The sequence below is a fragment of the Agelaius tricolor genome, unplaced genomic scaffold, assembly GCF_023055355.1.
Source record: "Agelaius tricolor isolate 1412-34295 unplaced genomic scaffold, bAgeTri1.0.p SCAF_2, whole genome shotgun sequence".
NCBI classification, from domain to species: domain Eukaryota; kingdom Metazoa; phylum Chordata; class Aves; order Passeriformes; family Icteridae; genus Agelaius; species Agelaius tricolor.
In genome coordinates, this window is record NW_027269262.1 from 87,732,770 (window position 1) to 87,975,096 (window position 242,327).

At 41.8% G+C, this 242,327-nt stretch overlaps 1 protein-coding gene across 2 annotated transcripts; it reads right to left on the minus strand.

Moving 5' to 3' along the window:
- Nucleotides 1–5,976: 5,976 nt before the first annotated feature.
- Nucleotides 5,977–197,376, minus strand: KCNQ3 (potassium voltage-gated channel subfamily Q member 3). 2 transcript variants are annotated; one of them, XM_071421821.1, is made up of 16 exons: nt 196,682–197,376; nt 42,743–42,833; nt 40,868–40,994; nt 38,984–39,156; nt 36,850–37,005; nt 35,391–35,501; nt 34,289–34,384; nt 32,816–32,910; nt 31,503–31,529; nt 27,803–27,859; nt 20,335–20,522; nt 19,182–19,284; nt 16,737–16,868; nt 14,802–14,900; nt 13,042–13,126; nt 5,977–12,189 (listed from the first exon to the last, which is right to left on the minus strand). In XM_071421821.1, the coding sequence occupies exons 1-16, from the start codon at nt 197,011–197,013 to the stop codon at nt 11,452–11,454; spliced, it is 2,610 nt and encodes an 869-aa protein (XP_071277922.1). In that variant the 5' UTR covers nt 197,014–197,376; the 3' UTR covers nt 5,977–11,451. The 2 variants fall into 2 exon arrangements, with proteins under 2 accessions (XP_071277922.1, XP_071277923.1); XM_071421822.1 differs by lacking the exon at nt 27,803–27,859.
- Between the last annotated feature and the right edge of the window lie 44,951 nt (nt 197,377–242,327).

A 242,327-nucleotide genomic window follows, 5' to 3' on the forward strand; every position in this document is an offset into this window, starting at 1 on the left:
ACAAAAAGTGTTTTAGCAACCATTTTATGTGTGTGGTTGAGCTGTGTCTCTGTCTGCCTAACAATCCTGCCTTTACCAAGAACTTCAGATGCTGCAAGGCAACTGCAGCCACATTTACCAGAGCTGTAGCTGGTCTATAAGATGCCCACATGTCTGTGCACATGCATGTACAATTTTTCCTTGTTTTCATTCACTCTGTTTTTCACAAAAAAACATTATGTGGTGGGGTGTCACTGCATCAGTATTATTTAATTCTGTATGGAATTTAATGCTGTGACAAAAGGAAAATTTTTGAGACTTGTGACTGAATGCTGCAGCTGGAGGAATATGGAAGCACCTTTTCTTTGACAAGACTTACTTTTACTGACTTAATTACCAGTTGCTCAATTGCACATCCAGAAGACTGGGATGAAAGTCCTCTCTGTAACAGCTGACAAAAACAGGTATAGCCAGGAAAATGTGTGTGCTGGGATCAGTTCCAGCCTTTTGATGTTTGCCTGTGAGGATAATTAGACTTTCAGCAGGTTTTGCCTCATGCTGTGTCTTACCCTGGGACTCTGTAATTTTAACTTTCCTCAGCTGCTGAGCAATGCTCAGGTGACCTGGGAGGGGGCTTTTGTTCAGCCCCAACTTTGACTCTTGGGGACAATGCTGTGTTCTCACTCAGAACATCCCTCTGGGCAAGTAGCTTTCTCAGGAGTATAGTCTTTACATGCCTCCTTTTTCCAGCATCCCTTTGTGTGGCAGCACTGTGTCCATAACCAGCATCCCAAAATCCAGAACAGGAAAAAAAAAGACATTTTCAGTGTCTCTTAGTAACACAGTATAGACACACAATTCACATCAATTACCTAGTAAATGCATCCATTTGCTGAAGGTTGCACAGGGTAAGGGCCTGCTAATGCAATTTAAATAAACAGAAATTCAAGGAAATGCCTGTGATTTATCTGTAAGAGACAGTGTGGTGTAATGTTCTGGTAGGGAGGGAGAAAATGAAGTCTGGCTGTTGGAGCTCTGTCTCTCTGAGGGCTGAGAGCACAGAGTGAAAGCAAAGCACTCTTTCTTCCTTCTGGCTTTTTCTTAGGCCTTTAGAGGTGGTTAAAAGCACACATTTCTCTGTAGAAATTGCAATATGTGTAAGTGACTGCAAGAGCTGCAGCCATCCATTCCTGTGACCTCAGCCAGTGGCATGAACAGGTGTCCCCTCCCACCTGCTGTGTCCTGGGCTGGCAGTGGCTCCCTGTCCTGGTGTGCCACTGGGGTGGCAGTGTCCTCAGGTGTGGCCACCCTCCAGCCTGGCTGGACTGTGAACCATCTCTGCCCTGAAAGATGAGCTGTGGCACCTGGGGCACTGTAGCACCTAAAGCACCTCACAAAACTGCCTGATTTACCTGGCTAGAAAACACAAATCCAGCTGTGTCTCTCTCACCCAATGCTGATGTGCAAGAGAGAAGGAAATGCTGTTTTTAAATAGAGTGCAAAGAAGCAAACTTAACCCAAGTGTACTCCAGAGCACTGAAGTTTTATTTTCAGTTACACTTCATTTTACTGTGGCAAAGGTTTCCATGAAAGCATCTTTGAATGATTATTAAATAAATTTTGTTTAGAAAAGTATCAATTGAGTACATTTCATTTGTTCTGGAAAAACTGTTTGCACTTCAACACTTCTCTGTTAGTCCTCTACCATCACAATTTTATAAGATATTTTGTTTATTTTATTAAGAAATGTACTAGTTCTAGAAATTTTTAATTTTAGATTTTTCCAATATCCTTCTATTATATCCTTCTATTATTTTTGGCACAAGTTTTATTAAAGACAACTCTCTAAATGTATTACTGTTTCTTTGTCAATCTTTTTTCAGTAGAATAACATTTCATCTCCTAAAAGAAAAATTATATAAAGAAACTCAGAATTACTACATGTGGGAAAGACCTTTAAGATCATTGAGTCCAACCATTAACCCAGCACTACCTCTAGGGATGGTGACTCCCTGGGCACTTCCTGGACAGCCTGTTCCAGTGCTTGACAATCCTTCAATTGAAGAAATTGTTCCTAATATCCAACCTAAACCTCCCCTGGTACAACTGGAGGCCGTTTCCTCTTTTCTCATCTCTTGTTACCTGAGAGAAGAGATTGACCCCACCTGGCTGCAGCCTCCTGTTGGGCAGATGTGGAGACTGACAAGGTCTCTCCTGTTGCCCTGTTCTTCTAAATTCTTCTAAGCCTTCTGATGTTTACATTTTTGGAATGGAGTTTCTCATGCACTTTTCATGTAAATAATGATTGTTTTGCATTCCTTTCTGGAGGAGGAGAAAATTGATGGACTGTTGGTTTGACCAGTGTGGCTGGAGAGGTGGCAATTTCATCCTCCAATCCATGGTCACTTCTGAAAGTCTATAAATATTGGAGTTCAAAAATAAACTACGCTCTTTTTACCTTGGACGTTTCAGCTTGTGCGCGTCGTTCATTTCGTGTCCTATTGTGACACTCTCCTGAGCCTCCTTTCTCCAGGCTGAACAGCCCCAGCTCCCTCAGCTGCTCCTCAGCCTTGTGCTCCAGCCCCTTCCCCAGCTCTGTTGTTCTCTGAACACACTCCAGCCCCTCAGTGTCTTTCCTGCAGTGAGGGGCCCAGAACTGAGCACAGGAATTGAGGTGTGGCCTCACCGGCGCCCAGCACAGGGGGACAATCCCTGCCCTGGTCCTGCTGGGGACACTGTTGCTGATGCAGGCCAGCTGCCATTGGAATTCTTGCCCACCTGGCACACTCTGGCTCATGCTCAGCTGCTGCCAGCCTGCACCCCAGGCCTTTCCCACTGGGAGCTTTTCAGTCATTCAGCCCCAGCCTGGAGCACTGCAGGGGATTGTTCTGACCCAAGTGCAGAACTCGGCACTTTGCTTTGTAGAACTCCAAATACATAGTTATACATAAAAACTTGTATTTGTTCCATTCATAGAATGTCCTTCCCATTTCAGAACATGTGTTCCAGATTGCAAGGCAAGATGTTTTCAATTACCATCTGTATGGCAGATTACCTTTGTCAAGTGGGCAGTTTGCTTTATCTCTCTCTCTGAGTGACCACAATCACTCCTCCCTCGGGAGGGGACATCTGCTGATAACAGACTATTGAATGTCACTGCACGACTGATCAGAGCTATAACATCCCATTGTGAGATGCTCCACCCAGAGGGAGGAGCCAAGCATTGCTAGCCGGATATAATCCAGAGGTTTTTGAGACACCAGCACGGCTTTTCTCCATGGGATTCCCCAGAGGAGCAGCAGCTGCCTCTTCTTCCATGGGATCTTCAGAGGAAGAATAAATCCTTCTCTACAGATCTCCCCTGCTCCAACAGAACCACACCTGGCACTGCAGGAGGGCTGCAGCCACATTTCCAATGGGACTGCCACCCACACCCTGACCCACAGGGTGTCAGGTTGGGTTCTGACTCTGTCAGTGTTGTTCTAGTGTACTGCATTGTTTATTTTATCCTTTTATTTTTTCTTCCCTATTCAAGAACTGTTATTTCCTGCTCCCATGTTTTTGCCTGAGAGTCCCTTAATTTAAAATTTATAGCAATTCAGAGGGGTGGGGAGGGTTTACACTCTCCATTTCAGGGGAGGCTCCTGCCTTCCTTAGCAGATTCCTGTCTTTCCAAACCAAGACAACATGGATTTAGAACTGAAAATAGTTTCTGTCCTTTATATAACTTTTTCTTTAATTTTTATTATCTATGTACCAATTGCTAAGATTGGAGCTAACATCACAAAACTTCCTGAACAGAATGTGCATTAAACTCTACAAACTGTTTTCAGTAAGAGTGTAAGTTTTGTGTATTTACTAAAGTAGGAAACACTTTCTTTTGAAGTGTCTGATATTGTGAAACTTTTTTTGAACTCAAGTATGCTCTTGAGGGAGTAAAAGAAGAGAAAATAAAAAAAAGGGGCCAGGAAGATAATGAAAATGTGTAGTGGTGAGAGGCATGGAGTCCTAGTGATTTTCTTATCTGCATGTGAGTTACAATACATGAGATTTTTACACAATACTATGCACTGCTCCTTGAGAGTTTCCAAAGTTAGCTTGTGATAAAGCACTTGGCATTTTTAAACACAGATCCTCATAAAGCTCTGATTAGATAACAAGAAATTTAAGCAGTCCAGAACTTAGAAAACTGTTTAATGACTTATCCAATGATTTTATTTCTGATAGGATGTGTCAGTGATGTAACTGACCCCATCAAATCTGCCAAAAAATTCGCATATTACGCCTTTTTCATGATCTCTACTCTGTATTCTGCTGTCCATCTGCACCTGACACAAAGAAGCAGGAGAAAAGCTGTGGTGCTGTCCCAAAGCCACTGGGCTGACAGTATTATCTTAGAGAGCAATTTCTTTAAATAATGTCTAGCTCCCCTGCTGTTCTCTGCCCTGGCTTTCCTGATTCCATCCCTTCTCTGTGTTCCAAGAGGATGCTCTGTGTTTGTCAAGCAACTGTTTTACCCTGGCAAGTCTTAAAAATCAAAGCATCCTACAAATAAATAGAAGGGTACACCAAGAAAATTCCATTCCTGAAGCTGTTTCTTGATTGACACTGCTTCAATTTTTACCCTTTCTAAACTGCTGACCCTAAGTCTTATTCTGCTTAGGTGGGGGACAATTGTATAGGATTCCCAAGTCCCATATAGGGGTAAGCACAGGCTGCACCCCTGGATACAAGCAGGACTTTGCCTTAGAATAGGTATCACACCTTCTTCCCTTTTTAGAGTCCACTTCTTAAAGGATCAGACCTAATACCTCACTGAAATCCAGTGACTTGTCAGGTTCTGGTATTTGGGTGACAGCCAGGGGGAAATTTTAATGCAACACCTTTCATTGCAGATGAACCAAAGCTGAGTGTTTCACCTGCTGTGTCTGTGAAATGCTCAGGGAAATGCCATTGCTGTGCCTGGCAGCTGCAGGGCTCAGCCCAAGCCCTCCTGCTCAGGCTGGCACATTCAGGGCTGAGGCAGTGATGATAATGCAGGGTAGAGTTGTCTGTAAAAGTGGACACACTTGAAAAACCCCTGAACCCCAAAAGGTTCAGAATTCCATACTCTGATGCATTAGTTTGGAAAAACACAAACTGTCAATCTTTGGAAAGAATAGAACTTGGTTGTAAGAACCTGACATTCACCCTATTTATTTTTTAGTTATTATTTATTTAAATTGAATCATTTAAAACAAACAAATAGACTCAAAAGCACTACAACTTAATGTTGCAGTACTAAAGGATCCTTTAATTATTCCACATTACAGTGGTTTAGAAGTGGGATAAGACGTGGCATAAATGTTGAATATTTTTTTACCTACCATAAAATATTAAAAAACCTTAGGTTGTAAGGTTTTTAGGTTATATTTCAAGTGTTCAGCAGAGCTCATTCTTTGGTGATAGCCATGAAACTGAAGCCACAGAGAATGCCTTAAAATACCTCTCTGTGTCCAGCTACATTTTTGGGAAGAGTTGATGTTTCATGTGTGTCTCTTCCTGTCTCATTCAGACACAGAACCACACAGAAATGCAGCAACAGAACCAGGGGTAGAATTCAAGCAAATTCCCTGCAGGGGATATTCTGATCATGCTTGTACCATTACTGTGTTCCCTCTATATTTTGTTTGCAATTTCATAATATTTTAGCACGTTATGTTTCCAATATGAGTGCATTTTCTCCCACTTTTCATTTTCCCCTTCACATATGCTTAAAGCCATATAAATTACATGGCCGCTAAATCAAGAGATGTCACAAATAATGGGATCTAGCATGTGTTGACAGGGCTGGCTGTGGAAGCCACATAAAACCTGCTTGTAGCTGAGTTTAGTCCTGCCCAGATGAAGTCAAAAGGGTCTTTGCCGATGTCTCTGCTGGGAGTATATTTGACAATATATTCTTTGAATATGTGTGAAGATATCAAGATTTAAATGAAAATAAACCCAACCACATCATAATTGAAATTTCTATTTATTAATAAGTGGTGCAGTTTTTAAAGACAGAACATAAAAAAATCAGTTAAGAAGTATTGTTTGCATAATATATTGAAATAAACATATTAAATTTGTTCAAATATTGGACAGTGCCAGAATAGAAATTACACATACAGTTTAAAAATTACAATAAATAATATTATAAAGAGCACTAAAGGCCACTTGTATAAAAGTTGTGTTCCCTTGTCAGCCAGAATCTGAAAAGCATCTTTGTAGCATGGAGAAGATTTCAGTGAGCAAGGCACAAATACTAGTAATAATAAGATGCCATAACTAGAAAACAAAATGCAGTTGTCTATGTAACCTTCAGTCTCAGTGTTCTTCATGATGGAAATAGGAGCCCATTTTCACTATTTTGCTTCAGTTAACTTCAGAGGGAAGCTACTCAAAGCTGAATTGGGAAGGATCAAATCTTACAGCCTAAAAAACCAGAAGGAAAAGTGATGCCCAGGGTCTTCATTGCTAGGGTGCCCAGCTAAAAACACTAAAACACTGGAAAATGCCCCCTTTTCCTCTGCACCTCTTAAAATAATCTTCAAATGAAGCACTCACATCCAGCTGTGCTCCTGAAAAAGTGACATCCCACCAAATTCATGAGGTGCTGTAGGAGATTTAGGTTTGCAGCTCTTAGACACCTCCAGCTCAGTGATGGGGGCTGTGGGGTGCAGGGAATCCAGACCCAGCTCTTTCCCCACAGGCTCTGCAGTAATCAGGATGGATTCAGATGTGACACCTCTGCAGCAGCTGGGCTCCCAGCAGGGCTGAGGGTGCTCCTCACTCTGCATTTTCTGATTGCTTTAGGCTGTGATCTTGCAAACTGCTTGGACCTTGGTGCTCTCCTGAAGGTCACAAAGCCCTGCTAGCCCCGGGTTCAGGTGGGCTTTAGTTTGCAGCACTCATGGGCCACCATTTGAAGCAGAAAAATTTCAAACTATTTCCACTCTGGACCATAATAATGCAGCAATGTTACAGATAAAAACAGAGCAAATATAGCCAAAGGACAATTTAGGGACTTTTTAATCAATCTCTCCATGGGTTGCATTCCCTTTTATTTAGATAGGAGACAGAGTGATAAATTCAGGGCAGGGAAAAGCCAAGGCAAGGACAACAGTCATTACCTGACTAGATTTTTTTTTTTTAAGTGCCAACTCTCTTAGTAGAGCATAAACCACTTTTATCATACCTTCATACCTCAACAAAGCATTCACTTTTGCCTTAATCAAATAGTCCCAGTTTCATCTAAAATGAGGAAGCTTAATTGATAATAATGCTGCAAAGAGAGGCACACAATGTAAACACAGATTCACCTTTTTGAAAACTTCCAGACATCTGGCATTTGTTTGGGACTGAAAATCACTCTCAAAATGTAGCCAAGAAAAATGTCTCCAGATCAGTGCTGTCCTTCACAAGAAAATTTGTAAATAATGGCAGATTAGAACCCAGCCCTGCTCCCAGTGCATCACTGTGAGAAGGTTTCTATCTTACTTCAAGGAGAGCAGAGAAAAGCTCCACAGTTTCAAATTACAAAAAATATCTCAAGGCCTGAAATGAGATGAGAGTCATCAAAGTCATTAATACTTTTTAATGTAAAGTACATGCAAACAAAGTGCTAGTGTGAGTCGAGATGCTAGAAAGGTCTGACCCAAAGAGAATTGATAACTCTTTAACTGAAACATCATGCAGAAGAAGGTATAAATCTAATTAATTCCTATTACAAAGACTATTATTGACCCAGATGCCTTCCTCAAATGAAATTGTGCATAGAGATTGTGTATGGAAAGAGGTCTTGACATTCTTAATGTTACTGGGATCACACATAGTTCATTTTGCTTTGTCCAGCATCTATGGCTGGCACATGAACCACAGTTCCAGGGTGGATGCATTCCCTGGACTCACCCTGATTGGAGTCTGATGAATTTGTGTGCAAATCCCAGATCTGGGATGGTCTCCAGATCTCACCTTGCTGGTGACACCTTGACACCTATCTGTTGTCATCACAGACAGCAGAATTGATGGATGCCCTATTTTTAACCCCAATGATGTAAATGGCAGAGAGCTGCTAAGAACCCTTATGAACAGAGCAGTGACAGGTTTCAGTGTTAAGAAGGAAAAATATATATTAAAATAAGCCAATCAGATCTGCCTGTCTCATTTCTTGGGTCTCCACAGGACCCACAGATGTCTACTGCAGAGGATCTTGCTGAGTTTATCACCAGTGCTTTTTAAGAAGAGGCAGATCTTATCTGGCATCATTAAATATTTCATGATGTGGCTACAAATACCTGACCTGACACCTTAAAGATGCATATTGTGATTGCAGGCCAGAGAAAACACTAACTTCAAGACAGTTCATCTGCTAAGTGTGCAGAGTGCAGGGTAGCCCAAATCCTTTCTCTGGGGCTGTACCCTGTATGCAGGTGAATGTGCATCCAAGTCTCTGCTCTTGCTTGGATCTTCTCTTGGAAAGAACATAACTTTATAAGGAGGCTATTTATGGATTTTCAACCAGGTTTCAATACTGAGAAAAGATTGCTTTTATATGACCTGTCATGAAAAAGAACAAAAACCCGAACTGAAGAATTTCAGTGGGAATTGGACAGGGAACTGCATGGCATAGCCACTGTCAAAGACAGTCACAAACAAATTGATCAGACTGCACCTGCTTTTTAGCTGCCATCATTTTTGATTGTTTAGCTCTAGGAAGCATTTAAAGAAGGACCAAACTGAGATTAAATCAGTAGGAACAATAGGCCCTTTATATTCAGGAAAACTGAAGCAGGCTTGTCTAGCACATACTTGCATACACTTCAGAAGTGTAGCAATGTTAAAATAAATTTTCATTCTTTTCCATTCTTTTGTCATGTGAGGGTTAAATCTCACAAGTTGCCACAGACATCTATTACTATTTCAGAAAGCCTGCAACAGGTACAATGCAGATATTTCCAAGAATCGTAAGGGCCAAAGAATTCTCAATATGCCAAATTATAACGAATTACACCTTGGTCATTTAGTTTTATTCTTAAATTTAGCCACAAAAATGTGCCAAACACAGATTATCTTTCAAGTCAATGCTATTTTGTCAATTAAGTAATTACCAAAATTGTGCCTCATACCATCATGGTTAGTGGTTTCAGAACAGCTCCATGAACTCATCCCAGTCTTCAAAGGCTGTAACTGCTCTGCAGTATTTAATCCTGTAACAACAGCAATTTGTTCTTCCTGAAGATCCATCCCAGAAGGATGAAACATGATTTAGCTGAAGAATCAGATGAAGTAAGAAGATCCTAATCCTTTAGATGTCTCTTCCAATAGAGAACAAACAGTGAAGATGAAGGCAATGCCCATATCTGGGAAAGAACAGAATTCCCTGGATGGAATTACTGCTGTGAGATGTCAACAATACTGAGGAATTAAACCAAAAGCTTACTATGGTCAGAAAAACCTAACAAAATATTGTCCATTGGAGCACTTTCCATGCAGGGCTGTGCAGTTCCCAGTAAGCACTGGGAAGCCCAGTAACGTGTTCTTGGCTCAGACTGGATGTGCCAAAGATGCTCAGTTGTGCAGCTGCAGTGTAATGCAAGCAGCCTTTACAGAAAATCCCTTTTGTAACACCTTATTTGGGCCAAATCCTGCCTATCTCTGCTGGTCACTGCCCTGGCCACAGTGGGGAAGTCATTGTGTGGAATGACAGGGATTGTTCTGGACATGAGGTGGGGATGAGCCATGGCAGAGAGGCTGCACCTTGGAGCACTGGGGGAGAGGTGAGACAGTTAACACTGATTGTGTGGTCTCTGATCATCTGACATCTAAGCAAGTCACCTTCTGCTCTCTTTGAAGTTGGTGCACATTTGGTCATTGTGGATAACTGAGTTAAAGGTGAGATTAATCTCATCCTGAATTTGATGTGTGCCTTTGTTGCTGTACCCTGTGCTCACTGACTGTACTCCTTCATTTCCCACCAGCTGTAAAGAGTGTACAGCCACCAAGCTGGACATCACATGGATGCTATTTCATGGACACATTGACTGACACCAGGTAAGACCTGTACAGGGTATTTGGATATGCTAGTTTCACTAGCTTTATAGGTACTACATTCCCACTGTAGTGGTGAGATCTTTGATTCATTTCCTTCCAGTGATCCAGTGATTTTCCTGGTCTCCTCCTTTTCAATATTTTCCAACTTCCATTAAAAAATATTTGGCTGAGGCCTAGGGAGTATACTTATCTCTCTGTTGCTCAGGGACACATGACAAAAATGGTGGTTATTTATTCATATATTAATCCTAAACATAGCACACATTCATGGATTTGGAGCATTCCATTTCCAAGAGAAAAGGTAAACAGAGAGAAACAGATCCTGGCAGCATCTCACACTGTAGAACGTGCAGGGAAGAGAATAGCAATTTTCTGCACATCTGAGGAGCTCAAAGCACTTGACAAATATTGGAGAATTGAGCCTTTCAACCTGTGAGCATGTGTGGAAGTGTAACTCCCAATTAACAGACTGGGAAACTGAGGCTGAGTTACATTATGCTTCTTACTTAGCAGCACCTAAGTCAATAGAAGAGTGGAGTGTATAAACCTGGAGTTCTCTATGCTGAACAACCTTATTTTTGTAACAAAGAAAATTTGGCCCCATAAGTAGCAAATAGACTTAGCAAAAGATTTTCTTAAAAAAAGCATTATAACCCTACTTTGAGCAATTTTATAAGCACTAATGAAGATTTTCAAAGTATTTTGAGAGGTTTCTATTTACATTTTACAATAAATAAATACCTATCATCAATCCCAGGAGGTGGCTTGGATGATTTAAAATCCTACCCTTAATTTCATTTCAACATCGTTTTTCAGGAGTAATTATATGAGATCACATGAGAAACATTTAGTTCACAAAAACTTTCCAATAAGGTCATAGTTTAACTCAGCTTTTCCCCTGCTTTTGGTTGATTAGAGATTGATTTGCTTGGTTGATTGGCTTGGTTTATTAGAGATTGATTTGCTTATAATGGAAAATTATTTAGACATTTTGTTTCCACAAAGGGCTATAGTTCCTGAAAAATCTTTTTATTTTGCTGCTCTGTTTACAAAATGTAGCAAGGACCACTGTATCTTGTCTGTTATCAATTCACCATTGTTGTATTGAAGAGTACCAGATAGATATGTATCATGGAAGAAATCAGCTGTACCATTTATACAGGGCAAAGTCATGCAAACCATGCTCAAAACTAAGCTCCTTAGTTTTGGTAGCATGAAAAAAACTGCATCAGTAAATTGTATGAAATGGTGCAGAATGACTACCACTAATATCACATGCATCTTATGCAGCCATTGGTGTTTTGAACTAGTAAGCTTTGGGTGTAGAGTAAGTGAGATATACAAAGTATGCTTACATTACAAGGAGAAGTCAGCCAGTGACTGCCCCCACACGCACTCTTAAACTGGCTTGTTTGACGGGGTCCATATTGAGTCTGAAATCCCATCTCCTGTGGAGGACAGAGGCATGGAGCCACTCGGTGTGAAGGGGTCTGTGTCTGTGTCTGTCTCCCCCTCTGCCAGGTAGCGTTTCTCCCTCATCCACGCCGAGCCCCCGCTGGGGCCGAAGGGGAAGTCGTCCCTCTCCTGGGAGATGCTGAAGCCGCTCGGGGAGCGCTCCAGCTCCTCGTGGTTGACGGAGAGAAGGGACAATGGGGTGTCGCTGTCTCTCGTGAGGCTCCTTCTCTGCCTCGGGGACACCTTGTCTGAGTAAGGGCTTTGAAGGTCCCCGTGGGAGTGGTAGCTAACCTGGGAGTCCATTAATGTGAATATAGGCAGAACTGTTGGCCTCTCTGCATATGAAGTTGAGGAAGGTGTGGCTTGCAGTCTGCCAGAGTTTTGCCCACCTATTGATAAAGGTTGTGAGTGAGCCGTGTGACCCCGTGCTGAGAAACCATAGGGGCTGACTTTGTTGACTGGAACCTGCTGGAAGTTGTAAGGAGTTTCACGAGAACACTGCTCAGTGTATTTATATATTATTGTTTTTAATTCAGAATATTTGTTTTCTTCTCTCTTCTCCCTTGCAGGAGAAGCGGTTTCTTTCAATGGACTTATCTCAGCAACTTGTATCTGCAGCTGTTCCATGTGATGCATATGCATATCAACAAGAAAATCCAGTTTCTTCCCCATGTCATTTACCTGAAAAATACCAATGTCATGATATTGCCTCAAGTCAGTTGTTCAAAAAGAGTCCATGATTCCATACATGTACAATGGTGTGCTGCCATGTTTATTGGTCATGGAGGTTCATACAATAACAGTGACCCTCTCTCAAAGCTGGGCTGAAATGGATGACAGTTTATCTTCTAACTCCTCAGAATAAGAAGACTCATCCCTATGAACTGTGCCAAAAAAATTATTAGTCTTGCTGGATATTTATCAGTACAGTATCCAACAGGACTCTATAATGTTATGACAAAGTTCTTGATACCAGTGGTAAATACCTGTTACCAAAATACAGTACATAGAATTACCTTTGCATACAGACCTGTTCTCTAACTGATAATTACAGAATCATCTAGGTTGGAAAAGACCTCTGAGATCATTAAGTCCAACTTATGACCTAATGCCACGTAATAGACCCAGAACATCAGGGTTACACACCAGGACTAGTTTCCTTTCACTTTTGGATAGGGCCCAAGAGTGGACAACCATTTTGAGTCCAAAGCCTGCAGGAAAAGGGCTTGCTCATGCCAAACACCAGATATGATGAGTACTGAAGCTACAGGAATTTAAAAGTTCCACTTCAATACCGTGGTTAGGATCTTCTGCCATACACAATGACATTGATTCAACAAGTTTCAAAAGGGGCGCTTCCCAGGTAAGCAAATTCTTTCATGAAAAACTAGCAGCATAGTTTTGTGATCATTGGAACAAGATCTCTGTGAGTCTTCACCACCAGCAGCACAATTCTGCCTGGGTCAGCCAGAGTCATGCAGAATTTATATCAGCTCTATCATTTCTGAACAAGCTCCTCATGAAATTACTTACCTGCCTCTCAACTTTAACAAATTTTCCCATCATACTTTGGTCTTCAGTATCAGCTGTAGATGCTTTGGCTACATATGGTTCATTTCTGCAAAGAATTAATTACTCTATTAGTGTTCAATATTTCTTTGCATCACAACAAGCAATTTATATAAGAAAACAGAATTGCCATCTTGTTGATTTATTCATATAGATCCTTGGAGCCATTTTTGCTGTTTATACAAACAGGAGTGAGAGTCTATTCTATGTGATAATGCATTCCTAAAAAAATATAATATTGATTTTTAATTTTTTAATGTTTTGTTTTTCAAGTTTCAAATAAAGATTAAAAAGCACCAGAAGTTCAAAAGAAAATTAAAATTAATCTCCAGCTTGTTGGAATAATTTCAGGTTTGTGAAAATTATTGAGATAGTGCAGTTAGTGAGTCTACAGATGGCCATGTGTTTTTAAATCTAATTCTTTATAATTAGTGTCTTTGGAGACTGAATCTGAGTTTCAAAGATGAGTGTGGTTTTTTCTCAATTTCATTATATCAAATAGTAAGTGTCAGATATTGGAAATGCTGAAAAGAGACAGTCTGGTCTGGAGATTTAAAGCTGATTCCAAAATAAGTTTTCATCTATGCAATTTCCTCTTGCCTGTCCATCAGATGGACCAAATTCATTAGGTAAGAAGATGATCTCTAACTAAGGAGTTTTATTTATAACTTCATGGAATTTTGGATTCTCATGATCAAGTTAATCCTTTATCAAACAGTTTCCAAACTGATGTCAAAGGAGTCAATATTTTCCCATAACCTATGCCTAATTTCTGAGCACTTGCTCTTTAACATGATTTGGAACAAATATACTTTAAGACTTTTGACATGCCCAGTTCTTCTCTTTCCTGACAAAATCCAAAATACAGCTGTGAATAAATTGTATTAGAGCAAAATCTATACCTAAAACATGTCAGATTTTCCACATTGGGTTACTGGTGATATGGGCTCATGCAGTTTTTGCAATCTGCTTTCCTCCCCAAATGATCACTGCCTCTTCCATATACTTAGGTCTCTTTCTTCACATTTGTGTGGTTTTGGAATTTTCTCTGTGTGCGATAATTTATTTTCTGTAAGATTGCTTTTGTTCTGAGCAACCACAACAGCTTTGGGGACAGATTGTTGATGGTCTTGTGTGGTTCTTGATGGATATTTATTGACAGATTGATAGTTGTAAACAACAGAAGAAATGTCATTTATTATTGACTTTTTTCTATGTGGAATGCAGCAATACAATAATATGGTGCAATTTTCACACTCAGAAATCTGTTATTTCAATTTGTTTTGTGTATCTCTCACCAATCACTGATTTAAAAGCTGCAGCATTAAAAAGCTCTGCTTGCCCTTTGGTGGGCACTTCAGGAAGAGAACTAATTTACTTTCAAACTGTTAGTGGTTTTTATTGAGCTTTTAAGTGGGTTTACAAGTTAAATGTTAGAAAATTAGCACATCAGCAATCAAATGCATGCATTTAATTTAAAACCATATTTTCAAACTGTGGAGAAGCTGAGCTGGACAATTAAGAAGCCGTTGTTTAGATTTTTCATCACACATTGCTCTTAGTGACTTTCTGGCTCAATGTTTATCCACAGCTATCTCATAGCAACATATCCTCTCAGTATCATTACTTTAACAGTGGTTGAAGAAAGATCATGCTTATTGGAATGAATTAACTTTTTATTTCTGCGTTGGGCTGTGCTAAACACTAGGTATAAAAGAATTCACCTGGGAGACTGTTGTGAAGGGTAAGAAAAAGCTCCTCCCTTTTGGGATTTCTTATGCTTGGGAGTAGATGGAGGTCCAGGTGTAAAAATCATATCTACTCTGAAAAAAAGAAAAGTGCAACTGTGTAAGTCCATCTCCAAAAGTTAACACATGACAGAATACGCTGTGCATCTCTGAAGCAAAGATTCAAAAAGGAAGCATGTGTTGATTTGGTAATATATTGATGCTTATGATGTGTCTGCTCTCTTTTGGGTCACAATCAATGCACTGAATTGCAATTACCTGGTAATTTAATAGTAATTAAGTAATGCTCTAGCTCACTGTTTCCAAACTTCAACATTTGAAACACAACTTCTTTTCCTTCAAAGGAGCCAAACAGCATGATTGTGAAAAAATAGCCAATAGCAGCTGCTCTTAAAAATGTCAGGAGATCCATCAGATTTTGTGCAGGGTAACAAAAATCAGAACTTGGCAAAAGGTGGAATTGCTGACATTCCTAACAAACCAATCACATTCTGTCAGTTGTTGTTTCTAATTGTCAGCAATATTTTAGTCTTTACTAATTATTCTTTTGGCTTGAAAAACATAACTTTAAATGAAGTTGCATAAGGAAGTCTACTCAAGTTTTTTATTTGGCACCAAAGGAGAAAGATTGTTCGGAATGCTCCAACATGTAATTATACTCTTTTACTATATCAAATATTCTTTCATTTGTCATTTCCAACTGCTCAGGTGCAAGTTAGTCTCTGTTTATTCAGTTCACCCCTCAAAATGGCCACATATCAATCAGCACTAGTTCACAAACCAGTTATCTGTATTATTGGACAATCCATGCAGATGCCTTGCATGGTTTCATAGTGCCCCATAGAGTTCTGAAAATGGAACTTGAAAAAGCTCCAGGCAAGCCTCACAAAGCTAGCTAGATATTGGCTTGAATCCCCAGGCATTGCTGACAGACATGCTAAATACTTGAAAAAGAGATTGCTCAGTGCACGGAAAATCACTTTGAAATAAGAAATTACAAAGTTCAGCAGAAAGATCAGGGCAGCCTTTTAAAGCCAAGGTAAGTCCAGACAACGCCCAAATGTGCAGCAAGAGTTGCACTCCCTCAGCCTGTTATTGGAGAGAAATGAAGGTGATTTTGTGGCATTTTGATGTTCGGAGTCACTGAGGGCCTTGGGGAATGTGCTGTGCAGAGACAGAGCAAGGACAGCCCCACACACCTGCACACACACCTGCACACACATCTGGACACACACCTGCACACACACCTGCACACACATCTGGACACACATCTGGACACACATCTGGACATGTGCACTCAGGCCCACACGGATTTCCAACCCCAAGCTCTGACCTGGGCTAATGGATCAGGGGACAAGAAGCACAAATTTTTGTAGATGTGCCTCAAAATCACATTGCAATGAACCTCTTCTGAGAGGAAAGAGCTGTGGATGCAGATTGCACCTGAACAAACACAGAGGCCTGAAATTCCATTTTTTTTTCAGATAGGTCAATTACACCTGAGTGAAACCTTCTGTGCTGATGTATTTTGGCACTTTTATGTGATGTTTCACTAGGCACACATCATCAGAGAATCCAGCCCAAAGAAAAGTTCATGGAGAGCAACTATTGCTTTTATTTATCATCTGTAAAATGGGGAGAGGAGAGAAATTTGATCCTGACCAAATAAGGCAACAGTGAAGAAAATTCACAGCATTTTTAAGCTCTGATGTCCTTCTTCTATATCTGAGCCAGTGGTCTCTCCCTGCAGTTCTCCCTGCTAGCTCTCTCTTGCCTTTTGTTTTTGGGAAAAGGTTTTGTCATGGACCAGCTGCACCGTGCAAAGGTGTGACTTCTGGGTGGCCTTGTACACAGATAGGCCAATGTTTCCATTCTGCCACCAAAGCTGTACATTTACCAGAAGATTCTTACCTTGCCTGAAGGTATTTTATTCTGGAAAGCATATCAAGATGCCCTGCTGAGTATTGCTCTATCACATCCTTTACATCATAAGGCCTCAAAGTCTCCTTGAATTTTTTTTTATAGAGACGAAACTGTAGTATTCTGCAAATTAAACAGAAAAAATATTAATTTCTTATATAGATTTCGTGATGAAAATTTCCGTTTTTTTCAAAATATGGATGAATTCGCTGGGTGTTTGAGTGCAAATTGAGTATGGTTATTTCCAAACAAGGCAATAAAATATAAACAAAGAATCTATAACATCATGCTATATTTGAACATTTATAATAGTTGTCTTTGCATAATTCATAGTCTTAAAAATGGTTTAAAGCTTCAGAATCACAGTTGGAGCTCGAATTTGAACAACACAAGTCACAGGAGATTTTGAAGCTGTGAAGTTGAAGCTGCTTCTTCTATGCTTCAGTCTATTATAAAGCAAATTTATAGTATATGCAATGCTGAATCATTTTCATCTTGGTTTTAATTTTGCACCTGGGAAAGTTTTGGATAGGAAATGATAATTAGATATAGATGTGGAAGTTAAGAAGTTAGCAGCAGTTCAGGTTGTGAAGAGGAGAAAGCTTTTTAGAACTGCCTGAAGTGTCCTTGAAGAAAACAGCAGTATCACATTATTGTTGTTGTTGTAGTGATAATAATATGATTGCTCTTATTATTGCTATTGCTATAAAATGAGCTAGTAATTAGTAACAGAATTCTTATAAAAAGGAACACTGCTGGCCAGAGCACTTGAAAATGTTTGGCATTTTCACCGTTTTCTGTTTATACATTACTTTACATATATATATATAGGTAGATGAAACAAATAGAAGAAATACATTTAAACAATGAAAGCTTTATCTTTATCTGGTTTAGACTTGGGTTCTGGATGTTTGCTTTCTCAGTAGAGTCTCCAGGTACTTGTTGGTCTGAACTGGGATATTGCTGTCATCTGTTAAGGTTCTAACTTTTTTTTTAATTTAAGGTTGGTGGGTTTTTTAATGTTTTTAAAGTCTGTATAAAATTTCATTTAGCAAAGATAATTCTATTACAACTTCTTAAGGGCTGCTGATTCTTTAACTCTGCTGCTTATAAATATTTCAAGGTTTCAAAAGTATACCTGGGCCTATTTTTGCCAAATTAGGTATGGTAACAGCATAACTACACATTCAAAGTCTTAAGGGAAAAATAGGGATCACAATGTTAGCAATTCTAATTTAAAATCTCCTTGATCATGACCCCGAAATCTATTAAGTGATTTTGTCTGAAAGAATTACTCTCAATTAATGTTCAGGATCTGGGTACACTACACAAGAAAAAAAAATCTTGGCTCCTGATTGAGTTTAAATGGAAATTGCATGAATCAATTAGACTTGGACAGGATGTGGGGAAGCAGTTTTTCAAAAGTAACAATAACATGTTTGAAAACAAGCAGGTATCAGGGAAAGAAAGGGAAAGCTGTGGAGAACAGGGATGAAGAAGCTTCCAATTGGAGCAAAGAAGTCATGGGTAACATGAGCAAAGCCTGTGTCACTTGGCTTTCAGCTGCCTTTACAAAACTTGGAATTTTTTACAAACTGATTCTCCTGCACCCAATTCAAAAAGAACCAGGAGTACATATCATGGTGATATACATATAAATATATGGTTATATTTTTATTACCATTTTCCCTGAAGTTTTTCTAAGATAAATCTGAGACACTCCAGACTTGCAGTATTTCACCTGGAAGGTGGTAACTACCTGGCCCAAAAATTAACAACTTTAGGGATAAACAGCAATTGCAATGAAAGCAGAGTATTTTCCCATGGGGGCATTTTTCAAGGGAGGAGAGTAAAAAGTACTGCATCAAGGAGTAACAGAGCATCAGTGAATAGATTCTATTTGCTTGGTGTGCTAAACACATGACCAAGGCTTAGTAGGAGTTTTCCAACTCTCGGGAATATCTCTTGTGATGTGAAAATGGAGGTGACGCATGTCACAAGCCAAAAACTGCTGAAATGGAGACCTCAGCATGTATTAAAATATGACAGCTGAAAAGTAGATTGCACACTCATATAATTGTGAATAAAGAGTTGAGTCAGCTCAGAGTTTTTTGTTAAGCAAAAGTTCCAGTTTCATACAAATATTAGTCACTAAATTGAGAAAGATATATTTATATAGCATTTTAGCAAGGAATAGTACAAAATATTATTTTATTATAAAAACACTGTGGATTATTTCTCAAAATGACATGGAAAATGTTATTAAAAAGTTTCTCCTTTTTGCAGACTTTCAACAGACTGAATAAGGTCTGTCTCATGTTTCTGAAAACTCTAAAATTATCTCATCTATTGCATCTAAAAAAAGTAATAACAGAAACAGTGAATCAACATGTAGCAACTTGGTAATTTCCTATCATCCTTCAAAAAGACATTTACCTGACAGCTCGGATGGCTGTCTTGAATGTGGGGATCATATCTTCCATAGGGAAATCACTACTGTCACCTCTGTCTTCTGCCATGGGTTCCCCTGTTCCTGCATCTGCAAAGGAGGCCAAAAAACCAGATGTGTGAACATTTCACCACACAATATTTAGAAGGATGCATGGCTGAATAAAGCACTACATAAAGTAAGTGCAATTTAATAAAGAAATATCTCTTACAGCTTCTTTCACTGGTCAGGTCTTGAAAAGGATTTAATTATTTTGGGACAGCTGTAAGACACATTATGGAAAGATCTCCTTTCAGATTCCAGCATTTCTGAAACACTTGGAACTTGTCTTCCTTTCCAATAGATCTTTGCCCAAATTATTTTACAGAAAGGCTAAAATAGGTTGTAGAAGACACAGGCCAAGTTCTCCTCTCATTGGCACTGCCTGGAGCTCATGTACCTTCATGAAGGAGAAAATCAAGTTCCTGATGGGAACACCCAGGCTACATCCATGGTAGCATGTCCAGCATGCACTGGTCAGCTGGCACAAGAAAGGGGAACCTGCTATTTAAAGACCATTTTAATGTTATGGGCAAGAGGGAAATGTGTGCTCAGGGAAGCTGAGAGGAAAAATGCCCTATAATGTTGCATGGAGACCCAGTGGAAACCTCTGAGGGGCAGCAGGCCTGGGGAGAGAGGGGGAGGGAAGAAGACATAGACTCTATAAAGGAGGTTTAACGAGATGGCAGTGAGGGTGTATTTGAGATGCCTGCACACAGGCTGTTGCAGGGCTGGATGCAGTCCAGGAGGGAGCTATCTCAGCTTGCTCATAAACCAAGCCATGATGGTGTGTGCTTTTTGGGGAATACACATTGACTGCCCTGTGTGCCCACTTTTTCAGGCCAAACAGGCTGAATCCAGCACTGGCTTTATCCCATGTCGATTGCTGGTTTTGAGAAGGGCTGGTGTTTGATTTCAAGCACTGTGTTGCCGGGACTCCAGGACTCCTTTTCTTGGGCTTCCCCAAACGTACTACATAAAACCAGGTACCAGACATGCTTGTCCCAGAAAGTCACAAACCTTCAACAGAATATGCAGAAGAACAAAGTAAAATGAGGAGAACAGGGGATGCATAGAAAGAAATCAACACAGATGGGCTACCTTCCGAGCTTTGCCAAAAAGCGTACGCTTTCATTCGGAACGCAGTGCGAAAACGCTCCTTATTATTCAAGACAACGTTCTTAGGCTCTTTTGAAGGACTTTCTTCAATGGCATCTACATTCAGAGGGGTAAATAGCTTTCCTTTAGTATTGGTACCACGAACCCGATCCAAGAGACCCAGCTTTTGGCTACAAAATAAGCAGAAGTAATCATTTTCCTCCTTTGTACAATATTAACTTGTTTTCATGATGCTTTAAGTATATAATGGGCTAAATAATTGTTTTGTATACAAGGACACTGCTGGGGCTACCATAATTATCAATGTCTTTGTAAGCAACAGTTAAGGTCCACAGATAATTAACTGCTTTTTATGAGCATTTTTTGGTATCAATGTTGAAAATGTTACCAGAGGGTCATGCTATCCTCTCCATGCAAGGTGCCACAGTGCTTCAGCTCACGTAGCACACCTGAAGCAGTAGTTTCATTACTAAGACATGAAACAACATTACTGCCATGGGCAGGGATGTCATTCACTAGACCAAGTTGCTCAGAGCCCCTTTCAGCTTGGCCTTAAAACACTTCCAAGGGTGGAGCATCCACAATGTCTCTGGGCAACTTGTTCCGGTGGTTCCAGTGGGGAATTTCTTCCTAATGTCTAACCTAAACCTGCACCCTTTCAGCTTGAGGCCATTCCTCCTCATCCTGTCACTACACACCTTTGTTAAAAGCACCTCTCCTGTTTTCTTGCAGTCTCCCTTTAGGTACTAGAACATGCTCTAAAGTCTCCTCAGAGCCATCTCTTATCCAAACATAACAACCTCAACTCCCTTATTTTATTCCTCAACTTTAAGGAATAAAATAAAGTCAGATGTGCTGTGAACCAGATAAATCACCAGCAAAATTCTGGGAAGGCTTTGCCAAGCACTGATTAGGGACATGGTAGGGCAGGATACCCTGTTTTCTCTCCACCTTGACCTAAAGCAGTTGTAGTGAAGTGACACATTTTATTCCTTTGATGATTCCTTGCACTGTCTGTCCTCTTAGAGATTTATTGTCTGAATACATTTGTCCTTCAGTGACAACACAGAGATAGAATTTCATCTACCTGCCATTTTACCAGCACCACGAACCCTCCTGACTGCTTGATGACTGTAATGATCTTAAAGGTAATCACTAATACCACTAAAGCAGAAACAGGAATAGGAATATGACAGGGAGTTTATCAGCTTATATATGTCCTGAACACTTTGTAGGTGATGGATGGTATAAATATTTTATTTGCTTGTTCATTTTGCTGCTCAAATATTTCTTAATTGCACATTTGTTAAAAACCCAAACAAACAAACAAAAACAAAAAACAAAAGAAAAGAAAACCAGGGCTAAGCCACAGGAAGAAAGCTTTTTAACACAATCCTGGGACAGCTCTAGGGAGAGGTGAATTGTGCACACATGAACAAGAGGCAGCTCTGTGTGGGACACCAGATCAAGTAAGTTGAGTGTGGGGAGGGAAGGGGCTGTTATAGCTGGCAGGGTTCTGAGAGCCACAGATGAGAGCAGAGCTGAAGGACCAACAGCCATGGTTACCAGAAGAAGGAATTAACAGGTGAGGGATCATTGCAGGATGCTCAGCTGCAACCACTAAACCTGCTGGCAGGAGAGGCAAGCGTGGGGAGGGTCCACTGTGCAAGGACATCGTGGCCAAGGATGGAGATGCATGTGCAGACCTTGCAAGTGGGAAAGAAGGATTTCACATTTCTATCTCAGAGCTCTGTCTGTTGCAGTATCCCACCACAATGAGTGTTATCTGAGCATTGAGCATCACAGCTGTTGCAAGTTTTTGTGCTGTTTTTATTTGTTGGGGGTTTTTTTACGTGAATTACTGGGGTTCTCCTCTCTACTGTCTGTTTCTGATTAATAAATCTTTGACCGAGGGAGTAATGAAATATGGGATTCTCTATCAGAAAAGTTGCAAGCACTAAACCTTTGGGTATATTAAGTTTTTACAACCCTTCTGATTTTTCTTTTTGCTATGAAAATTCTTGTGAATGTAATTTCTGCAGCCTAGGAAGTCCAGACGCTTGCCTGTCATTGCATGGATGAAGAGCACGTGTGCATGTGAGTACTGAAGTGGCAACTAATGAGGAGCTGGGTACAGAGACACAGATTTAGTCCTGATATATCAGCATTTCCAGGAGATAAAAGCATGGATTTGAGTGAAGAATTAGAACAGTCTAAATGAATATATTTCTCAGACTATGCCCTAATGTCATTTCCTGAAGAATTCATGGCATGGGGGTAAGATGCACAAATCACAGACAAATATATGAAGTAAAAATTGGGGATTACTTCCTTCTTTGTAGAAAAAGATGAGATGTTGCTTCTTGACATTTGTGACAAATTACGTTTTGGAAAATCTCACATTTGAGCTAAAGAATTCCTTAAAAATTAAAAATTATTTAAAATGTAAAATGGCTTTAAAATATTTTAATGCAATTTAAAATGTAAAATAGCTTTAAAAATTATTTCCATAGTTCTTGCTTTTGGGGTGGAATCTTGATCTGCTTTGCCCACCAAGGTTCTGTCAACACTGAAGTGATGGTGAGTGCAGAGTCCCAGCAAGTGATTTGTGTTCTACTAATGTAGGGAGATCCTGCACCCCCTTTTCTGCATCACTTTCCCTTCTCTGTTTGACCATATTTGAGAGCAGTACTGCTTTACAAGACAGATATTTGAATTCTCTGTGAAATTTGGATTCCTCAAGCACTCAGCTGCCATACTCAGGGCAAATATATACTGGAGAAGAAAACTAATGAGCAAGTTTGAAAAGGGCACAAAATATAAAGGTGAGGAAGTAAAAGTCAACAGAATGATTTGCATGTGGGATTTTTGGGCAGGTAAAGTAGGGAAAATAAATTCTCGTGTCTCATTAATAAATCAAAGTCTGAAGGAGGAATTTTGAGAAGTATGGTCAAGAAGAGTATAGAATCATGGCACATCACCACTGAAAAAATTTTATTCCAAAGAAATGCACCAAAAACTAGTTCAGTGATAACAGAGTCAGCCAGGCAATATAAACTGATGGACCTGAAGGTGTTGGAGAGAGCAAGCTTGTGAGAGTGAGAATTTCTTTAATATAAAGAAAAAAAAAGCAATGAGGCATGGACACCCTGGTGTTGATCTGTGCAGACTGAAGGAGACTGTGGAATAAGATACAAGAAAGGAGAAACCAAAGCAGTTTTAGGGGAAGGAGATCTGTTCTGTGATAATAAAATGACAAGGTTTGTTTCTGGGTCTGAAAAAATTGTGCAACAGGCTTGTTGTGGAGATCAGCGTTCTCCAAATGGGGGGATTACAGGTCACTGACAATAGATGATTGATAGATGAATCTCAAATGAAAGGAAGAGTCAAATGGTCACATACTACACTGGCTTTGAGCAATGTACTAAATGTCACAAGATCTGAGTGAGTAATACTACAGAGAAACTCTCAAGAGAAAAATATCTTTAAGGAACAGAATCTGAAAGGCAAAGAAGCAGAAAAATAGGTGAGGCAAAAGACTGCTGTTGTTTATAAAAAGCCATTTAGTACTACACTAAAATAATACAGTTGTCATTACATGTGGTCTTTAACTCCCTCTCCAGAAACTTGCTTAGTTCTTCAAAATATATATATCCAGCTGTCCCAAAGTTTGCCCCGTAAAACTCCTGTGATAACTGCCTTGCATACCAGAAAAAATGGAGGCATAAAGTGAAGTGAGGACCTGTAGGGATCAGACCAGAAGGAAAAGGGTCAGTAGATGATGCAAAGTATCCAAATATTAATCTAGTGACATTTTATAAGTATAGGACAGCAATATAAGCAAGATATGCAGAAATTTGTCATAGAGTTATGCAAGACTGGGACTGAACAAGATTTTATATCCTCTTCATAGATAAAATCAGAACAAAAATTCCTCTGCATTCAGCACAAAACCCTACTTATTTGCAGTGACATTTTCCTCTGCATATGTTGGCATGCTCATTTGTGGGATGGGGTTTTTGGTGTTTTTTTCAGTGTGGTGGGGACCTAAGGCAGATAATACAAACTGAAAGTATTCCCAGATTTTCTTTTCAGAGCTTTGCAGCTATCCCTGCTGATAAGAGTCAGTTTAGGAAGAAACTATTCTCCAAAGACTGTTGTTTGAGCATCTTAGGTTTCTGAGCTAAAACTCTTCTGATCTTTTTTAAGCTGTTAAAGAAGTTAAACTTCCTATCTAAGACTACTCTTTCGACCCATTTCTATAATCAGTGGGAAGTCAGCAACTCTAACCAGTGAGTGGGGAGAGTGTGGTTCAGTTTGGGATGACTTTATACTTGGGGAACGTTGTTATTGACTATGGAAAGATCTAGATGAGAAGTCATCCAAAAAGCAGATCTCTAGTCTAAGTTAAAGTTACCTGAGCTGAAGCCTTCCTCATTAATGGAATCCTGAAGATTTACCCTTGAAGTAACATTCAGATTCGTAACAGTATGTTTATGCAACAAATATAGACAATTGTGTTCTTATCTGGCAGCCAGAGCAGTAAAATCATCAGAAAATAATTCATCAGCTACACATCAAAATATTCAACCATGTGTTGTATACAAAAGAACCCCAAACAAAACCCAAGCTTCTTTCCAGATAACAACTGTCATCAGGAAAAAAAAAAATGGACTTTATTCTCATTTCCAAGGAATGAAATCTGGGTCTGCTGGGGTTTTATTTCCATTGATCTTTTTAAAAGTGCTGAGGAAACATTTGTTCTCATGACACGATCTCCTCATTAAAGCAGCATGCGCATGGCTCAGTCCCGGGCGTGAAGCATGCGCCGACCATCCTGCATGAGAGGGGCTAGGACAGTGGTTCCCACCCACAGCCTCATGCACTGCTGCTCCTCTTGCAGACTCCCCCTTCTGATGTTAGCTACTTTTCCTCACCTGGGAACAGTGGTCCCACTTCATTTGGCTTCCTTACATTCAATAAAATATCATTCTCAACTTCCAGCACAGTTCCAGAAACTGGGGAGATACAAATCTATCCCAAGCATGCTGACAAAAATCCAGGGTAGTTTCTCTGACTAGCTTGGATAAATCACCATTTTTTGTCTTGCATGCTATTAGATCCTCTCTCTCATGTGTTCCAAACCCTGTGTCCTTGAAATGGGACCCAGGATGCAAATTCCTTAACTTTGTGGTAGATACAGATCACCAGAAAGGGAGGAAGGTGAGAGCAGTGCAGTTTCTTTCTACCTAAAGAAAAATTCAGCTCTTAAATTTTAGTTCCCCATGAGCAGTGGGAATTATTTTGGACCACCTGAGAGATTATTTTGGTGGCTTGATATACGGGAGATGGCTGGCTTCTGCAACACGTTTTACCCTTGCTCAGAATAAAGAGTGGGAACCACTGAACTAGATCTATTTTCCAGAAACAGTCATGCAAAGAAATAATGCATTTACATCCCATCATGCAAGCCAGATACTCTCCTCTCTATCCTTTTCCTAGTATTGTATTGGAGTTTCATAAACAAATGGTCCGTGTGTGAGGAGAAAAATAGTGAATTAATTCTAAGAGTGAACCAAACAGCCCTCTGCCATGGATTTACCACTTTCACCTAACAAGGACAAATGATAATCAGGAGATTTTTCCATATTTTTTACATTTTAAAGTCACTAGATGTAATTAATCTCAGGTAACTGGAAGCAGAAGGAAGTCATGTTTACTCCAGCATTTTTGTACCTTATCAGATGAATTTATATGGGTGAACTTAGCTTTGGAAAATGAAACATTCTGAATGAGGTTTCCAGAAGTATCCCATATTCTGCTTTGAACACTTCCTAATAGAAATTAACACCAAACTAATGTTATGACAGACATGAGTTCTGCAGTGAACCTGTTCAACTGATCTCAGATAGTCCATGAGATTTCTTAAGATAAAACAAAGAACATTCCACACTTCTGTGGTAGTTCTAAACTTTAGCCAATCAACCTTCCCTTTTATTGAGTAGCATTCTTTCCTTCAGAGATCTCACAAAAATGTTCTGTCCCAAAATAGTTGACTACAGCTTCCTGAAAACTAAAGACTTCACTCTGCACTCTGAATCTTGAGGCCTAAATTTGCAAGTTTCTAACATGTGAGGAGGAAACATGGAAACATCACTTCTAAGTCAACAAATTTCCACACTTCTTGGTGGTGTACATCCTCACTGGTATTTAAGGGTGGCTATGACTCTGACCATGTCAGACTATGTCAGACTGACCTACCATCCAGACTATCTGCCCACAAACCTGAGCACAAATCAAAACTTCAGCTCAACTTTGATGCCCTTCAGAAAAAGAAAGCACTTTTACATACACTAAAGGCCTTTGCTTAGCTCCTTCTCTCATCCACACTTTCTAAAGGGATTGGAGATGGATGAAAATAAATAATGTCACATAAATCTATGGGAAGAATAATCCAAATCCAATTCATTGTGAAACCAGGATGGATATTTTTCACCAATGGATGCAGCCATTGTAGGTAGAAATGGCTGCTGACCCACTTTTTGCTTCAAAGTGAACATATAATGTATCAATCACTAGAAAGCAAATCAAACTGCTAAATCAAAGTCTCTTGACTATTGGGCATGGGCCAATAATCAAATGAAAAAAATGGAGTGCTTTACTTGCTGCTCTCCAAAAGCTGAAGAGCTCCAGCTAGAAAAGCTGAGTTGCAGGTAGATGGTTTCATGTTTGTGGAATGAAGCTGGAATGAGAACAACCAGATAAAGTTGAATGACAGCAAGGTGTGGGATAGAGTGAAATACTTTGCAATTCAGTCAAAATATTATTTCTAATGATGTGTCTTTTGTATTCCTGAAGTGCCACAAGCTATGACTATGTCTCTTTACAGGAAGGTAAAGTTCTTGCCCCAGGTCTTAGGTCACAGTTCAGCAAGATATTTAAGCATGTCACTAACTTTATCCAGATGGTCAAAAGCATCCACTTGTTTTCCATTTGCTGAACCAGAACCTGCAAATACACATGCAAAGACGTTGTTCCACTGAACTCAAATTCAAAGTAACTTGCATGAATTGTGTTGGCAGGGTTGGGACCACATAAGGAACAGTGTTTAGCTCTTACAGTATATTTTTCTCACAGTAAATTTCAAAATTCTTTGCAGACTAGGCTAGTTTAATTTCCATTTGATAGAAACAGAGAAAAACACCTGTTTCTAAGCAGATTCTTTGGAGAGCTTGGATAATATCCCATGTTTTCTGAACAGTAGAACAATTAACTATTTGTAAGGTCATGCAACTTTCTTTTTATGCTTAATAAATTTTCAGTCTTATTGTCCCTTACTTTTGATGGTGGTTATGTGAACTACTGTAGTAAAAACAGAAAGTGCAGGCAGAGAATGGCATGCAAGAAATATGAAAAGAATAAGGCTGAACTGTTACTTGAACATATATACCTAAGTTTTCTTGTGAGGCTTGATCCAAAGAATGACTCCCTACTAATCATGACATTACTGTAAAGTGAAGAAAAGTTAATAAGATGAGACATTAATGATTACCCATGAAAAGCTCTATGAAAAGAGTGGGAGCCTTTCATTTGTAGTTAATGCAGTGTGTAGATTAGAGTGGCCTTTTTTCCTTCCTGTTTTGGGCAGATGTATTAGGATGAATAGCTTACAGTGAAATTTTACACTTTGAAAAGTAGGGTTTTATTTTCATTTTGTTGTCAGCATTGTCAATACAGAAATGTACCACATTTCATGAATTCTTTCATACTCCTGTAATAGGAAGGACAGGTACTCATTATGCCACTCCTCTAAAAAATCAAATCAACTTTCCAAAGACATAGAAATATTATTTGTCTTGTAGAGATAAAGAAACAGGGATAAATGACTTTTCTGCAATCACATAATAATAGGTCTAGGAATGAGCATACTCTCCTGATGTCAAGTTCTAAAGCTGGACAATGAGGATCAGGAGTAAGACCCTAGAAGTTCAAAATTCTTCACTAAGGTGCCTGTACATGCAAGTTTAAACTCTGGTCAAAGTCAGTGGAACAGCTGCTAACAACAGCACTGAAAAATGAGGCCCCAATATTAATTCCTGAAACATAGACATAAAAAGTTGCTCAGAACAAAAATATGTCTGGCAAGCAAATGCCCATCCTAAATGTAGGTCAGGCTCCCAAATGTTTGCTGAATCATTTGCTGCATGCCTGCAGAAATGAGCATTAGCATCTCTTCCTCATAAATCTCCCTTCTGGAGAGCTGAACAGATTAAAAAGCTTTGCAATACAGGGAGAAAAGCAGTTGCTGTCTGAGATTTCATGGGGCTATGAGGTTTAGGCATTGACTAAGGGAAAAAAAAAAAGCTGGTGGCACCTCTGGCAGGAGGTCAGTAAACTCCTCATCAGTGAGCCACAGAGAGCACAGCTCAGTTCCTCCTGGGTTGGGGAATACACATAGGGAAGACACTGTTCTCAAGAGCAGCATCATAACTACCACTTCCCTTTGCTGTTTACAGGACAGAGTCGAGCTCCAGTCCAATGTCCTCTTCATCATATCTCATATCTTCGCAGCTTTATTTTAAAGGGAGCTTCAGTAAAGCCTTAGATTGCTGACAAAATTTACTTGATTTTCCACTGTGAAAAGTCCTTCCCTGCAGCCTTGCCTTGGGATCCAACTCCTGAAATGGACTTTTCCACTCATTTGTGACCCCTGTGTTCTTCCCAAATGGTCTAAGAACAGGGTCCTGTATCTGTCTGTGACTTTATCATGCAAGCTCCTTCTTCTCTCCTGGTCCAGGGGAGATCCTAGAAGGATCTGTCATGGAGTTCAACTCTAGAACTGTGGAGTTCCTAAAGAGCTTTCACTCTACTCACTAAAAACTCTGCCACTTAAAGCACTTCCTGTCCTCAAATTTTGACACAGCCAGGCCTCATTTTTTGTTTATTAAAAGCTTCTGTGAAAATTTTGGACCAATTTTTCTCTCTCCTTTGTCAACCATGGATCAGATGATGCAGTTTATTACTACAGCAGCCTTACTACTTATTTACTTTCTCTTTAAGTACTAAACTGATGGAAGAACCTGGAGACTGAAGACACTTATGGGCTGTTCTCCCCATTAGGACCACACTCCCTTATTGCTCATTTATTTCAATACAGTCAAAGCACAAACTGCAGTGGAGTACAAGGAATACTTTCTATACCAAATCACTGCAGAAGGAAGAAGATAGAAGATTGTTTTTTAATTATCTTGTTTGTAAATAAGAGTTTTATAAGAGATGAGATGTGGTACTGTCAAAACAACCAGATTTTATGGCTCAATCACATTTCTACTGAAGTCAGTGGATGTTCCCACAAGTGCCATCATATGTCTGTTTACCTGGAGGGTTTCCAATCCCTTTAATTGAATGCCTCATTCCATAAACACATTTCTGCTAGCAGGAAGGCTCCCATGCAGGTGTACTGATGATTTTGCTGAGGGTTATTATATATATAATAAAATAAAACCAAATTATATCCAGCTAGAATGAGGGGCCTTGGGATTATAGCTTTAAAGATTTTGAGCTGTGAGTCATACTTTTCCATTTTTAATTCAGTGTGTTGACATCAAATGATTTTTACTGCCTGAAAGCTACAGTAACTCAGAACTGCTGCAGGTGCAGGAGCTGTGATCAACAGTGAACTGCAGCAGGCATTCTCTTACCTAATTTTAATCTGCTGCTGCTTCTCAGCCAGAACATTTTGACTCAAGTTATGGAATTACTCAAAAGGATTTCAGCTCCTAAGTTCTTCCCTACATATTAAAGACCAAAATTCAGCTGTTACCAAGACTGGAGATGGCTAAAATCTTCAAACGTCTGCATTAATGCAACTGAGCTTGCCCATGACTGCTTAGCCTGGGGCGTGCCATGGCTGTAAAGTACTTGAGGTCCATGGGGATTCACAAACTGGGTGCCTCCCACCCAGTCATCTTTGAGATGAGCTCATTATTTTGGTGGTAAGAGGAGGAAGACATCATTTCCCAATAATTTGTCACTAGAGGACTCGCTTGAATTGTAAGAAAACTCAAGATAGGTTTTTCTTCTCTGCTAAATAAAGCTTGAACCCCAAAAGTACCTAGGAGAACAGCAAGTGTAATATTTTTTTTTTGTCAACTTCCTTTATTGAAGTTCTCATGTGTTACATGGAATATTTAAAAAACAAAAATAAAAGCATAATTTTTCATCAAGTCAGGGACTAGAACTCCAGACCTGACCTCTGGCTCACAGTTTTGAAATGTAGCTACAATTTTGTTCCTTTTCTCTGTGCTGTAAATGGTGAAGCAAACTGAAGTAGCTTCAGCACTGTGGAGCTATTTATCCTTTAATTGCTATTGAATTACATTGTGGGTGACCCATTGACAGTGGTTTAACATTAAGTTTTGAGTTACAATTATTGTATGTGCATTTAACTCTTCTAATATCTGAAGAGGTTATAAAGATATCATTTCCATTTGAGGCTTTGCAGGTTGGCTGACTGTGGCTGCTCTGCAGTGACTGGCCAGTGCTGGGGTTGAGGATTCCTTCATTCTCTTTGCTTGTGAATACCCTGGTGTGATGGGCAGCTTTCCTGTTTTATTCAGCATGGGTGACACCAGGCCCTCAAACCTAATGCAGCTTTTACAGTGCTGCCAGAGAGAATGACTATCCTGGTGGTTCATCTTAGACACCCATCTCTTTATTTATTGTCAACAAATCTTTGCACTGGGTGAACTGTGACTTGCTCACACCACAACATTGCTCTGTGCAAGACTGTGGAGCAACAGCAACCAGAGTCTTAAATTCCCCCCAGAACAGCCTGGATGCTAAACCCTGGCTCTGCAGCATGGATCAGGAGAAATCTACACCATGATTAGTCATAACAAACAATAAAGCTGTTTACAGACAATCAGCAAGCAACACTGCCTTTGTACAATTAGCATTTTAGCTGTGTTGTTAAACTAGGGGAAAAAGCAAGCAGTTAAGAAATGGACTTGTTAATAATTTTTAATGATTACCTGTGGTGTTAGTAGCATGATTTAGTTAACAGCTCATGAATCCACATAGAACTATTTAGCTTGCATCCTCCAACAGCTGTATTAAAACATATATGTATAATAATGACAGCTACATACCTGGCAGTACCATCCAATTGCTCTTTCCTTTTATAGAAGAAAGGATGCATTACAAGAAAGCAAGGAGAGAAAAATCATATCATAAATTCAGCATATTTTTAAAATATAAATTGCTAATCTACTGCTAATAACTTATACCTCTTTTGTTCTGTGACCATAACTGACAGAAAAAGCAGAATAAAAGCTAAATTTTCAATGAGCTATAAAGCAAAAAAATAATTGATTTAGATTCCTGAAACCAGTCTGTGCTGCTTTGACTGACAATCCAGTCTTTGGTTAGAAGTGATCTCTCCTGCCCTCCTTCCCAGGTTCTTATTTGCAAAATACCTATTAAATTTCAGATTGCATTTGGATCACAGAAGAACCTACACAAAATGAGCAAGCTTGAAGTCACAGTAATGAGTCCAGACTCCTTATAAATCTGAGAATTACTCTCTGGAAAACCCTGCAGTCAAGAAATCCTGAAGAAATTATTCTGTAATGGAAAATGTGGGAATAGACAGAAAGTGAAAGAGATAAAGAAAAGGAAAGAAATGTACTGAGCCTTAATCAAACACTTTTGGTGCTAGGGTTTTTTTGTGTTTGTTTGTTTTGTTTTTGTTTGTTTGTTCTTTTTGTTGTTGTTGTTGTTGAGGTTTCCTTTTTGAAACACGTGAAATTGGTTCTAAAAATCTATTGTGACTAAAACAAAGATAGAGTGAGTGTTTGTAATTTGCCCTTTGTGAAAGCAGGAGTCTGAAACATTTCAAGGGATTCTTGAGCAACAGCTGGAGCTTCAGTATCAGGGCAGTAAGCACAATTATGCATGGAGACCTCTGAGTTGAACAGTAGTTTAAGGGCACTTCTTTTTCAGAATGAGGCACAACAGCAAGAGCAGGAGGAACATTTAAAGCACTAACTTGGATATGTAATGCCCATTGTTATCAGCTGATAATCTGTAGCTAAAAGTCTTGGCTTTTCATAGGGCCATACAGGTTTTTTAAAAAACATTTAAAAATCTTAAGACCTAATGTGAGAAAGATGCCTGCTGGATAACCAAGGAGAGTGAGGATCAATCTAATAGCCATAAACATATAAGCATCTATTTTATCTGAATATCTTTATGTATGGAATACTTTCACTGAACTCAGAAGTGGTGACTGAAATTAAACTACTACCTCAGAAAAGATTCCTCTTCTTCAGAAGAGTTTTCTGGAAAACATCTGTTACCTACAAAAGCCTCGCTGATATATATATATATATATAGTCTGTGTTTCCTATCCTGACTGATACTTCACAGAAAATGATGATGGAGAGGTGGACAATGCACTTACCTGAAAAATGGAAATGATACAATTGATTCATAAAACCTCCAGGTAGCAACTAAATCAATCCTGTTGGGGTTAGTAGCATAGTATCTCCAGGCAGCCTAAATTACAGGGGAGAGGAAATAATTAGTGTTAGGTGAAGTTATTTCCCAGCTGACTGCAGCCAGACTCTGTCAAAGAACATAACAATGCACCTGAGTCACTATCTGAAAATTAATTACTAATCAGCCATACCAAATGAGTGCGACTATATGGAAAAGATTTTGACACTGAATTTTGATCTTGGAGGGCTGTTAAAGGAAACAGAACATGGAGGCAACCATTATCAGAACATGACATTACATTAGACTAAAATGGTTTTATTGTTCTGTCTGGTATGTCTAAAAGAGCTTCAAGCACTGCTGGACTTGTCCAGTAATTCTGGAAGTACTTAGGACAGTTTGCCCCCTAATGTATCATCAGAAGAAATTTTGCTGAGCAATTTTCTACTTCAGCATTTAGTTCAAATTAAAATTTCCCCCAAAAAATTTCCCCAACCTGAAACCCACTAGCTGCATAAGCTACCTGATCAGTGGAGATGCTTTAATTTAAAATTAAGTTTCATCAAATTCTATTCACAATTCATGCCTGCAGCCCCTCTGTTTGCTAAAGCATGTTTTTAATGAGAACAGCCATGAATTTTAATGCCATTCAGCCTATTTCTCCTGAGGACTGGTTCAATCCTGAGCACCAATGCTTCCATTTGTTATCACAGAAACTTTCTCTGTCCCTCTGTGAAAATGCTGTCATTTACTTAACCGCTATCAGGATGTGCTCCACACCTAGTAAGAATAAAGAATTTCAAATTTTTCAGTACACAGACGAATGATTTTAAGCTTAATATCCTGAATTCATAACAAAGGCCATAACTGATGTCCAAGTGAGGTAAGGGCTCTCTTCCCATTCAATTTCTGGACCATCCAGTGACATAACAGAGGATACAGGGTGTGGTTTAGTTTTTAAACCCCACATATACTATTTATGTTATTTGCTTTGATTGAAATTGTCACTGTATATTGTGTTACTTCTATTGCTGTTTTCACATCAATAACAACATAACTGTTTGCACAGAAAAGCATTTTCTCAAGGGAACTGAAAAAAAAAATTGTATTTTGTAAAGAATGTGTTTTCAACAGCTTGTTTCCTGCGATTTTGTGGCAGTGATGAAGAAGCCAGTTGGTTTACAGAAGCTAGCAGATGAGATCCTTTCTTTGCAAGACACTGTTCTTCTGAAAGATATTCTGGGAGTTGAGAGATTCCGCAAAACTGCAAAGGCCTTTGGATTATCCAGCTCAGTGTGAAAAACTGACAAACAAAAATTCTCACCTCCTGCAATGGGAAGTGAGAATTTGGGCAAGGGAGGAGTGGTGGCCCTTGCTAACATGATGCAGCAGTCTTCATGCACAGCACTTTTTCAAGGCAGAGGAAAGGGCTGCAAACCTGAATGAGCTCAGCTGCTGGCTTTCTTCTTTTCTCAAAATGTTTCTGACGATGCTGCTCCTGGACCTTCAGTGCCAGCCCTGACCCCAAAATGCCCTGAAAGCACAGAGTGATGCAAGATTTTAGACTATTCTTACTCAGAACAAAAGGGATTAATGATGAGAGGATGCAGGTCTGTGGGTGGAGATGGAGATGGCTACATGGAGTCTTTGTGCAGTTCCCATGCCTTTCCTGCTGCTCCACTCATGGGACAGGAGGTTGTCATGATCCTCTCAAGGACCACAGGCCACACCAAACTATTAAAGGTCCTCAAGAGGCTTCTTGAATGTCTACTGCCTTTCCAAGCTGGTGGTGTCCAGCTGCTGTGTTACTTTCCATTTCCACTGAAACTCTGCTTGCATGATACAATGGTTGTGCTAGACCATGCTTTGGTCTGAGAGTGCAGGACTTGTCATCCACTGTGAAATTCTTTCCAAGTCTGGATCTAGAGGAAAAATATCCTAAAATCTGGGATTGGGGCAGTTTCTATTGCCATTCAGCCCATCTGAGTCAGATTTTGTTTCATTCTTATCTGAGGACATTTCAGACAAAGGAAATAAAGGGCTGGATAAGATGGGTCAAATTCTAATTATTACAATGGTAGACCCCAAATCCTTTGGGCTGGATAAGATGGGTCAAATTCTAATTATTACAATGGTAGACCCCAAATCCTTTGAAAATATGTTTTGTGGGGGTTATGCTAATACCAGTAAAGGGGTTATGCTAATACCAGTAAATTACCATGTGCCAGTGTACAGTCTCATGAACTGCCTTGTGATTTCCCAGATTGTTCACTTGCTGGTTTAATTTTGTCCTGTGCTAACTAGCACTGTCAGACAATGCCCACATAGTGATTCAAGGAGTATTGGGGTGACATATTATTCCCAATAGGCTATGTGCAAAGTTGGGCAGAAACAAGTTCCATTTACTCATACAGACCCACTCAAGAATCTGGAGTACTTCTTTAAAGGGGATTTGGTTCCAATGGTGATTTTATTAACTTCACCTTCTTTTTGCAAGTGCACAGAGCTGAACTGTGTCTAACAGAGGGGAAGGTACTTACTGCAGGAAGAGCAAAGAAGGACACTCCAATGAGAGAGAAGGTGGCTGCAATCAGCCGTCCCTCCCATGTTTTAGGGGTTTTGTCTCCGTATCCAATTGTGGCAAGTGTGATCTGTGGGCACAAGAACCAGGGTTTAATGTAAGAAAAACAAAGCCAACAGCTCTGTGTAAATGTCACCATGAAAGTTGTGTAACTCACTTAGCCCTGAGGGTGCTCATGCACAGCTTGGTGGAATAGGATCTTGAGGATGGGTCAACCAATTTTTTGGTGGCATCATAATCCCAAGGCACTGCATGGAGAATGGCTTTAGTCTGAAAGCAGCTGCCTCTTACAGGTGCATTTGCTGCAAGTGAAGTCCACATAAATCTCCTGCCCACCATCACTACAGAGTCAGGAATGGGATTTGCCACTTAACAGCTTGCAGACCCTTAATAACCTGTCAGAATTAGCTCTACCTGAAGTCCTGGTCTTTCTTAAAGCAAAGATATCTTTGTGAAAGCATTCTTCTTTCTGGCACAATTGTTAATTTCCAACTGCGTACGTTTTCTCACCACTGAGACTCCATCTAAATGTCCTGGATATAAAAGGACATGGAAACATCCAGGTGTTCTAGGCAACACTTGGTACCTTTTGACTAATAATGAGGGAAGGGGAGTATTTTATATTTATGAGTAAACTTCATTGAATAAAAAATATGCTGCTGAATTTAAGTCACAGCATGACATAGACTTCCTTTTCAGTAACAAACATGAATTCTGGAATGGCAGGAGTATCTGTGATTGAATGAGAGTGGTGCAAACCAGTACTCCTCTCTTAATCAGAAGAGACAAGAACAGATGTATCAAAAATCCCTCTTGTTCAGCATCCTACCACCAATGGCACTCCCTGATCTTTGGGGAATGCATGTAGGACATAAGAATTGTTATGCTAACCTTTCCAGAAATATTTTTTTACTTCCTCCATTTGAACCCAGAGACATCTTCAGTCAGTGGCTCCATAAGAACTAAACCTGCCATGCATGTCTTCTTCAATGGCCCAAATGTTTGGTGTTCTTTGACAGCCCAACAGACCCATCCACCGGGCAGCTCTGGCTCTGCCACTTTCAGAGGAACACAGCTCTCACTGCAGGACACTGCTGGCATGGGAGCTCTGTCTCCCATAGTGCAGTTACCCCTAAAGAGATGCTCCTCTAAAAGAGGTTTCCCAGACACCAGGAATAGATTGATTTCTGAAGGCGGTTTAAGCACCTAAGGGCCATTTTCTGAAAATCAACCTGAAAATCAACAGGGTTGTAGGTTCTCTTGATTGGTTGTAGAGGCACCTTTACTTTGGTAAAGTTCCTGGGTAATGTGCCTTTCACCCACATATAGCAGCACTTGCACTGTAATCCCTAAAACTTTATCTCTTCTTGGATATGAAGTTTTAAAGAAGTGTATAATGTAATTTTGGAGTCACTTACCAGCCCCCACCACAGTGCATCTGCATAGGTTTCAAACTCCTCTTTCATCTCCACCCCATTAGCATCTTTTTCAGGAACATCTTTTTCAACCAGATAAACAAGAAATGAGGATAAGATGAGTGTCAGGAACCCAATGTACCAAGCAGTGATGAGTTCCTGCAAAAGAAACAGATGAACACAGAGGGGCTGAAAAGAGCCTCAATATCCACAGTGGCAGAGTAAACATCAGGAGGCGAGAGAAGCACAGAGGGTAACAGCAGAGCTGTCACTGCTGGCTTTGGTCACATCCATGACCAGCCCAGCTCAGCACTTAGTGGGAAACAATGCAGAGATTTACAAGAATTGGCCCTTACACAGAACTTTCCTTAGGAGCAGCCTGGAGGAATCTGCAGCTGTGGCTCTGCATTAAGCTGGGTTAAGGGCTTAGCTGCACCCATGGCACAGGGGGCTGCAGGGCTCTGATCCTGACCTTGACTCTTTCCTTTCCTTCTTCCCCTGGGCCTGGTCAGTCTTGGCAAACAAACCAACAGCTCTGCCCTTTCCCTACCTCCAAAGAGCCAAGGCTGCAGGATGCATTTCCATCTCTTCAGCCGTAACAAAGCTGATCCCATCACGAATGATGTTTTCAAAATTAATTCATGCAATAAGAACAGACCTTGAATATATTCTTGTGCAAGCAAACCCCAAACTTTGCTGTTTTAGAGAGAATGACTGGAGTGCCCCACAGAGTTGGGGCAACCACCCAAGTTAAAATCCCAGAATGCCAGCAATATCTGAAACAAGGCAGAAACATTTTTTTTTTTTAGGTCTTCAGAGCTAGGTAAAAAAAATCAATATTCCAATTCATTTTTATCATTCATATTAGTCATTCATCCAATTCAATTCACTGTATTGGGAAAGAAAAAAAAAAGGCTGTAGCTGAGAACTTTGGAATTGAATATTGAGACAAGAGAAAAACTTTTCTAGCTAATTTCTGGTGTGCAGTCACAGAAGGAAATAAGCAAAATTGTTTTGTCATTGTCTCCAGTAAAGCAAAGTTCTCACAACCCACTCTAATCTCCCCCAGCCAGCTGAGGTCTAAAAGTGCATGGTGGGGAACCAAACAAGTAATATTTGAATGAAATCCCACACCATGAAGCCTTTAACAATTTCTAAACAATGTTTTTGTTACATAGACTTCTTCCGTGATCTGTTTCCTGAGAAACATTTTTGACATAAGTGTTTATCTGCCACCTGTCTTGTAGCAAGTTTATATGAGGAAGAAGCAGAAGTTCATAAGAAATGAAGTATGGTGGGCATCCCCATTAGTCTGTGCACAGAAGCAAAGTCTAAATATGCTGTGCCAGCTGGCATTTCAGCTTTCAAAACCCCCTAAGATGTCAGGAATGTCATTCATGGGTAAGAAAAAGCAGTATGCAGTGGAGTATATGTCGTTTTTCTATATCCTGTGCAGATGAGAAATCTCATCTAGAGGATTTTTAAGCAGATAGTTTTAAACTTGTAATAATGTTTTGTGAAAACCCAAGAACACAAGTAGCTGTCTGGTGCAAGACAGGGTGTGTCTGACTACAGCATCAAGTTAGACCAAGCAAAGATGACTTCAGGAATTTTTGCCTGTCTGGGTTCCCACTATGTACATCTCTGTATTGTCTGACCTAAGCTTCCAAAGAGAAATTTTACTGGTAGCTCCCTTGGAAACCACATTTCTGTGCATATTTCTCAGGCTACTCAGCCTCTTTCCATCCCTTCAGAGGCCTGCTCCATCTGTTGATCGGACAGGTCTGAGAAGCCACTACAAACATGTTGCAGCTTCCCAGGCTTTTTTGTCAAGGGTTTCAGCATCCTTCACTATAAAAGGGATGTCCCTGCTTCCATTGACAGTAAAGGCAAAATTCTTGTTGTAATGTGTGGGAATGAACATGGTCTCATTTCCCAGCACACTATTGAGCACAGAAAGGTAAAACGAAGGGCAAAATGGTTCAGAGAATGGAAAAGGGAATAAAGCTGAAAGAACAAAGCTGTATTTTGAACTGCTAAACATAACCCCAAGGCACTGCTGTACCTGTGCACCCCCTCTCTTTCCTTTTAATCTTCCTCCCCAAGCCCCATGTGAGCCTGCAAGCTCCTCACTCACTTTGCTGTGTGCACAAATAGCTGATCCTAAAAGTTTCCAGGTGCCGCCGCGCCGGTCCATGCGCAGCATCCGGAGGATCTGAAGGAAGCGGAGGCTTCTGAGAGACGTTGCCAGAACATTGCCCTGGTTCCCAACAGCAACCACTGGCACTGAAGCAATCAGCACAAAGATATCTGCAAGGCAAAAAGGACAAAGCCTGCCAAAAAAAGTGGCCCCATCACCTGCTTCTTAATCCCATCTGGCTGCACTGCAAATTTCCCTAGGCGAGTTTCAGAGCTGCCTGAAAATGCCTTCTCCTGCCAATTAATCAGATATCTGCAGCTGCCACACCAGTATCAGGCACAGAACCTCCTGGAAAGCCTTGGGATCTATTTACAGATCAATGCACTGGACCTGAGACACTGAACTTGCTTAGGGATGCATGGAAACAGTGTCATAATGCTGACAGAAAATCAGCCTTAACTTCATCTGTACCACTGCAACACCATAGTGAGCAGGTCAGCAGATGAGAAATTCAGGTTTGATGGTACCATTTTATTCTTTTGGCTGAGTTTTCCCACTAAAATCATGAAGTCAGTACTACTTTTTTTCTTTAAGTGCTCACAGAAGCAATTTGCTGATGACTGAAGAGGTTTGAAATGTGAATAAATTCTTTTTGTTTCCTTTCTTTTCCATGTTTCACCCTGTCTTTTGATCCTATATACACATACAAGAAGAAAGTGGTACCAAACAGCTTCAAACATTCTCTGGGCACTCAGTCTTTGAATTGTATTTGATTTGAATTTGAATTATTTGAATTGAATAAAAAAAATTTCTCTTTCCAGCCAAAAAAGTGGATTTCAGATATATTCACTTCCAATCATTCTCAAAACAAACTTGTACCAGTGGCAAATGAGAGATGATTTTAATAAATCCAGGATATCTTTTGTTTTTTACCCAGATATCAATGAAGATTCATACTCAGGAGGGAGATGACACTGTTACTGAGAAGGAATGAGACAGAATCAATCCCACTTGCTCACATCTGCTGCCTTCACAAACCTACTAGAATATAAGAATCTGTACAACAGTAGCACCCAAAGGAGCATTACTAAATTGAGGATAGCACAGATGCACAAAGAAAATTTGTGACAATTTTGTCTACCATTTAGATCCATGAGATAAACAAAAAGAGAGGCTTGTATTCATGCAGCACCATGGTTCCCAGAATGTGTGCTGTACAAATAAAGAAAAAAAAACAGTGCTTGGCCTGAAGAGAGTTGAAACAAGTGAGGGTATCCTAAAATCAGTGAATGAATGGGGATGACCAGTGTTCAGGGCAGAGTGAGCTCCTAAATGTTGGCTGGTTGGTTTATGGATGAAATGAGTAGTTGCAGGAGGGTATTCAAACATGAATAATGAGTAATTGTGTGGATAATTACAGGCAGTGCCTTCCAAGCCTGAAAGACAACATGGGTGAAATCACAAAAATACTTGTTTGCAAATACAGACCAACAATACAATTGTAAAACAAAATGCAAATATGAAAGGGAGCTGGGGAAGATGGTATAGGGTTGGATTTGAAACTGAAGGCAGAGAGAGTCTTCGTGAGGATGAGCTTAAGAAAAGTGAAATGGGGCTCAGGACAAGGAAAATGTATTTGAAGAGTAGAAGGATTCTTTTTTTATTCTCACTGATGAGGTAGCCAAGTGTCTCTGAATTACAAGTTATTGCTGGCTACTTCAAATAATTACTCCAAGCAGGACACAGGTCCTGGCATAAAGGGCAGATCTGATTTCAGTGCTCTTTGCAGTGCCAATCACCAGTTTTTTGATATCCCCCAAACTGCCTTAAAAGGAAAAGGGACATTAATGAGGCAAACAGTAGTAGAGAGCATGTGCCTACCCAGCATGCACAAAGGCTTCCTGGCAAACTTGAGTCTCCCCCTCCATCCTTTGTAGCGACAGCAACAGCCAGCAGCCCAGATTCTTAAGGCAAACTCTGCTCCAAAGATGAAAATGGCAAAAGTTTCCTGTATCAAGACACAACATTGTTAGTCCCACAATAATTTTGCAGTAATTCTGGACACAAGGATACAGTTGAAGGAAACAGATGAGGTGCAGGTATTAGGATATGTGTAAGAGAGAGGAAAAAAGTGGAGGAGAATCAAGATTGATGACAGGGCAAGGCAAAGAGGGGACATAGTTTTCCAGCCTGCTAAGTACCATGCAGGAAGGATTTGCCCCTGCTGGTCGGTAAAAGTGAAATGCTTACCCTGTCTTAATGGAAGGACAATTACTTCACAGAAAGACCTCCTGTTCTACACAAAATGAGGAGATGTATGTGAGGGGTGACTGCAGAGTCCCCAGGGCACTCTGTGCCCACCCCCAGGGTCAGCCACCAGCAGCTCGTTCATGCAGCCATAAATGTCCAGACAGGGCAGGACGCAGGACACTCATATGGTCATAAGTTTAAAGCAGTGATAAAGACATATGTAAGAAAAATTTAAGGCATATATTGTTCCCTTAAATTTCTGGTGGATGAAAAGAATGGGATTTTCCACCTTGCTCCAGATCCTTTCTAAGCATGGGGAGGGAATGGGGAGCAAAGAGCTTCTCTGAGGTGCTCAGCAGGGTGGGGTGCCAAGGGCAGCCTGGGGCACATGGTTACTTTTCCTCTCTGTGAATTGCTGGCAAGAGGGAAAAGGGGACTTTTCCCCATGCTCATTGCCCATAGCTTCTAAAAGCTGCTGAGAGCCACATAAAAACAAGCACAGGAGAAGGAAAGATAACCTCAGGCTTTTTCAAATGTGAAAGATGGGCCTAAGCAGGGTAACAGAGACCAAAAGCAAGTTTCCCATTCCCTGAGGGATGAAGGTCTTTTCAAACAGGCACTTTTTGAGAAAGAACATGCAAGGGGGATTCACCTTTCATTCCTTTTGGTATTTAGCTCTTGGTTGAATCTATATGTCTCTGGAGGTACAAGGGGAAATGGAAATTGAGATCCTGGAACTAATTTTGGTGTGCAGTTTCTCTGGGGATACTTTAAACAAGGCCAGGTTAAGCGAGACACTGTGTCCTGTATTTTATGATAGCTATGGGAGCAAAGGAAGTTCATTTTTAGGGTCATTTTCATAAAATGTTGAATTTGCAATTTTATAATTAGGGAGGGTTTTTTCTATTTTTTAATTCTTCTGCTAAATGGGAAGCCTTGCTGAAATAAAGTCTTGAGCATGAATTTCAGCATTTATAGAACAAGCAGTCGGGAATGTATTTGCTGTGAATACATTTTCTCTCAAAGGCACTGCCTGCAGCAATTTCAGTTATGCTGCTATTGGACATGAGTCCAACTCTGATGACCTCCCTGGAAAGAAATACTAGGATTAACAGAATACTATAGAATGAATCAAAACTGTTGAAAGATTCCTCCAAAAAATATTTTTAAAGTGTGCTTAGGTCTGGCATGGTCAATAGGAAATTTCCTGATAATCTGATGAAAGGACTGTTAGACAAATGCTGAAAAGCCATGATTTAAAAGCCTCAGGCTAGGGTCTTTGCTCTCATTTTATTTTTGCTCAGGAACCTCACTTACTTTTTACTCAGTTGGTGTTGACAATGGACTGGGAACTCTCCAATATGTAAGTGCACAGTCACTGCTCCAGGAGCAGGAGCAGAAGCCTCACTGCATGCACAGCTGGGAGCAAGTTTCCATCCCTGCTGATGGGGCTGATTTCAATTCCAGGACATTACCAGGCTGATGCAGCATCCACAGTTTACTTACCAGCAAGAGGAGCCAGTCTCCAGAAACTGTTTCATACTCCTTGAAAGTTGTCAGGACTGCTAAGATCAAACACCCCAAGACAATCAGAAACCTGAAATGAAACAAAAAGCACAGCATTTTTAACCCTCTCTGTATTTGCACTGGAGATATTGCCTATAAAATCATGAGTAGAGACCTCCATGGGATGGCTACTCCCTGTTGGCGAGAATGAGGTGGGTTCTGATGAAGATCAGAAGTTTTCAACCAGGTTGGAGCAGGGGGACCTGGCAGTCATGGCAAGATCACAGTCAGAATGTTCCTGGGACAAACATGCTTTAATCAACCCACATTCTTCAAGAATGAGATGGGTGATAGTGCATTTTGGGAAGGGATTGCATGATATGGCAGAGGATTGTGTTGCTCAGGAGGCCTATTCCAAGCTGTGTGCTGCCCAGAATGGCACTGCAGTGACTGCCAATGGATCTCCCTGGCACATCCTGAGGCCTGGGAAAGAGCAAATGCTTCACTACAAGGCAGACTGGGACAAACCCTCCCTTGAAAACTGCATTTCTTTTTCTTTTTGTCTTCTATTTTTGCACTCATTTCTATGCAGATGAAAAGACAAAAAGGTTTGAAAGAGTAACAAGAGAGGATAAATTTCTGCTCTCCAGTAAACAAAGTATATGATAAATCATTGCCCCTGTGTTATTTTCTGCCTGTGAGGCTCCACTACACAGAGATTTGACTAAAAATTTAACTCCCACTGCTGGCAAATCCAATTCAGTCTAATTGATCTGCTTTGCAAAATTATTCCCAGGTTCAAGCTATTCAAAATCTTTTATAGAAGTGATTACTGTGAAGCAAAGGGGCAAACTCATATTCTGGTACTTCATGTACCCAAACCATGGGCATTTTAATGTGTTTCCAAAACTTGATCCACAGGAACAGAGGGGCAGGTGGCCATGGAAATATTTTGAGTTTAATGAATAAATTAGAAAGATATCTTTGTAAAAGCTCTGGATACCCTGCTTTCATAGCTAGGGTACATCAAAGAAATGATAGGCATTAGGTACTGAAATCACCCAGGGAAAAAAGCTTGTGAAGAATCAAGCTGTGTTTATGTGTACTACCTGCTTTGAATTTCAATCTGCTTCCTGTAGTGTGATTTCATCTCTTGCTGAGAAAAACTCCACTTTGTTTCACTGGGTGAAATGAGCAGAGACAGAGCCTGCAGAGGAGGCAGTGACAAGGGACTCAGCTCAGCTCAGCAACATGAAAACCTTGGGTTTTCATTTCCTTCATGTCTGAGAAAACCTAGGGCTAAAGAGGGGTATTCTGAGAATGTGCAAATTATTTGCAGCTGGAGTGAAAGGACAGAGGTGAGCTCCAGATAGCTCCTGATGGTTTTTGGGGGAATTTCCTCCAAGCAGAGTCGACTAGCACCCTACATGCAAGGAAAAGACAACAGTGAAACACTTAATAGCAAACCCTGAAGGACTACTTTTCTGTGGCTTCTCTGAAATTCACTGTTCTTATGCCAGGAAAATTTCAGATCAGCCATTTTGAGCAAGGTTAGAGCAGAAGTAAATGTGTTTGCTCATGCTAAATAATTTTGGATTTTTTTAGCGAGTTTCACCTTTTCCCACTCCCCAGCCCTGCTCTAGAGCATGGGTTATGTAGTTGGTAGGAAACAGATCAAAATATGTCTTTTGCATCTACCTATAACCACACTACTGCTTCTCAAGACATTTGGCAGTTCACTTAACAATTTTGTGGCACTCCTGCGATGACCTTGAGCTTTGTCACACCTTATCTTCTGTCCCCTCGATGCAGTTATAAAGCCAGTGGCTCCCTGGCTTCCCAAGACCCATGGTCCAGCTGTCCAGAACCTCCAAGAGCAAACAGGTGAAAACTAAAAAAGGCAAGATGATCTCTTTGATTAACTATAAGCCACCTATGCTCTGCCACACTTCAGCCTTGGAGTGGTATCATCACCCACACCCCGTTAAAAGCCTTGAGCAGCTGCTGCTTGGTACTTTCCACAACAGCCACTTCTTTATACCATGTGAAAATTCAGCCACCCATCAGCTCACAAGTATCATTTTAATGATTTAATGAAAGTTGAAACACACTGAAAGCAGTCCAAGGAAATTACATCATCAAATTACATCATAGGTACTTAAACTAAAGGCATGAAATTACGATGTCATTTAAAAAAACACCGCTGTCATTTAAAGATGATGTACAGATTTTTGTCCAAAAGGAAGACAGAAGATAAATTAGTAGTGAAATCATCTTTTTTGCCTAAAAATGCCTGCGGTTTTACCACTAGAGGGTACCAGTGCTCCACAGAGTGGGGGGTTGCAGCTCCCTCCTTTTGGAACAGGCTCAAAGCAGTTCGAAGATGTGCAGGTGGTCGCAGCCACGTATTTGATACAAGGAAAGGGGTCTTACAGTGATGAAAGAGTTTGGACAATAAAAATCCCAGATGTTGACACCAAGGGACAGCTGCTCAGTGCTGTTAGCTGTGCTCCTTGTTCAGTTCCTTGTGTGGTACCAAGCACGCTGCAAGCCCCAGCTCCACGTGAGAGCCCACCCGTGAGGACAAGAGGCCATGCAGGACAAAACACCCTCTAAAAGTAGGGTGAGAGGGTCATACTGAAGATCACAAGTCGTTGTGAGTAATCTTGAGGGCAAATCTGAGAAGAGATGGTGGCCTGAACGCCCCCCCATTGCAGGAAGGGCACGAAGCCCCTCAGAGGTGCCATTGCTGAGGGGGAGCTGCAGGCCCCAAACCCACGGAGCCCTCGGAGCCTCACCCCAGGCTCCTTCCTGCAGGACTCAGGGTATGAGGGGATGAAAAGCCCATGTTAGTGCCCATAACCCATCTTGGAAGGGTCTGCTTTCCTCCTGCTGCACCACAGCTGAAGGGTAAACACCAACTGCAAACACCCACAAGTTAATCAGCTCACATCTCAGCAGTCCTCCTCAGCCTCTGCAATAATTATCACTGCAGCTCAGAGCATGCCATCAACTTTAATCTGCACTGATGCTGTGCAGTTCAGCCTCCTCTGGTCTGGATCCTGATGGTTTTGAAGCCTGCAAGTCTTCCTGTGTCCTTTCTGTGGAAGATGTCACTCAGATTCCACCCTTCTTACATCAGTCCCCCTTGCTCAGCAAAGATAAGAAGGCTCATCTTCCCCTTGCTGCTACTGCCCCTGTTTTGGGCACACCTATGCCCATGTGGTGGCCATGCAAACATAAAGAGAATTGGCAACAGGGCAGTGCCTGAGTCTGCACTGCCTAATTTCATTTTGTAGAGGCAGCAGTGTGGGCTGAGGGGTTGAGTCTGGCTCTAAAATTGTAACAGGAAAATCACAGGGTAAGAAACTGCTGAAATCACAGAGGATGAGCAGAAAGAAGACTGCCACTGACTGGGGAATCAAGGCACAGAAGGGGAGAAAATCTGAAATTTACTCACAGTTATAATGATTCAAGGGACATAGAGCACTAAGGGTTGGAAGAAAGAAACAGGGTGAAAATCAAGGTTTAAAATGAAAACTCAGTCCTATTAAGTCAAAGCTTCCTATGAAACTGTGTTTCAGCAGGTGGCAGTCCAGACTTCAAGAATGTATATCACCTATGCCAAATGAGGATCTGAATGTGTTCTTCAGCTTTTAGAATCATCATTGCCATTATTTTACATAATTTTTCACAGCATATTACATGGTTCCTATTTGCAGCATTATGCCTTAAAAATCTGATTAGTTTGTTGTATCCATAATTTCCAGACCACCAAATGGCAGTGCTTGCTTGTTACTGTCACAAATCACATATTATTCAGGTCAATATATTTTCTTAGTTTTAGAAATTACATATTTAATACTCATATTTTCTAACTGCACTATTTTGTTGTGTTAAAAAGAGTATTCAAAAAAAAAAAATTCTTTCCCAGAAAAGAAGAAGTAATTTACGACTATGCATGATGATGAATCTAATGTTTCTTCTATGAACATCACAGACTGTTTTGTTTGGTAAATTTTTACTTATTTTGCTATTCCCCATTCTTTGAGTTTTTCATCTATATCTGTTTTCATTTGAAGCCAATAGAACACAGATATAGCTGAGAACATTTATGTGTTTTATATATACATCTGCTCATCACATTTCTGTTCACCATCCCTTCCTTCAAAACTGTAGAAGCAGATCCTGTAGGAATTTGCCTGTAATCTATTCCAAAACAGCTTTCCTATGAAATTGTTTTGAGCACTGGATCTGCCATAGGCAGGGCAAACTACATTTGCATTGGGTATCATTTTGACAAATTTTTATGCTGTGGGACAAAATTTTAAGCCTCAGTGAGGTTTAGTTAATAGAGAGGAGTGTGTGCTTCTAGTGTACAGCTCAGGTTGATTTAAACCAAATAGCTCAAGCTGGTCAGGAGCACCTGGAGAGGATATTTCTTCTCTTTAACTGTAAGGACAGACTGGTGATGAGCTCCTATGGAGAGGTTTACTGTGCAAATCAGCTGAATGCCACCCCTTATGTTTACCCCTGGTTTGGATATAATTATAAACACCACCTCTTCATAATGTTTATGTATTTTTGCTACTGAAATTAACCAGCCAGCCACAGCATTTCTGGTTTGTCTGAAATCCCTTGCTGTAAATTTAGGTATCACATCTACATGTGGCCAGGAATCCTGGTTACAAAATTATAACCCAGGCTTTGGGTAAGAAAGCCTCCAGCCTCTAACTGAACAGTTACTAGTAAGAAATCACCTCAGTCCAACAGTGCACAGATTTCTTTTTGCTCTCTCATCTTCAATACCACTTCTTGCAAGACATTGGGACTCTTCTGTCTCCAAATATTCTTATGAATCTTGGATTTTTCGGCTTTGCTTCATTTGGTATTTTATTTTCTTCCCTTAAAGCTTATGCTCTGGTTTCATTATGCTCTGCCACCTGGTAAATGCTAATGGAATTCTCTAAGACTGTGATATGTAAAGAAAATCTGACAGTGTTCTGCTAAATTTTTGGTTTAGGGTATCCAAAGCAATATGGTTCTAAACCATGATTCCCACACAGTTTCCCAAATTTCATATTGGAAAAACCTTATTTTCTTCAGCTATTGGCTTTTACCCATAAGGATTAAAAATGCATCTTTTCTCACATTTCTTTCAGTTGCTCTATATTCCTACCCACCATCTTTTTCTCTTCTTCAGAACTTCATTTTTCACAGAACATCTGCAGTATCTTGCACTGATCGCTTTATGGTTGCTAATGAGAAACTTGAGTCAGGGTTTTTAACACTAAAAAAAATTACATTACCAAATATTTGAGAATAGCTCTTCAGAGAGAAGGGAATGCATGCCTGATTTCCACAGACTCTGGAATACTCACAGTTTAATATTTAGATTCTTGAATCTCTGCAATTCCAAGCAATAGGCCAGAGATCAGTACTGAGATAAGGGTGACAGGAAAAATCCAAACATTTTGTGAGCCTACAAAAGGGCCAGGGATGCCTGGAAAAGCACTGAGAAACTTAGTGGAGGTCCTGGAAGAGAAGAGAAGAGAAAAAGCAACAAGTCCTGCGGAAGGGGTGTTCTAAGGTTTCCCTTTCCTTGCATCCACAGATTTCCCTGAGTGTGCACCCACAGCTCCATGCAAAAATCCCTGTCCCAGTGCCATTGTCCAGCAAGGACAGGGCAGAAATGCCATGCTCAGTAAGCTGCATTGCACTCTTGCTCTGCTGTGATAGCAGAGGCAGAAAAAAGTCCTTCATATGATGCTGAGGGAAACTCTAGAATGTAAGGAAAGATCCCCAAAAGAGTCCTGGTCTAACTGGCATACAAAGCTGACCTGGCAGGTGCTGAGGTGGTAGCCCAGAATGACACCTGTCCATTGGTGACAGAGGTGACAGACATTGTCCCTGGCACAGCAGGAAGCTGAGGCAGAAAAGCCCAAACCCTTACTCATGCCAGGTTTTTGATGGCCTTGAGCTCTCTTTGGCAGGAATGCCGCTGAATGGGCTTCACTGCTGTGTCCATGAGTCTGGAAAGCTTTTAAAATCAAGACCTGGGAGGGGAAAGCTGTGCTTCACAGCAGGGCGTTCAGGGTATGAAAGAACAGCTTTTATATCAAATGATTCCTCTTTCCTCTCCTCCATGTACTAGCCAAACCAGGTTAAATCTCCCTTGTCTTGCTTTTTTTCAGGCCCAGTCCTAAAAACCTTTTTCTTCTGAGTCCTGTTGACCACCACTGCCATCTTTCCCAGGGTCTGGCATGCTGGTACATTTTGGGTCAGCAGTGTCAGATAGCACAGATACCATCAATCTGCATTTTCTGTCAGAAGAATGGTCTGACACATTTCCCAGGTTTGCTGGTATGAGCCTGCAAAACAGCCCAGAGCACTACATTTCCCTGCCTGTTTTTCCTCAGCATAGAAGACAAGAATCATATACCAAGATCCTATTTCCCTCCTGGGAAAAGTGTCAAAAGTGCTCCAAAATTCCTGGCATGTGTAAGTTACTGGGAGAGACCAAGGCATCTTGTCACATGAGTGGGGGACAGATGGCAGAAGCAAAGGAGAGGCAATGACAGCATTAGCTACCAAGGGGTTGCATGTCTCCTATCCCCTGCAGCTTGAATAAGGATCCAAAAGCTTCTAACTTGCAACTAAATACCCTGAATTGCTTCATTAGTGGTTTTAAATTCTATTTTTATATCAAGTGAAGGATATCAGACTGAACAACTGTTTGGGGCTTTTATCTGCCATGCCCAGAATGCCTATCCATGGGCTTATCTCTGGCTGGCAGCAAAGCTGCTAATTGAGTTGAGACACACAGACTAGGAACACGGTGATCCATCAGTGCAGCAGAGCAAGGAGAGCACAGAGCCAAACCACATCACCCAGCAGCCCCAGCTGCAAAAACCACAAATCAAATGAGTTCTGACAGGGCGTTCTCCAAAAGATATTAAAAAATTGGTGTGGAGCCATTTGAAGGTAAACCTTAAGATTCCTACATTGGTTTTTGCTAAATTTTGCAAAATAAAAGTGCTGGACCTTCGAAGGCCAACCTGTAATTGAGTAGTTAAGTGCCCAGACTACTGCTAACTCTGTAAAGAAGTGAATTTAGATGACAGAAAGAGCCTAAGGTTAGGCAAGCAATCATCTATATCAATGCTTAAACATCTGGAGAAAAATTTCTAGGAAGGTACCTTTCCAAATGTCACCCAAAACTGCTGTGTCCAGAGGGACAAAAGATCTAGGAGTCTACTTCCAAACATGACAAAATCTCAGGGGTACACAAGATTTAGGATGTCTCACAGGGACATACACTGATCTCCCCCACAAACCCTTCCTTGTTTCTTTAGAAAGGAGAAGAATGAATTATACCCTCTGAATAAAGTTTTAGAAATCTCAAAAAAATGCAAATAAGAGTAACTCCTGAACACACAGTTGTGACTTCTGCCTTGATTGAATAGAGTGTTGTGATATTTTCTACTGTCCCATTTAAAATCAATAAAGATCAAAAGACTGTAGCAGACAGAGAAAACAAACAGAAAAACCCAAAGAATCCACCCACCCTTTCTTCCACCTGACCAAAGTGCCTTTTCTTGCAGGTACACACATCAAATATATTAGGTCCTCCAAAGCTGGCACAGCTGAAAGTGAACTTCTAATAAGAAAGCAGCAGTGTCCCGAAAAAGCCTCTGTAGTCTCCAATACAGAGTTACTAGGTAGGAAATTGATAATAATAATTATTTGGTGGTCAAACAGATTCTTACAATGAACTGAAAGAGAATCTTTGCTCTTTATGTAAGACTTCAACCCATTTGGGATATTGATAGTTGGGTATTTTTATATTTTTGACCATACATTGCAAACCCCATACTTTAAAAAAAGGCCAATTATTCCAACCCAATGTAGCACTTCAGCCACGTGGGACTGCCAATTGAAAAAAAAAGCAACATTTCAGCTGGGACTGTATCTTTGCCTGTACCTTCTCAAACTCATGACACAGTCACCCTTATGTGAGAACATGAACACTTTCTGCAAGGATCTCAGCTCTCACCTGGAGTGGGACATTCAGAAGAAAAGCTGCATGGTGCCATTCCCAGTAGACCTTTTTGGCCTGGACAAAGATTTGCATCTGTGTAAGGAAGAGGTGCATGACTGCACATGACCGGCACCCAACAACAACTCTGCCAGTGCACTCCAGGTCCAGGTACAGCTCAGTGGGTTTTCCATTATGGGCAATGAAGCGTCCTGATAATGCAGCTCCTGTGGAGCCAGACATATGGCTCAGTTCTCTCAGATTAGGTAGGATCTCTGGATTTTCTGACATTTACTCCACAGTGAGCTCTATCATTTTGCACCTGAGGTGGTCACAGTTGTGCTTGTGACACAGGGCACTTGACTCAGGGCTTTTTCAGCTAAAATCATGAAGTATTGAAGCTAGAATGGAAGATAGATCTTTTCTCCATAGTGTTTAATCACTGCCTGACCTGGAGAAAATCAGACAAAGGTCTCAGATCTTTACTTTGAACCATCCAGTTGCTGGGTTTTTTAAATCCAGGAAGATTTTATGAATTTTTTCTATAAGTGAAGAGTTCAGAGTCATTACTGCAACTTAGGTTATTTGACAACCTCAAGGCACATCAGCTTTTCTTAACAATCCAGTCTGTAGACTATGACCCATTCACACATCCAGTGGTGCTGCAAAACAAACTCACATCAATCAGTCAGGGAAGGATTTCTTACTGTTCAGAATGCAAAGAGGATGAGCTGCCCTCACTTTATCCACAGGGAGAGAAGAAGAGAAGAAGAAAGGATCTGTGCTGAAAGATGCAAAGGCTAAACTTCATGTCATGATGAAAAGATGCAGTGGTGGCATATGCTGTGTATAAAAAGATGCAGTGGTGGCATAGAGGAATGCTTTTTCTTGGAATACACAAATTAACACAGGCAAAACTGTGTTAATAGACCAAATTTCACTGGAAATTAAACCAGATTTTTAATCCAGTTTGATTTATGCTGTTCCTATAAACCTTTTCTTACACCTGACTCTTCACCTTTGCTTTGTGCTCCAGAGCAGGTTGTAGTTTGGCATTCTTGATCAGTCAGATGACAAGGATTCACAGCTCTAGCTCATTTCCAGAACAATACCCCAGAAAACAGCATTATCTGGAAGCCAGGGGAAGGCAACTGAATGCAGACTATTCTTAATGTTCTAGTCTCTTCCTGTAACAGAACAGGGAATGTCTCAGAAGCTCTAGATTATCTCAGATAAAATAGCCTTTTTAAAGCAAATTAGCATTTTTAAGCAAGTGTAGGACCCTTATCTCATTCTGATCCCAAGGGATGGGCTTCTCTCCAGTAATGATGGACACCACAGTGCAACTCCACTCTCATGCTGCTCCTCCATGGGGAAACAGATGTTCCTCCCCTAGGTTCTGTTGGATACTTCCAGCTCTGTATGGAGTCTCACAGTGCACTTGGTACACATCACTCAAGCCCCAGATTTTTTGTGTTTTTGAAGGAGATGGCTCCATTATACTGACCAAGAGTAGTGTCAGAGTCCTGGCCCTGAGCACAGTGTCACATGGATGAAAATCCCTTTGGGATGGGAACCTGAGCATGGTCTCCCAGTCACACCTTCCCCAGATGGCAAGATGTTTGATGTCAGGCTCTTTCTCTCAGTGCAGAAATAAAACCACTCCCTGTAACTCAGCCTCACACCAACCAAACCACTGCCACAGGTCTTCTGTCTTTTAATACCTGCCTTTCAAAATATATTTGAGGGCTTCTCTTCTCTGATACTTTTATAAGAACACTGGGAATTTTTTTAACATCTATTTGTTGGGAAAATAAAAGAGGGACAAGAAGAGGCTTTTGACCCTAAAATGTCGGCTGCTGCCTTGATGGTTTAACACATGACAAGATATGTGGTCTGGACAGAAATGTGAAGGGGATGATCAGTTGTTTAAAGGCAAATCCCTTTATAATAGTTTTTTTTTCAACATCTTGCATTTAAACTGATGAGAATATGTCAATAACTTTTAAGTGTTTCAGTAAAGGTGCTTACAGAGGTTGTGTTTATGTGGAATTTCTGTAAGATCTGCATCTCAGGAAAGAGCATGGTGCTGATGAAGCGTGGAGGCCAACACAGCACCAGCTGAAGTGTGAGGAGCAGATGAGTTATTTGTGCTCCTTTCCCATCTCCAGTTCACATTCATTAGCAAATGATGAGTTGTGTTAGCATGGCAAATGAATCACAGCCTCACTGGAGGTGAACTTTGAATAAGCTCTTTGGAGGTCATTGTACCATCAGGACTTTGACTGACACGTTGGAACAGTGTCATTAGCACACAGGATTTGTACCTATGTAAATCTGATGATGTTTTAGAGTATTTCTGCTGGTTTGCATTACCATAAACAATTAATCTGCATTCAAAATTCAGAAGGATCATCTGTAAGCATGTAACATTTCATTTGATGCCAGAAGTTGAAGTCTTTGGAGGAGGTTATCAGTCTTTTCCAGACCTGTCCAATTTTTATTCCTGAAATGTTTCACCAGCATCTGCAACAATGCTTCCCTACACAATGTAGGATGGCCCTTTTGCTCAACTGACTTGTTAATGTCTCAGATTGCATTGTCCCTGTTTAACCTGACAGATTCAAACAATGACAATTTTATCAAACCCTCAGGGAAAAATGGCAATATAGAAGGAGAGATTTTTGTTTTTATTTGAAGAAAGAAATCTAATGAGTTGAATAAATTGAAAACGGCAGTGATTTCAGCATATGCAAAGTACATTTAGAAAAATAGAAAAAATGCAGTAATGAGAAGTCCTGCATGCAGAATACAATCTAGAAAACAGTTAAGCCTGTGCTAAGAAACTCTGTTAGGACTACCACGTTTGTGTCCTCAAAACCCGTGAATCTTCGTGTGTCTCCTGTGTGGAACAGCTGAGTTTACAGAAGGGAAGTTGTCTGTGACAGAGGAATACTGGGCACAGTGAGACTCAGTCTTGACATAACTTTCCTGTTCTTGACATCCATGGGAACAGGAATTCCTATTCTTAATTCAAGCTTTGCCACATTCTTCTGCTGTGGTATCAGTGCAGAGAGTGACTGGAATTTCAGCATAATAATGAATCAATAAGGGTGGAGAGCTAAATCCATTTTCAGGTATAGCATGACTATCTGACCATCCAGAGAGCCAGTAAAGCTCACTCAGTGAGCTGAACAACCCTTTGAACTCCACAGGCAGTACCAGCTACATTAGTGGGACAGCAGACACTTAAATCATCTCTACACACACAGATATTTGGGTGCCTGAATTGAATATCCAAATCATGCCTTGAATCTCATCTCTTGCAGGTGAACAGAAGCAGAAAGCCTGGAACAGCAAGTAACAATACTGGTGCTCTGCTCCCAGCTTGCAGTGCCATATATATACTGGGATGCTGGGGAAGGTTTGCATCAGACATGCAGAGCTTTTCCCTATATCTGTAAAATTAAGACTGCTGCAGAGGGACAAATTTCAGGCCTAGGCTTTTATTGACCTCTCAGACAAACATGGTGGTTGACACAGGTATCTAAAAGGTATCTAAAAGTCAGGTTTTTCTCCCTTTATGTCCCACCAGGACATGTCCAGGGATAGGGAGCTACACTTGCCGTGTGGCTACAGAGAAAATTAGTAGGTGAGCATGAGGCTGTAACTGTTTCCTGGGTGAAAAACCTATTGACTCAGACAATCCCTCCAGTACCTCAATTCTGTGATTAAACAGGGATCTTGGCCTTGGCTATCTACAGCACTGGCTACACATTTCTATTTGCTATAAAGGGACTTGAAGTTGTTGTCAACATTGATTAATTATTTATCTCATAGGCTGTAACTGTTTCAGGGGTGTTTTCTGAGTAATCTTGATCAGGATGCTCATGACTGATTGTACATTGATTGTTCTATTGCTTATCAGCAGCAGTAGTCCCAAAAAGTTTCAGGATTCTGGTCTATATTCGAAGTAATCCATATTCTTTTTAGACAGGAAATTAAGGAGCCAGTCCCAGGCAGTTCTGGGGAGCCAAAATTAATAATGAGTTGTTCTTAGAAATACCTCCTTGTACCATTTTCACCTTCAAGTGTAGATGAATTCTATTGTTTTTTCACAGACAAGACAACTATAAAAGTAAGAATTTCCAAAGAAAGAAAGCTTAGCTTCCCCTGTGAACAAGAGTTATAGCTAGGAAAAAAAAAACAACCCAAGTACTGTAATGCCAGTAGAATTATAAGACCTGATAACTACAAGTTTTCAAGTCATTTGAATTCTGGGGCTGCTGTGGTAAGTCTAATGATAAAGCTAATTACTCACAAGAACAAAATTCAAAAGATTTTCATGGTGAATGCTTCCCATTAAATTACTGACACTATTTTGGTCACTGTGGCATTTAAAAAAAAGCACATGGTTGTACTCAGCTGGCTTGTAAAGCTATTAGATACATCTCAAGGTGCCTGCTTTAGGTGTACACCAGACAGATGTAATGTGGCTGTGGATGCTGTTCATCTAACACAAGTGATTCAACATTCCCACAATAGAAAGCACATAATTAAGGTCTGCACACACCATTACTGGAGTTATGGGGCAGGCTAAGAAATATTTCACCCTCCAGACTCTTGAGGGAACTTGTGCTCCTTCTTCCAGCAAGGATCATTGTGTTCTTTCCTTCACAGGACAGAAGAATACAAAAGTGTAGGAAATATTTCAAACACAAATATTGTTTTGCCAGGAATTTTGAGTCACTGTCTTTATGCAAGAAATGTCACACTGTGCACAAACACAAGAGCAGCTTTTCCCCTGAGCCTGCACAGTAGAAATTAATATTGCAGTTGTTATTTTGTGCATTGTGTTGCATCTTTCAACCTTGCTCCACTGCTTAAACTCACGCCAGTTTTAGTCTTTCTGTGGAAGTTCTGTATGTTGGAGGATGCAGTCATATAGAAATGTTTTCTCACCTCCTGGAAGTAATTCTGGTTTTTCCTGTTTTATTTATTTATTAATTTATTTTAATCTGTTTATTAATTTCCAGAACAGGTTTTTTATTAGTGCCCTAATTTACAGAGCAGGGAATAAATGGCACATGTCTGTCTCTTCATCCTTTATTACAGCATTAACCTTTCCATTATCTGCTCAAAAGCAGGGTTTAAATTGCAACCATTAGATCCAGCAATGACTTCATCAGCTAATTGAGCAGCAGTCCCAATCAGTCAGTTGATGGCCCACAGATCCTAACTTCATGAGTTAGATGATAAAAGGAGAAACAAGAAATAACAGCTAAAACCAGATTGAATTCAGGGGTTATTGGCTCCTCTCCACTTGCTTTTATGGTACAGCAAGTTAGCTAGATTGGAGTCACACAATGCTCCTAATTGATAAGGTAGAAGTGCATCAGATCAGACATTTTTTGCATGCATGAATTTCCATAATTACCTCCATTCATCTGGGAACAAATAAAGTATAGATTAATTTTCTGGGATTCATACATAAAAATCCACATTTATTTCACAGGTATACATGAAACATATCACTATGCTTTTGGGAGCTACCAGCTCCTGTTTTAGAGTCAGCATGCAATGGTGTGGTTTGTAAGCTTCTGCCTGCCCTCAGGTTCTCCTCTCCCCTTCATCCACTCCACCTGCAAGATGGAGTTCTTCTCTGTCAAGTTCTTCTGTGTCACTGTTTGGTGCCCAATGGGAACTGAGAAATCTTGAAATACTAAACTGGAAAGATTCAGATAACTCCATCCTACCCTCTGCCTTTGGGCTGGATCTCATCACCTTGGCAATACTGGGTTTAGGGGGAGTTCAGGCCAAGCAAATCTATTCACCCCGGTCTTCACTAAGCTGTCACATTTACATTGACATCCCTCTGGTTACTCTGCAATGGGATTTCAATCCCAGTGAGTAAAAAATAAATTTACTGAGAAGAAGTTTGTGTACACACAACTTTAAAACCTTACCTTAAATTGGAGAACCAGACCTGGTAAAACAGCAAGCCATACTATTACAGTTACTTGTTAGTACCTCCTACTTAATTACACAGGGTTTTAGTATGAGAGTATCAGAATTAATGAGTCTATCAAGGGCATGGAGACAAAGGTAACTGAAGTGGAATGGGTTAATTTTTCATACTAAGAAGCAATTAATGAATATGAGGGCACAAAATTCTGTGTTTTCACAGTTAATCTGCTCCCATTATCATTGTAGCCTGGGTAAAGAAGGCTCAGGTATTTCTACATCCCACTGAAATCTGTTCCATATTTGTGGTTTTTGTTTCTTAGAAGCAGTACATATACAAATGCCACCACTTAAGGAAAGTAATGACAGATTAAGCAGAAGTGCAATAAAATCCAGGAAGTCTTTGATGCACAGGATGACACACCTCTTACATCTTACTTCCACAGTTTGACTTAAGCCAAGCACCAGATTTGGCATCAGGGAGGGATATCTCTTCATTTCACTCTGGCATTGAGCATTAGCTTAGGCCTGGATATTTTCTTTTCTTTTGCCTAGAACATAAAGCATAATCTATTTCTTAGGCTAATCTGGGAGTATTTTACTGTAGCAGGAAATAATTAGTGTCTCACTCTTGAAACACTTGGTCTTCAGTACAGGCCTTTTTTCAATGTTTCAGGCTCATTGTAGAGGTAACTGTCATTGTTGTGGTGAATGCAGTGCATAAGTAGATTGTCTCTGATACCATCTTCAGAAAAGACAATTTAATGTAACTGCATGTGACTGAAGCTGTTGGTCCTTGTACCCTTTGCAATGAATCAGAGGACCCCATCTTTATATCCTGGAGCCTGACTCTGAAGGGTCAGAGGTGCAGAAGGGGCTATAACTCTTGCACATGCAGTAGAAGACCATTGAAATAAATCAGAAAGATCAGAAATAATAGAATGTGATGAGTTGGAAGGGATCCATCAACATCATCAAATCCAGATCCTGGCCTTGCACAGGGCACCACAAGAATTATGCCTCAGAGACTTGTCCAAGTGCTTCTTGAACTCTCTCTGGCTTGGTGCTGTTATCATTTCCCTGGGGAGCCTGTTCCAGTGCCCAGCTACTCTCTGGGTGAAGAATCCTTTCCTATTATCCAGCCTAAACCTCCCCTGACACAGCTTGAGGCCATCCCCTTGGGTCACCAGAGAGAAGTGGTTGCTGTCTGCCCCTCCTTTTCCTCTCATGAGGAAGCTGTGACTGCAATGGGGTCTTCCCTCAGTCTCCTCCAGGCTGAACAATCCAAATTACTTCAGCTGCATCTTTTTCGGCTTCACCTCAAGGCTCTTCACCACCTCATGGTCTCATCTGGATGCTCTCTAATAGTTTAATGTGTTTTTTTTTTTTTTTTTTTTTTTTTTTTTTTATTGTGGTAACCAAATCAGCACACAGGACTCAAGGTGAGGCTGCCCCAGTGCAGAGCAGAGCAGGACAATCCCCTCCCTTGCCTGGCTGACAATGCTGTGCCTGATGTCCCCAAGAACAGGGTTGGCCCTCCTGGCTCATGTTCAATTGTCCACAGACCAGGACCCCCAGGTCCAAACTTACTCTGTATAACATCAGGTCCAAGATGCGCATCTGTCTCCTTATTCTACCTTCCTACAATTTTACTGACCAGCTCTTCTGCCCAGTTCCCAGAACCAATGTAAGAAACTGATGTGAGAGCACAGGATGTAAGTGAAAAGTACTAAATAAAGGAAGCAGACATCAGTAACTTCATTTTCCTCCTGTCAGGTTTAAAATAATTTTTGATGAATAGGGAGAACATCTTTTCATGTGAGCTAAAAATATTACAGGAAATTAAATAGGTTTGTGAAGATGTTAAATCTGGAAAGTGTATTCAATCATTATAACATCAGTTTTAGCTCTGATTTGAGCTCAAAACCTCAAACCAAACTTAACTTTGGAGCCCTCACAACATCTCTGGAGTGTATTCTGGCTGCTGTATTTATAGACAGAGTTACATGAATGTTCTGTCTTTATGTGCAGCTATTCAGGAGATATGGAGGCAGTGGGTAGCACTCCGGAACACATCTGCTCAATGTACCAGCATTATGGAGCCAGGAGGGTTTAATTTAGCAGCTTTGACTGCATACATTGTTCACAGGGCTTAGATGAGAGCAACCAGAAATTATTTAATTATTTTAAAACATGAATACCAAATTACTTTCTGCAAAGTTTGTATGTGGGAGTGAGCATGTGCGTGTGTTTTTTGAATTCATTTTCTGGCAACTAAACATCCTACAGACATTGGTTTGCTATTTCAAGGAGAGATGAAATCTAAACTACCTTGATCCCCACCCCTATCCTAAAGAGAATTTCCCAGAATGCTTGGGAAAATCTGATAAATCAAATTATTAATTGATTTTTTTTAAATGCTTTTACTCTTTCACCAAAAAAAAAAACCCAAAAACGTAAAAGAGAAGCAGAATGAACACCTGTGCTTTGGGGAACGAAGCCTAGAAAGAAACAAGGGTATGAAAGAAAATTAAGACCTTGATCTTATGCTTTTAGAAATTACTGGCAAAACTCTTGGTGACTTTAATAGTGAAAAGACCAGAGCTCAAGGCATGAGCCCAAGACGGGAAGAAAAGGACAGGGCAGCGATGAAAGACAGTAGGCACAGAGAAATAGTGACAGTCAGAGAGCAAATCCCAAAGGCAAACTCTTTCATGTGAGAATCTCTACACTTCAATGACCTAAGCACTTCTGATGTCTGGCAATTTCCCTCTTTGGGGAAGACCCCAAACTTGCTGTCATGTGCACTGAGCTCTAGACGTTCAAAGTTGCTGTTTATTCTTCTTTGAAGTGTTCTCTTTTTATTTTTTCAGCTTATCAGCTGTCAGCTCAGGGATTTTTACCCCACCAATTCTGAGTACCTATGTCTCTGGTGACTGGGGGAAGTCTTAAAGAGGGATCTTACAACTGTAAAAAAATCCCTTTTCATTGTAATGACTTGGAATACCCAATAAATTGAGGTGCCTTTAGCTAATGCTGTAGTTTTATGTATTTTCCAACAGAACAGGAGAAACCTACTAGAGCAATTAAAGGCTCAGGGAAGGGAAGCAGACAGGATCTAGCTAAGGTTTTATTAGAATAATTACTTTGAATTTTACAGTGTCAGTTCTGAAGGCCTGGGGCTTTAATCCTGCAAAGACTTTACTGTGCAGTCTGTGCTGGAGGTTGCACCATGATACACCATTCCCTGTTTGCAGCACAAATTCTCTTCTGATTGAGATTTCTGAAAACTTTGAAATAATAAAGCATATGATTCAGCTCCCATTGATCAGCTGAACTACACCAAGCTGCAGAGCTTGTGAGGATGCAATCTTTTGGGGGAGTTAAATTTTAACAGACTGCTGGGGATATTTTTGGTTTGTCATGTGCAATCTGGCTGTAATCTCATTGGTACCCACTGAGAAGTCAGAAAGGATGATGTCTGTGCTAGAGCTGCTGGTGAAAGGTTATTCTTAATTTTGATCTGGCAAGCGAGTTATCAGCCATCATGAATGACAAGATTCCTTCTCCCACTCAGCCAGTGATGAGCAGACTTTAAAACCTACAGTCTTAAGAAGGCATAATTACAAAACCATTTCCAAGTCAAGGTTAAAAGCCTGAGATGCTTCAGTGCCCCTTTGCAGGAGAATATGAAATAGCATTGTAGGCTCTCCTCCCTGCCTCCATTAACTAATTCTCTAAAAAAAAATCAGCAGTTGTTGTTCTAGGAGGTAACTGACAGTTAAAGACTAGAAAGAATATTTTACCTTAAAGTGGAGAGAGAGAAGTGTTAGAAAAATAAGAGGTTTCAGGTCTATATTTTGCAAAATCAAGCTCTGGATCAAATTGTCTGGCAACACAGTGGAGGTTTTACCATGAAGTAACAAGGAAGGAGGCATTACCTGCTGAAAAGAGCTACTTATAAGTGGATGAAGCTTTATCTTAATTTAAAATGTGGTGATTCAATAAACAATTAATTTAAAATGTGGTGATTCAGTAAACAATGAGCATCATTTCATGGGTTTGTGGGACAGCATCCCACCACAAACTAATGGAGCAAAGTTTTCCATCAGTATCAGTGCTGACTTGAAATTGTGTCTGTTTTCAAAGCTAGAGCAGACTAAGGGAAAAACAAACAACAAAATTACTTCTTAAGTAAAACCTTCCATTCACCCTCAAGGAAATGTTAAAGAGAGGATCATTTGATCTAATCCTATAATGTGAGCAAATCTCTGAATATCAGCCGCAGCATGAAGAGGGCATCAGTGTTAACTCTCCAGCATGGGCACCAATGTCTGATGATTAGCACTCCTGAAAAGCACTTTGTTGCAAAACCCAGTTGCTAAGGGGACCTGAAAACTATTTAAAGCCAGAAAGTGGCATGCATCCTTATGCAAGCTCAGTGTTATGCTGTCTCTGCAATCCTCTTTAATGCACATATTTGTGGTGAGAAGTTTCAAGCTGAGTAAGAGCTCTACTGTCGTGCAGGTAATAATGGAAGGAAGGAGGAACAGGACAGAAGAGTGGGGTACAGCCAGCAGATAGTTCTACATTCAGAGTGAGCCCCTGGCTTTTATAGAGCCTGGTGCCAAAATGAAACAGCTGCATTAATTCAACATGTCCGTGTTCCAAACATCTAAACCCTACTGCTGCTGAAGACATACCTGAACTCTGTGTGCTGCATGCCCTGCTGCTTTCCACAGGCTGACAGAAGGCTACTTCACCTGCCTGATCCTGATGTTTGCTTGCTGATGACAAGGAAGAGACTCAGGCAGGAACTGAAGTTGTCACACAAATACAGGCCAGAAGATTTACTATTACACTTTTCTATCTTATGAGATATTGTCCACACGATTGAATATAAAATAATTCAAAGAAGCTGCTTGACTCCAACCACATTTCTTAAATTATGATTTTTTTTTCCTTTCTGATATCAGTCTGATGTCTGCCAGCATACTTAAGGCACTGTGCCTCAGTAATTTATTCTAGCTGAGGGGTAACTTTGTGTACAGCCTCTCAGTGCAGTCTGGAAGTGGTCTTGTGATTCCATAATTCTGAAACACTCCACAGAGGCAGGATCCAAAACAGGGAGATAACATTTCTATTACAAAGTTTCTATTGGAGCTCTGTTAACAGTAACCCAGTAAATTAACACTGCAATCTTCACAATTCTCCTGGGTGATGTCAGACCACACCTAGAGCTGCTTTCCCCTGGGTTACACAGGTAACCACAGCATGCAGCACAAATCCAGAGTTTGGCTGAAGAAGACTTCAGGAAGTACAAATTTACAAAGGTTACAGGTCCAATATTTTCTGGAAATATCAAGGACCTCTTGTACTAATGAAACTTTGATTAAGGGAGGCTTGTTGAGACAGTGGTGAACTGTGAGGCCAGTACTAAAAATCCATTAAGAAAATAAATGCCTGTTCAGTGTTATTAAGAAACAATGTCCTGGTAATTTCCTTTGCAGGACATATTATTGAATCTGGAGCAGGTCTACAATCTTGGAATATTAATTACCTTGCACTAATGCTATCAATACCAAACACACACTGGTGGGCTTTCACAGAACAACTGGTCTCTTTATGCAACCTAAACTGAAGCCATCCATTGCTTCCCCATGTTTCCACCTTAGTGTCTGATTTCAGCCAAAGTCTGAGAGCCAAAAGCAGGAATTGAATAGGAGATGAATGTTATTTGGTGACAGCCATGGTTGATTTTCTAACGATGCTGATAATAGCTCATTAATCACAAATGAATCCCTGCCATAAAGCAGCCACTGGCTCACAGCACAAGGAAGAAGTGTGTGCACTGAGAAATGTCCCCTCTTCCAACCTGCTCCCTCCCCAAATGTCACCTGCCCCAAACAGTGTTCACCAACACAGCCCATTTTGATGACCACAGCTCTTGTCCCAGTTCCAGGAGCACTTAGCCTCCCAAGAAATGGGGTAAAAATCATCTCTGGGACATGTGACATGGCATGTCAGACAAAGCAGAAGGATCTCCTTGGGTAGAAGTTCATTTCTCCAGCACTGCAGACTCCCAGGCTGTGAGTATGTAAAGAGTGACACTGGCAACAATATCACAGGGAATTTCATCACAGCAAAAGCTGAGTTACTTTTGGTTATATAGGACCACATCACAGACAGCCACCCTTGGGTGCCATTGCATTCTGAGATTGACCTTTCTGAGCCCCACTGAAGTGATTTGGGCTCTTTGAATAAGAGGCAAAACAACTCCATCACAGTGGCTGCTGTGACCTTGCTGAGGGAATGAGATCAGTTTCTGTATCTCTGAGGGCTGTGACTTGCTCCCCCTCCTCTTCCCCATGACACTCTGGGACCCACTCTTGTCCCCAAGTCCTCCTGAGCTCCAGTCCACAGCCACAGCTTTAACACAGTGAGGCAGGATGAACTCTGCAAGGTGATAGCCTACATTTTAAATCTTGTTCCTCTGGAGGTTTCTCTTCCTTGGCAATTCCTCACTACTTGCTGAGTGTTTCTGTAGCAGTCTCCTAGCCTGAATCTGTTGGTTGGTTTCTCTAAATCCCTTTAGCCTTGGCTTTGTCCAGAAGCTGCAGAGCATAAAACATTACATCCCATCACAGCCACAACCCAGAAGTGATGACAACTCTAGAGAGCATCTCAGCCTGTAAACCTATATCTGGCATTTAGGATTCATTTTATGTTATCTTTACACTGCAGACCAAGCAGCAATTTTAATACATGAGTAAACACATAGATTCAACACACCAAAGGAGAAAACATTCTCCTGGGATGTACACAAAAGACAGTTTAATGTGGTTTTTTTTTGCCTCTAAGGCTTTTCAGTGCCAAAGACCTTGAAATTTATCTTGTAACTGCCCAATGCTTTTTTTTTTTAATCTCTTGCTTGCTCCATCCCACCCTGAGGACACACTGTACACTACAAAGGGATACAGAGTTTGTCCTAGGAACAAAAAAAAACAAAACAAAACATTTTTCTGGGAAAAAAAAATCAAACCGACAAGATATCTGTCCAGCAACTTCTTTCCCATCTTAGCAAAACATTGCTACCACTTTCAAAGCATCTAAATGAATCCTTCCTAGTCTTAAATATTTATCCATTTATCTTTCATTTTAATATACAGCCTTCTGGCTCTGAGAGATTAAACACTTAAAATGATGAAATCTGCCCTCACCTACAAGTTCTCTTGGGATAATCACCACTCTAATCCTACTGGGAAAGATACACTCTGTGGTTTCAGGTGGACTGATTCAGACCCTTGAATGTGCAACTTCTCTCTCTCTTCTCAGGTTGCAGCATTTTATTGACTTTTGGTGGTTAGCTGAACAGGCTGAATATCTGTGTATCTCACTGAAAGCTAAATCCAACAATATATAGTGAGTGAAGGTCTGATACATTAATAAATAATAGCTGTGCAGAGGAAGGTAGGAATTCAACACCTTCTGCAAGTGCTCACAAGGGTAAAAGCAGTGCCACCAGGCAGCCCAGGGTGAGCCACTCAGTCTGAAAGGCTGGGGAGCCAAGGGCACGGTGCAGGCACAAAGAAATGACCAGTGTTACCCAATGACAGGAACTCACCCTTAGCTCATGGAATTTTATGGCTGAAACAGGTGTTTTAAAGGTCTTTTTGTTGTCCTGTATATCTATCCAGGAGGCTCCAGAATTGTGTCAATGGTGAGATAGCATGAGCCAAGTAAATGTCAAAGTGAAATACTTGGAAGTTGCCACTTGCAGTGGTGGATTGGCTCCAAGAGATGATACAGCTGGACCTGCCTTGGCTCCTGCAGACAGTGCCTGGTGTTCTGTGAGTTTGGCAAAACCAAGAGTCCCCAAACCAGACTATTTGCAACCAGATAGTTGCAAAAATAGAATTGTAACTATCCTCCAAACCCATTCCTAGCACTGTAAAGGCCAAAGGCTTTGAAATGATGGAATTCCTTTCCAGTCTCAGCACAACTTTCTGTCTCAGCCATCTGTTGCTCTCCTGCTTATCCCAGGGAGCTGTGCCAGCTGCCTGTGAGCACAGCTCCCCACTGAAGGGCTGCAGCCCAGGGAATGGCCTGTGCTGGGGCAGGGAGAAGGGACAGGCAGGGAAGCAGCCCAGAGGGGCTTTGGGACCAACCACATCCCCATTCTCAAGGTGGAGTGAAGTGCTTTCAGTTCATATTTCCATTTAAGAAGTTTGGGGCAGACATCAATGGTAAACCAATTTATATATTCTGGATGTCTTTTCTTTGTTACTTAATCCAAAGTTATAAAAGATAAAAAAGGGGGAAAAAAAGAAAAAGAAAAATATTATTTGGACACTCATTCTAGAGGATTTGTGTTTGTTGTTTTCAGTATTTTAGTGGAGTAAACTGTAATGACCTTGACTGTAATGACCAGTGGCTATGTGAGTGTCTGGAAGGCCAGTGAGAGCCACAGTCAGAGGCACAGACAGAGGCACAGCCAGAGCCAGGTTGTGTGGACAGGCTGGGAATGAGAGGCTGGAGAGCAGAGCTCTGGGCAGGGACCTGGGGGTCCTGGTCTGTGGATAGTTGAACATGGTCCAGCAGTGTCCTGGCAGCCAGGAGGAACATCCCTGTCCTGGGGGACATCAGGCACAGCATGGCCAGCCAGGCAAGGGAGGGATTGTCCTGCTCTGCTCTGCACTGGGGCAGCCTCACCTTGAGTATTGGGCACCACAACTGAAGATATTGAATATTAGAGAGTACCCAAAGGGGAGCTATGAAGATGGGGAAGGAGGGACCACATGAAAGATGTGGAGGGGAAGCTGTATGAGGAGCAGCTGAGGGCACTTGGGTTGCTCAGCCTGGAGGAGAGCACACTGAGGGGAGACCTCATTGCAGTTACAGCTTCCTCATGAGGGGAAGAAGAGGGGCAGACATTGATCTCTTCTGTCAGGTGAGCAGTGATAGGAGCCAAGGGAATGGCCTGAAGCTGTGTCAGTGCAGGTTTAGGTCGGATATCAGCAAAAGGTTCTTCACCCAGAGGGTGGTTGGGCACTGGAACAGGCTCTCCAGGAAAGTGGTCACAGCACCAAACCTGACAGAGTTCAAGAAGTGTTTGGACAATGCTCTCAGGCACATGGTGAGACACTCTTGGGGTGTCTTCTTCAGGGCCAGGAGCTGGATTCTGTGATGCTGATGGGTCCCTTCAACCTCAGCATATTCAATGATTCTGTGAGTCTATCTGATTCTTGATGAACAATTAGTGTTGTTCACATGCTACTGACCACTGTCAGAAGTGTTTCTGTGTTCTTCACCTTAAAAAAAACATTATTTCAGTGTTTTCACTGTAACCCAATTACACCCCATGTCAGAGCAGAACAAAAGCAAATGTGATTTTGGCTTCAAGCCTGCTAGCATCGTTCAGAGCTTAGTGATTTTATTTCCCCTAAGTCAGCAGTATTTAAATTTGTCTGTACATAATTCCTTGTCGTTTATTCATATCTCAACAGCTGGATAGTGGCACTGTGCCCTCCATTGTATCAGTGTAGGCTGAGCAACACAGAGCCACTGTTCCTCAGAGGCCATCTACTGATTTATAGCTCACTCAGGCAGAATTTATTTTGGGATGACACAGAGTGGAAGATCCATTGCCAGTGGCCACATGACAGGAGCAGGAAAGCAGCCACTGCCTAGTGCTTGTGTGGGACAGGAAAAACTCCACTTACATTGAGAAAAAACCTGGTAGATAAAGGTTATTTTAATGCAGCCAGAATTCAGACCAGAGGTCTAAACAACTGCTTAAGCCAAAGCAATCAGTGCATCATTGATTAACAGGTATCAGCTAGGCATGGTAAGTGGCCATGTATCCATAGCCCTCTGCAGCTGTGAAACAAAATATTCCAGCTTAGAGCAGTAACCTCTGAACCATGGTACCATCAGGGATTTCAGCCATAGCTTTGGCTTTGGTAATGGCTTTGCCCAGGCTGGAAATTATGGTAATGATATTTATTGTTCTCTGGGTTAGACAGTGTCTTTAATGTCAGTCTAGAGGGTAATAGCTCAGCAGATTAATCTAAATTTTTAACATGTATGTATCTAAAACCTCACTGTAGCCACCAAAGGAAAACTGTCCAGTGTCAGTAAAGGATTTCTGGTTCTTAAATCTACTACAGATGCACTTCCTCAGCCTCCATTTACTCATCTGTGAAATGGAAATTTGATGATCTAGCTATATTTCAGAACAGTGAAATGGTTGCAATTTCAGCAACTTGAAAACATTATTGTTGTTTTAGCAATGCAGGATAAAAAAAAAACCAAAAAACCACAACAAAATAAAAAATTCCTTACACCTTTTCCTAACTGTCCTAACTGGAGGACTGTGGCAACAGAAATTAAGAAGTTGCTGGAAAAAGGAGTCCTGTCTATTCTCCTTCCATAGTGAACTCCTACACTGTTTAAAATCATTCTCTACATTCATCAGCCCAGAGGAATCCTCTTCACAGCACCTGTGGGAGCTCTCTGGGGTATTCCCATCACCTAAGCATATGTGCTGAGAGTGTTTGTGCTCCAGCTCCTGAGGGCACATGCACAGAGATCAGGGACAGTGAGACTCAGCACCAGCTGTAGCAAACACTGTTCAGGCAACTCCCACATTTCCTCTTCTTGTGTATATTCAGCAGCAGCAGCAGAACAATAACCCCTGGGTCCCACTTTCCAGCTCCCATTCTGACTCCCTGCCTAACCCCAGACAAGCCTGTTAACCTCACTTTGCCATTTTATGCCTGAGTGTTAAAAGGATGTAGCAGTTACCCTGCTCTTCTGGGTGTTGCAAAGCTTTGGTAATTCATACTTGTCAACTGCTTTGGGATCCTTGGACAAAATGAGCTCAAGGATCAATATCAACATTTATGAGAAAGCCAAACCTATAACATAATGCATGCAAGTTGAATGCAGCTGCATGCACTTTGTTGGACAGCATTGGGCCACTGGGTTTATTTCTCTTATCTTTTTACAGAGCATGACTGCAACAGCATCCTTCAGTGGTTGTGTCATTTAACAAGGACTATACTTGGCACTGATTGCATTTGTCACAAAAAGAAACAACTACCTTGATGTTCATGGTACCCCAAATATTGCCCAAATTGTTGCATGCAACGTTTTGCAAAGGCACCTGGACAGCTTGACATCCCAATATATAATATATATAATTCCTGCAATATAATTCCTTAGCTTCTTTCCCATCCTTTACAGTAAGTCTTTCTTTCTTTGATCTGAAACATCATTAGTCAAATTTTTATTGTGTTAAGAAAAATCCTATTTTCACAAGATCTTGTGCAGTTCAGTCCTGCTTAATGACTGACTGCAAGGTATGGTCAATTACCTAGAGGGCTAATTATATACATTATGATTCCAGCTATATAGAGCAAATTTCTGCATGACTGCAAGAGAACCATGTCTTCTTGAGTGCCTCTTTTGATAACAGAAGCCAACAGGAATGTATCAGAGATTTCTTTCAATAAATCAGCCAGTAAAGAGAGATCTGTAAGGGTTGCTTGCCCGAGTCACAGGGCAGACAGGGAGCTATGCTCCTGTTGGCTTCAGGGAGCCTTGTGTGCTTCAGAGAATTGTCCCTCTGCCTTCCACCATGGGTGCAGTGCTGCTAGGTACAAAGACCAGGCTATTTGCCTCTGTAGCTTTCCTTTATGCCCAGCCAACCTTCCTTAAACAGAGTAGGAGCAAAGGAGGTGGCAAACATCAAAAATAGGTTTTTGTAAGTAGGAAAAAACCTGTGAACCCATCAGACTGCGAGATGTCTCCATGTGCTTTTCACAGTCTGCTCACGTTCTCCAATTGCTCTGGTGATTTGTACTTAATCACAGCCAATTCTCCTTTGCTTCCCATTCCACTCCCCTCTCTGGCCCCAGGATGAAGTCACAGGCTAAGCCTGTGATGATGACAGTCAATGACATAGTTATAGGCAGTATTTTGGTCTGGCTGTAATGATGGCAGATCTGCATTTTCACTGCAGGATCAAACACGAGAAACTGAGCAGGGTACAGGAGGGAAAACCTTTACATATTTTAAGGCAACCAGCTCCTTTATATCATGTCAGATGATAAATGTTGAAAATACCAAAAAATAGAGGGGAACACTAGGGAGAAAGACATTTCTGAGTGTGGTGTGGGGTATAATGTGCTTTAGGGAAGCTAGAGCACATTCCCCCATTCCTCCAGGCACCCTTTTTCAATCTAATTAAGTATAAAAAAAGTACATGCAACTTCAGGATGATGTAATGCATCTGTGTAACTGAGCACTGCATTGTGAAAGAGCATTCAGTGTAATGTTATGGATATTTGATGAACTATTTCCACCATTAATATTCACTGAGGATTCCTAGAATTAACGGTAATTACTGAGGGAAAGGGCCTAGATATGGCTGAGCACAGCTCAAAGAAAACATCTGTTCAGTGCTGTGTGCTGGGCAACCACAAGGATGGTGTTAGGCTGCATTAGGAAAGGACAAGGCAACAAAATATGAAAAGAGGCAATTGAAAGAGAGCTGAAAAAATGAATGGCTTCAAATTAAAACCCAGTTATAAATTCTACTGCTGACCCCTAGAGAGAGGAAACCTGCAGAATATTCACCCAGAGTTAAATGATTCTGAATGATTCTAGAGGATCTTGTAAAGCAAGAAAAATATCTATATTTATCCCAGAAAATTTCCCAGAATTTCTGGTAATAAGGAGGGAATGTACCCTGTGAACAAACTGATATGTCACCAAACATCTGTTTTGCAAATCAGACCCCTAAAAGCAAACACCCCACATAAAGGAGGAATGTGAGGGATTGCAGAATGTTCTTTCATGTATTGCAAGGAGCCACACAACAACACTTCTTGATTCATTAACAGATTAGGTCACAGCATGGCAAATAAAAGATTGTTGTTTGTCTCCTGAAAGCTTCTGAAATTCTTGCTGATTTTCCCTAATGTTTCAAAACCTGACAGCTCGAATGAATTAATTTTTCAAGTGAGGAGATGCTGAAGAGATCTTAAAAGCACATATTCAACTAAGTTGTATGTTCTGTCATTGTTATCTTTCTAGCATTAAGTTGTCCCCCTGTATTAATGAGCACTTTCTTTAATATTATGATTCTGCTACGCCCATGACAAGGGATCTTTGATGTTGTCAGCAATATTAAAATTTGCAGGGAAGGAGACTGGTGAACTGCCCGTTATCTAGTCTGCTGGTTATTCTGGCCCTCCTTTTCTAGGATGGAAGACAAGTCTGGTGGTTCTGACTGAATAATTACATCTTTTTAGGATTTCTGGTGGCTTCAATGTGTAACAGGTCTAACAGTCTTGGGGGGCCTCACCTACACAGTCTGTGACATCTACCAATGTCCAGGGCATTCTAGAGTGACATGGTTTAGCCCTGTCTTCCTGCTTCTAAACTATTAGGAAATTTCTTAACTTTGATGGTACTGGCATTTTTCAGTCTGACAGGTTATGGGGTTAAGAGACCAGTGATCCGTTAGGCAAGTTACAGAAAAACAAAACAACTGAGGGAAATAAATCCTTTGGGTCATTACATCCCTCCTTCCATAGGATGTCACATAATCCTGTCCAAAAGCAGGTCAGGCTGCACTTCCATTACTGTGATCATCTCTCCTCTGGTGCTTCTCATGCAAGAGTGTCACATAATCTTACTCCTCAACTAGTCTAACCCTCTTGTTTTCAGCTTAAAATAATCATGAGCAATATATTCACTTTTGGTTGTGCCAGCACTGTCCTTTCTGCTAACAATTGTTTGCCTCCCCAGTGATCACTCACTGATGTATTGACAGACAACATATATTTCTGCAGCCTCCACTTTGCTGAAGTTAAACAAGCTGACTCAGTGTGTCTCTCCTCATAAGAAAACAAGCTCTCAATTTTGTCATTATCCTGTGGTCCACCTCTGCATCTGATCTAGTTTGAACTTCTCTGCTCTGAACACGCCCAGATTCTTACACAGATATGGACTGCAGCTTTCTCAGTCTTTATCTTTCTGGAAGTTTTTGAATGAAGTTGGGCATCCTTTCCAAGTGTCTGGAGGCCTCTGGAAAGCAAAGCTGATTTTCTGACTTGACTTTTGGTCAATTTCTAAAAGTTCTCCATGGACCTCAAATAAAAAAACCACATGTTTGCAGTGTTTAGCAGTAGTTCACCTCTACAGGACAAAAACTACTGATGTATTTTATAAGTGCATTTACTCTTTCATAATCACATTACATTTTCTGCTTTCCTCTGTCTTTTAAAAGAAAGAAGCTCTTACAGCTCTGTCTGCTCCTGAGGCCGGGGTGCCAGCTGGTTTCTGCACAGACCATTTGGCCATTTCTCACCATCTGACTCCAGGTAACATGCTGCCTTTCCTCTATCACTTTGATAGATTTACTGAAAACACTCCTATGACTATCAACATGCCAGTTTGCCAGGATTCTGGGACAAAGAGTATAATGATCGCCTAAATGCCTCTCTTAGAGTTCTTTGAATTTTGTTTCCATATTGGATCTGATAACTTCCTCTATCATGCATTTATTTTGTATTTTGTTTTGGCTTTTTGTGCTCACTAATTAAGTAAGAAATTGGAATTTGGTGCAAAGAGATACTTGCAGAAAAATGAGATCAGAACCTGGTGTTCTCAGCCAATAATAATTTGTGAAAAGAGAATTTTCTTGTAGTACCTCAAGCTGATGGGTTATTTCAAGACTTGTTAGGAAGCATAATTGTCATCTTGTCTCTGTTCCAAATTGGAACAGATCGTCAGTAATAATCCAGTGATGAAGAGAGCCACAGAACTGTGGCCTTTGGAGTGCATTAGAAATTAATTTTCATTTACCTTTTCCTCAGGGACAGTTCTGGTTCCCTTGGATCTAAAATGGGGTTGAGAATCAGGACTTGTGGTCCCTGTTTCAGTTTCTGATAGTGAATCAAGCATTCTCTGAAAACTTAGTGAGGCCAAAGTATCAATTTAGAAGCAAAATAAATTATCTAAGGTATTCAAATTATTAAATGCATTTTGGTTATAAAGGACCAGACATATTTATTTCCTGCTTACTTCTTTTATACTGAGAGTACTATGCTGGATATTCCTTCACAGACTTTAGTGAAAAATGAAATATGATTCTTTCTTAAAAAAGATGCTCTGAAAAAAACCAAAATTCACAGAATTCTTCCATGGATGTAGAATGACATTGAGAGCCTTCTTGTCATTATAGGAGTTGATTATACTAGTGGTCTGAAGGATTCCTTTTCCAAAATTAAGGAATTCAAGCATGAGAACATGTGAGTTTTCATTTGAAGAGTGAACCAGAAATGTAATATATTACTTCATTTTGGCACATTCAGTACTGTGAAACCTCTTTAGTAATGTTCAAAAAGAGCAAAAACCTAAAAGCTGATTTTCTCCCCAGTACATAAAGGAGAGCAGCTCTGTTCTAGTTTAAGAATGAAATGTCTCTGTTTAACCAGAATGTTTTGTACTTGTTGACTGTACCTGAAATGCAGTGTACACACCTTCCACTGGTGTGTACAGGAGCATTTCACTGGGAGATTCTCCCTTTTTGCCTTCTGCTGGTTTCACCTGGGGTGGAGTTAGTTCTCCTCTCAGTGGCTGGTGTGGGGCTGTGTTTTGCCTTTGTGCTGAACAGAAGGTTGATAATACAGAGATGTTTTTGTTATTGCTGAGCAGGGCCTACACAGACCCAAGACCTTTTCTGCTCTTCCTTCTGCCATTCTGGTGAGGAAGTTGGGGGTGCAGGGGGGTTGGCAGGAGACACAGGACAGCAGGACAGGTGGCCCCAAAGGACAGAGGGATATTCCAGACCATGTGACACCATGCTCAGTGTATAAAGTGGGGGAAGGAGGAGGAAGGGGGGACATTTGGAGTGATGACATTTATCTTCCCAAATTACCATTACATGTGATGGGGTCCTGCTCTCCTGGAGATGGCAGAACCTGCCTGCCTGTGGGAAGGAGAGAATTCATTCCTTGGGTTTTTTCTGCTTGTGTGCTTGGCTTTTGCTTTCCCTTTTAAACTGTCTTTATCAAACCCACGAGTTTTCCAGCTTTTACCATCCTGACTCTCCCCAGTCAGAGAGAGGGGCTGCGTGGGGCTGGGTTGTTGGCTGGGGTTAAACCACAACAACTTCTCAGTCTCCTTCCCACCTCTTTCCTTAATGGGAAAAGACTTCTGTGCAGACTTGAGGATCAAACCACACTTCTGAACCTGCCCACAGTATTCTCAGTTGCTGCTGTGATTTATCCAATTGATAATATCTGCTTTAATTTTGGGAAGGAAAGCTGAAAGGTGTTAGATTGCTCAGGATAGCTTGAATGTCTTTTCTAGTGTGGGTCACTTTGACAGAAACAGGGCAGGAGTTTATCACACATCTTTTCCACCAGCCCTGCAAGTGTGGATTTCCAGGTCAAGGAGGGAGGTAGGAATTCAGTTGAGGTGGGGAAAAAGCCATTAACCTCCTTATCTGACACATCTCCTTACAATGCATGTTGTCTGCAATTTGAGAAGCCAAAAACTTTTTCCCCTACTATTTTTCAGGTAAGCTGCATGACCCACCTGAGTACACAATAGTCTGGAAATGAGATATCATAGAAGTGTCCTGCTAGCTCAAACTACTGTTCCATCCAGGTGTTCTTTTTCCAGAAACAGAGTAGGAGCTGTGTAGGAGCAATACTAAGAGTGTAACATGTTTTCCAGTCTGCTCTCTGCACTCTTCCAATACACACAACTGCTTTGTTAGCAGTGTTGGATCTCTCCACTCTGAGGAGCAAAACACAATCTGAGCATAAAAACTGGAGGGTTAATCAAACTGAGATTGGGAGGAAGAAAAAGTGGCACATTCAAATGTCTTCTGAGGAAAAGGTTAATAGATATTAGGGGTGATGTTGTAATGTAATGGAGATAGGAGGTGACCTACAGCAGAGACTCATTTTTGAGCCATGGTCCTGGTGAAGTGTGGGGAAGAAACAAGGGTTCACAATCCCAGCTGCTACAGGCACAACACGGATGAGTGGTTTGGGCTGCATAAGCTGAGGCATAGACACTGCATAGTAGACTACATGTTTTTCCTGGCCTTCAAGCTTCTCCTGAAACAGGAACAAGATGCAAACAGCCTGTGGTGGTGGAGGTGGCTCTCTACTTTGCCTCTGGATGGAGGCCAAGCTTTGCACATGTTTCAATTCAGACAAAATGCCATCAGATAAAGCTGTCAAGTGTTTGGGGGTTGGCATCCACAGTTGGAGAGATTGTCTAGGATGTTGTACAGAAGCTAAAATAGGAAAATTGAACAGTTGCACAATGTTCAAGCATGGTCACAGCACACCTCCCCTGTGTCGTGACAGCATTAAACCAGGAGAGGTGGCAGTGAGGAGGAGCCCAGGAAAGTCACTCAGCACTATTTACCTGTCCACAGTAGTAACCCAGCTGCTATGAGAGTTGTGAGTATGAAAATGATCAATCTTTGAAATAATAATTCCAAACAAAATACAAACATCAAGGCAGGGTTAACTCTGAGAATTAACACAGGCTGTGCTCATGTGTGTGCACCTATGTGTAGGCAAGGTGCCTACATTTCCCCTTATCATTCCTGGAGATCTAGGGCTTGGTTTGTTTGCACAGACAGGGTGCTGTAATGGGAGATTTTCTCTGTGTCCTACTTAGCATCCCATACTGATACTTTGGGTCATCTCAAATGTCACCAGTTGTTTACATATAGACAATAAATAGAAATAAAATTAGCCTCCTTCCCCCAAAGTCCTGTGTGCCCCTGCCCCACTCCAGTCCTCCCCAAAAGAAAGAAAAACAAAACCAAAAAGACCTTGAGCAATGCATTCCCTCATTCATAAAATGAGAACACCATTTTGATATCTTGCACCCATTTTTATGTCAAGTTCAGGCAAACTCAGTCTCCTGAAGTTTGGGAAATTGTTTGTTTAGTAGTTGCTCACACAACCTTAAGTGATGGATGCCTTGAAAATACAGATGATGTCATTCTGCCTAAGATCTTCACAAACACAAGATATAATTGTGTGTGTGATGTGTATGTGCTGTTCATCAAGTTCTGGAGATGAAATGCCTCTAGTTTTGCTTTCTCATCCAGTGTTTGACCTCTAATTTCTGTTTTTAAAGGATGTTCCAGACTCAAGTTTCTTTTCAAGAAAGTTTAAAAATACCATCTACCCAGAATTGCCAGTTTTCTTTCTGTAAACAATAATTTAATTACATTAATTCTTGAGCAGGTCATAGCATGCCATTCCAAACCCCCCTGATGTTATCGTCCTGATATAAATACATCTGCAGCTCATTTGCTCAAATCTGACTGTTTACAATCCCAGCAGGAGCTGGAAAATGATGAATTTGATCACACAGTAAGGTAAGGAGGCTAGCCTAGCTTGCAGAGAGACTTTTTAAGTACAATGCTTCCATTAACCCCCTAATGGCATCCTCAATTGAATGTTTTTAAGCCAGAGCATAAATAGAACAGCAGCAGGCCTGTGCTTGCTGGAAATAGGCTTTGCTCACAATATTCAGTTAACTTCCCATGTGATGCAAGTTAGGATTCTGTTTCCTGCCTGTGGGGTCCTAAGACCTGCAAAGAGAAGAGTTAACACTGAGAGAGAGCTCATCAGAGTCAGTGAAATGCCTGAAAATGCCTGAGCTTGTTAGCTGAGCTGGCTTTGGAGAGAAGCAGGTGCCTCCACAGGAAGAGTCAGCGGATCTGAGATGTTCCTCACAGGGTGAAATGAATTGCTGTATTGCAGCAATTTTAATTTGGAAGCCTCAAATTAATTCAAACTCACAACAGCCCCCTGGTGTGCAGCTGAGAAGTGGTTTCTTTGAAAACAGAAACAGAGGAAAAAGAAAGTTAAGTTGCTTGTCTTGGACATCTCATGAGTCACCAGCAGCCAGCAACAGATTTGAGAAGTCTTGGCTCCCCACTGCAGGGATATGAGCACTCTTTGGGTATAAATCCTCCCTTTTGGAAACACAAAGGTCCTGGCAGGCAATTAAATGAGTGTCTGCAGATTGGTGAGGCTCTCAGGATGGACTGGGCTCTCTCTGTCTGGTCAGTGGGGATCTGGGTGGGGAGGGTGGACCAAGTGTTCAGCTAAGCAGCTGGAAACAAGGCTGGGATTGCACAAAAAGTGGCTGATTTTCCATCATTTTTCTGCTGCCCTGACAGGATAAAAAATGGTTAACACAGAGTGGAAGTGGCCCTGTATAATGCTCCCTGGCACTGCAGTGTCAGAGGTTTGGCTTCAATAGACCCCTCTGCAACTGCTCCCCAGTTCCAAATTCAGGCTCTGCTCAACAGGGATATTGAGGGTATAGAAAAGAGCCAAAGGTGATCACTCTGTGCAACTACTGAGAGTGTGCTTCAGAAAACACTGTATTGATTTCCTTATACACATTTCCACTGCTGCAGGCAACTGTGCACCCACAACCCCTGTGAAACCCAGCTCATGGCTGGGGGAATCTCTGTGAAGAAATTAACTGATTGCTGGATAGAGCTGAGTGAGGCTGCCTGCAGGGCAAGGGCAAAGGAAGGGAAATCCTGCTTTAAGGTTGTCCCAAAACACTAATCATGGAGCTATTCTTTTGGATTGTCAGTCAAAGGACAATTTATTCTGGATAATCTAAACTGAACTTTGTAGATCTCAATAGCTTGGAGAAGCTATTCTTCTGACAAATTGCAGCAGTACAACATAATATTCAGCATTTTTCTAAAGCCCTAGCTCCTTGAGTTATATGATTACACAAGAATCTCTGCTTTGGGCAAAATAAAGAAAAAAAAATATCTGTTAATGTGACAGATATACAAAAAAATCCTGAGAGAATCAGACACGAAGGCTCCAACTTGAGAAAGCTGGTGACTTTGCTTGGGTTTAGATTTTAAATCCAAAAGGATTTGGAATATGTAGCCCTAAAGCTAGCCAGCATTTAACCCACTCCTAGGGGTAAGGGTAGGAAGGATGTAGACAATGATTCTGCCATCCCCTGGGGTGGCAAACATCTGCAATGAAATGATCTGGGGTTTTGTTCTGGGGTAATTTTTTTTCTTTTTGGGGAGGTGGTGTTCCTTTAAACCTGTCTGTGCAAAGAGCCTGAGACCTCTTCTCAAGAGCAAATACTATTAAATTGCAGGGCCTTAGACAAACAGCTGGGACACTGGTGGCCTGTTTCAAGAAGTGCTGGACAGTTTTGCATACAAAGATTCCCCTGACTAAAGCTTGTGTGCTTTAATTATATAACACTTCTGTTATTATTTTCAATTACCTGAATTGAAAATAATTTTTATTCTGCATCCTTGTGCCTTTACCTGATGAAGAATTTGTCACTTCCAGACCTGGCATATTCATGCAGTTTTTCTGTTTTGTAAACAAATCACTTGTTTGTAAAGCTCTTAAAAAATTCTACCTAAATATTTTTGCTAAGTTATTTATGGCTGCACAAGATACAGCTGTGTGAAATGTGGCTTCTGATGCCACCTGTGCCCTATGAAATGCATGTCCACCAATCATTTTAAGCTCCATTTGAATCCAAATTCCTACATAAGCAAAAGCATGGTGTTTCAGAGCTTTAATATTTGAGTTCAGATTCATTCATGAACTTCTGTAAATTTACTGCAGGGAAGGAACTAGGATTTTTCTTTTTTACTGGCTATGTAAAATGACAGGAAAGTCTTAAAAAGGTTCAAAAGTTTAATTCCACTAACTGTCTACAGCTCAGGTACTATGTTATTCCTTTGATCTAAAATTGTATTAACACTGAACAGATTTCCTCTGAAGTTTACCTACACTATATATTTGACCATAATGACCTTCCAAACCTCCTGATGTTTTTTCTTGTAATAATTCCCTTTTTACTTGTAGCTTCCAACCATTTTACTTTTTGAAGGTCCAATGTTATTTTCAGGGGCATAGCTATCGTACAAGGATTTAGTACCTCAATTTGCTTTTCCTAGTTTCTTTTCATACTTTCCCCTTCTTACAAGTAGCCCTGAAGGTCTGCAAACCCCAGGCTGGAAACTGCAGTTCTGCATTCAAAATAACACAATTTTTATTTTTGCACAGGCTCCTGAGGGACACCAAGGGAGGGAAGGACATGGGGAATGAGAAATGGGAGGAAAGGGACAAAGAGGAGAAGGGGAAGGAGGGAAGGAAGGAAGGAGGGAAGGAAGGAAGGAAGGAAGGAAGGAAGGAAGGAAGGAAGGAAGGAAGGAAGGAAGGAAGGAAGGAAGGAAGGAAGGAAGGAAGGAAGGAAGGAAGGAAGGAAGGAAGGAAGGAAGGAAGGAAGGAAGGAAGGAAGGAAGGAAGGAAGGAAGGAAATCCCAGACTAATATATTTCATGAGGTAGTGGGACACTATAGTGTCAAATAATGGTCTTTTAATTAGACCTTTAATGATTAAGCCTGAAGAAATTTTACAGTAATTTAATTCCACAGTATTTCTGAGGTTCATTTACTACATTTCAGGTAGATCCTCAAATTAATTTTCTCTGGGTAAATTCTTACTGTGCCTTTCTAATCCCCTACCCCACCCTTGTGCATTTGGTTCTGCTTTGAATCAATTCTGAATTGCCTTTACTAAAAATAAAACCCCAACAAAATCAAAAAGGGAGAAGAATAGGCCTGCAGCACAGGTTTCTGCAAGACAGACATTCTTTCTTCTGTAAAAATCACTTTCCCAGCTGGGAGGAGAGGCAGGAAAGACAGGAGTATATTGAGAGAGCTTTCCTTGCCATGAGCCTCACTACAGTTCCAGGAGAGAAACCAACAGAGATTATCACCAGAGTGTTCCATTGTGTTACAGCTGCACAAAGGTGCCAACACATGGAGCCTCACCCGGTTACCCAGGAAAACCAGAGTTATAAAGATTTTCTGGTCACCTGATTAGGACCTATCTCAAAAGCAAACTCACTCATGCCACATGGATCTCAGGAGCTGTGGAGTGGTGCCTTTTGTTTCCTGAGCAGATTGTCTCATTTCATTAAATAAAATTATTTTGGAAACATCCCAGGCTTAAAACCCTGTCATTAAAACAACTCACCTTGGATGGCTTGGCTGGGCAACTACAGCTGTGACAATTATTTAGTGTTTTGCTAGAAATACTCCAAGAATTAGGCTGCAGTCATTTTCCTGTCCCAGTGAAAGGTCTGTACTGTTAATGTGTAAGGAATTCCCTTGTATGACACATAATGAAGGGCAGTGAAGGCAATACCACCCAGGGCCAGAATGACAGAAATGAATACTACCCAGGCAGAAACGAAGGTTGAGGCTACACTGGCAGAGTTTAATCAAGGATGCTCAAAGGGACTTCTGAAAATAACTCTGATTCTTTGCCTATGGGTGGGTATGTAGGTGCACTGGGAACACAGGATGGATGAGATCAGCTGGGCCTATACTCAGTCTTTGCAATTGCAGGTAATTCTGGAAACATTTCATCTGGAAGCACCCTCAGCTCAAGTCATCGCTGCAGACCACAGCAATGTAAATGTACAAAGGATCAAGAATGACTGGAAAGAGAACAGGAGAGGTTGAGAAGATCATTCCTGCAATTGCAAAAGCACTCAAGTGAAAATACCCTCTCCTTTCAAGATGTGGAGTACACCCTAAGCTACAGAAACAACAAAAGAGAAAAAACAAACATTGCCCCAGGTTTTAATAATCCAAAATGGAAAAGGAATCCTCTAAACCATATATCTGATGGTTTTAACCAGATTTTTAACCCATGTTGAATGAATATAACTATGAAACAAGACATCCAGCACCTGTAGGAGCAGCAGTATGGTTCTGGCCATCATCTCATCTCTTGCCATAGCCAATCTCTGCAGTTTCACATAAAGGTGACAATTAATTTTTTCTATGAAGGCAAATGACATGCCAGGTTTGGGAGACCAAGGGTGGAGGATATCCATAGTACTGGTCACAGGCAACCAGCCAGAGTATGGGTATGGAACAAAATAAATGTCATAAATAAATTAAAAGCTGGTTGAGACTCAGGTGTCCCAGGACTATTCATAGCACTGGGCTGCATCCTGACCATGATTTGTATAAATGGATCTGGTATTTGTATAAATGGTGATGGCAGGGCCTTTGCCAGTATAAATGCAGACTGTGCCCATACTGGGCAATGGGAAGGGAAAAAAAAAAAAAAGAGGAATAAACCTCCCAGTTTCCTGCAAATTCTCAATGTATACCAAAAGAAGCAAAATGCAAGATAACCTAAATCCTTACTCTCTTATCAAATAATACAGCCTTGTTTTCACTAACAAATCTGCTTAGTGGCAATTAGTCTGATTTGACCTTGGTAAGAAAGCTGTTCATTACCACAGAACTCGTGCATTCAAGCAGACAAAATAGATTTTTAAAACCTCTTCAGCTGAAGTGTTTTGCTGTACCAAGAGACACAGAGCAAGGATACTGCCATCCATCAGAACACCAGACAATATTGAGCAATTTTCACTATCAAAACTTTGTGTTCTCTCCTGCAGAAATTCAGGAACTCTGAGGTGGAAAAAAGCCAATGCTAGTGACCTCCCAACCCTGGAAAAGTGAACTCCAGAAGCCTGGGAAAAAGTGAGTCAGTCATTCTGAGGGTGCAACACAAGGCAGTCAAGTTCAATGAAGTGCAGTGAAAAGAACCAGATTCTCAAAGATATTTCAAACTTCTGTCTTTCAAAACATTCTTGAGCACAAAACACCCAGGAACATGCAGACAATGGTCCAGTATCAGGAAGATGGAGAAAACTCATGTCCACACAGTAGAACAGTGAAAGGAGGTGACATTTTAGCAAGTATTTAGGAATGCTAATTTTGTGATTATAGAATAAAGAAGAAATTCAGCTGCTCTAGGTTCAGGTGTTGTTTTTATCAAAGATACCATGTATCTTTGGCCATTTACATGGCCTGCTACTGAAACACTGGCTCAACTTACCTGCTTTCCCCCAGGCATGCTCAGCAGTTTGGGTATGTGCCTGAGTTAACTTCAAGGATATGCTTACGATGGTACAAGAATTTAAGATCTCTGCTAATTAGGGATAGGCTGAGACATGCAATTAAGGGCTTTGCTGAATCATCCTTAACGTGTTCAAATTACCTTGCCAGAAAAGAGCTTTTAAAACATTTTTCACTCTCATGAGGAAAAGGCACATCTGATGGGTAATGATTTGAGGTACAGTGGTGCTGGGTCATACAGGTAAATTGGCCCTAATCTGGTAGGTTGCCTCAAAACAAGTAATTTTCCTAGGCTCTTCTAACAGTGAATGAAGAGACAAGAAGTGCTTTGTGGGGTATATTCTGCCCATTTACTGGGGGACCTGCCTACTTTTTGCTCATTCTTGCAGATTCCAGAGGTATCTTTATCTCTCCTTTTGACTAATATAGGGAGCTCAAAGCAAAATAGTTCTTGCCATACCCACTTTCTATGCTTTAATTTAGTGAGAATAAATTCTGGTTGAACAGGCAAGGAGATAAACAAATTTATTCATTATCTCACATTTTGTCAGATATGATCTGCTTGTGATTAGCAGACTTTCTATTGCTTCTTTTGTTGAACTACTCTTGTATAATCAGCAGTCAGTTTAAATTCTTTATTTCTCAGTGGCGCTTGATTACTCCCTAATTTCCCCCCTCTCCCACCCACCAAATCACTCCCTTTCTTCAGGCTTTCCATACTTATGTGTATTTCCATACCTATGTGCATTTTTATAGCTTTCTCCTCGTTTACCCAGAATCTGACAAGTGAGTATTACAGGAACTCTTTTTCTGACCAACTTCTGTAATACACGAAAGCAATTCCAGTGCAAGTAGTTTACTCCAAAACAAAGCCCCACTGAAATAACCTAGGAAAGAATGCATCTGTAGGATGAACATGGAATCTGGCACAGGAACAATCTCCACCTTTAGAGAGAGATGTGACTGGGATGGGGGGACAAAACCAAAAGGTGAAAGCTTCTACTTGAGAGCAAGCTTTGTAAGTTCTGTGGAGAGAATTTGAGGGGAAAGGGAGCTGGTAGAAGGAGCAATTGTCACCTGTAAGCCATGAGCAAAGAAACTTCTGTCATATCTGGTGGTCCAGGGCCCAACAACAGGAACAGTTCTACATTAGGCTTATCTGGTGTGTATCCAGCAAATACAACAAGTCCCAAAGAAATATCTCTGTGGTGTTTCACAGAATCCCAGAATGGGTCAGGCTGGAAGGGAGCACAGTGGGTCATCTGCTCCAACCTCCCTGCTCAGAGCACATGGCACAGGATTGTGTCCTGACAGTTCTGGAATATCTCCAGTGAGGGGAACTCCACACCCTCTCTGGACAATTTGTGGCAGTGCATAGTCATCCACACAGTGAACATATTCTTACTCATTTTCAAGTGGAATTTTCTGTGCATCAGTTTCTGCCCATTCCCTCTTGTGCAATTGCTTGGCCACCAACAAGGGCAGCAAATGCTAAAGAGCTGTTACTGGCTAATAATCCTGTAAATTAAGGCTACTGCTATCCTCTTTGAAACTAATTAGAGTATTCTTAGTGGTCAGAGCACAAAGGCCAGAACAGTAATTCCCAAAAGAGTAATTTCTTGCCTGCATAACCCTAATAATTAATTTGGTAGAAATATCTGTATGGTGTTATGACAGAGAAAATGACAGCAAACAACATCTGCCCATCAGCAGAGATGTCCAACACCAGCAAAATACTGGTACCAACCTGCTTCACAGCCAGTGACCATCTCCATCACTTGAAGCCTGCTAAGGACAAGTCAAAAACAATTTCTGTGATGCTAAGCTTTCCTTCAGGCATAACACTGCCAAGGCAACATCTCTGCATCCCTTCTGGGCTGATCTTATACCTGTTTTTGGGACAGGAGGATGCAATCTGGAGCTGACAGCCAGCTCTTTTCACAAGCCTATAAAAAGCTCAGCAAAACAACTGCAATGGGTTCTGTAAAAGAAATGTTTTGAAACTGAAGTAGACAATGCCCAGATGCAGAGAGCCTACATAAATCTGTCAAAAGCCCCTACAGTACTAATTTTGTGAACATTCATTTCACTTCCTATCACATAGGTGCTTGATCTTTCTCTCTGCTTCTAATTGAATCAACTTTTTTAGCAATCACATAGAAAGGAAAAAAATACAAACTCGTGGCTTGAGGAAAAGAGGAAGCATCTCTGCTTTGTTGCATCTTCTCAGCTATCACCAGTGATCATGATAATTCACCAGGGAAACAAAAACTATTTGAAAACTTGGAGTGGAGAGAAGTGATGAAGCACCGAGCAGGATGTCAACTACATTAAGAGATGGAACAGAGAAAGCTCTGTAAAATGAGCCTTGTTAGAAAGGGACTATAAAGAATTGATTTGATAGAGAATTATTTGGCCCTGTGAAATATTTCTTCTGGAATGAAATTTGGTAACTGAACACTCCCTTAGAAAATATCACTGTACTAAATAAGAAAAAAATGCTGATCCTCTCCTCTCTGTCTCCCAGCTCTCCAAACATCTGAACAGCTCATATTCAGTAATGCTTTTTGACTCCTCTGCTAAGGTAGTTATAAGGTACTGGCCTTATTTCACTGAGGAGGAACCATAAAGTGGATTAAGTGAGCTACCTGAGAGTGCACAGAACTTTGCCTGATAGGCTCATTTGATAGATATCCAGCAAAACCTGAACTGAGAATTAATCCCAGATGTCTTGAATCCAATTTGTCAGATTAAATTTTATCAAAACTTCTACTGGGACTGCAGGACTGAGGGATAGTCACATTCCATTTATCTCTCTGTAAGGCAGATGCAAGTCCAGGGCAATGCCTTGGCAATAGAAAAATGAGTGCTGTCATCAGTGGTTGAATGTAGATCTGACCAACCTGGCCCTGCTCTAAATTCTTCTCAGAAAATGTTGTTAATCACTAAAGGAATATAAGCTACTCTCTATGGCATAAAAGACCTCTGCTTATTTAAGTGAAATCTGCTTTGGGTATGACTATAACAACTGGATAAAACATTAGAGCAACAAAATCAGCCATAACTGCCAGGAAAACTCAGGCAGAACAATTGGTCCTTGTTACATGACACCAGTATTTGCACTCGGGTGCTGACCTGTGGCAGCTGCTCTCAGAGGAAGAAATCCCAGTCTTCATCCCGAGGAGTTAAATCCACAAGGAAAATCCCTCCTTGTGTCCTGGGAGTCTCCTGCTGCAGCCTGGCTCCTACCCCAGGTGAGAGGTGTTAGAGCTATGCAGACCTTTGCCAGGGCACAGCAAGCAGGCATCCTGATTATCCACAAGGAGCAGCCAGGGCTCACTACCCAGGCTTGGGATAATATTCCATCCCTAAATCCCACAGTTTAGTGCAGTAAACAGGTAGATCATCTAGCCTGGAGCAAAAACAGCCTTAGCAACTGCCTAGCAACACTACTGCAGAGCAAGGCAGGAGCTGCAGGTTATCTGGATGCAGTAACTCCCAAGGAAGAGCCAGCCCCAGCCAGAGCTCAGCAGCTCTAGGGCACAAACTGAGTCTCAGCTTTGTCTCTCAGCCCTAGAAGGGTAGGAACTTTCTGTCAAAAAAGCAATGAACACTCAAAATATGTTAAAACCTTTCCTCAAAGATCTGCTTGTCTCAGTCTTCAGCCTCAGCAGGCTGATAAACTTGCCAGGCAGACAAATTAGCAGCAGCTCAAAGGTTACTGCTCACTCCCAAGACTGAGAGGTTTTTTTAATCTTCAGAACATATCATCATGATTTTGATTTTTTTTCCTGTTTACAGAAATGACTGATGGATTGTGGAACTGTTATAGCCATCTTAAATTCCTCACTGAAACACTGCACAGTTGTAACTTCCCCCCCCCCCCCCCCCCCCCCCCCCTTGCAGCTTATAGCTTCCATAGTTGCTTTATTAACACTGCTGCAAAATGGAAATATGACTTGGGCTGTATATTGGTGCCCATTAGTATTTCAGACCCAATGTTATGTATCACATTGTAATGCCTGTGGTACCACAGCCAAAATGGTTACAGGGTGAATGAGGCTATTTCCTCCAGGGACTGTGAACAATTTAAATTCAAATGCTGCTTAATCTTAAAAAAAGCAGTCTTTCTTGCAGGTTTGGAGCTTGCAAACCTTAAGTTAGCACTTTCCAGGTGGAAAGCCATTCATATGAAAAGCAGCTGAAACAAGAAGCAAACTTAGACATTTAAGAAAAACGTTCACTTTGGCTGTCCAATTGTGAGGTCCTTTTGTGTAATTGAAATTCTTTGTGATGGAATGGAATGGAGTAGACTAGAATGGTTCAGTTGGAAGTGGACTTACAATAACCATCTAGTCCAACTGCCTGGCCACTGCAGGGCTGACCAAAAGTTAAAGCATGTTATTAACTCTAGTGTCCAAATGTCTCTTAAACAGTGATGGACTTGGGATACTGATCATGTATCTAGGAAGTTTGTTCCAGTGTTTGACCACCCTGTCAGTAAAGAAACGCTTTCCAATATCAACACTGAGCCTCTGTTGATGCAGCTTTGGATGATTTCCACATGTTCTATCGCTGAACCCTAGACAGGAGCCCTCAGCCCCTCCATTCCCTGTAGAGAACCACGAGGTCACCCCTCAGCCTCCACTTCTCCAAACCAGACAAGCCCAGAGCCCTCAGCTGCTCCTCACAGGACATGACTTCCAGCCCTCTCACTGGCTCTTTTACCCTCCTTGGAACACATTCAAGGACCTTCACATCCTTCTGAACTGGTGGGGCCCAGCCCTGCACACAGGGCTCCAAGGCTGAGCTCAGGGAGAGAATCACCTCTGCTGCCTGTCTGCTCATGCTGGGTTTGATGCAGCCCAGGATGGGGTTTGCCCTTTGCCTGCCTTATTTTTGGAAAACTGACTGCAGTTATAAATAAATCCATGAGGTAATGACTAATAGTTCATCTTCTTTTACTCAACATTGGCTTTGAAATTTTAGTTTTAGAATTAAATTGGAGGGATGCCAGTTTGACAGTAAGGTCAATTGAGTTATAGATACAAGACTGTAATATTTCACCTTTCGATTACTACCTATTGAAATACATGGATGCAATTTCATACCACCTCTGCCTTCCCTTCTTTGCCTATTTTTTTTATTTTTCATAATAAATATATTTTGAAAGAACATGCTTCTAATTCTAAGTTAGCTCATGCTAATAGGTTTTTAAGGCACAAGTCTGTTGTCATTCAAATGGTGAATTCCAGAAACACTTGTCAAGAATCAAAATCATAACATCTGTCTTAGAAAGCTCTTCACATGAACAGCTGGGATTTTACATCATATCCTGGTAAAGGACTCCATTGGCTTCTCTGAGAGCCTTGATTTCCACTTGGATGATTGTTGGAGCATGGGTAGATTTTTGCAACTATCACTGCGAGGTTTTTTGTGTGTTTGTGTGCTCATTTCCAGACTAAGTCTCCCTCAAACCCCATAGAACAGCAAACTTAAGTTGACACTTTGGTTTAATTGCTCAGTGCAGTTAAGCAGTGAAAAACAACTCGGAGCAGATCCTGTATCCCTGGTAAAATCCACTGTAACTGACTTCCAATCTTTTCCTCAACAGATGCAGGATCTGAGCACCCACTGGTCTGCATGGAAGGCACAATGTCCATCAGGATACTTAGTCCAGTTCCCACAGACATACAACCATGTAACAGAAATGAAACACAAAACCCTGCCCCTTTTGTCATATTGAAATATAACTCCCACAGCCTGTGCAGGACTTGTTTTTGCATGGCAGTATCCAGACCTTATTTAATTTACCAGCTTAATGCAGATATTTTGCAGTTTCAATTGCTAATGCAGATATTTTGCAGTTTCAATTGCTTTCTGTATAAATTATTTCTTCCAAACCTCACCATATGCAAAGGCACAAGAGACTTTTCACTGTACATCCGAGTACTGGAATGAATCTGTCAAACATTTCTGTTTTAATCTAAACTACATTACATTGGAACATAAGCTGTCAAAAGCTGAAAATGGTGAAACTTATTTAATAGAGTTGAATGCAAAATGTTTTTCATGCTTTATAGAAAATGAAGAATATAGCATTGATATTTGCAATTTTTAGATCATTCCTTACTCTTTTCACATTTGAAGCTGACATGCTTTTCATTTTCTTAAAACTGTATAGATTCTAATACTCACTATTTCTGATCCCCACCAGGATCTCTCTGTTTTGCTTTGTCTTGATAACCTCATTCTGATAAAAGAGATGAGACAATATCCATCTACTCATAACTAGAATAATTCCTTGTCTGAGTCTGCCTTGAATAGAGCAAAGCAATGGAAGATTTAATAATTGCTGGCAGCAGAGTTTGAAATTTCTACAGTCACCAAGCTTTCCTTACAAAAGCCCTAATTTAAAATACATTTCCTGCAGATATTTTGTGTATGTTTAATTCTTAGATTGCTTTTCCTAAACACCAAAATACCAGGTAGTTTTCACCAGAGTCTTATTTGGAAGCATTGATAAGGATTAACAAAGCTTAGCCCAAATTATGGGTGTGAAAAGGGCTGTGGATCTAGCAATGTGTGAGGAGGAAGATAAAGTGTTTATCTAAATATCATGACTGTAAATGCTGCAATCTCAGTCTTATAAAAACTGCTATATCAAATTATTCTTTTAAAAGCACTGGTAGTACACTGATAGGATTTCCCTTTAACACCTAAATCAGAAATTATAATAATTCTTTATGCTATTTAAGGACTCTGCACTGCTGTCTTTTTTCACCCCTTCTTATAGAAAGGAGAGAAGTTATAGCACAACCTATAGAAAATTATAGCACAACCTAAGACCTCCAAATCTGTCTCTTCTGTTAGGCCCAGCATGAGCTAAGTCTTAAATTAAGGAAGTTACTAAAACAGCTGAAAAAACTAAAATGAGCACCTTCAGCACTCATGGCAGAGAAGCAGACAGGACTGTGGCAGTCCCATGAGTTTGTAGGGATGAAAGAGGCTGCTCCCATCCTCTTACTTAGGAAACCAGAGTCCGTAATTGTTGGATAAGCATGATCTAAGAGAAGAGAAGGATCAGCACTCACTGTTAACACACTCTTGCTTACTGTCTTGCTCCAGTGGGGCAGGGACTCAGTGGGAAAAGGAATTAAATCCTTGAGTAGGTCAGGCTCTCAGTCCTGCTCCTGGCTTGCACTGACAAAATCCAGTGAAAATCTAGGCAGGATTTAACTACAAAGCTGCACCTTATAAAAGTGCATCTGTCATATTACCAGAGAAAACAAACAGCATGGTGGATAAAGGAAAAGCCAAAGAAAAAAATATATATGAGACAAAAAAATACGGAATGAAAATCAGGAAAACAAGGATCTGCTGGGCTGTGAATCAGACTCATATTTAACCAGTGCATTTAGAACAGGTAGTTAGTCTGCACCAGACAAAATATGGTAAGGAATAAATCAGTGAACAGCATAGAAATGGCTAAAGGACAGACAATTCTGAGGTCAGCAAGCTGTTGATTTATGTCCCTATGAACTGGCAGAGCTAGCAGACATACTGACTCCAGATCTTGCTGCTTCCAGAGCTGCAGAGGCAACAAACGTCATCACAGCCTCCTCTGCATAATGGAAAGGAAATATCTTTTATAAGTCATAGGTGATTATTGATACTTTTATCTTAAAAAAGTTCCATTTTAAGTTGTTCTTATTAAAATTAAAACAAATGCCTTCTAAAATAACCCAGAATTTTTTTTCCAGTTTATTTTTTAATATGAGTGCATTTTTCAGGGCACAGTAAATTATCCTTCTGATGCATTAGTTTTGCACCTGAAACTGGAATCTCTCTGTTCTTCATTCTAACTCTGGAATACATAGCAAAAATGGTATATGATTATAATTTTAATTGTCCCATAAAGATATATATTTATGTCTCTTACTAATACATTCTTCAATGTTGATAAATTAATATTTTAAAATATTGACTATTTTAAAATGTATATTGCAACATTAAGGGACAACATTGGACTCATAGTGACACAAACTACAGAAAAAAATAATTCTTAATAATAAAACTGTCAGTTTCTTTAGTAAATAAATATCTGAATGTGGGCTCAAAAGATCAGATGTTCTACCAGCAACCTCACAGTACATAAGGAAGTTTATTCAACCAACAGTCCACTTCTCTGAGTCCTTTTTATCAATGAACTTTCATTGAAAAGCTTTCTCGGAATGGAGGTTTCCAAAGGCTCTGGGATAAATTAATTACATCCCTTTGTCTTAATCTAAAGCTCCCTTAAAGATATGGTAAGAGTTCCATTTATTCTAGGGTGGTTGGAGCCTGACCCTATGTCATTTAAAAATTGGCTTTTCTGCAGAATGCCTCAAACATGCTGATATTCTGAGCCAACCACAGCCCTAGGTGGTGGCAAGGCACGTTGCCAATGCACAGAGGTTGTCCTGATTTTCTCACTGGGCTGATAAAATACAGGCAAATATTGCTCCTGCTGTGATGGTTAGAAAGGATTTCCCTGTGATCTGCTTTTCAGGCTGTGAAATTCTGGAGTCATGGCTTTATGTTTTTGTTCTTTCACCTTTGATTGTGTCATTCTCATGTGGTTTGTCCCCACTGCAAGACTGAGACAGGAACAAAGTCATGTCCTGCTCTATTTCAGGCTCAGGCCATGTATTGCCACGAATAACGTTCACCTGTTTGGAAATTCAAAGTGCTTTGTAGATTTTGGCACTAAATCAAAAACTATTTTTTATTCCCAGAACCCTCTGTGCTCACTAGGAAATAGCCAGTAAAACCTGGGCATCCTACAGCATTAAAGCACAGTGTCACTGAGGGAAGTAACCCAGCAGAACAAAGGGGTGGGAAGGCTTTTAACTTCACCCCTAGTTACAACAATCTCACTGGTATTTTTTCTGGCCTGTCCTGTTGCTTCTGCCTTGCCACCTCAAAATTAGACTCTCCCCTTTGCCAGTGGTCAGCCTGCAGCTCTTGCTGTCTTTGGCAAATGGGACACACATTTTCCTTTGAAACCCAGTCTGTCTCCCAGCTGTCAGTGCAATGTGCAGTACCCCTGGCTCTGCCTGTGCAGCTCCTCAGATCCTTCCTTGGTGAAAGGCACGTCCACAGCTGGGCAAGTCTTTCACCCAGACACACACCTCCCTTTCAATGCTCTGACCTCACACCACTTTTCTTCCCTTTTGTGCAGCATTAAGTTTGATCAATACTTCCACTCTTCCCTGTCTGCTGTGGGGGTTCCCTAAAAGCATCGAGTTATTTTGGCTTTTTTGGATGTTTGTTTTGCCTGACCCACTTATGGTGCTTGTATTAGCTGCCTTTAATGACTCCATCTTACACAAATTAGTAACTACACTAAAGGCCACTAGTAGTCACTAATTTCTGGTGTTTCCATGCCCAGGCATTTAAAATAAAACCTCCTAGACTTTCTATGCTGCAAAGGGATGCCTCCAGACCCAAATCAGCACAGCCATGTCTACAAACCATCATAGAACCACTAAGATTAGAAAAGACCTCCAAGATTGTTCAGTCCAACCTTTGACCAACACCACCCTGCCCACTGAACCACATTGCAAAGTGCCATGTCTACTCATTCTTAGAGCACTTGCAGGGATGGTGACTCTACCATGGCTCTGGGTAGCCTGTTCCAATGCTTAACCACTCTTACAGTGAAGAAATTCTTCCTAATATCCAGCCTGAACCTCCCCTGGTGCAATTTGAGGCCATTTCCCTTTATCCTATTCCCAGCTGCCTGAGAGAAGGGACTGACCCCCACCTTACCACAAACCCCTTAGGAAAACAAGACTCAGAGGCAAAGCTCACACAGCTCAGCCCAAGTGCTTGGATACCATACAGGGCCACTGGCAGCAGAACAGAAATGATTTTAAAGCAGAAGGAATCATAGGTTTTTGTCCTTTCCCACAGGGACTTGTAATCAGTGTGTAGAATGATGCAGTGTAATGTTCCCCAGCAGAGGAAAGGAAATAAAGAGGAATATTGTTACTGTAAAGTTTATTTCAACCATCAAGGTGAACATTTATTGCACAGATAGCACTGGAGAAGCAAAGATTCCCTCTCCTGTAGCTTGCCTTTCTGTCTGGCCTTGCAGCAGCATTTCTTGTACTCTGCATATAAAAGATGATCTAGGCCTATTAAAGAATTAATGTTCAACTCTCCTTAACAGGATAATTCTGGTCATTTCACTGTCAAGGCTTAATTTTTTTTTAGCAGTGATTTGATCTGGAACATCCAGATAATGTTTATCTACTGCTAATGGATTTTTTTTTTTTTTTCTGAAAGAATAAGAAAGTTTTCAACAGGCATATAAGTGAGAGGCCAGTGAGCTTAAGTAGGTATTTTTGTATGTGTATTTAATTGTTCCTGTCCCTTTTTGTCTGTTCTATCTGTCAGGTATGGGGACAGAAAGCTTTCTGAAATATATGTGAAAAAGGAGATCTGTGATGTTTGGGAAATCCTTTGGCAGTGAATGTGAGTTGGCCTAAAAAAAGGTCAGGTTTAGATGTATTTATAAAGATAAAATTGGCTGAAATCAGCTCCACTGGCCTCACTTCAAGCTCTTCAGGCAAATTTCTCTTAGCATGAAGCTCCTTAGAGAGCCCTGGAATTTTGCTCAGTGACTTTTTTGATGTCTCTATTTTCAGACTCTAAATGTTGTGATCTGTTTGGGTAGGGCTGCTCCATCAGGCAATCACTGCAGGGAATTATTGTGATTTTTGTTGTGTTGAGAAGTTGCTGCTTCATTTGGAAAACAGCCTGTCCTCCACCAGCCTAGTAAGAAGCAGGGTGCAAATATCCCAGGTGATTCAAAGGCAGCTCAGGTACTTCAGTGCTATGCTGTGGTCTTTTCTATCACTAAGTGTGGTCTTTCCCTTTCCTGTGTTTAGTAATGCCCATGCTGGGCATGGAAAAATAAGAAACCTTATGTCTCTAGAGGTACTGGCATGGTGAAAGCTCATTTCTGATGCTAGAATTCCTAGAGAGCTTTCAAAAGCTTGAAGAATGTTTCATTTTTAGGGACTCAGATTCTAAATCATGTCTGCTGCTGTAAAAGTGATACATGTTTAAGCTCTACAGTGTTCATGCATTTTTAAATATTTCTATTTAATTATTTGCTTGCTTCCCTGGACCAATTTCTTTTCTCTTAATAGGAACAAAATGAAGTTAAAGTGTATGCATTATTAAATTTAATAGGAAGTTACAATTGAATTACAAAATAGTAGATATTTCTCTTATTTATTATGATGTACTGTTCTCTCTCTTTCACTCACAATGGCTCTTCTTTTTCTGCTTGTAAGATATGGGGGAAATGGCCTAATAAGCTGTCTTTTACAGCTGAGATTTTCAGAGCAAACTTCAGATGTCTGAATGCCCTCACCCCATTCAATTTAATGAAGACTGAGAATCAAATCCCTTAAGTGACTATGAAAACTTCAGAAGGGAGGGAGGATATTCCAGCAGCCAGGCCCTGTGTGCTGAGGCTGCCTGGTCCATGGGGAGCTAGGTCCCTCTGGGACTCCAGACTTCCCCTTCCAAAGTGGACAATGCCCTTGGTCCCCTCTTGTGGGGACAGAAGGGCTGAGTGGGGATGAAGACATTGCAGACAGTGAATTTTTGGACTGCACAGAGGCAGGAGTGTGTACCTAACACACAAAACCACCATATTTCAGAACCATCTCCCTGCATTGACACTGCAGTCCTGGCATTTCATAAATGCCAATGTGATGGAAGCTGTATTGTTTGATACAAAAAAAACCATCAACCTCCCTGAACAAGGGAGAGGAAAACAATGATTCAGGTAGAAACAATGATAAGCAAAAGAAGCTGTTTGGGGTAAGAGATCATCCTCTCCAAATGACTGAAATAAAAAAGTAAATTTTGGCCATGAAAACTTTAGGCTACAGAATAGCTAACAATGATATGGCAGCAACTCTCACACAGTCTTACAAAAGGGGTGATGGAGACAAAAACATGGGGCATGCCCATGATTTGGTGAGCAAAAAGTTCAGAATCAAATTATTTTATATAAAAAACAAGGTCTCTTTCAGTCATTGTACTGAAACTCCTTCTTTCAGAGTAAAGGACATTTTATAACCATAGTTACATCTCTTATGTAACTGCAATGTGATTGAGAGATGTGAAGGGGAGTACATGTGCATTGGTTTCCAAGGCAGAGTGGAACTAACTGAGGGAAGAAAGAAAAAGGAAAGAAAAAGGAAAGAAAAAGGAAAGAAAAGGAAAGGAAAGGAAAGGAAAGGAAAGGAAAGGAAAGGAAAGGAAAGGAAAGGAAAGGAAAGGAAAGGAAAGGAAAGGAAAGGAAAGGAAGGAAGGAAGGAAGGAAGGAAGGAAGGAAGGAAGGAAGGAAGGAAGGAAGGAAGGAAGGAAGAAAGAAAGAAAAAGAAAGAAAGAAAGAAAGAAAGAAAGAAAGAAAGAAAGAAAGAAAGAAAGAAAGAAAGAAAGAAAGAAAGAAAGAAAGAAAGAAAGAATGTTAAAAATCAGAAAAATGCAAAAGATGTTCTAAAACTGGGCAGAAAGTTTTGACTGGAAGTAATACAAAAACATCTTAACATGAAACAGTGGCATAGATCACTAACAGAGGTGGACTGGATTTCCCTCTGCAGAAAAATCATCTCTTTCTCCCTCTGTAGTAGGTTCCAGAGGATCCTTTCAGGTCTTGAAATTCACAACTGTGTATATGAGGAAAAATATAGCGATGATAGAGTGACTCTTATTTATCTTCTCCAAGGAATACAGACATTCTAAGTGATGCTAGATTAATGGAGGTAGCATTAATTTAACAGTGTCTCAAAAATCAGAAAATAAAAAAAATAGAAGAGATTAAAAATGCAACTGCTATGAATTTGGAATGAAATTGTCTTTCCACTAAACTTGAGAAAAAGAGGAGAAGATAAAAAAGAGGAGGGGAGGGGACTAAGATATAAATGGCAAAGATCAAACTTTGATACAGCAGTGCATAGTTCTGACTTTGTGTGCCTGAAAACCCTGAGATTTGGATCATAGTGTTCTGCAGCCTCATGGATTTACCTGACACAGATATGCTGCTCTTCCTGAAAGCCCTGACTGTGGTCCCTGCTTCTTCTCAGAGAAACCTCAGACCTTCAACAAGTATTAGCCTTGTCACAAAACTCTGCTTCTCTGAATTTATTTCCAGGATTAAGGACTGTAAATCCTCTGCAGTAGGGAATGTTTGGCTCATGCTCAGCAATAGATATAGATATTTTCCCATGTAGGTCATTGAGCTGGATCCACTCCAGGTCAGTAGTGGCCAAAGGTAAATGTTGTTTCATTACAAAAATCTAAAGTGAATCCAAATAAAACTTTAAATGAGCAATTACTATTTCACCTAATTTCTTTGATTAAGTCTAAAATGTCTTGAAAACGCCATGACACTGAGGTTATTATCTTAAAGACCAACCCTCATTTATCCAGGGTGATGGTGGGTTCAGATAATTGCACTAACTGAAGGAACTGTGATATGGATTCAAGTTGCATCCTTCTGGCCCTGTACAGAGTCACTCTGGGTCCTGCAGGACTCCTCAGCTGCAGCTCTGCAGGATTTGGAATATTCCTTGTAAAGGCACTGGTCCCTCCAGCCCCCTGCAGCCCCAAAGAGTGGTGAAGGGGGTGTGTACCACTGCACAAATGTCCAGAGCCTGCTCCTTTGCAATGCCATGCTGCTGTCCCAGAGGAGGAAACACTGGGAAGGCAGAGCAGAGGGAGCAGTGCTGCTCAGCATCTGACCTGCTCCGTGCAAACCCACCTGGACCGAGCACTGGAGATTCCCTGCTTCTCCCTCCTCTGCAGGTGCCTGCAGCAGAGCCTGCAAGGGCCATGGCTGTCCTTGGGCAGGCTGAGGGACTGCATTGGCAACACTGCTGGAGAACAGCCCAGGGATGTGACCAGGGAAGGGGCACTTGGCCACACGACAGCAACACAGTGATCACAAACCCATTTGCAATGGACAAACCACCACCACCATCACTTTTAGCAACAGCTTTCTCCCTAGCTGGCTCACAGAAGTTCTTTTTATGACAAAAAGGCATCCAGTTTCCACCAGCAGTTGTTGATGATCATATTTCCAAAAGTGGACAAGCTTCCCATCCTAAGAGGTGAACAGCATGGGACAAGCAAGGGAGTCTGTGTGGCTCAGTGCTCTCCTGTTTAATCCACAGCCCCTGGCTGCTGACAAGGAAGGCTATTACAGCTCCTTTAGAGCTCTTCAGTGTGCTTGTGCCAGTTCCTTATCCATGGATCACTGATATGATGGAGCATAATGGCAGCCTCAGAGCCCCTCATATTTTCAGTTGTCAGATTGAATACAGGGAGATGCTCAGCAGCAGAAATTCACTCACTCTAGTGCTCCTTTTGTGTGTGTTCATGGAGCCTTTATAATCCTTCATAACAGAAAGGTACAAAATACACTACTCCAGATTTTTCTAATTGCAAAGGCCAAATTACCAAGTATAATGGAGCAAAACTATTTCATTTTTGTCTCGTTTCTGAGCTAAATGCTCCAATTACAAGACCATCAGAGATTCAGAATACTACTTTTGTTCCTTAGTATCTCATTAGAAAATACATTTTTTAAAGGCTGCTTACCATTGCTATGCATCATTAGAACTTTCCTGACAGATCTCATTTATAAGTACATTATTGTTTAGAGATGAAGAGTTACAAAATAGAATCCAGAAGGGCATTTGAACAGCATCCTGTCCAAGATGCAGCTTTAAAGGGCAGTGGCCAGAGCAATAATTAAATCATGTTCACTTCCACATTAAAAATTTCAGCAGTAAATATCAAATCTCTACACTGCTCTTCACATGTGCAATAGAGGAAAAGGTAAAAGTTGTCAGCTCTATGATGAAATGAGTGGTAAGATGAAATTTGATTTACCTGGCAGGTAACAAGAAATTCTAAGTGGGGTTGTATTGTCAAAGTATTGATGGTCTTCTCTTGTTTCTGGCTAAAAGAAAAAGAAAACTCTTTCCTACTTTTCCTCCACTTGAAAAAGTTCAGAAGGGGAAGGATGCAGCTTTTTCCTCAGCAGACAGAAATTGAAATGGAGAACTTTTATAGAGGTCAAGATGACTGCACAAGCTCCATGAAATGAACTCAGCCACCACCATTGTCTGATTCACTTTAGCTTATTTCTCTTGTGTCTGAGCTTGTCCCTTAAGATGACAGCCTTGATGACAATATCTTGAGAGCCACTCCAAAGTAATTTAAAGCAAGATATAATTACTGTGGGCCCGAAAGCTCCCAGTTTACAAAGCAATAGCAGCTGCATGAGTTCTGGCTCATCTAACAAGGATGATAGCTCTGCAAGCTCCTCCAGCCTCTTTTGCAAGCTCACCCACTGGATCACAACACAATTCACTTGGGCTCTGCAGGATCTGGAGCCCAGCTGTGCCTGAGGAGCTGCAGCATTTCTGCAAGGACAAGGAGCTGGAGCCAGTGCTACCAAAACAAGCAGTGCAAGGCACAGGATGGGCCCTGGCAGGGTGTGCAGGAGCAGTGAGAAGCCATGGCACACACTAAGGAAAACCTGGTGTCAGAACAATCAGCTCCAAGGGGGAGCTTGCTCAGTCCCCAGCTTTGCTGAGGGGACTGTCAGGTTCCAGAGAGCTTTGCCAGACACTCACAATGGTTCAGGTCAACATCCAGATCCCAAAGTCCTTCTTTATGTGCATCACCAACACTGCCAACTACACTGTGTGTTTAATAGCAGCATTTTGGATCAGTATGTGCCATACAGTCCATTAGAAAACAACAACCTTTAGCCACCACATCCTTAATTAGGCTTCAGTTCCCTGCTGGAGTTTGGAGTTCTTATCTGGATTCTTTTCTTTATGGTAATGGGAGAAGCATGAATTACTGGAGATGTACTTTGAAGTGATGCTGATAAATAATAATTACTTTTGTGGCCCTTACCTAATTAACTTTATAAATGATTTTGTTATTACTTGACTTGATCTATTCTCTCCCTCAAAACTCTTATCCAATATATACTTAACAAACCTTCCTCCATGCATGTACATTACCCAAATAAGTTTTAACAAGTACTCAGTATTGTTAAGAGGTGACTATTGATTAATAAGCAAACAGATGGCTTTTCTCCAGAAGTTAGATCCAGAATTACATAACTTTGGAAGAGAAGCAGATTTAATGATCAAGTAAATTATTAGAACAGGAAAACTAATCACCACAAAACTCAACTCACTTGTTAAACATTTCAAAAAATTCAACATGAAGTCTTGTTTCCATGTCCTGTTTCTGTACTCTGACTAAGCTGATTTTCATATTTTGCTGATGTTTATCTGTGGTGTCTCTGATCTGTGAAGCAGAACAGCTCCAAGCTCAGGAAGCCAAAGATGCTGCACTTGCTAAATCTGATTCCCTGTACAGTCACTGGCCAAAACAAGAGGGGTCCAACCACTGCCTCCAGCAGGAACAAACCCATCCTGGTTGGATTTGTCTTACATGAAAAGGAAACTCAAACTCTACAGTCAGGCTCACCATGTAAGAAATCCCAGTCTGTAAACACAGTTACATGTTTTTGATCTTAAAATATCATAAGATAAAAACATTAAGATTTTTTTAAAATCTATTTGGTTATTTTGATACACAGAATTGCTGTCCAAGGCAGGTGCATCACAACCACAGAGCTCAGTGTGGTCTGGGTTGTGCCTGCATGGATGGAAGGGATTGTGTAAAATTGTCTTATGCAAAATTGCCTGTGCCTATGACACTGTTTATCATCACTGACAAAACAACACAGTTCCCACCTGTGCCCTGTGATTCAAAGGAGAAAATCCCTATTATGCTGGTGAGCCTTCACACTGATGGGGAAAATGTCAGGGTAAAATAACAGTGAAGCTCTTTGATGCTCTTCAATGAGCTATAATTACCACATTGTCTAGAAAAGTAGATCAATTAACAGAGATACATGCATGGGGGATTATTGTGGTAAAGAACACTCGCCTGATAATGACTTTCTTACTGAAATTTTTTACTCAGAGGGGATTTTAAACATATTAAATGCTGGGCAAAGACAGCACTGCAGGTAAGGTTCAACTGCATTACTGAATTTTGAAAGAAAAATTTGTATTACTGAAACATTTAGAAACAATTCAAGCAGAGATAATAAATGGTTAATGACTGTCAATAAATGGTTGGTCAGTGGGTATGATAGTTAATAATCTAAGAGGTCCACAGGTTTGCTAATGTGATGGGATTGTACCATGTATAAAATTTGGATACTTCTATTACCAATATGCTTTTAACACCTCTTTATTTTTATTTAACATTTTCCAATTATTTATAAAGATGGATAGAATATTAATTAAAAAAGAAAGAAATATTGGATCCTGTTGGATTAACTGTAAAAGTACAATATTTTTGAACTCCTGCAGTTCACACAGACAAAGTCTAGAGGCCAGAGTCACAGCAGTGAGGTACTGGTCTGGGGTGTCAGAAGAAGGACAGCTGAAGCAATCACTGGTTATTAATTCTCTGATGAACTTTCCAGTTTGCCTTTGCCTGTTTACATCTGTGGTGCCTCAAGGGGAGCCCAAGACAGATTTCTACCTGCCTCTGCAGCATTATGGTCCTCTCTGCAAGCCACTTTCTCCTCCCTGCACATTCCATCTTCCTTCCTTGCAAGCAAAGTCCCAGGCCCCCTCCACTGTTGAAAGGATGGATTCACAATCAATCCCCACCAAAGCCATACATCTAGGGCCACCACACTCCTTCATGGCTGGGAAGAACCATTCCATGGCCATTGTCAGCCTTTATTTAGCTATAAAAGTGATTCACTCTCTCTGCTATGCTGCTGACCTTTTCAGAATTACACCCACAGCTCACCCTGAAGCCAATAAACTCTTGATGCAAAGTGAAATAAACCTGCCTTAGCCCATTGCAGGCCTTTCTAATTATTTCTGAAATGTCTTTGCTCTTACAGCAGATTTGGGGGGGTCACTGTGCAATGCAGAAGTGCATTGCAGAACTTCTCCCCACATCTGTGAGAGCTACAGACTGTTCTGGAACAGGCTGACAATGTCAGGTTTATTCCTGAGGTCAGGTAAATGCAGGTGCCTTCTCTCCACATAATATGTTCAAAACTCCTTCTGCCCCTCTGCTGGGAAATTCAGACACAGCAAACACAGACCCAAGATCTCCCAGCTTTGTTACACCTGAGCTACCTCAGATCTCCAGCCCTGGCTCAGAACCCAACCAATGGAGTCAGCAGGGAGCAATCACAGGAGGCCAAGGACAAGGCAAATTGCACACTGAACTCTGCTATGTCCCTGCCCAGCTCTTTCCCTGGATGCAGTGGGGAGCAGGGATATTTGCTCATTGTGGGTGTTGCAGATCACCACCTTACCCAAGTGAATGTCACTCTTGTTTATTATCAATGGAAGAGAAATGAGACTTCCCACTGCAATTTCAGCCTGCTTAGAAAGGTTGTGTTGACTTCTGAGGTTTAATTGCTGTATAAAATGCTGCTGTATAAAATGCTGCCATTTCATGAGCTCTACACCAGGCAACTGTTTCATAAATGTCTTATACATGCAGATCCCTGTAAACACTCAACCAAAGGTTTTTAAGGTTTTTAACAGTTTTTGTTGGTGTTGTTGTTGTTTTTTGGGTTTTTTTTGTTTTTTTGCAACAAGACCACTTGTAACAAAAGCTAATTCATAAAAGCAAAGATAATGTTAGGAAGATTCAATTTTTAACAGAGCAGGGAACATACTGATTAACAAAAGTCAGAAAAGTCAGTCAAAAAAATCATGCAGTTGCTAACCCTTTTTTTTTAGTTTGCTACCAAGATAGGTGTTTATTCCCTCCCCTCTAGTCACTGATCCATCTGCATAATCTGCCTGGGGTGACTCCAGATTTACCCAGTAAACACAGGGACAGTCCTGCAAGACTGGGACAGAAGTAAATTTTGTTTAGCTCCTGTCTGAATGACCAACTATGCCAATTTTAAAACACATCATCTGGTTTTTGACTCTTTCAGGTCACAGGTAGGACCCACCAGTTTCCAAACTTTTCTGACAAATTGAGGCACATTACCTATCTTCCTTTGTTAAAGACTCTGTATTATTTTGTTGGAATGAAAAAATTGCACAAATGACTGACCATAAGTCAAGAAATGCAATAATTTTGTGTTCCAGTGCATGATTCCCCTTGTGTGGTGCTCAAGAAATGTATTGCCTGGTGTTATCTTCTGTGTACAGGAAAGCCAGAAATGAAAGCTGAGACTGAGAGAAAAAACATAAATACAGACATGCCCCCAGTGCCTGTCCTGCTCAGGGGCAGCAGACAGGGCTCAGTCCTACAGCAGTCCAGGCTTCAATAACCCTGTTCTGCATGGATGTCAGAGGCAGATTTCTACCCACAGAAGAAAAGTCTCCCTCTGAGGTGAGGGGTTTCCCTTCTCCTGGGTTATAGTTGAGAAGATCTGGGCAGACATTCACTGCTTCTGACTCCATCTCCCTGCTGTGGAGGAAATCTCCATTCCCACTCTGATGTCCTCAGTTCCTCCTCAAGGACTTGACTTCCCTTAGGATCCCACTGGGGATGACTTGGGATTCCACTCCATCTGTCTTGAGATCCAAAAAGCCTGAGTGGCATCCCCAGAGGTGTCTGCCATCCTGGTGTAGGTGGCCACTGCAGGACTCACCCTGGAGCAGGAAAGGCTCAAAGCAGCACAGGAGGAAGGGAACAGATCTGGGCCAGGGCTCAGCCTGGGAAGCTTTAAGCACCCATCTACACAATGTGAAATAAGCATCTTGTCACTTTAGGCTCTCTTATCAGCCCATATCATCCATTTGGCTTGCTTGTGGCTCCAAGGGCACCCTTCATGCTCTGGCAAAGACCACACAGAAAACATAGATGGACTCCCAGATAGCTCTACAGTGCTTCAGCTGGGGTGATTCAGGCTTAAGACATACACAGGAGCTCATAAACACCTGTCCAAGTTCAGTTCCTGACCCATAAGAACCTTACCCAGCTGTTTTTTAAAAAAGAGCTGAATGTGGCCCAGGCAAGGACCCCTGAAAGGTAATGCAGGCATCTGGAAATCAATTCACCAAAGCTTTATTACTAAAAAGCTCTATTACTGGCCTGAGCTCAAGATTATGGGTGTAATATTCTTGCCAGTCAGAGATTGTCTATTCAACACAGTCAAAACTGAAGATAAAGCAGATCTGGAAAAATTATTAAGGTTTTTTTTTATACTTATTGGTTTTTCAGCCTTTCTGTCTCTTCCCATTAGGAAGTGAGTAAGAGCCACATCCATGTACACAGCCTCTAATGAAACTGCAGGAGTGACAAGAGACAGCAAGATAATTAAATTCCATGGCCTGCTTGAACTAGAACCTGTTCCTCAGGTCGTTAATTTGGCCAATACCCAAACTTGTGCTAGTTTAGGTACATTAAATTAAATGTTAGTAAAAGCCTGGCTGGGAGTGGGTGCCTGGCTCGTGCTGTCAGCCACCCCTGGCAATGCCCAGCAGGGCCATCCCTGGGTGAGACACCAAAAACTCCAGCACAGACTGTTCCCCACACAGCCTCATTCATCCTGTGCTGCCCCCACTGAGGCTTTCCTCAGTCAAGGCAGAGTGCAGGCAACACCTGCAGCTGTATGCCCTCAACCCTCTTGGAAAGGACTAACTTGACAGCCACAACAAACCAAAGGGTGAATAACCACAGGGAAACCAGCCTGTGGGACACAACAGAGCTGCACTTCATGGAGCATCCTGATTACAAATAAACCAACATAAAATATAAAATTAAATTTAAATGAAAGCAAATGCACGTCTTAAAACTTTACGCTCTTTTCAGAATAATCTGCTGAATTTCCTGTATACAGGCAAATCCTTGGGCTGCCTGTGGTATTGTGCCACATTAGTGGGCTGTCAAGTCCTACTGATGAACATCCATCAATTCTGCCATCCCCATTTACAGCACTGTGGAATCAGAGTGAAATGAGGCTGGAGGGGGCACACAGCTGGCAGACCCAGCTGTGTGGGACTATGGCTGGAATCTATTCTGCATAGACAGCTATCTAATGCTGCACCTCCTGGAAGAGACATTTCCTTGCCTCCCACATTCTTTTTGCTTATTTAGCTAGATTCACTGCTAAAAAACATTCTTCTAATTTCCAAATTAAGTCTTCTTTTTGAGATATTTCCTCATTGCTTCATGTCGCATTCCATATTCCTCATTGCATCATGTTCCACATGTAATGAACATGGAGAACAGATGATTTTTGCAGCAATCTGTTGTATATTGACCCCTGTTTCTTGACAGCCATCAGTCTTCCCCAGACTGAGCAACCCAAGTCCTGTCCACCTTCCAATGCATGTCACTAGCACAGTGTCTCTGGCTGACATGGCTCTTCCCTGGGCTTTCCCCAAATTCTGTTTCCATGTGGTGCTCTCAAAACCTCAGACTGAGGTCTTTCTCATAGGATGATTATTGTCCTCCTGTGTCTGCTTTTGCTGTAGGAGCATGAATTTGGTTACTCAGTCAAGGCCAGCTTCTCACCCACTGCAATTTCCAGAACTTCTCCTGCAGATCTGTTTTCTCCCACTTTTATTTGTATAATTGAGACTCTCTGCCTAAGGGCTATGTCTGAAACCCTTTCTGCACTGCAATTTCTCCATTTTCTTAAAAAGTTATCTGATAACTTCTATTGAATGAAGTTAAACACCCATGAGCAGGTTTAATCAGACCCCACTTGGTGCTACCTGCAAACTGCCTAAGTAGGTTTCTTATTCCATCCTCTAGGGTTTCAGTGAAAATAATAATAGACAGGCCAATGCAGACTTCCATTCATAATAAACCATGTTTGTAGGTTTCTCTAGGCTATTCTGCAGAGATGTTCAAGCAGTTTTCCTCAAATCCATTATCTCTCTAGGTCCTGCATTATTTTGTTATACCAGTACCTTGAGACAGGTGCCATGCCATATTTTGAATACCAAAACTTTTCTTTCCCTTCAGGTTCATCTAAGGCTCTCTGTTAAACCCTACCCTGCCTAGATCCTACTTCAAACACTGCCTTTGGTTTCCTGTTTTGCCAGACTGACTTCCCAACACCATCTTTCCTTTCCTTCTGTTGTTTGTTTTTGATCTGGGCTGTTAAGTCTTTTGAGTGCATCTTTGGGTTGGTGTTACTGTCTCACCTAGTCAACAAGAAAGTCCTTATTCCTTGACTTAACACTTCCAAAAGAAGAATTATGCTCCCAATTAAGGTGCTTGCACTAAAATCAATTTAAAATCCAGCACAAAAATGTGTTGATTGAGGGAACTTTTGTTCTTTTTTTATATTATAGGTGGGATAAAGGAGTAGAAATACCTGTCCTATACATAAAACTAATTTCTAGGCATGAATTTTTTTTTTTTTCACTTGGAGCTCATAGCAGAAATTTTGCCTGTGATTTGAACTCAACCATTCACCTGGAAAAAAAACAAAGCTGTCTTGGGTGGAAGACAGTTCAAGAGTAAAGAAACACATTTGTCCGCATAGGTACCTGTCTAAATGCTTTAAACTCTAAACATTTTAAACTCTTTTTGCAGCAAAGACCTTTAGTCAATACAGCTGATGGGGCCTGAGGAGTGACCTGGCCATGCAGACACCAGCTGCCCACCCCAGGGTGAGCTGAATTGCTCCCTGGGCTGCCTCAGCTTCACTGACTGCACATCCAGGGGCAGCAGTGGGGCCCTGAGGCACAACGGGCTCATTTCAATGGTCCCTGTGGGCCTTTATCCAGTGTCATCTGGGATGATCCAGGGTATCTCTCCTTTGCTTCCCCCTGGGGTGTCTCACAGAGCAGTAAACTACTGCATCATTTCTTTACTTGCTGCCCTGTATAGGTAAAAGCTCTCCAGCCTTCCCTTAGTCTGAAGGACCTAAGGTGGGCCAGCTGAACCACAAAGAGAAAATCCTATTTCCAGCAGCCCTTCTCTAGGATATATGTCACATTTCTACACTGGCTCAGGAATAGAAAGCCAGGCAGAGCTGAGGCAGAGATGAATGTGGGATCTCTTCCCTGTTAGCACCTGTCCCTGTTAAAATGGCTGCAAGAAGGTTAGAGAAAAGCCCTGGGTTACAGCCAGGTCCCAAACTCCTGGCTCAGAAGTTTACCCAGTTGCTTCCTTCTTTGATGCATCCCTTAAGATATCACCTTGCTGTGTACTGGTCTTGCTCCACTACACAATGAGGACAACTGCACAGAGAAACCCTCTGTATGTGTCATGCATCAGCAAAAAATATCAAATTGAGCAGGAAGGAGTGTCTGAGAAATATGTCAGTCACAGAGGCCCTCCTCTCCCATTTTAAGGCAAGCTGCACTCATTGGAGGCCACCAGCCTTGGGAGCACAAGGACAACTAATGATGCTGGGTAGGAATTTGAGAAGCTCTGGGTTTCAGCCCCACTCTGCTGATCAGTTCACCTAAATGATTTGCCAGAAGCTCAGAAAGAAAGGGAAACCCATAAAAACCAGTTTTCAGGAGTACATGTGGTGTTGGAGTTTATGACTAGATGTCCTGCCAGGATGGCTCTTCACCTATCACCTGGCCTTGCTCTGACCTTCTGCTTCTGAGATTTGACCTGCATTCATGCCAAAAGCCAAGTTCTGTGCTTTTAACAGGAGAGCCAGCAATGGTATCTAAAGACCCCTGACACCAGGAAGAAGGTATGTGTGCATTAATCCAATTTATTTGTGCATTAGCTGTGTGAAAGAACGATTGGCTTCAACAAACAAATAGAATGACCACAGTCTCTGAGGACAGTGTGTGCTCAATAAGCTTCTTCAAATTTTCAAATTTCTTGGAATGAAGACCCAGATTCATAAAGTAATTTCATTGCCTGAATCCCACTGAAATCCATGGGATCCCAGAACAATGGTGCTTTGTGAATCTTGGCCAATGTGCCTGAACTCCAGTCCAGCAGCCAAGGACTAGAGGCAATGGCAAACTTCCCACAAAGATCAGTGGAACAGGCTTCAAGAGACTGTCACTGTTAATATCTAATGTAAGGTAACTCCTCAGCTGAATTAAATTGTTCCAGGCTTGTAGAAGTCAGTGGATCTGGTACATCTGAAATTAGCAGGGTCTCATCCCATTTCTCTCATTGTTTTGTGAGGTTCCTCTCATGTTCTTTTAACAGGGGTCTGCTGGCAGAGACCACAGCAATGGTCTGTTGGACTGTTCCTGGGCAGAGTGAGATAAGTGGAGTAATCTTGGTGCATTTTCCTCATCACAACACATCCCCATGAACATGGAAATGCCACTAGGTGATCTTTAAGGTCCCTCCCAACAGAAGCAGGAGGACAGAGAGCTAGAGAGGCCTGAAATACCCTCACATTTGCTGAACTCCTCAAGACATAAGACATTATTCCCACATATATTTTGTAAAAGTGGATCAGTAAGTAAGAAGCTAAAAATTCAGCTAAACATGGTGCCAAGTTGTAGCATGCCTCCCCATCAGTCTCCCTGCAGAAGATTAGGTAATCAGCTTTTAAATATTTTATTTGCTGTGAATTTCAAGAATTTCCTCAGCGTGCTGAAATGTGCCAAGAATTGTGGCTTTTGATATTTAAGCCAAAACCCAATAATCTGTTGACCTGTCAAATATGATATTCCTAGTGTTTAATAATAATTTTTAAAATCCTGTAAAAGTCAGTTCAGAAAATATTCCTGTTAAACAGACACTGGTGACTGCTTTAAATCCTTCACTTAATGCCTGTGTGGAAGAGAGTAAGAGATAAGACCAAAGCCAACACTTTGAGCACTGTGATCAAAGTACATAAAAGATACTTCAATAGAAGAATTTTGCTGTCAAAATGCAGCTTCTACCCTAAAGCTCTCACAGTGCACACTGGAGAAACTACTGAAGCACTTGTTTCTTTCACACAGCAGCCTCTTGTGAAGAAACACACCCCAAAACCCACAAACACTAGCAGAAGTCTGACCAGCTGGTATCAGGGACCTGTGGATCAGATTGCTCATGGCCTGATGTGACCCTTCATTTAGAATTTTTATAAGGAAGCAATGTGTCACTAGTCCTGTCAGTAAGAACAGATCCATCCTGGCTCAGTGATGTGCCTACACTCACTTTGGAGCAGGTGGATTTTGTCACCAACCAATGGTGTTGAGCTGTACCAGCACTCCCAGGGATTGACTGCATTTTCAGACCTGAGCTGCAGGACAGATGAACTTCAAAAACTTCTAAATTGCTGTTCCCATCCCTGAGTGTATCTATGGGTATATGCTCAATGTGATGGTGACAAATCTTCTCATCTCCCCAGCTAAATTGGGGTTTTTTTTTTGGGGGGGGGGGGGCTTTTTTTTAAGATCTAAACACATTGGAGCTGAACTTGGAATTAAAGAAATTGGCTCTTTTAAAAGCCTACACTGATAGGCAGCAGAATAATATTTTCAGTTTGCTGGGCTCTCTAGAAAGGATGATAGGCCTTAGGCAACAGTCCCCATCATTGCTGAAGTCATGAACACAACCATATGATCCTATTGAAGAGGTAATCAGGAAGGCAAAATGATAATATACAATATGAGCTTGATTAATAGAGGGATGTTGGCCAAATTTTGTATTTCAAACTCAGTTAAACAAATTTAAATGACCTGTCTATCTGGAAGCAGATGGCATCTTAAATTATTTCCACTTTGATTAATCAAGGTGGCAATTAGTAAAACTGGTGTCTTGTTGAATTAGCAGGGATTTAGAATAGTTACATTTGTGCTGGGAAAGTGCTTGTGATTTGTGTGTTTTGAATAAATAGGAAAAGAAGAAGTTCCTGAGGGATCCAATGAGGGCTAAAATTTAATGCCTATGTACTAAAAAAGCAAATCAAGTCCTAAACCAAGAATCAGTGTGCTACTGTCTTCTGCCAAATGCAATAAAGCTTGGACAGAAAAACATCCAAAACTGTCCAGATTTAGAAGGTTAATTCTGAGATCTGTAATGCCCACATGTGTAATGCCCAGAATAGCCTGAACAGAGGAAGGAAGGCAAGGCAAGAAAGATGTTTGAAGTGTGTTCTTCTTTTGTTTGGTTTCCTTATCTCCATGGTGTGCTGTTCAGTTCTGGCTGGACAGGGTTTCTCTCCAGGCTGGTTCAGGCTCTCTGGGCAGATGGTGTGTGACATCTCAGCTCCCCAGGGAGGAGCCTGGCCCTTGGCTCAGACAGACAACCACGTTGATGTCCAACAAGAAACCTGGCTCAGAGCACAGGGTGAATGGACACAAAGCACCTTCCCCTAAAACAAGGGCTCTAAAGAAGGAGCATTTGCTTTCCTTGAGCACATCAGAGCTGTCAATATCAAGATGGAAAACAAAGAGACAATATAAGGAAACAGGAAGACTAATGCTCCTTATAATGTCTAGCAGAGGGGAGAATAATGTTGTTTATCTCTGAGGGCAACACACCAAAAAGGAAACACTCCTGTGAGCAGTGCAGCAAAGCTGCTTCAGAGCAGCACCCCACAAACAGCAACCCCCAGCTGGGCTCCACCAAGGAACTTGCTTACCCTGACAGTAGGTGGGAAACCCAAAGTTTTATGCTTCTTGCCTTCTCTCATGCTGTTTGGAGTCCCTGAGAGGGAAGAACAGGGCAAAATTAATTAGGAAATGCTGATCGTTCTTCTTGGCTAGGGGTGTTCCTTCACACCCTGTTTTGTTCTTCTGGTGCTTTGAGGTCCCAGACTCCATTCAACATCTCTTCAAGGGATTCAAGCATAGTCCAAGCCTCAATCACTGCAACCACCATTTTTGACACCTCTTACATCTACCCTGCCCACTGCTAGAGCGAGATTTCTGAAGCATTCTGACAAGTTTCCAGTGCAGAGTACCATGCCCTCTAGCTCCCATCCTCATCCAGCCCTTTCTGTGGCACTGGCTGAGCCTCCTGGATCCTCAGTTTGGGCACTGAGCTCAAAGTCACCTCACCCAATCTTAACTCTAGCACAAGGTGGTAAAGCAGCTCTGAAATAAGACATGGCCCATAGGAATGGATGAAAAAAAACAACAGTTCCTTGCTGTTCAAGGGAATAAAAACAACAGTGTTGTGTTGTGAGATTTGGAAGTCTTCTTCTGTCTGCCAGTCACAGAGCAAAGTCCCTCAGTGACCAAGGAGGCATTAATTGATATTTTCAGCTCAGCAAGAACCACTTAACAGTTCCTCTCTGTGCTCTGTGCTTTGGTTGCTCCTCCAGTTTGTCTTTTTGATAGTCTCTCAGCGTTTTCATTAGTAGAAGTTCAGAGCTGCTGCTGCCATTAGACATCTGTTTTGTCCAGACAGTTTCTGAGGATCCACTAGGTACATCTGTATGAGTCTACAAAAGGACCAGGACTCGATAGCTGCCCCTCATGTAAGGACTCACAGAGCACACTTGACTGTCTCAAACACCATCAAAGCCACAGAAGGAACTTGCCATAAGATCAGCCACCACAGCAGGAGCTTGAGATAAGCACAGAAAGGAAGAATTTCTGACAGTGAAGCACAAATTTCAGGCCTGGGGAAGCCAAGATCTGGTGAGTGCTCTCTGGTTAACATATCCAGATGGAAATTCCCACTGTGGCAAAGTATGGGAGAGGAAGCCACTGCTCCCACACATATCACCCCAAGTTATGGGAACAACTTCTACAACCACCCCAGCAACACCCATAACTTGAACTGTATAAAGGTGGTAGCCTCAGAAGAATGACTCTGGGACCCAAACCAATAGGAAGACCAGGGTGAAGAAGGACCAATGGGATACTGCTGGATCCATGGATGGTGACAATATTCTGCTTGATCTCTTCTCTTTTCTCTTCTCTTCTCTTCTCTTCTCTTCTCTTCTCTTCTCTTCTCTTCTCTTCTCTTCTCTTCTCTTCTCTTCTCTTCTCTTCTCTTCTCTCTTTACCTCACATTCAAGTCAAATAAAATCCATATTATTGTCTTTAGCATATGGTCTTGTTTGCACCTTAATTGGGGCAGAGGCATCTCTTGCTAATGGGACCTTGGCATAGCATTGCATGGTTACAGCACTGCATTACAGCCTGCTCAGAGAGGGTCTCCCCTCACTGGAGATACTCCAGAACTGTCTGGACACAATCCTGGGCTGTGTGCTCTGGGTTGGACCAGGTGACCCATTGTGGTTCCTTCCAACCATACCCATTCTGGGATTCTGGGATTCTGTGCCCCATATGGTCGCTTCTCTCTCCCCCTGCCACAGGTTGGCCTCATCCCTGCTCCTTATGGGAATCATGCTTTCCTGTAGTGCTCCTGAGGGTGTGATCTTTGAGGAACCTGCCCTGGTCACAACCACGCCAAGGAGCAAGGTGACACTGCGCTGTCTGGACAGTTCTTACACCCATGTCACACCCCTCTTTAGTTTATTAGTTCAGATATTATTACTTATTCCAGCTTAAGCTATTGAGGACAAGTTTCTCCAGACTTAATGTCTAGGATAAGATTTAAACACATTTCTACTTACCATAAGCTTTCAATATGTCTACATATTTTTGTATTTCTTGCATCATAGATAAGTCTGCATGTGGATATAATCACAAAAAACCCATGGGATGTGCAAGTGAATACAGCAGAAAACTCTAAAATGCTCTCTTGTATTTCCATTTGAGAACAAATGTCCAGCAACATTATTTTTTTTTTTATTTTTTTAAGTTTTTCAAATGCTGACACATCAATATTTGAAAACTTTATTCTGTGTGTCAGTAAACTAGAGAAAGTTATTTCTCCATTGCTCTATGATAAAACTTGCCAGAACAGTAGAATATTTTTCTGCATATTCAAGATTCTGTGGCCTTCTGCACACTTGCAATACTGTAAGTGAAAATATGAGCATTATCCCTAAGTGCTTGAGGTGAGATAAGAAATTTGTGTGCAAGAGAGAGAGATCTCCTGTTCTCTGAATGGACATTTCTCAGATCTACAGCTTCTCACTGAAAATCTCCCTTGCTGTAAATGGTGCTGATGCACTGAGTACATCCAAAATAACAACAATTTCATTGGAGGTGAACTGTCAGGCACACAAATTCAGACCAGCTTTGGTCAGGCTGATGTTGCCAAGCATGTTCTCCATGTAACAGGTAAGAACAGACCAGCCATACCGGCTCAGAGCATGTGTGCAAATAGTGAACAAGAGTTTTATATTGCACTTGGATTTCATAAAAGCAAAGGGAACATCTCATGGCCACAGACAGCTAAGGAGATGAGGGACTTCAAAAGTTCAAGACTATTCAAGACTTCAAAACAGCAGTGAGAATGGCAGAGTCAATATCATAGGTTTAAGTCAAATTACTAAAGGCTTATTCATGTCAGAGGATCAGGTTCCCAGCATACATTTGCAAAAAATGCTGAAGACAACCACCACATAAAACATGTAATAAAAAGATGATAATAACCAACAGAAAAGAGATTCTTTCTAGCTTAACCAGGGGAAATGCTCCATCCTTAGCTCTGATGTCAGATCAGGTTTTTATTCCCATGCTGAGTTGCAGGAGAGCAGTCAGACAGGTACACCTGTCCCAGACTCCTCCTCAAGAACCACCATAATTCACTGCTCAGGAACAGCCCAGCATGCTGTGCCTCAGATTTATGCACCAGGTAAAGCTACAAGGTAAAAACAACAACATGAAATCACTTCACATTTAGACTTATTTGTGCCCCTTCCTGCACTTGTGTTTTATGGCTGTTGATTTTGATCTTCCCAAAGGACATCAGCCAGAGGAGCTGTGGATGTTTGTGGTGTCACAAACCACTTACATCTGACCCACTCAGACCCTGGCAAAAAGTGCAGTGAAGTCAGTGACAGACATTTCTTTCTTTCCTGTGGCATTGGGTCAGGTTTTTGACACTCAGACTTGCCATGGGAGAGAAGAGCCTGTACAGGTGGCTACCCCAGAATGGAAAACACATTGCTTTTACCTTTCTGATTTTAAAGTAGTTGAACAAGTTTTTTCCATTTAAAATGGTGCTTTCACCTCAGAAACTGGTGAGACAGAGGCACCCTTGTATACAGTCTGACTAGGACAAGCCAGCCTTGGGCAATGATGCATTAGTCACAAGCATTAACATCTCCATCAGCTCAAAAAGCAGGGGGATGGCTCAGGAAGTCTGAAATCTTGTAGCTTCAAAGTCAGCAGCAGATTTCACATTGTGAATCATTCGTTTTTATCCATGTGGTTGGATTCTGCCTGCAGCTTGTTGCCTTGTGAAATCTGGTGATTGAAGAAGGATAATCTCAGGTTTGGGAAGATTGAAGATGGAAGTTCCAAGGCACATCAGCATTACTCTTTCTTTCCAGTAGTGCATTCATAACAGACTATAATCACCAGATTACTAAACTTTACAGGACTGATAGTTTGGTTCAGAGCAATGCTGGACTTCAGGAAAATGAGGAAGGAGAGAATGAAGGGGAGGGGGAAAGCAGTGCAAATATTTAATAGTAAAATATTGCCAGATTTTGAAATTTCTTCTTTGGAAAAACAGCATCCTTCATTTTTTCTCCTGTAGGTAATAGCTAGAAAGAGCCTTTGACTTCAAATGCAAGTGCCTTTAGGGAAGAAAAAATAATACAAGATAAGAATTATCTCTGTTGCTCTTAAATTTGAGTTGTAAGCCGTTTCCTTGGACAGAGTAACAACAGGATGCACATAGGAGAGAGAAAAGAACAGCAAGGATAAAACCTGCCATTTCTGATTTTGGTGCTAACTCTTGTAAACATGCTCACTGTAGGAGACAGACAGACACAACATACTTTCAGGCCACCTGGAGACCTGGCAAACTTATGTCATTGTGGTGCTCTTTAGAACATTGCTATTTAGCTGCCTTTTTGGTGATAAGTTCACAGCCAAATGTTCTCTGAACATGATCCATTTTTAAGCACATGGCAAGAAAAAATGGGAAAGAGAAAAAGTAAGTGTAGAAAGGGAAAGGAAAGATAAGATAGAGACTGTATAACCTTGAGCCATTCAAACTTTAGCAAAAGCCAATTGACAAAGAAGTAAAAAAGCTAAACACATTTCTTCACATCCAATTTGCTGAGTCATCTCTCAAAGTGAAGATATGAAAGTTCAGCAACATCAATGATTTTTGGAGTTCAGCAGACAGAAGGAATGACTCTGATCCTTTCCACTTCTTCTTCAGTTATCACTCATATAATATCAAACAAATTAGCCCTAAAAGCCTTGTTAGGTGAGGCACTGGAACAGGTTGTCCAGGAATGCTGTGAACGTCCCATGCCAAGAAGTGTTCAAGGCCAGGCTGGATGGGGCCCTGATCTCATCGGTGGCATCCCTTCCCATGGTGGGGAGGTTGGAACTGTATGATCTTAAAGGCTCCTTTCAACCCAAAATATTCTATGATTCCATGATTCTGTGAAAAAATGTTGTAGGTCCCATAGACTCATTTTCTTCTTTGTTAGTTAGGCCTATTTCCCAATACACCAATTTAATCTGCTGACTTCCAGCTCTACACTTGTTTACAAAACAGGGTCTCAGCAGTGTCCTTGATTGGCATCCATAGACCTCTATTTGGATATAGGTGATCTGTCTTTAGCTCTTGTAGACATTTGAAGAATCTCTGGTATCAATCTGAATCAGTCTTTAATTACTGTGGGTGCTGTTAAGTCTATACCTCTACAGAAACATTCAGTTCTATCTTCCTCCATGGTCTAGGAAATAATCTGAACCCTGTGGTATCATTTTCTATCTGAAAATTTGGGATATATACAGAAATCCTACCTGATCTAGGAATTATGTTAGGGAGCAGAAAAGAGATAGCAAGAGCACACTGAAATCTCTTCAGAACTATCTGTTCCTATCAGGAGCAGACGGTTTACAATCTGGCTGTAGTCTTGAGGATCAACTTGAGTCAGACTTGTTGATATCTAATTTAGGACACCATGGTGCTATCCCTGAAAAAATCCACTGGCACAGCCTGTTTGACCCAGTGAGCTTTGGATTCCTCCCTGTTTCTTGCTGTTCTGAGATGATCATCACAGGGAACAGTTTGCACACCTTAATAATGAGTGAAGATTCTTAGATTCAGATAACAGCTCAAACCCAAGCTGAGGCCAGGGATTGACTTTTACATTTATTTTTTTCTTTAATTAATCTCACAGGAACTAGCCTTTCCCAAGAATCCTCAGATCCAAGGTTAGTGAGTTGATCTGGATCTTCTGAGACAAGATAAAAGCTTGGTTTGGGTTTGGAAGCTGCTCTTAAGCTGCCTCAAGAAGTTAACCACCAATGACCCCACCACGAGGCATTGAGATCTCCATCTCCAGCATGCTGGTCTCTCCTGCCAGTTGATCAATAAATCCATGATCAGTATTTAAAGGATGGAGGGATCCACAGTCAGGCCCAGGATGGCTGAAACTCCTGCCTGTGTTAAGGCATAGAGCTGGTGAGTCAAAGGGTGCACTGGGTTCAAGGTGATATCACGGGTCATAGTCTTCTATCATCAATATTGCTTCACTATCGAAGCATTTCACCAATGTTAAAGCGAAATATTATGTTTCTTATGATAAAACTTCTCACAATAGTTTAGGGTCTTTTTTATTCATTTTAGTAATTTTTTAATTTAGTAATGTTTCAAAGAAAGAATTAAACATTCAGGGAAGGGGTTTACCATTCTTACTTTGGGAAATACAATTTTTAGCATATAATTTTCTTTTATATTCTATCACTGCACATTTTTCTGAAATATTCCTATTTTAAATAGAAAAATTATTTTATTGATGTTATAATTAGGGTGACTCTGTTAAGAAATCAACTTTCTTTATTTTTCATGTATGCAGTGAAGAACAAGTGATAGCAAAGGTTATTGAAGATGGAAGTGCCAAGGCACATCAATATTACTGTTTAATTCTATTTATGCACTGGAAAGAGACTAAACACCTCAGATTATTAAAATTTCCCTGACTCTCAAAAAAAAAGGTTTCTGTCTGTTTATTTTCTTCCCTTATAAGGATGGAGTCTTTATCTAGAAGCTGTCTCAATATATTATGTTATGCACTAGTTCTAAATTTTTGTTGTGGTTGCAAACTGGTGTGTAATTGGTATAGTTGCCTCTGAAATGTTATGTCTAGGTGGGGTCACTGGTGTTCAAGAGAAAGCAGTCCATGCTAAAGTGAGTCACAGATCAATGGCATGGAGAAGAGAATGGAGGCTCATCTAAGACAAGAGTACTAGGTAAAAATCTGGTCAGTTTTGCTAAATTAGGGTTTTTTAATTAATCAGGAAAGTAAATAGTAAAGAGCAAGATGAAGCATTCAAGCCATAAACCAACACTGATAAAAGCTAAGGTGAGTAAGAGCACATAAACAAAGGTTAATAAATATCAGGTACTTCCATAACTAACATTAATTTTGAACTTGTAAGAGTGAAATATTTAAAATATTTTCAGACTGAGCTTGATATCTTCAAGTAAGTGGCTGTATGAAATGACAGCACTGGAACTGGCCTTTGGTAACTCTCTTTCACCCCTCCAATGCATAAATGTAATCCTTATTCTGAGAATGTCTGAATGAGATGGACAAGGAGATGTATGAAAGAGGCAGACATAAGGAGAATCCGTCAATAAATATGCTCGATTTGCAAGTGAAATGATCCTCACACACATGCACCAAATGCCAGCCTTTCAGATGTAATTGGAGATCTGAAAGTCAAATTGTGACCTTTCTGCCTAGTTCCCCTTCACCAGGAATAAAGATATTTGTGATCAGAATTTAGCTGTTTTGAAGGGTATTTTTGGTAGTAATGCATGAGGCTGAATATCATTGCTTCCTTTATTGAGAGACAAGTTCACTCTGTGAAACTCAGACTCAAAATGTGGCAGACAAGAAATGTGCCTGAATCACACAGAAAAGACAGATCTAATGACTCACAAAATACTATATTCACCCAGATCCCTGGGTCCTTCTTTTATTTCTACAGCCACTTATTGTGTGATTTGTGTTCAAATCCACTGCAAGGTAGCTCAGAAAAGCAACATGGGTCAAATCAGAGGCTCAGATGAATTTTCACTCTGTGATTGATTCAAGGCAGAGGCACCTAGCAAAGAGCAGGGGATGGAAAACAGTCTGGTTAACTCTGTCCTGTGATGTGAATTCACTGCCAAACACTCTGACACATCCTTGGTACAGAAAGGCCTATGATGATGCCCCCATGTGTTACCTACACAGCAGCTTTAGTAATGACAAAAGTTGTCCTAGAGGACCTAATATGTATTTTTCAAATGCAGACTCTATGAACCTAAGTTGAAACTACTAATCAGAGACAGAGAATAAAATTTACTGAAATAGAAGGAGGGCAGAATGGGTCACAAGAAGTAAATTAAAAGAATGATCTCAGTGCTGCCTATAATATGTTCTAGTAATAAATTAATCAACTGCATGATAAAAATCTCTAGGGAATTCTGTTAACATATGCTAAGAAAAATCTGACTTTGAATGTCTTTTGTAGAGCAGCTTCCCAGGTTAGTATGTAGGTCAAATGACACACTGAAGCTCAGTGTTCACAAGAATGGCAAAATGAATCATACAGCAACTCCAGGCTCTCCTAGTCAATAATCCATTAATGGGAGAAGCTATGTTTGATTCATAGCTACAGACATCTGGGGGCATGATTCTGCTGCCACTGGAAGCATGGCACATAACTCACAAGAAGTTAAAGGAAAATAAAACAGCTGATGCCTCTGTGAGCTAATGTCTGCAAGGAAGGTGGAAAGCTGTAGTTCTTCCTGAAATTGTCAATCAGAGACAAAAAAAAAAAAAAAAAAAAAAAAAAGTTTCTGGCACTTCCTAAAGATAGAATTCTTAGAGCCATCAAATATCCAGCCTCTCAGTTTGATTTGACAATAACTTCACTTCCAGAACAAAACATGGACCATTTCTCAAAATCAATAAACCTCAGGGTTTGGATGAGATGTAGGTAAAGATGGACAGGTTGGTTATCATTAACAGGAGGATGAAATAAATTGTACCAACTCATCTCACCTATTTCAACTAAAGAAAAAGAAAATCACCAAAGAAAAACCACAGTCAAATAAACCCAACAACAAAAATAACCTAAACCAAAGGTTTATTCTCATGATTAATACTATGGAATTATGTCACCCATTATTGTTTTTTACTTCACAGGGAATTATAGGAAATTTTTATTTTCGAGTTTTAGAAGGATAATGTAGGGTAGATACTTGATGACTTATAGCTGTGGGAAACAGGCATTGGAATTTAAGTAGCTAAACTGTTCTATATTCATTCTATCTCAACCCCATATTCAGGGGAATCTGTTTTTCAGTGTGGTCCAAATTTGTATGTCTATGGACACAGTCAAGAAAATGACCTTCAGAAAGTTTGGGGGTTTATGAAAGTCTTCAGTCAAATTCCTTACATACTTTCCAATTCATTCTACAGTGAGAATCACAGAAAATAGGATGGCAAAGGTCTTTAAAGGGGCATCTTGTGTACACTCACACAGCAAAATCCACTCTTATCCAAACTTCTTCCAATTACAGCATTCAAGAGTAAAATATATAATTTAGATGTGTCAGCTGCTCATGCTGGGCTACTTTACCTTTCCAAAGCAATCATTCCAAGGTCCTCACCTTCAGTTGAACTTTAAAATATAAAATCAACACACTTACTGAATTTAAAATGCCTTACTGAAATGTTTTTAGATGTTGAATTCTCCCCATTTCAGAACAGAGGACATGAACCTCATGTAAGTTTAGACAGGCTGTAAAAACTCTAAACAGCAAACTTGGAAAGGACCTGTGAGAAACTAAAGCAGCATTATTGACCCTACTCAGAACTCAAGCAGAATAGGGAACTGTGGATCAGGGTTTTGTATATTAATCCTTTTATCACTATCTTTACTTTCTCACTGAAGAGAGACAGATATTTGTGGAAGAATTCTCATTTAGACCTTGCAGATGAGACAAAAAACCATCCAGGCAACAAAGAAATGAGTTTGCCTTCATAGGATTTGCAACTAAATGGCATTTTCAACATGAAATAGGCACCAATCCACACAAAGCAGAAAGCTTAAATATTTCTTCAAAGCCCAGCAAATAAAAAAGTAATAAAGGAAAAAAAAAAAACCCAAAACCCAAACCACTTTTAAAATAAATCTCCATCTTTCAAAGCAGATTTCCATGGCCTCCCTTTCTGCATTGCTGTTTGGAGTGACATCAGTGACCATATTTCCCTTCAAACAAGGTGGCTGTTGCTGGGTCACATGCCCCCCACAGTAAGAGTGCCCTATTTTCTGACTACAAAATCTGCTGCTATTCACCTCTCCTAGGGCAGCCAAAACTCTACTGTTCAGTAGTCCTGCTCCCTGCTGTGTGTGCCCTACTTTGTCATATCAGGGTATGCTGTTACCAATCTAATCTTCCAGGATTCAGAGGAATAATAATGTCAGCACCTTTCATTTCTAACCACAATGCCAGTAGCACCTCTGGAATCTGACTCAGATTCACTTACCAGCTCTTGGATCATTCTTGAATCCTTCCCATATCAAAGGGTTTCTTTCAGTACCAGGTCCTGATCATTTGTTATTCAAAGGGATTCTTTTTTCTCTCTGTATTTCCAGATCCCTGAATGAAACTAAACTTCTAGGCAAAATTAGATAACCAGTAGCCTTAAAAACAAGGGGCAATGAATGATATATTTATGATCTAAAAATGAAAAAAATCATGGGTTTGTGTTCTCAGGTCTTGATGTTTGCATGCACTATGACAACTGTTCTATCTCACAATGGGATGGATAATGGCAATCCAATTTTTTTCACTACTGAATGATCAACACTTTTCTTGATAAGAAACTTCAGATCAATTGTGAGATAGCATTTTTCTTATTTCACAAGAAGATCTATAACTGGGAATGTCTGTATCTGAGCAAGTCACCAAAAGATTCCTTGTAGTCAACAGACCCCTAACCAAGGTGTTCAATGGAATTTAGGATGAGATCCAGCAAATGGTTCTTATTCTTCATACAAACTATGAGTTATAGGAATAATCTTCATACAGGCTGAGATGATCTCAAGAAGACCTCAGATGATTGTCACACTCTATTTGCCTTGACTATAACAAAAGCCTCAACTAAATCTTCAAATCAGATCATAAATACCTAAAGATTTTGTGAAGCAAGTTTACCCTGGATATCTAAGAGTCTCCTTGTACCAAGCCATTAATTGCACCTTATGGAAAAAGGCATCTCCAGAAGAGAATATGTTCAACTGTGTTAGACACCTGTCCTGAGATCACAGCCCTCTAAAAGCACTGGCCTTTCTCCATGCTTATTCCATGGGCCTAAATGACCTGTGCACATTGGGGACCTACCCATCAATAGGGATAAAGATGGGGGAGATGAGATCTGAACTGATGTTCTGTCCCTTTAACAGACAGAAACACCAAATGGGGTAAAAATAATGCTTTTAACAAACAATTATGCACAGTGAATCAACCATAGTGTGGTTCCAACTCCAAGATATACTGGTTCCTCAATAAACACCAAGTTTTTTAAATTATCATTCCTCTTTTCTTTGTAATTCTGGTGGTCACCCTATTTTCAAATGATCAATGAACTGAGCAGTTTCTAGTGTCAATACTGTGATTCTATGTCTGCCTTCTTAACGGAATGAGAGGGGCATGGACAGCTAGAAAATCTGGAAATAGCCTTGCTTGGCTCATCTCTTTGCAGAAAAAGACTTCACACCCCTCTCTCCTAGCCCAGTATATATGCAAGCCTCTCTTCAGGCTTCTTAACATTGCTGCCTGCTCTGGCAGCTCTGTCTGTCTGCCATTCTGCTCTGAATTTAAAACAGGAGACAGCCATGGCAAATCATAACAACCTCAGTCCTCTGAAAGGCAAGAGAATGAGTACACAGAAAAGAATGCATTTCTAAGAGCTGTGTTTTCACAGGTCAAGAACTAAAAAGATTATGCAATGGTATCCTGTTATTTTGTATGAAGGACTAAAACAGGAATGCCAGGCTTTGTTTTAGCTTTTATCATATTTAGTTCTAAAATCCATATTCTGCTATTGTTGCTTTTCTAACCTGAATGACAGTAAGTGTCTGAAATGTCTCACATCTAGTAGGTGCACAACACTTCCATCTAATTATTCTATAAAATTTGCACAAGAAACTTCATAGAATCACAGCAGGTTTGGGTTGGAAAGGACTTTAAAAATCACCCAGTTCCAAACCCCTGCCATGGGCAGGGACACCTTCCACTAGACCAGCTTGATGAAAGCCCCATCCAGCCTGGCCTTGAACGCTGCCAGGGATGTGGCAAAAGATTCTGTTATGGAAACTGAGGATGTCAAATAACATGGAAGAAATAAGGGCCCTGCTTGGCATGGTGTTGAAAGGTGCTGGATGTGGTTTCCTGATTCTCTGTTCCAAGCTGGGATCAGAGCAGGCAGCTCTGCACACCCACTGAGACAGCCAGCGAGCAAAACTGCACTGTGGCAGCTTCTCCTTGCCACGGCCTGACAGCACAGCAACAAGAGCACCAGCCAGCCTGGCACAGCAGCTTTTGGGGAGCTTGGCATGCTGCTCTGGAGAGCAGACTGTGAGGGAGCATCTGTCCCTGAAAGCAGGCGAGAAGAAACGGGAATGAGGATAATGCAGACACGCTCTTGGACAGAACAGAGAATCCTACTGATGCAAGCACAGGCATGAACAAAGGGTCATTCTGCTCCATCCCCTGTAATCCAATCAGCTAATATCCCTTTTTAATTAGCTACAATCAAGTTAGCATAATGAGTGCCTTGTCTGTTTACAAGCTTCATCTGTCCTCTTCCATTCTTGCATCCAAATCTGCAGTGCAGTTGCGACTGGGGTTTGATGATATTTGCTAAACAGCTTGACTGAGGGCTGCCCCAAACTTCCCATTAACCTCAGGGGCACTGAAATGCATCATTCTTAACTATTAGCAATTAATAGAGAATATCCTGCTACATTCATTCCTAGTCAATGTTTTGGCCTCCAAAAAAAATTCCCTCCTCTGTTTTTGATGGAATATTTTTGTATTGTCTGATCTAATGCATCAGGATTAAGAGAGCCTTGCACAGCCCTTGTACCTGTGCTCAATTAGAAGTATGAAGGACATTCAAGGAGCATTGAGGGGACTGGCAAGAAGAGAAGCTGCCCTTGAAACCTAACGTGTCACCTATGTTTATTTGTACATAAAAGGCATTAAAATATACAAGACATTTACAAGACTTAAAAGACATTTGTAGTAATAGTCCAGGACAAAGTCTGCTTTGTAAGAATTTGCTATGGTTTCTTACATTAATGCAACAAAATAATTCTTTCATTTCACAGCTCATGATTCTCTGTCAGATTATTGCATAGACTGCTTTTTTTTACTGCTCAGTGGCTTTTAATTGGTGTACATTGTAGGAAAGGAAATATCAATTCAAGAATGACTTAGAAATGCAAAATAACTAGGTTATTATCCTATTTTACAGTAAGCCTTCTTTTAATAGCCACTCATTTCTGCTGTTCAAGCAGACTCTGTGAAAAGGGATTTTGTCCTTCAGCCAGAATAAAAGACATCTTGATGCTAAAAATAAAAGAAATGGGAATCACTTTCCGGAGCTGGAATCCTCCCCTGCAAGAAGCCTCTGACAGCACTGAGGCTGGCAGAGAGCATTGTGATGGAACAAAGGCAACAACAGCCCTAAGACATCTCCCCTGCACAGCAGGAGAAAAAAATTGATAAGGGTCTTTATTTCTTTGAAAACATCCACCAATGTCTACCCTCAGACTCACGAAAATGAGGCAAACCTTTCCAACAGCTCCACCAAGCTTAGCCAAAGATTTTACAATGGCCATCACACTCCAGCTACAGCAGGGCAAATGGGGCCAAAATAATGTTCTGGGGGTTAAAAAGTGAAGTTAATTAAAACAGCAAACTAACAGAATTTGTTCTTTAATTTTCACTTTCCCTGTTCTCTTTTCTGTTTTATTTTTCCCCCCTGTTTTCCTGAGCAAATTGTATCTGCTGCTGAAATAAATCAGAATAACTCCTGGCTTCAACAGCACGGTCTTGGTGTGCAGTATCTCAAGATCTGGCACATAAAAAATTTAACATTCCTGTTGTAAGAAATATTTACCTAAAGAGAGTCTGCACCTGCCCAAAGAAAATTAATAAAATGAGAAAATCCTTCCTGTAAAGTATCTTTTCAAAGCCTTTTAAAATCCAGCTAAAAAAGCTGCTTTATGTCAGTGCTCAGCCACCAAGTGCACAGCAGCTAATTAAAATGCACAGCTCCAGCTAGGAAGCTTATTCTGACTCCTGGCTATAAGTGGCAGGCTTCAGCCTGCCTAGATAAAGGTTGATGGGAACACACAATGTCAGACAGCTCAATCTCCTCTGCTTTGCTCCTTCTCCTGCACTCATCAGGAACCTGCAAAGGGGCTGAAGCCTTTCCACATAGGGCACAGCCCTCCTGATCCTTGGCACTTGTCCTAACAAGCCAACCTAGTTCAGATCAGGGAAAACCACTTCAATCAGAAAAGAAAACAAGAGGGGGATTCTTTACAAGGGCATGTAGTGACAGGACAAGAGGCAATGGCTTGCAAATGGCAAATACAAAGAGAATAGGTCTAGATTAGATGTTAAGAAGAAATTCTTTCCTATGAGTGTGGTGAGGCACTAGAACAGGTTGCCCAGGGAAGCTGTGGATGTTCCATCCCTGGAAGTGTTCAAGGCCAGGCTGGATGAGGCTTTGATCAGTCTGGTCCAGTGGAAGGAGTTCCTGCCATGGCGGGGAGGTTTGAATTGGGTGATCTTTAAAGTCCCTTCCAACCCAAACCATTCTGTGAATCTATGATTGATGTTGGCAGGGGAAAGAACTGGGAAAGAACCTGACTGAAGACCAGGTTCTTGTCTGTGTTGGCTGGCATTTCAGCATGAATGGAGAAGGAGAAAACTCCCCCTATCAAACCAATGACATGAAACTTTAAAAGGTGAACGAACCTACTGGCATCTCTGCAATCCAGTATGGCCACACCTGCAATGCACCCAGCTGCTGGGTCTAAACTCAGCAGCTGAAAAAGATTGCTGCCCAGCAAGGGCTCACTCCCATTATGTGATTGATGATGGGAAAAGAACATCACCATCCTCAGAGGTCTCTTGTACAGGGACACATCACTTATAGCACATCTGATCTCTAATTTCTCTGTGATCTGCTCTGGGGTAAAGATGGTTGGAAACAGCCAGAAGCACACAAATGTCTCTCTCTGAGATGTTCTTCACTTCTGCTGTGGCTGTGTTGCATGTGCAGGAATGCACATTCCTGCTGGCTCCCTGAAGGGCAGTTGAAAGCAGGGTCACTGCTGTGTTTCACAAGCACCCACTGCACAACAACAAGTGCTCAGCTGCCAGAGTAGAGTTTAATGAAAGAACCTCTGTAACACAATTACACAGCAAGGACAATACATCCCTTCCCGCCCTTCAGGATTAATTGTAAAATAAAGGCAAGCTGCAACTCATGACTAACACAGCATTACTTACAAATATCTCTTTGTCAGTCCTGAACTCTGCAATTACAAGGTGCTCATTAATATCTGGGAAGTTTCTACTTTTTCTCACAGTAGCAGTAATTTACGGGCTATGGACTGCTTTATGCGTGCTTGAGGTGGGTATGTCCACTTGATTCTTAAACTTTACATTAGCATCACTTGGTATTTTGGGGTTTTGTGAGGGATTTTGATGGTTTGTTGATTTTTTTTTTTTAACGCAGCTGTTGCAGAGATATCAGCTCAGATAAAATGTTGCCAAAATAAATCTAAAATCATGGGGTAGCTCAGACAGAAATACAGAAATACATCAAGACACTCTGAGTGACACTGAATAAAGGAAGACAGAAATGAGCTCAGAGAAGAGAATTATCTGCATCCACGAGAAAAACCAATCTACATTTTAGTGAGGTCTGTCTGCCCTGGTTCCTCTCTAAGGAACTCTGAAGTTCCCTAATCCCTTTTTTGGCAACTCTTCCATATGCTGGTATGCTGTTAGCACACAGCAGGGACACAGATTTCCATGATGCAATTTGCTTGTTTTTCCTTAGTCCTTCACTCTGTTTAACTTTGCCTATATGCTTCCCATGGAAATCTCAGCTTCGTTGACAGAATTATTAACAGTGGTGAGGGCTGATGGGGAATCTCAAGCAGAGTAAACACAAACACATCCTAGTATAGCACAGTGTTTGTTATTGCATGTGTCATGGTAAAACTGTATGAAAAGAAAAAGAAATGTTCCACTTCTTATAAAGCCAGTCTCATGGGACACAAAGTATTCCATCAAGAAGTTCTAAGGGAATATGGTAAATGAGCTTTTTGGCCCTAATGAACTGATTTTTATTACCACTAATATCCAGAAATGTATGTGACACAATAGCAAGATTTACGGTCAAAGCACTAAGCAGTCAAGAAAATACCAAAAATGGAACAACCATGTAACTTTCCATTCCTTTTTATTAATTCTTTAAGGGTACTGTGAAAGTCTTTAATGACTTAATCACAGATAAGTTTTTCCACTGTTTTTTCCTTACCCCATTCATTGCATATAAGATCAGGTATGTATTCCAAACTCCAACTCAATGGCCCTGTCCAATGGCAGCTCTACATCATTTTTGACATGACTTATTCCAACCCTGCACAGTTTGAATTCATTGCTGACTTTCTTCTGAGTTCATCATGATTGTCTTATGCACTTCAAGAGGGACCTGTTTGCATTAGACTTGAAGAATATTAATATCCCCTTTTTAAATACAAGGAACTGGGGTTGAGGGAGATATTGTTAAATACACCATCAGCTTTGAGAGCCCAGTGTGTTATGCCCATGGATTGATCCTTCTGGAACATTTTGGTAGCACCTCTGTCCACAGTTACACAGACACTCATGGACAGTGTTTGTTGAAGAGGAGAACAGTTAATTGGGATAGGAACAGTTTATTGGCCCAGGACAGCAGATGTGAGGAGTCAAATCTCCCAGACAGATGGAGTTTCTTGTTGCCACTGGTGGTGGGATTCTGTTGTGAATATTCTTGCACTGATGTCTTCATCTGGATTGGGGAAGGCTCTTCTGCTCAGTTCCTATATTCCAGCTGACCTTTGATTCTATGTGAGCAGCCCAGCAAACATGACTTATCACTATTTACATATCATAACCTTATATAAGACATTTCCAAAATAAATACACTAAAAGGGGTGGCCCATATAACCAATTCTGCACTTGCATTTCTGTTTAGTATTTACAAGTGCCTTATCTAAGCACAACTTGATCATTTCCAGGAAATCTCCTGCCTTGTCATTCCACCCAGGATCATTGAATCATAGCCAATTAGAACCAAAAAACTTGATTTTCATACATTTAACTCATCAGTAACTTCAGGTCCATAAGTCTTGTTACCAGTTCCCACAGATTTCAGCTGAAAATCCCAGTGCTTGACCTTTTCTCTTCTGATCCCCAAGCCCCAAGTGTTACATCCCTCATGAAAGAGGACCACTGGGGTCAAATTACAATCAGCCACTCTTAAATAAAAATATGATTCAAGGCTTAGTGAGAATCAGGTTTGTGCAGGTGGCCCTCTGGTTAACCAGGAAATCTTGTTTAAAACAATTTAATTGTTTTACAACTTCCCCTAACACCCAGCCCTCCCAGGGGTGAGACAGAACTTCCCCTCTGCCTCTACACTGTGTTGGTAACAAAATGAGAAGGTTTGGGAACACTAACAATTGTCATTCTGCTTTTCAGTATTTTCAAACAAATAGCAGTGTCAAAGATCAGGAACCCAGGGGCCTCTGCTTTGGAACTGACTCAGTAGCACAGGGAACAGGCTGGATGCAAATCACAACAACACAGCAGAAGAAGCAGAGGAAGGATGGAGTTTAACATAATTAGAACCTGTGGGAGAATTCATCTCCTCAGTCTCCAGGAGGCCACAGAAATTAAGATCTCAGATCTTTGACAGATCCAGGCAATTTTTCAGAGATGAAACACCCCAACAGGAGCTAAGAGGCACAGCTGGCACCTGCCTTTCAAGGCAGGAAAGCCTCTTTCTGTGATCTGCTTCTTAGAAAACTTCTCAGGGTGACATGTAACAAAGTACCCTCATTCCCTGGGCTTAATCTTCTTCACATTTGCAGCTGACAAGGGCAAAGCTCCTCACAAACTCACTCAGGAGAAAAGAATATTTAACACTTGAATAGCTACTTACCTTTCCCTATGCATAATCAAGTCTGGATCACCACAAAGTGTTTGTTTGAGCACACAGAACCTTGGGCTCAGTTCCCTACTTTTGCACAGAGACTTTGAGAAGTCTCATAGGCCCAAAACTTTCCAGTTAGTTAAGAATCTCATAATTTGAATGGCTGCTTTCCTCTGGATCCCATTTCACCCATGCATCTTTGAGGATCAAGGCTTTACCCACTCTGCTTCAGCTGCCCCTCTCAAAGATAAGGCAGAGTTCCCTGATCTGAAGGCAGGTTAGGGAAAACAAATGCACCATGACTGGAAATGGTTTCCAGCATGCTTGGAAACCTAACAGGCAGCCAGGAGACTGAGAGAGTTCTGCATATTATTTTTAACAAGCATTTTATTTTACATGTATGCATTACTGCCCAGGATGGCTGGGTAAACTAAAAAATAAAATAAATAAATAAACAGTGATGAATTCCTGGAAAAACAAGGGGGTGGTGTAGTTCATGGAAAGGTCCTACTGTCCTCCACAGTCTGTTCTTCCCAAGCTTACAGCAGGGATTTAGGGAATGTTTTACCACAGCTGCCCTGTGGTGAAAAGACTTTAGTGTTGGTGGATGCTCTGCAGGCACAAGGACCCCATGGGACATGTAAAAGAGGGAAGAATATGTCACTACAGACTCTCATGCATTGAGATGGAGTTTCCTAGACTGACTGGGGTTTATGAGAATTCATTAGGACATTTATGGTTGGCATTAGCCAAATACACACACAGCTGTGTGCTCCTTTCCTCACTATTCAGTTTGCCATGGGTGCAAAGGAAATTATTAGTTTTGAAGAGGCTGTCACAGGATAAAATGAACTTTTAGTCACCAAGTGAAGACAGACTGTGGCTGAAAAGTGAGAGACAATCTGAGATGGAGGGATACTGGGATGGAGCACAAACCTCATTAACCCAGGCCTGATGTCTTCAGGCTGCAAGAGAGGGAGTGCAAGGTGAGCTGCCCTCTTAGAGATGTTTGCACTGCATCAAATTTTAAAAAAATTGAGGTTAATGTGGCATTTATCATTTTACCATGTTAAATCCTTTCTCCTACAGGTCTAGGCTGTCCTCAGGTTTTCATGACAGGAGCTGCTGTGAGCTGTAGGAATGGACTGGTCCATGGCATGGGGTCCTGCCCTCTGGCATGGAGTCAGGTACTACTTTAATCAACAGCAATGGTCATTGTGCCTGCCAAAAGAAGAGAGGGCCAGCTCAGAGCACCATTAAACATAAAAAAGCACTAGACCTCAGGAAATGGGACCACAAGTACATAATACTTTATGGACAGATGCTGCTCAGCAGACAGCTCCCCTGACCAGAGGAGATTAATTTAATGCATGTATATGACACTCCCCTTTTAAAGCATCACTCACATGAGCACAGGCCTCTTCTCTATTCTTTTGACTTTGTGCCAGAGAGAGAGGACAGCCAAGTTGCCCAGCTTTAAGAAAGACACACCTTCAAACACACTATCACCAGATTTCTGCACTAACATATTTTGTAGCAGGGCTGCTAAACCCTAAACCCATGGGCCAATTTGTGTTTTAATTCATACAGCAAATTGCCTTGTGACAAACTCAGTATTAACTCATTTATCATCTCTTTTTTCTGCTCAGCTCACCAGCCACAGCTTTATGTGCTGCCTAAATGCTGGACTATAGATAGCTTGAGAGGCACAATTTGAAATGAAAAATGAATGCACCTTACAAACTTAGCACCTTGAGCAGGGATCTTGTCAAGCTTTACAAACTAAGCAGAATTGGGTTAGACCTGCACTGAAAGGGGAGCTGTGAAGAGGAGGGGCAAGAGAAAGCAGAAGGTGACATTGAGCTTTGCTTTCCCCAGGACAGCAGGGACAAGGTTCCCTTGTGTAGCCCTGGTGGAAAAGCCATCAGCTGGAGCATGTTAATGTTAATAACTTTGGTTTGAAGGCATTAGATTTTTGCATTGATGCTTTTTATGATTGCAGCGTGGGTTTTTTGGTTTGGGGTTTTTTTCCACCAGATCATGCACTCACACTGCATCCTCCTTTTGCAGTATTTGCAGTCAGATTTGTACCTTCTGACCAAGGAGGCAGAAGTGCTCATGTCTATGGCAAAGCCCAGTGCTGTCCATCTGAAGCATCTTAGAATCACAGAACTGTTTGGATTGGGAGGATTTAAATCCCCAGTTTTAAAAGCCCAAACCCCCTTGCAAAGTGCAGGGACTCCTTCTACTAGAGAGATTGCTCAGGGCCCCATCCAACCTGACCTTGAATGTTTTCAGGAATGGGGCACCCATCACCTCTCTGGCCAACCTCTTCCAGAGTTTCATCATCCTCACTCTAAAAAACATTTATTTTTATCTTAGCTAAATCCAGCTTCCTTCAGTTTAAACCCATTACCCCTTGGCCTACTGCAGCAGGCCCTGCTAAAAGGTTTGTTCCCATCTCTTCAGCTGTGTGCCTGTTTTCTAATAAAATAAAGTAAAAATTCAGTTGCTGCAAAGCTGAGACACCAAGAACCTGCTAGGCTTAAAAAATAAATGTGCTAGAGGCAAAGAACAAAACAAAAAGAAAGAAAAATAAGTACAAAAATGCTGTGATGTCTGCAAGTATGCACAAGACTGAAAAGAAAAACATACTATTGCTTGGACAATTATCTTTTTATTATTTAGATATTATATATTTATCTTTTTAATATTTAGATTTTTTACATTGAAATCAGCCTCTTTGCTGTCATTATCACATTCCCACATCTTAGTCTGATTCCCTCTGCCCTTTTATCCTATTGCATTTCAACCTTCTTCCAACACTTCAGAGATGGGACAGAAAACCTTAAAGACAGAAATTCCCACAAGATTCCTGATTGCTGGTGTTCAGAAAGAGGAAGGAGAACTGAATGAGTTTCTCTGGTGAGGAAAACCTGTGACGGGCATTCCCCTGCTGAAATTGTATTGCACAATTCCGAAATTCCCAGACCTGTCAATGCCCAGCCATCACCAGGCTGCAGGTGCCAAAAGCCACAGGCAAAAGCTCAGATCCCAAACTCTGACAAACAGACTCCTGTTCTCATGGGAGAATGACCCAAGGCTTTATCTGGTAGGGATTGGTCACGGCTCTTTGGGTCCTCTCCACCCACCAGCTCAGCCTCAGAGGGTGCTCTTCCATTTCTTTTGAGTTTTGTTACTGTTAGAAATTAAACTTCACCCTCTAGGGATTTTTCACTCTTTGTGTGATGAAGCTTTGTGCCTATTTATGCTATGCCATGAAAGCAGACTTTCCCATAATTTCCTGCTCTTTTTTATGATTAATTTCCTCTGCTAATCAGCAGAAAAACAACAAAACATCTTTACAAGGAAAGAGCTATGAAATGCTAAAACCTGAAAAGTCTTCAGCTTTCACTTGAAGCTCTATGCCATCCCCAAGGTCTGGTTTCTATTTCCACAAAATTCAAGAGGTGTTTAAATCCCCTGTTGCAGTCTATACCAAGCTGACTTCCTTGGCATGCAAACTCTTACATAACAAGAAAATGCCACTGTGCACAAAATTAAAAAGGATGGATGGGCTCAGTAATAGACATGACTCCAATTCTGACCAGCTTCCTCAGCAAATCAAGTTATGTCACTGAGGTAACTTTTCAGCATTTGCCACTAACAGGAACAGCAAAGCCCTCAGAGAGTTGATCTGGCATAATAGCTGACACAAAACACATGGGACAATTCATCACAGTAAAAACTGCACACAGGTAAATTGCTTTCTCAAATGGCTTGGGACAGTCCTCAGAATAACACAGAACTCAAGGGAGGAAAAAAATGCTGAAATACAGATTTTGAATTATTGCCTCTCCCAGCTCAGAAATTTATAATGGAGCAAACAAGGGAATCCCCCAGTGCACCTCACCCCAGTGAGGGCATCTATGAAAGTTTGCAAATGCTGAGATTTTTGGCTGAAGAGTGAACCTCAGCAAAAGGAAGGACATAAACTATTGCAGGTGCAGTGAGTTGAATGGGACACAGAGGGGTGAGGGGTGCTATGGGAAGCAGCAAGAGCAAATTTCTGGGTGGCAAAGGCAGGAGGGAGCCTGGGGAATGGGACCTCAGTGAAGAGGCAATCCCAGCTGCCTGCTTGAGCAGTTTTCCCCACAGCAGCAAATTCATCCATTTTACTCCACAGCTGCTGCTGAAGCCCTGCATGGTGGGGAGAACCCAGACAGTGCTGTGAACTTCTTTAGAACACAACAGTGCTGTTAAAATACCACATATTTTATCTTGACAAAACTGCTCCCCTGTGTAAGAGATGCTGACACCATCATGGGAGGCTTAGAGAAGTATCTGATGGCACAATGAGCCCAGAGAGAGAAAGAGAAAGGATGAAGTAATCACTTTGTGAGCTGTTAAATGCAGCCTTTGCAGAGTATAGAGTTTTCCTGGGTGAATACATGTCATTTTTCAGTTTTTTTCCTTCCAGACATTGGAAAAAGCATAAATATATAAAAAAGTTAATCATTTTGACTTGACAAAACATGGTTTTCAACTAATCCAAATTCTCTTCAGGTATGCTTTGTCCCTATTATTTGACTTGGCAGATAATTACAAACAAAGCCCTCTTGCCCACAGATTTGCATCTTAATGGTGAACTTCTGAGGAGCTCTTTGCCTTTTTGTATTATTATCTTTCAAAGCAATCTAAAAAATCAGATACTTGTCCATTGAATACTATATATATCTAAAATATGATTCTACTTTGGAGATCTTGGCATTTTTTAAATTATCATTATTTTTGTCAGGAATGAGGTATTTCACAGTTTTAAGTCTGTAATTTTCTTCTGGACAAAAATCAGATTGCCTTATAACTGTGGTTATCTTCTTAGTACACAAGATATACTGAAATGTTAGATGTTTATATTTTTTTAAAAGAAAAGCAATTGGTTTGGATAGGGAACAATTTGGTTTGGGTTTATCCAAGAAATACCTACAAGAATTATGTGGAGTGACAGATTTGGCTTATGGGTTGTGGCTTGAGGTACAGAGAAAAGGGAGGGGAAATTTGTGCCATGTTGAGTCCAGATAATGTCCCAATTCATAGAACTGTAGAATTGCTAAAGATGGAAAAGACCTCTAAGGTCATTGAGTCCAACCACTGCCTCTACACTCCTGCCCAACCCACCCCATTTCCAGGCACCACATCCACCCATTTCTGAACACTTCAGGGGCTGTGATCACACCACTCCCCTGGACAGCCTGTTCCAATGTGGGACCACCCTTTCAGTGAACAAATTTTTCCTAATATCAAATCTAAATATCCACTAGGAGGAGTTGAGGCCTTTTCCTCAGGTCCTGTCACTTGTTACCTGGGAGAAGAGAGTGACCCCCAGCTGGCTACACCCTCCTGGCAGGGAGTTGTAGAGTGTGATTAATGCCTCCCTGAGCCTCCTTTATTCACACAAATTCAAAAACAGCTGCATGGAAAGCTCTGCTTGGAGCCACCCCTTTCTTTGGGTGTTGTTTGCATGTCCAGGTGCCTCTTGGCAGAGGTGCTCTCCTGGCTGTGTGTTGAGGAACAGGAGAACTTGACATGTTTGCTGTGAGCAGCTTTGTTCAAAACACCCATCCATCACTGCTGAAGAAAAAAAATAGAACCAGACAAAATCCCCAACAGATTCAGGGAGGCACCAGGTGACTTATTCAAAATCATTACTGAACATGGTATGGAAAAAAATCCATGAGAAAGCCTGGTCTGAGCTATGCCTGGATTGTAACCAGGTCACTTCTGCTGTCAGTGAACAGAGGCCTTGAATGAAAGCTGTTGATAGCACAAGGTCAGATCCTTACTAAGCAAGTGTGTCCTGCAAGTATCAGGCATTTTGTACACCTCAGAGAAAGCCTGCAAAGCACTTTGCAAAGCACAGATGAAGGCCTATCATATTCAAAAAGGCAATCAGTGGAATTCACAGAGGAAAAAGCTGTTGAGATTTGGAGTTTCTTGGCAGTGGTCACACACTGTTATCAGTCAGGGATTCTCTGCTATGTCATGACTGGTGTCCTGACCCCTTTGGAAGCAGAATCTCTGAAGATTCATGCTCTTACCCTGCCATGTTTCCCCTCCTATGAAGCTTTTCCATACAAACTTTGGGAGGCACACATGGCAGGCTCTTGCATTCACTGCACATCCATCACAACACCAAGTCTGCCTTTGTAGACCAATGGGATCCATTGGGAAGGACTCACAAGGATCATCAAGTCCAGCTCTTACAGAGATCAATCCCACAACCATGGCATTATTTACACCAAGCTCTAACAACTGCTAATCTAACAGAAGCTATTTTATTTAATCTCTCAATCAATACATCAGAAATGCAAAACACCAGTTAACTAACCAACACAGGAAAGATTTATAGCAGCACTAGCTTCTAAATATGAATATTAAACAACCAGACTCTTCCTTGAATCAGAATTTTGACCCCAGTCCCTCAAAAGATGAAATATGGAGTTTGTCCCCTCACTTACTGGAACTGAAGTGTTCTGTTGACTAATTAATAAATCAGGATGAATTTAACTAAATTTCTGACAGTTTTGTTTTAAAACCAATGGATAATATTTTTGGCCATATATTATACACTGTACTGTCAGATTATTACCCACAGCTATTGTTTACCATGGCATTGCAGATGACCCTGCAGTGGAACACAAAACACAGATTCTGCTTCTACCAGTCCCCTCCTGGGGCAGGAGCTGGGGGCAGCCAGAAGCACAAACGTGACCAGCCAGCCCAGCATGCACTGAGCTGCACTGATTCACTCCCCATGCCTCCCAGGGCTGTGCCTCAAGCCTGCCTGTGTGCTCAGCCCAAGATCACCTGGAAATGTTGAGACACAAAAAAGAGCAGGCAGCAGGGCTTCCCTGGCTGACAGCAGGCTGGTCTTGGGATCATCCTTCATCATTTCAAAGGAAACCTGGAGAAAGGCAGCACTGGCAATTCCAGTGAATATAAAACATTACAGAGAGGTCACCAAGAGCCCCATTATTCATACTTCTCCCCTGGCTGCCACCTCTTCCCTGTAAATCTTCAGTTCAGTACCCAGATGCATCCTTGACAGTCTGAATTCAAACTGGGACCAATGCAACAGATAAAAGAATACAGATCTCTGAGCATATTTGTTCAAACTAATTCATTCCCTTTCATGTCCTTGACAGTGAGATAGGGTGGAAGAAAATTTTTCATTTGATGACACATTACTTTTCCCCATCTCCATCCATCTTCCCCAATGCTTATTCAATAGTTTCATGACTTGAATTCATCACATCAAGTGTACACTAAAATTGAATTAAAACAATTTGAGTCAGAAAGCATACAGATGCTCATATGTTTTCCATAGCTAAGGACATCCTGTTAGAAGTGCACAGCTGCAAATTTTGAGACATTTAAAAAGAAAATTGCTTTACATGAGAAAGAGGAAAGATGCCTGATTTTAAACAATTCATGTTCTGCATTATGCTGTTTGGTATATTTTTTAAGTTTTAGAAAGGGGAATATTGGGTGAAAAAGAGGAAAATTCCATTAGTGTCTCCAGAAAGGGTTTTAAAAATTCTCTATAAAGCATTTTAGCACTGAAAAGCATTCTTTTAGGCACATTATGCAGGGACAAATTAGACACATTCTTAGTCCACTGAGAATTTAAAATAGAATTAAAGAACACATATTTACAGCAGCTTTAAGAAAGAGATTTCTAATCAAATGAAGGTAACAAAAACCCCCAAAAACAGCACTAGGATGAGATTATGAGCGTGTGCAAACTGGTGGTGAGACCCCAACCATGAATTTCTGATCAATTTCAATTGTCATTTTTACAGGTATTTGAGTGAAAGAGGGACAGATAAATTTGATCTGCTGTTTATTTAATGGCATGAGAAACTGACCAAAGGCAGAACTCAGAATACCAGGGAAATGGACCTGACAGGAAACAATATTTGCAATCAAGTCCTCCTCCCTGTAACTCCATGGCTCTATAACAGAAAGACAGCAGCAATCATGATTCAGGATTTGCCTCAATGGGCTTTACTTTGAGCCTTCTCTCCTTTGGGGAAAATGGGGATCCCACATTTTTTTTTGCACATTCAAGCCTTTTCCTCAGTATTGTCTGTGAGCAAGGGTGTCATTTACTTCTATCATTTCCAAGATGCTGACACATTATAATCATCTAAGATAACTTCTAATTCATTTAGTACTGCATACATATAAATAGCAAAGTATCAAAGCATTCTTCTGGCATAATTTCTGATTTGTGCTACACAGAATCAATGTCAGGAGAATGCAGGTTTGTTTCAGCTTTGCCAGAAACAATGGTTCTTTTGTCCTTGTTTTCAGAGGTAGCACAAGAGAAAAGGTTAAAAACTTAATTTCAGCTCTCTGCAGGAAAACTGCTGTGGAGTTATGGTGTCTTTCATGATATTTGTCAGTGTGTTTCCTTTTCACAGGCTGCAAGTGAAGAAAAAGGTTGAGAAACTGAACAGGCTGGGAACCTGTGGGAGTCCCTAGCCCTTTGATCCTTTTCACTCTTCCAGCATCCAAACAGCTGGTTGAATACTGGTTCACTTCCAGGAGTAAGTGGATATTCAACCAGCTGAGTCTTTTGTCCACATCTTTGTTCTTTCCAGGCAAACAGTAGCAGGGAGAGATCTGTTCCTTTCACTCATCCATGGCAACAGAAAGATAAAAGTGTCCAAAACACTGCTGTAAGCAGCTTTTCCTTCCTACAACCACAAATTGGGGCACAGTGATCTTCTCTAAGGAGTGACATCATCATATGTGCGCTTTTAAAAACAATTTTTTCTCATGGATCCAATTGATTTATGTGATTATTTATCTGCAGGGAGTGGAGGATGGCCCCTGTGAAGAGATCAGTGGAACCCAGCTGGAGCAGATGCTTGTGTGCCCATTTCAGCTGGCAGGGCTCCTTTGGCCCCAGAGGATCTGGCCTGGGCAGAGACCAAAGAGAGCAATGCCCCAGTGACACAGGTGTGACAGCAGCTCTGGGTGCCACAAGGCCTTTGGAAATGGCCTGGACCTCATACCAAAACCTCCTCTGCTGGAAAATGCACCCCAGGGTGTTTAGTGAGTGTGTACCTCCAGGACAAGGGTGTCTGGCACCACAAGGCAAGAACAAATGCAAGACTCAGCAGTCTTGTAGAGCTGACACATATTAAATCATCAGCCTGACCTGCAAATACACCCAGGATTAATCCCTAATGGCATTTTTATCCAGTTCTAACTTGGCTTGGTATCAATTAATTCGGGACATATAACAAGATCACAGCAGGAGATGAAATGGCTGAATCTTCACATGCCCCAATTCTTAACTATTGAATTTTCTAATTAAAAGATGCATAAATAAAGAAGACATCCAAGAGCTTCTAAGTTCTTTTAATTAGAACATACAAAACAAGCCACACAAGAGCATCCAGAGAAATGACAGCAATGCTAACCAAATGTGGATTCATTAAACAATTGCTTACAGCAACTCTCCCTCTCTTCATATAGATTAGGATAAAAAATTGTCTGTAAGTGAGAATTATGGCAATAACTATCTTAAACTGAATTATCTGAAAGCTGGCACCTAATTCCTTATGTGTGTGCCTTCATAAAGAAGGGTTTGCTGTCCTTAGTGTAGAGAAGAATCACTTGGATAAAAGGAGGCAGAATATGTCACCTGAAATGTCCTGGGTTATCTCCCTAGCCTTGAGAAAGCCCAGAGCAGATTCCAGCATCTTAGTCTCCCTTTAGACCCCATCTCATTTTTCCTGCTTTACCTTGGGTATCCCAGGAGTTCCCATACTGCACACCTGTGTTTGGGCAACTGAATCACTTCCATCAAGCAGCACTGCATGCTTAGGCAGTGCTGACAACTCCAGAATTTTACAGAGTCAATACTGGATCCTGACCAAAGATATTGATCACTGCTGACTTTCCAAAGTAAACCCAATTACATACACACTCCAATTAGTGACAAAGGAAATCTATAACATCCCCAACAAACATGGTTCATTCCAAGATAGTGTTATCCCTCTCAAAGTACACTTATAGTCTCCATTTGAGGAGCCATTTCACTTACTTGCCTGGAAATGAAACAACTGATATGAAAAAGCTGTGTGATGTCATAAGTTGTCTCACAAAAGAGACAGTGAGAGGCTGAACAACTTCCAGCTGCCTTTTCCAACAAAATAGAAGGAATAACATAAAACCAGAAAGTTAAAAAAGATTAAGAAAAAATAAGATCATTCATTACATGCCATGCTTATAAGTGACTGTAGATAGAATCAATTATATAATGGGAGAAAAAACAGATGGGCTCTACAAAAAAAAGAATCTGGAAATTACTGAGCCAAAAGTCTTAGAAAACAGGGAAAAGATCCTGAGAAAAGATCAGGATATAGTTATCCTTAATCTCTTTCTTTGCATCTATTTCAGGTAAGGATTGGGAAGAAGATCCTGAGCTTGTAAATATTTTCTGATAATGAAGACTCTTAGATTAGCAAAGTGCAAGTGTAATAAATGCAGCAAGTGTCCTTTGTAAACAAAGAAATTCTGGTGGCAGTAATGACCTAAATGTGTTCTGATTTCCTTTCTCAATTATTACTCTACACAATCTACATCACAGGCTGCAAATCAGCAGGATTGCAAGAGATCTAAGACCTCCTAGTGCAAGGAAATACCATCCAAATAAAAATTTTTCCCCTTGACAGATGTCTCAGTTGCAGGCAAACTTCTTGATATTTTTGTGACCTCACAGGTGAGATTCTACACATTGTCTCATTTCACAGGTGGCAGTAGAAGGATGCTGGGACAGGGCTGCAGCTGGGAATGGATTCCTCTGAAATGTCTTTTGCAGCCAGCCTGCTGCAGGGCTGCCCACAGAGCAGGGAGAGCATGGCACTGTGCTCCCAAAGCAGAGAACAGGGATGGGGAAAAGAATTTGAGTCTCCTGACCATCACCTGGGACCATCACCAGGCTGGTCCAGGGCTCATTTTTATTCAAATCCCTTTCTTTTCCAGGAAGACAAACAAATCCTGTCCCAACAAAAGAGAAAGGATTAGGGTCTGGTTACATCATGGAGGCATGTTGTTAGGTGTTTCATAGTCTCTGGGACACACAGGAAGCCACAGGAATTTTGAATTTCTAGGTTTCTCTGAAATAAGCAGTTCTTGCAATAATGCAACCTCCTCACCCAGGGTTTATGAATAGTTTAATTTATATGCTGTGCTACCACCCTGCTTATCCAATGCACCTTCCATTTCTACCCTTTCATGTACACCCTCAGATCTACATGATCCCTCTGCTAGAGCTCAACTGGTCAAACCTTTGACACACCTAATGGAAAATTGATTCCCACAAGTCAAAGTGGAAAAGCTAAATGCTCTACCTATCCTCAGAGCTGGACTCTAATCCCCACAGGGAATGGCTACAAAGAGCAGTGTTTAAGCTGCAGGAGTCAATCACTCAATTTGTGGTTATGCAGCACCCAGCATGATGGGCATTCCCATTTCCATTCCTTCCTATGTGCAGCACTGTAACAGAAATAAATAATAATAATAATAATAATAATAATAATAATAATAATAATAATAATAATAATAATAATATTGCAGCACTCAGCTTGCTGTTCCCTGCCACTGCTTAATAAATTCTCGTTATTATATTAAGGAAATCCAAGAGTGTGCATGTTCTGTAATTAGTCATCTCTGTGCCATGTGGCATAGCTAGTCCTTACAATCTCCCCAGTGATACAGATGTTAGCAGGGGAGCTTACAAATGCATTCCCCTTTAAAGGCAGACTCTATACATTTCATTTCTTTTAATTATCCTCATTTTTAAATATATTAAATAACAGTACCTCTCACATCTGGTCCTCCTATAATTTTATCTAATAGCTCCCCACACCCTCAAAAGGGAAACCTTTCACTTTAATTGCATATTAGAGCTTATTTTCAGAGAGGCATACACCTATTTATTAATTGAGCTATTTCCTCTCTGAGACAAAGCAGTCCAGCATTCACTGAGTTAAGTGCAGGGTAGCTGCTGCCACTGTCTGTGACACATTTAGTTTCTCAAAAATCTATATTCCCCAAATTCCCCTGAGTAAGTCTATGGCCTCTCTACCAGCATTAGCCCAATGATGGAAAATGGGATTTTTGATACAAAAAAAGTCATGTTTGGGCTCTGATTTCTACTCTTGTAGCTCCTTCAGCTAAGCTTACATCACTGCCAGTGAGATATATGCCTATTTATCAGTAAAGAAATAGAGAGAGCCTGACAATGTTGGAAAATCTGGTATGCTATAGAATACCTGGCAATGCAAAGCATGATTATATATGCAAGCAACTCCTAAAAATACCACAGCTCTTAACAGAGGGTTCATTACCTAGACAGATGAAGCAGGTTTTTCCCAAGACAACCAACATCTATAATAAAGGAAAGAAATTAATTCTGCTTATTTTGACTAAAGAGAGGGGAGGGAAGAGGGAAGAGGGAAGTGAAGAGCAGCCAGGAAAGAGACACTAGATAAAAGGAATGAAACAGCCCCTGGTGAGAAAATTGTCTTATTAGGTGTTATAGGCTCATTGGTGCCTGTATGATGTCTGCATCTGAAACTCCTGCCAGAAAGTCTGCAGCACTCAGAGTTCTGTACATTACTGACTGATTTCCTGACAGATGACATCAACCACCTGTGTCCCCATGAGGCCACTCTGCCCAGGTGTGCTTCTCACAGCCTCTTCTAGAGAACTGGCTGAACTGGGTGTCAGTCAGAAGCTCCTGGCTTGGAGGAGAAATGGCAAAAACCCAATGAAGCATCACAGGCTGATGTGATGGGGCCCAGCATGGCCAAAAATGCTCTTAACAAGAGGAGGAGGTGCCCTCATGCTGCCACAAGGTCATGAGTCATTTCCTAGGCAAAACCAGACACTGCTGCAGCCAAAAATCATCTCTGCCTTTAAATCTGTGCAATCCTTCCCAGTGGCTTCCCCAGGCTTTTGGACTTGCCTTTGGGCTTGGCCATGACAATGCAGTGCCCTTGAGGAATTAATACCTGCTCTGCTACCAGGAATGAGCAGCTGGTCTTCCACAAGGAGGGACTGCCAGCAAACAAAAGGATTTTCCAGCACGTCCCACTAAAACGACTTTTGGCAGGAAAATGAGAATCTTTCACAATGGAGCCATTTTTAAGGGATGCCTGTACCAATTTCCACAGAAACAAAACATTTGATTAAAATGCAAAAGGCAGAGAGAGACAGCACAAAGAGATTGGATTATAAACCCCCTCCAGCCACCAGGCTCTCCTTGGCCTCTCCAGCTTCTTGTGGGAATTGCTCACTTTGCATTCCCAGCCACTGCTGACCTGGAGAAGAGAGGGAGGGACAGGCTGTGCATTTGCTAAGTGAGGCCTCTTGCACTCCCCATCAACCCCAGGTGCTGTCACACCACCTGTGACACGATTCCACAGTTCCCACATGGAGATTAGGGTAATTTTCACTCTCCTTTTTCACCTAAGAAAGTAAAGCTTCGAGGTCAGGTCCATGATTTGAACCAGACAGAGCAGGAAGAGTTTCAGGTCCTGTCTCTCATCACCTGAGAAAACTCCCTCCCTACAAAGGTCCTTTAATTGTGATAAGAGGCAGGGAAGTCTGGCCTACCACAGACTTTTCCAAGTGGGAAATCACTTCTGTAATAGCTTTAGTTTCTTCTAGAATTATGTTAGCAATTAGATTTCGGTCCAGTCTGACTTCAGAATCACAATGTCCTTTCCAACCTTTTATAATTTTGCATGAACATAACCACTTGTTTAGTAATAGCCACAATTTCTCTTTATTTAACAAATTACATGAAATTTAAACAGTTTCTTGATTTGCTTTCTCCTCATGACAGCAAAACATCTCAAAGAAGAATTTTCTTTAAAAAACTTCCACTGTTGACCAATGATACAGTTTTTTGTCTGGGAAGGACTGCTCCTCAAGGTGCATTGGTATGAAGGGGCTCTGTGCTATGGCTCCTCCTCTGAGTGGGTTAGATCTCTGGTGTAGGGACAACACAGGGAATCTCTTCAGTAAATTTAAGGTATCCTAGAAAAGCTGAATTTACTGGACATTCAATGCACATTGTTTGAATTATACATGCATCAGGAATCCTGGTTTGACCTCAGGAGCAAAAAATGATTGGTTAACCTTGTCCTTCAGAGTATTCTGGAGTGAGGCTGAGAGCAGACAGAGAAATTAACAGTTTCAGTGATGGTAACCAGCTCCTCACTTCCCTTTTCTCATGTCTCCAGATATCAAATTATCACATGGCAGGGATGGGACCAAAAAAGCCACCTGGATGTAGAGAACCACTCTTTAAATACAGTATTTTGCTGCTGCACAGCTTTTTCTTATGGGACACTTCCTTGCCCTTTAAGCAGGTTATCTGCTGTCCATTGCAGCAATGCTGCTCCAAGCAAACCAGAGAACAGCCCCATCATACCAATGCTCACAGACATTTCCTAAAACCTGCCTAAATTTCCCCTTTAGTAATTCCAGCCCATTACAGATAATTATACCATCCTCTGTGATTCCCCTTCCTTCTTGCTGTTTACACTTCTCAGGGATGCATGGGTTGCCCACAGCAAGAACTTCACTCTGGCTCATTAACATTTAAAACCTCCAGCAAAATGTTTACAAGGTTACCTTTCTTTTAAGCCAACCTAAAGTATGAGTTTTACTGTGTGGTTGGATGTTGTGATAATTCAAAAATACAGACACTGACAGAAAAATGGAAGACCACAATAAAAGAGATAGAAATAGATTCCAGCATTGCTAAAATGAAGCAAAGGTTTTCTGTATTTTTATCTCTGAATTAGTTGGAGTGATTTCTATCTTAAAACTTACTTTACCCAGAATCAAATAAAGGGGGCATCTGTGCATTCTGGTCTGTGTTAAAGGTTTGCTGTGGTCAAGTTATACTCAGTATGAAGAATCAAGTCTAAATTGTGACATACACTGATCATTTTATAAAAAGAGACAAGATATTCTGTCTGCTCTGCTCCTCCTACCTCTCTGTGTGTTTCCTAATCTGGTGCAATCATAAACTCCTGTTGTTTTAGTCATGCAGTTTGCTAGCAAGGATATTCTGGAACAAAAGAAAAGCCCCACTGAGCCCCCAGGAGACACCCAAATTCTCTGTTTCAAGCTCTCCCATCAAAAATTAAAAAGAATACTGAAACCAGAAGCTTTTTTTTCTGTACAGATACTGTCCTGCTTTCCATAAATCCTTGAATGTCTGATGGCAGCCAGGTGTTCAGCTGTAAGATGAGAGTGCAATGAGACACCTGCACAGAGCAGACCTGTGCCAGAGCTGCAGCTGGCAGGTGCCCACAGCTCATCAGATGCCGCTTGCTGGGGCAGCAGTAAAAGCAAGGAGAAAGTTTCCACATTTGCCAAGGAAATCAAAGGGAGTGAAGCAAATAAACTGGGTCAGCCAAGAAAAGAAACAAGCACATGAAGGTCAGCCATGGGCCACAGGATGCTGAAGATGTCTGCTACCTGCTCAGTCAGCCACAGCCAAAACCCCAAAACCCTTCCAGCCTGGACAGCACTGCTCTGCACCTGGGCTGCACAAGCTGCTCATCTGCTGGCCTGTCAGTGGTAAAAAGGAGCCTTATTTTTGGAGACCACAATTCAGCAGTGCAACTTTAACTCCAATTAAAGGAGTATTGGAGTTAAATACAATATCCAAATATTTGCTGTATTTGGAGCAGACTTTCGTAAAAATAGGGTCTTTCTTAAAAAGTGGAAAAGAAGCATTATTTTTTCTGATTTAAATAGACACTGTGTAAGGTGTGTGGAAGAGTAAAAATAAATGATACCAAGGACTCAATTATTTACCCACATATGGGTGTCAGGTGCCACTGGAGATATCCAAGGGAGATCACATAATCTGGAGAGCTGCAGCACTGGCTGATTGAAGGACAAGATCAGGGTCTTCCAAAGGGGAAAACTGGGGGTAGCCATGATGCTCTAAAGCATCTCACATGGTCCATATGGCTGAAACTGATGCTGAGGGAGGAGATCACCTCACCTATCTATAAATGTCTGTGTCTGAGCAAATTGCCTTGGCTTTTTTTTTTAAAGGCTGTGAAGAGAAGCAGGTGCATGTAGATCACAGCTTTCACAGCTTCTCTGCCCTATTTTAGGGTGAGAGGAATATTCCCCAAAAGACCTGTTTCTCTTCATTGATTAGATGGGAAGCTCAGATGTGGGGTAGCCTAGCTAAAATTGGAATTTCTCAACTGCAAGAACATAATGTCATCTGAGCAGAGCAGTATTTGCTGGGGATGGCTATAAAGGTGAAGGCTCCTTCCTACATTCCCCTTCTAGCTGAAGAAAGGTTTGTGGAGACACAAGTTCAAGGTGTCACACTTGTCAGAGGAGATTTCTGCCTTTGCAAAGATGAATCCTGCCTTTGCTTTCACTCAGATGAATATTGCCTAAGGCTTGGGCTAAGCCTGGGGCAAGAAAAAAGTACCAAGAGGAATAAAGGTTTGTGAGGGAAAATGAGAAGTGCTGCTGCAGTGTCTGAGGTCCAGCATTATAAATTAAAGGAGAGAGTGTTCACACTCTGTGGTTCTAAGTGGGATGTGAGCTCACCCACATTTTAGGGTGGGAAATCCACAGGAAGCTTAAGGGAAGGAAAAAAGGACAGGAAAAAAAAAAGAGAGGAAACTCACATGCAAAGTGAAGTTTGGCTGCTCCTGAATATCTGTGTTCTGACCCTTCCAAAAGTTTGGGTCAAAGTTCAGAGTAAATCAGCTTTTTAATGGATCATTTAGTACTTACAAAATAGTAAAACATCCCACAGCATTAACTTAGCAGTGATTAATGTTCTATAAAAGATTTTTTCATGTATGGATATATCATGCAATATTTATCACAGCCCCACAAGTTGCTGGGTCATCACTTTTATGATGAACCTCCAGAGTCTCTCATCTCACATGGGTATAAATCAGGAATACTGTGAAAAGGAGGGTCATAATCTATTCCTCCCCTGTGTGGGAGGGTTATAGTGTTATTAAAATATTAAGTGTGTAATATTTCACAGTTTGGAACTTGGAAAATTAGTCTTGAGTCTTCTTCATAAAGAATTTAGTGAAGAGATGAGGAAGTTTCCACTTCATTTCCCTCTCTAAGAAAAGGAATGAATTTCCTTTCATTAGGGCTCCTAATCTGGAGTGTTCCTGCACTCTCACTATGGAGATTTAGTTAGAAAAGTTTAAAATGAACTCAGTAATTAACTGCCCACACTCTCCTGGTGCATTTTGGGGTTTACTAGAGAGGAGAATCATAACACTCCAATATGACTCCTGGGCAAAAGAGATCAATGTAAAGATACACATGTGAGGCTCACATCAGCCTTTCCAGTTGAGGAATTGCATGGAAAACTTGCAGTTGTACCATGCCTCAGTTTCCCTACCTGTTGTATGAGTAAACAGAGAAAAAAAAAAGTGGTTTAGGGTTCATTGCATAACTCCTCAAGGTTTTCTGTCACCTGGATATACAGGTAATTTTTTTTCTCCTGCAAATATAACCTTCTGAGATACTTAAAATTCAAACTTTCTCTATTTTTCAACATTCCTATATCTCAGAAGAGTGACCCTGAAACTATTAGCCTTGATACAGCTCAGGGAGTCAGGCAAGAATCTGCACAATGAGATCATTTCCCAGTGCAGTGTTAATTCAGTCCAGTTCAGAGAATGATGCAGATTTACCCACTCACCATTCCAAAAAGTAGCTGAGAGCATGTGTCAAAAATTTCCCCTGGCCTCCTAGTTATATACAAGATGAACTGTGTTGTAAAAGGATTTCCTGTGACCCCTTCCCTTATAAATCACTTTTATGATCAGTTTGCCTGCCAAACTCAGATCAGCAGCAGGAGAAGAAGGTGCTCAGAGCTAGAGGGAGTCACTTGGTCATGGCTGTTATCAGCTCTCAGGTCAAAGGGAACAGTGATGCTCCTTCCTTCCACCCTGGCTGAGGCACCCTGGCTCTCTGCCTTGATTTCTCAAGATCAGCTGTCCAAGGAGGGGACAAGGCTGTCATTCCATGGAGCTGCTGCCTGGACAGGCAGGAGCTGCTCTGCAGCACCTTCCCCATCTGCTCCTGGCTGAGCCTGCAGGGTGGGAGAGCCCAGGTGCCCCCCAGGGCTGCCAGATCCAGGCTGGGATTCCCAATGGAAACATCTCCAGCAGGGCTGGGAGCAACACAAAGGGACCCAGGGCAGCTGGAAGGGGTTCAGCTCACCCACTCTGGGATCTACAGCCCCACAGGGATGCTCCTGGGAATTTCACCTACCTTTAAGGGCTTGGATTTGTGTAGGCACATTCAGACCTGGGTCTCTGCTCAGTATGAGCGTAGACACCAAGAGCACACTACAGACATCCAACTTCTGAAGCTGAATCATAGCCCTGGGGCTCAATTCATGTGCCTAAATATAGGCTGCTAGTGCCATCTAGATGCTCTGAAGTGTCTGAGGACCTCTGAGCATGCCACATCCTTCTGGACAGGCAGCTGGAGCCTGGGCTGGATATCCCAAGGTAGCTCTGATGGCTCAGAGAGATGAATGATGTCCCCAGGATGTTTGGTCAGTGGAGTCAACACTAAAGGCAGTTGCAGAGCTATTCCTAAATTTTCTGTTTGAGCCCTTTCATGTTTCAGGCACTGTGAATTTAGTTACATATATTCACATATAAAGAAGGCAGATAAGCCTCATTTCATTTATTTTCCACAGAAGTTGAAAGCACTAGTCTGTGCAAGACAGGTTGGTAAAAATGAACTATTTCCTTTGGGTGTAAAAAAAAAAATACCTTCAGCAGAAATCAAAAAGGTTCCCAAAAAAAATGTTAAACTAATAACATCCCTTTACCTTCATCATGTCTCTTTTCTTTGTCTCACCCTTTCTTTTTCAGTGATGAAAAGGAACCGGAAAGAACAGGAAACAGATGCTGGGATCACAGGAGAAAGCACAGAGCTGCTGATAAAATGAAGGGGGGAAACTGTGGGAAGAAAATGCTTCTCTAAACCCTTCAGATCAATCACAACAACAAAAGTTTCCTTCCAGAGCCCACTGAATTCACAGCAGTGACTTCAACTGTCTGCTTGATTAGTGAAAATAATTTTTTCAATAAACTTTCAGCTACTTTAAGGCTCAGCTAAAACAACATTCAGACAAACTGATCTCTACCAACCTCATAAATGTGATTTCCAGGCTCAATGGCAGATCTACCTTTTGCTCCAAAAGTCCTTTTGGTTACAACTATTATTTATGGACATTGCAGCAAGCCAGACAGGGACTGTCCATTAAACAGGCAGTTCCCAAAGAATGAGTTTCACAGTCATGGCAGCACAGATGTCATTTGTGAGTTGTCAGCCACTGGTCCACAAAGCAGTCATAACTTTATAGTCAATGATCTGTACCAGGCTATTTTCTCCAGCTTAGTACCAAGACTTCTCTACCTCCCTTTGGTATCTCCAAGGAAAAACACAACTGTGAATATATCACAGATACATCAGTGGGTGAAGCTCACTTAAAGTACTTAATAATAATAATAATAATAGCAAGGAGCATTATTTAAAACCAATGTTGAAGCTTTCCACCAACTGGCAAGTACCAAAACAGTATCAAGGCACTGTGCAGGTATCCAAAGGCAGGGTGTTCACGTTTTTATTGCAAACTTCATTTCCTTCTAGTCTGTCACAAGTAAGCTTCCATACTCCAATGTTTGTGTGCTGCAAATGCCCATTGCATTGCAGATTGCATGTCTGCTCTCTGATCTGAGGGATCATGGATGGGAGGGAGGTTAAGGAGCTGCCACCACATCCTATGACCTCTGATAACAGAACCTGGAGTCTCAAAACTTGCTCTCTGTTTCCAGGCTCCCTACAAAGGCATCTGATCAGAGGTCACTATGCACTTAATTAGTCTCTTAAAAGGGGAAGATATCTTAAAATACACTGAAACATACAAGGGGCAATGTGTATGAGTAATAGAGTAAAATGAATGTGGGAGTGCCAGCAAGAGGCAAAGCAAACTCTGATGCTACATCCCATCAGCAATAAGCACAAGCCAAGAAAGAAATATATAAATGAAGTTGTTGGCTATTTGTTAGTTCAGAAAATGCCACATCCCTTTGCAAAGGTTTCTCCTCAGAGTCATTAGTTTTCCCTTTGCAACAAAATGAATGATGAGGCAGACTGAAAAACATTGTGTTCCATTCAAGAACAAGTGGTTAGAATTCATGATTAGGCTTGGTGAAGGGGAGAAATGAACATTTCTCCTTTGACAGGAGGGCTACTGCTCAGTTAAGGAGTAGAGAACACAGCCCATAGCTGCTTCTTGGGGTCTAGCAAGGCCTTGGTCCAGAGAGAAAAACAAAACTGGCACCATAATAATCAAAATTATTTAATTTAGATCTAGACAGGAAACAAAGCAATGCATTTGCAGAAGCATTTTTTACCTAATTCATGCTGAAGTTTCCATAATCTGGGTCCACTTCTTTCCCCAAGCTCCATAGTCTTGATCCCACAAATAAGAATTGCCTTGCTGATCAGACTGCACTTAGTATTGATTCCTAAAAGTTTAGTTCTTCTGATGTGTTTTAAAAAACTGGTATTTAATCAGGCTTAAATTGCATTTCCTAACCACTTCTTTCAGGAATTAATTAATTCACAGGTTGTTAGTATTTACTGCTCATTATTTGGGAATTATTTACTTAATGGTCAGTCCCTGGTTATAGCATAAAGAGCTTCTGCAGCAAACAATGGAACTGCCTTGGACACTGGAAATCACATCCATGATTTCTGATTTGTCTCAAATATGCAAAGAGTTTGGGACTCAGATCTCATGTTCCTCCTTCTGATTTCTCAGTATTGCAAAACATGGCCAATAAATCTCTTTGAAACATTTTGGTAAAAAAAAAAAAAAAAAAAAAAACCAAAAAGAAAAAACCCAAAGTTTTTCAAATAAAGGCACTATTACACAAAGGCAATGAATCTAAAGGAAAACACTGTGTCTGGATCTCTGCATAATGAATAATGGATTTGTTCTTTGTTCAAAAATCCTCTGTCCTGCAATGACTTTAATTTTTAGTAAGAGAGCTGGGTTTTTATTATACTGAATTTAAAAGCTATAAAATCAGATGTAACCTGATGTACATCTATATGTTATCTCAAATCAGGGTATAGTTGGCCATGAATATAGCAATGTGACAAAAGCTGCACTGGATTATGACACATTAATCCCTCTGTGAGAAAATAAATATTGTGCTACTGTTAAAGTGGATCTTATTCATGGAAATAAAAACAACCAATAAAGCATTCTCAGCCATGCATACAACTTAAGAACTCCTTGAATTTACTAATGAAAAAGAATAGAATATCATGATACAACTCATGCTTTAATTTCATCAGACCTTTTCATAAACTACAGAGAGGAAGCTCAACAGAACCTCTGAAAATCTGCTACCTCAGAAGTAATATTTGTCTCTGGTCTCAGTGTACATGTAAATGCCTCAGGATATTTGTGCTAGCCAGGAGGAGAAGAGCACAGGGTTGGCAGGAATTCCTTGAGACAGCCCAGCACAAGAAGTCCACAGATGATTGTGCCCTATTTACTGTTTTCTGCCACCTACATCTGCTCATGAGAACTACCTGCCTCTTCCAGAGAGACTGAGGTGCAGCTGCTAGGAGGTTTTCTGCCAAAATTTCATTTTCATGTCAAAATGGATTTCAATCTACCAAGGAGCCATTTCTTCCCATTTTTTTTTTCCCAATTTCTGTCACTTTGGGACTGAAACATTTTCAGGTTTGTAGGACAAAAAAGTTTCTTTTGCTTGGTAGAAGTCACTATGCTGCTTGTTTTCATACAATAGACTCTGAGCCACTCAGGAGATTCTGGTGACATTGTCATCTTGTCTGCACCACAATTACTCTCAGGAGTCCCCACATCCTCTCTGGGGCCCAAAGAGGTAAAAGATAAGTTATACCAAACAAACCAATGAAAGACTCAATGACAGAACCAGGTTTTTTTGCTTCCAGTTCTTTTCCAGATCACTTTTGTCCTAATAATCTTCCAGATGATTTCCTAATAAGCATAGCAGTGCTTATGTGTGGGCATTTGAAGATTCTGCTGTCTAAACTGACATTATAATATAATCCCATGGTTGGAGCACTAATACTCTTAATTGGCTTCTAAAAAGTGACTCTTATCTGTAGCAAGCCCATTTGCATGATTTAAGGTCAGGCTCTCTCTAACATGACCACCATCCACAGTTGCACACACTGAAAACTTGCTTTTAATATTGTATTTTCTCAAAGTCCATAACCCTAATCATTCTAATAAATATGATTTGTGCCCAGATCATCAATTTATTTTTTTACAGGATGCTCCTTCTGCTTTTATGCTGTTCTGGTTTTATTTGTTGAAGTTACTTTGGAGCAGAGGTCCAACATAAATAAATAACATGAAATGCAGTGTTCCTCTCTTATTAGATTTTTGGGCCTCTGGAACTCAAAAAATAAAATTATGTTATTATTAAATTTCTTATCTTTCTAATGCTTTATTAAGCCAAGCAAAGGAATATGTTGGAACAAACTTCTCTTGACATTTAGACATGCCCTGCAACAAAGGAAAACCAAGAATCCAGCAAAAAACCACAAAGACTCTTAAACTCACCTCAATGGAACTGCCCACCTCTGTAATCTAGAACAGCTGCCAGGGAAAAGTCCTGCTTAACTTTAATTCTTGTTTTTTCTTCACCTCCCAACTTTGACTATTGGTCATGTGTGGCTTGTGAGATTCCCTGGACAGAGACTGTGGTGAATATTTTACGCTGCTTCCACACTGACCAGTGGATCAGGTCTTTATCCTTAGAAAGGTCACTGGGCACTACTGCAATGAATCCAAGCAGCACTGCCAGGCATCCTAAAGTCATCTTCCTCTCTGTCATGGGCTGCTCTTTCTGTCTCCAATTTGAAAATTAGAACAGAGGGTAATGTAATAAAACTGCTGTACGAAACATCTTACGTGCCTTACAAGGAGTGATGGAAGCTGATTCCCTATTTCCATATTTTTTCATGTTGGCCTTGTTCCCATTTTGGGGATGGCAAGCTATCTTGGTGGTACACCAGAATTTATCCACATGGCCACCCCTTCCCAAAAGGGTTTTCTCAGGTTTTTCTCTCAGCTGATTTGGAAAAGAACTTGACAGGTGTCAGGGATCAAAATCCTTTTGGAAAGTTACCCACAATGGATTTCATAGAATCACAGAATGGACTGGGTTGGAAAGGACTTTAAAGACATCCAGTGTCAAACCCCTGTCTTCCACTAAACCAGGTTGCTCAAATGTCCATCCAACCCGGCCTTAATCACTCCCAAGGATGGGACACTTGAGTTGCTGCAGAGGCAAATGAATGTTTTTGTGTGGTTGCAGCACTTGCACCCAATTCACCTGCACTAAAATGGAGACTTCAGCACAGTGATTTCCTCTTAGACCCCAAGAAAGGTCACTGCAGACAAACACAAAACTGTTTTACGCTGCCACAACCTTGCCCAGGGCTCTGAAATGGTCCAGAAGAACAATAGAGTTCCATACTCCTGTTGGAAGCAGAGTCTGACCTCTCCAATGTCCACTGCAATCCAGGAATGCAGTAACTGATTTTATGGTGTGCTCTGCACAGATGGGGATAATAAAGAGTCAGAGGGAGTCAAGTGTGCAGCTCCCTCCACTGTAAATGCACTTTCTTAGTTTATCCTTTCAGGCATATCTCAGCCTTGTAGAGGTCTCTGTGCAAGAAAAATGGGAGGCAGGTACTGCTTTTGCATAAGAGCATCAACTTCAGAAGCCCCATAAATACACACAGGTGAGAGTAAGAAATATCTGTATTCTCCTTTCCAAGAGAATGAAATGCAACAAACAAAGGCCTAATGTTTACAGCTAAATGCTCTTCCCTATACTTAAGGCAAAATTCCAATTTCATTGAAAGCTGTGGAGAAATTAATTTTATGTGTAGTCAGGATTTCACTCCTATTTCTTTTCTCCAATGTTTTCACACAAAAATAGAAATTTAATCCAAATGGTCCTTACTTGAGGTAAAGGCATCTCAGCTTTGACATTCTGGAAAGGCCTCACTATCCAATTTTGTACACACACCCTGAGAAAAAGTTTGTTAGAAAATTTCATTTAAATTTTTTTTTCCGTTTAACTGTGGCCATTAAATGAAATCATAACAGTAAATTTAAGTACAGCACTCTTTAAAGCACATGAGCTTAGATATATGCCTAAACATCAAATAACACTGCAATCTGGAGCTCAAAATATTATTTTTTATGTTTCATAGGGCAGGACCAAAAAAACCCATAGAAATATTTTCATATTCCCTTTCCTGAATCCAGAAAATAAAAATTGAAGTAAATACACCGAGTCTTAGTAAAGAAAATAAAATCCTGTTGTAGGGGGTAACTCCTGCACAGCTCAGTATTTCAGACCTCTTCCATGACTCCCTAAATTAGCCTGAACCTCTGCTGCTTTAGCAAGATGCTGCAATTTAGAAAGTTATTCAATGATTGCACATGCACAAACCTTCATTTGCCTTCCCTGTGCTCATGCATTATGATGAAGCCTTTAATTATAAGTGCACATATATTATTATTTTTACAGGTTTCACAACTCAATGCACAGAGAGAATGAGGGATGCTGGGCAAACCTCTGAATAGATTTCCTCCTTTCTGCACCCTGTATCTGCACTGAGTATAACCTTGCTGCATACTTCAAAACCCTGATGGAAATAAGACCATTGGTTTCCTCACTCCCAACTTGGCAAATCCCTGCACACTTCACAGACACACACAAATTCCTTTTCATAAATCTGCTGTGACATCAGAGCAATCCTGGATTTATTTTATTGAGGGAGGAACCAAAGCCAGGAGGACTGGATCAAAAGAACAATTTAATTTTTGACATCTCAGAATAAGGACACCATATTTCATTTTTCTATTCTCAAGGTTTTTATCAGTCCACAGCACAGCTCTCGCTGGCTTTGGCTGCAGCTAGAAGTGATGAGCACTTCTGACTTGCACAAGTGCTGTCCCATTTCCTCCCACATAAACACCCACTCCTCCTCATCATCCCTGGGGCATCAAGGAGGAAAGTAAGGCAACTCTCCTTCCTCTTCCAGCCTCCTGACATTCCTTGGGAAGACATTTTCTCTAGGGAAGACCAGCCAAGACCCTCCACCTTCAGCAGAATCAGAGCTGGGATTATCTGGGAAGAGGTCAGCTGCCAAATTTCAATGAGTTTCTTGTAACAAACCAGAATTTTCCAAAATTCATGATTTCTTCACATATGGAAACTTCTACAGGAACACCAAATTAATTATCCCAGACATACAGGTAATACTTCTTACCAGTGCTAAGTCATAAAAATGTGATAAGTTTCACTGTAGCATCCCTTTTTAGCATGAACAAAAAATATGTCCTGATTTCATTATCTGAAATAGCTTGTTGTTTTTTGTTGAAAATTTTAAAATATTATAAAATTTTAAATTTTATCATATTTTCAGATGAGGACAATGGTCAAAATGTTGCCAGTCCTGTCTAATTATTGTTAATGACAGACATCAGTACCAGTCCTGCCTGTATCTGATGCAGAAGGATCTGCCTACTTACTGTCACTAAGGGAATCAAAAGTGCAGCAGTTTTTATTTTTTTTTTCTTTATAAAACCAAATTCCTCTATTCATTGAGACTCTTGTTTCTCCTACTACCTGCCAAGAGGCAGGAGAACAGCTGAGATGTGATTTTGAAGGCACCAGAGACTTGAGGAGGGTTTTGCACCAAGGCTGTGTGAGCTCCCACTGCCGGCTCTGCCTCGCAGCATTCCAGCTCCTGTGCACTGCTGGCTCATGCTGCTCTTGCTGATGCAACCACCCCAAAATACAGTGTGGGACTTCCTCTTCAGGAAGTCAGGACTCAGCTTATTAATTAAACCCTGTAGCATCAATTCCAGCTGCCACTTCAGGCAAAGGTGGGTCTCTCCTAAGTCTTGCAGGGAAAGGGGAGTGGGATAGGGAAGGACAGGCTCTCAAGCACCTTAAAACCATTAGAAAAGGGAACTGCAAAAGAGTCAACAGTAACATACATGAAAAAATGTTATCTCCTTGTGGGTTTAGAAGAGTCAGGTAACCCACTGAAGTTACCTGCTCTGAGAATTGTGGAATCATTAGGGTTGAACAAGACCTGTAAGACCAAGCCCCACCATTAGCCAGAACTGCCAAATCCACCATTAAACCATGTTCCTACAGTGCCACATTTACATGTATTTGGAACCCTTCCAGGCATGTATTTGGAACCCTTCCTTCCCTGGTAGCCTGTTCCCATGCTTGGCCACTTTTTCAGTGAAAAGTTTAAATAAACTTGTGTGTGGCTGTTGGCAAGTTGCTGCACACTCATAACGTGCTGAGCAAAAGCAACACTCATAGGACTATGGCACGAAGCAGTGTGGGTTTGTCAGTACTTCCCCAGCTAGGTATGACACTGCTCTGCTCACCCTGAGGCAAACAGGAGCTGAGTAACAGCAGCACTGCACCAAACGTGAGCTGAGCAGCTGCTGAGATGGGAGCGTGAGCAAGGGCGGCTGCACCGCCAGCTCAGGCTGAGCAAACAACTCAACTCCCACCTTCCTGCAGTGGGCCAGGGCTTCCTCTGTGGGCTGCCACAGAGCTCCTTCCATCAGCTCATCTGAAGCAGTCATGAAACCAAAGTTCCATCTCCCACCAACACTGGGGCAGCCAAGGACACTCAGGGCAAGCTGGCAGGGCACTGGCAGAGCTGAGCACTGGGAGCTGCTCTTTCAGGCTGAGCACTGGACTGTGATGCACAGCTGCAGTGCTTGGCTGGAATATTTTTACTTGTTTTTATTTTTATTTTACCATGTTTTGTTTGTTTGTTTGGTTGGTTGGTTGTTTTGTTAATGAGCCAGAGGACCTCTGGGTTTGCATTAAGGGCTACTCTGTACGAGTACTTAAACATCAACACTCGATTGAACAGAATATCTTAATAAGAATGGACCTGTGCTAAATTTGTGCAGTGCCCAGTCTTCAAAGAATGTCCTTCATCTCTCATGATTTAAAAGCCATTCTCATGTGCATCCCTTTGCACCACAACTCTCTGAATGTTAATGTTTTAATGCCTCTCCACTTGTGCATCCATTTTTCACATGGGGAGGCAGATGGCATGCTCTAGCAAAGGATGTGAGAACATTCAGGGAAAGAACATTCCCTAGATATTAAGGGATAAATAATGCAGTGGAAGAAGACTTGTTTAAAATAGAGTTGTTGGGGTTTATTTGGTGTCAATGTGCCTCCAATGTACTCTGGTTGATGTCAGGAAGAACCTTCTGTTTACTCTTGCCATCTATTTTTATTTAGACTAGGACATTTTCACAGGGTGTGAAGAGTGTAGGGTGCCCAAACAGAAAGGGGGAAAAGGTGCCTGCACAACATCCCAGATTTAGTCCTGCATTTTGTAAACTGAGGTTTTTACCTCCACCATCTCAGAGATAACAGTTAGATCCAAGAGTCAGTTATTGGGAAGAGGTGGGAAGAAAAGTCTAATCTGCTGATTTATTAAAATATGTTAATGCTTGATAGTGTAAATCTTGAACAGGATGTGTGTGGGGGCAGTTGTTTGCATCTGCTCAATGCCCTATTCGTGACTGAATGGAGCAGGAAGGTGGGCACTGCAGGGGGAGGGTGGGTATTGCTTTCATCCAAATGACATACAGAATGCTTACCCTGACAAAAATTCAATGTTCTTCTTCAATTGGTCTCTTCCAGTACATTTATACTGTCAGACAGCTTAGTATCACACTTTATGCCCTGGTGACCACTACCTGGAACAGCAGCATGGATGTGACCCTTAAGTTTGGCTCAATTTGATTTCTGAGGGACTGTTAAGGATCGGCTTCTCCCTCATCCTGTCTGTGGGCTCCTTCTTCTCTCAAAAGCCAATATTTAATACAATTCTCTCAGCTGCAGTAAGTTGGGGATGCCAAAAGAAGATATTAGATGCTATGTATTAGAGATTGACACAGGTAATCAATATGACAGTGCATGTGGGCAAAAACTCAGATATTAATGCAATCATTCCACCCTACGCATCCCTGCCAGGTTCTCCCAAACCACATGGAACTAATACAGCATCAGTGAACTGGCTCACACTGGGAAAGTCTCCCTCCTACCAGAAAAACCCCAGTGTTTCAGTTATTTTCTGTGAATTTTTTTTTTTTCAGCCAAAGATCAGATTTGAGAGTGTCTGGCCACAGCCTGAAGCCCAGCAACAATGGAGATGTATCAGCTGGCAACTGAGCTTCAGCTGTGCTTTGGTTATCTTTGGGAATCTCAGCTGGGGAATTGTGGGATTCTGCACAATCTGCTTTTAAGGTCTTAAGAGGAAATTTGAGACACAACCCTTTGCTTTGGGAACACTGACATAAGCAAAATAAAACTGATATGGTAGCATTTTATGTTTCCTTCAAATGTGCTTCCTCAAGTTATCCAAAGAAATTTAAATTCAAGATCATCAGTTTCAGCTAAAAGTCATTTGCAAATCAGCATCTGAAATGCTTAGTGGTGAGTAAATAAGATTTTTTTTTTTGGTTTCATCCAAGATCTTGATACTTCTTGTTTTGATGCTTCCCATTCAAAATGTTCTTGAGCACTTTCAAAAAATTAAAACAACAACAACACAACCAAACAAAACCCCAAACCACAACTAAAAAAACCCCCAAGAATATAATTTTAACTCTAAGTTCCAGTTATAGGTAAATACACAAAAACATTGAAACTTGTCATAGTGACCAAGTTTTGGGTTGTTTTTTTGTCTTGGTATAAGACATATGAGCATAATACAGGGGTTTTAGCTCAGGAAAATGAACTTCATTAATTGACCAAGGAATAGTTAATGAGCCCAAAAGAAGAATTAGCAATTGGCAGAAAAGTAGGTGATGGAGAATTTAGCAATCTCAGAACATACAATTTGTTATTTTTGATTTTTTTTTCTCATTACAGTACTGCTGACACTCAGTTGTGTTTCAGGATGCATTTGCCCCCTGTCCCAACAGGAGTCACCCAGAAAAGACTCAGCTGTCAGTCTCTGATTAAAAGCTTTCAGGCAGTGAGTGGGAAGTGGGGCAGATGCTGCAGTAAGTCTATTTTAATCCTGCACAAACCACTTCTCTGCAACCACCTTGCAGAAAGCTGCTGTTTTCACCTACAGCTGAGAAAGGTTCAAACCAAATTTTATTTCTAGAATGACCTTCAATATGAAATTCTCCATGAAACATTCCTTCTGCTGCATGAAAATTGCTCATTTCAGAAATATCTCCACTAGGTCTATCAGTTTTACAAAATTCAACAGAGAGTATTCAGGGTCATGCTGTAAGTGTCCAAATATATGTTAAAAATGGAAAAATGTCTCTGTGACTTGAGATTGCAATTAAAGGGTCTGATCCTGCAGCACAGGCACTTTCTTGCCCATGCCAAAGAGATGACTTTAGCACCTTCCATTACATTTTATAATTTCTGATGGCAATGAAAACATAAGGGGATGAACCTTGCTCTGAGATTAATCTTCACTGTGCTGCTTTTGTCACAGCTTCTGGAAAATCCAGAGCAGCCTGATGGCTCAAACACTGGTGAAGCACAGCCACACATTTTGTTATCTCCTGACTTTTGGAAGTCTTGGGACATTTTTCCACTTGGAACTGACTCCTCAAAGCCTGAGAGGTTCCTTTTGAGCCCTTATGGTGGTCCTGACACAATTTACTGTGCTGGGATCCCATTTCAAGTGGCAGGAATTTTCTTGGAGCCCTTTGGTTCCAGATCCTGGAAAGCATCCTCATGAGAGTCAGTGGGCCTCTTGAAATAACAATCTTATGTATGATAATTGAATCTATTTGAATATTTGCATAATATTTGAGAAAGGATTAAAAGCAGACAACCTGTGTTCTTCTGTCATGGGCCCTAAAAAATTTTGGGGCTGGAGAAGAAAGGTCAGAGTACTGAAATGCCCTTTTCAACTCCAGGCTTTTTGATGACTACCCACAGCTTTAAGTGGTTGAAGTGGACACACTACAGTCCAAAACTCGTGTGATTCATTCAGGAAAACATACAAACTAGGAAAAGGGAAGTTTCTGTTTCCACAGATATTCTCCTGAGGGTACCCACAACCAAAAATGCTGTATTGGTCTGATTAAACCCATTCTGGGAGAAAGAAACACTATTTTATCTTAGACACATGGAGCTTTTAAGCCTTGATGCAACTTCAAGGTTGTGCAGGTTCCTCCCCACAGACCTTGCTTAAAACATCACCTTGTATCTGACATTGTGCCTGTTATTGTGGAAGAAACATGTTCCAAAGCAACTTTAAAACCAGAGGACAATCTACCAGTATCACATGCACTAAGTTTTTTCCATTTTTTTAAAGATATCATCTCTGTGTCTTTTTTTCATAGCAGTTGCCTCAGTTTCTAACCATTGTGTCACTTTTGCTTTTTCTGCCACAGCAATCAACTCCCAGCAATGTCTTCCCCATGTAGTTTTCCACAAACTAGTCTTAAATAAATTTAGGACAAAAAAAAATAAATCCTTCCCTGGATAAATTAAATATTTCTATCTTCTGAGGTGTGTTTCTCAAAAAGACTTTCTGAAAACCTCAAATATGTCTTGTAATACTTTACCAAAACCTTTCTTATTTTTCAACAAGCTCTTTCAAAGTTAGATACAGTACAGTGTCCACCAAATTAAGCCACCTCCTCAAGATTCTCCTACTCCTACTGTCAGGATCCTATTCTCCCTGTTATCTATTGATTAGCTAAGAATTCCCACCAAGTGACTCTGGAAGCAATTCACTGGAGGGAGTATTTCACTGCATTCTGCACATGTAATTACCACTATTGTATGACTGGGAGGGAAAGAGTTGTTTAATGAATTCAACAGTATTTATCATATTATATTCACAAATTAATATTAAATAAGACAGTACTGCATCTAGAATTTATTATTCTCCTTTTGCTCTAAGCTTTAAGCCTTCTAACACAGAATAGAAATGGGTCTGGAAAGCAAACTAACAGATATTCAAGGCAGTGTTAATTGGGCTCCCTGCCTCCCTGTCACAGCCAGACAAAATGCTGTTTACAGCCAGATGCTAAAAATTAATTGTGTCTGTGGCTGAATGGAAACCAGGAAGGAGCTTCAAATGCCACCAGGAGAGCTGAGATACAGAGGTTATCCCGTGCATACGTCACATGGCAACAGCCTGGGAAATCTTGTGCATTTCCCACAAATAATCTAATTAAAATGAGGAGAGGGAAAGATATTTGTCAAAATATGTGCTGGAATTATGCAAATAAATGAGAGAAAACAAACCTCTGTGCTTGCACTCAGGGAACAAAACCAAAAACCTGTCTATTTATAGCCAGCTCCCCTGGCCTCAGGTGCTCTGTGCAAGGACCACTGCTAGCACAGCTCTCCTCACACTTTGCACCCAGTTTACCCCATTTAATATCCCTAATTGTGATGGTGTCCCTCCAGCTGGGAGGCAAATCCCAGCCCTGGAAGTGTTCAAGGCCAGGATGAACAGGGTGCTGAGTATCCTGGTCTGAATTTGGGAAGGGAACACTGGTAGGGAAGGAAGTGGCCAAGCAGGTAAAGGCACCTCTAACAGCAAAGGAGTGAAATCCTGGTGTAGGACAAGGAATGGGACAAATTTGGGTAGAGAGTCTTGTCCTTTGTAGAGTAACTGTAAGATGCTCTGTTGTAAATACAATTTCATTGTGGGTGACATTAGCAACTGTACCTAAAAAAGGATACCTTAACAAACCAAGGTGTTTATTTTGAAAGATCCCACTACCAAAAAGCTTCATTATGGAAAAGCACACAGCATCTAGGAATCTTAGTTATCACTTCCATGGCATTTAAAGCTCATGAAAGAACAAAGCAGCTCTGCCTGTGTGTTTCTCTCTGTGTTTTCTCCCAAATCAGATCTACAATATCTTTTTACCACTGCAGCTAGCAATGTACAATTCAAAACCTCTGCTTAGATTCTCACATAGCTCTTCTGAAGTGTGAGCTGCACTGAAAAGATGGATGAGCACTGAGCAAGGTCCCTGTGCAAGTGGTCATGGCCCAGAGCCTGCCTGTGGTGGCGTTTGCAGGGGTCTCAGGATGAGGGAAGAGATGAGAATCTTGACTCCATGTTTCAGAAGGCTGATTTATTATTTTATGATACATATTATATTAAAAGAAAATGATATATTAAAACTATACTAAAAGAATAGAAGAATTTCATCAGAAGGCTGGCAAGGAATAGAAAAGAATGGAATGATAATAAAATCTTGGGACTGCTCACAGCCTCGACACAGGCGGCTGTCATTGGTCATCAAGTAAGAACAATTCCACATGCTGGGTAAACAATTCTCCAAATCACATTCCAAAGCAGCAAAAAAAAAGTGGAGAAGCTGAAGCTTCTCAGCTTTTCAGGAGAAAAGATCCTGGCAAAAGGATTTTTCATAAAATGTGTCTGCCACACCTGCCAGCGTTCAAAAAGCATTTGGACAACCCCCTTCTATACTTGGTGTAACATTTATGTTCACCTGTGTGGAGTCAGGAGTGAGTTTTGATGACCTTTCTGAGCCTCTTCCCACCCATGGTATTCCACAGTGGAAGGTGTCCCTGTCTATGGCAGGAGGGCTGGAACCAGGTGATCTTTAAGGTCACATCCAACACAAACTGTTCTGGGATTCTATTAAACCCTCCAGGGCTGTTAAAATATTTGCTCAGGTGTCTGATCTGCAGGTAGGAAATGCTCATTATCAAGCAAAGAGCTTTCACTGGAGCACTACAGGATGGAGAAGTTTTAACCACCCCCTTCACCATCCTGCCCTTCCTTCATTCAGCAGGACAAATTAATTGTGATTTAGCAACAAGGTACCCCCTTTCCCCACTTCTCCCCTCCTCATCCTGCCCCAGGCTGCTCAGCTGAGCAGTCTGTTATAAAACTGTTGACCAGGAAAATAGAAGAAAGTCAGCTGTCCAAGTGATTGCATAAAGGAATGATTAATGACAATATTTGAGCTATTTTCGTGCAAGTGAGGTTATTGGGAAGGACACATTGAAATTAACTTTCCTCACTTACTTACTCCATCTTCAGGAATTGATTATAGCTCTGGAAAGGAGATAAAAGCTGTGAAAACTTATGGATGATCTTAAAAGAGTGGCCACGAGCCCAAGCCACACGCCATGATTGGAGGACCATGATAGGGTAAAAAATCAAGGTATTCAAAAGGCAAAGCTGGGAAGAGTGCTGGGCTCTGTCTCCTGAGGCAATATTGCAGGGGATATGCTCAGGAGCAGATTTCTCTGGGCTAAAAAGACAATCTGGGAACTGCCACTGCCAGCAGGAGCTTAACTGAGCAGCAGAGGCAGCAACAGCAAGGGATGCACAAGTGTGGAGCTCAGGCAAGAGCTGCAGCCCTCAAACTGAGCCCAGAGGGATTGTGAGGGGTGTGTGCACCAGCAGGGCACTGCCAGGCTGGGACACACCTCATTGTGCCTCAGGTCAAGCAGAAAATGAAACCCTTCTGTCCCTCAGACCTTTTACAGGTCAAACACAGAGCACAAGGCTCCCCCAGCTGCTGCCTCTTCTCCAAACAATGCCTGCACCATCCTTGCAGTGCATGGCCGAGACCATGGGTGTCCCCAGACACCTCAGAACAGGCAGAAGTGCTTTGCCATCTGCCAGCTGTCCCTAGCATGGAGACAGGGGAGGGAAAGGCCTCAACAAGAGAAATGTGCAGGAGGCAGGAGAGAAGCATGGCACATGGCAAAGGAGGCAGGAGAGAAGCATGGCACATGGCAAAGGAGGCAGGAGAGAAGCATGGCACATGGCAAAGGCCCAGGAGGTGCCTCTGAGGTGGGGAGCACTTCCCCCGCTCCAGCAGCACCACCCAGTGACCTCTGAGTGCTGTCAACACCTCCTCCCATCATCTGTCCAGATATGGGTCCCACCAGGCACCACTGCAGGAACATCCCCTGGAGAAGAAAATTCATCAGAGGTCAGACCCCAAAGTGCAGAGAGGAGAGGAAAATTCAGATTTACTGTGCAGGGCCTGAAAGGGACAGCACCAACAGGACAGAGATGCAGGGGCCCCAGCAATGGTGATCAATGAGCACTGATATTATCAATGCACAGCAGGACAGAGACTGTTTGTGAATGCAGGAATGACTCAGCCAGAGCCACAGCAGAGGCTGTGCAGCTGATATATCCTTTGCATAGCAGATAAAAGCTTGGGAAATAAGTCTACAGACCTAACAACAAAGGCAGAATTCAATGCAGACTCTGACTGCATGAGCAGAAAGCATCCAGGGGAAATTTTGTCTTTTGATGGATGCAAAAAAAAATAATAGTACAGCCTTTTATAAATCGTGTTTAGAGAGATTTAAAGGATTTGAAAGAGGAGAGTAGATAGAACACATATCTAGGATTGACCAACTGTAAAAATCAGTGTGCCTGACCTACCCTTCAGCTGCTTGGCCAAGAGACTACAAGGGATTATTTTATCCTGAAAAGGGAATTATCTATATCAATAGTGATTTTAAAGTCACATTGAAGCAAATCTCAAAAGCATGAAACTGCATCTCCTGTGGACAAAGGAGTAACAGGAAGTGTTAGAGCAGGATAAAAACATTATTGAGATGGAAAATTGTCCATATTGGCAGATGAGACAAGAAAATAGGAGGTCCTAGCAAAGCACTCACACTATCACCATCAAAAATAGCATCAGAACCTGAAATCTTCCATGAAGATCTAATCCCATCTAATCCCTGCCCAAAGGTTTAACCCAATCCAGTCCCATTTTAAGTATGTGTTTAATCCCAGGCTGCATAATAAAGTTCAAATGTCCAAAAGCATATCTTTAACTAACAAATTAATGTCTGGCTGTTCGTGCTATTTGGATTCCATGGCTCTTTTAAGAAGCCCCCCAAGATCAACAAGACTTAGACACCCTCATTTCCTTTATGGACTGGATCTAGGCATGGTATATGCATTTAAGAGTTTTGCTAACCTAAATCTTTAATCTCCTTGTAATTTGCTACCCACCTCAGGACTGGAGACAATAATATTTTCCTTCCCTCATTTGTCTGTCTTGTTAATTGTAGTTTCTTTAGCTGTAAAGCCTTTAGTTGTGAGGATAGAAAATACCCTGGAGCAAGAATTGTATCTTCTTATCTGTTTTAATAATGCATAACAAAAGATTGGTAATAACCTAATAAAAAAAAAGCAAGATCAAACAAACAAAAGTATTCTCTAACAAAATTAAACCATTCTCAAATGTACACGCCCTGTTCCTCAAAACATCAAAACAAAATGTTTTTGAAAATGACATATCCAATCTTCCCAGCAACTATTTCATCTTTTGTTTCAACAGCAAGAGAAGCATATGTATTTTGTGATTGAATAGGAAAGAAGCTCTAAGACTCTAGCCATAAACTGTTTATCTTCCCAATAAATTAGAATCCTCAAATCCACTCCTCTTTTTCCTGTGAACAGGCAGGAACTGTATCTCACCAGAATGTGCTGCCCCTGTAAGAAGCAACAGCTCTTAAAAAACCATGAGAACAGCACATGAACTCTGCTGCACACCTGTTGGCAATGCTGACTCATGGTGCATTGGAGCCTGTACACAGCATTTAATACACAACATTCAGGGTACCACAGTGAGCACTGAATAAAACTGAAAATCTAACTAAAAGCTGAATTCAGATGTTCTTCTCAAATTGCACACAGAATAATATCCCCTAGAAGAATTTCTGTATCTTAGTACCAAGATGGGGAATTCAATCTTCTCGCCTTTCAGCATTACATTTCTCCAGGAGATTAACCTCTGAATTAACTTTGATTCATGTCCAGAAGGTCCTGATTCTCCTTCAGGAGGCCACCAGCTCAGATAATCCTCTTTGGGACAGACACTGAGCCATTTTAACAGTCCCAGTGAGATGTGGGAACAATGTGGATCCAAGCACTTCTCCTGTGCTTGTCCATAGATCCCCTTCCCCTTGCCTGTGCCCCTTTTTCTGCCTGAAGCTATTTTTCACTCAGGATCTCTGCTTTGAAGGTGCTTGTCTATGGGATAAAGCTTTTATCCCTGGAATGAGGAGTAGCCCTGGTTCTTCCTCTGATATTTTGCTAGTCTGAAAAAGCTCCTGAAATCTACTGCCCTTTTCAGTCCAGGAGCACTGGCACAGCTAAACCCTGAGTCCTGGCACTGGTGGAGACATGGTCTTAAAGTTTCCTACCTAAGACTAACTTTGACTTAGATTTCATTGTTTCCCAATGAAAATACACCATTTCCTGACACTCACTGTCAAACTGAGTCAGGCATCAGAGTCATCATTGCTCTACTTAATGCCTCCCACCCAGGATGTTAATTACTCAAGCTATGGAAGAACCCAGGCAAAAGAGAAGAAAACTGGGGCAGAGAGACTGAGATGTGCAGAGGCTGTTGTTCTTTTCCCAAAACCTGCAGGTGAGCCATCTATAATTCTTTTCCCCAGTTTCCAACTGCAGCCTGCACAAACAGCCCAAACCCCCTGTACCAGCAATTCAGACACCTCATTTCAATTTCTAGGAGTAACCTACAACAGCTGGTGTCCCCAGAGGTGGTGCCTGCCAGGATACAAAGCCTAAAAAATCCACTTCCACTCCTACCTGCATCACATGAGCTTCAAAGGATCCAAAGAAAATCATTTTCTCTTTCTGTTAACACATTATTCTCCTTGTAAAAGCACTTCCAGAAATCTTGCAAAGGGGGGTTATACAAGAGCTTGAAATTATTATTATCATTATTATTACTAGGACTATTACAGTTCCTCCAGACAGGCTTCACAGCAGTTCAAAATACAGCACTGAGCAGTCAAAAAGAGGTTTTGCACCAAGAAATATCTTTAAAACAAGCTTAGTGATGAATCACTAATCATTTTGCTTTTCCACTGCACGATTGCACGTAGCATAAAAATATTAATTAATTCCCAGACCAGCAGGAGGGGAGGAACTGCCAGTTCAGCTCAACCTTAGGTCTCCTCAGTTATAGCATCTCATCTCCCACAGGAGAGTTCAGAGAAAGGTATCAGAAATCTCACAGCTACCCAGAACAGAGGAATTCAACCTAAAGGAAATTCTTGTTCTAACCTCACGTTCTGTGGAAGCTAAAGCTAAAATGATAAGGTATTGTTCATCACCCAAGGCAGACAGGCAGCACCTTGTCATTCTGACAGCTAAAGGAGAATAGGATGCTTAATTATTTGCCTAAGGCATTAGGGCTGTGTTTGCATTGAGGAAACTCCCTACAATGTGACCACATCAGTGAAAAATCTATAATGCAGTCATCTGCATTGGCTCAAGGCAGGGCTTAAACTGCTGCAAACCCCACCAGAGTCTACTTTCAGATTAAATACATTGTCTGTACATGCAAACTGCCTTAGGGGTGGCACCAGTGACAGCTCCAGTACCAACCAGTCCTGCACTTCACCAGGCAGAAATTCAGCAAAACCCAGGTCTGAGAATGTGACATTTTGATTCAGCTGATGCTCCTGTTGTGATACAGCCTACAGGAAAAGCAAATCCCTGCTATGGGGAGAGCATTCCCTTTCCTACTGCTCCTGCTCCTCCTGCTGTGCAGCATTGCAGCAGAGAGCAACAGGCTGGGCTGTGCACGGGGAAACCCCTCTGCTCTCATCACAGGTCCATGACTGCCCATGACAAGCAGATGTATCTTTAGCTTTGGCTCAGAGATGTTTGTGAAGCTGTCTAAATAATTCATCTTTAAGAGCTCGTTCCAGCCTTTCCAAGGGCATGCTCCATTGAGAGCTGACAGCCAGAAGTCCCCCCAGTGCATCGAGCTCGTATGGAAAATGTGTGCAGAGACTCAGGCAGCTCACCATGCTGCACTGCAAACAGCAGGCAGAAAGAATAAATCCAAATGCCTGACACAGACCTGTGTCTCATTCTGCTCCTGGTGTCTGCAGTGCTGCTGCTGGGCTGTTATTTGCACAACAAACCCAGCCCTGATCTGCTCCAAGCACAGGAATCGATACTGCTCTTTGGCAGGCGCTGCAGCTATGCACAGTAATGAAAGCTAAAAGGGGCTTCCCTGGAAGAGAGAAAGCTATTCTATCACCATTAGGAACCCACTGATTATATGATAATAATTTCTTCACCAAGTCTGTAAATGCATGACAGCACAAGAAGGCACTAAGCTGCGTGTAAAGATTTCAAATGACAGAGAATCTTCCACACTCTTACTGAGCCCCAGAAAATTCCTCAGCCCATTCCACAGCATGCTACAAAGCCACTACCAGCACATCCCAGAAAGAAAAACAGTTTATTGGACAACAATTTTTTTTCAAAGTGAAAAAAAAATCAGTGAAGGTGTTAAATTAATTGATGAAGACATTGCCTCCAGGCTGACCAAAACCTGGACGAAGTTTACAGGAGAATAAAGTCCCACCAGTAAACTTAGGGGTGTGATTTTGAAACATTTAGCTGCAGCCCCATTTTGTTTTGTGGAGGTTTTGCCTGCCTCATCCCAGGCAGTCCATTTTCATGCACACATTGCCTGCATGGCTACGTGGCAGGGAAACCCCCATCTGCTCCCCTTGGATTTACACTCAGCCGTGACAAATGACTTTAGCTTCAACTTTCTGCTAGGAGATGCATATAGAAAATGAGGTCAAAAAGGCTCATTTTAAATAATTCATAGTGAAAAATTCTCCCTGTCTTTTCTAAGCCTGTGCAGCCAAGAGGAACCACCAGCTCTCTGGAGCCAGAAGAGCTGATCCATGTGTTTGCTCTGCTGCCTGTGGCTCTGCTCTATCGGAGGGACGGCACCACAGCAGGGGTGTGGGAGTGAGGAGATCTGGATTACTCTGTTCCAAGCACCAACTGTCTCCATGTGTCAGCCTGGGAGAGTGTGAAGCATCCATTTGGAGATCAGAAGGGACAGGGCTGCTGCTGGAAAATCCCCACTGTGAAATCCCCAATCCACATGACATGAGAAGCCAGGCTGATTGATCATAATGGGGGGAGTGCAAGCAAATCTGGGGGGACTGTTAGGATTGTCTGCCCTGATTTTGTGGTGTAACACAGAAATTGACATGCAAATTTTCTGCAATTCAGTCAGTTATTTTTTTAAGTAAAAGAGAAAGAGATATTTGCAGTGAAAAAGCACAAAAAACCTCCACTTTTAGTGCAACATGGTAAAAGACAGAGGAAATCCTCATAAAAAGATGTGCTGGACTGGGAAATACTGAGGGCATAAAATCAAGTGTCTGTAATCTACAGCTAAGATGCAGCTCATGCTGTCATGTATTTATCTGGTTTCTTGGCTGTTTCTGTAGGCTCACTCTGCTTCCAGCTGTGCTTCTCTTTCCAGAGGGACTGATTGACTCTCATTTTTCCTCAGGCTCCACACACTCTCTTACAAGCATCTTACGTGACACAACAACCTAATTTCAGTTTATTTGTCCAAGCAAATGGTATGTCTGCAACTGGGCAATTGTTTTGGTATCAGCTAGAAAGTTATTGGTGTCCATTGGGAATAGATAAAGGCTCATTCCAAAGTGCCAGCAGCTGCCAGGGTCTCATTACCTTCATAAACTCTCCACATCTTTGTGTAAGTCTCTGATAATTAAGCTGTTGACTGCCACTACTAATCAGCTTTTAATGAATTTTAGTACATTTATGTGCTTTTATTTCTGCCTATATCAGCTTATTTTAAATACCAAGACAGGTAAGTCGTAACTAATAAAAAATTGTGAGTTTCTATTAAACAGATAGATTTCATTATTTTGGGAACCACCACTTGATCACTTTTTGCTTAGGGCAACATTCTGGAGACACAAACCTAGAATATATTGATTACAATATATTGTAATTTGTTGTGCTTAATTTTAAACCTACATGTAAGTTTGAAGAGATCTGCTCATGCATCTTGAGAGAAATCTTCTGGAAAGGAACATTATGTGGAGATGAACTGTTTAAAAGGGCAGGTAGTGGTAGGACAAGGGGGAATGGTCTCGAACTGAAAGAAAGTCAATTTATATTACAGATATTAGGAAGGAATTCTTTACTGTGAGGGTGGTGAGGCACAGGTTGCCCAGAGCAGCTGTGGCTGCCCCATCCCTGGAAATGTACCAAGTTGGGTGGGGCTTGGAACAACCTGGTCTACTGGAAGGTGTCCCTGACCATGGCAAAGAGGCTGGAACCAGGTAATTTTTAAGGTCCTTTCCAACCTAAACCATTCTGTGATCCCATGATTTGATGCTCCTAAACTGTTAAAACTGAAAGAAGGCAATGCAGACATTGAGAGTTTTACAGAGCTGGCATTCAGACACTAATAGCAACAAGCACATGGACTTCTCCTGGGGGATACAGGGGGCTGTAGCCTTCTTTTTAATGAATTAAAAATAATCACTTCCTGTAGAAGGTTGTTTTGCAAATGACTTACAAGATAAGAAAAGTAGAGGCAGAAAAGTTACTCCAACCATCAATATTAGAAGAAAAAGATGTGGAATCTCAATTTTGCTCAGCATTCCAAAACACTCCCCTTACATGGTGTTGAGTGGGATCAGTGCAATCCACAACAGGAGCTCAACAGGCAAAGACATTACCAGTCCTGCACTGAACATCCTCACTGGGGGTGGGAATGGACATTAGGAACAATCTCATAACTGCTTACAGTTTGGGAATTGGAGCCTGGTCCTGCAGGGCAGAGAACATTCCCAGTGCCATTCATTTTGGTAGCAGATGAAGAAATTGAACACCCTCTTGGAGGAATAAGACTGTGCATGAGATTGGGCTTTTGCATGAAACTGAGAGTGAAGGAAAGGGGGAGGTAAAATAACATTATGATGATGGCCACCCAGTAGGCTTTATTTACTCTCCTGAAAGTAGGTAAATACCAGTTTGCAGTCAGCTAAATGCATTGCCTGCTCAAGCAGTTTTATAAGCATGAAATTTACTCAGCTGTACCCATAACCTAATAGGCCAATTATCTACAAGAACATGCTGTCTATGCCAGGATTAAGAGCTAAACATAGGTTTTCTTAAAAATGCATCAAGAAATTAAAAAGCCACATGGTCATTATTGCTAATAGCATGAAGGCAATGCCTAGAGACTTGAGGTAAGAACAGAAATAAGTATGCCAGGAACTGTATAAAGAGGACAGAACAGTGTACAGCAGAAAAAGCTGAGAATATCAGAAAAGGCATAAAAATAAGGGGAAGGAACAGCAGGTAGCAAGGAGAGAGGCAAGTGTCATCCAAGGGTCATGAATTGTGTGTCTCTGGTTTCTGTATGGGATGGGTTAAACAGAGGGTGTGGAAGCTACTGGGAAGGCAAAGGAGAGGCTCAATGACAGAGGCAATGCTGAGTTATAAAAGACTGGAAAAAGGAAATAAGATTACTGGCAGATAGGAAAATTGAAGCAAACTGTTAGTGGAACAGTCAGGAGCTGAGATAAGGACAGTCCACGTTCCAGCACGGAAAGCCTTGTGGAACACATACAGCCATGCAGAGATCAGAAGACCACGCTGGAAATTTCTCACCAGCCCACAGACCAGGTGTCCTGGGAGCCTGAGGAGGGTCTGCAGAGATTCACTGCTGTTCAGATCCCCCAGGCTCTCTCACACTCCCAGGTGCTTCATTCCTGTTGCCTTTTTTGAGCTCTCCAAGTGTCTGAGCCTGGTAACACTCCTGCTTACTTAGCAGTTGCTTCTCCTCCCTCAGCTGTCACATTCCTTTTGTGCCTTCCCAAGGGTGCTTTCCTCAGCTTTCCTTAGTCCTTTCTGTTTTCTTCAGGGATTTTTAAATCTCCCTGGCACAGCTTCTCTCCTCATCAGGGAGAGGTGGGAAGATCATCACAAGTTCCATGTTGCCTTCTGCTCCTGGCAGCACTGCAGGATAAGCTGTGTGTCTGCTTGTGCCTGTGATGAAAATCACCTCTCATCACCAGCATCTCAAACCCCAAATGGACATTGGGGAAGAAAAATTATCAACCTGCCTTAAATAACTTGTTAAAGTGTGTAAGTGCTGGACCCTGAGGAGGTCACTTTGCTTCTTCAGCTTTGCCAGGGCTGCTCTGCAGCAGCAACCTCGATCTACATTTGCTGCCTGTCCACACATTGCACAAACTGCTGGGTGATCACCTGGTGCTCCTGGAGGATGAAATGCAAGTTCACCCTCCACAAATGATCCACAGGAGCATGAGCAGAGTTTCCTGGCTGAGGCACAAGCCTGGTGCTCAGCTCCTGTTCCAGCAGGATCATCTGTCCCACCCATCTTTACAGCGTCGTCCCTGGACCGATTTTTTGGCAGAGACAGAGGCTCCCTAAATTGCTCAGAGATTTCTCTGCCATAAGGCTGCTAGGATTTGTGCACAGGCTAGAATGAGGGTTGGCTTAGGCTGCCTACAGGAAGAGCACCACAAGGTGCAGGCAGTGAGAGCTTGGGTACAGCACATTGACTGAGCCACTGCATCTCTGCTCTGCCACCAGCTCAATGAGTCTGGATTTTCTACTGATCCTTCCCCCTTTGTCCTAACTGGGACTGAATTGGGGAGTTTTGGACACAAGAGTGTGTGTAGCTATGTGCAACACCAGCTTCAGTCTAAGGGTTTTTTCCCCACCATGTTATAGGATTCTCTCCAGAACCTTCTACATCAGGGACCAGCTTCCCAGACAACTCCTGGCCCACATCATCTTTCAGCTCCATTTGGGGACAAATATCCATCTCAAATGACCTTCAGGGAACACAAACAAGGATGACTAATTGTCATTTTAAGGGAGTCTTAAGATATAAAACACTGGGCAAATCACTGGGCATTATTCATGATGATCATCACGTTGTATGAATGCAGTTGTTTAAGTTATTCATTTGCATATGCATTAATCCACATTATGTATGGAGAAGTGGTACTTGCAGAGACAAATTGAGCATGCAATACAATGGCTAAATTGTTTAAATAACATGAATGTTTGTCATTTAGTTCCCTGTGTGAAAGACTGGGCTGTTAATAATTAGTTTCCTACCTCCAAAAAAGCACATGTTAATTAATTAATAGTTGCAAAGTACTTTGAAGTTGCAAAGCATCAGAAGAAAGCTGTCCATTATTATGTATAGTAAATGTAATTTTAAATTAAATAATTTGCTTATTTAAAATTATTTCCCCCCCCAAATCCCCTAGAATCCCTTATCCATAATATTCATTAGGATCTACAAATAAGTAAGTGTGTTTTAACATCCACTTGGAGCTCCAGGAGCAAAATTGCTTTTCCACTCCTGGTGTACCAAGGATAAGACAGAGTGGCATGAACAAATACACACACAAATACAGTTGTGTGAGCTGTGTACCACAGTCAGGGCAAAGCTGTGTGGTCCAAGAGCAGAGACTCCAGGGTCAAATTGTGCCAATGTGGAAGAAGAGACCTGGGTGTGACCGCGAGCCCTGGGGTAAATTTCTGTGTGACCTTGGACATGTCTCTGACCTGCAGGGTGGGATTCATCAGACAACTCCCTCAGCCACAGCCCCAAACACAGAGAGGCTGCAGAGCACAGCAGCTGGGGTGCCTGGGCTTCAGCAGAGCTGATGATGAGGCTCTCTCCTGACACTGAACTTCTCCTGAAGCTGGCAACAAGAAACCAAGACTGAGCTCCATCTCTCCTGTTTTCCCTGAAGTCTCAAGATGCTTCAGAAAACAGGTTTGAAGCTTAATATTATGTCATGTGCCAGCTTTTATCTTTGGACTTCAGGTCCCAAAAGCTCATGGTGTTCAATCCTTCAGTGGTTTGCTGCTGCCTCTCAAGGAAGCGTGAATGAAATAGCTCAGCAGGCCCTCCAGTGCCTGCAGTAACTCAAATTTCCAGCTGAAGGAACACCCAGCAAAGAAAGCAAGAACCACCACAATGCTGCTGTGATACCTGAAAGAGATATTTAATGCTCAGGAGGCTGAAAAAAAGACTTTCAGATTAAAAGTTTATGGGCTTCATCTTCTCAGGATTTCCCAGGCACTGAAAAGAGCTAAAGAGCCATGTGCTGCCATGAGAAATAGGCACCTCCAGTCTTTTGAAACCTGGGGTAAAGTCTTTCAGCCTGATGAGCCTCACCTGGGGGCATGGGGGAAGGCTGGTACCCCACTGACTCCAGAAGCAGCCACAGCCCCTCACTCCAGTGCTCTGATATTTCCCAGGTGGAGCACAGTGACAGGGCAGGAGTAAACTCTCCTAAACTTCCTGAGGAAAACAAACAAAACACTGTGGATCATAATTTCACAGATGCAGGAGAACTGGATTCTACCTGTTTTCAGTTTCTCTATCTCACTGGAGAATTAAGAAACCTGATCTGTGGGCTTCATATTCATTACAGGTGACCTCACTCGAGATCCCTTTTTTGAACAAGTGCAAGCAACAATTAAACTTCCCCAAACATTCTAAAAATAACAGGTATTTTCTTGGAAGAGCAAATTTTCCACCTAGCATAGTGTAACTTAATACTAGACCTTATTTTGATGGACAAAGAAAAATCAATTATGACCTAAAAATGAGTGGTTGCTTAGGTACTGAAGATTATGGGGACAATCTGTTTACATTTATTGTGTGCAAACAGAGAACACCAGTGACCAGCAGTGTAAGAATTTTTGAAAAGGCTGATTTTGGACAAACTAGTGAGATTGTCAGCATCACTGACAGAAACAGAAATTTAAAGGAAGAAATCCTAAAAGAAGACTGCAGTGGGAACTGTTTTCAAATTTCCTGGTGAAGACTCCAAAAGCCAGAAATCCCCAGTCATGTCAGTGCTCTACAAAGAAAAAAAATAATCTTATAAAACATTGAAAGAGGATATGGAAATAGCAGTAAGGCATTAATTTTTATATATTTATAGAGTCAGGAAGAAAATGGAAAGGAAATGACAATTACAATTTGCAAAACATTTGACTAATAATAAGGAGATGAAGGGAACAATTAAATGACCAATACAGATAGAAATAATTACACCAATTTTTTTCAACATGAGCTATTGCTAAAGGTACACAGAAAAACTGTTCTTAGGAAGGTATAAAAAAGTTAAAATGTTCAGAGGATAGATATTTTTGTCTGTATATCAAACTGAGCAGGAATTTAATACCGAGGGTGGAACAGAAAGGTTGCCATCTGTGAGGAAAAGGGGATGTGAGGTAGCATTTGCTAAAATTAAACATTTTTTAAAAACAACAGACACATATCTTGCACCAAGAGCCTTTAAGGGATGAGGAACTCATGATAAAGTTAATTTCAACAAAACTTGGGAAACAAAATTTCCAATGACTGCAGGATGATCAGCATCATTTGAACACTCAAAAGTGTAGAAGGCATGAACTAGAAAATTACAAACTAACCAAGCTAATTCTGATCCTGGGTAAATAATATAAAACTGAATTCTAGACTATATTAACAAAAATTTGAGGGAAATTTGGTTTAGCTCTTTGGTCACTGACAGATTGCTTTTACCAGGGGAGCCTGAAGTGATGCACAGGGCAGCAGGTAGAAAGCAAGGAGAATAAGTCACTACTACAAAATCCATCATCTACCTCAGCTAAAAAGTCAGCCATTAACCCCAAAAAGGTGATTGAGATGGAAATTTTTCATGGATTATGGTCATGACATGAATTCTAGCTGCAGTAATAAAAAGGGGAAGATCAAACAAAAGTGAGTAGGGAGACAAATGTGAGAAGAAATGGGTTCCAAATAGACATGGAGGAAAATTGTCCAGCAGAAAAGGTAATGAAATCTAGGTAGATGGTCTAAAGCATTATTCACTCAACATGATTTCTGACTTTTAGGAACATATTGGACAAATACCTTCCACAAATGACTCAGCTATGTTGGTGTGCTTTGGTTTCTAGTTTAGCAATGGACAAGATGACCAGCTAAGGTCCCACCCAATCTTACATTTTGAGACTACACTGGATTTGGTGGTATCTATCTATATATCTACTGCTGGTGTTCAGAAGAACATGAAAAGAATGGGAGGAGGTCAAGAAAGTGCTTTAAAATTTAAAAACTCAGGTTTCAAAAAGCCTTCTTCACAAAGCCCTGCCTCCTCCCTTACAGAGTAGAAAAATTACCCTCCAAGCTAGTTTGATAAAAATGGACTCCAGAGGAGAGAAAAGGCTACTTTTTATATGTTTTTTTTTCCCAGCCCTATATCACTACAGTGGCTTTTTAATGTTCCCAAACTCCACATGACATCTAGTGAAGCTCATTAATAACAGAGGATAATCATCCACTGGATTCTAATGAAATTTTAGAAGCTATTCAAAAAAATTAAAATATCCTGGATGCCTATTAGCTACTTAGGGTTTTTTCCTCCTCCTCCATTAAATCATTGGCCCCAAACTTAACACAAAGGGGCTAGTCAATCACAACCATTTTTATCTGCTGCCTTTGTCACCATTTATCTGCACAGCCTTAAAAACAAAAGCTGTTGGAGACAGCGTCAGATGCTTCCCCTTTGTGCACTGCTCCCATCACCTGTCTCACTGCTCTTGTTAAAGCTTTGATGGGAGGCTTCAGCATTCCTGCAAAATGATTTATGCATTTTCCCCACCTCTGCAACTACCTTGTGACAAGAACCAGAAATCACAGAGTAGATTTCTGCAATTAATGCATTTCCACCACCTGAAACCAATGCTGTAAAACCAGTGCCCTGCTTTGTCACAAACATCCAGTGGCATTGCCTCTACTGACACAGCAACTCAACTGCAACCTGGATTGCTCTGACCATGAATCAAGAGTGAAGCTCAGTCACACCTGGGCCCATGTCTGCAGTTAATTTAGCAGTTTATGGTAAAGGAAGACTATAAATGTGACATCTGTGCAGAGATAATCTGTTTGACTGATCCCTTCCTAATGCTGGGGCTTAGCTTCACTGAACAATCCCATACATTGAATCATTCATATGTGAAGTTAAATCAAAATTAAAAAGTTAATTTGTCCCATTAATGTTATCATTTAGAGGCAATACTAATCTGTTAGGAAGAATATGGAAAAGTGGAAATCGAGGATAGACCTACCTAAGGAGGAGATGTTAAAGGAAATTGATTAAGCAAAGAGCAAAACGTCACCAGAATTATACCTGGAGAATCTTCAAACAGTCTGGAGAAATTCATGAGGAAAATTATGGGAATTCATAAGGAGCCCAAATGGAACTGCTAATTGGAGAGGCAAAGTCACTGGCAGTGCCTCAGGGGATCAGTGTTGCAGCCTGTTTTGTAAAGCAGCTGAGCCAAGGCTGTGGGCTTTGCTGCTGATGCAGGGGAGGTGTCAGTGAGGCATTGGCCACCAAGGGACTCTCTAGTGCCACTGGCTCTGCTTCCCAGTACTCAGAGAACAGAGCTAGACAGATCTCAGGAGCTTCCAGCAGCTGGGCTCCAACACATGCCACAGCCTCCTCCATAATAACAAAGATTAGCCTTGATATTTCCAATATTCTAAAATATAAAGTAAGAAAAAAAGCAATATATATATTTTTAGGCACTCTTCTAGTCTATATTATTTTTCCTGTAATAAATCATAAAGGCACAAAAAGAACCCAAGTTTAAATTTAAGTATTTTCAAGAAACCTTTATGAGAAGTACATCCAGTATCAAGGTCCCTCATGTTTATAAATATTATAAAATATTATAAAACAAGGTCGTAAAAAATGGTTAAGAAATTCCAAAAAGTATCCCAAGGTTGCTTTTAGGGTATTTTTCCCCTTAGATACACAAACGTTATGTTTCTAAGCCGTTAAGATAGAAGATGACTATTCCCTTTAATTATGCTGGGAAAGTGAGGAATGGGGGAAGCAGAAGAGCTGTTTGAACTGAAAACCAGCATTGGCAAAAGACAGAAATGAATATACACAGGCTGTGCATAAATATAGATATGGATTTGAAAGGTTTTGAGCCACTAAAATAGCAAAAGCCTTGAACAGGCTTCAAATAGCAGCCGTGGGAGCAGAGCAGCGGGATCCGCGCACCCGGCAGGGATGTGCAGATGTGCCCAGGCTCTCTGAGCACTGCTCACTCTTGGGAACTGCCTGGCTACAGAAACATGGGCCTCATTTTGGGGTCATTTGCTGAGTCTTCCAGCCTTTTTGCTTCCTTCTCAGCCTCCTTTATGGTCCCCGTGGAGCTCCATTCTCAGCTGCTCCTGGCACCTGAGCTCATCATCCCAAACCAGCGCCAGTCCAGGAGTGCACGGCAGTCCTGGTCTGAGCCCAGTATGGACAGACCTCATCAGCCTTCACAAAGACTTTATCCACTGAAGGAAAAGACCACATTATGTTCCTGCCTTAGATAGAACAGAGCTCAGTCCCTGCAAAGATTTCCTTCCTGTCCTGGATTCTTCTATAGGTGCTTGCTTCTTTTCAGAAAAACAAATTAAAATCTCCTTCCTCCAAATCCTTCTGTCACTAGCTTGCCAAGGGGGTCTGAGAGCTATAAAGTGTCTCCTGATGCCCAGGCAGAGATGCCTGAGCACAGGAGGGAAGGACTAATTTTATCTTATGGCAGTGCAATGAGCAGCCCACTGCAGCCCCACTGACCAGGAGCACAATATCCCATTTACTTGTGTAATACCACACAAGTAAATGGGATATGGTCTCACACAATACCTACTGAACAGATTTGTCACTTTTCCCACTTTACTGTATCAGCTATTTATTCTTTTGCCCTCTTAATCTCACCCGCACCATTATATTCTTTTAGACTACAAATCTGTTATGTTTCAAAAAAACTGCATTTCTCTTCTGGAAAGATACAATAGCATCAGACTTTCACTGGCAAAATCAGAACCAAGCTCTCAGGAGAAATGAGAAGTTTATGATTTCTATATTATCAAAGTTTTCTTTAAAAAAAGCAAATTTGAAAGAGCTGGAAGTATCCAGTTCCCAGTATTTTGGAAAGCTGATACATTCACTTACATCTCTCTGACTGCCTGGTAACGTAAACCTTCCAAAGGCAAAAGGAATAAATAAAGAAGATTAACATATATGTAAAAAGCTGCTATAATTGTCACAAAAGGCCCCTTGTAGTTAAGACTGCAAGAAATTCTGCAAGTATCTTGGGATTTGTACTCAAATTGGGAGTCACCACCACTCAGAGAACCTTTTTTAAGAGACAGCCAGGTCACCTGTAATTCAAAATTCAATAAACAAATTTATCTAAGTTGCTTTGAGTGGTTTTGCCTAATGGTGATAAAATAGAGACTACATAGGTCTAAAGGGTTTTATGTTGGTTGGGTTGGGTTTTTTCCCGAAGTAGGAGCAGATACAAAAGGAAGATTTCTTTGTAAATGGCTTTGCAATTCTTAACTCCTGAAATGGTGCTAGCAACAACATCTATGAAAGTTATTTTTGTAGAAGGATCCCTGTGCTTTCTCCAAACACTAAGATACAGGCAATACCAGGAAAAAATATCTTAAAGATGGTGCTTTTCTACTTTAACAAAGGCTGTTTTATAACCTGAAGGAAAATGACTATTTGACTGATTTTTACATAATCTGCTTATTTTCAATACCTACCTTTTCAGCTTCCCTGGCTATAAATAGCCCTCACTCACATGACACAGCAAACCCACAGATTCCTCACATTTCTACACACCTTAGATACCCCAAGAAGTCTGCAGGAGGGGTCTGTAAACCTTCCCTGGCCAAATTTCATGAAGAGCATGGACACAAACAAGGAGGACCCACAGTGGAACCACGTGCTCCAAAGGGATTTGATCTCACAGGCACAGGGCTGACTACACCAGGCCTCCTCTCTGCTGCTTATCACCTGCTGTGAAAAGATGCTTCACAAAACCATAATAAACATTTCAACCAGCAGCTAAAGACCTCCTTAAAAAAGATGCCCAAACCTGTTTTTCATAAAAACATTTTTATTGCTTTAAAGGTTTTATTAAAATGCCAACAGACCAATTACACTTGATTGTTTCCAGCATCTACCTGCCTTGGTTACCACTCAGCTTACAACAGTGAAAGATGTTTGCTCCATTACAGGCTCTCCTCTCCTTCTCTGGAACTGCATTTTTTATTCACTACTGTTCCCCAGGTAGTCCAGAAAATTTGGAGTATCAATCTCTTTTGCTAACAGTACAGTACCTTACAATGAATTTAGGAGCTCATATATCCAAGGATTTGTGCTGTGTAAAACAATAAGGAAAGCTCCCTCCCAAACAAAACCCCTCATGTCCAAAAACTGATTGTATCCAGGAAAAAAATCAATTTATAGAATATGCTCTGTTTGAAAAAGCACTGACAAGTTAAAAGCAGAAAATAAGAATTCTGGGTAGAATATTCTTTGCACTGGAGACTAGGATTACCTAAAGTGGAAAGAGGTAGCAAAGCCACATCACTGCAGTAAGCACCCATTCAGTTCTTCCTGCCATGGCAACAATGCCATTAAATTCACTGTCCTGTCACACAGCAGGGGCTCACAAGGAAGCTCTTCCCTGGTTTATTGGAGGTGCAGGCACAGAGCCCCAGTGACAGACTCCAGGATGTGGCACCCCTGAGGGGCATCAGGTCCCTGCTTTGGCTCAGCCACTGCATCTCCTCCCCTGCACAGCCAGAGAGGCGCCTGGGAGGTGCTGCAGTGCAGAAACAGGAACAGCTACAACATGGAAACACTTCTCCATCTGAGCTGTGAGGGGCTGAGCCTGGGCCTTGCAGGTCTGGGTTTACAGGAGTGCCCCTGCTGCTATCAGTGCCAGTGCCTGTGCAAGTGCATTACACACCAGAGAGATAAGTCTGATAGTCCTTTGAAAGATATCAGCATTGTGCTATAATCCTGGAAAATCCTACCAACAGCATGCTCAGAGTAACAGAAAATAATGGCTGCTTAAATTACATTGTCTTAAAACACCAAAATGGAGAAAAAAACCAGAGACTATTCTTGTTTATAATTTGTGTATTATCTGGCCACATTGTTCAACATCAACAGAGTCATTTATGAAATCAACAGTATCATTTAAAATGGTCACACTTGCAAGTTAATGTTGTATGTAGACACTGAGCAGCTTCTTCTGGTTCCTCTTCAGTTCTCCAACTCAGACTTGTAGCATACAAGCTGTCTGCACCTTGGAAATCTTTTGGGGTTTTTAGAAGGAAGCTGTTTGGGTTTTTAATAGCTGACTGCTATGAGAAACGACGGAAATCCGAAAGACATTTTGTCCATCTCATTTTTAATGTTTTCCAATTGTTGTCTCCAGAATAAGCTCATTCCTCCACAACCAGCAATTTTCTAGCCAGAGATTTAAATAAATCAGTGAGCAGTGATGTGCCATAGCAGCATTTCTAAAATTAGTTGCACACTTATAATTCTGATTTCCCACCTCTGCTCTTCCCTGGAGTATTCAGGCTGCAGAGCCAAAGGACACAAAACTGAACGATAAAGACAGGCATGATGTCTTACAGCTTTGCCAGAAACATAATTTTGGCATTTATGTACTACAGGCCTCTCTCCAGCCAGTTTATCTTTTAGTTCACTTCATCTTCACCAGAATATTCAGCCAAGTTTCAGCTCAGCTTATGCTACATTGAAGTCACACTGTTTCTCTGAGAGCCTCCAGCACCCTATTCAGAGCTGCTCGCTCATTTTTCTTTGCTGTTGTCAGGGATAACCTCCAATGTATTTACAGAATGAGAAAATGATCCTCTGGAAAATCCTTCTGCAGCTGAACTGAGAGAGCTAATGGGGCTCACAGTTTGTTTGTTTTTTCCTGAGACACCACAAACACCTTCCAGCAGAAAGCACCCATTAGTTTGCTATTGAAGGAAGCCCTTTGGACCCCCCAAGTTTCATCCAGGATCCACCTCCTGGTATTTCCAGCTAAGGCTGAGGAGCTGACGTGGAGCAGAGGAGCTCCACAAGGAGCACCCACAATGTGTTTTAAATCACACTGTCCTTAGGAAAGCTTTACCACTGAGGGCTGGGCTTCAGCCCTGGTGCCAGAGCACAGCCCAGGCACCACAAGACCCCCTTGGCTTAGCCCTGAGTCATGGTTCCTGCTGTGCCTTCCCCTTCCTCCTGCTGGGAACAGCAGCTCCTCACAGATCTGGGCCAGCCCCTATTGATCGTGTGTCAGATCTCTATTGCACTCACCCCAAATCTATTAGTTGCTCTGGCATAAGCTGGAAGAGGCAAAGATGCATGGAGCTGCCTTGCTGACTTTTCTAATAGCTTTTCTTCAAAGATGCTGTTCCTGTAGTAATACAACATTATTAACAGTTTATACTGAGGGCAAACTGTGTGTACTGCTAATGCTTCTTGTTTCAACCCCTCTTCTTCTGGGTCCACCTGTAAATACCCTCATTACACTAAAATTGTAAATTTGAGCAAAGGCCAGTTTTTTATCTGCCTTTGTAGTGAGATCACTGACCATAACTAGGTTCTTGCTGCTGCTGCTGCACAAATATTTTAAGTCTTACTTCCCATGAACAGGCCTTCCATTTTCCTTGCTTGCTCTGCCTTCCCTAATAAAAGAAAAATTAGCAAAGTTCAGCCACGGATCCTCCAAGCTGCAGTTACCACTGCCATCTCACTGTAACAAGTTTTGAGCATCAATGACAAAACCTCATTTCCCTTTCCAGCCCTTCCAGTCACTTTCCTCCCCAGTTAAAGCCGACACTGTGCAGCAAAACCAACTTGTTGAGACGTTGCAGACTGGGAGAGCTGGATGGGCCAGAAGCTCAATGGATGTGCCAATTCTGCCCCCATTCCCTGCTTGCAGCAGCACCACATACAGAATCCAGAGACACAAAAACAGGCTTTGCTTTCCAGACTTGCCAGAAACAAGGCCAACCTCAGCCTGTCTGCATAAATCAACAATAAAAACAACATGCATGAGCACTTGCCAGCTGAAGGATCACAACCCACCTTGAGGTTTGTGCATCAGATTTAGCCCATATAGCTCCAAAATGCAGCAGCAACTGCCATGAAAGGCTGTAGCTCAACAGCTTAGGGTGGCCCAAAAAAGGGAGAAAACCTCAGTGTTATATGATCCTCTGTTTTTGATTGCCTCCCTAAATCCTCTGCATTTCCTTCAGAGATGGGTCATTGCAGGAAGGGCAGAGCTGAGACAGTTCAGAGGTGGGAGCAGAGGATGTACATTGGCTGCATTTTTAACCCTCCAGTCTCCCAGTGTCAATAGGCCAAGGAAAATGAGGTGGAATCACAGATTTCAGGTTAAGTGAATCAAATAAATCTATGTAATCTACCAGGAGCTTGCATATGAATCTGAATGAGATGTGGCTGAAAAACATGGTTTCAGAATAAAATGGATGGGATCTCCAGAAACACAAACCAAACCACACCCAGCAGAGAGGAGGATTAATCAAAAATATCCCATCCTATCACAAACTGTGTGTGAGCAGCTAGCAGCATATGAGTGCAGCTGGGAGACTGACCATGTGAGACACCAGCCACAGAACAATACATGTTCTTGAATGAATGTCATCAAATATTCACTTCTGTCTCTTCAGCACTATGAGCAAAACAGTTCCCAGGACCCAAAGTCAGTAGCTCCATCCATGGTGTGGTGAATTGATAAAAAAGAAGCTGAATTAGCCCTGAAATATGACAGCCTTTAGTTGGTTTGTCTTCTCTCCCTGAGAGTGAAAATAGCAGGATTAACAGCAGTTTGTGTGTCCACCACTTGAACTCTCACTGAGCCCCACCTCAGGAGCAGTGACAAAGCAGAGATGCCTTCAGAAAGTCATTTAATCTCTGGCATAAGTGGAGACACTGCCAGTGAGGATGCCAGCTGCATGTTGAGCACCATTTAAAGGCCAGTTAGAGGGGACAGTCTCTCAAGTGATCCCTGACCTTTAACACCCAATGTCTTTCCAAAACAACATGAAGTGTTTAATCCCCAGTTATCAAAGAACATTATTAATATTGAACCATTGCTGGTTCTGGAGTGACACCACTCTCTTTTCCACCAGCCACTCTCTTTTCCACCAGAGATATCATCTTCTCCTATTCACTGGCCCACTTTTTTCATGCTGCCCTTCTCACTCTCTGTCCCTTGAACAAGGAAGGAGCAGCCTGTGGGAGCCAGAAAATCCAGCACTATGCTCCTTCCAGTCTTCCCTTGTAGGACATTTTTCTCTGTGCCACACATGAAAAACACTAACAATAATACTGAAGCACTGAGAATACTAATTATTACAGTAAGCACAACTGCTTTCTTGTTAAATTATACTTGCCCCAACTGGTAATCACAGTTATTTTCTGTGTCCTGTTATGTACAAATTTGGCCCCAGCTCAGGATAAGGATCCTCTTTGCTCTGTCTGGGCAGTGCAGAGCCCAAGGGATGTCTGAGCAGAGTGAACAGCATGTCTGAGGAGGGCAGGTGTGTTCACACCTCATCAGAGAAGGCTGGAGATTTTATGGAAGCACTGTGGTGGGACCTAGAAGTGCTGGAAGAAGCCTGGGATACTGTGGGAGTACAAGGATGCACAGCCCAAAGGGCTTTCATCTCTGCTTGTCCCTGAAGGTGCTTCTATAACATATATAAATACACTACAAATAATTTCTGAGTTAGTAAAAAAAGCACTTGCTACATCCAAACAGGGATAGGGGCTGCAGTGACTGTGTGGTACTACACTATTACAAACACACATTCACAGCTATGTCAGACATAACCTGTGCCATCACATTCACCTCATGACTGCACACAGCTAAAATGTCCTTATTGCCACTAAAAATTATTGGGAGCTTAAAAAGGGTGCCATGACATGAAGATTAATCTCAGACTAAAACCCTAATTTTATGGTGGATTTGCTGACTCACAGAGAGACCAGTGACTTTCCTTTGCCTCATCTTAAAATAAAAAAAAATATATAAAAAAACCCAACAAACAATGACCAATCTGCAGGGAACATAATGTAAATTTTATAAAAGCAATAACAGAGAATTACAAAAGATCTTGCACCTTGATAGCCCTGTGCAGGGTAGGGCATTTTATGAAATACAGAAGTAAAGAAACTGAAACTTTTTGAAGAGAAGTGTTGTCAGGCCATGAGAACAGAGAACAGCTGAAATCATCACCTCATTATGTGCTTCTCCCAGTCCTGTGAAATCTCAGGTTTGAGAATGAAGTTTAGTTTTGAGAATGAAACAGAGGAGCCACCATCCTGGAAATGTTCAACAGTACATAGATGTAGCACCTCATGATATGGTTTAGGGGGCATGATGGCATTCAGTCAGTGAATGATGACCTTGAAGGTCTTTTCCAACCTTAATGACTGATTCTAAGCTATTCCTCCTTTATCTTGCATTTAACATGCCTGGAAGATGCAGCTTCTTTGGTGCCTCTCTTTATTCTTCACACTTTCTTCAGCCTTGGAGCTGACCCATGAGCTTGTAGGGCAGAGAGGGAGGTTCCCTGTTCCAGGACAGCCCAAATTCCCACAAAGCACACTGTCCTAGGATTTCAGCTCTGGGGGCTCAGCTCTGCACTGGAATAACAAACAAAGCCTCAGTCTCCTACTCGGGGTGTCAGGACAGAGCTCACAGCCCTGTGCTGCCAGGAGCAGATGACAACCATGACATGTGCAAGGACAATGGAGCCACCCTGAAATGAAAGCACAGCCCTGGCTCTCTGCAGAGCAGGAATAGTTCAAGCAGCAAACAGCAAAGAGCTGGATCCCTCCACTACCTGGGCAAGGATCCTCACTGCTCACCAGGTCTTGGGCTTGCTCCCAGCACACCCAGAGCACACAGAGTCTCTCTGCAAACCAACAGCAACATCAGGTTGCACACTGTAGACACTTTGGGATTAGACAAAAATAGGGAATTTGCCTGAAACAGCCCCCAAAGCTCCAGGTGGGCAATTCAGTTGTTTTCTCAGTACAAGCAGCACTTTCATTAAGTGCTTCTAACACGCTGACCTGCAAGAGTAGCCTTATTTCCCCTCCTCCTTCTCTTCTACATGTCACAATGAGATTAATCCTCTTTCCTCTCATTTTTGCCAGTTTGTTTCCAACATCTCCCTTGCCTCCTTCTGCAGCTCAGCTGCTGTTTTGTCACCATCACTGGAACTGCTTTCAAAGCTGCTGGATTCTTCCCTGAGCTATTGCTATCTTCTGTCTTACCTCACTCTGAAAAACAAGGGCTTTATTGCTTATTTTTTCCTCTGCCTTTTTTTCTTTTTTTTTTTTTACCCATGTGGGCTGAAAATCATTATTTTTTCCCTCTGGACAAGGCAGATATCAGACAGGTCCATCTGTTCTCCTTAGAGGATCAGCAGCAAAGAGACTGCATGGACACCTAAAACTTACATCCCACTCTTCAAGAGAGCTGACAGCTGAAGAAATCACCATATTGCAATTGCTTTTTAAAATAACTGAAGAGATACAACTAGGTGTTTGTGTTCTGAATACAATAACATTGACTTAGAGCCCTTTCCAATAAGAAAAAAAAAAAACAAAACCAAAACACCACATTCTGGCAATCATTATTCGGTCATCAGTGTAGGGACTACATTGACCAGAAAGACCAGCAACAATTTCTGAACCCAGTCCTGCAAACCTGTTAAATGAGATTTACCTTCTGAATGCACATGGAACCAGGGGGACATCAGCAGAGGTCACCCTAAGGTGAGCCTAAAGGGCATCACAAGAAGATTTAGGAACAAGACTGAATCAGAATTCAGGACTGCAGAAAGTTGGTGATCTTGGTTCATGCATGTACATGCTTGAGAAGGGTGTTTCAGACTTTAGACTGCATGGGATTTTTGCATTTGGCAAAGTCATCTCAAGGCCAAAAAGGCTGGCTTGTTTTATCCTCGTGTCCAGAGTACTTCACAAAGTTATTTTATTATCCCCACAAGGCCTTCAACAATGTGATTAGGATGAGATTCACCTCAGTGTTTGTAATGTAGATTTCTACATCTAAGCCATGTGTTGAAGCTCCTCTTACAGTCAAGGGATCCCTATTTATTTGGCACAATCTCTGGCAATCAGGGTGTGGTAAATCACTGTCTCCTTTACTTCAGGATGAGCTCAAGATCAGCAATGCTCCTGCAGCCATGGTTTATGTCAGCATCTGAGGAGATTGAAATGGCACATTTAGACATTCACAGGGAAAACATCTACATTTCATCCTAAGCTTCCAAGCGCAATTACTGTAACTGCTACTACTTCTGTTATGCTACATTATGATGTTAACATTACAATTAAGATACAAGTAAATCTCCTTTTCCTGAGTTAATTCATTGCTCATTTGCTTATCTGTTGCTAAATTAAAAAAAAAAAAGAAAGTAAAAAAAAACAAAGACGAGAAAACAACAACCCCCAAACCCATCATATTCCTGGCTATACCTTGCTCAATCACCAGCCAGGAATATACAAAATCATTGATTTAGCCCATATTTTGCAGCTAAGATACAGTCCACAGCTGTCTTCTAGAAAATTCTCCAAGTTTGGTTTAAAAATGACAAGTGGAAAATTGATAATTTCTTGTGCTAATTCTTTCAGCAGATTTCTGATCTGCTATTAGGCCTTATGTATAGCCTGAATTTATCTTGCATCACCTTCCAATCATGCTATATCATCATTTATGCAATTAAAAAGCCCTCTAGTAAAACAGAAACTCCATCTTCATAGCCTGGAACAAACACTGATGGAAATCTCAGATTAAGGCTAATAAACACATTATCTACTTCAAGTTGCTGGGAAATTAACTCATGGTAGAGTAAGTGAAAACAAGCATTGCCAATGAAGACAGATTTCCATCTGCTCAAAATCTCTTTCCTTCACTCCTCCTAATGATGTTTTCTTTAGAGTTACTGTTTCCAGAAAACTATAAGGTATTATTCTAGAACAGCAGATTTTCCCTATGGTGTCCAAAAAAACATTGCTTTGGAGGTGATTATGTCCTTCTTTGGTCTCTGGGAGCAATGTTCTTTCTCATCCCATTTGCTGGGAAATGTGGTGACTCAGGCATTCAGCCCTGGCTCAATTGCTACAGAAAGTTGCTGTCCATTTATTGTCACACCAAGAGCTCCCATCTTTAACTTCTTAGTTATCAACCCCAGCAGCAAATGGAGCTGCAAACCAGGACATGGTATTATCATCCTGACTCTGGGAGCAGCAGCTGCAGCTCTGATACCAACTGTGCATGAAATAACATGCAGGTCATGGATTATGCTGAGCTCCTAAACCACCTCCTCCTACCAGTGAGACCAGGGACAAACACTAGTCCCACTTGTATCCTTTCTGGGAAGATAAATGGGTGTCCACCTCCACCTCATATTCCCTCTTTCTCGAGAGAGCAGCTGAGTCACCACAAGGAAGCTGTTACCTCCACAGGTCATCAATAAATCACTTCTTCCCAACACCATCACCACCCCTGGGCAAAGAGTGTTCAGGAACTGTGACTCACAGGTGTGTGGGCCTGAATCCCAACAGCTCTGTGAGCTTCTCCTACAAGGATTTGTTTGTGTAGGGAATCAAAAAGCCTTGCCCAAAGTCACAGGGGACCCACTGGAAGGACCTCACCCTTGGATGCCATATTCCCATCACAAGGTGATTCAGAGATCATTCTTGCACCTAAACTACCTTGCTCCACATGGATAAAGGAATTCTTGATGAGTCCTGACTCTAGGGGAATAGAGGCACAGTTTTAAGCCTGACATAGGTGAACCCAATGTCAAAATCCAAAAAGTTAAAAAAAGAGGAGTAGAAAAGATAAAAAAAGTAAATAAAGCTATGTATGAGTAAGAGACAACTTGACATGTCATCTCCATCTATCAGCATCTCCATGATGATAGCATCACCTAAGTGCTATCAGCACTTAGGTTGAGGGATTTTAAGTCAAACTCAACTCTGCTGTCCCAGTCATGTAATGTAGGAAAGGCAGAGCTGGAGGATCCAGTGACTGGTGCTGTTCTTCAGTAGTGAGGTGATGAATGCCACCAAGGAAAAGAGGGGAGACAGGACTGAATGAGGGATAGGGAGAAAGAGATGGGAAAGTGAGAAGGAGTTGTAGAGTTGAGACTGAATGGTTCTTCTGAATGATGAAAAAATGGTGGAAATAGCAAATTACAACATCTGTTTGGAAAAAAAAAGTCATTGGGAAAGACTTCCTATCTTCAATGAACTCTACTGGTTAATGAAAACTATACCTAGCATTTCCCAGTGTCAGTACCCCAAACACAGACACTGGTTTGGGTTAGCCTTGAGACACACAACTTCTTTTGTAGCTAAATATGAGCACTGATTGCTGTGCAGATCTGCCCAGCATCTCTGTCTAGATGTTACACCTCACTTCTGTCCATGTACACTGAGAATTAAATGGAGTTGGAAGGAAGAAAACCCTCCATGACTCTGGGCCCAGAAGTCTGCATGTTATGTGAAACACATTAAACAATGTATTCTGCAAAGAGCAACCAAATTTATTGTTCCCCACAATATAATGGAGTTCAAATCTTGGAGACGCACAAAACTCAACTGGAAACAGCCCCAAGCAAACTTATTTGAGTTTGAAGTTAACCTTGCTCAGTGAACTGGACAGGAAACCTCTAAACATTCAATTTTAAATGGTTTTATGGTTGCAGTTGTTAAGTCCCTCCTACAGCCCCAATATCAGACGACCTACACCAAGAATTGTGCAGAAACACAGCCCTTTGCTTGCACAACTTCCCCAGCTTATCTGCACTGGATTTGTCACCAGTGGATAACTGGATTTATGAGGGAGGAAAAAATTCTCTCTCATCTTTGAGGAGCAGGGAGGGAAGGAAAGCCTCCATGTTTGAATAAACCAGGTCCCAGCATGAAGGAAACAGGCTGTGAGCACCAGGGTGTGAATACTGGCAGCTCTGGGCTAGGTTGGTGCTCACTTGGTACTCTGCCAGGGAATCTCCATCTATCCTATCTACCTCACTCCTCAAGCTGTCTTACACTACTGGGAGGACAAGTGTGTTGTGTGCAAGACTTTGATCCTGGCCTCTGGTACTAGCAGAATATCCATAAAGATAAAAAGATTTTGTACTGGGTCCAGAACAAGCTTGTGGTGCAGCAGCCAAATCCAACTGTTCCTCTGACTGTAATAGATTTACTCTACATTTGCAATGACATGACTAAAAGCAGTTCCTGGGTCAGTATTTCTGCAAAAACAAGCAAAACACAAACTAGCAGCTGTTCAAGGAATACACCACCACCCAAATACACTTCTTTATGTCAGGGCATTTGCATGCATTCAGATTTCATACAGTTTTCCAGTGATTTTCAACATCAGGTTCAATTATGCTGGTGTCCTGCTTCAGCAGGTGTATGAAAGTGAGCATGCCCTTGAAAATACTGAGTGGTGCTCACACATCTGCAAAGTCTCCAATTTTATACAGAAAACTGTAGCACTTAAAAAACTGTCTGGGCCCACAAATGACCTTCAGGATCCCCCTCATTCACACCAGGTCTTTCAAATTGACCTTCTACACTTGTTACAGGATTTAAAAGGACAATGTTCAAGCCACCCTCAAAATGTTTTCTGATCCCTAAAAGACCCCTAGAAAACAGTGATGTCTGTTCATTGATTTTGGGAGATAATTTTGGGTGATGTAGTCAAGAGGACCAATGCAAATGGACTGAAATTCAGGAATAGGAAGAAGGACTGATGCTGGCAAATTCCCAACACAGCAGCTCCTGTGCCCAGGTAAATACAAGAGACAAAGGGAAAACACAGTCAGTCACAGCCTTAGATGTGAAGCCCAGTACAACACGTGCTGGGTTTGAATGTGACCTCAAGATCAACTGCAATTACCATCAGAAACCAAAAGCAAATTTATGTGAGAGCTCAGAGAGATAAAGCCCAAGGCAAAACAGAGAACAAAAGGAAGGTGGAAAGTTAAACTCAAGAATCCCAACTAGAGAAAGACCTTAAAACTACTGAAATGTGATTTTCTTTGGCATGATGTCAGGGATGACTGTGGTAGGCTTGTCATGGCCTGGTATACTAAGTGGCAACATATAGAAAGCTCTTGAGGAAAGAGAATTAGAATTGATATAATATAGATATAATTAGAATTTATAGAATAAAAGTCTATTTAATAATAAGAATAATATTCCTCTTGCCTTTAGAGGTACAACTCATTTGTCTGAACGTGGTTTTTACTACATATATTCACCAAAGATCAGTTCCTGCTATAGACAAGGGAGAGTTGTTCAGTGGAGCTGAAGCTGTGATTTATCTCCATGTAAAGCAGACCCTCACATCTGGTTGGATGAATTCCACCCTAAAATCTACTGATTGTATTGACTAAATCCCCACTGACTATAAAGAGAAGCTAAATCCCTACCAGCCACACAGAACTGTACATGAACATATTTACATTTAGCTGCCCTAATGTGGCTTTGATCCTTGCCCCTCAGGTCAGGCAGAAAGTCTCCCATTCCTCAGGTGTTTTCAGTGCAAATACCTAAATTTAAATTAGTTCCATGAGGTCTCCTTTGTAGCCAGGGGAGAGTTTCAGGCACTGCAAGACGTGATTAATCTCACCCATTTTCAAATTGTCTTTAGAATGAGATTAATTGCGCTCCAGAAATTTCCATTTCCTGTTTTTCTTCAGCAGCTATAAAAGAATTCCAGACAGCTACCTCAGATAATGTGCCAGATGGATGGATCCCACTGTGGAAAGACTGACACTCAAACCCTGAGGAAGAGCAAGGAAATGCAGTTTGTGGAAGTAATTTAACACTGAAGAGAGCAGTGTATTTGACACTGTACTATGTGATAGTACCATATTCTGAGAGCAGGAATTGTCATAAGCCAGGCTCTGCCAGATCCCATCTCTGCACCCAGGACCTGACAAGGTAATGGAGCAACATCTACAATATTGAGTGAGACACAACCAGGAGAAATAGCCAAATATCAGCATCCACACAACTAGGAATATCTTCACATTTCACACAAGAAGTTTGTTAATGAATGATCAGTGGGCTCTTCCTCCTGGATTTCTATCACAAAAATGTATTTTTTTGTTAATATGCCAAGATGTGGGGGTGAAGTGTTGAAACCTCCATGGGAGTTTGAGCAGCACAAGCAGCATTGAAACAGAAGAGGCAAAAGCCATAACAAAGTCCCATGAACAGGAAGGAGAAAAGATGTAGAATGTAAAATATGGTACTGAACACACACCTAGGGTGAAACCTGTATTATTTCAGCAGGGTAGGATTTCTTGGGCCTTTGTCTAAGTGAAAGGTCTTATCCCAGGGGTAATGGTTTGAAACTAAGAGCATCAACTAAGACTAAATATAAGGAAGAATTTTTTTACAATGAGGGTGATAAAACACTGGCACAGGTTGCCCAGAGGATGCCCAGGTGGATGCCCCATCCCCAGAAACATTCAAGGCCACTTTGGATGGGGCTTTGAGCAACCTGCTGAAACTGAAGGTACACCTGCCCACAGCAGCAGGGTTGGACTAGAGCTTTAAAGGTCTCTTCCAACTTAAATTATTCAAAGATTCTATCCCAAAAGTGGCTTTTTGCATGGACCCAGGAGGAAAACCTCGAAGTGCTAAGATCTCACACATAAGAATTATGCCAGTTCTATTAACCTAAGGATGTTCATCCCAGCTCTGTGTCCCTGAGGCCAGCTGGCATGAGAAGTGTCCACACCACTGACCTCACCTCCAGAGCAGGGAGCCCCCCAGACTCCTCCTGGGAGTGGTGCCAGGTCTGTGGCATCACCTGAGCTGTGCTCAGTCACTCAGTCACCAACAAAACCACCACCCAGCAGTGTCCTGCAATCAGCCAGAGTGTGTCACAGCTCTGCCAATTAGCCAAGACATGGCCAATGACTGCTCTGGGCACGGGCAAAGCTGCTGCCATAGCTGCAGAGTGAGGCTGGTCCTGGGCTGCACCTGGTGCAGGGCACAGGAGGTGTCTGGGTGTGATCAGGGAGCCTCAGCTGTGTGCACTGAGATTCTTCCTGCACATCTCACAGGAGCAACAGTGTTGGCAAAGGCAGAAGAGCAAATTCCAGTTTGTGTAATTACCTTCCCAAATGAATTCCCCTGCAATTTCAATCAGCTGCTCTTGACATTCCCTCCTCAGGGTGTAATCCCTCCTCACAAACCCTCTGAGCCTGAATGGAGAGGCATGAGGGGAGCAAAGATAAGCAGAGCTGGTTCTGCACTGCTGAGGACTGGGGGGCAGCTCCCCACCAGGAGCCTTGGGGATTTCACTATCAGCCCCTCAGCAGCTGCACTTGCTTCTCCTCCATCCCACTGAAAGCTGAACATTTTACACTCTGAATTTACAGTCAGTGGGGAATGTCCTGTAAAGAGGCCTCTGGTTTAAGATTAACATCTCTGTCATTGACCTAAAGTCAGGTGTAGCCCAACTCTAATGGCTCCTATAAAACATAGAAGAGCTAGGACCTGGATGGTTTGGGATATTTAAGCTTTCAGCATTGCTTTATCTCTATTCCAGTGGTGGATGGCACCAGGAACAATTAATTATTTTGTTGTTTGAGATACACACCATGTCAAAAGCATGAAAAATCTGAGATGGAGAGATAACAATTAAAAGCACGTCACATGCTTTTAATTATACAGAAATAAACAGATAAACATAGCCTGAAACTCAGGTTTGAACAAAAAGACATGAGGAAATACTTGCAGTTTCAACACAGGTGCAATATCTCATAAAATCTTTGGCTTAGTATTAATTCAGATGGCTGGAGAAACTATATGACATTAAAAACTAGATCCAGAGCTATAAATAAAACCCTAACAAATTACATTGTATTAACCAGGAAGCAGGGAAGTTATTATTTAATGAAATGCTGAATTGTGTTTTTTAGTTCTGGCCATACTAACTGTTTCCTTGATGATCTAGAAAAAGAACTAAATTGAATGTTAGCAAAATTGTGAGATACCAGTCTAAAAAGTGATCAAAACACTAGTGAGGACAGAATAAAGTAAATATAAAAGCACTTGAGATTATTGAAAAAGCACCACTGGAGAGTCAACATGATAATCACAAACTACCATGGATTGCCAAAGGAGTGCAAAGCACATGCATGCAGCTCTCAGCCACAGCTCTGGAAACACAGGGACAAGGGAGATCCAAGGATCCATGAAATGAAATAAAGTTTGGGAAGTCAAAGGAAGTAAAAGAGAACAGCAACCCAGAGAGGATGAGGACTCCTCCTCTCTCACTGCCATACAATGGATGCCTGCCAAACAATGCAGCTCCATGCACCAGCAACTGAGAAAAATTAAAGCAAGAAAGACTTTGGCAAGATTAATCACAAGGCCGAGGGGTGTCAGAGCAAAAGCCAAGAGACACCAGTTGTGTCTCATGTCAGGGTCTCAGCAGCTCTCCAGACTGAGATTTAGCAGAGACATTTGTGTAATATTGGTGTAATATTTAGAGATATTACACCTTCGTTTCTTCATGGTTTGCACCACTAAGGAGGACAGGGTGGTATCCTGGTGACTACAGCCAGAGGTGGTTATTAAGCTGTGGGAAGGCTGAAGATGGGTGATGGATCCTTCAGCTTAGGAGGATCCCACCAGGCCTGAGCAGAACAATGAGCTGGTTGTACAGAGGAAGATGATGGTACCTCATGCTGCTTTCCACCAAATGCCAGTCACAATCCTCTGCTCTGGATTACCTCAGTGCCACCTTGGACAGGTTCCTCCTGACTTCAGAGGGACCTTTCATTTGCTCCAAGTTAAACACACATTTATGCAATTTGCTCACTTAAGACCACGGAAGGCAATTTACAGATTTCCAGACTGGAAGTTCTCCAAAAGTGCCTTTTTCCAAGTAGGTTACCAAAATCTAAATATCCCAGGGCATGTCCCTCTCTCCACAGAAAATGCTAAGTTTCCCAGCTACCATCCTAAGACACTTAACAGCTCTTGTGGAGCTTATTCCCTGCAAAGCTATTAATATTTAACTTATCCCATTTAATACAGGATCTGCCAGAAGCAATAGCAGATGCATGGCTCCATTCCTTCTGTAAAGTTTCATGCACAAGAGAGTATGGCATTCTTAAACACAAAAATGGAATATAATGTTATTAAGCACAAGAATAAACATTATCATTAATTGATACCATGGTAGTACCCAAACACCTGGCTGTGCCTAAGGTCACCAGTTGTTTATGTTTGCAAAAAACATATAAATTCTCTTAAAGCTCACTTGATCAATTTTGATCAGAAAGTTTCTTCCAGCTATTAAATCAAATTCCTCAAGTTCAGACCTTGTCCTTGAATATGCATGCCATTGTCTGACCTTCCATATGCATCTCAATGCCACAAAGGACTTTTTGACAGTCAAGGGATACAGAATTATGTTCTACATACATGCACAGGTTTGTATGTTGGGTAAGCTATAAATAAAAATGATTCAATCAAGTGATATTTGAAGATGAGGACTATCAAAACAAAAGAAATGTGTTGGTTGAGTGGATTCTGAGGTGACCTTTGGGAGAAGTAGGAATGGCTGGAGCACCTTCATATTCACCTGCACACAAAAGCACCCAGTGATAGATGACTGCATTATATGTATGTATTATTCTTTTAATCCAGCTGTTAAAATGGATTAGTGTTAAATTAGTCTTCAGTTACTATTTATTTCCATTAAATTTGTTTTGAGTGTTCCTACATTTTACAGCAAAATGAGCAAAACAAGTGCAGAAAGCCTCTCCCTGCTCATTTTTGTACCATTTCCTGCATCTCTCTTTCAGATGAAAACACAAAGTAAAGCTCAGGTGTCCTCTGCACCCAGCAGCTGTCCCAGAAGTGCACAGACCCTGCGGTGCCCTCCCACAATCCATTGTCTGCAGCAAGGAACAGAGGCATGGGGAGAGGCTGGGATGGCTTTTAGGAAGAGTGATACCTCTGACCAGAGCCCAGGCTGGAGATACTGAGATAATTCTAGTCCTGGGCTTTCCCACTGACAGTGTCTCCAGAACTGCTGGGGTGGCACTGAGCTGCTGCTGCTCCTCACACCACATCTGTCAGAAGAGAAGAAAAACGTGATTTGCTGGCTGCTGCGGTGGCTTTGCTATACCATTACTTGTCAAGCTGATTCAATTTGAGACTGTTCAGTTTTATAGACCTAACACCAGGGGCTGTGACTGCTGTTTGAGGGGCTATTCCTCAGCTGAGCTGGCAGCACTGAAAGCCCAGCTGAGGCACACCCTGTGCACCATGCAGCCCTGTGTCTGCAGCTCCCAGGAGCCGTGGCAGCACAGAAACTTGGCACCATTGAATACAGGTCAAAGCAATCCAACCTGGGGGCACCCACTGGGGATTGGGTCTTGCTCTGAGCACTGATGCCCAAGCACAAAGATTTGAGGCTGCAGGTGAACACTTATTCCCACCAAAGGGCTTGGTCCATAATTTCAAAGGAAGTTTGGATGCTGAAACAAGCATTGGGCACCTGTGAGCTGCTGAGGGGACTCCAGAGCTGCAGCTGGGGATCACCAGCCACTCACTACCCAGGCACTGGTTTCCCCAGGCTGTGCTACCCCTTGTCATTCCCCCAGCAAATCCCAGCTTCCTTCTGTCCTGGCAGCTGCTGCCAGCAGCTGAGCTGCAGCCACATCCCCCCAGGGCACTCACAATCCCAGGGCAGCTCCTCAAGCCTCGGTGGAGCTGCAGGAGCAGAGGTGTGTGGTAAGGTCTCCAATGACTAAGACTTCATTAGTTTTTACAAAGTATACTGCAGAATATTTATCCATGCATTATGATGAATTAGCATCAATAATTAAAGCAGAACTCATATTGGCACACACATAAGCAAAGAGCACTTGCTAATGGACCAGGCTGGCTCTGCTGCTCTAGGGACTCACTCAGATACAAGTCCATGCCAAAAAAGCCAAGAAAGGATTCATAGTTATTCCTCTTTTTACCCCAAAACCTTCTCCCATCTCCCTCCAGATGGCTCACAGAGCCTGGGGGGTGAGCACATCTTATGGAGCATCTCCTGAAGGGTGAAGAGGAAAATAATGGAAAGGCTGCAGACCTTCATCCTGTTCCCCAGTCCCATGACACTCTTTCCTGCAAACAGCCCACCTACAATCAGTCAGGCAAGAGGTGCTTCCCAGAAATGCTGATTTGAGAGATCTCATGACTCTGCCTCCTCTTCTTATTCCAGGTATGAAGCAGAACTGAGAGAAGATTGCATGGCAAACAGAGAAGGGCTCTCTAATGTTCCCCATGGCTTCCCCCTCACCTCAGCAAGTACATCATGGTGATCTACACCAGCAGAGCGCAGGTGATATTGCACACTTCCCCAAAAAGGAATATCTAACCCCAAACCTTTATCTAGTCTGTTTTTCTGTGAAAGTAAAGGCTGTAGTTGTCTCAGAAGATGATATGAAAATGAGAATATCTCCTAGTTACCTCTCCTTCATCCTCTCTTTAAGTCAGGTTAAAAATTTTCCACAAATTGCAATTCCAAACAATCTGTATTATGTTACCTTTCTGTACTCTGTCCTTTATTCACCAAATATTTTGTGCTTACAGCTAAAAACAACACTGGAAAAATAAAAATCTTACTTGTTTCAATTTTTCATTCTAGTCATTAATGCTTCTGTGCATAAATAAAGCATTTGGATGGTTTGTGGAGGTGGACAGGTCTTGAGTCTGTCTCCCTGGCCACAGCACTCATCCCACGAGGCACATCTGCAGGGGTTTCCTACAAAATATTGCACTGCCTAACACAAAGAAAATTACAGAACATCATGGGAACATCAGCTGTACCTACAGTGACATGAGCTCAGAAAAGAACAGGGATAGGCTGTAGCCTGACCTGCAACCCCCAAGAGACATTTACAACTGGAATATCTCAAAAATATCTCAAAATATCAGGTTATTTTATCTTATTTTACTTTATACTGAAAACGTTCAGCTAGAGTTTAGCTTTACAGACATGACATTTTTCATGGGGAAAAACATTTTTTCTTACCAAGTAGGACCACTAGGACATTGTCATATTGCCAAGAACACCATGAACCCTGGTGACCCAGCAAAGGGGAGCATCATGAGTGACAGATAAATCTTTTGTCTAGTAGAGCTACTAGAGAGCACATGTTTTCAGATGGTGAAGGAAACAGAGCTGGCTTCTTTATGGACCAAATCCCCAAGGATAGGCTTGGATAAATTCACTTGTGCAGAACAAAGAAGAAGGAAGAATCACAAGTTAAGTATCTCACAACACTTTCTCTTAATTACTGCCAGTGAAAGCTGAATGCTAAAATTTCAATCAGGAATTGCTCCCTTTCTCAGCTGCACTCTGTCCCTAGGGCTTGGCCTGATCCCATTTATGAGCTCTCCTTGAATGACTTCCTCAGACTGAATCATTCCAGAGCACCCAATTCCAACCAAAGACTCCTTTATGTGCACATTCCAGCAGTGAGATCCACACAGGATCCTCCTTTATGTGCACATTCCAGCAGTGAGATCCACACAGGATCCTCCTTTATGTGCACATTCCAGCAGTGAGATCCACACAGGATCCTGACCCCTCTGCAGCCATATGTGCATCTCTGCACGAGTTAATGAGATCTCATCTCTGCCACTCTTTCAAAAGTTGTGGCATGCAAAGTTTTCACCAAGAGCTTTTCAAAGGCCCTTCCTGCCCCTCCCACAACACTCTCAGCATGGATGGAAAAGTTGCAACCCTCTTGCATCAGCAGCTACCTGCCTCCCAGACCCTGGGATATACACAATATTGGAGTGCTTTGCATCATCTCTTTGTTAAACACCTCTGAATGCTTGGATCTATAAGGAATTCCTCATATCCAGCCATCCTCAAATCCCTTTTGGCCCTCAGCTGTTTATTCTCTAGTTATTTGTATTTGACAGCAACAATCTTACTGGTTCATTTTGGGTGCATGGCACTTACTGCAAAGTTACTCAGATGAGACAAATCGTAATATGCCATTAAGATAACATAAATGGACTGTCCTTGAAAATTAAAACAAGATCAAATTTATAGATTTTACGGGAAGACTGGCAATCTCTCATCTTCCCAAGGAAAAGTGTAAACTGTTCTAGTGTGAAAAGAAGCACGGGGAGACTGTTGGGATGGAACTACACTGTGTCACAGCAGCACCTCCAAACGAGAGAGACTCCTTTAAAGAAAGAAAAAAGGTTAAAAGACAATTCATTTGAAGGCAAGAATAAAGACTTTGGGTATCAAGTGAGATGCTGCTTCCCCACAGCTCCTGCTCTCAAGCAGGTCTTCCTCCTCCAGAGGCAGGAACAAGCTGTGTCAGCCAGATCCCAGCACACTCTTCCATCACTCTCAGCAGATTCCTTTTGTAGGGTTGGATCCTACAGTGAGGTAAGACCCCACAGCTTCATCTGAGTTCAGAGGGAGCTGAGACTGAACAGAAACTCAGTGGGGCCAGCTTGGAGAGCAAGATCCTCTGGATGTCCTGGGGAGGGATGAAGTGTCTATGCTGGGCTGACAGACTTGTGTGTTTTACTTCCTTTAAGGAGAAGGACTCCAAGAAGTGTTTTGTTTTGTTTCATTTTCATTAATATTGAATTTGGCACTGATGGTTTTCACAAGATTCTTACTGACTTTTGTGAGTCAGACTGACATTTCAGTTTTGCAGGACTGAGTAGTCATCAAAGAGAAGTTGACCACACAGTGTCAGGTCCACTCCTAAGAAGAATCAAACCTTACAAACGTCATGATTTTTTTCCCATTCTGTGATCCACATTGCATAAGTATCTTAAGGTCAACCACACATCTAGAGAGTTATCTAAAATGAATGCTTTAACTTGGAAATTCTTATACCACTGCAAATAATTGTCAATTATTTTATTCAATTCAATGAATTCAGTATTAAATTATAGTATTGTCAATTGTCTGAATCTCTCAGCTCACCTGAGCCTCTCCAGACACATCCACTGTCCTATTGCTTACATCCAGACATGAGCCTGCACACAGACCTGACCCAGCTGTCACAGAGGGGTGCAAACTGCTTGGAATGCTCTGCTGTGTGCTAAAGCCTCACTGAGGTGTGAGGGCTGGCCAAGGCAGGATGAAAGGGGTGCCCTCTGTCCCCAGCAGCATTAGGCAGTACTGAACAGAACTTAACAGCAGCCTCCAGACCTAAGAGCCTTCCCAGCAAAACACACTTCAAGTGCTGTCGCTCCCTGCTTGCTAGCATGAGTTTTCTATGGCAAAAAGAGGTGAAAGAACCAAAGAAGTGTCACAGCATTCAGTTTCCAGTTTCAGATTTTATGCTGGAAAACAGGACCTGAGTCCCAAGATATACTTGATGAATAAACATTGAAAAGAGGGGAGCAGCAGTGAATGAGTGGTACACAGCAGCACTCTAGTAGTGATGGTTGCCTTTTAACTCTCGCTCAGGACTAAAACACTGTGAACATAATAAAAATGTGCCTTGAAGGTAAAATCACAGCCCGACACTCAAGTTGTTTATTTGCAGGTGCAAGGACTATGCCAATGATCAGTACTTCCTGAGATCCAGGCTCACAACCCATGCAGCCTAGAGAGCTTTGTTTGTCTTTGGCAAATAAGCCAATTTCAAAAATCACTGCTTAAATCCTCTGTCACATAGAGCTCTGCACACCTTATAGAGCCAAAGAAAAACACTACCACCGTGATCACTGATAAACCCCTGGGTTTTCAAACACATTCCCAACACTAAAACAAACATTTATTTTAATACGACTCTGCCAACTCCATTCTGTGATCTTGACAGAATGATCTTTTTGATATTCTTTATGACAACTTAAGGCAACAGAATTTTTAGGAATGCAAACTAGTTGTCATTCTCTTGACTTGTCACCTATGGGCCATAAAACGAGTTTATTTCCTCTCGGTTCACTTGTGGTCAGTGTAACTTTCTGGTTGACAGCTCTGCAATGCTCGGGTATCATGCACTGCGGGGTGATGCTTATCGGACCGAAACCCGATGGTTTTCATTTGACGCTTTTAGCTACGGAAGGGATCGGTTCACCCGCGGTCTGCAACAGCGAGCAGAACCTCACGCTCCAGGCTGAGCTGAACTGGCCGCGTTCCCCTGAAGCACTTCGAGCCTTAAAACCGCCCGGAGCTTGGTTTTTCTGGCATCCCTCCTGCAGTGCCTCAGACACACAGGCTCGGGAATGCCACTCCAAGGCAACGTGGAGGTACGGGCAAGACAGAAACACAGAGTTAAGAGCAGCTGCTCCTTTTGGAAAACCCGACGACTTAAGAGAAATAAAGCCGCTGAGCAGCACACCCCGCACCAGACCCTTGCTCCAGGCACAGCCGGCCCCCGGAGCGCCTCACCCCGAGGATGATAAAGCAAAACGATGCTGATAAACCCCCCGGGGCAGCCCCGGCCGCGCCCCCGGAGCCCCGCTCCGCGCCCCGCGTACTCACACGAAGGCGTGATAGAGCAGCGCCCAGCCGCGGGGTCGTTCCAGGGCGTCGTAGATCAAAGTTTGGATGCGGCGGTACCTGGCGTGGTTCCGCTTCACCGGGCGGCTCAGGGGGGTCTTCGCCAGCAGCCCCAGTCCCGGCGGGCTCCGCTTGCCGCCCTCCTCCTTCCCGCCGCCCTCCAGCAGCAGCGTCCCGTCGCGGTCGCCGCCGGTGCCCAGGGCCAGCGAGCCCTGCTCGGGGTCGCCGCCGGCCGCCGCTCGCCGCCCCGCCGCCGCCGCCGCCCCGCCGGCCGCGCTACCGCCCGCCGCGCCGCGCCGCGCCTTCAGCCCCATGGTCGCCGGCGGGCCCCGGAGGCGAGCTGCAGATCGGCGGCGACAGCCCCGGGAGCCCCAGGGCCATGATCCGAGCTCCCCGTCCCTCCCCCCAAAATGACTTCTCTATATATTTATATATATATATTCATCTGTGAGTGTATGTGTGTATATATATATATATATATACATATATATATATATCTGGAGGGAGGGGGTAGGAAGCGGTGGGCAGGGGAGGCGGTCACATCCCCGTCAGGTCACCCCCGCCGGCGGGCAGCGGGCGGGCAGGAGCGCGGAGCGCACCTGGGCCGGCGCGAGGGAGGGGAATCATCGCGGAGTTTATTTACCAGCCCGATGCCCGAGCCCCTTCTTCTCCCCCCCCCCCCACCCCGCCTCCTCTTCCTCCTCCTCCTCCTCCCAGCTCCTGCCTCCCCCCAGCCCTCACGTTAGGGAGTGGCCCATTGTATGCAGCCAGCAAATAGCCGGGCGCCCGCCCCCCGCTCCCCCAGCCCTGGCTGTCGAGTCATCCGCGGTGTGGGGGACACCGGCACCGGCCCCCGGCCACGGCACTGCCCCCCCTTTGTCCCCCACCCCCCGGGTGCAACCCCCAGCAGCCGCCGCCGGGGCCGCCGGCGCCGAGCGGGGAGATCCCGGCAGCCGGCGGAAGGGGAGACCCCGCTCGGCTCCCGGGGATCCCCCTGCAGCATCACAGCCCCCCTCCCCCGCTGCGGCTGGAGGGAGGGAGAGGAGGGGAGGGCATTCCCGGCCCCCGGCGGGGGGCTGCTTCCACCGCCGAAGCAGGAAGGAGCGGAGGATGGGGATGAGGGATGCCGGGAGAGGCGGCGAGTGGGCGGCTGGAGGCGCTGGCGGCCGCTGCGGATCGCTGCGAGCCGAGCCGGAGCCTCCGCCCGCGGACCGGGCTGGGGCAGCCCCGCCGGGCAGCGCCTTTGGGCGCGGGTCTGTCGCGGAGATGCTGCTCCCGTCCCCTCCCGGGAGGCTCCTGCCGGGAGCGGAGCCGGTCCCAGCCCAGCTGAGACCCGGGGTCCGCCCCGACTCTGCGACCCAGGAGCTCCCCTCGCTCCTCTTTGCCGTGTGAACCGCACCCCGGTCCATCTTCGGACCTAAAACCTGACGGGATGTGATCAACAGCCGCGGACCCTTTTCCTTTCCGTTTCTAGGCTGTAAGGAAGAAGGGAAGAGACAAGCTGTTGTGTGCCTTACACCTTTGGTGCCCTCGGATTTCTTCCACAGCGCGCTAGAAACATCCCCTCTGAGCGCTGCTGTCGTGTGAAAACCTGCCTTCAGGGCTGGGCGTTCGCATAGCTACACCTTGCGAGGATAAAAGGGGTATAAAATAAAATAAAATGCAATAAAATTAAATAAATGGTAAAATAAAATGGACTATAAAATGATATATAAAATAAAAAATAAAATAAAATTTAAAAATAAAATTAAATGACAAAATAAAATAAAATAAAATATAAAATAAAATGCAAAGCCTTACAGGTTGCTGGTGGTTTTCATGGGAGGTTCTCCTCCTCCAGATGGGGGAGTTTTCCTGGTATCTCCTGAAGAGATGCCAAAACACCCAAGAGCCCTTCCAGACTCAGAAGCAGATTTGCCACCTATTTTATCTGCTCCTGTTCCATTCCTGAGGGATTTATGATCTGAGCAGTCCTTCCCCTGTTTCACACACCAGGAAGGACAGCAGATGCAAAGGGAGCTGCTGGAGGTGGTTTCTGGACCCAGCACAGGCCATAGTAATTTGGACCAGACAATCCCAGGCCACTCAAAAACCACACTTTTTTCATTGCAGAGCTGGGTGGAAGAAAGGCTGTTTTCCCTCCAATATTTCACCCTCTGAGGGTGTAAATTGAGCAAATTCTGTGCCAAAGAAGACAAAAAACACTTCTTCCTTCAGCTCTGCAAGCTCCAGCATTAATGTGTCTCAGTCACCATCTGATTTTGAACCTTTGCAACCCCAGGGATTTGTCTAGAAGCTGTTGAGTGCTATCTCATGCAATGCCTCCAGTGTCAGCAGCCAGGGTCGGGATGCTGAGCTCTCCTGGCATTATCAGCAGGAAGGAGCTGGCCCGGGCGCAGCACACGTTCTGCTGCCTGCTCAGCTAACATCTATCAGCATCATTTGAATGTCATTTATAGCTGAATTCCCAAGGAGGGCTGTGGGAGGCTAGGAAGTTTTGATAACTAGGCCATTTATCTCTCTCCAGCTCCTGTTCTACCTCAGTACAATAGCGATTACACTTCCCAATGCCACAGGGGAGCCATAAGCATTAGCGAGGATGTATGGGGCACTGAGAATGAGCATTTGCTGCAGATAACACCCTATGCCTTAACCTTCATCCCAGTGCTACATTAGGAAGAGGTGGGAGGAGAAGGGGAGAGGAAAGACAATTTATAGCTAAGCAATTCATCACAGCTTTGAACCACAACAGTAATGTTCAAACCGAAATGGGGATGGTAAATAATTTTCATGGGGGGGAGGCAGTAAATTATTTTCACTTGCAAAGGGTTGCACCAATGTCAGATAGCAATAGGTGATTGATAGGAAGGCACACCAGCTTGTTTGGCTTTTATAACACTTACACCAGAGACACAACACTTTTCAATATCAGTTACATGAAGGGGTTTTTCAGTGGCAGGCTTCTGAGACATTTTCAAGCCTCAAATCACGCCCATACAAGCCACCACTTGAGACCCAACAGGAAAGAGCTTCCATCGCCTCTCTAAAATTAAAATCCCACAGCTCAGTGTCAGGAATTCTCCTCCTCCATATTCCATCTGGGATAACTGCTGCGCAGATGTAGCTGTACTGGCTGAGCAGTGTAAAGCAAGGGAGGTTGGCTAAAGTCTTCTGAATTAATCCAAAGACACACAACAGTTTCAAGGGGATCTGAATCAGCCCCCAGCAGTGGTTTCACACCACCCCATTGATGGTACCACTGCTGGGGACCACATTCCTACTGCACACCTGCTGGCAAAGCTCCCGTTGATGTTGGAGGGAGTTTGGCCAGAGGGAGAGCTCAGGGCTGTGATTTGGCTTAATGAGCAATTACACTCCATTACTGTTATTTATGAAGTGTTCCTGGCAGCACCCAACGTGCTCAGGTTTGATATCCACCTCCTTGGCTGACACTGGAGATGTCTGTAATCAAAAGCAAGTGCTTCTGCCGAGCTGGAGCTGGCAGCCAGGAGGCTGTAACAGGCTCTGATGGGAATGTGCAGGGGGACTCCAGATAAGCATCTCCCAGCACGTTATGCTGGCCCCCATCAAACAGAAAACTGGTTCACTCAAAGAGGTTATAGCCTAAAATTAGAGGAAAACAGGATTGTACCTGTTGGTCAAGATAATATGGCTTCATCTTGGCTTTTTCATAGGTCATCTGGATTCTTGTGAATGACAAACACAGGAGTGCTTGGTAAGCATCACATTAACACACAGAGTGTATTCTGGTAGAGCCACATGAACACTCAGCTGGACCATCTAGAAGGAAAGTGCAAGTGGAAAATCAGTTACTGTGCAAAAGACTTTAGGAATAAAACAGACAAACACCTGCTCATGAGCTGCAGTGTCAGAGGAATAGAGATCTGTTAATTTGGGCATGCTTTGAGAAAGGTGAAGAGCAGAACCATGGGGATCATTTCCTGGGATAAGAGATTTGAAGCTTGAGGATCTCTTGACTCAGGAGTCTTGTATATGGAGCAAGACCCAGTGCATGGAGGGTGAAGCTGTATAACCATAGAAGAATGTGGGATCTCAGTTGCAGTGTAAGCACTGATGTTGAATTTTATTGTCCTTGTCTATCCTTCTTCTGGCTCCTCTATCTTATCAAGCAAAATTTTTGCAGTGCTTCAGAGCTTCTAGTTTCTCATTTAGGGTGACAAGAACTAATCCCATTTTTAGCTGTCTCTAACACCAGCTTACACTCAACCTTTGGTGTAAGCTCCTTCAAGCATCCTCGTGCTCCTTCCTTGGAAGCTCCAAAAGCTTTAAGGAGGACTCCATTCACACTCAAACCTACCTTGCTTTTAACCATTTTGTTAAAACTCACTACTTGGATGCCCACAAAATCTACCAGTGTGACTGAGCATGGTCTGGAAGCCCCTACTGAAGAATGCCAAATGAGACACTGCAAGTACAGCCCTGAGAGCCCAGATGATTTAGGCAGCAGGAGCAGCCTGGCTCTTAAAGAGACCCAAAGCCCCATGGGGGCTGATTTGGGGGGTTGCTAACCCAGACACAGGCTGTGCTGTCTCAGCTGCATTGTTCAAACACCCAGCCTGAATCTTGTCCTGTGACTTCTGTGTTCAGCAACATTTTCTCTCCCCTCTTTGTGCATCCACATCCCCCTTCCTTACAGCTACATGTCAAATTTTTTTAAGGGTTTGTTTCTTAAGGATTAGCATTGAAGGAATCTAAGATGTGGCTTAAACCAACAAAGAGTGTAGCCCAAAAAGAACAACTGAATAAACAAGACAGAATAAACTAGCCAAGCATGAAGCACTCTTGGACTTGGTCTTAAGTCAGAGTTGCAGGTTTGATCTTTATTTTTAAAAGCTATACCTTAGTTTAACTTGAAGCTATGTTCTGTGATCAGCAGGTGGTCAAACTGATAAAAATGTCTCGCTGGCATCCAGATCATTGCATGAGCTGCATGAAACCAGGTCAGGCACACAACAGTCATGTTGGGGAGACTGAGATCAGTGTCTGATCCTAAATTTGGTGGTGGAAGAGGGGTTGAGATGTACATGAAATCTCAAAGCTCTGCAGAAAAATAAAATGTTGTTCTGACAGGCAGCTTTTCCTTCCCCAGACTGCAGATGAACCTAATGAAAAGTAGCTGCTGCTCCAAGCTGTTTTCTGTGCAGTGGAAGCCAGAGCCTATATTAGCTGTATGTTCAGAATCAAAATAACTCTAGGGCTGATGCTGCTGGTCCCAAAGTGGATAAAATTCATTAAAAGAAAAAAGAACAACGAACAAAATAAAACAGCAACTCTAAAATACTTTCACAGTGCTCACTTGAGGGAAAGACTTGCCAGAACAGGTCCCCTGGTCCAGGAGCTAGCACAAAAAGCGTTCCCTGGTTTGCAGCTGCAGCATCTTTGGCCTAGCAGAAAACCTCCCTGTATGGCAGTGTGGAAATGTGTGGGATCTCAGCACATCGTTCCCGATGTCCAGAGATGCCAGGAGAACCCTTGGGGGTCTCGAAAACCCTGGAATGTTGCCAAGAGTGTTTGGTGGCTTGATTTTGATCCATCCACAGAAGTAACAAGAGTTTGAGGACAAGAGAATCACTTTAGAGTACAAGGTGTAAAAGAGACACATTTAGAGGGTGAGATATAGACTTTAAGGTTTTTGGTACAGGGGGGTGATGGAGACAAGATGGAGGGATCAGGGCGTGTCTTGTCCTTCTTCTTTCTTCTTCTTGTCCTCCATCTCCTGTGATGATGTTGGCACTTAGAGATTGGTTTATGGTGAAGGTGCACTTGCTAACATGGGCGAAAAGCATTGGGAAATAAAGGTAAATATTGTATACGTAGGTTTTAGTATAAAAAGACATGACCGCCCCGTGGGTGGTCAGAGAGTGCCTGTGACTGCTTGCAGATCAGACCTCTGTTGGGCAGACAGAAAATTTTGTAGATAAGAAATAATAAACAACCTGAAGACCGAAAGCTGAAGAGTCCAGACTCATCCTTTGCATCGCGTGCCACCCAAGAACCACTCTACCCGTGTCGGGGCAGAGACAGACAGCCGGACCCGACAGAAATGAGGCCACAGAAACCCCCATGCCCACTTTGCTGTCCCTAAGCATTGAGTTCCCTGGCACTCCCATCCTCAGAGCACAAGAGCATCCATAGGAATGGGAGGCCAGCTGCCAGCTGCCATTGGCCTTGCTGCCTGCCAGCTTCATGGAAAACATGAAGTGGAAAATAAATCTCCACCACTGCAAATTACTGCATGGGCAAAAGAAAATCAATACATTGTAACTTCACACTGCCTTAATGCCATTAAAAGATCGTTGAGAACCAATCAAAAGAGCATCCATAATTCACTCATGGTCCCCTTGCTGAATCCCTGTCACAGTCACAATGTATGTGTGCATCCATAATCTTGGCCCATCATTTTGCACAGCCCTTGTTTTTGAGACAGAAAGCAGGATTTCAGCCAGCAAGGTTCTAACATTGCATCACTACCTTCAAACCTTGGGTTTCCAGCTGTGCTGAGCTCTGACCATCCCAGTCCTTGACTTTCTTGAAAAAACTACTTATCCAAAACTTTTTCATTTCTCAACCCAGTGAGCTTAACCCTTTCACATGGTTGAATCTACCTTATCATGATTCATTTTCAGGCATGGCCCTTTAGCACACAAGGCAGGGCAGAACTAAATCATTAAAAGTCCAAGGGCTGTCTGAAAAAATTCTTCAGGGGAGGAGAGCCAGCAGATAAAGATGGGTCATCATGAGTCTTTCACTTTCCCTCACTCAGTCTCATGCTTTATGACTTTTTCTGAGCCTCTTGGAATTTCTCACTTTCCCTCCTGACTAGGAGTGAATGAAACTAAGGTGAGAGTCACCCTTCCATGTGCTGGGACATTACACAATCAACCCCAAAACCAGACATTTGAACTCCTATCATTACAGATGGCAACTCTGAGGAATCATTACTGTCTCCAGTGATTTCTCCATTTCATTTCAGATAATTTTTAAGGTTTCATATTTTGCCTAAGATAGTATTGTATCTCCCTGTCAAAGTAGGTCTCTCAATTGGATATTTTCCCTTAGCATTAAAATAATCAGCTGGAATGTCATCAGTGGAAATCTGATTGTACTTTGGATTCAACATATTCACTATAGAGTTACCAGGACGTGCAGCCTGTGACTGCTTTTACAGAGGGCTCCCATCAAATTCTTTCTTTGCCTTCAGACCTGCAGAAGTCACTATTGCAAAAATGTGTCTTGCAAGAAATTTACCCCCTGGTTTCCTTTATGCTGCCTGTTTTCATATGAAGAAGCAGCCAGGCTCAGCAAACCAATACCTCTTAGGTATTTTCTAGAAATATTTATCCAATGCTTCCAATTTTCTGCAGAATAGGAATGGCCATGTGGCACAATTTGAAGTAGAAAAGAGGAATGAGTGATGGCTACATATAGCAGAAACCTCTGAAAATCAGTTTTAAATTGCTATAAATGGATACACTGCAAATTCCTCAGCCAAGCCCCTTTTAGTGGAGCAAAACAGGAAAGACAGGAAAGGCCTTTTCTTGGAGTGTCTTGTGTGCCAGAATTGTGTTTCTCCATGGCTTGGGCTCCATCACTGATGGTAAAATAGGAGGATGACTGAATAACTGGTACAACTTCACCACCAGCTGTGGGTGGGGCTGTGAGTGGTTGTGTAAAGCATCACACACTGAAATAGTGATGTTGTCTGGCAAGCCCTCATGGTGCAATCTGCTTTACAACACTCAACAGTCCTCTTCCACGGGAGTCCTGACAACCTCAGTGGAAGAATTCATAAAATCACAGAATCAAAGACTCATTGAGGCTGGAAAGGACACTGGAGGTCACCCAGTCCCACCCCTCCTTCTCCTGCAGGGCCACCAAAACCTCAGGATCTTGTCCAAATGGCTTTTGAATCTCTCCAAGGCTGGAGACTCCCCAGTTAAATTTTACCTCATTTCTTGCTTCTGAACACCCAGTTTCACAAAAGATTGAAGTACCTGACACATATTTTAATTTCAAGGAATTTAGCCCAGAACTGCACTGTGATTTACAGCTGTCAGTCCTTCTCACGTGGAAGCCAGCTCTGGTTTGTACAGGGATCCCATTCCCATTTCAAATTCAGCCCTTGGGAAGAGAACATCCCATGGGCTGGCAATGATCCTAAGGGCAAGTTTCCTTACACTGCCTTTGGTAACTGCAAAATTTCACTCCAGTCATTCCAAGGATGTCACTTACCACATCCCCAAACAGAGGAAGAAATTGCCCTGTCTTAGGACAATTCCTGTCTTCAAAAATATAAAACTGAAAATCTATTTCCAGCCTCCTTTTCCTTGCCCACTCGTTTCCAAGATGACACTTCCCTCTCCCATGGGAAGCAGTCTCTGACAAGCAGCTCCTCCAGGGCTTTCTGAACACTGCAGCTCTGAAGAAGCAGCAAATCCCCAAGTCCACACCACCATATCCTAGTTTTTAGGTGGCTTGTCTCAAGATGGACGTTTTCCTGCACAAGCAGGCACAGCTCTCCAGCCCATGCAGTTTCTCCATGCTGAAAGCAGCAGTGAGCTGCACAGTACCAGGAGCTCACAACATTTTTCCCTCTTGGTTTTCAGCTGAGCAGGCCCACCCTAATACACAGATTCCCCCTGAATGATGCTGTCAAATCTACAGCTTCTGTAGAACCAGCACATTCTCAAATGCTGTCTCTCTGTTTCATAATTTGCACCTTCTGTCTTCAGAAGGGGAAGGGTTCATAATCAATTGTAGAAAACTGTATTTTATTGCACAAAGATGAATGTTGATCAGCCTGCACAACACCAAATTTGACTTCAGGCAAAACAGTATGGTGTGGCTGTAACCTTGTTGCAGCTCCCAGGTATCTCATAATTCCTGCAGCTCAGTGAACAAGGGATGCACTGTGAATCTGCCAAATTAAATATTTTTCCACTTTTCTGGAGAACAAATGTCCACACCTCCCACCTTGAATGATGTGGGACCCTGCACTATCAGAGCAACATTTTTCTACTACCATCATCTTTCTCCAAAGGTCAGGTTAGGAATCAGCCCTGAGAACAAGGCTCTGCTTTGGAATAACCCTCTGCCTGCCCATCAAGTCAGCCTTGCTGGACCATTGCAAATGTGGGTCTGGGTGAGTCCAGGGTGCCTGACAGCATGGATGTGCTCCTTAAATCATATTATTGCTTAGCTTGATTTCATAGTGAAGAATCCAAAGAAACTGTGAACAGAGACTGTGTGTCTAGAAGACAGTGGGGAGGAGTAGGAATTGCTCTCATCTGTTCAGGAGGAGACCTGAATTGGAAATTAATATGTAGGTGTAGCTCTTAAGAGCTCTTGCTTTCTTTTCCTGCTATTTCCTCTTCCCTGTGTGGCTGTGATCAGTATCACTCCAGGTACCATTCAGGGAGCAGTTTTTTGTCTCAGTTCCTGAGGATTTGCTCCTGTGCTTCACTTTCTTCCATGGCCAGTGCACACAGTTCACTGGAGCATTAGGGCTTTACTGCTTTGGGACCACAGCTTCTGGTGCTGTGCAGGGCCTGGCATGATGGATGGGGTCCCTCAGCACCTCAAGAGCAATGCTGCATTATTGATGAGCAGGTGGGCAAGGAGGGGCATGGCAGTGCAGTTCTGGGGTGTGTGCACTGAGGCACCAACAGTGAGAGCACATCTGTTAGTCCCATCTCCACCAGATGGTTCCTTTCTGTGCCCAAAGCTGCTGTCATTTATTTCATCAGTAATTTAGTTCAGGGCTAACTGAGGAATGGACACATCCCAGGTAAGGGAATAGTGGTCTGACACCTGAAAACTTTGACAGGAACATAAACCCATGGAAATTCTTCAGCAATGAGTTAAAGACACTCAGAGTTTTCTTTTGAATGGATTGAGTTTTCATTGAATTCATTTCAATCAATGATTTTAATTAACAAAAGAGAAAACAATTTTTTTTTATTAATATGTGCTGTGCTAAGCTAAGCTCTTTCTTTTTATTATTATTCTTTCTTGGAAAAAAACTTTTGGAAAAGTTTTTTTTTGCTTGGGAAACAAGTTTTTTGCTCACTAAAAACAGTTTGAAAGCCGATTCTATTTCAATTTAACAAAATAAAAACAACAAAATGGAAAAGTTTGGCAAGAAGTTTTTAAAAGGCTGAGCAAGCAATTATTCAAGGTTCCAGCATTGAGCAGTTCCTCATGCTCAGAGCTTCAGGAAGGTTGAAACCAGGGCAGTACTTTGTCCTTGGGGTGGACAGTGAGGACACATGTGGGCAGCCAGGGCAGCAGCAGGAGCAGCTGGGGCTGAACAGGCTGTGCCCAGTCAGTCAATGTCTGCTTGCTGATCTGTTACCCTGTAAACTGGGAATATTTGGTACATTTTTCACTGAGGTTCAGTAACAAGGCCACATATTTGCCTGAATCTTCAGGCAGCCTGAGCTCACACTCAGTGATTGCAGAGCTTCACCTTTTTAAAGAGGGTGTCATAACCTCCTGGGCTCCCAAGATAAACATCAGTTCTGTTCTCTCACTTTTTGATGAAAGGAGAAAATATTTCTTCCATGCACAGCTGAATGTTCATCTTGCTGTCCCATCTCACTTTCACAGCAGCAAATGCTGGGCTCTGACCATGGCTGGAGCCTGGATGGGGTCTGAGCAGCCTGGGCTGGTGGAGTGTCCCTGCCTATGGCACCAGGCTGGAATTGGATGATTTTAAGGTCCTTTCCAGCACAAACCATTCTATAATTCTATGATTCTGTGATTGTTTTCTTGGACACTGAACTCAAACTGAGGAGCACTCAATCTTAATTACAGCTTGATCTTTGTTGGGCAGAAGATCATTTGTGATAGCCAGGTACACTGGGATCTTGAAGTCTTTGGTAGATGTTTCTAGCCAGCTATGAGAACAAAAGCATTGTGAGATGAATGGTTTCAAACTCTTCAGTTCATAGTGGGATTTTAAGCTGAACTGAGGGGAATATTTTTTGTCAAACTCAAAAGTATTAATAGGAAAATGATAACAAAGAAAAAATTGAGTGGAAGGTTTTTACCTATTTCGCAGAAGCTTAGACAGGGTTCAAAAACTTTCTTTTGAAGATTGGTTTGAGGTGTGTGTTTTACCAGTTCAAAGCTCTCTTTTAGCAGCTCAAACCAATAGTAATAAAGTTAGAAAAGTAGCCAAAGCCAAAATGCAGCATTTTGAACAGTTGAAACAGATTGCTCCCATGGTTCTTTCTGAGCCTTGAGGTTGCTTGCAGTACTGCTTAAGTTGTTTGAGGTCCCTTAATGCAACTGAATTTGCAATGACTGTTTTCATGGCATTTCTCTGAGTTCAGCAACCTGACAGCAGCCAGAACCCAATTTTTATTCCTTTCCAGTGTGGCATCTCTTTTTCTCCATATGTTTGTGTGTTGTGTATGTAGCTGCACCATTAACAGCCTCAGACACCCCAAACTCCACCCAGCAAAGACTGATGATGGCTGAGGGGTGTTGCTCAAGCAGAGGAACAGGGTGCTGTGCCTTCCTCCCTAGGGCACAAGCAATTTAGATTGGCTACACAGAAATCCCATTTAACTCTGCTGCAGCCATAGATTTTGGTAACCTAAGCTGGCTGTTACTCTATTAAGGTAAAAAGACATCATTTTTCTGTTTGCAGAACATGTAAGGCAAGTTCAGATCCTGGGGGTTCTGTTGGTCACTCTTTTCTGCCATGGGGACTTGCCATGCCTGATGTTTGTTCCTAGTGGGGCCTTCCCTGGAGCAATGTTCAGGCACCTTTCTGTAGCTTCAGAAGAATACTGCAAACCCACTTTTGCAATTTCATGGGGGAAAAAGCAGGTTCAAACAAAATGTTTTACTTTCTCTTAATGCCACAAGGTCAGGTCTTGGAAATTATTTTCCCTTGCATGGCAGAGGTTTTGGGCAGTGCAAGGCCCAGAGTTCATCCCATGACTTTGCTATTGCTTGCAGAACCTTCCAGTTCAGCAGCTTCTTAAAGTTTGAATCCCACCAATTCAAGTGATTTAAATGCATTTAAATGTCTTCCTGGGCACTTTCTTGTTCCTTTGAGTCTTGGTGGCCCATGTGGATTTCTCAGAATTCAGCACAGAAGGCAGCAAGTGAATAAAAAGAAGAGCTCAGAGGAAGAGATGCAGATGAGGATCCATTTGGCCAGATCACTCTCAACTTCCAGGCTGAATTACAACTGAGCTGCTCCTATCTTGGCTCAATCAGTCTGCCCATAGAAGAATGATCTATCAAAGAAAGTCTAAATATACCCAGGCTTGGAGAAAGGGCTCCCAGCAATTCATCATGGAGGCCAGAGACAGAGCAGTTTAAAGGTATTCTCAGCACAGCTCCTTCACCTGTAAGCTGACCTTTCTGCTCAAAAAGAGAATTAATACTTACAGAGTGTCAAGAACTTGTTCTTTGGAGGCATCACTAAAAAGGAAAGTGCCTGTACCACAAGATATTTTTGTCCTCTCCAGGAAGCTACAAGAGCATTAATTTAAATGCATTAACACAATGTTGCAGTTTGTGGATGTTGGAGGGAAGCCCATGTTCCTCCCCACTGCCTCAGCTGCCTTTCAGCATTTCTGTCTGTGACAGGGCTGTGCTGGACCAGAACAGGCATTTGGTGCTGCTGGACACTGAAAGTTGTCCCACTGGGAAGGGTAAGAAGTGTGGGAAGATGAATTGGGTATTTCCAGGTCTCACTGCAGCAGCTCACAGCACAACAGGGAGCAAGTCTTTTGGCTCCCAGTTTCTAAAATTTGCCCTTAGATCACCCAGCACAAGCTGTATTAATCAGCAGAAGCTCTGCACTGACAAAACTGATGGAAAGCTGAAGGCAAGGATTACTTGGCCAAACCAAAAAGCCTCATTCAGATCTTCTGAATGCCTCTGTATTTCCCCAACAGATTTCCAGCAAGCTTGGAAAGAGCAAAACTTTGCAATTAGTTGGAAAATTTCAGTGAAGATTTCAGTGCCTAGGCTGGGATTTGTGGTGTTTGAAAGTCCCAGTGCTCACTGTTTCATGCCTTAATTTCCCTACCTTCAAATGGAAACGATGTGGCAATAATTAGTATCTGGAAAGCATTTCAGATGTTTATACAGTGCATTCCCTAGAGCCAGTTACCTACAATCAATGGGATATAATGGCCTCATATTATCACAATAATTAAATACTTCCAGCTCTCCACTTAACTAATGTTTACAGTGCAGCAGTGAGATAGAGGAAATCTTAACATTACCTGGTTGACAGAGAACACGCAAAGGAAAACAATTACAATATTCAAGACCTCTTATATAAAAAATCCCCATGTGTTTCTAAGCAATTAAATCCAAAGAACTGTTAGGCAGCTTAGATCACTTAGTTTTTGGACTGCAGGAGTCCACCCTGAACCTCAAAGAACTGCAGCCATGCAGGGCAGGTCTTACCCTTAGATCCTGGTAATAAAAATTATACAGACTGTGATTGGAGCAGCTGTACTTCTGCAGCCCTCTCCCAGACATTTACTATCTGTGGTTCTAAATATAGATCTTCAATAAATTATTGCTGGGGCATAAGGAGTCATACTTGTTCTCTGAAGCCTCTGTCTCTAAGGCCAAAGCAATTTATTGGTATTACACTTGTGCTAACCAGCTTGTCTTTAACCCATAGATGGTTTTGGAGAATATTTTTACCTTCATCACACTTAGGTGGTATTCAAATGTAAAAGTCTGTTTGGATTGAAAATAGGTGATAGAGGCATTTTTTACATAAAGGTGTCTAGGACTTCATGAAGAAGACCAAACAAAATCTTCTAGGATTTTATGTTTGAGGGCTGGGTTCTGTTCTGCTTCTCCTTTCCTTCCTCCAATGTGGAAAAGAAAGGATAAATCTCGTGCACTCAGGCCTATGGTTAAAGTATATATACACATATATTCCTTTTATTATGAGCAAACACATAGGCTAGAACCAAAATCACAAATGCTGGCTCACCAAAATGTGAACTTTTTACAACCTACTCCTGTGTTTTGTGCACTTGAATGAAAACAGAGACTAAAAAGATGTATCTGAATAATACAAGAAGTTCTGTGCATAGGATGGTGCAAAGTGCACCTCCAATGAGATTACCAGGAGCCAAGTGGGACTGTGTAATTTCAAACTGATTCTGAGCTGTATAATGAATCCCTCAGAGAATTTATTGCAGCATAAGTAACAGCAGACAGACCATCTCATGTATGAAAAACACACTGCATTTGATGCATCTTTAGAGTAATACTGAATAATAGAAGATACTGTGTATCATCTTAATTTTTTATGATGCAACACCACAATACAGGTCAAATAGAAATTTTCTTTCCTACCAAAAAAAAAAAAAAAAGAAAACAAGCTTAAACATGTAAAACTCTAGAAATACAGAAATGGGACTCTAGAAGAAAGACTCTAGAAAATGGGAAACATTGCTTTGACTTTTGTTCTAGATCAGGCTGCTTATATTCTTATTTTCTCAGTCTTTCAAATATGGCATCTGAAGTCATTTCTTAAACTTGAGATGAAGAAAACTCTTCATGAAGAAGGCTCTTTAAGCAGCTTATAAAAAAAATTGAAAGGAACTTCTGCTGCCCATTTCTTTTCACCTCCTCTTGCCACTCTCATATATAAAATTGCTCATAAGCATTCACTGAGAAAATGTAATTCAGCCTCAAGTGGAAATACAGACTCATAGAATGGTTCAAGGGGGAAGGGACCTTAAAGATCATCCAGCTCCAATCCCCCTGCTATGGGCAAGGACACCTTGCACTAGACCAGGTTCCTCAAGGCCACCTAATAATTCCACCATTCCTGATGGACTTTTCCATCAGGTGCCTGACAAAATTTTGACTGGAACCTAAATAAATTCAGTGTTGTGCAAACAGGAGCTCATTTCAGCAGTGTGTGCTAAAGATCCTTTTGTTAGGTACCCTTGACCCAACTTTCTGTCCCACATGCCTTCAAATCCAAAGCTCCTGCTGCTCATTAAATCTCCACTTTTGGTTCAGGGGTTTAAATGACTCCATCAGTACCATCAATTGACATGAGCCAAACTTTGCTTTATGTGAGCAACCACAATAGCAGAGAACTTCTGGTTTTTAAAAAGGTTTTTAAAACAAAGGGAAAATATATGGAGACCTCCGCTTCAGCAACATTTACTGTGTCTGTGCACTTTGTGTGATTTGAGAAACATTAACATTTTGTTTTGTTTCAGTCTTGTAATTAGAAGTATTGTGCTTCATTATCCCACTGTAGCTCCCACTGTGACACAGTCCTGGTTATCTTTGTAAAAGCAGTATTTTATACCAGCATCCATTCTGTCAACTGAGTACAGAAGCATTGGATGTTTCTCAGTTTCTTATTTCAAAACAGTATTTAAATGAAAAGGAAAAACTCCCCCCCTGCCCCCCCCAGCCATTTCTTCCTTTGAAGTCCTTCTATTTGGGAATGATATAAGGAAGCATTTCAGACAAGGGAGTTTATTTCCATAGAACTGAATACTTGAACTATGACAGGGAAGATATATTCTGGGGACTTGGGTTTTTTCCTTTTTCTTTATATGATAGCTCTTATTAAAAGGGAAAAAAACCCAGTTCACATTAATTAATTATATTTATGTGATGGGGAGGAGGGGGTTGGGTCATTCCCCCCCTCCAAAAGGCCCTGTTCTACAGCAGTATGTTTGTAGATACTGGCAGTTCTCAGTCTAAGAAGTCTCCAAGGCTGTATCTATGAGCTGTATCCAAAGAGCTCCACTGCCTCCTTTTCTTCAACTCATCTGCCAGTATCCTGCCCTTCCTTTAACAATCAGAGCCCCTCCTTGAACAAAACATATGCTCATAGCTAATAAGATGATGTTGTCAGTGATACATATAATCTTGTGTTCCTGTGTGCATATGTTAACTGCAGTATTCATTTGGAGTATTCTGATATTCAGAAGGGAAAAGGGCTTTCCTATATTTATGTTAATTAGCATAACATAGTCTACCCAGAATTCATCATATTCTGCTAAGCTCTGCCAGAGAAAATGTATTAATAGCTGAACTGTTGCGATCCTTTATTAATATCAGCACTGCAAGCTCTGTACCAATTTTAAGGCTTATCAAGAAGACAGGATTCTTGTACTTATTCCTTAAGTCTTTCCTAGTAAACAGAGATAATGAAAAAATTGCTCCAGGGGAAGAAGCTTGGGAGGAAAGTCAAGTGGTTTTTAACTCCATACTGGGTTGTTATGTCCTGTAGCTGTTGGATCAGTGACAATGAATTCTTCCAAGGATTCCCAGTTCAGGGGAACATTTTGTGCTTCCTCATCCCAGATAATACCTGCACCTTAAATCCTTGCCATGAAGGTCTGGGGAGGCCCCTCTGATAGGAGCACTTCCAGAGTAGATAGGCCTGGGGTTTTTTTTCGAAAACTCTGGTGTAGCAGGGTGTTCTGCCCAAGTGGGGGTAAATCAACTCAAACTTTGCCCAATTTACAAAAGTTACCAGTGGATGGAGAAGTGGGGTCACACTGCTTTTGGTATTGGAGAGTGCTGAGATCAGCCTGAGCCATCAATCCCTGAGTGAAACATTCAGAGGATGTTTTCTATCTGAAACTAGCACTGGTGAGGGTGTGGCCCTTGCAGCTCACCCAGAAACATCTGACTGACACTTTTTAATGGCAGGGACTTCTAACATACTCCAAGGGTGTGTGGAGATTCCTCCCTGGAGTGGGGATGTCCCTCAAGGTCACTCCTCTATGCTGAGCAAAAGAGAATTGCCCAAAGTCATTGATATGGATAAGTAGCAGCAATCTCTAGTTCATAATTATTAAGCTTTGGAATTGTTAATTTGATAAATAATGCACTATATTAGTAGTTCTAACTGTCTATGCTGTGTAGTAAATAATACTGATTAAAGTCTCTTAGTCTATTCACTATCATTATCATCATCAATTTAAAGAAGTCATTTATTTTATTCATATATTTGGCTTAACAACCTTAATCCTGTGGGACGAAGTCATATGAAGGGTCAATTGCACCTATATAATCCTTTAGACACAAGTCATTGACCAGTCTGGGGCTAGAAGATGATCCAGCCCCACCCAGGCTCCTTTCTGAGGAGTTTACAGAGCAAGGGGATTCTTTCTGCTCCTTGTCACTAAATGGAAGGGTGTCCCTGATAAACCAGAGCTTCCATTCAGACCACAACATTTGGTGTGACACTGTTTTCCTCTCACAAGGATTCACTTCAACCTTCTCCTCCTTTTCACTTCAGCTTTAATCTTTCCTCTCTGCTCCCACATTTTCAGCACTTTTTTGATACCCTTCACTTGTTTTTTTCAAGGTGTCCCCTTCTCTTTCTAGCTGATCATCTCTGAACTGCATGTCTGGACCTGGGGCACAATTTTTGCAGAGAGAGGAAAGCAGAGAGAATTTTAACACACCCTGTGTGGGCACTGCATTGTCTAATACAATATACTCTGTTTGTCTGGGGGATCTCTTCTGTTGGCAATTTTTATTAAAGGAACTGTTTTGCCTGCATACTAAAAGGACTCATTCTTCTTGAACTCCTGGGTACAAACTGACACAAATATGATTAATACAAACCTCCAATAATTACCACTGTTTAAAAAAAATCACCAAGCTGAATAGGGAAAACATTAAAATAATTAAGAGAAGAAGAAAGGGGAAGGAAATGCATTATAATTTGAATGAGAACACATGCATGGCTATGAAGCAGAAAGAAAAAAAACATGAAAAAATTTCAAAACAGCAGGGCATGTTAGTTCCTTTCTAGCATCTCTGTATTTGCAAAAGAAATCATTGAGTCAAGGCCTACAGGTGAGAAGCATACCAAGGCTACAACCTCACCTAGGCACAAGTTTTACCAATTGGCTGCATTGACCAAGAATATGGAAAAATAGTAACAATCACATATCTCCATCTGGCACAGCTTTTACAAGTCAGTCCTGACACAAAAGCAGCTGTCCTAGCAAGGCAAACCTTTACACCTGCAGGAAAACACTACAGGGTCACACATTTCTGTTTCCAAGTCCTAAGGTAAGGAATGTCTCCCTCCATTTCCTACTACTCTTCCTGTCTTGGTTTGGAAAGACAGGAATCTGCTAAGGAAGGCAGGAGCCTCCCCTGAAATGGAGAATATAAACCCTCCCCACCCCTCTGAATTGCTATAAATTTTAAATTAAGGGGCTCTCAGGCAAAAATATGGAAGCAGGAAATAACAGTTCTTTAATAGGGAAAAGAAAAGAAAAATTAAAGGATAAAATAAGCAGTGCAGTACACTAGAACAACACTGACAGAGTCAGAACCCAACCTGACACCCTGTGGGTCAGGGTGTGGGTGGCAGTCCCATTGGAAATGTGCCTGCAGCCCTCCTGCAGTGTCAGGTATGGTTCTGTTGGAGCAGGGGGATCTGTAGAGAAGGATGGATTCTTCCTCTGAAGATCCCATGGAAGAAGAGCCAGCTTCTGCTCCTCTGGGGAATCCCGTGGAGAAAAGCCGCGCTGGTGTCTCAAAAACCTCTGGATTATATCCGGGTAGCAATGCTTGGCTCCTCCCTCTGGGCGGAGCATCTCACAATGGGATGTTATAGCTCTTATCAGTCGTGCAGTGACATTCAATAGCTGTTATCAGCAGATGTCCCCTCCCGAGGGAGGAGTGATTGTGGTCATTCAGAGAGATAAAGCAAACTGCCCACTTGACAAAGGTAATCTGCCATACAGATGGTAATTGAAAACATCTTGCATTGCAATCTTCACCACTGCCCTGAAGGGTATTTTGAGATCCCACTGGCTTCCATGAGGTCTAAATTTCACTAAATCATAATCTTTCCCACTCTATTAATGTTTTATCAGAGAGTATTTGTTTTCTCAGCTGCTGTCCCTTCATTGTTCCCACATTTCTCTGTTTCCTCAATATGGTTTGTCTTTTAAGTTTTTGGGTTTTTTGGGCTTTTTTGGTTTGTTTTTTTTTTTTTGTTTGTTTGTTTTTAGTTTTTTTTGAGGGTTATTCATTAAGGTTGATATGAATTTGAAAGCTGCTAACCCTGACCACTTATCTTTAATGCAAAAAAAAAAATAAAAAAGCCTATTTGTAGCAGAAACCTTGTCAAAGAGTCTCATTGGGATCACAGAGCTGTGGTGAGTTCGGGAAGATGGCTGGAGTGCTACAGTGGAAGGATAGAGGATTTTCAGGAAGGACAGGCTGGAAAGTCAAGCAAATTGCCCTGTGTGAGCTGCAGAAAGGCATAGAGCTCTGCCTAGGGATGGATAATGAGCCAGCTGAGGGGTCAAGAGCAGTGGTCAAACATGGCTGATATGGCTAAAGGCCACTGGAGCTGAAAAACCCGTAGCTTCAGCTACTGAAAAAAGCTAAAAAAGCTTCCAGAAGGCTCAGGTTCACTGACTGATCTCCAGCAGGGGCTTGAATCATTTTGGTGTCTTCTGAAGGGGGAACACAGCAGGACACAAACAACCCACTGCCAGGCTCAAAGTTCTATGGTCATGTCCTGGTTTGAAAGACAGGTGTCTGCTTAAGGAAGGCAGGAGCCTCCCTTGAAATGGAAAATGTAAACCCCCTCGCTCTGAATTATTGTAATTTTGAAATTAAAAGGCTCTCAGGCAAAGATATGGGAATAGGAATATCAGTACTTTACTAGGAAAACTAAAAAAAAAACAAAACAAATGGAATAGTACAAACAAACAAACAAACAAAAAACCAAACAAACACTGACAGAGTGAGAATAGGAGCTGACACCCTGTGGGTCAGGGTGGTGGCACAGTCCCATTAAATGGTGGCTGCAGCCCTCCTGCAGTGCCAGGTGTGGTTCTGTTGGAGCAGTGATCCTGTAGAAGGGTGGAGTTTTCCTCCAAAGGTCCAGTGGTGGTGTAGAGAGCCAGGACTTCCTCTGGGAATCCAGTGGGAAAGGCTGCCTGTGGTGTTCCAAACCCCAGATTATATCCAGGTAGGAATGCTTGGCTCCTCCCCCTGGGTGGAGCATCTCCCAATGGGATGCTGTAATTTTATCAGTCCTGCAGTGACAATCACTGCCCATCAACAGAAGAGATCTGGAGGGAGGATTGGTTGTGGAATAGATAAAGAAAAACTGCCCAATTAACAGAAGATAACTGCCCCACCTTAGACAGGAATAGAATACACACCCCCATTTCCACCCCCAGACAGGTCAGCAGCAGCCTGGACAGAGGTCAGTCTCCAGGGGTGTAGCATGGGCTGACATTGGCACAAGTGTTGTTTAACACCTGCTGAACTGGCAGAGATGACTTGGCTGTGTACCCTCTGGAGGTTTCCAAGTGACACAAAACTGGAAGGGGTGATTGATACATGAAAGGGTCATGCTGCTATTCAGAGGGACCTCAACAGTATGGAAAAACAGATTGACAGGAATTTCATTGACAAGAATCTCATGAAATCCAATACACAGAAGTAGAAAGCCCTGCATCTGCCATGGAACAACGCCCTGCACCAGGATAGACTGGGTGCCAACCAGCTGGAAAACAGCTTGGCACAGCAGGACCATGGGGCACATGGTGGACACCAAACTGGAGCAGTGCCAGCAGGCTGGGGGAGCTGGTCCTTCCTCTCTGCTCACCACTGGTGACACACTTCTGCAGGTTGTGTCCAGGGTTGGGCTCCCCAGTAGAGGAGACATGGACACACTGGAGCAAGGCCATTGGAGGGCCGTGAGAATGATGAGGAGCATCTGTTGTACAAAGAGAAGCTGAGAGAGCTCAGGCTACTAATCCAGCAGAAGAAAAGGCTCAGGGGGATCTCATCTTTGTGTATAAATACCAGTTTTGAGGGAGTGAAGGTGACAGAAATTCTTCTCACTGGCATTCAGTGACAATAAAGGAGGTAATAGGCATAAATTGAAATACAGGAAATTCCACTTGAAATAAGAAAATGCCTTTGTATTGCCAGGGTATTTGAAAATGGAATGTGTTCCCCTAGAGGCTCTAGGGACGTGTAGTGTCCATCCTTGGAGATAATAAAAATTCAACAGGACATAGCCCTTGGCAACCTGCTGTAGGTGACCCTGTCTTGAGCAGGGCATTGGGCTAGATGAGCTCTAGATGTGGCTTCCAACCTCAGCTGCTATGTGATTTTGTGAAATAGATTCAGCCCAACTGCCCAGTGCCTAGATACAAAAAAGCATTCACAAATATTCTTTGGTTGAAAGTCAGTCACTGTTACAGCTTACATTCTGAAGATGTATAAAACAAGGAGTGACAGGAGGGCTTTGCTTGGTTCTTCAATGGAACAGATTCTCTGGAGTAACACTTCAAGGTCACTGCCTCCATCCAAGCTAAGACCTGGGGGCTTGTACTATAGATCTGACATGCTCAAATCTCTAGCACACACAATGATGTTACTTTATTCTTAAACATGAGATTGTTCATGAGTTTTACTGGAGTGGTGGACAAGACTACAGAGGTCAATAGCTGACCTAGGAATTAGAGCCAGCCTCTGAGTTTAAGGTCAGACCTATGAGACTGGGACAATGTATCTGACACTGGGATATGCTCTAGGGATTTGACTGTTGCCAGTTGGCCAAAACAAAAATTTCACAATTTCGGATATCTTCAGGTTCTCTTGTTCAGATTTGAGCAAGATATACCCTCTTTCAGAGCAGCAGGAGGATGTTCTGAGTTACAGTCATAGTTAGACAAGGATAAATTGTTGGGGGGACTGAATACTGTTCATTTGGTGTCTCAACAGAGTAGCTCTTTAGCAGTCAGCACAGAAGATACACAGATTGTATCAAGGTGGAAAATACACCCACAGACACTGACATGTTTGTCCTTCCATCAGGAATTCTTTGGGGACAACTTCCTTTGGCATCCAGGACTTTCTTATTGCAAGACTCTCCATATTTTTTGCATCCTAATGCTACAGTTTAGGAAGAACAATATTCTCTAGAGTTTAATTTTCTTCTACTTCAGCCTAATGATTTCCTGATCGGCCCCAGCAGGGGTTCAAACTTAAACTTCCTAACATCTTATATATATAGCAAGAAACCAATAAATGCATCTTGATTACTGCAGTGGTGCTCAGCTGTTCCTCTTGATACAGCAACAAAGAGGAGGTGCTGTCTGGAGTCATCTGGAGATGGTAAAGGAGGGGTAGTAGAAAGTGAGAACCAAGATACTGAGAGTCCCATGGCTGAGTAAAGGCAAAGGTGTTTGCACTCAGCACATTAATAGTAGATGAAAATTACTTTGAACATCTCAGAACAGCTGGAAATGGCTTTGTGCATGCTCATGCCCATGTAGGACCATAAATGGACGGTCTGGAGAAGGCATGCTGGAGGTTGCAGGTCTCTGAGGTCTCAGCAGGGAACAGACCTGCAGCCCTCCAAAACCCAGAGCAACCAGAGCTCAGAAGGAGACTGAATCCACCATGAAAGCTGTGGTCATTGAGCAGAGTCTTGGTTCAAATGCTGTAGCATTTGATCCCTGGACAGAAAACCTCAGCCAATGTTCACTGGAAGTTACAGGAGTCAGGCCATCTACTGCAATGCAAGAGAGACAGAGGCCATTTCAGAATTCAATTAATTACTGGGGAAGGAAAAAGTGCTGTATTGTGAGACCCAGTACTGTACTGTGAGACCCAGCCCCTTGGTATGCAGAGAGAGGTATAAAAGCAACCTTTGGTGCACACTAGCTCAACCTATGAGTCACTGTGCCTAATCCATCCCTGCTTTTTAAAGGCTGAAGAAAACAAAAAGAAATTTATTCTTTTCACTCTCTAGAAACAATCTTTGAGCTCAAATACTTACATTAGAAAGAAACTCAAAGAGGCAGAACACTGTGTGATTCCAGCAGGTTAGTTATTTAAAGTTCTCCTCAGGGTTTGTGCCAGGGTCCAGCTCCCAACAGTTGCTGTATCTGAGCTCTCCTTGAGGATCAACCATCCCTTCTCCTTTCTGTCATGCAAGTGCTTTTCCATCCGGGTTTGTGGAGCAAAGAGGACACTCAGTGGCTGGTTAGGTTATCACAGGTATGTGATAACTGTGTTCCAGCAGTTTTCCAAAGGAACTGCTCCGGGAGCTGCTGGCAGAGGCTGCTCACAGAAGCATGCAGCACCATGCTGGGTACAACACCAGCTCCAGAGTTCCAGAGAAGGGCAGAACTCCCCACTCCAATCACAGGCATACTGAGGCAGGGATCTATTTGTCAATTATATTTTTGAAAAATTCTGCATTTCTTGGCAGAATTTCTTGTCATTTCTAGGAGATGGAAGGAAAAAGATTTGAGAATGTCTCAATGGGATTTTTCCTCTTTGCAGAAAAATGTGATTACCTGGTTTTAGTATTCACAGCCACAACTTTCCATAAACCCAGGGGCCTTTTGATCACTGTAGGCACTCGATGGAGACAGATCAGGGCCACAGTGATGCAGCAAGGCAAAGGTAATGTTTGTGGGCTGAAAGGATCCAGGCAAGCATTTCCCCAGTATGGAGCAGAACTGAGTTTTGGGGGGTTTAGCCCGTGCCCCAGGGCCCTCTCACTGTCATGGTTGATGCAGCACACTGGTGTGAGTTTAGAAAGTATCTAACAACCACTTTGCAAGCAAAAGACCTTGATAAAAATCCCCCAGCCATATGGTGTGTACTGCACACAGTGTATGTTTATTGTTATCTCTGCAGTGCCTGCTCATTTGCCTCAGCACCTTCCTTGCACAGGGTTCCCCTTCCCAGACAGGGAGCAATGCAGAGACTCTTGCATTAGTGAATGTTGTCACAGAGCTTTCCCCTCATCCCTGTGACTCCCAGAGAAAGGCTGCAAGCAGCCTGGAGGTTTGACCACAACAGGGGTTGTATTCACTGCTGAGTTACCCAGACAAAATGAGCAGTGCTCATTTCTCAAAAAACAGGTAATGTATGGGTTCCAGAATGAATATATCCATGGGCTTCTTTCATTACCAACATAAATACAGGGAAGCCAGGAATTCAATTTCTTCTGCTCCCTACACGTTCCTGGCATTGGGGAATAAAGAATATTCCCCAATATGATAAAGAATATTAGCAGAAGAGCAGAGGAAAATTGCACCACTGCTGCCTATGGTTATCTGGCTTAAAGAAAGGAAAAATTGGAAACTTCAAGGTTTGTCTGGCACCATTTGCTGTAATTAAGCTGATGTATCAATAAAGGGGGAAGGGTGGGTGGAGAGAAGGAGTGCAATTTCTAACTAGAGTATCTCATTTGGATAGTGACTGACACTGGGAAGTGATTGGCAAAGTCTTTTCTGACATCTTCAGGCTGATAAAGACAGCAAGGGGATTTCCCACTGATATCAAGCAGAAATTTGCACAGAGATCAAAGGCAGAATAAAGCATTTCTGTAGTGAGTAAACTCTGAAAAAAAATCTTCATTACTTCTAACATACTGCACTGGCTATAGTCAACAACATCATTTGCAGCACGTCATCCTGCTTTATCCTCCTTTGGCATCTGACTTGGATTTCCTTACCCCTTCCTTTTTTTGCCTCTCTTGCAGTCTCCCTGGCTGCTCCACCTGGCAACACAGTCAGAAGCAGAGCTTTTATTAGCAGCATCTTCTGGATTTGGCAATTATTCGTCAGCTCCAGGCCTTAAATAGGAAATAGGTCTGATTACATTTATACTCCTGGCATGCTCTTTAGCACAGAGACCATGTTTTCACCCTGTATCTGTGAGGCACAGTAAGTGGTAACGAGTCACACTGGAACTACCATGGTGGAGAAAATAGTGCAGCTGCTGCTGACAAGGGTCTGAGTGAGTGGCAGGCACAGACATCATTCAGAAGAGGGGTTTTAGGCTGCCTGCAGAAGAAATAGCTAAGGCTGCAACAATGGATTTGGGAAATTTTGTCAGCAGATGTGTTGGAGACTTAAAACACAGAGAGATTTATATATTTATATGCCTATAGATGTATATAAGCTTATGTATACTTGATCTTCCAGGCTATACAGAATAACTCAAACACACAGGTACAGTGAACACCTCTGGACAAATCCTGTGGCCAGGCTTAGGTTTTGATTTGTCATATCACTGAGTTTTATTGTTTTTACTGCTCAACCTTGTATCAAAACAGATCTGACACATTCTTCTCATCCCTTCAAAGCAGACTGCAGTAAGGTGATGCTCCTGGACTGTATCCCTTTACATCCTTCTGGGACAGCTCCTCAAACTAAAGGCTTTGTGCAAATAATCATCTCCCAGGTAAACTAATATGGAACCAAATACTGACATGTTTTCTTAAATCACATTTTTGTTAAACTTCCTAAAAGCAGTCCAGGTGTCTGACACTACTGAAATCAAAACAAAATAATTGTTAAAATGTTTTAAAGTATCCATTGTTAAAACAGCTGCCTGGGACATCACTGGAGGGTTTTCTTCAGGGATAAGGACTGAACAGGCTACTTTAGGATTTGCCTTGTGATTTCTCATTGTTTGCCTTTAAGTCAGCAATTTCAAACTAGTCCCACTGTGATTGCTTTGTCCTTTAAAACTCACTTCTCCCTGCCAAAATCTTTCTAGCATTATGTTGTAACTTGTCTCCAACTTGCCTAAAATTTCTGGAGCTTAACTGGATGTGGTTCAGTTTGAGAATTAATGCCATGCAAGAGCTTAATCAATGAGCAAGAAAAAGCAACATTATTCTTTCTCAGTGTGTTGCATTCTGCAAAAGTCAAACTAGACCAATCTCAGTCCATAGTTACACATATTCCTTTCAGTACACCCATGAGAACTCAATTAGGGCTGGCACCAAAGACCAGAACCTTTTTGAGAGTCTTTTGAACATGGTTAGTGAACATCAAAGTCCTTCAGACTTCATCTAAAAGTTGTGAACAGGACTTCTGTAGGCTTCATAAGAATTTGGCTTGCGTGCTACCAGAACATTCAAAGAGACTCTTTGTCCTTATACTTGAACAAACTAGAATAAAAATGCCTAAAGAATAGTGGAACAAAAGTAAAATCAGTATGTCAGACAGAGGGACACAAATTTATATTTGATAGGGCAAATAGGCTCATGAGCCCAGAAGTGGGAAAATGGAAGGAGGAACACATTACAGAGAGTAATGTTTGCAAGTAGTAAAGTCAGGAGCTGCTGCTTCCCAACTGCTTCCTGTGAAATCTGGAGTGAGAGAAACCTGGGTCTGCAGTCCAGAATTAGACTGACTTCTTTAAAAACTCTGCCTTCCCTACTGCCTTTCAGGCTCATACCTAATTCACTGTTTGTGGTTTCCTTATGCCTTGCTCATTGTTTTTGCTTTCCCAGTGTGTTTCTCCTATTCGGTGTTTCACCTGATTTCTTTCTTTCCACCCATGTGCTCTCACACGAATCCCATTTAATTTCCTGCTCTTATTTTAAACTTCTAAGAAGTCTTGACCCATCAAAGGGGCTGTGTTTTGTGCCTCTTGTAGCCCACCAGCTGTCATTACTGGATTCACAAAGCTCTAAATGCCTCAGTGCTCTCCAGCTTTCTCTGTATCTCCTCAGCACTTGCAATTACTGGCACTGCATTTCCCAAACTGAGTGCAACAAGAGTAGAATCTCCACTGAAACACTTTGTCTTACATTCTTTCTGCATCCTAAATAGACACTTCTAAAGCAGGGCAGTTCTTTTCAGTCTGGATCTGTATCTTTAGCAAGGCTGGCTATTAAAATATCACTGCCCTCTCTGTACTGGCTGTCAAGTAGTTGAGACCTCTACAGAATCTTCCTTAACAGTGTGGTTTGGGAAATCTGTTTCCCACAAAATGACTGAACACTAGCACTAACACTAAACCACTCCACTCCTTGGTTTCATCTTCTTTAGCAGAACAAACCTTTTATTCATCCTCCTGCTATCTTTTTTCAAAAAGGCGTAGTGCTAGGCAGAAGAAAATTGCAGGTGGGTGCATGTAGCTGAACTTAGCTGCTGGAGTGGAACTACCTTCCACAAACATTTGCACAGCCCTAAGGAAAAATAATATCGCAAATTCAAATTTAATTCAGGTTTAGTTCTAACAGAAACTTTTAGAAAGATATTAGCTAGCTCAAGATGTCCAAAGAAGAGCAGTGTTTCCTAGAAGGATCAGCTGGGAAGTAGTTGGAAAGTGTGAGTGAGCCTTGTAGGAGTCATGGCATATAGGCAAGATGGCTGTGGAAGAGATAAGCTATGTTTTCTGCTCAGTGAGGGCAGAACAAATGGTGCTGCTTTAGTCTACATCATGAAAACAATGTGGCAATAGATGCTGCTTTTAAAGGAACATTAGGCAAACAGCTGAGCAAAATCTGGGGACAGCTGCTCTGATCTTGAGGAGCTGAAACATCCCTATGTGAGCTCAGTGTTCTAATTCCTCTGGCTCTAGGACATCCCCCAGTAGTTCTGGGAACTGGTGCCAGGCTCATCCAGTGCTGTGGGTGGGCACAGGATGGTCTTGACAGCAGAACCCCACTGGGATGCAGCTCAACAGCCACACCAGCTGTGACAGGCCACAGGCTGTCTCTATGGCTCCTCACACCTCATTCCCAAGGGAGTAGCTGTTCCACAAGGGAAGTGGAAGAGGGATCTCAAAGGCAGTCACAGCTTTGCCAAGGCTGATTCTGCTGGCAGAGTCTCTCAGAGTCATCAGTGCTACTGGTTTAATTGCATTTGCATACTGTGCTATTTCCGAACACCCTGCGCAACAACCCTAATTTTGCTCTCAACAAGATGTGACGTCTCTGACTTCACTGACAGCCTAAGTTGCTGAAAAATCTAAGTTTTAACTCACAAGTGACTCATAGTCCTGGCTTGTGATCATGACCCTCAGTACTGGTTCCATTTCCTTTTCATATCAGATCTGTCTGTTGTTCTTTAGATTACGTAATCCAAGAGGGCTCCTGTGGGAGGGCTCGATGGCTCTCAGAGAATTGTAACATGACTGACCCATCCAGAGACCTCCACCCAGAGACCAAACTCTCCCTATTTAAATGGAGGTGATTTCCTCTCCTGCTGTGCCCATGGAAGGGCCATCCATCACAGACTGCAGGGGAGCAGTGGGGCTGGTCTGTGCTGCCAGCCAGGGAAGTTCATGGTGGTCTTCAAGAATCATTTGTAGGAAAGCAGAGCAAAGGATGAGATTCAGATTATTGAGAGCCTTAAATCATTGTCGTCAAAACCAGAAGCAAGTAACTCAATGTGTAGAGAGGTAAGGGGTCAATCATGCTGTTGTTAATATCATATCACAAGGCACAGCAGGGACAATAATTTGGAGTTGACCTAAAATTTTTATAGTGGAGGGAATTCAGCCATGGTTTAAAAGCTTGTAATGATGAAGACTTGATTTATCATGAAGTTGGTTAATTGCCCTCTCAGTTAAACATTAGCTTCATTTTCCATTCCTGGCAATGTGGCTCCCTGCTTTTATAGTTTATAGTTCCTGGGTCTTGCTGTACCTTTACCCGCTGGAGAGGAGGGCTGGGGTTCCCTGTCAGCTCTCTGTGGAGTGTTCCAGCAATGCCTGTGGGCTCCCACGTGGAGCAGGGTCTGGGGCTCTCCCTGGGGTGTGGTTTTCAGAGCCAAGCCAGCTGTCACTAAAGCCCAAGTTTTAGACTCATGATTCTAACACAGGCACTTCTTCCTCTGACTTTGATCCGTGCCCTATTATCTGTGATTTGCAAACATGGTACAAACCACTAGTTACTCATCAAATCTTCATAAATGTCATGATTTTCAGTCACTATTTCAGAGCAAATTTTGGGGCTTTTTAAATTAAGTTTTGCCCTCTGTTCATTTTTATTACTGTTTATTTTTAGAATAAGAAATATCCTTAACATCATTTGATAGCTGAACATTGAACAAGTAGTTCTATTAATAAACTGAAGTGTTCCTGTTGCTGAGGAAGATTAGTACAACTCTGCTGAATGAAAAGCACAATAAAAAGAAAACATTAGCATAAATGAGAATGTTTTGATTGTTTGCTATAGTTGTCCTTGGTAATGAAATACAAGGTGAAGCTGCAGAAATTACATGATCTTGAAAAATTTTATATATTTGAATAATCTGTGTGTAGGGGAGGTATTCTATAAGAGGGACTTGTTTCTTGGTGTTTTCCCCATGGCAGTGTTGCTGCAGATCATGACATCCTTATTAATGCAGAAGATGTTAGCTTAAATAAAGTACACACCTCCTTAATTTCAAGCATAGCAGGTATGACTCTACCTCTTCATTTCAGGCTAACTGAATCCAGAACTTCATCCAACATCCCTATGTTAGAGATTGAAATCTAAACTAGCAAAGGCAGCAACCATCAACAGAGATTTGTGTAACCTCTGACCTCTCTAGTGACAGTGAGAGGAACCAAGGGAATGGCCTGGAGCTGTGCCAGGGGAGGTTTGGGTTGGATATCAGGAAAAGGTTCTGCCCCCAGAGGGAGGTTGGGCACTGGAACAGGCTCCCCAGGGACGTGCTCACAGCACCAAGCCTGGCAGAGCTCAGGAAATGTTTGGACAGCACACTTGGGCACATGGTGGGGTTCTTGAGATGTCCTGTGCAGGGCCAGGAGTTGGACTCCATGATCTTCGAGGGTCCTTTCCAGCTCAAAACTTCTATGATTCCATGGTTCTGATTCTTTGCTTCTGATTCTAACCACCAAGAGCACAGTCAATAATTGTTTGCTGAAATGAGTGTTTTGTTTTGTTTTAAAATGAGCAGTAACATACTTGGCTTATATACTTTCATTATATTTTATGGAAATACTTTAAAGATGCAAGAGTATCTTTTCCAACTAACTTCTGGTGAAAATGACGTGGGTGTTAAATACTAACCTGCAAGGTAATTAAAATTCTCAAACAGTCCTGGTGATTTTAAGTCCTGTCATTTTTTATTTCAGTGGCACTTGGGTTACAATCTCTTGGCTGGTTCTGATCTCCTATAAAAGTTTTGTTTGGATGGTTAAAATGTTCTCCTTATATTTTTATAGCATATCTTCTCAGACTCAAAAATCACACACTTCTAAACTGATCTGGGATTGGCCTTACTGAAGCTGATTTTCTCCATGGCCTTAGGTAAACCAATATTATCTCTATTCTATGTCAAACTGAATTTCACAAACACATACCCAAAGTCACAAGGGTTTCAAAATCAGCTTTCATTTAATAAACCTTTGAAGAAAAGTATTTGAGCACTAAAAGGCACAAAGTGCAAGATATCTTGCAGATAGAGAGAAATGTCCAGCAATATGCTGTCACCATGTGACAGGTCAGTATTTGTTTAGCTTTAAATCTCTTTCCTTCTCTATGAATGTCAAAATAGTTATAATATTGCTATGTATGTGTATAAAAGCCAGGTGTAGTAAGATAAGCACTGGAATTACTAATACAGGCATTAAATGAGCACAAGATTGAGTTTCCATTTGCTCTAAGTAATGCAGACCGAGAGTTGCACTGTAGCTCCAACATATTGAACTTGTTTTCTATTCTTTCTAGATTTCTTCCTGCCAGGCCAAGCTCCATCAAAATTGCAAGGGAACTCAGTTCTGCTGCTCCTGACAGCACTTTCTTGTTAATCTTGCTTTACAATACATGATGCTTTGTGCTTGATTGCCATGTTTGCCCTTGCCTTCATCGAAATTTTGTGCCATGGAATAATTTTTATATGAGGAAGGAAAAAAACCCTTTTCATCTACTGAGATGCACAAAAGTCATGAATGCAGACAGCTCCAGAGCTGACCTGTACACTGGACCAAGTCCCTTGGGTTGTGTCTACATCCCCACAGCCTGACACCAAGGGAGGGTGCCTGCTCCTGTAGGAACAAATCCTTTTCCCTGTGAAATGGAACAGCTGCATCCTTAATCCCACAGGGAATGACCCCAGCTCCTGTTAGCTCCTCAGCTGTGTCTGGGGACTGTGTGGGAGCATGTTGGTTGGTCCCAGGCAGAAAATGCAGCAGGAATAATTTCCAGAAACTGTGGATAGTCAGCAGTGTTAACTTAATGGCATAGATGGAGCCTGAGAGTCCCCTTCCAGTTAAACAGGAGAAATAAATAGGTGCTTTGTCATAAACACCAAAAGTAGATAATTCACATCTTTAGCTGCTTATTTCTCTTATTAAAGAGACTTTAAAAGTATGAGGAGTGACTAGGAGAGAAACAGACATCTACATGGTAGAAATCCAAAGGTAGATGGGATGAATCTTTCTGAACTCACAGCTGCACTTGTACCATAATGTCCCATATTAAAGTCAGTGGAACTTAATTAATAGTTTAGTTTTACACATGCACTTCAAATGTCCTTCCTGTCCATCAATGATTTCTAAAACCAAGGCCAGTTCTTTTAATCCTGTTTTCACTGAAGCTTAGGGCTAACTCCCATTTCTTCCTTGGACCCTGAATTTCCTTGTTAAGGTTCAAGTCTCCAAATGAGAGATGCTCGTTTTAATTGGATTACTCACCAGTGTCTCTGCTGATAGGCAGCAGAGACTGAGAAAAACAATTATAACTCTGATATTCTGGACAGCTCTGCTACTCTAGCTCTCCCCCAGCATCTGAAGAATTGGCAGTTCTTAGAAGAAAGTCCATACTAAATTAGGAAGTGTTCCTTTCTGCTCTATATTAACAGCTTGCAAGCAGCAGGAGACCAAAGAGTTTTGCTCTATGAATTATTTTTTTTTAAATGCAGAGAATTAGTTCTTTTCTTGTTCTCTATTTTTATTGCAACACTTTTGCCAAGACTCCATATGCCAAGATGTAATTAGCTTTCAGAGAAGACATTTGCAGATCTGGCACAGACCATGGATAGTTTAACAGCTTCTTTTCTGTTTCTTCTGAATATTAAGCAGGAGCATATAATTGCTTGTGACTTCTTTCAATGCATCTCCAGAGTTTAAATAGTTTTTCAGAATTAAATAAATATTTAAAAAAATAAGATTAGCACAAATAGTATTCAAAGAAGATATTTTAGGCACATACAAAATCAGGAATTCCTACAATTATGTGGTTCATTTCAGTGCAAATCCAGCCCTATCTTTTAATTATACATATATTCATTCTCTCTCTTTCTATATAAAGATGCCAGGTGTGTGCACTAGAGAAGAGCTGATTTTCTGAGGGCCACCGTGTCTTTTGGTATTCCTTGTCTCTGGAGTGCTTAATATCCCATTCATTTCCCTTTATATTTTGCGGCTTTTAATTTGCTCAGCAATTTGTTTAACCAGACATCTGGAGCTAGCACAATATTTTCAATCAGCTTGAAGATCATTGGAAGCATTGAAAATTTTTACTGGTATCACTGCTTTGCACATCACCCATGGTACAAGCCACAACTGCCCTGCCCTCAGCTCCTCCAGGCTGGCTGATCCTTGCTGGTTTACTGCCCACCATCATCTGAGCCAAGTACAAAGGAGACAAAACCTCACAGCCATGGTGATATTGCAGTGGAACAAGCCTGCAGACAGGAATGAGGTAAATCAGCCTCACTCCTAGACAGGCTGAGGATAAATGAATGTCTGACCCCCAGATGGAAGCTGCTGGAAGGTGCATTACCAGTGATGCTTTGACTGGGGATCTCCTCCTATGTCCTATTTGCAAAGAGGCCCTCTCTGCCTGCAACAGCTCTGTGAATAGCTTCTGCAAGGATGTCTGGATCTTTTTGATGAATTTTCCACAGCACATCTTCACCTCTGTTTGCTGGACCACTCTTGGCTCTGTGGGTCTGTGTTCTCAAATGTGACAGGTATTTTGAAGGGCTTTTTCCCCACACTTCTTGTCTGGCTCTTCCACACATTCATCTTCTGGCTCCTGTGCAAAAGCAGCTGCCAGTGGGACTTGCAAGAGCTGCTCTCAATGGAAATGAACTCCCTTTACTGTTTCCCATCAGAAAAAAAAAAAAACCCTATTGAAAGTTATTTTAGTTCTGTAAGACTGTCAGGAGCTGGACTCAGTGATCCTTGTGGGTCCCCTCCAGCTCAGGATATTCTGTGGTTCTGCACATATTAGACAGTACATTGTTAGAGGACACTGTGGCATGGGGACACAGCAGGGACAAACTGGTGAAGCAGCCTTGTGTAGGTCATGCATAGGCATGAGGCTGCTCTGTGCATGGCACTACTGCAGGAGAGTTCCCAGGATGTGCTGCAGTTTTTGCAAAGAGCTGATTAAGTTTCATGTAGGTAAAGTTTGGCTGAGGTAGGAAAAGACACTTGAAAAATCACAGACTCACAGGATTGCTTGGGTTGGAAGGCCCTTAAGAATCATCCAGTTCTAAATCCTCTTCCTGGCAGGGCTGCCATCCCTTAGATCAGGATGCTCAGGACCCCATCCAATCTGTCCTTGAACACTTTCAGTGACAGGGCATCCACAACTTCTCTGGGCAACCTATTCTACTGCTGAATTAAATAAATCTTCAATTAAAATGGAATGTTTGCACATGTCCAACTTAAAGACTCCTTAGGATTTTAAACCAAAAAGGGTGACTTGACCTGAATACATGGAAGACATTACAAAATTTAATTTCTTTCACAAAATACCTAACTGAAATGTTTTGCTGCTTGACTGCACCTTGGCAATGCACCCAGAGGGAAAAAAAAAAAAAGGGATCTTGGTTTGCTCAGCAACTTAATATGTAAAGCTATCAAACAAAAAAAGATGTCAGTGTTCACTGAGCTAGTAACAGAGACTAATCCACTGCAAGGCTGGAAAAAAAATGTGTCTTGGGTCTTACATAATCTGGACAGCTCAGTCTTCAAAGGGATGTATTTTTGCATGTCAGAAAGTCAGGCTCTAATTAATAAGGCATTTAACATAAAAGACATAGTTTTGACAAAGGAGAAGTGACAAACAAGCAGAATGTGATGCCTCCCCTGCCCTCTGGCTCCCTCCAAAGACTTTTTTAAATCCCATACTAATTAGATGCATGTGCAAACAATTGATGTGTCATGCCTTTAACAAGCAAAGGCTTGGTTTCTGTGAGCTAATTGCACCAAAAGTTCATTCAGATTCTCCTGTCTTATTCACAGGAAGGGATGTTAAGGATGGCTGAGTACCTCTTGCCTTCAGCCTTCTGGTGTCCCTCACCAGCTGATTCCCACATCCTGAAGAGCTCAAGATGAGGCAGCCACTGTCAGATTCCAGCCACTACTACCAGCTGAAACTCTTCAAACAAGTGCCTGGGATGCTGCAGGCTTTCTTCACCTCTCCTGGATGGACACTCCAAACCAGAAGGCTGGGTGTCATCACTGGAATGAGAGACTCTGGATATTGCAGTGGAAGCTTCTGGAAAGCCATGGATGCTTGATCTAAACAGCATCCTACTCATGAGATCCAGCACAAGCCAGCTGAAGGCTGCCAGCACACCCAGCTCTCCACATGTCCCCTCCTCCTATTTACCTTCACCCTTTCTGTGCATCCTCATCCTGTGCATGTCTGAAGAGTGTGGAAAATGTGTGTTTTTCAGACTGTCACAGCAGGGACAGTACAGGACTCTCTATTATCACCACTGCAGGAGAAATTTGTTGCCTTAAAACTCAAATATTCCCACTTCAAAACAGGAAGCAGACAGAATGAGGACCATGACCAGGTAACTACACCAACCCTGTGAGGATTAGAGAATCACTTAATTAAAAAGAAGCAGGCATAAGTGACCTCAGAAAGCTGCAGGGTGTATGTCAAGCTAAAACAAAAAGTAAAATAACATAAATAGGGCCAATAAGGACAAAACTTTTAGCAAGGCCATTGTTTGAATCTAAATACAACACCAGGAACCAGGCTAGAGCAGCAGTAAGGCTGAAGGTTGAGCCCCCATAGCGCTGTCAGCTCTGCTTGGGTGCCTTTCTGTGCAACATGTGGAGCTCTGCACTGTGGGAAATGGGTTTGTAGAGAGCTGTCAGGGCCTGACAGAAGGCCCCCACAGTATGCATCTGTATGCAAAATTTGAGATAAGAAATGCTGACTTAGAAATGCCATGGAATAGGACAGATATTGTTGAGAGAGAAATGGAGCTAGAAAAAAAGTTTTGAAGGATTACCTTGTAAATAAGACTGGATACTTTAGAGATATAGAACTATGAAAGATGCATTGTAGTGGGACCCACAAGGGGTAGTTTTAGATGATTGGCTATAAGGCATCTACAGCATGGTGTGGCAAAAAGCTGATAGGCCAAGAAACACCTATAGTGTAATGTAATTAGGAAATGGCTTCTGATTGTGATGGCATGAATTCTAACATCTGTATTGTCTCACCCTTCTCATGAGACTGAAAATGGAATAAAAAGTTTTTAGAATGCCTCTCAGTTGCCCCATCTGTGGGTCAGGAAAAGGGTATTGTCCAACACTGCACAGCCTGAAGGATGCCTACAGGGTGGTGATGAAAGAACCAGGACCTCCAGCAGCACTTCTGACTGAGTAGACATGGCAGGAGAAAGAGACAGTGAAGGAAAAAGCAGGAGAAGGAAAGATCAACAGTCCTCTCCTTCCTAGGCCATACTGAGGGTTAAATTATTCACTTGATGGGCAATGTGAGATTGAAGGCAGCAGAACTGACACAGCAGAGACCCACAGCGACAGCAGTTCATTAGGATGTCACTTGTTTGAAGCATGGTGGAGGAGAATGCATTTGTCACCGAGCCATGGGTGGCATGGACCTGTGAACTGGAGGAGGGCACCAGCTGGCATGGCTCCTGTTGGATTCTGCAACTCCTGAGATCTGGCTGCAAACATGGCCTGAGAGGCAGGGCCCCGTCAGGCTCCTACAAGGGTTGGATACTCTTCCTCAGGATGGACTTTGTTAATCTAAACTGTCACAGAGTAGAGCTGCTGTCCTCAATTTAAGCAAATTTGTGAAATAGAAGGAAGAGTCTCTTGCACCCAGAGAAAGCTGGTGAAAGGGCTGCAAGGCACATCCTGTGAGGAGAGGCTGAGGCTCTGGGTTTGTCTGGTTTGGGGAAGGCTGAGGGGAAACCTCATTGCTCTCTGGCAGCTTCTGGAGGGGGTGAAGCAAGGGGGAGTGATGAGCTCTTCTCCCTGGCATCCAAGTGACAGGATGCTTGGGAAGGGTTCAGGTTGTGTCAAGAAGGTCAGAAAGGACATTGGGAAGATGGATTTCTTTACTGAGAGGATGGCAAAGATTTGAACAGGCTTTCTAGAGAGGTGATCAATATCACCTTAGGTCTGTCACTGTTTAAGAGGCATTTGGACAATGCCATTCACAACATGCTTTAAATTTTGGTGAGCCCTGAATTCATTGGGCTGTTGGACTAGATGGTTCTTCCAGCTGAACCAGTCTGCTCTGTTCTGTTCTATTAATTTCTGTTCTACTCTATCCTATCCTATTCTGTTCTTCTCATCCCACTTGTATGGGGTTTGACACATACAACCTTAGGGGTGCATCAATGGATCTATAAGCATAGGTTCTGCCAAAATTCATATGAGACCTTGTTTACAAGGCTTCAACATCTCTGCATGGAGTGCAGCTGAATTTCTCTGTCTGTCTGGTATTGAAATGCCAGAACAAAGGAGGAGACCAATAAGAATGACTCAAGTTCACAAGGATTTAGTGCAAGAATTTTTCATCTCCTGTATTCAGACCACAACTCTTTCTCCTGACTGATGTTCTCAGGTTCACTGATGAATTTGGCATTTAAAAAGCTATTTTTGAACTCCCAAGTCATGCTTCACTCCAAAATTATTTACAATGGAATTCACAATGAGTTTCTTGACTAAGGTCTAAACAACTCCTGCATTTTTTATTGTCTGCCATATTTCTATACCACACTATCAGAACAATCAAGGTTAAACTGCCAAGGTCTGAGTCTTCTGACAGAGTGCAGTAATAAATTTAGTGGAGACACTGTAATTGCTTCACCCTGAAATGCCAATGAATAGGTTGAATATTGTAGAGCTTCTCACTGCCCTCTTACCATTTCCCAGAAAGATAAATTATATGCAGATACTAATCTGTTAATTGTCATGCAGTAAAAGGCATGCAAATGATGGAAAAGTGGATCTACTAAAGAGTATTGACATGCAAATTTTAAGTTCTTTCAAGTCTAAAGGGAACAAGAACATTCAGCTCTTTCCAGTTCCAGTGTAAAATAAGAGTTTATTCGCTTTAAAAAATAATTTTAATATAATTTGAATATGGGCTTCTAAAGGTAAAAGTAAAAATGTGTACCTGTAATTATTGGAGAACTTCTCTGCTGGAGTGACCTTTCAATTGAAAATGACATTTTTGAAAAACATTGTACAGCCAGATTGCAGTGGAAGTGAGGAAGTCCCAACAATTTACTCTCAGGAGGCGACATAGACAAAAATGCTTGAAGGGTTTTTTGCACTTAGTGCCTTTGGCATCTCAGCATGTTCTCCTTTCTCCTCAACTCCATTACCAGAAGAAGGAAAGACACTCTCTCCTCTGCTTTATCTGCAAGTGGTGGTGTCTTTTTTCATCTCATCTGCCTTCTGCCTTCTGGGAATAAATCTTGTGCATTTACCTCATCTGACTTGATAAATGCTGCATGGGAAGTAAGAAAATATTTTGTGTTTTTTGAAGACACAGTCTTGAAATTCTTGCTTTTGTGACCAGTCCCTGTCCAGCATGAATCAGAAATTCTGCTGTATTCTACTTTCTGTTTATATATTTCCACAGATCCAAACCAAGTTTTTAAGCAAGAACTGGTGAGTTCAAGTTTAAACTTCTCCAAGGAAATGATGAAAAGTAGGGTCTGATCACTTATTGAAAAAGTGGAAAATCATTGCCCTCCAAAGGCATCTCAGACTGGATACTAAATACAGAAGCAATTGAAGTGGCCAGTCATTTGAAAGTTTTACTGTCAATATTTCAACTCAAATAGAAATACTTTTACTGAGCCTATGGAAAAGAATGTTCTAGTTTATATAAGGCATTCATGATATAAGGCATTTTTTCAGAAAGCTTCTGACAAGATTGAAAGATTAGGAAAAGGAATTAAGCTGTCATGGCATAAAAAGGAAGGTCAGCTCAAGGATAAAGAATTTCTTAAAGACAGGCAACAGAGTAAAAATAAAGAGTTTTCACAATGGAGGATTATCTGTGGATCCCTAGAGAGACCTGGGCTCAAAGTTGAGCTGGTCAACACCTTCTTAAACAGTCCAGAAAAAGAGATGAACAATGAGATGATAGTATTTGCTGAAATAAATGTTGAGGTGATAAAATGGCTTGCAAGAATCATATCTCAGACTGCCTGAGAAGAGCACAAAAAATGTCTGAAAATCCCAAGGAGTTGAGTGACTGAAGGAAACAATAGCTCAATATCTCTTAATACAAAGGGGAAGATAACTCTACCTAAACCAGCTTGATCTGTCAGTACATAGTGGTAGGTTCTTGTCTAGCTATTGAAACTCAGGAAATAAAATCTGAGCTCCCTGCAGGCAGTTTTATAAATATGTGGGCACAGTGCTTGGCAGTATTGAAAAGATAAGAGACCATTAGGAACCAGTAGGAAAGTGAGAGTTAACATGGTGCTATGTAAAACCACAGGGCAAACATTTAAATTTTGCCCCACTCTGTCCTGGATGTGACAGAAGTAGAAAAGGTTCTGAGGAAAACAACAGGATGAATCAAAGGAACTGGGAATCCCCAAGGATATGTTGATAGGCTTAAAATAAACGAAGGCCAATATTTACAGGATGCATAATTAAAGCACGATGCTTGTAGCCACAGGATAAAGGATGGAGGTTTATAAGCATAGTTAGTGTGAAATAACAGCAACACAGATTCCCAGAGGAGTGTTCCATCAAAGATAATTGCATGTCAGACCCCTAGATCAGACTTTCCTCTAGCTGCTGACTGTCTGAGACTGTATCAGGGAATTATCACTCTTTTCAAAATTTCTTATACAGAACATGGTCGAGTCTTCCCAGCAGGCTATGCAAAATTGAATTTTTCCTCTCCCAGAACAAGGGGAAGGGGCTGGACTGGGTTGGAGTGTGCAAGAGAACCTGCCTGCCTCAAGGTTAGCAGGTGTGATGGGACAGTCAGACACAGCCCTCCAGAGCAGGGAGATTGTTACTCCCTGTATTTGCTGGCCCAGAAATGTCCTGCTTGAACCAAGGCACATTTTGGGCTAATTGGGCTTCTGGCTTGGCTTCATCTGGTCTTCCTTGCACCTACTGCTGTGGGCAATGGCATAAGAAATTCACTGGTGAATTTGTGCCTTCTGCCCTCAAGTGATAGGCTTCTGGATTATATCCTCATCTCTGCCACTGCTGGATCGAGTGACTGAGGTTTATCACTTTATCCAAAATTCTTCATATGATCACCCCTAAGATGAGCATATCTTTTCCCAGTTTTGACTCATAGTTCACCAATAATTTCTGCATGAATTAAGCTGAAGTTAGGAAGCTTTCAGGGCTCCTCAGGAAGTGAATAGAGACTAGATAAAACAGTAGAGCCCAGCCCTTCCTGGGAAACTGCAGGGTATGATGTATGAGGTCCTGCAATAAGGCACCTGTGGATCTGAGTGCTGGGAATTTCTTATTGCAAAGGCATTTTTCCTTAAGTGACTCATCCTGACAATAAACCATGCCAGATGCAGAATTTAAGAGTTAGTTTGTTTGTACATCAAGATGTTCACTCAAATTCCTTTAACAAAAGGAAATGGTGAGAGCTCCTATGAACTTTAACCAAGAGCTCTAAAATGAGCAGGAAAGATCCAAACCAGCACCACATTCTTATGGTCTGGAAATGGACAGGTGGAGTCTGGTTTAGTTCAAGACTGGATGGCAGTTTTGAAGTAGGTCTCCATTTGTTGTTCCCCTCTTTGCAATGTCAGGGAACAGATTCTTGGGACCACCTGAGCAGACCCACAGTGTCATGGTACAAAAGCAGTGAGAACAGTGTGCAGGACAAGAAATGGGGAGAACATTCACACTTGTGTTCACACCCAGCTGCTCCTTCCTCAGACAGACTGAACAATACCTGGGGTCCTCTTTCCCAATCTGAGTAAAGGTCCAGGCCAAAGAATACTAGATAAAGTCTTTACAGCCAAATGGAACCTGAACCTCAGTCTGTCTGACCAAACTTTCTTTTTTTTTGAAGATCTTTCTTTTCAAGATCCCAGTGATAAATTCAAGATCTGATATTTCAAGAGCTATCAGTTGCTGAGAATAATTTCACAGCTCATTTAATAGGCAGACTTCTCTGTCTCTAACCACATGTGGTAATTTTCTTTAATCCTGTGGTTCAGATATATCCAGTAATAAAATCTCTCCTATTTGAGTCCTGAGCAGATTTAAATGGTCATTTTTGCCAGCTGTCCTTGAATCTTCTACACTGAATCCTGAATTAATACAAGGGGAAAGAAAAAAGAACTTCTTTGTCTATCAAAAGAACATGAACTAGATTTGAGGTTTTCAGTGATGAGATAACAGGTTTGAGCTGACTCAGAGAAATTAATTTGTCTGGATAACTGTGACTTCCATACCACACATTTCTCAACTACATATGAGCAAATATTAGACTGAGTAATTCCTTTGAAACAGGCATTAAAAAGCTTCCCTCAGTCATTAAACCCTTTCATTGCCTCATTAATTCTAGCAGTATATCTGGTTTTGATTAACCAGGTTGTTAAGCATCCAGTGTCAAACACTGATAAAGAGGGAGAATTTGCTTTACAGATCACAGACATGTAATTATGTATCTCAACACAGCTGATAAAGTGTGAGAAATTACCTGCAGCCCCACAGAAACACCCCCAGCATATTAGCACCAAGTAATCTGTGACACTGTCACAAAAATAGGTACATAACAACATCTCACAGGAGCCTTTGATACCACTTTGAGAATGTTCAGACTGAAACTCAGGTTTTGTAAGATAGAAACTGAAAAAGTTTAATGGATTTATCTAAGATACTCTAGAGCTATACTGGAACCACACTTGGAAAAGTTTTGAGAATGTTTGACAGTGATTTAGTTTCACACATGAATTCCCAGATTGAGCTAAAGTGTAGGCATAAATTTAAAAAGGCAAGCATTTTTATTTAGCATATTGAAAAATAATTTTAGTGAGATGAATATAGCTTTTACTACAGACATAAGGAAGGGTGACACTTTAAAGCATTTAAATAGCTGAAGCTGTAACTAGATACTGAGCAGAAGTACACATAAGGAAGTTCTGGAAATGGTGCAGGATATCAGCATCTTTAAATATTCAGAAATACAGTACAGAGTCTTAGGTTCATGGAAATTTTAAAAAATGAGTGAAAAAAAAATGGATTTGATTCCCTTAGAGGATTTCCACTGCAGAATGGAGTTTGGTGCAGACAGCTTGGATTTCTTCTGTAGCTGATGTCATGTTTTACTTCAGCTATACTTCATAGGTGCCTGATAAATCTCCATGGATGCTTTCCCTTTGGAAATTTTTATACTGATGATGCGCTTTCATTTTAAATATGGAAGCATATTGCAACTTTTTTATCAATCTCAGTGAAATCTTTAATTAAAAAGTCAGATGGCTGCCTGCCTTGTTGTAAAACCAGAGGAGCCAACACTAATTTATGTACACTGTCAAACAGGCATAATTATGCTGCTGGTAGACTTGCAGATGGTTAGCAGTAAGAGCACAAAAACAAGGGTCAAAACATAACCACAGGTCACATCTTTCTAGCCAAATGTTCACCAGTCAACTCTTCTACACACATATTTCCTATGAAGTTTCTGAGGAAGAAGGTGTTTATTGTTTAGAGCTGTAGAGTTTTTAAGTGCTTCTGTTTATATGATACATGCTATAACTTCTGATATTTTTTTGACCAGACATTCAGGCTGTACTACAGTGAGAGTTTTATTTCCAGGAACAGAAGTATAACCCCCAGTGTGGACCTGGTTCTTATGATTTTCCAATCCATCATGCTAGAAAAGCTGTTGTCAAATATCAGAAAAGTGCTTTATAAGTTGAGAACACCTCCATATAGTGCCCCATATGGGAAAACTGACACTTTGTGCAGATCTGAACTCATCCAAGGGCAAACTATTATGCTGACAGCTAGACAAAGCAGAGGGCTGGTTCTGTGCAATCCCATCTCCTTAAGGGAATGGGCTTTTGACTCCTGATCCCTGGTCAATTCCCACATCTGGGCTTCTCCATGAGGAGCTGTAGAGCTGCTTTAAATGGATCTGTGGCTCACATTTCTGTGAGCTGTGTAAAGGAGTGGTTGCTGTTTTTTGTAGGGTTTGTAAGGCAGAAGAAACTATGCCCAGTCTGTCTAACATGATTTCCTTGCTTCCCTGCTCCTTCTAATGTCTATGTTTTATAATTAGCTCAGGTAATCCATGGTGATTCTGAAATCAACGCACTAAACAGTCTCCAGAACTGATGCACTCTGTGGCTCTCACAGTGTTTTGACTGTGACATGTTTGATGCAGGAACAATTTGTACAAAACCTGCCTCAGAGAGATCCCACCTGATTATTAGATAGTTTCAGTGAACAACTGTGCAACCAAGAGCAACACTTTTGGCACTAATAATATCTTTTATCATTTCTGTTTTTTAAAAAGTAAAACATGAACTGTCACTCTGAGTAAGCTGTGTTTTCTAAACTGTCATATCTTTTGTCCCTGTTAATTCATATGCTGTTTTCTTTGATTTCAGCTTCATTGAGCTTTCACTCTGCCTGGGTGTATCAGAGGTGGAAGGAGAAAATTTGTTCTGTCAGTGCTGCAAATGAGAATAATAAACTTCAGCATGCTACAGATGACTCTGCAACAGAAGAAATACATTTATTCACAAATAATTTGCAATTAAACTGTGAATAGGTGGTGCCCAGTGACAGGACCAGAGACAGTGGGCACAGGCTGAACACAGGAGATCCCTCTGAACATCAGGAAATATTTTTTTTTTTACTGTGAGGGTGACCAGGTGCCTGCACAGGTCACCCAGGGAGGCTGTGAATTCTCCATCCCTGCAGATTTTCTAAAGCCATCTGTATGTGGTCCTGGACAACTGGCTCCAGTTTAAACAGGGAAGTTGGACCAGATGACCATTACAGTTCCTTCCAACCTTGAACATTCTGTGAGGCTCTGATTTGGTTTGGGTGAGGTCACTCACTCCAGCACTGACAGCCAACACCTGGTCTTTAGCAACTGCTCAGAAACAGACGAATGCTCAGGCCCCCTATGCCTTTCTTTCATATTCATCAACCAGTAAGAAATGTATTTGCTTCCAGTTCCCCCTTATGGGAATTATCATGTGAAACATGCAGTGGGAAAGCATATTTTGCATGTCCAGTACTGTTACTCATATATATTATATACTCTTATTGAGCATATTCAGAAATCTATCTAAGACTAAAAGACTTTTTGGTAGTTTTGAACCAAGTTTGCTATTTTATTGCACATTGTTCTGCACTACAACTGTAACTGGAAGTGCAAGATAGCTTTAACCTGTCATAGTGTAACAGATTCCCTTCTCCTTTTGCTTTTTTCGACCAAGATGAATCAATTTAGTGCTGGAGGGAAATGGACACTTTCTTTTTTGTGCATCAACAAAATCTCATTTTGATGGCAAATCTAAAACTTACATCCCATCCCAATTTTAGAACAAGAGGAAGATTTTGTGGCAAATCCAAGAGCATTCCTGAAGTGTTACACATCTTTCCTCTCATTACTGCTAGAATTTGTCATTAACCCCATCCATCTCCTGTCTCCTGGATGATGAGTAAATCCATCAACTGCATGCTGCCAAAATTCCTCCAGTCATCTAGTTAGAGGTGAAATATCACAACACACACTCAGTGCTTTCTGAAATTTTAATCTACTTAACCCAATTACATAGTAAGAGATAATGCTGTATGTACAACTGCTGAGTCTGCAGGGGCAGAATGCAGCAAGTGGCAAATCAAAAAGCAGCATTTCTTTTGTGTCCTCTAAGTATGAGAATTGTGCTCCAGATGCACAATGGCTTTGATCAGCTGCCATGTCCTTAACTGGGGGGAGGCAATACTGGAGTTCAGTCTTCCTTTCTCTGGTGGGAGCTCTGACTATCTTTCATTCCTTTTGCTTTCTTCTAATTTTCACTATACAGGGGATATTTTACCTGTGTTGTGTGATTTTTTTATCTGGCTGCCTGTCCTTTGTCCTCTTTTGTCTTCTTTTCTCAAAATTGCATTGCAGTAATCAGAAATTTTGTAAGGTGTGTTTATGCTCTTGTGGTGTCATCTTGTGCTTGTGCACTTTGTCCCTCTGTGATCAACCTCTGCTTGAAACAACTCTTTCTTCAGTAGTTCCAAGAATGTTTTGGTACCTGCTATTAATTTTCCTATGAGTGTAATTGTAGCTCAATATATTTTTTCCCCCAAAATCAGAGCAAAATTTATTCACAATGAAACCAGATGAAAAAGAGAACTGAGTTGGAATGGGGAAAGATACAATCATATTATACTTTGGTTTGACATCAGAGATTATTTTTTATAGCTCTCTTTATGAAAAAAATAAAATAACCATACCTGACCAGGCTGCATGGATGCCTCTGTTTTCCACAGTTGTCTGAAACTCTGGACAGATTCATCTATATTGGCTGAAGGTTTGAAAGGGTGATTGTCCCTACAAGATTTGTAGAAATAAGCAGTGAAGAAAAAGAGGAAATCCTGTAAAAGGTTCACTTCTTAGAAACATCAGGAAATCCTCACAGCAATCAATGAAATTACAGGAAATTAAAAAATTTTTGGATCTGCTGCCAAAATTTACTGATTTTTCTCTTCAAAAAAGTGGTGGAGCCTTTTCTCTTCATCTATTCCAAGGTCAGCAAAATTCACATTTCTGAAACGAAGTAGGCTTGAAAGGAATAAAAACATAAATTGTCCATCTGATTGCTAAAGATTACTTCATCTGTTACCTGTTTTCCTATTTGGACTGCACAGTTTCATGAAACAGCACCAACTTTTAGGACTCCCAGGCTCTCCCTGGGCTGCAAGGGGGTCTCTGTTCCACGGGGATTTCTCTGGGGCTGCCAGGTGGAGACCCCTTCTCTGAGCCTTCAGCCCTTCTGCCCTCCTCCTCCTCCAGCTCCCCTTGGGGTCCCTCCTCAGCTCCTCCTCCTGTACTGCTGCCACCTTTGGCCCTTGCTGGAACCTGTTTGTCCCCAAGATCCTGCAGCCCCACTGCCACCCCCAGGACAGGGACACCCTGTGCCACCTCAAATACAGAACCTTGATGTGCAATCTAGAAAATGATGCATGCTCACCCTATGGGCATATTACTACTCATGAGATCAAGAGATAAAATATGTCTTTTCCATATTAGCTGGCAAAGTTAGGCATTTCTAGTGAATTGGGACATATTGCAAAAGAAGTTGATGTTTTTATACTCCATTAACCAGAGCAGAGCTCATTAAATATATTCCAGGGCTCAGAGGCCTGTATCATTGAAGAATTTATTCTGGAGTTGGAAAAACTGAGTCAGTGCAAAAGAAAAATCTAAGATAATATGACATCCATCAGATGATGCCTAAATTCAACTTTGGTTTATGTCTTTGAGATATATACATTTTCTTTTCAGCTTTTAGTATATCCAGCATTAGTATGAAACCTCATTTTTTTACCCTATATCCATTTCAAATTGCAACCGAAGAAAATG

Coding starts and splice junctions, on each gene's coding strand:
- KCNQ3 (XM_071421821.1), bottom strand. CDS start 197,013: ATGGGGCTGAAGGCGCGGCGCGGCGCGGCGGGCGGTAGCGCGGCCGGC. Junction 42,834..196,681: donor CTGCTCTATCACGCCTTCGT/GTGAGTACGCGG, acceptor GTTTCATTTCAG/GTTTCTGATTGTCTTGGGGT. Junction 40,995..42,742: donor GAGACTGGCTCCTCTTGCTG/GTAAGTAAACTG, acceptor GTCTTGATACAG/GAAACTTTTGCCATTTTCAT.